The sequence below is a fragment of the Budorcas taxicolor genome, chromosome 3, assembly GCF_023091745.1.
Source record: "Budorcas taxicolor isolate Tak-1 chromosome 3, Takin1.1, whole genome shotgun sequence".
In the NCBI taxonomy this organism is placed as follows: domain Eukaryota; kingdom Metazoa; phylum Chordata; class Mammalia; order Artiodactyla; family Bovidae; genus Budorcas; species Budorcas taxicolor.
Window position 1 is genome coordinate 91,212,489 of NC_068912.1, and position 288,358 is coordinate 91,500,846.

At 42.9% G+C, this 288,358-nt stretch overlaps 3 protein-coding genes and 1 non-coding gene across 4 annotated transcripts in view; 1 reads left to right on the forward strand and 3 right to left on the reverse strand.

Moving 5' to 3' along the window:
• The first annotated feature begins 70,908 nt into the window (after nucleotides 1-70,908).
• USP24 (ubiquitin specific peptidase 24) lies at nucleotides 70,909-236,180 on the forward strand. The gene is made up of 69 exons (XM_052636634.1): nucleotides 70,909-71,226; nucleotides 108,646-108,811; nucleotides 112,310-112,377; nucleotides 118,825-118,968; nucleotides 119,793-119,915; nucleotides 125,133-125,168; nucleotides 125,497-125,562; nucleotides 127,956-128,021; nucleotides 130,179-130,253; nucleotides 130,853-131,011; nucleotides 132,147-132,261; nucleotides 132,504-132,607; nucleotides 133,110-133,217; nucleotides 133,401-133,496; nucleotides 133,584-133,745; nucleotides 133,949-133,996; nucleotides 135,878-135,937; nucleotides 139,151-139,258; nucleotides 139,933-140,082; nucleotides 140,719-140,850; nucleotides 145,010-145,121; nucleotides 146,381-146,457; nucleotides 147,425-147,565; nucleotides 147,729-147,782; nucleotides 148,833-148,948; nucleotides 150,803-150,869; nucleotides 150,992-151,102; nucleotides 151,777-151,875; nucleotides 151,972-152,145; nucleotides 157,533-157,618; nucleotides 157,790-157,883; nucleotides 158,914-159,069; nucleotides 161,852-161,949; nucleotides 165,353-165,448; nucleotides 165,565-165,793; nucleotides 166,471-166,630; nucleotides 167,492-167,647; nucleotides 170,047-170,117; nucleotides 171,013-171,173; nucleotides 188,505-188,566; nucleotides 190,719-190,910; nucleotides 191,863-191,980; nucleotides 194,147-194,291; nucleotides 197,227-197,346; nucleotides 197,975-198,100; nucleotides 198,723-198,821; nucleotides 199,787-199,869; nucleotides 200,250-200,391; nucleotides 200,606-200,725; nucleotides 201,138-201,358; nucleotides 201,835-201,959; nucleotides 202,993-203,134; nucleotides 203,566-203,716; nucleotides 204,680-204,775; nucleotides 205,652-205,755; nucleotides 206,193-206,306; nucleotides 210,630-210,726; nucleotides 213,032-213,148; nucleotides 213,534-213,626; nucleotides 215,387-215,489; nucleotides 216,611-216,732; nucleotides 217,560-217,673; nucleotides 219,558-219,623; nucleotides 222,751-222,817; nucleotides 224,239-224,317; nucleotides 231,625-231,700; nucleotides 232,114-232,200; nucleotides 232,521-232,631; nucleotides 233,540-236,180. The coding sequence occupies exons 1-69, from the start codon at nucleotides 70,909-70,911 to the stop codon at nucleotides 233,600-233,602; spliced, it is 7,917 nt and encodes a 2,638-aa protein (XP_052492594.1). The 3' UTR covers nucleotides 233,603-236,180.
• Nucleotides 169,379-169,450, reverse strand: TRNAW-CCA (transfer RNA tryptophan (anticodon CCA)). Its single transcript has one exon. It is a non-coding gene; the product is annotated as a tRNA-Trp (tRNA).
• Nucleotides 236,181-262,271: 26,091 nt separating the features above from the next.
• On the reverse strand, nucleotides 262,272-272,052 carry BSND (barttin CLCNK type accessory subunit beta). Its single transcript, XM_052638205.1, has 4 exons — nucleotides 271,876-272,052; nucleotides 265,957-266,057; nucleotides 263,548-263,817; nucleotides 262,272-262,683 (listed from the first exon to the last, which is right to left on the reverse strand). The coding sequence occupies exons 1-4, from the start codon at nucleotides 272,050-272,052 to the stop codon at nucleotides 262,272-262,274; spliced, it is 960 nt and encodes a 319-aa protein (XP_052494165.1).
• A 7,736-nt stretch (nucleotides 272,053-279,788) lies between these two features.
• TMEM61 (transmembrane protein 61) overlaps nucleotides 279,789-288,358 on the reverse strand; it is a 12,589-nt gene continuing 4,019 nt past the window's right edge. Inside the window, exons 3-4 of the mRNA XM_052638166.1 lie at nucleotides 285,705-286,081; nucleotides 279,789-280,056 (exon numbers count right to left, since the gene is read on the reverse strand). Of these exons, the coding sequence (XP_052494126.1) occupies nucleotides 279,789-280,056; nucleotides 285,705-286,081 (645 nt within the window). The remainder of the gene's footprint in view (nucleotides 280,057-285,704; nucleotides 286,082-288,358) is intronic.

A 288,358-nucleotide genomic window follows, 5' to 3' on the forward strand; every position in this document is an offset into this window, starting at 1 on the left:
TACAGCTGAGATTGCAATGTTATCTACCTAATTCAAGAAGGGCTGAAGATTTTGTGGTCGAGGCCCACAGCCACTGCCACCCTCAGCCAGATTGTATAAAATCCCACACTGGCTGCTGATCTGGGAGGATCTAGGGAAATAAAATGCCAGGTTCATCTGGCTAGAATCCAGCCCTACTCAGTGGCTCTGGAATCCAAGATGGTGTTTCCCTGTTTACACTCAAAGCAAAGGCATTTGGGGCTGGAGGCTTTGGAGAAAAGAAGAGACAGATCCTGGCCCCTGCATACGGAAGCACTCTGCATTCCACTTCCCACTTCCCACATGCACTGCCCTGGTGCTGGTCCATGAGTGTATCGTACTTTAAGAGGGAAAAGCTGCAAAGATAAACAAGGAATAACATCTAACAATACATAAAACCCCAAGTGGCAAGAATTGCTGTCATTAAGGAGACTTCCGGTCACCTAGGTTGCTGGCTTGCTAAAATCTATTTTCTTTTGAGAGCCCTGGTTCAAATGCCATCTCTTGTAGGAAGCCACTCCCTGGAAGGAATCCCTCCCTCCCTCACCTGGACTCTGTTGTACGGTTTGGAATTTATCATATTCATCCCTCAAATTAACCATACTTCTTCACTAACCTGTAAGCATACTGAAAGCAAAGAGCTTGCCCTCTTTATAGTCATAAAGGAGAATTAATGGTCATATTTGTTGGTGCTCTCCATGCCCACATGCTGTACATTTATCATCTCCTATAATCTCAGAGTGTCCCGCATTTGTTTTCTCAAATGGAAAGTCATGGTCAGAAAGATCACTCACAAGGTCAGGATTCAAACCCAGATCCATGACTGGACTCTTTCCAACAGATGACAACACGTAAAGCATTTATTGAAAAAGTTATTCATTCAATATTTGTGAATTCATGGGTTCCAAGCCCATCACCCTCTGTGTCAAGTAAACCCAGACATGATAGTGTACCATTTTTCTATTGCTGCACAAAAACCCACCCAAATAATAATCAACACCACATCCTGTTGGCATCCAATAGCAATCATTTTCTTTGCTCCCAGTTGTAAGGATGGGGAATTCTGGCAGGGCTCAGTGGGGACCCTCCTCTCTGCTCTGTAGAGTGTCGTGTTTTACTCCTTGTGGCCTCTCTCTCCAAGTGGCTACTCTGGGCTTCTTTTCATGGCAAACATGTTTTTCTCTGAGCAAAAACAAAAGCCTTCTGAAAAGGCTCCTTAAATCTCAGGATGTCAATTCTGCTACATCTCCTTGCCAAAGCAAGTCAGAAGTCCAACCTAGATTCCAGAAGGTAAAGAAATTAACCCAAATTCCTCATTGGGAGGAGGAGGCAAGGTCACACTGCAAAAGGATATGACACAGGAGAAAAAATCCATGGGGGTCTGTTTTAGCAGTCTGCCAGATACAGATGACAGATTCTGATCAGAGCCTAGAGCTGTGGGATTAACTGTGTGCACCTTAAAGAAGGGGCTTCCCAGGTGGCACTAGTGGTATTTTCTTTACCTGCCAGTGCAGGAGATCTAAGAGACATGGGTTCAATCCCTGGGTCAGGAGGATCCTCTTAAGAAAGAAATGGCAACCCCCTCCAGTATTCTTGCCTGGAGAATCCCATGGACAGAGGAGCCTGGTGGGCTACAGTCTATGGGATCACAGAGATGGACATGGGTGAAGCAACTTAGCATGCACGCACACACCTTTAAAGAAACAGAGACAATTCCAACTCTGATCTGGAAATCAGAGCAGAGCTGCATCAGACCCAGGATTTTTCATGAGTTTTCTCCTTTTTCTGTTTTGGCCATGGTTTGCTGTGATAATTATCACATCCGCTTTACAAAGGTATTCACAAACATCATCACTTGTACAGTGATGGAGCAATCTCCGAGTTAAAACTTCTCGCCAACCAGGGGTTTTGTTGTGGCAGGAACAGTCTGTTGGGATCCCATCTCAGAATCGCTGGCACCACCACAGCCCTCACTGAGCATGAGGCACAAAACAGGCACCAGAATCAACTCTTAACTTGACCTGAGTCACTCTCTCAGATTCCCAGCATTCAAAGTGGCTGCTGCTGCTGCTGCTGCTGCTAAGTCGCTGCAGTCATGTCCTACTCTGTGCAACCCCATAGATGACAGCCCACCAGGCTCCCCCGTCCCTGGGATTCTCCAGGCAAGAGTACTGGAGTGGGGTGCCATTGTCTTCTCCGATTCAAAGTGGACGTTTCATTATCTGGAAGCTTAACTAGGTGGAAAATTCCTGGCTGGGCAGAAGCCAGAGGAGAATGAGACCAACAAGGGAGATAAGTCATACCTGCCAATTAGTGCCTGAAAAGACACAGCCTGTCCTTGTCCAACCTGCAGATCAATAGCAGACATTTATACTCAATACCCTCTTTAATGTATGTGACAAACAACCCTTTCAAGTTCACTACCTGTGTAGTGAGCTGTAGGGGGTTCCCAGCAGATTCAGGGAGTACGCTAAATCTGTAGAAGGGGTGGGCAGTGAACAAAGGGGCTCTTCTGTAAGAAATGAGTAGAATTGAAGCAAACCATCAAGGGGGGTTTAGTGCCCCGGGGTTATCAGCAGCCAGGCTGCCTACAACTTAGCTAACTCGTGGCCCCCTGGGCTGGGATGACCCCCCTGCCAGTCACTGTCCTCCCACCCCCATCCTATCCCCTGCCAGTGCCAACTATTTGCTGACCCCAAGCCAGAGGCAATGAACCCACAGAAGCAGGCTGTTAGACTCAGCTTCCCAAGGTGCAGAGTACAGAAGAGAATGGATCTGCAAGGACGAAAGACAGATAACCAGCACACAGCGCCTCTGCTAAGCAGCGTATTGTGAGTTGTTCCTAAGACTGCCCCCCACCCCCACCCCCCCACCTCCCTACGAAATCATGCCTGCCTTGGTAATCTTTAAATTCCAGTTTCACCCGATTATGCATTTTGTAAGGGGAAGAAGGAGGACAGAACCCTGAAACTGGTCCAAGAGATATCCCCTAAGTCGTGGGGCTTTGGCCCATAAATTTTGGGTAGTTTGTGTTTCCTGGGGTGTGAAAACTCAATGAGCTCATATCTGTATACAATCCTTATAAAGTATTAAATATAAAGCAATAGACAGATGTGCTCAATTATATCCGACGGGGGTGGAAAGGCTACAGATGTGAAACCACATCTCCTGTGAAGAACACACTGGGCATGTCTGGACCAGGCCGTTCCTTTCCATCACAGCCCATCACATGACGTCAATCCCCAGACAGAAGTCCCGGGAAGCCCTCACATCCCTCACAGCCACCTCCGCTCTGACCTGTGAGGCCAGCAAGGGGTCCAGGCCAGGCCCCTGTGGCATCAACAATGACTGACTGAATGGGCCATTAGGAATTCAGTCCCTTGTCAGCAAGACTGATGAAACAGACGCGCATCAACGTCATTGGAGTTTTTGTTTCAGGAATACTCTCTGCTCCAGAAAGGCCCCATGGGAGCATTTAAATCCACAAGGTTTATTTAGGGCACTCGAAGCTAAGTCAAAGATGCCAAAGAGTATGCTCCCTGGGGAACTGCTGTGCAGAGCTGCTGGCCAGAGACAGACAGACAGGAGTTGGCCAGGCCCAACTGGCTTTTCACATCCTCGCAGGACCCTCACCATGCTCTTGGAAAGAACAGATTCAGAATTTAAGGGGTTCTTTGTGATTTTTATCATATTTTTAGAAGACATTCGATGGCTATAGCAGGAATGGGGGTGAAGCAGCATGAGAATCCATGGAAATGACATCAGGCATGCACCCTCTAGACTTAAAGTAGAATTTCTGTTTGACTCAAGAAGGAGGGGTGGACTTCTGCTCTCCTTTCCCACTGAGTGGCTCCCACTGCCCACAAAACAGTGCCCAGAGCTCCCTAATCTGGCATCTCAGAGCCTGCCCGGCTGGCCCAGCCTACATTTGCAAGTTTGCTTCCCAATGCTGTACTTCACAGGCTCTCACAGTCTGGCACCATATGGTCATCAGCGGCATAGGCTTCAGAGCTGACATTCCAGAGCGCTAACCTGGGCCCTGTCCCTTCCCAAGCTATGTGACTTTCGGTCAGGGGTCCGGGCTTCCTGACTCAGGTTCCACCTCCTAAAAGTAACAGCATTTGCTACAGATGAAGTGCAATTATGCAGGTAAAGCCTGCAACACATTGCCTAATCCAACTTCAGAAGTCAAGCAAATGCAGGTGATAACAAACCAATCTCCTGGTTGTGCTGTGTCTTCAGAATCCTGCCTGCTCAGTCCTCCGCCAGTGCAGACCCACCCCAAGCCCAACACTTCCAGCTGCTCCAACCACAGGAGCCCCTCTCCTGGCTTTAACCTCCACTCCTTCCTCAAGACTCCAAGTAACCATACTCACCTTGCAAAGGCTGCAGCCAAGAGAGAGAAATACCGCCGGATTGAGCCCCAAAAGACCCCAGGTCAAGTCCCAGACTTTCCAGTGATTCACCACCTGGTCTCTCACCTGTCACCCAGCATCTCTGAACTTCTGTTTCCTCTCCTCTAAAACAGGGATATCTGCCACAGGCGGAAAATCAACAGAATGACATGTGGGAAAGGACTTCACAAACTTTGAAATACCACGGAGTATTTAAAACATGAAACTACTGACTTTCAGGACAACAGTAATACTAAGCAAGAAAGAGTAACTTTTTATGATCTGGTTCTGCCATTTCAGTGTATGGTGTTTCTGCTGGAAGACCCAGTGAAAGTGAAAGTTGGTCAGTCGTGTCCGACTCTTTGTGACCACATGGACTATACAGCCCATGGAATTCTTCAGGCCAGAATACTGAAGTGGGTAGCCTTTCCCTTCTCCAGGGGATTTTCCCAACCCAGGGATCGAACCCAGGTCTCCTGCACTGCAGGTGGATTCTTTACCATTTGAGCTACAAGGGAAGCCCAAGAATACTGGAATGGGTAGCCTATCCCTTCTCCAGGGGATCTTTCCCGACACAGGAATCAAACTGGGGTCTCCTGCATTGCAGGCAGATTCTTACCAGCTGAGCCACAGACCCAGTATACAGATTCAAATATACTATCTGCGCCACCAGGAAGCCCTCATATATTCAGGCCACTCTAGTTCACTGTCACCAATAAGCGCAATTTCCACAGACGCCCTCTGACCCCAAAGTCCTCTGAAAAGTGTAGAAATAATTTATGTTGTTGAAATGCTACTTCTCATTTGCAAGGTGCTTTTGCAGTTTACAAACCATGCATACATCCCAGGGCCTAAGGAACATCAGTTAAATGAACAAGCCAGCCAGAGTCCTTGGCAACAGCCTGGGTCGCTGATCTCCCTCCAAACCAGAAGGGCCTAGAGCGTCTGATTACTTGAAAACCTGAGAGCAACCCAGGCTCACCCACAAAAGGCCAAATGCCCGTGGGAAATGGGGTTCTTTCCAGCACCTGGTCATATGTCAAACATCAAGCTGGAGTTCTGTAACCTGGGAGGTAAAGGATTGCTTATGTTTTATTTCTCGCAAAGTACAAATCTAGTCATTCTTCTTTCCTCTCCAGCTTACAGCCTGAAAACACACTTGCAAAGTGTGGTTTGCAAGTACAGGTCAAGGTCTCTACATAGCCTATGCCACAGTTCCCTTCATTTTAACCTCTTTAGCTGACGTGTCTTAGGCAATATCTAGTTCACAAGGCTTAAACTGTCCAGTTTCTTTGAGATAGGGGAAGATGTCCAGGGGAAGTAAATTTATCTGTAAGCACAAAAAGATTAGCTGATGTGTGTTTATTGCCACACAGCATCATAGCTGAGATCAGAACCTGTGGTCTTTAATGTTCTAGGCTGCCTCAACGATTTCCACTTAAACAGTGGAAACCCTGCTGAGGTAAGGAAAATGATGGGTTTTTTAAAAAATTTTATTGAGGTATAGTTGATGTACAATATTGCATAAGTTTCAGGTGTACAACATAGTGATTCACAATTTTTGAAGGTTATACTCCATATATATTATTATAAAACATGTGCTATATTGCCTGTGCTGTACGATACATCCTTGTAGTTTATCTATGTTTTATACAGTGGTTTGTACCTCTTAATCTCCTACTCCTATTCTGCCCCTCCCCACCCCTCCCTCTCTCCACTGGTAAACACTAATTTATTCTCTATTTTATCTGTGAGTCTGCATCTTTCTTGTCATAGTCACTAGTTTGTTTTATTTTTTAAATTCCATATACAAGTATTTGTCTATGTCTGACTTATTTCACATAATATCCTCCAAGTCCATCCATGTTGTTGCAAATGGCAAATTTTCTTTTTTTTCATGTCCGAGTAGCATTCCAATGTGTGTGTGGGGGGGGTGTGGGTGTGGGTGTGGGTGTGGGTGACATCTTCTTTATCCATTTATCTGTTGATGGACACTTAAGTTGCTTCCATATCTTAGCTATTATAAATAATGCTGCTATGAACATTGGGGTGCATGTATTTAATATCTTTTTCAAATTAGTATTTTTGCTTTTTGTATTTCAGATATATTGGAATTGCTGGGTCATATGGTAGTTCTACTATTATATTTTTGAGAAACTTCCATTCTGTTTTCAATAGTGACTACATCAATTTACATTCTGACGAACAGCATATAAGTATTCCCTGGAAACTGACTGGGGTCTAGGAAGTTAAACTGAAGTGGAAAAAAAAAAAACAATCATTAATCAAAGCTCTGCCCCTAGTTCATTGTGTAACCTTAAATAAGTCAATTCCCTTCACTGAAGGTTATTTCTTCACTGGTTAAATGAGAAAGTTGGACTAGATGAGATAGAGCAAGTACATATCACCCTCACTCATCCACCCAAAAGCCCGGGCAGACATTGCTAATCAATCACAGCACCCATTCCCCATAAGCAGGATGCAATACATTGCTTCAGGCAATCTGTACAAGTAGATCAGACCTGGCACATGAAGTAAATACAATCCATTTACCATCCCTGAGCTAGATGATTTTTATCGGTTTTGACACTGTACCACCCATGAAGGATAGAAGCATGAAAACAGAGATTAGGAAACCTGAGACCTAGCGAGCACCTGCCCACACTTCCAGTGCCAGTGAGAAAGCATCACAAAATCTGAGTCTCCATTTCCTCATTTGTAAACAGAGTGTAACAGCTTTATTTTCCTTATTTTCAAGATCTCTTTGAAGATGAAACTCAAAACAAAAACCACATAAAACAGCTTCCTCAACGGGAAGTCCTCTAATAATCTTAGCATACTAGCATTTCTTAGTGAAAGTCACTCAGTCATGTCCAACTCTTGTGACCCCGTGGACTGTAGCCTACCAGAATTCCTCTGTTCATGGAATTCTCCAGGCAAGAATACTGGAGTGGGTATAGCCTTTCTCTTTTCCAGGTGATCAACCCAACCCAGGGATCAAATCTGAGTGTCCTGCATTGCAGGCAGATTATTTACTGTCTGAGCTACCAGGGAAGCCCAACATTGTTAAGCACCATGCTAATTACTTTAGGTTTATTTCTTGTCTCATTTGAGTCTCACAGAAGCACTATAAAGTTGGGTTTCTAGCACATTTGTAACCAAAGATCTTATTAATACATTATGAACTCCTCTCTTTGTCCAAATGTTCACCTTGGAGTCTGGTGTAGTCAATAAATACTTACTGATTTTATATGACTCTCTGGAGGAAACTGTGTGACTCCTGAAAACTTAGGGGCATATTTTAGAAGGTAAAGTATAACAGTTAGAATGCACTGGGATGACCTAACAATGATTTCAAATCCTAAGGATGGTTGAGGATGTGATATATGGACCTTCACCTCAGGAGGGTTCCAAGATGGCTGCTGCAGCTCTAGATACCACATTTTCACAATATGTTTCCAAAGTGAAAAATCACAAGGGTAGCTGAGACGATGGAAGAGCTCTCATTGAATACCTAGTTTCCTTTATCAGGAAAGGAGACACTTTCCCCTGCTGACTTCCTTATGATTCATTGGGTCATATGATCACCAGAGAACAAAGGAGGCTGGGAAAAAAGAGTACCTGGGAAGAAGGCAAGGGAGGAAGGGCCACTGGGTACCCAAGTAGTAATGTCTACCACCGGAGAAGGCAATGGCACCCCACTCCAGTACTCTTGCCTGGAAAATCCCATGGACAGAGGAGCCTGGTAGGCTAATATTTCTAGGAGTCTTCATGTATTAGTTTCCTGTTGCTGCTATTACAAATTACCAATAATGTAGTAGTTAAAGTAAAAACATGATTTTATTATCTTACAGATCTGGAGGTCAGAAGTCCAAAATGGACTTTGCTAGGCCAAAATGAAAGTGTCAACAAAAGTGTGTTCTTTTCAGAAGCTCTAGAGGAAAACCCTTTTCCAGTTCTATAGGCTGCATTCATCCCATTACTTGGGGCCCCTTTTTCTATTTTCAGTGCCAGCAACAAAACATCTTCAAATCCCTCTCTGACTCTGGCTCTGCTTCCATCCTCACATCCCCTTCCTGATCTAACCTTCTGCATCCCCTTCCAGCTTTTAAGGACACGTGTGAGTACATTGGGTCCACCAGGATAACCTCCGTATCTCAAGGTCATTAACTTAATTACATCTGCAATGTTCTCTTTGCCACATAAGGTAACAGTCACAGGTTCTGAGGATTAGGTAGTGGACACCTCTGGGGGCCTATTATTCAGACCATCTCATCTCACATGATTCCTTGCAAACCTCCTCTTACTAAACACAGACTCCTGCTCCTAGAGGAAATCTAAAAAAAAAAGCAAAACTGCAAACTTGTCATTTTATACGTCTACTCACTTAAACATCAATGTTAACATTAAGAAGAGCCACAGAAAGGCTAGTTCATGTCCATCTTGCAACTTCTCCAAGTTCTTGAGAAGAGATACACAAAATAAATTTGAAAACAAAATGAAACGCCTTTCCTGGGTTGAGGGAAATATTACTTCTTAGACTATCCAACAGCACCCCCCAGTGCCATGAAGCAGAAAGAGGGAAGGAGGGCTACCATTTGGTTAAAAAAGAATCAGAATGTTTAGCCACAATCAAGAGGCACAGGTACCCAGGCCCCAGTCTCAGAGATTCAGAGGCAAGTGCTCTGAAGCTAGGCCCAGGTGTGAGAAGTTTTTCAGAGGTCCCAAGGGACTGCATAGTCCATTAGAGCCACAGAGTCCAGCATAGAAATAAGCATGGTCTGAAAGCCCTTAGGCCCTATTGTTTAGTTGCTAAGTCATGTCCAACTCTGCAACTCCATGGACTGTAGCACTCCTGGCTTGCCTACCCTTTACCACATCCCGGAGTTTGCTCAATCTCATGTCCATTGAGTCGGTGATGCCATGCGACCATTTCATTCTCCTTTTCCTCCTGCCCTCAATCTTTTCCTCCTGCCCTCAATCTTTCCCAGCATCATAGTCTGCTGCTGCTGCTGCTAAGTCGCTTCAGTCGTGTCCGACTCTGTGTGACCCCATAGACGGCAGCCCACCAGGCTCCCCCATCCCTGGGATTCTCCAGGCAAGAACACTGGAGTGGGGTACCATTTCCTTCTCCAATGCATGAAAGGGAAAAGTGAAAATGAAGTCGTTCAGTTGTGTCTGACTCTCAGCGACCCCATGGACTGCAGCCTACCAGGCTACTCTACCCATGGGATTTTCCAGGCAAGAGCACAGGAGTGGGGTGCCATTGCCTTCTCCGAGCATCATAGTCTAGAGATTCGAAAATAAATATGATAAAGCTCCTTTCCTCAAAGAACTGTCAGTCTCATTAAACAATGGGAGCTGGAAAAGACACTGGTCACAACTAACATCTGCATCGCTTAGGGCAAATTATTTAACCTCTCAGTGCCAGATTTCTCCTGTGCAAAATGAGGATAACAATAATGCCTGCCTTAAAAGTGTTGTTAAGAGAATTAAATGATACAATTCACAAGAAGCATTTAGTATGGCGCCTGGTACAAAATAAACACACAATGATGTTAGAGGTTCCTAGCAAGTTCCCAGGGTAAAAAGTAAATGGCCTACATGCTACTAGCCCCCTGTTACTCAGAGAAGACACTACTGATTGATCTTAACTCTTTTTCCCACTGAATCTGGACAAAGTTTCTCAATTCCACTCAAACTAGTTCTCCATTGCTGGTGGGGAGGATCAAATTTGCCATGCAAACTCCTCCTGCATTTTTCCTGTAAGGAAATTGAGACCCAGGAGGGCCAAGCTCATTACACGAGGCTGTGCAGAGCTCAGTTCAGTTCAGTCGCTCAGTTGTGTCCGACTCTTTGTGACCCCATGGACTGCAGCATGCCAAGCTTCCCTGTCTATCACCAGCTCCCAGAGCCTACTCAAACTCATGTCCATCACGTCGGTGATGCCATCCAACCATCTCATCCTCTGTCATCCCCTTCTCCTCCTGCCTTCAATCTTTCCCAGCATCAGGGTCTTTTTCAGTGAGTCAGTTCTTCACATCAGGTGGCCAAAGTATTAGAGTTTCAGCTTCAACATCAGTCCTTCCAATGAATATTCAGGACTGATTTTCTTTAGGTTGGACTGGTTTGTGCAGAGCTGAGAAGGTCCAAATCATCCCACCTGGAACTCTGCACATGCGCCCTGCAGCATACACCAGCTTGCTGGACTCTGCCTCAGGCACAGCGTGTACCATACTTACAGGCACCTCCTGTCAGGGCTCCTGGCTATTCTTGTCCTTTCCACCTGCTGCCTCCTGGGTGTTTTGCGGTGGTAGAATGACCTCAGAGCCTCTCGGTGGACCAGAGGCTCAATGTGACATTGTAAGAACTCACACCCGGGGATTGAAGCCACTCCCACTAGCAGAACCCAGACACCTGCCTTTTATTAATTGCTTGATTGTATCTGATGTACTTCAGATAGCTTCATGTGGATCCTGCCAGGCAGGGATTTTTATCTCTATTGTAAGGATGAGAAAACTGATACTGAAAGAAATCTAGTATCCAGCCCAAGGTAAAATTTTTAAGTGGGCTTCCCTGGTGGCTCAGTGGAAAAGAATTTGCCTGTAATGCAGGAGACGTGGGTTTGATCCCTGAACTGGCAAGATCCTCTCGAGAAGGAAATGGCAACCCACTCCAGTATTCTTGCCTGTGAAATCCCTTGGACAGAGGAGCCTGGCGGGCTACAGTCCATAGGGTCGCAAAAGAATTGGACATGACTGACATCTAAGCAACAAAATTGTTAGGCAGCAAAAGAAGACTCAAATCCAGGTCTGATGGGAATGAGTTTATACATGCAGCACACCTTTTAGCTTCACACATCCATAACTTCATGACGCAGAACCATTATACTTTGCCAGGCTCCTAACGAACCAAGCTCTCCCCCCTCATAACATTTACTCAATTACCCTGGCATCTGTCCTGTCCACTGACAAGTCTCCTCTGTAAAACTAAGGTCCTTCAGCCACCGCCCTTCTGACATAGACACCTTACATAGACACCATACATAGACACCTTCTCCACCAGCTGTATCCTATTTGTTCTTCAGTGTTATGCTTATAACTTACTTCTCCTCCAGAAAGTCTGCCTAGATTGCCAGGTGTCCCTGCTATATGTAACTGTATCAACCTATATTTCCTTTGTCTCAGCATTTGTCAAACTGTATGGTATATGCTTTCTAATTACAGTAGAATTAATCAAGTTCCCATTATATGTAAAAATTAAGAAACACTAACAAATACCGCATGATATCATTTAATATGTGTTATCTAGAACAGTCAAAATCATAGCAACAGAGTAGGTGTTGGTTACCAGAGACTGGAGGCTGGGGAAAATGGAGAGATGCTGGTCAAATGGTACAGGCTTTCAGTTATAAGATGAATGAATTCTGGAGACCAAATGTACAGTATAGTGACTAAAGGAAACAGCTGGTAGAGACGGTTGATAATTGCATATTCTATATTCAAAATTTTCTGCGTATGTATTTCAAGTGGTCTCACCACACACACACAGACACACACACACAATGCAACTATGTGAGGGGATGGATACGTTAGTCAGCTTGATTGTAGTGATTGTTTCACAATGTATACATATACCAAAACATTGTGCTCTTTACTTTAAATGTATACAATTTTTATTTGTCAATCAGACCTCAATAAAGCTAGTAGGAGGGAAGTAATAGCACTCAATTATACTTAGCAATAACAGCTAGCATTCACTGAGCCTTCTGCCAGGCACTCACTATACCAGGCCTTGTATCTACACACATACATGTATAAAATCTCATTGACCGATCACGCCCAGCTTCTGAGGTATCGCTTTCCTCATTCCACAGCAGGTAGGAGTGGGAACTGGCAGAGAATGAGCTTCCAATAGGTTAAGTCATCTGCCCAAAGCCATATAGACATACACATGGCAAAAGCAGAATGTGGACCCAGGTCCATGAGTTCTCAGAGCCATGCTGTGGACACCATGCTAAACCGCCCAAGGCAGTATATGCAGTGTGACTTCCTCTCACACCTTGCACAAGGGCCAGTGGCCCTGTGACAACTAGTTCAGCCTTGGAAGGCAGCATTCCTTTCTTCCTCTTGGTATTGTGATGTCAGCTACTAGAAAAGTTTCCGGATTGTGACGGTTAATTAAACTCAGTCATCTGGCGTTGCTAACAAATAGCCAAGTTCTCCCAAAAACTGTCCCAAAAATCACATGTTGGAGATGGTGAAATAGAAGGAGGTTGGGGACTTGTTCCTACTTTCAAAACACGAGAAGGACCTGTTGAGGCAGATGAAATAAGATCCAGTCCATCAAATTGTATACGTTTGCTTCCCATCGGAATCTGAGCTTTATGAAAGAAGAGACGGTTTCATTCCCTGCTGTCTCCCCAGAGTCTAGAACCATGTCTGCCACAAAGTAGGTGCTCAGGGAAAACCACCATTGAATGAGTGAATGGACTCATACTAAACCCAGATAATAGCAGTGCAGGAATGATGAGAGGGATCCTGAACAATGCAGAATCATTGTTCAAAGTTTTCCAAATATGGCACAAAAAATTGTTTAGTGTAAATTTAAGTGGTAAAAATTATATCCGCTTTTTGGGAGCACATTTAGCCTTTTTTCTTATATATCCCTTATCCAAAAATCATAAAAAGTTGTTTAATAGGAAATACACTGATGAGAGGAGAAGAAAAAAATATGGCTATGGGATTACGAGCTACAAAATACTACGTATACAATAGGTAAGCAAAAGGAAATATTGGATAGCACAGGGGATTATAACCATTATCTTGTAACAACTTTTTTTTTTCCTGAAAAGCTGTTTATTGGGACAATCAATCAAGGAGAGACTCTACTGACCCTGATTTTCAGTGGTAAAGAAATAGAACCTGTAAAAATACTGAATCACTATGCTGTATACCTGAAATTAATCTTGTAAATCAACTATACTTCAATTTTAAAAATAAAATACACTCATAATTAACACACATACTCTTTATCTTATCATGCATGTGTGCTTAGTCTTATCCAACTCTTGTGACCCCCTGGACAGTAGCCCTCCAGGCTCCTCTGTCCATGGAGTTTTCCAAGGAAGAATACTGGAGTGGGTCAAGAGAGAGGGGACACATGAACACCTATGGTTAATTTACGTTGATGTATGTCAGAAATCAAACCGATACTGTAAAACAATCATCAACCAATTAAAAAGAAATAAATATTTTTTAAAGAAATAAAGAGATAAGTCAAAAAAAGAATAGTGGAGTGGGTTGCCATTCCCACCTCCAGGGAATCTTCCTGACCCAGGGAGGGAAGCAACATCTGTGGTGTCTCCTGCGTTGGCAGGCAGATTCTTTACCACTGAGCCATCTAGGAAGCCCCACTCTTCATCTTATATCATCCCTAAAAACAATATGATAAAATATACTAATAATTAATGAGCAATATATCACATAAATTGTTTGATGAAAAGTGCTATTAAACTGCTACCACTGTTACTGTGAAAGGGTCAAGGAAAGCACATTGTACAAAAGGGCTAGAGGAGCGGAAGTGGAGGCGGAAATCAGAGGCAGGAAGGTGCTCAGAAGATGGCGGCAAGAGGAAGCTGAGGGACTTCCCTGGTGGTCTGGTGGTTAAGACTCTGCATTCTCAATGCAGGGGACCAGGTTCAGTCCTTGGTGGGAGAATTAGATCCTGCCCTGCGTGCTGCAATTAAAAATCTGGCACATGGCACTGAAGATTCCACATGCTGCAAATAACACCCAGCACAGATACCTAAATAAAAACAAGAGGAGGCTGAAGCCAGAGGAGGGGCTCTCCTGGAGGGGACACTTCAGGAGAGGTTTGGGCATGTCTGGGAGGAAGGTACATGGGGCATTCTCAACAATGCAACTGGACCCAGAAATTTTGCTCCTTCGTGCCCAGGACTAGGCCACTCTGTTCTCTGGCTGTGCCTCCCAGGGGCTAATTTGTGGTCACTGGGTTTTTTCCTAAATGCTCTGCCTTATTTGAAATCATGGTTATTCTGCAAAGCAGTTCATTCACCCCATCCCCTCATCATGGAGAGCTAATCCTAAACAAATTAACAAACTCCTGAAATAAGAACGTACCGGAACCAAGAGTAGGTCCTTACTAAAGGTGGTTAGAGAAAGGAGATGACTGTCTTCTGAGAGTGGTGAAGGGCAGCCTTTCCTATTGATTAAACCACATCTTGAGGCCCCATTCAGTCCTGACAGCAGGTGACGGGGGCCATGAAGTGAAACTTCAGCCACCGTCACAGCTGTGCTGCTGTCCACAAGAGGGCAGTGGTGCAGTTCAGTTCAGTTCCGTTTAGTTCAGAGGCTCAGTCATGTCCGACTCTGCAACCCCATGGACTGCAGCATGTCAGGCTTCCCTGTGCATCACCAACACCCGGAGCCTGCTCAAACTCACATCCATTGAGTCAGTGATGCCATCCAACCATCTCATTCTCTGTCATCCCCTTCTCCTCCCGCCTTCAATCTTTCCCAGCATCAGGGTCTTTTCAAATGAGTCATTTCTTTGCATCAGATGGCCTAAGTATTGGAGTTTCAGCTTCAGCATCTGTTCTTCCAATGAATATTCAGGACTGATTTCCTTTAGGATGGACTGGTTGGATCTCTTTGCAGTCCAAAGGACTCTCAAGAGTCTCCTCCAACATCACAGGTCAAAAGCATCAATTCTTCAGCACTCACCTTTATAGTCCAAATCTCGCATCCATATATGACCACTGGGAAAACCGTAGCTTTGACTAGATGGACCTTTGTTGGCAAAGTAATGTCTCTGCTTTTTATATGCTCTCTAGGTTGGTCATAACTTTCCTTCCAAGGAGCAAGCATCTTTTAATTTCATGGCTGCAGTCACCATCTGCAGTGATTTTGGAGCCCCCAAAAATAAAGTCTGTCATTGTTTCCACTGTATCCCCATCTATTTGCCATGAAATGATGAGACCAGATGCCATGATTTTAGTTTTCTGAATGTTGAGTTTTAAGCGAACTTTTTCACCCTCCTCTTTCACTTTCATCAAGAGGCTCTTTTGTTCCTCTTCACTTTCTGCCATAAGGGTGGTGTCATCTGCATATCTGAGGTTATTGATATTTCTCCCAGCAGTCTTGATTCCCACTTGTGCTTCATCCAGCCCAGCGTTTCTCATGATGTACTCTGCATATAAGTTAAATAAGCATGGTGACAATATACAGCCTTGACGTACTCCTTTTCCTATTTGGAACCAGCCTGTTGTTCCATGTCCAGTTCTAACTGTTGCTTCCTGACCTGCGTATAGGTTTCTCAAAAGGCAGGTCAGGTGGTCTGGTATTCCCATTTCTTTCAGAATTTTCCACAGTTTATTGTGATCCGCACAGTCAAAGGCTTTGGCATAGTTCACAAAGAAGAAATAGATGTTTTTCTGGAACTCTCTTGCTTTTCCGATGATCCAGCGGATGTTGGCAATTTGATCTCTGGTTCCTCTGCCTTTTCTAAAACCAGCTTGAACATCTGGAAGTTCACGGTTCACGTATTGCTGAAGCCTGGCTTGGAGAATTTTGAGCATTACTTTACTAGCGTGTGAGATGAGTGCAATTGTGCAGTTATTACTCAGCCCTAAAAAAGAACAAATTTGAGTCAGCTGTAGTGAGGTGGATAAACCTAGAGCTTGTTATAGAGTGAAGTAAATCAGAAAGAAAAAAAAAACAAATACTGTATATTAACACATATATAGAGAATCTAGAAAAATAGTATTGATGAAGCTATTTACAGGGAAGAAACGGAGACCCAGAGAACAGTCTAATGGACACAGAGGGGAAAGAAGAGGGTAGGACAAATTGAGAAAGTAGCATGATATACACTATCATGTATAAAATAGATAACTAGTGGAGAGCTGCTATATAACACAGGCATCCCAGCATGGTGCTCTGTATGACCTAGAGGGGTAGGAAAAGGTATTAAGAAGAGGTGGCAAGAATACACAGAAGAAATATACAAAAAAGATCTTCATGACCCAGATAACCACAATGGTGTTATCACTCACCTAGAGCCAGATATCCTGGAATTTGAAATCAAGTGGGCCTTAGGAAGCATCACTACAAACAAAGCTAGTGGAGGTGATGGAATTCCAATTGAGCTATTTCAAATCTTAAAAGATGATGCTGTGAAAGTGCCGCACTCAACATGCCAGCAAATTTGGAAAACTCAGCAGTGGCCACAGGACTGGAAAAGGTCAGTTTTCATTCCAATCCCAAAGAAAGGCAATGCCAAAGAATGCTCAAACTACCGCACAATTGCACTCATCTCACACAATAGCAAAGTAATGCTCAAAATTCTCCAGGCCAGGCTTCAGACTGAACCGTGAACTTCCAGATGTTCAAGCTGCATTTAGAAAAGGCAGAGGAACCAGAGATCAAGTTGCCAACATCTGTTAGATCATCAAAAAAGCAAGAGAATTCCAGAAAAAACATTTGCTTCTGCTTTACTGACTATACCAAAGCTTTTGACTGTGTGGATCACAACAAACTGTGAAAAATTCTTCAAGAGATGGGAATACCAGAGCACCTTACCTGCCTTCTGAGAAATCTGTATGCAAGTCAAGAAGCAACAGTTAGAACTGGACATGGAACAACAGGCTGGTTCAAACTGGGAAAGGAGTATATCAAGGCTGTATATTGTCACCCTGCTTATTTAACTTCTATGCAGAGTACATCATGCGAGGTGTCAGGCTGGATGAAGCACAAGCGGGAATCAAGACTGCTGGGAGAAATATCAATAACCTCAGATATGCAGATGACACCACCCTTATGGCAAAAAGTGAAGAGGAACTAAAGAGCCTCCTGATGAAAGTGAAAGAGCAGAATGAAAAAGTTGGCGTAAAGCTCAACATTCAGAAAACTAAGATCATGGCATGCAGTACCATCATTTCATGGCAAATAGATGGGGAAACAATGGAAACAGTGGCAGACTATTTTGGGGGGCTCCAAAACCACTGCAGATGATGACTGCAGCCATGAAATTAAAAGACGCTTGCTCCTTGGAAGGAAAGTTATGACCAACCTAGAGAGCATATAAAACGCAGAGACATTACTTTGCCAACAAAGGTCCATCTAGTCAAAGCTATGGTTTTTCCAGTAGTCATATATGGATGTGAGGGTTGGACTATAAAGCAAGCTGAGCCCTGAAGAATTGATGCTTTTGACCTGTGATGCTGGAGAAGACTCTTGAGAGTCCCTTGCACTGCAAGGAGATCAAAGCAGTCAATCCTCAAAAAAATCAGTCCTGAATATTCATTGAAGGGACTGATGTTAAGCTGAAGCTCCAGAACTTTGGCCATCTGATGCAAAGCACTGACTCATTTGAAAAGACCTTGATGCTGGGAAAGATTGAATGTAGGAGGAGAAGGGGATAACAGAGGATGAGATGGTTGGATGGCATCACCGATTCAATGGACATGAGTTTGAGCAGACTCTGGCTGTTGGTGATGGACAGGGAAGCCTGGCATGCTGCAGTCCATGGGGTCACAAAGAGTTGGACACAAATGAGCAACTGAACTGAACTGAGAGGGGTGGGAGAGGGGAGGAAGGCTCTGATGGTGGGGGAGGAGGAATATATATGTATATATGTACATAAATATATAATTATGACTGATTTGTGTTGTTGTACAGCAGAAACCAATGCAACATTGTAAAGCAATTATTCTCCAATTGAAAAAATAAAAGAAATTACAACAGTTACAATCAGGGTGTGAAGAAACCTCAAGGAATAGGGGACAGACATTTCCCTGCAGGCCAAAGCCAGACAAGGGAGTGGCTATGAGACCCAGCGACAAGGCAGGCTGGGTGGGAAGGACTCCCTCGGTAAAGGGAGGGGTCCAAAAGAATAAATACCCCAGCCCACTGTCCTCCGCCCTCTGAGCTCCTGCCAGCCAAACTCAACCAGAAACCAAAAGGCAAGGAAGTCCCTGGAAGTGAGTTTCCAGGGACAAGGAGCAAGGTGGCAGAGGATGACGGGCTCCAGAGGTACCGCAATCACACACCATTTCAGCCTGGCCCTTCAACTTCACGAGCAGTATGATATTCAGATACTGTTAGACGCAAAACAACTTTACTTTCAACCTCTGTGGATAAGGAGCAGCTATTCTTTGCTGGTGGGAATACAGTGTAAGAAAAGCTACTTCTGGGGAAACAAGAAGAGAGTTTTAGTTGGACAAGAGAGGAATTCCTAAACATTTTTACTCTTTTTAAATATAGCAAATGAGTGACTTTTCTCAGAGTGGGACAACAGAAAAAATTTTTCATTAAGTTGCAACAAAATAGGGTTAGTGGAACTATGTAGAGAAACTCACTTCTGAGGCTTAGAGAAAAGAAGTAAGTTCCTTATATTTATTATAAAATATCTGACTTTTCAAAGAAGTGTCATGTATTATCTTTTGTGTGCGTGCATGCTTAGTCACTCCGGTTATGTCTGAATCTTTGCAACCCTATGGACTGTAGCCCACCAGGCTCCTCTTGCCTGGGATTCTCCAGGCAAGAATACGGGAGTGGGTTGCCATGCCCTCCTCCAGGGGATCTTCCTGACACAGGGATCAAACTTTATGTCTGTTATGTCTCCTGCATTGGCAGGTGGGTTCTTTATCACGAGCACCACCTGGGAAGCCCATATATCTCATGCTGCTCTTTTAAGGTAGTATTCTTATTTACTATCTTACAGATGAGGAAACTCAAATACAGAGTAGTCAAACCATTCTCAAAAAGGGCAGCAGAGAGCAAGGAACAAGGGATACATCCAGGCTGACCTTCTGATGCCCCCACCCTAGTCTTCAGAACCAGGATATTTATCTGACCCTGGAGGTGAGCTCAGAAGGTCATAGTTAAGAACTCAGCAACACTGAGTCCCGAATCTAACATGACTTCACCGGGTGACCTTGGGGTAGTCCCTTCCCATCTTTGGGCCTCAGTTTCTCCAATCATAATGTGAGCAAGCTGAACTAAACTTGCAGTTTTCAAACATTTTTAGCAGGAGAAATTTTTTTTATATAATCTTACAAGGCAACCAGCAATGTCTTCACTACAGAAATTTTCAGGGCTTTTAATAAGCACACATATTTCATCCCTCTCCAGACTGGTGATTTAATATATAGTTGGGGAAACAACAATCCAGACAAGTGTTTCTCAACCTTTTTTTTCTTTTTTTTTTTTTAACCACAACCCATAGCCAGAAAGACAATTTATATTATGATCCAAGACACACACACACCCCCAGTGTGTGTTTAAATGAAAATACCTTTGCTTTCAATGACATAGAAAAGCAAGTTTCACCAAACGATATTTATCTTCACTGCACTCTGATACTATTTCCTTTTTTAATGTTTAAATTATGCGTGAGAGTGTACATGACCGTGTCGGTGTGTGTGACTGGATCATGATGCAAAATTAATTTCTCTCTAAAGGCTATAGTCAAAAATGTTTGAAAACTGCTGTCTTGGGCACCTCTCAGCTCTATGACCCCAGCTGTACAGGCTGCTGGCTGCTTGTGGGTCTCCAAGACACAAATTAACTGATTATTCTTTTTAGGGTGTAAAGCATGGGAGACTCTGTGCCCCTCTGCACAGCTGAGCTGGGCCAGAGAACGTGGACAGGATGGGGTGAAGAAAGCTGGCACTGCCCTTGTCTGGGAGGTACGACTCAGGAACAAAGAGGGAGTTTGTCTCAAGGGCTGCCAACATCGCCTCATTCACAGGCTCTAAATTCATTCAGCCTCCACCGGCCCACAGGCATCCCCTCACCCCAGGGGCCTGCCAGCCACTTCGACAAGGGGTTAGTGTCAGATCTGGGCAGCTCTCCCTACCCGATGTGATGGGCATTCAGGTCGCCTGTGAGAATCGGAAACGGAGTCACTCTTGTCAGTTGAAAAACAACATCCTTCCCCAGTCACCCCGTGCGCTCCCTGTTCCCACCCCCACCCTCAAGGGAACCCAGGAACACAACACATCTTGAGACGTGCGTCGGCCGTGGGAAAGGGCTCTGGCTGGCCTGGCTACTGTGTGCAGGTCGCCAGAGGTCATCTCTCTTCGTCCTCTTTCCCTCACTGGTCTCCTTTCATCTTGCTTTGAAAGGGCTGCCCTTCCAGAGTTGGCCACCCTAAGCCACTCCACTGGGAGAGGAGAAAGCAAGTGGAAAACGTTAGCCCTTGTGCCAAGCTGTGCCCAGAGGACCTTGTGTCATAAATATGTGGCATCCCCTTTTATACAGGTGAAGAGAAGGAGGCTTAGACAAGCTGCCACTCCAGTCTGTCTAGTTCCAAGGTTCCAGACCTACCACCAAGCCATGGGGAAGAGGGAGGTAACAGGATAGCAGATCATGCTGCAGTGAGTCCAGAGCAGCCTCAGACTTCGGCACAGTAGAGGTCAGTCACTCACAAAATGAAGCTCCGAGGTGCCTACATTAAGGCAGCCCAATACAGCACCAAGTGAGTTACCAGCTGAACACTAATGATGGGGACAATGGTGTAAAACTGCCCATTCTACAACTGCACAGACTCGAGATATTTTTAGCTTATTTTCTAGAGCACTTTTAAGCTTATAGCAAAACTGAGCAGAAAGCACAGAGCTCTTGCATACACCCCACACAACCATAGCCAACCCCACTCCTCGCCACCTAAGACATCCCCCACTTGAGTTGTAATTTGTTGTAAATAATGCAACCTACGCTGACACATCATTATCACCCAGATTCCATAATTCACATCAGAGTTCACTTTGTGTCATACATTCTACAAGTTTTGACAACTGTAGAGTGATGGGTAGCCACCATTATAGTATTATACAGAAGTTTCCCTGCCCTGAATATCCTCTGTGTACCACCTCTTCAGCCCTCTCTTCCTACCCCTGACAATCACCAATCTTTTTATTGTCTCCATAATTCTGTCTATTAATGAAATTTAATTAATTTCAACTACCCAAAAGCAAACATCCAGGCCCATATGTTTCCATTGGACAATTCTACTAAGTGTTTAAATAAGAATTAGCACTAGTTCTACAAAAACTCTTCCAGAAAATAGAAGAGAATAGAATATCTCTCAGTCTATTTTATAGTTAATATCACCCTGATACCAAAACCTAATGAAAACAATACAAAAAAAAAAACCTCACACACCAAAATTCCTCATAAATATAGATGCAAAAATTGCTAAACTATTAGCAAACAGAATTAGAATTTGGTAACACATTAAAAGAACTATATACCATGGTATATAATTAGAATTAGAATTATGTACCATGACCAAGTAAGATTTATTCCAGGGACACAAGGCCAGTTTCAGTTCAGTTCAGTTCAGTCACTCAGTCATGTTCGACTCTTTGTGACCACATGGACTGCAGCACACCAGGCCTCCCTGTCCATCACCAACTCCCGGAGTTTGCTCAAACTCATGTCCATTGAGTTGGTGATGCCATTCAACCATCTCATCCTCTGTCATCCACTTCTCCTCCTGCCTTCAGTCTTTCCCAGAATTAGGGTCTTTTCCAATAAGTCAGTTCTGTGCATCAGGTGGCCAAAGTATTGGAGTTTCAGCTTCAGCATCAGTTCTTCCAATGAATATTCAGGACTGATCTCCTTTAGGATGGACTGGTTTGATCTCCACGCTGTCCAAGGGACTCGCAAGAGTCTTCTCCAACACCACAGTTCAAAAACATCAGTTCTTCAGCACTCAGCTTTCTTTATAGTCCAAATCTCACATCCATACATGACTACTGGAAAAACCATAGCTTTGACTAGACAGACCTTTGCTGGCAAAGTAATGTCTCTCCTTTTTAATATGCTTTGTAGGTTGGTCATAACTTTTCTTCCAAGGAGCAAGCGTCTTTTAATTTCATGGCTGCAGTCACCATCTGCAGTGATTTTGGAGCCCCCCAAAATAATCTGTCACTGTTTCCATTGTTTCCCCATCTATTTGCCATGAAGTGATGGGACCAGAAGGCCAGTTTAGTAATCAAATATCTACCATGTTAACAGGCTAAAGATGAAGAATTGCATGATCATATCAACAACTGATTTAAAAAATCTTATGATGAACTTCAACACTCATTCATGATAATAAAAAAAACTCTCAGAAAACTAGGAATAGAGGGAAACCTAACATGATAAAGAGCATCTACAAAAGACCTACAACTAATATTTTACTTACTGGTGAAAGATTGAATGCTTTCTCCCTAAGGTGAGAATGAAGACAAAGATGTACCCTCTTACCACTCTTATTCAACATCATACTGGAAGCTTTAGCCAGAAAAATAAGGCAAGAAAAATAAAATGCATATAGATAGAAAAGGAAAACGTCCTATTCACAGATGACATCTTCTACATTTTCTACGTAGAAAGTGCCAACAAATCTACAAAATAATTTTTAACCCCTAGGGCTAATAAGTGAGTTCAGAAAGGTCATATGATATAAGATGGCTATTCAAAATCAATTGTATTTCTGTAACTAACAAATTAAAACTAAAATAACTTTTACAATCACTCAAAAAAATGAAATCCAGAAATCATGTATAAAACTTGTAGGCTAAGAATTATAAAATGAAGAAAGAAATCAAAGATAAATGAGAGACATACGGAATTCATGGATTGAAAGACTTAGTAAAGATGTCAGTTTTCTAGTTTCACTTGACACTTTAATGTGATTCTTATCTAAATGGATTGCAGCAAGATTTTTAGAGATATAGAGACGTGTATTCTAAAGTTTATATGGAAAGGCAGAGGAACATGAATAGGTAAGACAATTTTTGAAACAGAATTATAATATGAGAGGAATTGGACTCTCTGCTTTCATGACTTACTCTATAGTTACAATAATCATGTTGGAACATTATAGGCAGAAGGAAAGACACATAGATCAATTGGACAGAATAGAGAACCCAGAAATAGACCCACACAGATATACCCAAATGTAAAAGTCATCCAGAGGAGGAAAAAAAGCTTTTTCAACAAATGGTGCTGAAGTAATTGAACATACAAAGAAGGGAGGGTGGGGAATGAAACTTGTCCCAAATCTCATACCTTATACAAAAAAATTAACTCAAAATGGATTACAGACTTTAATGTGAAATGCAAAGCTACAAAACTTGGGGAGGAAAGCACAGAAGAAAATCTTGAAGATCTAGAAAAGAAAAAATGTGTAAAACATGCTTAATCAATATTTCAAAATTTTGCTCCATGCAATACTCTATGAAGAGGATGAGAAGACAAACTACAGACTAAGAAAGTGTTAGCACATATCTGACAAAGGGTAGAATGTATAAACATTGCTCAAAATTCAATAGTTAATCTATAAAACAATCCAATTAGAAAGAGGCAAAGAGGTATGTAGAGATATTTCAATGAAGAGGGTCAGTTCAGTTCAGTCGCTCGGTTCGGTCAGTTCAGTAGCTCAGTCAAGTCTGACTCTTTGAGACCCCATGAATTGCAGCACACCAGGCCTCCCTGTCCATCACCAGCTCCCGGAGTTCACTCAAACTCGTGTCCATCGAGTCACTGATGCCATCCAGCCATCTCATCCTCTGTCCTCCCCTTCTCCTCCTGCCCCCAATCCTTCCCAGCATCAGAGTCTTTTCCAATGAGTCAACTCTTCGCATGAGGTGGCCAAAGTACTGGAGTTTCAGCTTTAGAATCAGTCCTTCCAATGAACACCCAGGGCTGATCTCCTTTAGAATAGACTGGTTGGATCTCCTTGCAGTCCAGGGGACCCTCAAGAGTCTTCTCCAACACCACAGGTCAAAAGCATCAACTCTTCGGCACTCAGCTTTCTTCACAGTCCAACTCTCACATCCATATATGACCACAAGAAAAACCATAGCCTTAACTAGACGGACCTTTGTTGGCAAAGTAATGTCTCTGCTTTTCAATATGCTATCTAGGTTGGTCATAACTTTCCTTCAAAAGAGTAAGCGTCTTTTAATTTCATGGCTGCAATCACCATCTGCAGTGATTTTGGAGCCCAAAAAAATAAAGTCTGACACTGTTTCCACTGTTTCCCCATCTATTTCCCATAAAGTGATAGAACCAGAGGCCATAATTTTCATTTTCTGAATGTTGAGCTTTAAGCCAACTTTTTCACTCTCCTCTTTCACTTTCATCAGGAGGCTCTTTAGTTCTTCTTCACTTTCTGCCATAAGGGTGGTGTCATCTGCATATCTGAGGTTACTGATATTTCTCCTGGCAATCTTGATTACAGCTTGTGCTTCATCCAACCCAGCGTTTCTCATGATGTACTCTGCATAGAAGTTAAAGAAGCAGGGTGACAATATACAGCTTTGACATACTCCTTTTCCTATTTGGAACCAGTCTGTTGTTCCATGTCCAGTTCTAACTGTTGCTTCCTGATCAGCATACAGATTTCTCAAGAGGCAGGTCAAGTGGTTTGGTATTCCCATCTCTTGAAGAATTTTCCACAGTTTGTTGTGATCAACACAGTCAAAGGCTTTAGTATGGTCAGTAAAGCAGAAATAGATGTTTTTCTGGAACTCTCTGGCTTTTTCGATGATCCAACAGATGTTGGCAATTTGATCTCTGGTTCCTCTGCCTTTTCTAAAACCAGGCTGAACATCTGGAAGTTCATGGTTCACATATTGCTGAAGCCTGGCTTGAAGAATTTTGAGCATTACTTTACTAGCGTATGAGATGAGTGCAATTGTGTGGTAGTTTGAGCATTCTTTGGCATTGCTTTTCTTTGGGATTGGAAATAAAACTGACCTTTTCCAGTCCTGTGGCCACAACTGAGTTTTCCAAATTTGCTGGCATATTGAGTGAAGAGGGTATACAGATGGTAAATAAGCATATAAAAAGTTGTTTGACATTATTAACCATTAGGGAGATGCAAATTAAAACCATAGTGAGTATCACTATACATCTATTCAAATGTCTGAAATAAAATGGTGAGGCCAAATGATCCAGTTTCCAGACATTGTTGGTCAGATGTAAAATAATACACAACTCCAGAAAACAGTTGTCCATTTCTTTAGAAATTAATATGTAACTACCATGCAAGCCAGAAATATCCTTCCTGGACATTTATTCCAGAAAAATGAAAACTTATGTTCATGTAAAAACCTGTACACAAATGTTCATAGCTGCTTTATTTGGAACAGTCAAAGCTAGAAACAACCCAGATGTCCTTCCAAATATTTTACAAATACCAACAATGCTGCTGCAGTGATCACTGTTGTGACATGTCTTCCTATATGCACACAAGAGCTTGGCAGACACTGTTGGAGGTCTGCCCATAATCCATTTGCACCTTCTAAGGTTATTTCAGTGAGTGAGACAGACATAATCTCTGTTATTACAGAGTTCACAGTTTGGAGGAGAGAGAGATAAGTAAACAAGTTTCTACAATTGATTCTTCAGTAGCAGGTTGTTATAAAACTGTCAGTTCACTGCTACCTCAGCCCCAAAAGATGCCAAACTCATTAGCTGACTTCACCATTTTGCACAGAGAAGCCTAGAACTCTTCTATATAAAACTCATCACAAAACTTTTCAAAGGACTAGGTGATGGCCCCAGGAAACCTAATTAAATCTGACTTATTAGAAATTCAAATTCTGCTAAGGTTCTCTGATCAACGGTTCAAGGAACATTTTGCCCCTGCCAACTTTAACAATATAATAGCCAGTTATTTAAAGCAAAAGTGAGTTTATTTGGGAATGGTCAAAGGAACTGCAATTCCAGATATGAGAACCAAGGAGGGAGAACCATAGGCAAGTCCAGAGAACAAAGAAAAGGAATTTGCTTTTATAGGGTAAGGGGGTATTTTGGAAGGGCTGCAATAACCAGAACGTTCACTGGAGAAAGCTGGGAGTCCAAAGCATGGACTCCCAAACCATGAACAATCGTTCATTGGTTGAACTGCTACAGTCTCTGATTGACTGGGCTGCCCTCTCACAGAGAGTTTTCTTCTTCCTGGTGAATTGTAGAGAACACGTGCCTGTCAGAGATGTAGGCAGAAATCTCTTCCTGTTTAGACTAATTGACATGCATGTGGGTGGGGAGTGGGTAGTTCCCCCTGCAAGCCTATCCTTACTCCAATTTTAGCTGAGGTTTCTTTAATTAATTCCACAGCTGATTTAATTTTGTTGTAAAAAGACTGACTTTTTACCTTCTTCTTGGACCAGTGCATTAGTGAGTCCATAGAGTAAAGGTCTATACCCTAGAGTCAGATAATCCCAACTTCTCCACGTTTTCACAGTAAATGACCTATACTTAACTTCCTTAAGCCTCTGTTTCCTCTTGCAAAAAGGGACTTAATGAAAGTACCCACCTAATAAGTCAGTTGTATAGATTAAATAAAATAATACGTAGTAATGCACTTAGCACAATGCCTAGCACATAGCAGTTTCTCGTTCTGTTCTATGATAACAGTGACGACTTTGGATGATTTCCTTAGGATGATTCTTAGGAGTAGAAGTACAAATCAAAGAATGTAAACATTTTTAAATCTCATGAAACAGACTATAAAATTATTTTCTAAGAAGAACTAATCTATACTCCTGCCAGGTGAGTAGAGAGCACCCATCTTTCCTTTCCTTAGTCGCTTTTTGTGCTCTCATTTTTAAATCTTTCTAATTTGATAGATAAAAATCTATATTTTCCTTTCCTTTCTGATTCTTTGATTATCAGCAAGGCTGAATGCTATTTTTAAAAACACCTTTTAGCTACTTTTATTTCCCCCTTAGTAGATTGTTGATTAATATCCTCTTGTTGTTGTTCAGTTGCTAAGTTGTGTCCGACTCTTTGTGACCCCATGGACTGTAGCACACTGGGCTCATCTGTCTGTGCGGTTCTCTAGGCAGGAATATTTGCCATTTCCTTCTCCAGGGATACTTCCCAGACCAGGGATCGAACCCATGTCTCCTGCAAAAAAAAAAAAAGGCTTCATTTTTATTGAGTTGTGGAAGTTCTTTATATATTATGGTTATTGATTCTTTGCTGGCATTGTGAAGTTTAATAAATACATGTGGAAGGGATGAGGGTAGTGCTACTGCTTTGTCACTAGAATGTAAGTAATGTTTATGTAAAGTTGATGTATGCAGTCTTTAAGTCTTTTAATTCTGCATAGATGCTAGGGCTACCACTTCCTTTTTTTTTTTATCCTTAACTACTAATACGCCATTTTCCATCCTCCACAAACCTGAAGATACATTTTCTGTTTATCATTTCTAGGGTAGCTATAGTGGGATCCCATCAGTGCCCCTTTTCCTACCCAGCGAATGTGAATATTGCTGACAAAATTCTACTGTCCTCTTCTGAATGGAAGTGCCCTGGACCAAACAAGAGCAACCTCACCAGAGAGGCTACGCAACTCCCTCCTCCACCCTATCTGTCCACCAGACTTCAACCAATAACTGATGGGTATTTGGGTATAGAAGGCCCACTCCCTTACTCTGAGGTGAGACTAACCCTGCAGTGCAATGTGAGAGCCAACTGAAGCCAGGCTCTGGAGGAAACCAGCCTCACTTTTCTCCTCTGTCCTATGTCAGTTGTGTCAGTTCCTTCTCCTGAGAGCATTCTCCCAGTAAATCCCTTCAACAGGAATCCCTCTCTCAGGCTCTGCTTCCTGAGAACCCAGCTCAAGGCCTTTCCAAGAGTAACTGTTTCCGTTTATACCTTTGTCCTCCCAACCATTCTGAGTCACACTTTTTTATGGCCACCATGAACATGTAGTTACTTGCTTCTCCTTGGAGGTTGAGCTAACCAAGGGGTGGATTGTTTCAGTAGCTTGTTCAAGGTCATCTAGTACATTGGTTAATATTTACTGAGACCCCTGAAGCAAAGTGACCTGAATGTGAAATCTGGGCCATTACTTGGCACCCAGCCTTGATGAATTGAAATCTCACATCTCATGTGCCTCCTCGGGGTTCGTTTCTTTTCAGAAGAAATGATACACACTGATTCTACACCCCCAGTACAGAAATAGCTCACCCAGGGCCCCTAGAGGCTGCAATATGCTGGTTTGCACAATCATACAGTTAGAGCTGGAGAATACCACAGTGGTTATGTAGTCTTACAGATGGGGAAACTGAGGTCCAGAAAGGTGAACTTACTTATTCAAGGCCAGGCAGCATGATGGTACTACCACTGCAAGCCTTTCTGGCACAGAGGATAACATGGGCCAAACCATAATTTCTTTGCCTTGATTTCCCCACTATCTCCTCATCTAGCCACCCCCTTTCTGTTCCTTCCTTGCTACCCAAGTACAGCCCATGCCTGTTTGGCATGAAAGAGACTCTCCTCTACCTCCCCACCACTCTTCCAGTCTTGACTCAATGGCCTCAGTTGGTCTTCCTGGTTCCTATACCCTGCACCCCAAGTGCTTCTGGAGAAAACAGCACAGGCCAGCTGGTTCACAGCAACCACCTCAGCTGACCAAGACTTCGACAGCTTCTTGCTAATTTGTAGTTGTCTCTCCCGCCCTTCCCATCATTGCCCACCCCCTAACACAGGGGCCCCCAATCTCTAGGCCATGTACTGCTACCTTCTGTCAGATCAGCAGCTGCATTAGATTAGAAATAAAGTGTATAATAAATACAATGCACTTGAATCATCCCCAAACCATTTGCACTCCCATCCCTGGTCCGTGGAAAAACTGTCATCCATGAAATTGGTCCCTGGTGCCAAAAATATTTGGGACCTTTGTCTACACACACAAACTCTGAAGACCTCGTAGGAAAACAGAGGTGCCAACGTATGGATCCCCAAACTGTCTCCATCAGCAAGGAAATTTATATCTACACCCAGATACTTCCTCTTTCTTTAGCCCTTTTCCTTGTTCCCTCATCAGCTCCTGCTCCCCGGGGCCCAGCCCCTTGGCGTACACTGCCTTCTCTCTAATATTCAACCTTACTGTCTCACCTCTGCCTCAAATAAGCCAATGAACTTGCCCAAGTTCCTCCCATTCCCCCCCCCCCCCCAAACAAACAAACCAACAAATGTACCCTTGATTAAAAATATACAAGAAAGGTCTTCACGATCTGGATAACCACAATGGTGTGGTCACTTGCCTAGAAGTAGACATCATGGGGTGTGAAGTCAAGTGGGCCTTAGGAAGCATTATAGCAAACAGAGTTAGTGGAGGTGATGGAATTCCACTTGACCTATTTAAAATCGTAAAAGACAAAGTAGTGCTATACTCAATATGCCAGCAAATTTGGAAGAGTCAGCAGTGGCCACAGTATAGGAAAAGGTCAGTTTTCATTCCAATCCCAAAGAAGGGTTATGCCAAAGAATGTTCAAATGTGGTAAAATTGGGCTCATTTCACATGCTAGCAAGATAATGCTCAAAATCCTTCAAGTTAGGCTTTAGCAATATATGAACCAAGAACTTCAGATGCACAGGCTGGCTTTTGAAGAGGCAGAGGAACCAGAGATCAAATTTCCAACAATTGTTGGATCATGGAGAAAGAAAAGGAGTCCCAGAAAAACATCTATTTCATTGACTATGTTAAAGCCACTGTGTATATCACAACAGACTGTGGAAAATTCTTAAAGAGATGGGAATACCAGACCACCTTACCTGTCTCCTGAAACCTGTGTGCAAGTCAAGAAGCAATAGTTAGAATTGGACATGGAACAACAGACTGGTACCAAATTGGGAAAGTATATCGTTACCGTTTTTATTTAACACATGCAGGGGGTGTGTGTGTGTGTGTGCATGCACGTGCCTGCTAAGTTGCTTCAGTCGTGTCCAACTCTTTGCAACCCTATGGACCATAGCCCACCAGGCTCCTTTGTCCATGGGATTCTCTAGGCAAGAATACTGGAGTAGGTTGCCATGCCCTCCTCCAGGGGATCTTCCCAACCTAGGGATCGAATCTGTATCTCTTACATCTCCTGCATTGGCAGGCGAATTCTGTACCTCTAGTGCCCCCTGGGAAGCCCTATATACAGAGCACATCATGAGAAATGCCAGGTTGGATGAATCACAGCTGGAAAAAGATTGCTGGGAGAAATATCCACAACCTCAGATATCCAGGTGATACCACCCTAATGGCAGAAAGTGAAGAGGAACTAAAAAGCCTCTTGATGAGGGTGAAACAGTGAAAAAAGATGGCTTGAAACTTAACATTCAAAAAACTAAGATCATGGCATCTAGTCCCATCACTTCATGGCAAATAGAAGGGGGAAAAGTGGAAGCAGTAACAGACTTTATTTTCTTGAGCTCCAAAATCACTGCGGACTGCAATGATGATGGCTGCCATGAAATTAAAAGATCCTTGCTCTTTGGAAGGAAAGCTATGACAAACCTAGACAGCATAACAGAGATATCACTTTGCTGACAAAGGTTCATATAGTCAAAGTTATAGTTTTTCCAGTAGTCATGTACATATGTGAGAGTTGGACCATAAAGAAGGCTGAGCACCAAAGAATTGATACTTTCAAATTGTGGTGCTGGAGAAGACTCTTGAGAGTCCCTTGGACAGCAAGGAGATCAAATTAGTCAATCCTAAATGAAATCAACTCTGAATATTCATTGGAAAAACGAATGCTGAAGCTGAAGCTCCAATACTTGGCCCACCTGATGCAAAGAGCCAGTTCATTGGAAAAGACCCCAATGCTAGGAAAGATTGATGGCAAGAGGAGAAGGGGATGACAGAGGATGAGATAGTTAGATAGCATCACTGATTCAATGGACGTGAATTTGAGCAAACTCCAGGAGATAGTGGGGAACAGAGGAACCTGGCTTGCTACAGTCCACGGGGCTGCGAAGAGTCAGACATGACTTAGGGACTGAAAAACAACAACAAAATGGCAATAATAGCTCCCCTTTCACTGGGTTGCTGTGAAGATCAAATGAGGCAAAAAATGAAGAGTATTTAAAATGGTTTTTTTTTTTTGGTTAGATTTCAGTTGTTGTGGGGATTTTTTGTTATCAAACCTTTATTTCCTATCTTGACTTCTTATCTGACCACCGGACTGTTATCTTAATTTGGATATCCCACAGGCATCTCAAATACAGGATATTCAAGATTCTGTTATCACCAGACACCACCATCACCACTTCCTCTCCTACTATCACCCACTGACTGACTCTTCCTATATCCCTCCTCTCAGCAAATGCCCTGCCAAACGCCACTCTCTCAAGCAATACACCTAAAAGGTGGTCGGCCATTCCAATTTCCTTGGGACTTAGGGAGTTGCCAAGACATAGGACTTTCAGTTTTAAAACTGGTAGAATCCCACTACCATCAGTTCAGTCACTCAGTAGTGTCTGACTCCTTGCGACCCCATGAATCGCAGCATGCCAGGCCTCCCTGTCCATCACCAACTCCTGGAGTTCACTCAGACTCACGTCCTTCGAGTCAGTGATGCCATCCAGCCATCTCATCCTCTGTCATCCCCTTCTCCTCCTGCCCCCAATCCCTCCCAGCATCAGAGTCTTTTCCAGTGAGTCAACTCTTCGCATGAGGTGGCCAAAAGTACTGGAGTTTCATCTTCAGCATCATTCCCTCCAAAGAAATCCCAGGGCTGATCTCCTTCAGAATGGACTGGTTGGATCTCCTTGCTAGTCCAAGGGACTCTCAAGAGTCTTCTCCAACACCACAGTTCAAAAGCATCAACTCTTCGGCTCTCAGCTTTCTTCACTGTCCAACTCTCACATCCATACATGACCACTGGAAAAACCATAGCCTTGACTAGACAGACCTTTGTTGGTAAAGTAATGTCTCTGCTTTTGAATATGCTATCTAGGTTGGTCATAACTTTCCTTCCACGGAGTAAGCGCTTTTTAATTTCATGGCTGCAATCACCATCTGCAGTGATTTTGGAGCCCCCCAAAATAAAGTCTGATACTGTTTCCACTGTTTCCCCATCTAATTCCCATGAAGTGATGGGACCACATGCCATGATCTTCGTTTTCCCACTACCACATGATCCATCAATACCACTCCTGGGCATATATCCAGAGATAACCATAATTTGAAAAGATACATGCACCCTATCATTCATTGCAGCACTATTTAAAACAGCCAAGACATGGGGGCACCCTAAATGTCCATTGAAAGAGGAGTGGATAAAGAAGATGTGGTATGTAAATACAATGGAATATTACTCAGCCATAAAATAGAATGAACTAATGCCGTTTGCAGAAATATGGATGGACCTAGAGATTATCACACTGAGTGATGTTTGAGACAGAAAAAGACAAATATCATACGATCTATCTTATATATGGAATCTAAAAAAAAAATGGTACAAATGAACATCTTTACAAACCAGAAATAGAGTCACAGACATAGAAAACAAACTTATGGTTATTGGGAAAGAAGGGGGAGGGATAAATCCGGCTATTGAGATCGACATATACACAGTGTGGTGCGTGCCAAGTTCGCTTCAGTCGTGTCAGACTCTTTATGACCCTATGGACTGTAGCCCACCAGTCTCCTCTGCCCATGGGATTCTCCAGGCAAGAATACTAGAGTGGGTTGCCATGTCCTCCAGGGAATCTTCCCAACCCAGGGATCGAACCTATCTCTCCTGCACCTCCTGCATTGCAGGTGGATTCATTACTGCTGAGCCACTCACTGGGGAAGCCCTTATACCACCAGTGTGTATAAAATGGGCTTCTCAGGTGGCGCTAGTGGTAAAGAACCCACCTGCCAACACAGGAGAGGTAAGAGATGCAGGTTCAATCCCTGGGTCAGGAAGATCCCCTGGAGGAGGGCATGGCAACCCCCTCTAATATTCTTGCCTGGAGAATCCAATGGACAGAGAAGCCTGGCAGGCTACAGTCCATAGGGTTGCAAAGAGTCTGACATGACTGAAGCAGCTCAGCATGCACACATATATAAAATAGATAATAAGGATCTACTGTATAGAGAGGGAACTCTACTCAATACCTTGGAATGATCTACATGGGAAAAGAATCTTTAAAAGGGTAGATATGTGTACATGTAAAATTAATTCACTTTACTGTTCACCTGAAACTAACACAACATTGTAAATCAACTGTACTCCAATAAAATTATTTTAATAAACACTGGTAAAATTCCAGGCCAACCAGGACAAGTTGGTCACCCTCATTCTTGATCCTTCCCTTCTGTCAACTTCCCACATCCATTTACCACTCACTTCTGTAAGCTCTGCCTCCTGAATCCGTCCCTTCATTCCACTGCCACCAACCATGCCTTATCTTAGAGCTTCTCGGCTTCTGCATGTGGTTTCCTTGAATCCACTTTTGCCTCCCTCCTGTCATTTCATCTAGGGTGATCTTTCTGAAAGACATTAAGTCTAATGACATAAATCTCCTACTAGGATTTTTCAATGGCTCCTTGCCTCCTGTATCATCAGGCCACCCAAGATGGCTGTTCTCTTGCTCTCTGTACTTCCCCCTGTAGGAATTACCCTTACTGCTTCACCCATACCCTCTTCCCATGACTGACTTTCCCTCTTCATCATAGAGCCTAATCAGTAAATGCCTACACACTTTCCCCCAGCCCCAGCTAGTGATTGCTCTAATCTTTAGATCTATGGTAGCTTATCAAAGTGGTGGTAAGGGATGTGTCCCTCCCCTGGTTTCCCTGGTAACCAATGATACATCAATCCCCCCTATAGCTGGTAACCTCTTTCTCCCCTTAGTAGCAAGGACTGCTGCCATGTCCTGCCTGCCGTCTGCCATTCACCGTGGGATGTCACTCCAGAACACTCTTGCTTCAGATGTGTAATATCCTCCATCTAGTAAACAATTGGTGTCTCTGTCGCTGACTCCCAGCTCTTTCTTCTGCTTGGGGCTGGGCAAGTCCAGGACTTGTAGGCCTAGGAGGGTATAACCCAACAGCACTCCTTACCCCTACTGTTAGTCCCAACTCTTTACCACAACTGGGGTTCTGATATGTCAAAATTCCACTGATAGGCCACTATTTGTAAATGTCTTAATATTTTTTATAATTCTGTATTATTTATAAGCACTCCTTTGCATAAAATGAGTCACAAATGTTGTATTGACCTAATATGCATAACTATAATGTGAATGAGAACATATTTTGACCAGAATTCCTCCTAACATGGGTAAAGTATCTTTGTTAACAAAATACAATGATAAGTGCTTGGGCTGGGGTTGGTTTGTCTCTCCCATGTGAGACAGGGAGGAATTTTTGTGCAAGACAGAAGGAAGAGAAGGAAAGAGACCAGAAAAATGGAGGAAAGAAAACTGGGAGGCAGCAGAGGCTATGTGTCTGGGATGTGCCCGGGACCTGGATTACCTGCCCCCATCCATCATCAGTGGCATTGTACTAAGTTCATCAAAGAATCAGTGTCTGGGTATTGTTTGTGGAACTTGGTGGAAGCACTGGGCTTTGTGTCTGCTTTGACTTGGAGCAGCACAAAGCAACAAGTGGAGGAAGTGATCTGAGGCAGACAGAAATCATGCAGAAGCCTCATGATGTCACAGGCTGTGGAATTCAGCTTCTGGCCAAGGTTACTCAGACTTCCCCGGGCTGGGGAGTCCCAGCTGGTATCCATATTGCACAAACGCATCTTCATCTCTGCAAGTCCTGGATTGGGTTCAATATGAGCTTGACACCGAGAGCAGAGGAGAACAGCAATCTGTCTTCAGGACGGGTCAGGTCGTAACAAAACTTGACCATCTCCCTCTGACTCTGGGAAAGCTTGTGGCAGCTACGCCTTCCCACCTCTGTGCTCTGCTCAGGGCTCCCATTCCCCTCTTCCTTGTCAAATGTGTCCATCTTGTGTATTCATCCTCAAATTTTATCACCAAGGACACCTGCTATTTCTCCTCTCCTCCCCCATCCCAGCCATATTTTGAAAGATTTTATTGACCAGACTCACATTTCATTTACTCACAGTTCAACCATTTTCCCATATTTTGGCAATCAAATGCTATATAATCATTAATGGAGATTTTTGATTTGCTTGAGATGATAAAATTAGTGCTGAGTTGATATAGCTCCAGATCAAAGCAAAGAAACTTTATAGTTTAATGATAACTAATGTTTACAGATACCTTACCACATGCCAGGCCGTAACCCACTGTGTGTGTGTGCTAAGTCATGCCCGACCCTTTGCGACCCTATGGACTGTAGCCTGCCAGGCTCCTCTGTCCATGAAAATTTTCAGGCAAGAATACGGGAGTTGGTTGCCATTTCCTGCTCCAGGGGATCTTTCTGACCCAGGGATCAAAACTGTGTCTCCTATATCTCCTGCATTGGCAGGCAGATTCTTTACCACTGCACCACCTGGGAAGCCCAGTAAGCCACCGAGATGGGCATCATTATTATTAATACCAGTTTACAGACAAACGGGGAGAAGGCGATGGCACCCCACTTCAGTTCTCTTGCCTGGAAAATCCCATGGACGGAGGTGCCTGGAAGGCTGCTGTCCACGGGGTCGCTGAGGGTTGGACACGACTGAGCGACTTCACTTCACTTTTTACTTTCATACATTGGAGAAGGAAATGGCAACCCACTCCAGTGTTCTTGCCTGGAGAATCCCAGGGACGGGGGAGCCTGGTGGGCTGCCGTCTATGGGGTCGCACAGAGTCGGACACGGCTGAAGTGACTTAGCAGCAGCAGCAGCAGCACAGACAAACAGAAGAGATTTGTTTGCCCAGCATCACTTAACAAGTGGGTAACAAAGCTGGGATGCAAATTCAGGTGTTTCTGATAACAGAGCCAAATTTAACTATCCTTTTGCTGACAAAGGTCAGCAAAACCAAAGCTACTGTTTTTCCAGTAGTCATGTACAGATGTGAGAGTTGAACCATAAAGAAGGCTGAGTGCTGACAAATTGATGTTTTGAAGCTGTAGTGTTGGAGAAGACTCTTGAGAGTCCCTTGGACAGACCAAACCAGTCAATCCTAAAGGAAATCAACCCTGAATGTTCACTGGAAGGACTGAGGCTGAAGCTGAAGCTCCAATACTTTGGCCAGCTGAGGTGAAGAGCCGACTCATTAGAAAATACTCTGATGCTGGGAAGCATTGAGGACAGGAAGAGAAGGGGACAATAGAGGATGAGACGGTTGAATGGAATCACTGACCCAATGGACATGATTTTGAGCAAACTCTGGGAGACAGTGAAGGATGGGGAAGCCTGGTGTGCTGCAGTCCATGGGGTTGCGGGGTCAGACACAACTTGGCCACTAAACAAAGAACAACAACTATTGTCAAAGTTATCAAACATGCTTTAAAAGTAATTAATTTCCATCATGCTTTGTGAAATACAGCACAGATTTGGAGCCCCTCTATCACTAGTCCTAAAACTTCAGATGAGAAAATGCTATAATAAACAAATCCCTCTCAGTCATCAGACAGTCATCACTTATTGTTTCAGTGTCTTCAAGATGCTAGTTTTACAATTTAAATCTAGATAGCTTTTTAAAAAATCTCTCTCTTTTTAAAAACTTGGTTCAGTACACTATCTTACTTTTTTAAATTGAATACTATATTTAAACTACTCTGCCCCAAAATACAACAGAGCCTTCATACACTAATCATTTGCATAACTCTGACAATTTCTATTCCCTATTGGTATACAGATATCAATTTTCCTTAGCCTTGAGAAGTATGTGTATAGTCATTGCAGTACTATTTTGCATTCTGTCCTTTCTACTAAATATAGTTTTAGATGTTCTCCATTGACATGATTCATGTACTGGTCTTTTAAAATTTATTCTATTATGTTAATGTGTGGCAGCTGGCTACTTCACTGTCCAATTTGGGGTCATAGAGCTATGTGATAAGTATAAGCTATAAATACTTTTGGACTTCAGTTTTAACAACTAACCTTCTTTTACTTCTAAAATTACTTACTTTAGGACATTTTCCCAGTAGTGGGACTTCCAGGCCAAAAAATAGCAAGGCACAATGGGGAAAATATGGCCATTGAAGTTAAGCCTCTATTTGAATCCTTTCCTCATCACTTACCCTCAGGTGGCTTCAGACATGTTGCTTAATCTCTTCCTAAGCATCATAAATAGAATGATAATAACACCATCCCCACAGGGTAGTCACAAGGATTAACAATAAAAGACATCAAATATATAATATACCCTAATTAAATGGAGGCAGCTGTTGTACTAATAATTTAAGGATTTTTTTTTTTTTGCAGTTACCAGCTTACTTTCCAGCTCGCACAATAAATAGTTTAATTATTAATTAAGACTTAAAAATTGACATTGATCATGGTTTAAAGTGCTTTCTCTTTAAGGTATTTTCTTTGTGATCAGGTTTCCCAGAGATAGCACAACTTAATTCAAATGTCAACAGTGGAATTTATCAGCTTATAATGACCTATGGAAGGGAAGGCTAGTATTGATTAACACCAGTGTGGCTTGCCTTCACATTCATGCCATATTAATAGCTACCATTTATTGGTCACTATTTCCATGCCAGGGCACAATACAAGAAGCTATGTTGTGTTTTCTGATTTAATCTTCACAGCCTATGAGCTATGAGTCACAATAACCATTTTAGAGATGAGAAAACTGAGTCACAATGAGGTTATATAAACTGTATGAGGCAATACAGACGGAAGAGGTTGCATTCAGTTCCAAACCCAGGTCTTCATGACCCCAAAGCTTATGTTCTGTCTTTCACATCAGGCTGCTTCCCAGTGAACTAGATAAATATCCATAATCATTAACATGCCAACCTACAGGGAATATTCTGGGTCATACTTGGATCTCTCTAGAATCCACTGTTTTCATGATCATTCTCTGCTAGACCTCCTAACTGGAAATCATTGTGTAATTTTATATTCTCATCCTCAAGGTAAAAAGTTTAGCTCCCCTATCTTCAGCTTTAAACCCGCTTCTGCTACTCACTTGGGCTTCCCTGCTGGCTCAGTTGGTAAGAATCAGCTTGCAAGGTGGGAGACCTGGATTCGATCCCTGGGTTGGGAAGATGCCCTGGAGGAGGGCATGGCAACCCACTCCAGTATTCTTTCCTGGAGAATCCCCATGGGCAGAGGAGCCAAGCAGGTTGCAGTCCATGGGGTCACAAAGAGCTGGATACTGAGCAACTAAGCACTGCTACTTACTTACCTTGGGCAAGTTTCTTAACCTCCTTCATCCTCAACGTTCTAATCTATAAAGTGGGAATAACAATAGAACACAGCTTAAAGGGCTATAACTTTAAAAACTAAATGAGCTAATATATAGACGAATCCCTAGACAGTACCTGGGACCTAGTGAGTGTTTAGTAAATGTTACCTATTATTATAGAAAAAATAAATTATTATTAAATGAGGAACTAACCTATTTACAGCTCAGGTGTCCTTGTTGTGATCACTGTCTTCCCCTGCTTGCTTTCCCAATCATATCATCCTTGGTACAAAAGCTATTTGGAGACTATTTCTGCTTAAGCATAGGAACTTGGGAAGAAAGCAAAATTAAATCAATCAGGCTGTAAAAATTCCTCTTTACCAAGATGGCTCTGAGCCAGGCCTGCTAGCACTCAGAATATATGAACCAAGGGGAAATGAAGGGTGCAGTTGCCTTCAGACAATCCCACTGCCAAGATCAATCTCTGGCCTGGAGTCAGAGCTCGCCTCGTCCGTGACAAGGCAAGCTGGACTGGACAAGCGGCCTCAGAGGCCCCTGAAGAGGTCAGGCCCACATCCCCAAGTATCACCCAACCTGGCATTACCACCAGGAAAGTGAAGGCACCAGATAGGTCCCTTCTCTCAGGGCTGGTCATGCTGGGCCTGGATGGAACAAATCCATTCCTAAACAAGCCAGAAGGGTGCTTCCCCACCCCCTGCCTTACCCAGGGGCCATATAACAATGCTAGGTTATCAGCACAGTCATGACTGAGCAAAAACCAAGGCTGAGAAAGGGAGTCCAGCCTTCCAGGTCACGGAAAAGCCAGTGGGAAAGCCCTGAGAGAGGAAGGTGGGTAAAAGAGTGGCCAGAAAGTCACTGTCAGCTGGACAAGCAGAGAGCCAGGGCGAGGGGCTCCAGGTAAGGCTGCGAGGCGGGGGACACGGCCCTCAGGACCTTCCATCTGCGCTGACCATTTTCGTTTTCATCCTAAAGTTAATGGAACATTTTAAGCTGGGAGACACGGTCTGATCTGCATTTGATCTACTCCTTTATGGCTGCGCTGAGTCTTTGCTGTTGAACACCAGCTTTCCCGAGTGTGATGCACAGCGCTTCTCACTGCAGTGTCTCCTCTTGTTGCGGAGTACAGCCTCTAGGGTACAGCAGCTCAGCAGCTGCAGCTCTCAGGCTCCAGAGCACAGGCTGAATAGCGGCAGTGTGCAGGCTTAGTTGCTCCACAGCACATGGGATCTTCCCAGCCCAAGGAGCGAACCTGTGTCCTCTGCATCAGCAGGCAGATTCTTAACCACTGGACCACCAGGGACGTCCCCAGAGTTGCATTTTTTCCTAAACTATTCACTCAATAAATATTCTTGAGCACCTACAACAAATTATGATATTAAGAAGAGACTGTGGAAAAAATAACACTTAATGAGCACTCAGTCTTGCAGGGCAATAAGGCTAGTCACAAAGGCAGAAGATGGTGTTTCTAAGAGAGGGATCTGGAAAGCTTCATGTAGAAGTGGGAGAGGCACTTATACACTTGGGTATAATGTAGCCTAATGTAGTATAGACATCGTAGAGCATTGCCCCTAGTGTCTGATGGCCAGCACCCAAAACCTGGCTTTACCACTTACATGAGAGTTGTAAGACCTTGAGCAAATTGCTTAACTGCTTTCTTCTTCTTTTTAATAATATTTATTTGGCTGTGCCAAGTCTTAGTTGCAGCACATTGAGGTCTTAGATCTTCATTGTGACATATGAACTTTAAGTTTCGGGAAAAGAACTCTTAGTTGCAGAATATGGGATCTAGTTCCCTGACCAGGAATTGAACCCGGGCCTCCTGCATTGAGAGCATGGAGTCTTACCCACTGGACCACAACAGAAGTCCCTGCCTCTTTCTTCATTAGTATTATTTTCATTTGTGCCAAACTTTAAAAGAGAAATAGGATTTGGACATACAGAGATGGGGGAAAGAGAATGTAGATGGGAGATGGAATGGGGACGAACATCAGGGAGAGGCTTTAACATGGAAGAGCAAGGCAGCTTCACTTGTCTGAAGACAATGTGTGAGAAGAACTGTGAAATCGAAAAGAACATAAACACATATTAAATTTTTAGCAGGTGCCAGACCTCTGCACGCATTAATACATTCAATCTTCACAACAACCCCACAAGGTGGGATTTCTTCCATTTTACATGCAAGGAATTTGGTGCTCTGAGACACTAAGCAGTTTGACTAAGCTTGTAAGTAGAAGAGAGAGGATCTGAACTTGAATCATCTCACTCCAAAGTTCACACCTGTTCCACTATGACCACACTTCCAACCCACCCACCGCCCCCCACACACAAACACACACCACCAGAATTGGACCACATCTTCTGCTGAACAAATGACCCATGCGCCCCAAGGACATAGAGCTATGATCATTGAGGACATTTCAGAACCTGATCCATACCTGGGATGGTAATTCTGGAAAAGTAGTTCCAAAAACTGCTTTGAGTGAAAAAATATTGTCAGATCATGCACAATGACTTGCAAAGTGGGAGGCTCTTCAGGGAATTCCATGTTCATTTGGATGTGTAAGCTCTATGGTGGTTTTTAAAGCAACAGTCACGTTACTTAACATTCACACCACTTGGTTACCTTGGAGTAGTAACAAATTAAGCCAGAATCAGCTATTCACAGTGAATGATTTTATAAAGCTTGCTTTGCTCCCACAGCTTGACGACTTTAAATGCAAGCTACTTGCCTAAGGAAGCAGATATGATGGATTAAAAGAAGGTGCCATAAGTCAGCTCCAAGATCCTGGACCCTTTCCTTCCAGAATTCCCTTTTCATTGATTCTCCTAGATCTCAGCCAAGTAAAAAACAAAAGAGGTTGTAGAGTGTGGGCAAGAAAATGTTACTTCTGTCCAAAAAGAACCATCAATGACTGAAATGGACCTTTCATACTGAAGAGTAAATTCTACCAGGAAGAAACAAACAAACAAACCAGCATGTCTTTGAAAATGACAATGGACAGTTGAGAGAGAATTGACATTTGGTGAGTTTAAAAATAGATCCTCCAATAGAAAGAGCATCTGCTAAAAATACAAACCAGCACAGGCCTTGCTGCATTCTGAGAGCTCTGAACAGGTTATTAGGCTACTCAATAATGCCCTATTTTTAGGGCTGTGGAGCCAGGAAACACTGGCTGGCTTCAGCAGCTCAAATAAACACATAATGCAAGGACATGCAGATTAGTCTCTAAAGTACCTAGAAGTAAGGACTTGTAATCCTGGAGAAAGTTTTCTAGGGCAAAATGATGATGTTGTAGCTTTTATAAGTTGCTGAGGTTAATGGAAAGGTGGGGTGGGGTGATGACTGGATCCATTCTTATTTTGCTGATGCACACACGGATTGTTAACACTGGCAGGATCATTAAGACTGGACATTAGATGTTGACTGGCTGTTGGGATCTAAACCTTCTGATTCCTCCCCTGGGAAAGTCCCCCTTTTAGGAGGGTTGATGGCCAACGGAGCCTGCCTCCATCTCTAGGAAGCTGTCTTCCCAGCCCCCCACCCTCATCCCCACACCTGCCCCCACACACCAGGCATGGCAGATGCATCTGCTCAGGTTTTTGAATCAGAAGCTACTGACGCAAAGGAAAGAGAGCAGAGCATTCTTTCCGAGGGTAGCAAGCAAAGGCAGCAAGATCCAGTTCCCAAGGGCAGCCCAGACAGTGGTGCCAACAGGGGTAGCCCGTGCCCACTCCTGGCAGGGACACAAGCTGTGACGCTAGCGTTGAGTGGCATGGTAGCTGTGCTGGCTTCAAGGGAGCCTGGCTCCTCAGGGAGGTGCTGGCCTAGGCTTTGCCCATACAGTCTTCCCTGTTCTTGCCACTTCTCTCCGTCTGGTTCTTTGGGCTTCCTGGGAATCCTGTGAGCTGGCTGATAGCCTTTCAATCAGTTAAGTTTCTGTTTAAATTGCCCAGAGGCAATATTTGTTCTTTGCAACTAAGAACCCTGACTGTTGTAATAATGTAGCTCTGTTATTTTACAAATTAAACTAAGAATGAGAGGGAAAAACACACAGCTAGTTAGCATCAAATTCAGGCCTTAAAAGCATCAAATCCAGGCCTTAAAAACTCTTGTCTCCTGACACAGTCTGGGCACACAGCACAGTCTTTCAGAGGCTCAGAGTGCATCTGTGGACATGCCCTCTGTCCCCAACAGGCCCTTTCAGTTCTTTCCTGCCCAGAGGTTTCCACTGCCCTGGCCCACCCACCTAATTGTCTACCTCTTTCCCATGCATGAAGTCACCTCAGTCATGTCTGACTCTTTGCAACCATATGGACTGAAGCCCACCAGGCTCCTCTGTTCATGGGATTCTCCAGGCAAGAATACTAGAGTGGGTAACCATACCCTACTCCAGGGGAGCTTCCCAACCCAGGGATTGAACCCGCACCTCTTATGACTCCTGTGTTGGCAGGTGGGTTCTTTATCACTAGGGCCACTTGGGAAGCTTTCCCCACATCTTACCCAAGTCATTCCAAATGTCATAAACCACTTACTCTCAGTCACTCTCCCCCTGAGCCCTTCCAGATTACAAAGTCTCCTTTCTTCCAGAACATGTTTATTGAGTACCTACTATGTGCCTGACACTACACTAAGCACTACGAGTCCCATAGTGAGAAAACAGAAGTGAACTCAGATACCATGAGCATCATAGTATAGAGGGGAAGACAGGTAGGAATCAAATAATCGTGCAAGCGTACACGAAGAAAGAAAAGCATAAGCAAGCTGTTGTGACAGCATGTGACTGAGGGTTCTTATCTAGTGTAGAATTCAAGAAGAGCTCCCTGAGAAGGCAGCATTTGAAATGAGATCTAAAATCGATTAAGGTCATTTGGTGACAAAAGGGGAGGGAGAATTCTAGGAAGGATTAGCACTCCACAGGTCCTGACACAGAAGCACAGAAGTAGGAGCCACAAAGGAAAGTCAGTGTGTCAGAGCAAAGGATCGAGTGAAAAGAGCTGGGCTGAGATGTGGGAGGATGGAGCTGGGTCATTTAGGGCCTTGTTAAGGATTTTGCTCAGGGCAACAAGCAGCCACTGAAAGATCTGAAGCAAAGGAGAGACATGGGTCATGCTCTAGTGTGCAAAGATAGCTGTGGCTGCCCTGTGGAGAATGAACTGGAGAAGAGATGACAGTGAACATATGCAGACAAATTAGCAGTCCATCACCACCGCTCAAGGGGGAAGTGACGACTGCACTGGAGAAGGAGAGAGGTGATCAGACTGGACAGAGATATGAGTGAAAATCCACAGGACTTGGTGTTTGGGGAGACTGCAGAGAAGATATTGAGAATGACGCTACATTTCTGGATATATAGTAGAGTTATTTGCCAGAATACATACTGTATTAAAAAAAAAAAAAAGATCAGTTTTGACACAGGACACCATGAGTTTGGTAATAAATAAACTGAAGTTGTAATACCTTTGAGGCATTCCAACAGAAATGTCAATATATATGGATCTGAGGCTCGGGAGAAAGGATTGAAAAGTATGCATTTGAGTATTATTATTACATAGATGATCACTGAAGCATGCATGCAGATGAGTTCACTTGGGGAGAGAGTATAGAGGAACAAGAGAAAGAGAGTTAGGAAAAGACTTTAAGAGTCACACCATTTATGCAGCACTATTTGCAACAGCCAGGACATGGAAGCAACCTACATGTCCATGGACAGATGACTAGATAAAGAAGCTGTGGTACATATACAATGAAATATTACTCAGCGATCAAAAGGTATGAATTTGAGTCATTTGTAGTGATGTAGATGGACCTGGAGTCTGTGATACAGAGTGCAGTAAGTCAGAAAAAGAAAAATATATATTGCATACATGTGGAACCTAGAAAAATGGTGCCAATGGACCTATTTGCACGGCAAGAGTAGAGACAGAGACTTCCAGAACAGAATCGTGGACACAGCAAAGGAAGTGAGGGTAAGACAAATTGAGAGACACATATACACTAGCATATATGAAATACTTACATGTAGTAGACATATATACAGTACCGTGTGTCAAGTAGCTAGCTAGGGGAAGCTGCTGCATAGCACGGGGAGCTCAGCTCAGTGTTCCATGATGACCTAGAGGGGTAGGGCAGAGGGAGGCTCAAGAGGGAGGGGATATATGCATACATACAGCTGATTCATTTCATTGTACAGCAGAAACCAGCACAAAACTGTGAAACAATTACACTCCAATTTTAAAAAATTACACTATTTAAAAATCACAGAGAAGAGGGTGATGTAGCCAAAGAAAGAGAAAAACCCTGAAGATTTCGAAAGCGCATATTCAAACAAGTATACCTGAAATTCCTTGGCCTGGCTACTGACCAGCATAGTATTTGTTGACAAAACAACAGCACATGGATACTAGGGGCTTTGAGCTTTGGAGTCAGACATTTTATCATTCTGGTTCTGATTTAGAAGCCCAAAACTCCCCAAGAAATCAGGTCCCAGAAAGATGAAAAGGCAGAGTACGGAGAGTTTTTAGGGCACTACTGTGTATGATAATGGTGGATACATGTCATTATACATTTGTCCAAATTCATAGAATATACAACGCCAAGAATGAGCCTTAACGTAAACTTGGACTTTGAGTGATAATGGTGTGTCAGTGTAGGTTCACCAATTATAAACCAAGGGTACCACTTCAGTGCAAGATGTTGATACTGGAGGAGGCTATGCATATGCAGCAGCAAATATATGAGAAATCTCTTGTGCTCAGTACTGCTGTAACCTAAAACTGCTCTTAAAAAATAAAGTTTATTTTTTAAAAAAGGAGAAAAACCAGGAGAATGCGTCACAAACGCCAAGTCAGCAAGTGGAGTTGGTTTTTGTCCATGGCATCAAATGCTACTGAGAGGTCAGGTAAGCTGAGGATTGAAAAGCTGCCAATTGGCTCAAGCGATGCGGAGGCCACTGTTAATCTTAGGGAGGATCATTTTGATGGTGGCATGAGTGGAAGCCAGGATGAAGTGTGTTGAGAGATGAGTGACTGGGAGGTAAGAAAATAATGACGGCGAGAAAAAAAGTGTGAAGTTTCACTACACAGAGAAAGGGGAGACATGGAGCAGTGGGGGAAATGAACTCTAGGGGGAATTCTTTAAGATGTCCAAGGCTTGAGCATCCTTAAATGCTGTGGAGAGGCATACATTGGAAGAAAGAGGTTGATCATTATGGACCTAAACATTGTTGATGGGTAAAGTTAACATCACCCATCTCCCAGGAAATATTGATATTTTGGGGTGGATATTTGATGACTTAACCCAAGTAATAGATGATGTGGGACTTTCTAGGTTATTACACTGCCCAAGGCAGAGATCACTGTTCTGTCCTGTGTCTCCAACACTTGATTAGTGTCTTTTGCAGTACTCTCAATGTTGCAATGTGATTTACCACTTGTGTCTCCCACTCATTGTATGTTCCTGAATTTGTATGTTGTACATTATATGTTTTGTATTTTACTAATCTTTATACCCCTGGCCTACCTTTATCACTTCAGTTCAGTCACTCAGTTGTGTCCAGCTCTTTGTGACCCCATGAACCATAGCAAGTCAGGCCTCCCTGTCCATCACCAACTCCTGGAGTCTACCCAAACCCACGACCACCGAGTCGATGATATCATCCAACCATTTCATCCTCTGTTGTCCCCTTCTCCTGCCCTCAATCCTTCCCAGCATCAGGGTCTTTTCCAATGAGTCAGCTCTTCACATCAGGTGGCCAAAATATTGGAGTTTCAGCCTCAACATCAGTCCTTCCAATGAACACCCAGGACTGATCTCCTTTAGGATGGACTGGTTGGATTCCTTGCAGTCCAAGGGACTCTCAAGAGTCTTCTCCAACACCACAGGTCAAAAGCATCAATTCTTCGGTGCTCAGCTTTCTTTATAGTTCAACTCTCACATCCATACATGACTACTGGAAAAACCATAGCCTTCACTAGATGGACCTTTGTTGGCAAAGTAATGTCTCTGCTTTTGAATATGCTGTCTAGGTTGGTCATAACTTTTCTTCCAAGGAGTAAGCGTCTTTTAATTTCATGGCTGCAGTCACCATCTGCAGTGATTTTGAAGCCCCAAAAAATAAAGTCTGACACTGTTTCCACTGTTTCCCCATCTATCTCCCATGAAGTGATGGGACCGGATGCCATGATCTTCGTCTTCTGAATGGTGAGCTTTAAGCCAACTTTTTCGCTCTCCTCTTTCACTTTCATCAAGAGGCTCTTTAGTTCTTCTTCACTTTCTGCCCTAAGGGTGGTGTCATCTGCATATCTGAGGTTATTGATATCTCTCCTGGCAATCTTGATTACAGCTTGTGCTTCATCCAGCCCAGCGTTTCTCATGATGTACTCTGCGTATAAGTTAAATAAGCAGGGTGACAATATACAGCCTTGACGTACTCCTTTTCCTATTTGGAACCAGTCTGTTGTTCCATGTCCAGTTCTAACTGTTGCTTCCTGACCTGCATACAGGTTTCTCAAGAGGCAGGTCAGGTGGTCTGGTGACCTGGAGAATAGGCTCTGGCATTGTAGGATATACTATAGTATATATAGTATATAATTGAAAGAGGAATTAGCTCTACCTGACCCATTCTACTCAATAAATACTTTCTGAATGAATGAAAAAGTAAACAGCAACAAAAACAAGGTAGTAATAGGACCTCTAAAGGAGAAGACTGGAGTTCAGAAGGGACTTTTCATGTCGCATCAAATCTCAGCCACTTGTAAGAACTCTAACTTCATCCTTGTAGCTAGCCCTGGTGGCAAGGTAAGCCCTGTATTTAAACAGGATGACTTCTGAGCAACACACAGGGACAGTGATCTGAGTGTGTCAGGCTGTGCTAGAAGCAGCCCAGGAGGAGGATGCCACTAGGTTTGTCCTCAGGGATTGAAGACCTGAGCTAAGTCCATACTTCTTCAGCCAAGACAATTTCTCAGAGAACCCAGGCCTCTTAGATCAAACTTTGCTTGAATTCCCTGTAAAATGCAGCAACACTTTGGCATAAACTGGCAGATATCACCCCAAAACATAGGGTAGTTTCCTACTGTCTCTGTAGACCAGTCTAGGAGGTGCTATCTTCTCTCTTTTCATTCCTTGAATAATCCCAGGCTGGACAATTTCATTGCTTTTTATGAGCAAAAACAACTATAAAGTTTATCTCACCTTCTCTGCTGAACGTTCTGATCCAGACAGAATCTGCTGCATCAGCTTTTTCTTTCATCTGAAACTCAAGCACTGATTGTAATTGGTATGCTTCTCTCTTTTTGCCTTCCTCCTGTGCCTGCTCTGTGTTTCAAGGACCTAGCTGCCATGGACATACTCCTCAGACTCCCTTGCCATCTGGTTCCAGGTGGGTTTGTGGAGGTACTAATAGGAGGTACTAGAGGGAGGTAGAGAGCTAGGGAATGTGGGGTCAGTATATTTCCCTATCCCTCTATGATCTGCACACGGTTCTGGAAGGGTGGCCTCCCTCCACAGCCCCAGCTCCCTCTGGAGAGCTCCCTCACAATGCCAGCTCTGTGGGACCTGAGAAGTGGCAGAGACCTACACCCTGCTGCTAGACCCCAGAAGCCTTAACCTGCCCTTACCACTGTAAACAGTCCCTTTGTCCAATTCTCCCCTGAATTCCACCTGAGTATACTTCTGGTTCCTGCCAGGGCCCTGAATGATACACCTGGGGGACAAGTTATCAAGGGGTAAACAACTGAAACGTCAGATGGAGAGCTGAGTCAAGTCATAACCAACAGGAGAAAAGTCTAAGTTCCTGTCAAGCAAGCAGTCCATCTTCCTAATTTATGGAAACAGATTTCCCAAATCTGTCTCAAAAACTCTTTATTGTGACTTACAGGGTGTCACTTGTGTTTTTCACTAAAGTGGGTAAAGTTCTGACTAAAAGACATTTTCAAATGTCAATTGATTTAGATTTTTTTCCCTGCAGTACTGAGCAACATTCATTAACGTAGAGTAGTCTGTTCATTTTCAAAGGATTGGTTTCTATAAATAGGTATTAAGTAAAATTCTGAAGAAAATAAAAATCTGTGTTTTCCCTCATCTTCAGCTGCAAAGCAGGAGACCTAGTTTCGTTCCCTGGGTCAGGAAGATCCCCTGGAGAAGGGAATGGCTACCCACTCCAGTATACTTGTCTGGAGAATTCCAAGGACAGAGGAATCTGGCAGGCTACAGTCCACGGGGTCTCAAAGAGTTGGACACCACTGAGCGACTAACACTTTCACTTTCTTTTCTTTCCCTTCTTTCATGCTACTCTAGGGTTCTGCATCTCTCCGTCCACAGGAAAGCAAGGAGAAAACTAGTACCGCAAGCTGTTAGCAACCAATTAAAACTCTTTCAAATCCTAAAATGATGCCAAAACACAGTATGTCTGGTTTTTACACACAACACCTCTCACTCCTCTATTTTCCTAGTGTATAAACACACACACACACACACACTTTCCTGACGGTCCAGTATCTAAGAATCTGTCCTCCAATGTAGGGGACGCGGGTTTGATCCCTGGTTGGGGAGCTGAGATCACACATGCTGCAGGGCAGCTAAGCCCATGCACCACAACTAGAGAAGTCCACACATGGGCTGTGTGCTACCTTGAAGAACCAATGGAGCAAAAAAACAATAATAATAAATTTAAAAATAAATAAACACATACACAGAAGCATTTGACAGAGCAGAGCATACTCATGGGCTTCACCTTGCCTAGTGGGTATATGCCAAACTGGAAATTTTTTAAATTTTATTTTTCCTCGTATGTATCTGAAGAAATAATGGGGAAACTGTCAGGAGAAAGTTGGATGTGTATCCAGCAATATTGGGTCACTGTGGTCATTTGGTGATGGTGCTGGTTCAGAACAGAGACATCTCTTCATCGTTCTTAAAGGTTTTCTGTTTCAAGGTTGCTGTATTGTTTATCCCTCCTATTTTCTTGTTTGCCTTAGTTTTGACTTTTTAAAATAATTTTTAATTTAGTTCTTACTCCCTTTTTTGTTTGTTTTTTTGGCCTTGCTGCGTGGCACGTGAAGTCTTAGTTTTCCAACCAGGGGTTCAATCCGCACCCTCTGTAATGGAAGCATGGAGTCTTAACCACTGGACCACCAAGGAGGTCCCTATCCCTCATCATTTTGAATATTGTGTATTCCAACTAACATATCTTCCTTTCCTCTGATTCTACTGACAATCGCATCTTTAAATCTTCTATAACTATAGCCAGACTGCTCCAGATAAAATACCTAACTGATTGATGGGGGTGTATTTGGGGGCAGCACTGGTAAATTGCTCGGTGGGATTAGGTAGCCATTGGATATTTAACTGAAGTAACTGCCTGTCATTGTTCTTGGCTAACTTCTTGCCTAACATTCCCAAACCCAATACAAGGGAGGACTTGGGAACTTGTCACAGCCTTTATTTCTTCCCTCTCTCATTCACAAAATATTTAGCATGCATTTATGTTCCACATACTGGAGAAGGAGGGCTTAATCCAGCCCAGAGCTGGCTGGGACCCAATGGGTAAGGCCGCCGAATTCCATAACCAGTCGGCTTTGCCGAGGCTACACTTCCAAATTAGCCCTCACTGGTAATACAGGTGCTATTTTAATGTCTGTCTTTACCCTTTTATTATATTTCTTGAAACTGTTCAGAACCTGAAGGGCTAGAGGAATGCTGCTTTGTGTGTGTGTGTGTGTGTGTGTGTGTGTGTGTGTGTGTGTGTGTAGGGGGAAGTCCCTTGGAGTTGAGGAACAGGTACTGTCTAAACAGCTAGAGACAGGATAGCATGGCTCCAGTTCTAATAGAGTTCATGTTCCAAAGGAGGAAGACAGTTGATAAACAAAGATCAAAGGTAAATTCCAATAATGGCAGGTGCTAGCAAGAAATGAACTGTGTAATGTCACAGAGTAAAAGAGTGGATGTCTTAGACTTTCGGTAAAGAGGAGGCTCTCTCAGGAGGTAACACTGAAGTGAGGCTGAATGATGACAAGACACGCAAATGAGATATGTGAGGAGCTTTTCAGGAAGCAAATAGCAGTTGAAACATCTCTGGGGTGTGAAAGAGCATGGAGTATGCAAAGGAAGATTTGCATGGCATCAGCTTTATTAATAAGATGGAGAGTGAGATGAGGTCAGAGAGATAGGCAAGAAGCCGATGACATAAGAGAAGGAATTCGAATTTTCTTTTCATTGTGATTAGTAAGCCTGCTACTAATTTTCAGTAAGAGATCTGATATGATCTGATTTACGTAATTTTAACTTTTTATTATGAGATAATTATAGACTCATAGGAACTGCATAAAACTGTACAGACAGGTCTCCTGAATTTTCACTCCTTCTTACCCTCTGTTAGTATCTTCTATAACTATATATTTATATATAATACAAAAAGTACACACATTGATATAGTATATTTATAACAACACCATGAAACTGACATTGCTGCAATCCAGACAGCTTTTCCAGATTTCAACTATTATATAGTTATACTCGTGTGTGTCTCTATTGTTGTTTATAGTCGCTAAGTCATGTCATAAGTCTTTTGGGACCCCATGGACTGTAACCTGCCAGACTCCTCTGTCCATGGGATTTCCCAGGCAAGAATACTGGAGTGGGTTGCCAGTAATTTCTTCTCCAGGGGATCTTCCTGATCCAGGGATTGAACCCTCGTCTCTTGCATCTCCTACATTGGCAGGTGGATTCTTTACCACTGAGCAACTAAGGAAGCCATGTGTGTCAATGAAGTGAAGTGAAGTGAAGTAGCTCAGTCGTGTCCAACTCTTAGCGACCCCATGACTGTAGCCTACCAGGCTCCTCCATCCATGGGATTCTCCAGGCAAGAGTCCTGGAGTGGGTTGCCATTCCTTCTCCAGGGGATCTTCCCGACCCAGGGATCGAACCTGGGTCTCCCGCATTGCAGGCAGATGCTTTACCATCTGAGCTACCAGGGAATAGTTCTAGGCAATTTTATAACATGAGTAGCTTTGCCTTCCCACTCCAGTGTTCTTGCCTGGAAAATCTCAGGGACGGGGGAGCCTGGTGGGCTGCCGTCTAAGGGGTCACACAGAGTCGGACACGACTGAAGTGACTTAGCAGCAGCAGCAGCAGCTTTGCCTTACCATCACCACAGTGAAGATGCAGAATTATTCAATCATGTGATCCCTTTGTAGTCACTCCTACCCTTTCCCCCAAAGCCCTAATCCATGGCAGTCACTAATTTGTTTGCCAACACTATATTTACAACATTTCAAGAAGACTAAATCAGTGGGAGCATACAGCATATAACCATTTGAAATGGCCTTTTTTCACTCAGCACAATTCCCTTGAGATCCATCCAACTGGCTGTTTATGTCAATACTTTGTTTCTTTTTATTGCAGAATAATATTCCATGGTATGTATGTACCACACTTTATCATCCAGTAAAGGAAATCTGGGTTGTTTCCAGTGTTTAGGTATTATGAATAATATGAACGTTTGGGTGCAGGTTTTTACATGAACGTAAGTTTTCATTTCTCTGGAATAAATGCCCTTTTATCATGAATTGAAGCACATCTGGATTGTTTCCATTGTTTAGGTATCATGAGTAATATGAAAACTTGTGTGCAGGTTTTTACATGAATCTAAGTTTTCATTTCTCTGGAATAAATGCCCAGGAATTCAACTGCTGCATAGTACTGTAAGTGATTTTTTCGTGTTAAAAGAAACTGCTGCTTTCTGTAGTGACTATACCATTTTACAGTCCCACCAGCAATCTATGATTAGTGGTCCAGTTTTTCTGTATCCTTACCAGCATTTGGCATTATCACTATTTTTTATTTTTGCCAGTGTGCAGGTATATAGTGATATCTTATTTGTGGTTGTAACTTACATTTCCCTAAGAGCTAATGATACTGAACATCTCATGTGCTTATTTGTCATTTTTATTTCAGTGAAATGTCTCTACATGTCCTCTGCCCATTTTCTAATTGGACGGTTTGCTTAATATTTTCTACCATCTGTAGCTTATCTTTACATCTTCTTAACCGTCTTCATAGAGTAAAAGTATTTAATTTTGATGCAATCAAATTTATCATATTCTCCTTTCGGGTTTGTTTTGTTTGGGAGGGGGTTGTTGGGCTTTTGGTGTGAAGTCTAAGAAATGTTTACTTCATTTTAAGTTCTAAAGATTTTGTATGTTTTCTCTAAAAGTATCATGGTTTTATGCTTACATTTAAATCTTGGACCTATTTTGAGTTAATTCTGTGAGGATTAGGTCAAAGGTCTTTTATTTTTTAATTTACCTTCTTTTTGCTTAAGGGTGTCCAATGGCCTTAAAACCATTTGTTTAAAAGGCTATCCTTCTTCCATTGAATTGCTTTTTACTACTTTCTCAAAAATTACTTGGACATTTTTGTATGGGTTTATTTCTGGTTTCTCTGTTTTATGCCTTTGATCTGTATATCCTTCTGTCTTGAGTACTTCAGCTATAATAACATCAAATAGAGTGAGTCTTCCAACATTATTCTTCCTTTTCAAACTTGTTTTAGCTATTCTAGGCCTTTTGGTTTGATATATACATTTTTAATATAAAAAAATGATTGCTGGGACTTTGATAGAAATTTCATTAAGCTTATAGATCAGTTTGAGTTGAATTGAAATGTTTACTATGTTGAGTTTCAATAAATGACCACTAGATGAACAATAAACGAAATGGTATATCTCTCATTTGTTTAGATCTTTCATCTGCATTTTACAATTTATAGCATACAGATCCTGTACATATTTTGTCAGATTTATATCTAAATATTTCCTTTTCTGTGGAGCTTTTGTAACTGGTATCGTGCTTTGAATTTCAGTTTCCATATACTTTTATCTGTATATAGATTTTCCTGGTGTTTTCATCTTATAAACTGCTACCTTATTAAATTTATTTATTCTAGGATTTTTATTTTTTCCTCTGGGGCATTTTATTTACATGTATATATTACATCCCTAGCAAAAGAATTAAAAGAGTTTCCCTCTTGTGTGTTTTCCATCTTGCTTCTTCATGGTCCCTGATACCAAGTGAGGTTATCAGTATATTGAAACCAAACTGATGAGACAGGAGCAGGTTATTCTGCCATTTTTCTAGGTTCTTGAGTTGCACATCAAATCTGGGGCTGATCACTCCACACTTATTTAGCCTGCCTGTGAGGTTCACAGCAATTTTCTCAGCCCTGTGATTATAGATTATTTCAAATTTGCCATTGTAACCTTACTTTATCATCACAGTCAGAAACAGACGATGACTTTGGAGTACAGCCTAATAAGAACTTGTCATTTGCCTCTCTTTTCAGCATTGTTGATACTCTTGACAGCATCATCCAGGACATTGATGCAAACCAGTATGATAGCATGGAAAGAGATAGGATTTTGTTTTGTTTTGTTTGGGGAAATTTTTTTGTAGATTCCTTGTGGCTGTCTATATAGACAACCCTGTTGTCTGCAGATCAAGACAGCTTTATTTCTTCCTTTCAAATATGTATATCTTTTTTTTTTTCTCTTTTCTTTTTCTTGCTTCATTGTGCTAGCTAAAACTTCTTGTACATGTTGAAGAAGAATGGTGATAGTGGGCATATTTGCCTTTTTCCTAATCTTGGGGGTTATGCATTTAGTTTTTCATCATTAAATATAATGCCACCTGTAGAATTGTAGATTATCCTTCTCAAGCTGAAAAGTTCACCCTCTATTTCTATTTATTGGAGAGTTTTCATGATTGTATATTGAATTCTGTGAAACACTTTTTCTGCCATCAATTGATATGACTCTGAATTTTCTTTAGGCTGTTAATATGGTGAATTACACTGAATAATTTTAAAATACTGAACTAGCCTTGCATTCCTGGAATAAACCCCACTTGGTTATAGTATATACATTTTTATGTACATAGCTGGATCCAATTGTTCGGAGAAGGCGATGGCACCCCACTCCATGGAAAATCCCGTGGATGGAGGAACCTGGTGGGCTGCAGTCCATGGGGTCGCAAAGAGTCGGACATGACTGAGCGACTTCACTTTCACTTTTCACGTTCATGCACTGGAGAAGGAAATGGCAACCCACTCCAGTGTTCTTGCCTGGAGAATCCCAGGGACAGGGGAGCCTGGTGAGCTGCTGTCTATGGGGTCGCACAGAGTCGGACATGACTGAAGTGACTTAGCAGCAGCAGTAGCACATCCAATCGTTAATATTTTGCTGAATATTTTTTCACCTAAATTCATGAATATTTTTTCATCTAAATCCATGAGTGATAGTGGTTGATAAACATTTTTAAAAGATCGCTCTGATTTCTTTATGGAGAATAGGTAGAAGAGCAAGACTGGCAGCTGGGAAATTAATTAGATATTTTTCTCTTCTCTCAACCTTGAGCTCCCTCCTCAGCCCTAACAGTCATTTGCTTTTTTTTTTTTTAATTTTTTAGTTTTACTTTATTTTACTTTACAATACTGTATTGGTTCTGCCATACATTGACATGAATCCACCACGTCTTTTGGGTCCAATTAACACCGTAGTGTGGGCTTCCCTGATGGCTCAGAGGTTAAAGCATCTGCCTGCAATGCGGGAGACCTGGGTTTGATCCCTGGGTCGGGAAGATCCCCTGGAGAAGGAAATGGCACCCCACTCCAGTACTCTTGCCTGGAGAATCCCATGGACGGAGGAGCCTGGTGGGCTACAGTCCACAGGGTCTCAAAGAGTCAGACACAACTGAGCGACTGCACTTTCACTTTCACACCATAGTTCAAGTTCAACTGAATATAACCCTGGTGATCCCAACCTACCAGCTCCAGTGAGTTTGCTCCAACTCTAGCAAAAGGGAATTAAACTCTTCACTCTAGCCATATAAGTCTTTGTTGACTGTGCCATGTACCTTATTTATGTCTTATCCTTCCTTCCATATCCTCTGGAAGTCCTAGAACCTCCATAAAGCTTTCCCACCCATTCCAGTCATTGGTAAGCGTTCCTTCCTGTCACCTCCGACAGTTCAACTGTCTATGCTCCTCCTTTCACTTCATTCCATTCATTCATTTATGCGTTCAACAAACATTAATTCAGTGTCTACTATCTTGAAGGCACTGTGTAGATACCAGGACACAACTGTGAACAAAAGAAACCCAGCTGCCTTTCCTAATGGAACTTACAGTCTAGGGAAGGACACAGCATTAAATAGATAAAGATTTATATAGAGATATATTACACACTCAGAAAGAGTGATACAAATCAAGATAAGCGCTATGAAGAAAAAATATTGAGTATTTAGAACAAAAGAATAGACTACTTTCATTTTATTTTTTCTGTGAATATTCCATTTTAATAATTTCTTTGAGAATAGAGATCATATTTAATGTCCCTTGGTTAAACTCAGAATCTAACCCATGGTAGATATGCAGTGGGTATTTATAATGATGAAGTAGCAATGAAGGAGAACAGGATGATCTGAGGATGAATCAAATACCAGGAGCTGAAGAAATTCTACTTCTCTTTGCATCCCTGCAAAAAAAAATAAGCAACCTACAGAATGCCTTCTTATTGTGTTGGTTTAAAACACAGGGAACCATCTCTTTGTGTGTTTTATCTCTGGCAGGGCTCTGAAAACTGTTTTAAAATGCCTACCTACTTACCTCAAATGTCCATGCATATCTATCCTCTCTTCAAATTATTATTTTCTAGGACTGTGCACAATGGAGTGCTGGTAAATGTCTAACTGACTACCTCACAAAAAAAGAAAAAAACCAGATTTGTAGCATTTGCTGATTTCTGTGGTGTAAATATTCCCACCATGGCCAATTTATAGCTACCAAGTTGTCACTAAACACAGAGATGAGAAGAAATGAACAGTACCACATTTTTAGAATTCCACAGATACTGCAGACATAAATAATCTCAAGATCACAGTTAGCAGTGAAATGTATTAAAATGTTAGGAAGTGGTGAGCTTTTTGGAGCTTATATGACCTTTTTCAAGATAATGTATTTAATTTTAAGTTAATATAATTCTATGTTAATAATGACTATGTTTCTCAGCTGACTCACAGTGTTCCTAAAAATTTAATAATTTGCTTTCATGAGATGGTAAGAGCCAGCTCCAGTACCCCATCTACTGTGGAGCTTAATTGACCCATATATGTTCCAGATGGAACCAAACTATGCTAAATCGGGTCTTTCATTAGACAAGAGGGGAAAGTGAAGTTGATCTTACTAAGCAACTCTCAACTTTCTCCCTCAGCTCTGCAAAACAATTGAGGGTTAAACTAAAAGTCTCAGTCAGACGATATTTCAAGTCAGTGGACCAAAGACCCGTTTCTGACCTCTTCTCCCTTGTCTGCCTCCACTAGAAAGGCTAAAAAAGCTAAGCACTCATTTTCTCAACTTACAGTGAGGCTGAGTTGCCGATGGAACATGAGCCTGCTGGGCAGTTGAGAGTGGTCTGAAAAACCTTTTTGCTTTCCTAATGAAAAGACTAGATAGATCTTTTACTCTTTCTTTCTGTCTCAGATATGAATATGATGTCTGGAGCTGCAGTAGCCATTTTGGAACCATGAGGCAATATGGGTGAGGCAAAGGCCAAGAGAATTGAAAAGCTACTAGCTGTGGATTTTTTATTCAGCGTATTTATTTGGAAAACAAAACAATACACGAAAGATAAACTTGTCAAAAACAAGTCTTATGAACAAGCATTTAAAATGTTTAACATTGGACTAATACAATAAGAAAATTGACTTGTGAATTTTTGAAGACTGTTGTTGTTCAGCTGCTAGTCATGTCCAACTGTTTGTGATAGAAAAGGTCTAATTTGGTTTAAATAAGCTCTGAAGCACCTTTATGAAACTTACTTTGCTCAGTTGGTACGATTTTAAAGATGTTATGTGTATATTAAAGTGAAGTGAAAGTTGCTCAGTCGTGTCTGACCTTTTGTGACCCCATGGACTGAGGTCCACCAGGCTCCTCTATCCATGGGATTTCCCAGGCAAAAACACAGGAGTGGGTTTGGCTGTGGATTTATTGGTCTTCCAGACAAAAACCAAACCAGCAGACTCCTTCAGACTTAGTGTTACATGAGGGGAAAAGCAAACTCTATGATGAGTTTTCTGTTATTTACAGCCAAAACTATTCCTAGCCCATATAGATAGGAATTTCATCAGTTTTGCCTTCTACCACTCTAAGAGCTGGAAATAGAATAAGAGGAAAGGCAACTGATAGGCCAAGCATGGTGCTGGCTGGTTTTCATACTTCATTCTCTTTAAGTTTCACAACAACACTATGAGAGATGACATTTATAAATATGTGTAATTTATCAGGGTTAGTCATACTTTAAAGGAAGTGTGTTTTAAAGGAAGATTTGACAAAGCCGTGGTCACGTGGACCTTGAAGAATTAATTTCAGTGTGTATTTGCAAAGGTTTGAACACGTATTCTTCTTCAGTAAATGAAAAGTATATCACACAAACATTTCCTTTGGATTAATTAGACACAAACTGCCTGAGAGACATAGCATCCACACTACCTTCTGCCAAGTAACTAAGGACATTTGGTTTGACTAATCAACAGTGGGGAACACTTTTCCTTTTATCAAAGCTGGCTTGGGTTTCAAGGAAATTTAGAAAAGATCTATCTCCCTTTTGGCATCCATTAATGAAGAGGAGGAAGTGGTACTTTCTGTGGGGTGGACTGGTCAGAGGAGCTTTCCCCGGGGATCTAGAACTCTCTCAGTGAGAGTTAGGAGGGAAGTGGAGGTGAGCACTGCATTTCTACTGCTCCATCAATCAACCAGGAGTTAGAAGTCCCTGTGCCTTCAGAATGTACGAAGGAAACCCTGGGATGAGACAGGAGCACTGGGAAATTGCAGAAGGTGCCAAGGGGGAAAAATGAGGGTGGAGTGACAGAAACCACATCAGAAATTACTAAAAGAGCAGGGGATGTATTATTCCACCTCAAGGAATGGAATTCCTACTGTCCCGTCACTCATTAGTCGTTCGGAGGAGAGAGGTATTTACTGAGTGTCTCCAATGAGCTCGGTCCTGGGGATGGAGCAGTAAATTAATAAGTAAATGTAGCTTCTGCCGTCATGGAGTTCACGGCCTAGTCCAGAAAACAAAAGGTTAAAACAAGTTATAATAAAGTAGCAGGAGAGGTATAATTAGTGAATGCTGAGATTTATATTCATTGTCTTCCCTATTCACGGTGTGATTATGTGGTGACATGGAATGAGGAGAGAGCACTGGACTAGAGCACCTGGTGAGCTCTGTTTAGTTCAGTTCCAGATCTTCTCCAGCTGTGTGTCCTTCGGTAAATCTCTTTACCCTCTCCATCTTTCTTTTCCTTTAAAATGAAGTCAAATTAGTTGGTTATGATTCTATTATTTATACCAAAATATAGTAGCAGTAACTTTTGAAAAATTATTATTTATTTTCGGCTGCACTGGGTCTTCGTTGCTGCGTGTGGGCTTCCTCTAACTGTGGTGAGCAGGGGCTACTCAGCGGTATACTGCAGTGGTGCACTGCCTTCTCATTGCAGTGGCTTTTCTTATTGTTGGGCGTGGGCTCTAGAGCAAACAGGCTCAGCAGTTGTGGCACACAGGCGTAGTTGCTCCACGGCATGTGGGATCGTCCCGGATCAGGGATTGAACTCATGTCTCCTATATTGGCAGACAGATTCTCTACTACAGAGCCACCTGGGAAGCCCTTTCACCCTGCTTGGGACAGGCCCTTCTCAACAAGTACTATTTATTTATTCTTCAATGTATTCAAAGGAGCACCAATTACACAGGCTGTTTCTAGGTTTTGAGTTAGAAAAAAATAATGAAATAATTTGAGAAGTGCTTGATTAAACAAAATTCTCTCCCATGAGACTTCCCAGAGTCTTCAAATTTGCCTTATGAATTTCCAGCTGGGTAAAGTAACATGACCACAGGACCCTGTGTCAAGGAGCAACTGTGAAGACATCTTGGGAACTGCTCTCTGTCTGGCTGATTCGCCAGTTCACTGTGGCCAACACAGCTTCAGTGAGATTGTGACTATCATCATTGGTTCCTTTTCTAGCCGAGCAAATGTCTGCAAGGTGTTCACTCCACTTCTGACGACTACTGGCTGTGGGACTTGCAAAAGTCACGCCAGTTCTTTGAGTCTCAGCTTCTTCATCGGTAGGGTGATGATGTTAGACTCCATGACCTTTTGGAGCCCATCCAATTGTCGAATTCTCTGCTTGCGGGACTGTACAAGGTTCTGGGAGACTGAATGTGGAGTATTTGGACACTGGGCCTGTGAAGGCCAGGAAAGGCCCAGGCTGGTGTGTGGGGAATGGGAGGGGAGCTGGGGCACTACAATCACAGTTCACGGCAGCCACTGGAATCACCTCCACTTTTTGGAGATTTTCTTCCAGCATTTTGGCATAACAATATCTGGATCATCTCATCTTTTTAAAATTAAGGTCTCTCATGCCACTAGACTCATCTACCTTCCAGATTTTGATGGAACAAAACTAGAGACTCAAAAACCAAAAGGTGAATGTAACTGAATGTTTGCCCTGTGGATCCTCAAATGCCAAGAAAACCTAACAGAGAGTGAAGACTGTATGACTCAGAACTCTGGAATCCTGAGCAACAACTTTGTCCTCCTTATTCAAATTTAACCAAGACAGCTGTCAACGAGCTGTCAATCCCTTCTCTTGTGCTCTCCTCAAACTAACCAACAGGAAATCTTCTTAGGGGTGCTTAGAAAGTGTTAAATGAAATGACAAGAGAATGAAAGGAAACCTTTTGAAAACTGCAAATGCTCCACAAATATATCATTTTTATCATTATTCATAACGTTTATTGTAAAGTAATTAACCTCCAATTAAAATAAATAAATTTATATTAAAAAAATTAACATGCCCAAATAGGGAAAAAAAATAAAATAAAAAGAAGAAGATATTCAGAAAAAAAAAAGTATAATTTTGCTTTACCACAGACATTACTTCAGGCAAGTAATTTATCAGCTCCACCCTCCAGATAAAACGGATGTGGTAATAGATGGGAAAGGTTAACTAGCAAATGACAGTGGACGCCTTTGAAAATTGAGGGTAACTGTAATACTTCTTAATTAGTAGTAACCATACAATTGTGAAGTTATAAACAGATTTGCATCTGAGCAGACCCAGAGCCTCTGCTACTTTCTCACTTGTTGCCATTTTTATTTAGTCCATTAGTTCCACTAGCCTATAATTAGCACAACACCCTAGAAAATTAATCCACACTGGGGAGTCAGCATTAGGGAAACGAAACAAACTTCTAAATCGTGTTGAAATCCATGTTGAAATGATGCTAAAGCCTGACAGCCAGGTCCTCCTGGTTTGAGAGGAACTAAAAGCCTCAAATCCTGGCAGAGAGGGGTGTCCATGTTTCTCTTTTGAACAACTGAGTTTCAACACTACTATCAAGGCAAACATATTCCTTATTCAAAATTTTAATCAGAGAGCTGTAAGCTGTTATATTATGACTGTACGTTTTTCAGAAAATATAATTGAGATAAACTGCCCAATTCTTATCTCCTGATAGAAATTCTGGGGTCAGCCTGAGCAGGAGGGTTCTGAAGGGCTGACCTAGCAGAGGAAGTCTTGTACTGGAAATTGTGAGATTACTGAAATCTGAACCCATGGACAGAGGGCTCCAACGTGCAGGAAGGGGTACTAAACATTACTGTGGTCAAGAGGCCACAGGTAGATTAGCCACAATATGGAAAGCTGGAGTACAGGACCCGCTAACCAAGAATAGGGAGATGGAAATGAGGACCAGTAGGAGAAGGCGATGGCACCCACTCCAGTCCTCTTGCCTGGGAAATCCCACGGACGGAGGAGCCACATAGGCTACCGTCCGTGGGGTCGCTAAGAGTCGGACACGACTGAGCGACTTCACTTTCACTTTTCACTTTCCTGCACTGGAGAAGGAAATGGCAACCCACTCCAGTACTCTTGCCTGGAGAATCCCAGGGACAGAGGAGCCTGGTGGGCTTCCGTCTATGGGTTCGCACAGAGTCGGACACGACTGATGCGACTTAGCAGCAGCAGCAGCAGAATAAAAATGGGAGTGTGTGCTTGGGGCACCTCTGCCTGAACAGGCTTTGTTTTCTTGAGCTGCCATGTAGTGTCATGTGCAGGTGGGTATGCTGAGCTAAAGGCCAGGAACGAGGTCATCAGAGAAATAAATGACTCCTTTCATCTTTCTCTTTTTGTAAAATCTTTTCACTTTCCAAATTAAATAGCTCTAGTCTCCTTGCCCGGAGAAGGAAATGGCACCCCACTCCACCACTCTTGCTTGGAAAATCCCATGGACGGAGGAGCCTGGTAGGCTGCAGTCCATGGGGTCGCTAGGAGTCAGACATGACTGAGCGACTTCACTATCATTTTCATGCATTGGAGAAGGAAATGGCAACCCACTCCAGTATTCTTGCCTAGAGAATCCCAGGGATGGAGGAGCCTGGTGGGCTGCTGTCTATGGGGTCGCACAGAGTCAGACACGACTGAAGCGACTTAGCAGCAGTCTCCTTGCCTTATAAAAGCTTATCAGCTGTAACTGCTTTATTCCCAATTGTATGCATGTGATATGATTGGTGAAGTCTGCAGCCAAACTTTCCTAATTAATTGTCAATTCATCTAAAGCCTAAGTTATCACCTACCCTTCTGGTTGAATCCTGACTTCAGATCATCCATTCTTAAAATCGAGGAGTCTTTTCTTGTTCCTGATCATAAAATCCAATTGCCAAATCTTAAAGACTCTATCTCCTACGTACTTCTTTTCATTCTCACCTCATAGCTGTTTATTTGATCTCTTACATTCAATACACTAATGCCAGTTTAATCTTAAAGTACATCTTCCATCACGTTATTCCCAGACTCACAATATTTAATAGCTGTTTAGTGCCTAACAAATTCAGGAGAAGGCAATTTGGCAGTCAAAACCTTGGCCGTATCTCCCACTCAAACCACAATCCGATAGCATGCATTTCCTCATGCTGTGGACTGCTGGATTCCTAGCTCATCCCCTACAGGTGAAAAGCTTCCCAAAGAGAGGGCAGTGGAATCAATATGCACACACAGGGGATACATCTGCCCATTAGTCATGGGGGCTCAGGAAAACCCATTGCTGCTGCTGGAAAACTATCCAAAAGCTAAGCTGGACTGCCATCAGGTCAGTTGCATCATCTTCTGGATGGAAAGACATCATATTAACTTTTCAATGACACCTCATTTGGAAATATACTTTGTTTACTAAAGGGTGGGAGGAACCTTGAACTTAAAAATTACCTCTTCCTCTTTCTTCTTTTAGCTTTCTCCATTTTTACATACCGATTTTTTTTTTTCAGGAAATAATCAGAATCTAGATTCCTCTAAGAGTTCCTCTAAAAGTAATTGCTCTTTTCCTCCAATATTGTGTTAGTTGCTCAGTTGTGTCTGACTCTTTGCAACTTCATGGACTATAGACTGTCAGGCTCCTCTATCCAAGGGATTCTCCAGGCAAGAATACTGAAGTGGGTAGCCATTCCCTCCTCCAGGGGATCTTCCCAACTCAGGGACTGAACCCTGGTCTCCTGCATTGCAGGCCGATTCTTTACTGTTTGAACCACCATCACTGTGTTCTTACACAAAATATTAGCAAACTAAATTCAGTTACATATATAAAGTAGTACCACCATGATTAAGTGGGATTTATACCAGAATGCAAGATTGGTATAACATCTGGAAATCAATTAAGGCAATGCCCTAGATCAACAGAATAAAAAACAAACCACATAATTATCTCAAGATACAAAGAAGAAGTATTTGACAAAATCTAATACCCTTTTATGATAAAACACTCAACAAACTAGGAATAGAAGGAAACTATCTCAACATAAATAAAAGCTATATATGAAAAAGCCACAGTGAATATCATACTTAACGGTGAAAGACTGCATGCTTTTCTCCTAAGATCAAGAACAGGACAAGGATGGCTGCTACTGCTATCTCTATTCGACACCGACTGACTAGAGGTTCTAGCCAGGGCAATTAGGCAAGAAAAATAAACAAAAGGCATCCATCTTCTGGAAAAGAAAGAAATTAAACTGTCTTTATTCACAGAAAACATGATCTTGTACATAAAAAGTCCTAAGACAAATGTTAGGAAACTGTATAATTAATAAGTTCAGCAAGCAAGGTTGTAATTTACAAGACTAACATACAAAATTCAATCGTATAATTGCATTAAAATAATCCAAAATGAAGTTAATAAAACAACTCCATTTATAGTAGCATCAAAAAAGAGTAAAACATTTAGGTATAAATCTGTCTAAAGGAGTATAAGACTTATACTCTGAAAAGTAGAAAACAGTGCTGAAAAAAATTAAAGATGATCTAAATAAATGAAAACAGTCTATGTTCATAGATTGAAACAGTGTCGTTAACATGGTGAAAATGAAAGTGAAGTCGCTCAGTCGTGTCCAACTCTGCGACCCCATGGACTATAGCCTACTAGGCTCCTCTGTCCATGGGATTTTCCAAGCAAGAGTACTGGAGTGGGTTGCCATTTCCTTCTCCAGGGGATCTTCCTGACCCAGGGATTGAAACCAGGTCTTCCGCCTTGCAGGCAGACGCTTTACCGTCTGAGCCACCAGGGAAGTTCCAGAAGTTCCAGTTAACATGGTAATACTCCCCAAATTTGTCTACAGATTCAGTGCACTCCCTATTAGAATCCCAGCTGACTTTTTGTAGAAATTGACAAACTGATTCTAAAATTAATTTATAATTGCAGGGAACCCGGAATGGCCAAAATAATTTTGAAAAAGAAGAACCAGTTGGAGGACTCACACTTGGTTATAAAATTTACTAGTTAGAAACAGTGGTCAAGAGAGTGTAGTACAGGCATAAAGATAAACATAGAGATCAATGGAATAGAAATGAGATTCCAGAAATAAACACATGTGTTTATGTTTGATTTTTGACAGGGATGGAATACCATTCAATGGGGAAAGAACAGTCTTTTCATCAAAGAGAACTGGGACTACTAGATACCCAAATGAAAAGAATGAAACTGGACCTTTACCTCACATCATAGATTAATACAAAAATTAAGTCAAAATGCATCAAAGACCGAAATGTAAGAGCCAAAAATATAAAATTCTTAGAAGAAAATATCAATGCAAAACTTCATAACATTGGATTTGGCAATGATTTCTTGGATATGAAATCAAAAGCATAGCAACAAAAGAAAAAATACAAACTGGACTTCATCAAAATTTAAAACTTTTGCGCTTCAAAGGATACTACCAAAAAAGTGAAAAGACATCCACAGAATGGGAGAAAATACTTACAAATCATAAAGCTGGTAAGGGATTTAGATCTAGAATATAAAAGAACTCTTGCAACTTAATAATAAAGATAACTCGATTCAAAAAGGAACAAAGGACTTGGAATAGACCTTTCTCCAAAGAAGATATACAAATGCCAAATAAACCCATGAATAAATGCTCAGCATAATTAGTCATCAGGCAACAGCAAATTGAAACCATAACACTTCATGCCCACTAGGATGGCTATAATCAAACAGTCAGATTATAATAACTAGTAGAGAAAATGTGGAGAAATTGAACTCTCATATACTGCTGGTGAGACTATAAATTGGTTAGGCTACTTTGGAAACAATTTGGCAATTCCTCAAAAAGTTAAACACTAAGTTAACATTTGACCCAGAAATTCTGCTCTTAGGTATACACCCAAGAGAAATGAAAATGTCTGACCACACAAAGACTTTCACATAGGTGGTTATAGAAACATTATTCATAATACCCTAACAGTAGAAACAACTCAAATGTTCATTATGAAGGGATACACAAAATGTTGTATATCCATATAATGAAATATTACTCAGCCATAAAAGGAACAAAGTACTAATGTATGCTATAAATACAGATAAAGCTTGAAAACACTAAACTAAGCAAAAGAAGCCAGACAAAAAAACCACATATTGTAAGACTCCACTTACATGAATTTTATAGAATAGGTGAAATCTATAGAGAATGAAAGTCGATTTGTATTTGCTCAGCACTGGGGAAAATAAAGTGAGTGAAGTCGCTCAGTCATGTCCAACTCTTTGCGACCCCATGCACTGTAGCATACCAGGCTCCTCTGTCCATGGGATTTTCCAGGAAAGAGTACTGGAGTGGGTTGCCATTTCCTTCTCCAGGGGATCTTCCCAATCCAGCGATCAAACCTGGGTCTCCCGTATTGTAGGCAGATGCTTTACCATCTGAGCCACCAGGGAAGTCCTGGGGAGAATAAGGAGATATAATGACAGCTAACAAACGGGTACAGTTTCTTTGTTATCATTGTTGGCTGTCACTAAGTCATGTCCAACTCTGCCACCCCATGGACTGTAGCATGCCAGGCTCCTCTGTCCTCCACCATCTCCCAGAGTTTGCTCAAATTCCTGTTCATTGAGTCCCTGATGCTATCTAACCATCTCATCCTCTGCCGCCCCTTCTCCTTTTGCCTTCAATCTTTTCCAGCACCAGATTCTTTTTCAATGAGTCGGCTCTTTGCATCAAGTGGTCAAAGTATTGGAGCTTCAGCATCAGTCCTTCCAATGAATATTCAGCGTTGATTTCCTTTAGAATTGACTGGTTTGATCTCCTTGCTGTCCAAGAGACTCTCAAGAGTCTTCCTCCGGCACCACAATTCGAAAGCATCGATTCTTTGGCGCTCAGCCTTCCTTACGGTCCAACTCTCACATCTGTACATGACTGCTGGAAAAACCATAGAGTTGCCTATATGGACCTTTGTCAGCAAACTGATGTCTCTGCTTTTGAATACACTGTCTAGGTGTGTAGCTGAAGAGAGAATTTGTGAACTAGAGGAAAGGACAGAAAAAAAAATCTAGACTCAGGCACAGAGTTAAAAGAATAAAAAATACAGAAACAAGCAGAAGAGACAGATATGATTCAATGAAAAGAGCCTCATGTTTATTTAACTGAAGTCCCAGGAGGAGAAGAGAGAGAAGGAAACAGAAGTAACATAAAGAAACAATAGCCAAGAATTTTCCAAGCTATGAAAGATCTCAGACCACGTATTCAAAAATCCCTACAAACTCCACTGAAAACAAGTATAAAGAAAACCACCCCTCGACACAACCAAGAACAAAAAGATCAGTATCATAGATGGAATAAGAAAACTCTACTTTTTCATTTCAAAGGTCACCTAGGAAGGCTAAATGGTCTTGTCTCCTAAAGAAAATCCCTATCTTCACTCTTCCTCTCTTCTACACCATTCTCTACACTTCAGTTAGGTTGATCTTAAATTTTTAAATAGCATCCATCACCTCTCTCCTCTACATAAACATTTCAGTGACTTCTCACTCCCTCAGAATAAAGTTCAAACTCCTTGTCACAGCTTAGGTGGCCCTCTCAGATCTGGTGTCTGTTTACATTTGCTTCTAGATTCCTTTCTCACTGCTACCTCTCTAGAACTCTCCACTCCAGCCACTTTGCACTGACTTTTTCTCATGCATGTGTGTGTGCTCAATCATGTGCAACTCTCTGCAACCCCATGGACTGCAGCCCCCCAAGTTCCTCTGTCCATGGAATTCTCCAGGCAAGGATACTGGAGTGGGTTGCCGTTTTCTACTCCAGGGGATCTTCCTGACCCAGGGATTGAACCCTCGTCTCCAATGTCGCCTGCATTGGCAGGAGGATTCTTTATCACTGAGCCACCTGGAAAATCTCCACTCAAAAAAAACAATTTTTTTTTTGAAGGATAATTGCTTTATAGAATTGTGGTTTACTGTCAAATCTCAACATGAATCAGCCATAGGTTCCCCCAAATTGTTTCCCTCTTAAGTACTCCAGGTCCTTTCCATATGCTGTTCCTATTCCTTTGAACTCTCTCCTCATCTTACACTCCTTTTCCTGGCTTTCCTACTTTCTATCGCATTATTGTTCAAATAACATTTCCTTTGGAAAATTTTCTAAATTTCCTAGATTTGGTAATTTATGCCCATAGAGGGCAAGAAATTTGCTCCTTACTTTCTGAAATTCTCCAATCAAAGCACCTATCACATTTTATGATTACTGTTTCTCTCTCTGTAAAGCCTTTAAAGTTCTAAACAGGCAGAAACTATGTGTATTTTGCTCACATCTGTCTCCCTAAGTCCTTGGCCTGGCTCAAAACTGACATTCAATAACTTTTTAAAAAATTACTTATTAATTATTACAAGAAACCTCTCATATATTATCTTCAAGACAGTCCATTATACTTCTCTTCCAGACCAAGCTATTTCTTTTTCTTCTAAAAGTTTCTAAATAAGGATAAATGTGAATTAAATATTTATCTTGGAGGGTCCTTTAACATTTTCAAGATATTACTGCAATAAAAATAAAAATGTAAGTGAAGGTATGAATATTCATACCACAGGTCCCTCTCCTCCTATCCTAATTCAACAGAGTTTAACGTTTTTACTTGCTTTCTTACATGCAAAAAAAGTGTGATTATACTACCAGCATCCTCAAATGACACTCTGGCTTTTCACTCACTCCAAAATTGGGTTCAGAAATGGCCTTCCTTGTTTCTCGTAGCCTGCTATGGCTCCTTTCCAGTTTTTATCACAGACTTTTTCTCTGCTTCCTCTTCTCAGTTCAGCACAGCTTCCTCTGCCATGTTCTATAAACCTGCCACTGTTGATGAGTCTTTTTATGTGCCATCTGAATTGGTCGGCTCTGTCTCATTACCTCTTGAGTTCTATTTTGAATTTCAGTGGCAAACAATTTTTTTCTTTACCTGCTACTTTCTCTTCCTTTATAACTTATTTCTTAATTTGGTCATTGATTTAACTCTTTAAACATAGGGCAAAATTGAATATGATCCCCTTGGCATCTTCATATTTTATGTACTGTTTAAAGCCAAGAACAGTACCTGCTGCTGCTGCTGCTAAGTCACTTCAGTCGTGTCCAACTCTGTGCAACCCCATAGACAACAGCCCACCGGACTCCCCCGTCCCTGGGATTCTCCAGGCAAGAACACTGGAGTGGGTTGTTATTTCCTTCTCCAATGCAGGAAAGTGAAAAGTGAAAGTGAAGTCGCTCAGTCATGTCTGACTCTTAGCAACCCCATAGACTGCAGCCTACCAGGCTCCTCTGTCCATGGGATTTTCCAGGCAAGAGTACTGGAGTGGGCTACCATTGCTTTCTCCTAGCACCTGACAAATACTAAGTATATATTTGTTGCAAAATTAAACACCTTTGGCAGGTACTCTATGACAGGTTGATTAGGCTGATTCAGATTACTTTTGTTCTTCATATACCACAGATAAATATCTAAAATGTCATTGAATACCTAGAAGTTGATAACACTTAATAACATTTTATTTCAATATACACATTGTGATCTGATCCAATTATAAGCTTTCTTCCTTAGCAAGTTCTTTTTTGTTGTTGCTCAGAAATGGAAGAGAGTGTTATTTTCATTAACACATTTAGAAAACTTTACTTCCTTTGCCTATCAGTCCTAGTCTTTGGTCTATAATCTAGTCTTTAACCAGTACAAGAAACACAGTTACTTCATTTACATGTTAACTAACAATGACAAATTCACCCTGTAAATCAACTTGCTGGTGTTTAAAAATGTAGACAGCAAGTAAGGCTCATGGTCCAGGGAAAAGGATACTAATAGACTGCAGAGAAAATTTATGGGTACCACCCTTAATTTAAGATTTGGGGTAAATGGGGATTTTAGTGAGTGCCTGGGTTGGCAACAGAAGGATTTGATAGAAAGACAAAGGTTAGATAGACGATGGACTTCATGGTTCAGGAAGAAACCAGGGTCAGGGTATTAGGAGATGGACTAATTTAGCACGTAGTGAGATAAGGGGAAAGCATCAGGATCTTGGGAGAGGGTAGGGAAATAACTTAGGAGAAGCATGAATTAAAGGAAATTGAAGCGGGGAAATAGGAAGAACCAGGGCTTAGATGGTAAGGTCAGTGGCCCAAAGATATGCCCCCTGGGTAATAATGCTAAAAGTGGAAAGAGAGAGCAAAGGAGGCAGTCTCTGAAAGGGAAGGGGAATGCTCAAAGGTGGAAATCAAGGGGTGCGGTTGCCTCCCGCAACGGATATAGAAAAGAGGGTGCACAGTCCCCCCTCACAAGGCAGAAACATAGCCAGAATCCTGAGTTAGAGTGCAGTAAAACGTGGGTGGGTGGGTATCAGGAGGGGAACAGAGGTCCAAGGTGCTGGGATGAGTCAGAGGCTGAAGGAAGGAGATGCAGTCTGGAGTTTTGGGAGGTTTACACAGAGAGCACTGGGATTTAGAGTTCGGATTGTAAAAATATGTTTCAGACTCTCAGGGGGCTCTGGCATGTGTTTGGTAGAGTCCACTCAGGTTAGCCGGGGGTACGTAGGTGGTGGTCAGTCAAGGATGGAAGGCAAATTCAACAAGGTCTGGGAATTCACTTAAACCAGTTAAGGGTGATTTCAGCGAAAGTTGGGAGGATTTAGGTCAAGAGTATGGTGCATTTCAGCCCGAGTGGGTCGATTTGCCCGGTTTGCGGCATGAATTAAAGTGGGCGCTGAAGGGTATTTCAGGCAGCGTGGCTGAAGGGCTTCCTTCAGGACTGCGGTCCCTGTCAGACCGGGTTGGGGGTGGGTTACAGCAGCGGCCAAGCGCACTGCGTTTAGGAAGGAGTGCGTTCCGGGCCGCGCCGGGGCGAGCGAGTCCGGGAGCGGGACTGCAGCGGGGACTCCGGGGAGGTTCGGAGGGAACAGCCGTCAGCGCAGGGCAAGATCGCCGGCTCGGGGATGTTCCGCGCCGCGAGCTGTGCTTCACTCCCGCCCCTCCCGATCCCGGGGGAACCTGTTGCTGGAGGAATGGGCGGGCGGCGGCGGCGGCGAACCCTCCATCGCCTCCGCCTGGCCCTCATGGCGGCCCTTTCGACCTAGACGCTGCGCGGCGCGGCCCCTCCCTTGTTGCCTCTGTTTTTTTAAAAAAAAAAAAAAAAAGAACGAAAGAAAAATCAGCCCCCAACCCTCACCCGTGACCTGCGGGCCCCGCGGCGGCTCGTGCGGCTTCCGGGAGCGGAGGCGCGGCCCCGCGGGCCGGAGGAGGCGGAGGCGGAGGAGGAGGCCAACATGGCGGCGCGCAGGGCTGGGCCGGGCCGCCGCCGCTCCTGAGCGCCCCACTGCCGTAGCTCGGCCCGCGGTGCCCACGCCCGCGCCCAACCTGGCCCGGCGGCCGCGGAGCGCGCAGCCCAGGAGCGCAAGGGCCCGCCCGGGCGCGGGGACGGCGCAGAGGCAGCGCCGCTGGGCCCGCCAGGCCCCGGACCCGCAGCTTCGCTGCTCGCCGGCCGGCGGGGCCCGGAGGCCGGAGCCATGGAATCGGAGGAGGAGCAGCACATGACCACGCTTCTGTGCATGGGCTTCTCGGACCCCGCCACCATCCGCAAGGCCCTGCGCCTGGCCAAGAACGACATCAACGAAGCCGTGGCGCTGCTCACCAACGAGCGGCCGGGCCTCGACTACGGTGGCTACGAGCCGATGGACAGCGGTGGCGGCCCCAGCCCCGGGCCCGGCGGGGGCTCGCGGGGCGACGGCGGCGGCGGCGGCGACGGCCCCTCCCGCGGCGGGAGCACCGGAGGCGGCGGCGGGTTCGACCCCCCGCCCGCGTACCACGAGGTGGTGGACGCCGAGGTGAGGAGGGGCGACCCGTGACCCCCGTGGGAGAGGCCAGCGGGCTGGAGTTCCGTGGGGAGGGGACACACCCCACTGGGCTTGAAGTGCGGAGGGCGTGTGGAGCAGGGGAGGCACGGAGAAAGGGCAAATGGAGCAACGGGTTCGTCAGGACGGAGGCCACCGGGCTGCGGTCAGGTGGGGAATGGAGTACATAGGGTAAGGGCTGATGAAATTGAATTGGGGATGCGGGGCAGGGCTGCGCGGCAGGGTGGGGAGGGGTCTCTCGGGCTTTGAGCTGAGGTCACCAACGGGGCAGGCCTGGGAAGGGGATGAGGAGGAGGGTCCAAAGCTGGCATCCCCGAGATGGGGGAAGATGACACATTGGCCTGGAGAGTGTGATGGGGGATGGCGCGTGTTATCAGGCGGTCAGAAATGGGGTACTAGTAGACTAGGCAAGGACCCGAGATTTCGTGGCCCAGGGATTCAGTGAAGGAGTGGGGGAAGGCACCAGGTTCAGAGTCAGAGAAAAAGTGGGATGGGCCAGCGAGAGTAAAGGCCTTTGCTGGTCAGAGGAGGACTTGAGGTTACGATGGGATTTGGGTTTTAGCCAAGGACCAGAAAAAAGAGATTGTTTGGGGTCTAAAATGAAGAGGGACTGGGCAGAGGCCAGGAATGACAATAATTAATATGAGATGTGGGTTGGGGCGTCATCGATAAAATCAGGTATTAAAGCCATGGGGATTAGACTGAGAAAGGTTAGAGATAAGAGGCCAGGACAGGAGTCAGAGCTGAGGAGGGGCTCGGCAGTGTTGGGACTGGAGTTGGAAGATGAAGCTGGGACCAAGTCTGGGTACTGGCCATCGATTAAGTCAGAAATGAGGGAAAGCTAGACTGGAGAAAGGGGTTGTAGCAATGAGGGTGCTCTGCAGAGGGACAGGGACAGGGTGGGAAATAAAGGGACTGGAAGAGTCTGTTAAGGAGAAAGGGCCATCTTAGGTGAATGGCTTTGATCAGAGATCTCAAGTCTGGGTGGAGACGATTCCTTCTGTTTAGTTTGAGATGTGAGCAAAGAACATGAGGGAGAAAACAAACTTTACCTCTCATTTTTTTTTTAAAAAAAAGGATCAACCAGAAGCAACAGTGTTGGTGAATAATTCCTTTGCAGAAGAATGACAGCTCATGATAGGGATTTTGGTCCGATTTGCTGCATAGTACATTTCAAAGGTCCAGTAGAGCAGGTTGGCTTACTCTAGTGGTTTGGGTTTTTAAGTAGAGATGTGAATTTCGATAATTCTTAATGAAGCTAAGCCTCCTGAAAGGATTTTTTCAAAAATAATATTCTGTCTTTTTAGTCACATGCTTTGGCAGCATGGGCTGAAGTAGCTTGGGAAAGAAAGTAGCACTTCAAAAAACTAGATTTCTTCACAAGATCTCTTTGGTTTCCAGACTTCCGCACACTTGATTGATTGCCCTCTGTTACCCAGTAACTCAGCTGTATCACTGACTAGTGTATGGAAGTAAAGGTTGTAATTATTCCTACTTTAGGGGAAAGGTCCCATATAATTAAATAACTGTACTTAAATCACTTTAAGAAATGAGCTTCTGTTTGCAAGCCCCCATCACTCTTTTCCTTGTTCCTTTTAGTTTTGACCCAGTTTTGAAATCAAGAAGAAAGCCACTGCTTTTTCTGAAGCTGCTTTTATAGTTCTTCAAAGTTCAGTGTACCCTCATTTTGTGAAAAAATTTACTCTTATTTTTTCTTTTATCACACTTTTTAATTTCCTGGAATTGCAAAATCAAACTAAATTATAATGCTTGGTGGTACTTTAACATTAACTGTACTAATGTATGTTTAAATACTAACATTAGCTGCCCTGCCTGAATATTTAAACACTGAGAATTGGAACTGGCTTCCTTTCACATGAATGACAGGCTGAAGAGTTTGCTTTCACGTAAAATCTAGAGAATCTGTGACTTTCTGAAGACCCGTGTTAAGTTTTCATTTCCTCTTGACTTGTGGATTTGGTTCTACCATTTAATTTTGCAGGGTCACACAGTGGGAGGTGGGGGGTGCTACTGGTGACTGAAGATGCTTTACCCAGAAGACTGACAAGGATACAGGCACATGGGAACCTGGTGAGAATATTTAATCCAGTTGTTGCCTCTGTAGTTTTACAAATCTACTTGCCTGCCGCTTGTGCAGCTTGTTGGTCATCCTTGTCGACAGTGGGAACCTGAGGCATTTGATCTTGGGAAATAGGGAGGAGCACTGATCATTTTTGAACATCTATACGGTGTCAGGTGCTGTTGGGTGCTTTATACATTGTACTTAATCCCCAGTGAGGTAGTTAATAACATCACTATTTTAGAGCTGTGCTTAGCTAGTTGCAAAATCTGAATTTGAAACTGGTCTCTCTGACTTCAAAGACAGTGTGTTTTTCATTCTACTCAACTCATGGCTTAAGATTGAATTCACTTTAAGATAAAAAAGAAAAATAAAGAAAGAGACAAATTTGAGGTTCCTGTACAAGCTAGGAAAGATGTGGCTTGCAAGGGCTGAATCAAGGCAGTGGGAATAAGATAATAGAATGAAGGGAGAATCCTACCTTTTTAAAGAAGACTTCAGAAATTAATGCTTAGTTTGTCTCCTTGGTTTCACATACACAAGCGGGCAAGCCCCAAAGGGGAAGTGACATGTCCCCACAGAGTCAGTTCATGAAAGAGATGGGACTAGGATCCAGGCCCACTCACTGCAAGTCCAGTGCTCTCTCTCCCTACCAGCTGCCTGCCTTTCAAATGAAAAAAGGACAGGACACAGTAGAAGGTTGGAGAAAAGAAAGTGTCATAAACAAGGTGAAGATTGTCAGCTCTTGTATAATCTACTTGTTTTATTTCTTTAAAATGAGGTCCTGGTCTGAAATTATATAAATTTATATTGGCCCAATAGGAAATTTCAGTTTCAGTGTCCTCTGAAAAATGTTTGGGAATATACAGATCAAAATCCAATTGTTAAAAAAGAAAAAAAAGGATTGCATTTATTTTGTATTTGTCATTTGGTAACAGGAACAGTCCTCTCATTTGGTAAGCATTTAATCCTTCAGGTTCCGGGGCTGGGAACAGAATGTGGAGGTTACATTCTGGTGGATCTTAGTGCAAGCCTCTAGTTTTACAAGAAGTGACTTCCCAAGGTCATGCAGTTAGGTAAATCAGTTTAGTGATTTGGGCTCGTGCTATAATTAGGATTTGGTTTAAAAATTAAAATTTGGAAAGTAAAAGCAGTTAACTTCTGGTTCAGTAGCACCAAGGAGAATGCAGGTAGAAGAGACTCAGATATCTAGTAGAATACGTAACACTGCACAGAAAGCCACTTTTTAAGATAATCTTCCAGTGACGTAAAGGTACTGCTTTGCAGAAAGTTGTGCTGGGTGTAGATGTGTTTTAATTCTCGGTGTCTTGGTCTGGATGGGATTTTGAAAAGTTCACCAGTTTTGATTTTGAATAGCTTTTCTTCACAACCTTTCCACAGCAGGTAGGAGTCTGTTCTATTATTAAAGAGTGAGATCTCACAGCTGCTCCAAATAACTTATCCAGATGTTTAATACCCCCACTGTTAGAATTCTTCAGTGTTTCTTTTATGGTTAATGTCAGCCCCCTTGACCACTATTCAGGGCGTGCCCCCTGGTTCTGCCCTCCTAGAGGTGGGACAGAGTTGGTCCTTTTAAGAACTGGGATCCTATCCAGAGAGTTAGAACTTAGAAGCAGGAACCCTTTTAGGCACATTTTAAAATTTAACACTTGTGCAATATACCTTACTTGTTACTAAGTTTCCTTGTTTTGTCTTTAGAAAATACTAAAATGGAATTTTTTTTGCAAGGAGACTTTTAACAGAAATACCTTACTGTTGCGTTTCATGTTAATTCTTATTCCTAGAAGTGACATTTAATGCTATGATCTCACTAATATTGTGAACTCCTTGTTTTGTTCCGTTTAATTGTGGATAGTCTTCTGGAAATACTTTGTCAGAAGTATTTGCATGATTTCATTGCTTTTTCGTTAAAGAGCCCCAAAGTTGGTCCTGCTAGACTATATATAAATCACATAAAAATCACATTAATTTGTAACTCCTTAACTTATTTTTGCCTCTTTTTTTTTTCTTTTGGTATTAAGTGGGTAGTTATACATGAATTAAAATTAGACATTATATATTACATAATATTCTAAGGTTTATATTAAAACTTGTGTCCTTTTTTTCCTCTAAAATACACAATCCTACCTCCTTTGAATGTGGAGTAAATACCTTATAAATAAATTTTAGTTATTTGTGATTTGAGTATATGATTTACAGTTTCTGATCTACTGTGACTTGTTAAATTAGAAAATGTGGAATCTATTTATAAGTTTTAGAGTTAAAAAACTAAAATAATTCCCAGGACTTCCTTGGCAATCCAGTGGTTAAGACTCTGTACCCCCAGTACAAGGGGCAGCAGTTCCATCCCTGGGCTGGGAACTAAGATTCTGCATACCACGGGGCAAGACCAAAAAAAGGGAAAAAAGAATTCCAAAATTCAGTTGAAAGTACATGATAAATAGAGACTCTGAAAGATTAATTTTGAAATAGGAATTTCTTTATTATCTAGTATATATGTGTCTCCTTTGTGAACTAGGCATATGAGTTCATCTGACTTGTAATTACCTGACCATTTGCTATTAGAATGAATGTAATTTGGCATGAAAGAAGTACCTTTTGTGTATCAGTGAGGTGTATTCTAGTGAAATCATAGTAGGTAGGGACAGCTTTATGCAACATAATAATCCTGTTAGCTTAAAATTTGAAACCAGTAACAATATTAGAAAAGTAAATGTTGTTTTGATAATTTGAGGAAAGAATTTCAACCGTAATATAACCTAAATAGCAGACATCAAGGTATTCCACAGCTTCATGCTTACTGCTCGAAAAGCATATAACATGGATTTTATTTGAATTTGAGTGCAAAGATGAAAAATTGTTGCTTATAAGAATTAACATATTTAGGAAGATTTAGTTCAGTAATAATTTTCCTGTCTGTGGAGTTCAGTTTTCTGCAGAAGTTTTTCTTATTTGAAATACCAAAGAGAAATCAGAAGTAAAATATGTAAGATTAAACCATTTCAAAACACCCTCATGTTCTGCATGCACTCAAGATCATGCGCTTCACTTGTTTATGTTTTAGTTTGTTTTTATTTTATTTAATTGCTTTTATTTTTGACTGTTCTGTGTCTTTTTTGACCCAGAAAAGCTCATACTTTTCTCTAGTTGCGGCGAGTTGGGCTACTCTAAAGTTGCAGTGCACTAGCTTCTCATTGCGGTGGCTTCTCCTGCTTTGTAGCTCGGGCTCTGGAGAATGAGGGCTTCAGTAGCTGAGGCGTGTGAGGTCAGTAGTTGTGGTTCACGGGCCCTAGAGCACAGACTCAGTAAGTTGTGGCGCATGGGCTTAGTTGCTCCGCAGCATGTGGGATCCTCCCGGATCAGAGGTCAAACCTGTGTCTCCTGCATTGGCAGGTGGATTCTCTACCACTGAGCCACCAGGGAAGTCCTAGCTGTTTTGTCTTTTTTTAAAAAAACATAGTTCAAATAAGCTTTAATATTAGGTTTCCTGTCAAATTAGAAGTGTTTTGCAGTAGTCCAGACATGAGGTGATGAGCTGCTGTAGGCAGACACAGTAGTGAGAAGTGACAAGTAGCTCAGGGCTGAAGGAGGGGACGGGAAGCTTTGAAAGCAAGGCAGTGTGTGTGGAGTGATGTACGGCAGCTCCGTGTGCTGCATGCCCCCGGGAGGCTGTTTCTACTGATGCCGCACTCTAGAAAAGGTTACAGTCTGTTCAGTTTGAGAAAGTTCTGGAGTGTGTAATACATTTTACCGCGGTTTTGATTTCAAAAATAAGAAAATAAGAAGAAGAAAGTTGGGTGTATAAAGAAGCAAGCATTCAGGTACCTGGAAAATTGAGATACAAGGGACATATCAGCCTGAGACTCTTGCATTGTGGAGGCATTGCTAAGAAAGTTGTACTTCACTTTCAAGAGTAGATGTTTTTTCTCACCTTCCTTCCAGGGAGTTTTAGTTTCTTTTTTAAGTTTGTATTTCTCGTTCTCATTATTATAGTAGGAATTTTTATTATTCAGTATTGAAATATATTTCGGTCACAATTGAGTAGTAAAAATTTTTTCTCAAGCTCATATTAGTAGTAGGTGACATTAGATTTGGTGTATGCTTATTTGTTCTGAAGAAAAGAGCTAACACAATTAAGTTGGCATTTCATTTTGATAATCTTTACCAAAATTGAAATATTTTAGGCATGAAGTAGGAATCTTTAGCCATGAAGGTGAATCTTTTTCTGGGGCTAAGTTGAAAATTTTATTTTTCTTCTTGGAAATAAGTAATATCTTCAGTGCCTACCAAAGTCTTCTCACTTAAGTTCCAGTATAGTTTGCTTTCTTGTAGTATCTTAAGTTGTTTCAGTTATGTGCATTGTGAAATTCACTTGACAGCATTTGATATACTTTCACTTAAGATGTTTATGTTAGAAATATTTTATTAAAAAATAAATATGATACATTCTTTATCAGTAGGCTTCCAAAATGGTTTCTGAAGTTAAAATCTTTTCCAGAAAGATTTGTTAGTCACTGTTGCCAGTGCTTTTCAATTTCTACTTTGTCTTCTTTTAGAATCTAGCTTTCATAAACAGATCAAAATTTTTAGGCTTTTTTTCCCCCTTCTTTCCATTCCTCACTCATATTGGCAGTTTTGGTTGAAAATTGAATTGCTTTCTGCAGCTTACCATTAGAAGCCTACCGTGTAGCATTTTAGTAGCAATTTAAATTATAGCAATTTAAAATACAGATCCTAAAAAATATGAAGGTATTCCATACTGCCAGTGGCAACAGCATCTGTCAATTATTTAATTTATTTAAGACTCCTTACTTTGTCTTCTTATCAAGTAGCCTGTTAATTCTAACCATAAATATCTCTCCTGCCCCCTCTGTTACTGCTCTGGTTTTGTTCATGTCCCTTTCTTACTGTTTCTCTGTGCCACTCATGGGTACCAGAATGATCTTTGTAAAATATAAATTTTAGTTATGAGATAACCTTTCTTAAAAATGTTTGGTGGCTGTTTAATTCCTGTAGGTAAAATCTGAATTCCTTTCTTCCAAGGTCTCCATCCTTCTCTACCCCACCATGCCTCCTGCCTTCCAGTGCTGTGTTCAGGGGCTGTCTGTCCCCTCACTCTCCTCCCCAAACCTCAGTAAGCATCTCTCTGGCTAACATGGATTTATTCTTCGAGATTACCTTAAATGCCGTTTCTCTTCAAGGCACTCTTGTCTCATGTGGCCACATTCTCCCAGTGGCATTTTGTAGGTACACCAAGTAAAGAAATGATCATATTTTAGCTAACAAAAAGGTGTATTTACGTGTATGTATCTGTATTTCCACTGGACTTGAGGAGCAGTAATATTTCTTTTTTATCTCTGTGTCCCTCAGACCCCTGGCTCACAGTGTTTGACTGGGTAAATAAATGAATGGAGAAGGAATACCTTAGGGAAATAAAAAATCAAATGGTGTTTGAAAGAATATTAAACCAGGAATTTGGGAGATAGTACATTTCTCTTCAGGGTTCTGTTGATTGCTAACTATTAAGTTTATTGGGCAAGTCAGTTTGCCTCTCTGAGCCTCAGTTTTCTCATCCATGAAATGGGCATCTTACACTAAATCTATGGTTAATTTTCATTCTTTAATCTCTTTGAGAAGTTAAAAGCTATGAGGCCTTTGAGAAAATAGCACGTGTAAATATACGCACTTGGTTTTCTAAATAAACTGATGCTAAACACTAATGGCTGTTATTTTGGGGTGATAGGGTACACAGGTAATTCTTTTCTGTTTTACTGAATTAAAAAAAGATTAAGTTTTTAAAAAGTATATAAACTCTGTTAAATGAAGACAAACCAAACTCTGGTGTCCATTAAAAATGAAAATAGCTTTAAAAAACGATTAAAGTATTTCATGATTCTTAGGAAAATTTTGCCTAGATTCTAAAATTGTTTTAAAACTTTGCAACTGAGGAAAGTTAAATATAGGAAGGTTTTGTGTTTTATGTAACTGAAAAACTGGAAAAAGTATATTACTTCCTAACATAAAATTGGGAACTTTTTTTTTAATCTAAATTTCATATTTGATTATATACTTACTAGATAGTTCCTAATTCTAGCTATAGGAAAACTGGCTCAGAAGATGTGGTTCAGCAGGACTTTTCGAATTTGAGTCACATTTTGAGCTTTAATGGAGCTTCTGTTTAGTTGCTTTTCCTGCCTTTCTCCTTTTCTCCTTGTTCCCCCATTCCTCACCTAATATCTCTGAGCATTTTGCCTTGTTGACTGATTTTGGAACTTTGTTATCTATGACTCAGGTATGTTTGGACTCACCTTTAGATTAACCCACCAGAATTTAGAGACTCTCTGAGATCTATGACTCTGTCTTGGAAACAGCTGTTTTTAAAGCATAGATTTTTTTTGTTTAGCTTTGCATTGTCAAAGGGATGGAATAGAGATGCATACCTGGCCAGCACGGCCTTCCCTGGTCACCTGTGATTTCTGGGACTTGTAGCACTGCTACAGGGAGGCCTGGTATGCTGTGGTCCGTGGGCTTGCAGAGTCAGACACGACTGAGTAACTGAACTGAGCTGGGCACTGCTACTCCTGACTGTTGGGCTCTTGGTGGCTCCAGACTTAGCCTCATCTGCTGTTTTCAAGAAGACATGACTGACGTGACTGAGCAGCAGCAGCTGTTTTCGAGAACAGTCCACTCACTTGACTCTTTTCGGTCATTTGTTCACCTTAATGTACTCTTTCACGTCTACTTACTTATTTCTAAGAGGGCAAGACTGCTGTTTCTGGAATTTTTATTAAAATACAGGAAAAAGGTAGAGAGTTCTTAGAAGAGTTCTCTGATTTACATTAAATAAAGATAGAAATCAAATTCCAATGATAAAAACAGGCATTATTCCCAAAATGTCAGAGCAGCAAGACAGGTAATAGTCCATTCAATAAAACACTTAAATCTACCTTCATTCAGTAAGTTTTTATTGAGCATTGAATGTATGCTCGGCCCTAAGTAGATGTTGGGAATACAAGAGTGAACCAATCACAGAGTCCCTTCCCTGTTACAGTTTCAAGGCTGATGGGTTTCCTCTGCTCTGTGTCCAATAAATTATAATGTTATAATTCAGAAAAGTAAGGCCTTGAAGAGTTGTGGGTTAAGTATGAAGAGATTAGATCTCTCCAAAGCATTTGAGTAGTGCCTCAAGAATTTTTTTGTGATGTAATTTGATCTATAGTGGTATCCATTGCCCGGAAACCAAGTGATACTATTTTTTCAAGTGATATTTCTTTTAGTGCCGTGGAATGTACAGAATTTGTATTTATGTACTTGTTGCATGTTTAATATTAGGTTAATGATTCTCTCAACCAGCACCTCTTTTAAGAATGGTGCTAATTATTTCAGCTAAATGTCATTATGTTTTGTCCTAAAATCGTATTTGTGCATTTTTCCCCCCAGGAAAGAGAAATTGCTCTAGAAATTGGCCTTTTTTTAGGCTAAAAATCTCTTATAATTGTTGATAATACCCCCCAAAAAAGATTGTTTTTAAAGCTAAATGAAAAACTTGTCTGTTACTAATAACATTAGGAATTAGGAATCCTTAGTTTATTATCAACATTTGTGTGTGGCGGGGGGGAGTGTTTAGTTTTATGTTGGAGTGTTTTATGTTTACTAAAATACTATAATACTTTTAAAATGTTAGTACTTTTCATTTTGTAAGATTTCCTTCTGCTTCATTTGAAATGTTTTTAAATGAAACATTTAAACAACGGTAGCAACAGATCATCCTATATTTCACTAGTTTGTATATCATATTTGGTTTTGAGAAGATATCTGTTATCTGTTGAGCAATCATTATTCAGTTATACGAGGCAAAAAATGTATGTGTGATATATAAAACTTGTACCATAAAAAACAATTAGTTCATGAGATGTGTGCAGACATACTGACATCTGTAGAGAATAACAAGCAAGTCCTGTTTGCTTTTCATTACTTTGGGGTTTTTATGGTTGGAGTATAAAACATGTCTGTGATAAAGAAGTTCCAAGTATTTGTTAAGGAGGATCAACTATCAGAATCCATGCTGAGTTACCTTGGATTCACCCAGTTCACAGTAATTTTAACATGGGAGAGAAATAATCAAGAATACTTGGCAAGATACACTTTGTAAAACAGAGCAGTTATCTGTAGAAGTGAGAATATTTTCTGTCCTCTCCTCTCTCTGTTCCAATAAAAATGTTAAAAGTTATAAATTTAAAGATTAAGGTTGAAGATGTGTTTCAAAGCTGGAAGAGACCATCGGGGTCTTGTGATGTTTTATCTCGTCAGTTTAGGGCTAAGGACCTTGACTCGGATCATTAGCAAAGTCAGGAAGGGAACTAGCTTTCCGCTTCTCAAGAAGCATTTTGTGTACTTGACCAAACTGTCTTTCTGACATGAGGAAGTCTTTCACTGTATTATCTTTAGTATATCCTTCCTCATAAGCTTGCTGTATCTTCATCACCACCATTTCCTTTGTTAGATTCTAGTTTCAGTTAGGGGGCAAAAAGTTGACACTTGATTCACTTTTTTCCCCTTTGAAGATATTTATCTTGTTTACCTTGCTTTCTCATTCAGCACTTTCTAATGTCAGCAGCTGTTGGTAAGTTTATAAAAGGTGGTGAGGACTAAGGAGAGGAAGGTTGAAGAAGCACTGTCATTTGTGAAGGAGCTGTGTCCATCTGTCTACTTAGCATCTTTGTAAACCTCACAAGGATTAGTGATCCCCTGCCTGAGTGTCCACAGTTGTACATGGGTACTGATATTTTTAAATAAGCTTAATAGTTAGTATATAAATTTCTTGAAATAACATATGCCTGATTTGTATATCTCTTACTTTCTTAAAACTGCCTTTTTGTTCTCTGTGTATCAAATACAGTGATTATCATAAATATCCACTCGGAAATATTATACACTTGTAGGTTTGAAATAAAAACATTTTGAATGATACTTTGAAAGTCTATTAATACTCTTAAAAACATGAGACTTGCATTAATTATATATTTTAATGAATATAGAAATAAAACATAGTGTATTGTGATTTACTCTTAGAGGAGCCATTTAAAAAAATTAGTCTTAAAATATGCCAGGTTCTGTTATGACTCCCAGCCTGTACACATACTTTTCCTACTACCTGGCCTGTTCCCTCAACCTTCACCCCTAGGGAAAGGGGAATGCTCTTGTCATATTGGACCAGGGGAATTAGTCCAACAGCACTGTGTGGCATCAGTTTGATCCTTGTGCTTGATTCTTTCTCCACAAAGTAGATTTACCACAAGCTTGTAGTTGGCAGAGTTAAATATTGGACATCCTCCTATTTCGGTCCCATGAGTCCCATGAAACTCCAGATGGTAACCAGACCGTATGTGCTGTTAGGTTCGCTGCTGGTTTTCGTTTAGAGCTTGATGCCTTCTATTCCGCTTCCTCCTGTTCAGTCTTCCCCTCTACCCAGGTAAAAGTCCCTTCTTGAGTTTGAGTAGAAGCCCATACATACAGTGCTCAGTCATAGCATTTATCCCCTTGTACTGGAATTCCTTATGTATTTGTTACCCAGACTAAATTGTGAGTCTTTTGAGGTCAGGGTCTGATCGTCTCTATTTGCCGCAAAGTCCAGGGGAACACCTGACGTTTGCTGTTGCTCAGTCACTCAAGTTATGTCCGGCTCTTGGCTACCCCGTGCACTGCAGCACCTGCAGCACGCTAGGCTTCGCTGTTCTTCACTATTTCCCAGAGTTTGCTCAAATTCACGTCTGTTGAGTCAGTGATGCCATCTAACCATCTCGTCCTCTGTTGTCCCCTTCCCCTCCTGCCTTCAATCTTTCCCAGCATCAAGGTCTTTTCCAATGAGTTGGCTGTTCGTATCAGGTGGCCAGAGTACTGGCGCCCCAGCTTCAGCATCAACCCTTTCCATGAATATTCAGGCTTGTTTCCTTTAGGTTTGACTGGTTTGATCTCCCTGATGTCCAAGGGACTCTCAAAAATCTTCACCAGCACCACAGTTTGAACGTATCAATTCTTTGGCCCTCATCCATTTTATTGTTCAGCTCTCACCTCTGTACGTTACTACTGGAGAAAGCATAGCTTTGACCATACAGACCTTTGTTGGCAAAGTAATATCCCTGCTTTTTAGTACGCTGTCTAGGTTTGTCATAGCCTTTCTTCCAAGGAGCAAGTATCTTTTAATTTCATTGCTGCAGTTACCATCTGCAGTGATTTTGGAGCCCCCCAAAATAAAGTGTTACTGTTTCCATTGTTTCCGGGTCAATTTGCCATGAAGTGATGGCACTGGATGCTGTTCTTTTCCTTTTTTGAATGTTGGTTTTTAGGCCAGCTTTTTCACTCGCCTCTTTCACCGTCATCAAGAGCCTCTTCAGTTCCTCTTTGCTTTCTGTCATAAGGGTGGTGTCATATGTGTATCTGTTGTTATTGATATTTCTCCTGACAATTTCAATTCTAGCTTGCGATTCTTCCAGCCCAGAATTTCACATGATGTACTCTGCACATAAGTTACATAAGCAGGGTGACAATATACAGCCTTGACGTACTCCTTTCCCAATTTGGAAAGCAGTATACGGTTGTCTGAGGGGGCCACGCACATAGGAGGTACTAAATAAAAAAGTCTGATCTGGAAAATATTTAGTTTGCGTCAACATTTTGGAACACATTTTCTTACGTTTGCGTCAACATTTTGGAACACATTTTCTTATGTTTACATACGTCAAGTAATATTGGGGATGGTGCATTTATCAGTATAATAATGATTAATGATGTTACTGTTAAATCCAAGTGAGTTTATTTTGAAGTAAAGCTATGGAGATACTGTTCAGTTTTTTTTTTTTAATCCCTCCTTTCTTACCCCAGTTTCTTAAAGTGAATCTTGCGTGAAATAACCTATACCGTAGCTTGAAGGTAAGAAGTAGTTTGGTAGCCCTATAGCAGATTCTGTCACGGTATTTTCATTGTTTTACAGTTTGTGGAGGGCTTCCCAGGTGGTACAGTGGTAAAGACTCTACCTGCGATGCAGGTTTGATTCCTGGGTCAGGAAGACCCCCTGGAGGAGGAGATGGCAACCCACTGCAGTATTCTTGCCTAGATAATCCCATGGAGAGGGGAGCCTAGTGGACTGCAGTCCAGGAGGTTGCAAAGAGTTAGACACGACTTTGCATCTGAGCACACACACCACACACAGTTTGTGGCAACTTTTTTTGAACTGTTGCCAGTATCTTTCTAATGGCTACCATTTCAGACATAATGCATTAAATGTGAACTTGGTATTCGGCACCACTCCCTCTACTTTGTATGTTTTTTCTGTAGCTCATAGAAAAATACTGTACACAGGAAAGAACATAATATATGATCAGTTCAATTGTGTCCAACTCTTTGTAACCCCATGGACACTAGGTTTCCCTGTCCATCACCAACTCCTGGAGCTTACTCAAACTCATGTCCATGAAGTCGGTAATGCCATCTAACCATCTTATCTCCTGTCGTCCCTTTCTCCTCCTGCCTTCAGTCTTTCCCAGCATCAGGATCTTTTCCAGTGAGTCAGCTCTTTGCATCAGGTGGCCAAAGTATTGGAGCTTCAGCTTCACCGTCAGTCCTTCCAATGAATATTCAGGGTTGATTTCCTTTAGGATTGACTGGTTGGATCTCCTTGCAGTGCGAGGGACTCTCAACAGCCTTCTCCCGCACCACAATTCAAAAGCATCAACTCTTCAGCACCCAGCTTTCTTTGTGGTCCAACTCTCACATCCATACATGACTTAGAAGAAACAAAAGTGTTTTTTAGCCTTTGTAGAACTGTTTACCAGTCTGTTCTTATTACATGTCTTAGTTGAGCTCAGCTTCAATAAGAAGAAGATTATTTGCAGAAACTGTCACCTCTGGAAAAGAAAGAAGAATAGGATACAGAATAATTATAATAGTAAACTGATTTTTAGTGTCTTTTCTGTTTCAGATTGTCCTATTTGTTTCATTCATCAATATAATAATGATTAATGATATTACTATTAATCCAAGTGAGTTTATTTTTAAGTAAAGCTATTTGAGACTCTGACTGGTTTTTACTCCTCCTTCCTTACCCTAATCTAAAAGGGGGGAAAAAAAAAGGTGTGTGTAAAAGTAGGAAGAGGAAGGAAACAGTAGTATGGGGAGCATTTATGCAGCACTGGACAAATGTTTGTTGAATGCCTTTGGCACTGGTCTGGCTTCTTATTGCTTCTTACGAGCTCGTAGCCTATTACAGTGATCCTGAAGGGTGGCAGGGGTAATCAGCAACAGATCAGCTTGTGTTTTCAGGATGACTTGTCCCCAACAGGGCCCCCAGCTATCCCAGGAGTGGAGAGGATTGGGTAAAAGTACTTAATAAAGCTTTAGAAAAGGTGTATGTGCTCTAGCCAATGACAGATCCAGTGTGTATATAATTTGATTTGTATACTAGATGTATTTTTGCAAAATTTTTGTCCTGAGCGATTTCCAGCCTTCATAAAAGTTGGAAGAATAGTACAGTGAACACTTGCATACCTTTCACCTGGATTCAACATTTACAAACATTCTGTCACGCTGACTCTATCTCATCTGTCTCTAAAGACAAACACCTACACACACACACACACACACACACACACACACACACACACACACACACACTTTTTTCCTGAACCTTTTGAACATAAGTTGCAAAAACATTGTCCAACAGAACCACAATAGCATTGTCTCAACCAAAGGAATTTAACAATACATTAATATTCTCTATTATTTGGTCCATATTTAGATTTTCCCACTTGTACCAAAAATATCCTCTGTAGATGTTTTCAAAAACAGTCCAGGATTGAATCAAAAATTGTCATCTCACACCTGTCAGAGTGAGTGTCATCTAAAAGAATACAAATGACAAACGTTGGTGAGGGTGTGGAGAAAAGGGAACCTTTGTCCATTGTTGATGGGGATGTAAATTGGTGTAGTCACTGTGGAAAACAGTATGGAGGTTTCTCAAAAAGCTAAACATAGAAATACTGTATGACCCAGCAATTCCACTCTTGAGTATGTATCTGAAAAAAAAAAACAAAACACTGATTTGAAAAGATACATACATGCTGATGTTCATAGCAGCATTACTTATAATTGCCAAAGTATGGAAGCAACTTAAGTGTCCATCAGCAGGTGAATAAATAAAGGAGATGTGTCTATATACACATATACATACATACAAAGAAATACTACGTAGCCATAAAAAGGAAAGAAATATTGCCAAGTGCCATAACATGGATAGACTTGGAGAGCATTATGCTAAGTGAAATAAGTCAGAGAAAGATATACTGTTTGATACTACTTAAATGTGGAATCTGAAAAATAGTCAATATAACAACAAAGAAGTGGACTCACAGATAAAGTGAACAAACAGTGGGGAGAGGAGACGGGAGGGGCAACATAGGCGTAAGGGATTAAGAGGCATAAACTATTAGGTATAAAATAAGCTGCAAGGATATATTGTACAACATGGGAGTATAGCAGATATTTTATAATAACTATAAATGAAATATAACCTTTAAAAAAATCATATGATAAAGTACTAGGCCCCATATTAAGCACTTCAGATGTATCCTTGTGTTGGAAAAAAATACAGGATTGAATAAAAAATTATGCATTGCATTTGGTTATCATATCCCTTTAATATAGAGTCTAGAATAGTCTTTATATCTTTTTAGTATTTGATATTGACATTTTCACAAATAACCCAATTATCTTCTCATATTTTTAAAAGATTACATAATTGAATCATTTTAAATATACAAGAAAGTTTTATCATTTGGGGGGGCTCCAAAATCACTGCAGATGGTGACTGCAGCCATGAAATTAAAAGACGCTTAAACTCCTTGGAAGAAAAGTTATGACCAACCTAGATAGCATATTCAAAAGCAGAGACATTACTTTGCCGAATAAGGTCCATCTAGTCAAGGCTATGGTTTTTCCTGTGGTCGTGTATGGATGTGAGAGTTGGACTGTGAAGAAGGCTGAGTGCCGAAGAATTGTTGCTTTTGAACTGTGGTGTTGGAGAAGACTCTTGAGAGTCCCCTGGACTGCAAGGAGATCCAACCAGTCCATTCTGAAGGAGATCAGCCTTGGGATTTCTTTGGAAGGAACGATGCTAAAGCTGAAATTCCAGTACTTTGGCCACCTCATGCAAAGAGTTGACTCACTGGAAAAGATTCTGATGCTGGGAGGGATTGGGGGCAGGAGGAGAAGGGGACGACAGGATGAGATGGCTGAATAGCATCACTGACTCGATGGAAGTGAATCTGAGTGAACTCTGGGAGTTGGTGATGGACAGGGAGGCCTGGCGTGCTGTGATTCATGGGGTCGCAAAGAGTCAGACACGACTGAGCGACTGAACTGAACTGATTAAGGTAATAAGGAAAACTGAACAAAAATATTAACTTCCTTCATGACATATCTTATTTCTCTTTAATAAGACTGCTGCTGCTGCTAAGTCACTTCAGTCGTGTCCGACTCTGTGCGACCCCATAGACGGCAGCCCACCAGGCTCCCCAGTCCCTGGGATTCTCCAGGCAAGGACACTGGAGTGGGTTGCCATTTCCTTCTCCAGTGAATGAAAGTGAAAAGTGAAAGTGAAGTTGCACTTACAGTCATCTTTGTTTTGATCTTTTATAGAATTTTAGCATTTTTAGAGCCAAAGAGGGATCTTAGATCTATGGGTAAATGTTTTCATTTCAAAGATGATCTAAAATTAAGTATGAAGATACCAAGTCTTACATAAGATTGTGGTTCCCAGCCAGGGGATACTTAGTAATGTCTGGAGACCTTTTTGGTTGTCATGAGAGGGGAACTACTGGCACACAGTGGGTAGAGGCCTGGGATATTGCATACATCCCACAATGCATAGAACAGCCCCCCTTAGCAAAGAATTATCCACCCGAAAATATCAGTAATGCCAGGGTTAAGAAACCCCGGTCTAAAATCATACAGCTAGTGGTGAGCTTAAACCAGTGTGTCTTTACCCTCAGTTCTGTGTTCTTTCCACACACAAAACATACAGTGCCTTACTTTCACTCCCTTTTGTTCTCCTTGGCTTCATTCTCCGTTTCTGCACTTTGAACCTTTTTTGTTAAGCCTAATGTATTTCTTTATGCCTGTAAGGATTAAGGTGAATTAGAGCATGTTACCAGAAGAGCATGGAATATCTTTTTAAAAGAGAAATATAAAAGTGTTTTCAGTGGAGTTTTATTCCTGTAAGCAAAGGTGTGTGCAAAATAACCTTTTAAGAGCAGTTTAGATAACTACAACAGATCTTTACTTTATTTGATGTTTGCATTTACAGAGCATTTTTACATACATTACCTTAGTTAGTACTCACAAAGCCCATTTGTAGTTAGAAGCAAGCAAATGTCAGTCTCCTTTTCACAAGTGTAGAAATGAAGGGTCACAGAAAATACTATATCCTATCTGACTGTGGTCTGGTAGGTATTAGTTAAAATTACATGGAAAGAGATTTCAGTTGAAATTTTATCTGTGTGAAAAAAGGGACAGGCATCCTTAAAGTGTCATAGGCTTTTGGTTCAGTTCAGTCAGTTCAGTTCAGTCGCTCAGTTGTGTCCGACTCTTTGCAACCCCATGAATCGCAGCATGCCAGGCCTCCCTGTCCATCACCAACTCCCAGAGTTCACTCAGACTCACATCCATCGAGTCAGTGATGCCATCCAGCATCTCATCCTCTGTTGTCCCCTTCTTCTTCTGCCCCCAATCCCTCTCAACATCAGAGTCTTTTCCAATGAGTCAACTCTTTGCATGAGGTGGCCAAAGTACTGGAGTTTCAGCTTTAGCATCATTCCTTCCAAAGAAATCCCAGGGCTGATCTCCTTCAGAATGGACTGGTTGGATCTCCTTGCAGTCCAAGGGACTCGCAAGAGTCTTCTCCAACACCACAGTTCAAAAGCATCAATTCTTCGGTGCTCAGCTTTCTTGAGAGTCCAACTCTCACATCCATACATGACCACAGGAAAAACCATAGCCTTGACTAGACGGACCTTAGTCGGCAAAGAAATGTCTCTGCTTTTGAATATGCTATCTAGTTTGGTCATAACTTTTCTTCCAAGGATTAAGTGTCTTTTAATTTCATGGCTGTAGTCACCATCTTCAGTGATTTTGGAGCCCCAAAAAATAAAGCCTGACACTGTTTCCACTGTTTTCTCCATCTATTTCCCAAGAAGTGATGGGACCGGATCCCATGATCTTCGTTTTCTGAATGTTGAGCTTTCAGCCAACTTTTTCACTTTCACTTTCATCAAGAGGCTTTTTAGTTCCTCTTCACTTTCTGCCATAAGGGTGGTGTCATCTGCATATCTGAAGTTATTGATATTTCTCCCGGCAATCTTGATTCCAGCTTGTGCTTCTTCAAGCCCAGCGTTTCTCTGCATAGAAGTTAAATAAGCAGGGTGACAATATACAGCCTTGACATACTCCTTTTCCTATTTGGAACCAGTCTGTTGTTCCATGTCCCGTTCTAACTGTTGCTTCCTGACCTGCATATAGGTTTCTCAAGAGGCAGGTCAGGTGGTCTGGTATTCCCATCTCTTGAACAGTTTTCCACAGTTGATTGTGATCCACACAGTCAAAGGCTTTGGCATAGTCAATAAAGCAGAAATAGATGTTTTTCTGGAACTCTCTTGCTTTCTCCATGATCCAGCAGATGTTGGCAATTTGATCTCTGGTTCCTCTGTCTTTTCTAAAACCAGCTTGAACATCTGGAAGTTCATAGTTCACGTATTGCTGAAGCTTGGCTTGGAGAATTTTGAGCATTACTTTACTAGCATGGGAGATGAGTGCAATTGTGTGGTAGTTTGAGCATTCTTTGGCATTGCCTTTCTTTGGGATTGGAATGAACACTGACCTTTTCCAGTCCTGTGGCCACTGCTGAGTTTTCCAAATTTGCTGGCATATTGAGTGCAGCACTTTCACAGCATCATCTTTTCAGGATTTGAAATAGCTCAACTGGAATTCCATCACCTCCACTAGCTTTGTTCGTAGTGATGCTTTCCAAGGCCCACTTGACTTCACATTCCAGGATGTCTAGCTCTAGGTGAATGATCACACCATCATGATTATCTGGGTCCTGAAGATCTTTTCTGTACAGTTCTTCTGTGTATTCCTGCCACCTCTTCTTAATATCTTCTGCTTCTGTTAGGTCCATACCATTTCTGTCCTTTATTGAGCCCATCTTTGCGTGAAATGTTCCCTTGATATCTCTAATTTTCTTGAAGAGATCTCTAGTCTTTCCCATTCTGTTGTTTTCCTCTATTTCTTTGCATTGATCGCTGAGGAAGGCTTTCTTATCTCTTCTTGCTATTCCTTGGAACTCTGGATTCAGATGCTTTTATCTTTCCTTTTCTCCTTTGCTTTTCGCTTCTCTTCTTTTCACAGCTATTTGTAAGGCCTCCTCAGACAGCCATTTTGCTTTTTTGCATTTCTTTTCCATGGGTATGGTCTTGATCCCTGTCTCCTGTACAATGTCACGAACCTCCGTCCATATTTCATCAGGTACTCTATCTATCAGATCTAGGCCCTTAAATCTATTTATCACTTCCACTGTATAATCATAAGGGATTTGATTTAGGTCATACTTGAATCGTCTAGTGATTTTCCTTACTTTCTTCAATTTTAGTCTGAATTTGGCAATAAGGAGTTCTTGAATGGTCTAGTGATTTTCCTTACTTTCTTCAATTTTAGTCTGAATTTGGCAATAAGGAGTTCACGATCTGAGCCCCAGTCAGCTCCTGGTCTTGTTTTTGTTGACTGTATAGAGCCTCTCCATCTTTGGCTGCAAGGAATATAATCAGTCTGATTTCGGTGTTGCCCATCTGGTGATGTCCATGTGTAGAGTCTTCTCTTGTGTTGTTGGAAGAATGTGTTTGCTATGACCAGTGCATTTTCTTGGCAAAACTCTAATCTTTGCCCTGCTTCATTCTCCATTCCAAAGCCAAATTTGCCTGTTACTCCAGGTGTTTCTTGACTTCCTATTTAGGGTGCTATATTAAAATACTATAGAATGGATGGCTTTAAAGAACAGAAATTTATTTCTTATAGTTCTGGAGGTTGGGAAGTCCAGGGACAAGGTGCCCTCAGCTTTGGTGTCTGGTGAGGACCTGCTTCCAGATTCACGGACAACTGTCTCCTTGCTTTAACCTCACATGGTGAAAGGGCTGAGGGAACACCCTGTGGTCTCTTTGAAAAGAAAGGAGCTCTCATGACTCTCTTCCTAAAGGCCCCATCTCCAAATACCATCACATCAGGGATTCAATTTCAGCATATGAACTTTGAAGGGACACAAAGATGCAGCCTATAGCAAAATAAAAGTAGTAATTTATTGTGTTGGAGAAAAAGCACTCTAGGCAGAGGAAAGAGCATCAAGGTAGCATGGCATCACGGCAAGTCCTGTGTGCTCAAGCGCCTAGGAGTTCAGTGTGGTTAGAGCAGAAGGGTTTAGGAAAGAAGCAGATGAGGTCTGTGTGTAGGTTGTGGTCAGCTGGTGAAGAGCTTCGCATGCCAGTCAGTGCTGGAGACCTGCTTTTACTTTCTAGGTACTTAAGGCAGCGGGGGTCTAAAGGAGGTTTATGAGCAAGTAAGTGATGGGATCAGATCCTTTTCTTGGTTCAGTTTGGTTTTTGTTTTGTTAAGAAAGATCACTGGCATTTTGAAGAGGACAGAAGAGTGGGGCTAGAGCAGCAGTAGGGACGCAGTCCTGATTATGAGTGTCGGCTGCAGTCCGAGCAGCGTGCAGCAAGGGCCTCAGCCACAGTGGTGGTCAGCCAGGGGAGACTATTGAGGAGAAGCTTCTGAGGAAGAATCACTGTGGTATGAGGACCGACTGGTTGGGAAGATGACACTAAGTTTCAGAGACTTGGAATAGTTTCTTCAGAGAAGAAACATATTCAAATTAGAACAGCTTCGTGGAAGCTGAGGAGCCTGACAGGGATATAGAAACACTCATCTGAAGCTTGTAGAGCGGTCTGGGCCACTGGGTAGGATGTGCCTGTTTGTGGTAGTTGGTCTTCTATAAAGATGCTCTCCCATCTGTGTAATAATCCTGCAAGGCAGGCACTATTCTTGCTTTCTGTTGAGAAAACTACGGCACATAGAGAGGTTAAGAAGCTTATTCAGGGTCACACAGCAAGCAGATGGTGGTGACAGAATCAACATTTAGATCTGCCAGTTCAGTTCAGTCACTCAGTCGTGTCCAACTCTTTGCAACCCCATGAATCACAGCACGCCAGGCCTCCCTGTCCATCACCAACTCCAGGAGTTCACTCAGACTCACGTCCATCGAGTCCGTGATGCCATCCAGCCATCTCATCCTCTGTCGTCCCCTTTTCCTCCTGCCCCCAATCCCTCCCAGCATCAGAGTCTTTTCCAATGAGTCAACTCTTCGCATGAGGTGGCCAAAGTACTGGAGCTTCAGCTTTAGCATCATTCCTTCCAAAGAAATCCCAGGGCTGATCTCCTTCAGAATGGACTGGTTGGATCTCCTTGCAGGCCAAGGGACTCTCAAGAGTCTTCTCCAACACCACAGGTCAAAAGCATCAATTCTTCGGCGCTCAGCCTTCTTCACAGTCCAACTCTCACATCCATACATGACCACAGGAAAAACCATAGCCTTGACTAGACAGACCTTAGTCGGCAAAGTAATGTCTCTGCTTTTGAATATACTATCTAGGTTGGTCATAACTTTTCTTCCAAGGAGTAAGCGTCTTTTAATTTCATGGCTGCAGTCACCATCTGCAGTGATTCTGGAGCCCAAAAAAATAACGTCTGACACTGTTTTCTACTGTTTCACATCTGTTTCCCATGAAGTGATGGGACCAGATGCCATGATCTTCGTTTTCTGAATGTTGAGCTTTAAGGCAACTTTTTCGCTCTCCTCTTTCACTTTCATCAAGAGGCTTTTTAGCTCCTCTTCACTTTCTGCCATAAGGGTGGTGTCATCTGCATATCTGAGGTTATTGATATTTCTCCCAGCAATCTTGATTCCACCTTGTGTTTCTTCCAGTCCAGCGTTTCTCATGATGTACTCTGCATATAAGTTAAATAAGCAGGGTGACAATATACAGCCTTGACGTACTCCTTTTCCTATTTGGAACCAGTCTGTTGTTCCATGTCCAGATCTAACTTGCTTCCTGACCTGCATTCCCATCTCTTGAACAGTTTTCCACAGTTGATTGTGATCCACACAGTCAAAGGCTTTGGCATAGTCAATAAAGCAGAAATAGATGTTTTTCTGGAACTCTTGCTTTTTCCATGATCCAGCGGATGTTGGCAATTTGATCTCTGGTTCCTCTGCCTTTTCTAAAACCAGCTTGAACATCAGGGAGTTCACGGTTCACATATTGCTGAAGTCTGGCTTGGAGAATTTTGAGCATTACTTTACTAGCATGTGAGATGAGTGCAATTGTGCAGTAGTTTGAGCATTCTTTGGCCTTGCCTTTCTTTGGGATTGGAATGAATTGACCTTTTCCAGTCCTGTGGCCACTGCTGAGTTTTCCAAACTTGGATGGGAATATATAGTAAAGGAACTTTCAACAGAATTTAAGAATAAAAGGTACTTGTTTATCCTCGAAAACCTCTTACCTAAAACTTTAGGAATATCAGTGGATTAAGAAATATGAGTGCTTTGGGAGAAAAGCAGTTGAGAATCAATTCTCTCTTACCGTGTCAACTCTTAGCTTATGGTATATTATATAAAATTTTTGTTAGATTGTTTTTTAATAACAATTTACCTCCGTTCTGGAGTGATGCTTTTAGGAACTGAGCCCTCCTACCAGTTTTAGGGGCAACTGGAAATACCTCCAGAGTGCTTAATCTAGGACACGAGATTTGGAGAAACCTTGATCTGAATTCTCATCCTATTCTGAGTCCATGAGTGACTGTTAGCATTAGGCAAGAGACCATAAGAAATAGATTTGAGTAACTTGTCTTTTTTGAGCCTCAGTTTTGCCCGTGACAGATATTGGGCACAATGACAGGTTTTGCCTTGTTGGGCTGGGCACCATCCCTGACACAGAGTAGCTAAGTCGTCAGGAGACATGCTAGTTCTCCTTTGCCTCGCACTTATTTTTCTCTGATATATCTAAATCCCCCTTTACCATCTGACTCCTTCTTCCTGCTGTCTATTAAAACAAGATCTAACTACAGCTACCAGCTTTTTTGTTCCTGAGATCAACGATATATAAATCTCAGACCTTAAATCTAAATGATAAAGGATAAATCCTATGTGTTGCTCAGTAGTATCCAACTCTTTGTGACCGCACAGACTGTAACTCAACCAAGCTCCTCTGTTCATGGGATTCTCCAGGCAAGAATACTGGAGTAATTACCCACTGTCCACTCCAGGGGGATCTGTCTGACCGTGGGCTCAAACCCGGGTCTCCTGCATTGCAGGTGAATTCCTTACCATCTGAGCCGTCAGGGAAGCCCATATGTAAGATACCACCTTTGAATTCAAAGACAACTTCTCATGAAAACCTTGTTTCTATGTATTGAATCAACACCAAGGGTTATGAAGGAAAGGGACCCCGAGAAATGTCTGCTTTTGTAGAACAGTTAGGAAATTCTCTACTGCTTATAATATGGAATGAAAATGAATTTTAAGAAAGCAGTTTGCCGACAGACAAGTATATTAGTGACTTGGGAACCGCCTGCACTTGTCCATCATCTCTTTCTTCAGTAAGCAGTATTTTAGGAATCATCTAGTCCAGAATAACAGATCATATTATTAGTAGATTTGCATAGAACTAACTCTGAATTGTTTTGAAAATATTAAATAAGACTGACGAGCCTGAGGTCTCAGCTTTCATTAGAAAGTTGTTTAAGTTAGTGATTTGGAATCAAATGTTCATGTTTTCATCTTTTTTTCCTTAAGCACTTGACACATATGGTGCTAAGTATTGTTTATTTTAGGCAATGGACAAATGCGTTTTTAAAAATCATGGGAAAATGATTTGGCATCAATTTGGCATCTTCATTTTTCTGTACATTAATCAAACATTTGGAAGTTCTTTTGACTACATTGTTGGCTAACAAAATAGTTCAGTAATCAAATTTAGTATTAGCATAAACTTAAAGCAATATTGGAGAAGGCAGTGACACCCAGTACTCTTGCCTGGAAAATCCCATGGACGGAGGAGCCTGGTAGGCTGCAGTCCATGGGGTCGCCAAGAGTCAGACATGACTGAGCAACTTCACTTTCACTTTTCACTTTCATACATTGGAGAAGGAAATGGCAGCCCACTCCAGTGTTCTTGCTTGGAGAATCCCAGGGACAGGGGAGCCTGGTGGGCTGCCGTCTATGAGGTCGCACAGAGTCGGACATGACTGAAGTGACTTAGCAGTAGCAAAGCAATATTGGCAATCTTCTATCCCTTAAGTTTTTTTTTTCCTGTATTTATTGGGTTAGTGGCTATACCGGAGCAGAGCTTATGTCTGAACAGCAGGCGGTATTTACTCCAGTAAGTTCCACTTCTTTAATCAAAGAAGGTTTAAATTGAGTTTAAGAGCAGAAGGTTTGTTAATTTCTTTGAATTTGAGGATGGTTTTCTAAGTAAATATTAAAATGCTGTTATTAACCTTAATGCTTATATAATAATATTTTAAAGGCCAGTTGCAAAGGCTGAGTAAATTATACTGTTTTGTGTACGCAGCCCTCATATAGTTAACGCCTGTACAATGTTTATGTTGGTTCATCTGCATTTTTCAAACAGGCAAGTTTCTAGATACGGATAGTGACATATATGCTCATGTCTAACTGTAAATATAGAAGATTTCATGCAAAGAAATATTTTTGTCAAGATAATCTACATGTTAAATCTAAAGATCTCTACCCCTGTGGAGGTAGATTTACACTATGCAGAGACAGCATTTATCAATTCTGTGAAAAACTATTTCCAGTAGGTGCTAAGCCCATTTATAGATAAACAGTAAGCCTTATTCTGAACCATTTGCCAGTAATGAGGTTCTAATCACAACTATATGAATTTCTAGTGTGTTTATGACATTATCAAATATCATGGGAGTTACAGAGATCTTGTTTATACTTGTATTAATTTATATTTATGGGCATAAGTAAAATTACTTCTTTAGGAAATAGCCTAAATTATGTTTCTAGCAATTGTTTTGGTTCTAATCTTAAAATGTCTAGTTTAGGAATCATAATATAGGGCATTAATCCATTTGTTATTTTTCTTGGATGACCAGATACACAAGATTCAATGTTATTAGAAATTTTTCAGGTTAAAAGTGATAATCAAGAATTTTTTGTGAGCTCATTTCTTTTCTGCCTTAGTGACAGAATTGTGCATCTCTAACATGCTAAATTTACATAAATATTGTAAAGCATTTTCAAAACTTAAATGTCTTTCAATTTTAAATAAAATTGGTGGGCTATCATAATGAAAAGACATTGCCTCAGATGGTCAAAAAAGCTGAAAATGTTGAAGTTTTATCACTTATTATACTTGAAAAATAAAGTAATACCAGTCTTGAAATATGAAAGCTCTGTAACCCTCTGCGTATAATACTGTTTCCCTTAAACATCAGCTGTTGGCATGCGTGTACACCGCCACCCACAGTGTGGTTTGCATCCAGCCTTTCTCTTCTTGCACATTGTCCTGGTCTCTGAAGATGAGGACTGTGTCTTCCTCTGTGTCCCCGAAGCTCAGCACCTCGTCTGGAACATAGTGAACTTTTGATGAGTGTCGTGGTAGTGGTTTAGTGGCTCAGTTGTGTCTGACCCTTGTGACCCTGTGGCCTGTAGCCTGCCAGGCTCCTCTGTCTGTGGAATTTCCCAGGCCAAAATATTGGAGTGGGTTGCCATTTCCTTCTTCAGGGTAAATTCCTCACCCAGGGATCGAACCCAGGTCTCCTGCATTGCAGGTGGATTCTTTTCCAACTGAGCCAGGGAAGCCCATTGACAAGTGTATTTATTATCAATTTAGGTTAAGTGCTCATTAACTGTTACTTGGGTATCACTTGCATTAGACATCTAATGAGAAAATAAGATATTACATTCCAGAGTTCTTATTAAAAGCCCTATACCTTATGTCTGTTGGGAGCTATTTTGCAATAGGACAGTTCCGAGCTGCTTTGCATGTGTTCTCTTGTTTAGTATGTAATTTTTGCCAGGGACAGGCTCTGCTCAAAATGATGACTCAGAATATTAAAGCAACCTAAATGCGGGTTCCTGTCACTGTTTCCTCCTCCTGTGATTCTGTCTCGTCTGTGTTGGTAGTACCCTCCTCAGAACACAGTGCTGCTCTGTATCGCTTGCTGACTCTGATGTGTACCTTGTATGTTCCCCCCTTTTAAAGACCAAGGATGTTAACTGCTTAGAAGGCAACGTGAGATTTTTCCACCTATTATGTCTTAAATATATTATTTTTAAAATTATTTTTAAAAACTAGCATATTTATTTTTATTATAGATCATTAGATACAGCTGGGTTTTGAAATTCTTAGATGAGATTTTAAGCTCATTTATATTTAATAACTATCATCTTTGAATTCGTATTTGTTAATCAAGTTTTTCAAATAGCAGCTTTATGAAGATATAATTCACATACGCTAAAGTTTACCCTTTTTTAGTGTACATTCTTAGAGTTGTACAGCCATCACCACTCTTTTACAGTTTTCTCATCACCCCCAATAAGACACCTTGCGTGCATTTTTCCCCTTTGGTTATTTGTATGTTTTCTGTCATATTAATGTAAGATTGAAGCAGATGGCTACAGCAACATTTGAGAATCCACAGAGAGAACTACTCTTTGTTGCTGTGCACAGGCTTCTCATTGCAGCAGCTCCTCTTGTGGAGCACAGGCTCTAGGGCACGCAAGCTCAGTGGTTGCTGGCACAACAGGCTCTAGTTGCTCGGTGGCATGTAGAATCTTCCCAGACCAGGGATTGAACCCGTGTCCCCTGCATTGGCAGGCAGATGCCTATCAACTGTACCACCAGGGAAGTAAAAAAGGTTTTACTTTCGATGAAGTTCAAAATTTATCTTTTCTTTTTTGTCATTGTGGGTTTTTTGTGTCCTATTTAAGAAATATTATCTAAACCAAGATTATGTAGGTTCACTCCTGTGTTACATTTTAAGTTAATTTTTTTTATATGGTGTGAAAGAGGGGTTCAGTTTTATTCTTTTGCCTGAGTCTTAACAGTTGTCTCAGTTTCATTTGTTAAAAAAGCTAACCTTCCTCCACTGAGTTGCTTTTATGCCTTTGTCAGAGATTCAGTTGTATTCTCTCTCTTGTTGAGGGAGAATTGGCCACATATATAAGGGCTTATATATGGAATTTCAGTTTTATTCCATTTTCTGTATGTGTGCCTTTTCATATTTTTGGCTGTGCCACGTGGCTTGTAGGATCTTAGCTCCCCAATCAGAGGTTGAACTTGCTCCATCAGCAGTGAAAGCATGGAGTCCTAACTACTGGACCTCCAGGGAATTCCCTGTATGTGTATCTTTATGCCAGTACCACATGATCTTGATTACTGTAGCTTTATAGTAAATTTTGAAAGTTGAAAGTGTGAATCCTCAAACTTTATTCTTTTTCAAGATTATTTTGGTAATACAGGGTTCTTTGCATTTCTATGTGAGTTTTAGAGTCAGCCTGTCAGTTCTTGCAAAATAAGCTCAAATTTTGATGCTGATTGAGTTGAATCTGTAGACTAATTTGGGGATTATTGCCCTCTTAACAATATTAAATTTCAATCCATGAACATGAACTCTTTCCATTTATTTAATTCTTTAGTTTCTCTCCATAATGTTCTGTAGTTTTCAGTGTATAAATCTTGTACTTCTTAAGTATTTTATTTCTTTCGATGTTATTGTAAATGGAATTGTTTTCTGAATTTTAAGATTGTTCATTAGTGTATGGAAATATAATTGAATTTTTGATACTGATGTTTTATTCTGCAACCTTGCTGAACTCAGTTATTGGTTCTAATGGTTTCTTTTTTCATGAATTCCTTAGAATTTTCTACCTACAGGATCATGTAATGAGTGAATAGAAATAGTTTTACTTCATCCTTTTCAATCTGAATGAATGCCTTTGATTTCTCGTCTTGCCTAATTGCCCTAGCTAGAATCTCTAGTACAATGTTAAATGAAAGCTGGTGAACAGGCATCCTTGTTTCTGATTTTAGAGGAAAACATTCAGCCTTTCACAGTTAAGTATGATGTTAATTGTAGGGTTTTTGTAGATGCCTTTCATCAAGTTGAAGAAATTCCATTTTATTTATTTGTTGATTTTTTTTCTGTTAACTGTTATGACAAGGTGATGGATTTTGTGAATATTTTTTCTGCATTTATTGAAATGATTGTGTTTTTTTTTAATCTTTATTCTGTGACTGTTTACAACATTGTTATCGGTTTACTATTGTATGCTGAACCAACCTCGTGTGCATACTTCGTCATGGTGTACAATCCTTTTTATGATTTGGTTTGCTAGTTTATTATTAATGATTTTTGTGTTTATATTCATAGGATCATTGGGCTATAGTTTTATTTTTCTTGGGATGTCTTTGTCCATTTTATATATATTATTTAATTTTCACATGTTTTTGGATTTTCTTCTGCTATTGATTTTTAAGTTCATTCCATTGTGGTCAGAGAACATATATTGTATGATTTTAATCCCTCCAAATAGACTGAGACTTGTTTTATAGCCTAACACGTACTCTATCCTAGAGAATGTTTCATGTGCACTTAAAAAGAATGTACATCCTGCAGCTGTTATGGAGTGGAGCATTCTGTAAATGTCTTTTAGGTATACTTGGTTTGTAGTAGTATTTTTTTTGTTGACCTCTGCCTAGTTCCAGCTATTATTGAAAGTGAAAGTCTCCAACTCTCTTGTTGAATTGTGTATTTCGCTTGAGTTTGGTCAGTTTCTACTTCCTGAATTTGGGGTCTCTGTCATGAGATGCATATTTGTTTAGAACTGTTATGGCCATCCTTCCTCATCTTTAGTAATAAATTTTCACATAACTTCTATTTTTTTCCAATGTTAGTATAGTCACTTCAGCTCTCTTTTGGTTTCTGTTTTCATAGTGTATCTTTTTCCATTCTTTTATCTCCTGTTTTTATTGACCTTTGTTTTTGTCATATGAAGTGTTCTTCTTTGTCTCTAGTAATATATTTCTTGTCTTAACATCTGTAGGCGTACCTTGGAGATACTGTGGTTTTAGTTCCACACCACTGAAGTAAAGCAAATACCACAATAGAGTGAGTCACATGAACTTTTTGGTTTCCCAGTACCTAGAAAAGATGTTTATATTATACTGTCATCAGTAAATACGCAGTAGTATTATGTCCAATACTCTGGCCACTTGATGTAAAGAACCAACCCATTGAAAAAGGCAAAATGTGAAGGGGGCAGCAGGGGTTGAGATGGTTAGAGAGTATCATCAACTCAATGGACATGAATTTGAGCAAACTCAGGGATAGTGGAGGACAGAGGAGCCTGGCATGCTGTATATAATCCATGGGGTTGCAAAGATTCAGACACAACTTAGTGACTAACCAAGAACAACAGCATTATTCTAAAAAAATGTACATACCTCAGTTACAATACTATATTGCTTGAAAATACTCACCATCATCTGAGCCTTCAGTAAGTTATAATACGTATATATATTTTTTTGCCTCCTTGTGAATAACTGCTTACTGATGAGGGTGGTGGTTATTGAAGGTAGGGGTAGTGGTGGCATTTTCTTAAAATAAGAACAATGAAGTTTGCTCCATCAGTTGACCCTGTGTTTCATGAATGGATTCTCTGTAACGTGCAGTGCTGATTGATAGCATTTTATTAGAACTTCTTGCAAAACTGGAATCAATCTTCTCAAACCCTGCCACTGCTTTTTTATCAAAGTTTATAAATATTCTGACTCTTGTTGACATCTCAACAGTCTTCACAGGATCTTTACCAGGAGCAGATTCCATCAAGAAACTATTCTCTTTGCTCATCCATTAGAAGTAACTCTTCCATCTGTTCAGCTTTTATCATGAGATTGCAACAATTTAGTCACATCTTCAACTCAACTTCTAATTCTAGTTTCTCTTGCTATTTCCATCACATCTGCAATGACTTCCTCCACTGAAGTCTTGAACCCCTCAAAGTCATCCATGAGGGCTGAAGTCAGCTTCTTCCTAACTCTTGTTAGTGTTGATATTTTGGCCTCTTCCCATGAATTATGAATGTTCTTAATGGCATGTAGAATGGTGAATCCTTCCCAAATGACTTTCAGTTTCTTTTGCCCAGATCTATCAGAGGAATCACTATCTATGGCACTAAAGCCTTACAGAAGGTATTTCTCAAATAAGATGACTTGAAAGGTAAGATTACTCCCTGATCCATGGGCTGCAGAATGGATACTGTATTCACAGGCATGAAAACAACATTAATCTCATTGTATATCTCCAGCAGAGCTTTTTGGTGACCAAGTGCCTTGTCGGTGAGCAGTAATATTTTGAAAGGAATTTTTTCCTGAGTAGTAGGTCTCAACAGTGGGTTTTAAATATTCAGTGAACCATGTTGTTAACAGATGTCCTGTCACTAGGCTTTGTTGTTCCATTGGTAGAGCGCAGGCAGAGTAGATTTAGCATAATTCTTAAGGGCCCTGTGATCTTTGGAATCACAAATGAGCATTGGCTTCTATTCCACATCACCAGCTTCATTAGTCCCTCACAAGAGAGTCAGCTCATCTTTTCTTTTTATTTTTTTTTGGTGGTGGAAGAGAGGTATATTTGCTTGTTTAATTAACCATTAATTTTTTTTTCTTCTTTTTTGCTTTTATTTTTTTAATTATGAAAATATGATAACATGTTTACAGGAGACTTGGAAAATACAGAACAAGGTAACATATAGTTCCACTATATATTAGATTTTTTATCTTTTTAAATAGATAAATTTTTAGTAGATTTTTAGTTGGAATTTCAACATCAAGCTCTCAAAAATTAATAGACTATACAGAGAAGTAGAATGATACAGTAGACCTGAAAAGCCCTGTGACCCAATTCCACATAACTGAGATTTATACAGTCTTCCCACAACAGTAGGATACAGATTCTATTCCAGGTCACTTTTCATTTGCAGTTACTGCAAAATATTGGCTCTGTTCCCTGTGGTGTGCAGTACGTCTTTGAGCCAGTCTTTCACTCAGGAGTTTGTTCCTCACTCTCCGCACCCTTGCATTCTCCGTGCCCTGCACCGGTAACCACTGCTTTGGTCTCCGTGTCTGTGAGGCAGTTTGTCTTTTGAAGCTCGAATGCCAGGCGTTGACTTCTCCTCTCTAGATCTCCTAGATTGACATCTGGCATCGACATCTCCTCCTGGATGTCATCTTCTTCCGATAGGCGGCTATTTTGTCTGCACTGAAAATCTGTTGTTTAGTGTAGCCACCTTCTTTAATTACCTTAGTTAGATATTCCGGATAGTTTGTTGTAGCTTCCACATCACCACTTGCTTCTTCACCTTTCACTTTTGTATTATGGGGATATGGCTTCTTTCCTTCAGCCTCACGAAGCAACCTCTGCTAGCCTCAAACTTCTGCAGCTTTCTCATCTCTCTCAGCCTTTATAGAACTGAATAGAGTTAGGGCCTTGCTCTAGTTTAGGCTTTGGCTTACAGGAATGTTGTGGCCACTTTGATCTTCTACCTGGACTGCGGAAACTTTCTCCCTGTCAGCAATAAGGCTGTTTGGCTTTCTTAGCATTTGTGTGTTCACTGGAGTAACACTTTTAATTTCCTTCAACAACTTTTCCTTTGCATTCACAGCTTGGCTAACAGTTTGGTGCAAGACACCTATCTTTCAGCCTGTCTTGGCTTTCAGCTTGCCTTCCTCACTCAGCCTAATCATTTCCAGCTTTTGATTTAAAGTGAGAGATGTGCTACTCACTCTTCCTTTCACTTGACCATGTGGAGGCCATTGCAGGGCTGTTAGTTGGCTTAATTTTAATACTCTTATATCTCAGGGACAAGGGTAGCCTGGGGAGTGGGAGAGAAACCAGAGATAACCAGTTGGTGAAGCAGGCAGAACACATAGGTTTATTGTTTGCTATTCTAAACAGGCACAGTTCATGGTGCCCTAAAGCAATTACAGTAGTAATATCAAAGGTAACTGACCACAGATCACCATAACAAATGTAACAGTAATGAAAAAGTTTGAAATATTGTGAGAATTGCCAAAATGTCACAGGTGGTAAAGAACCTGCCTGCCAGTACAGGAGACATAAGAGACACTGTTCGATCCCTGAGTTGGGAAGATCCCTGGAGGAGGAAATGGCAACCCCCTCCAGTATGTTTGCCTGGAGAATCCCATGGACAGAGGAGCCTGGCGGGCTACAGTCCACGGGGTCTCACAGAGTCCGTCACGACTGAAGCAGTAGCATGAACACAACACATGGATATGATTGAGCAGATGCTCTCGGGAAAACAGTGCTGATAGACTTGCTATCTGCAGGGTTGCCACAAACCTTCAATTTGTAAAAAGCGCAAAGTCTGCCAAGCACAACAAAGCAAAGCAGTGTAAAACAAGGTATGCCTAGATTCTGTCTGATACTAATACAGCCGCTTCAGCTCCTTTGTGTGTACATATCTTTTTCCATCCTTTTATTTCAACCTCTTTGTGTCTTTAAATCTGAAGGGTATCTGTTGTAGACAGCATAGAGTTCAGTCCATTTTTAAAAATCCATTCTGCAAATCTCTGCCTTTTGGCTCGAGCCTTTAGTCCATATTCATTTAATATATTACTGGTAATTATAACAATATAATTATTTCATAAAACAAGGTTTACAGCTGCCATTTTGCTATTTGTCTTCTGTTTTATGCCTTTTTGATCCTCTAATCCTCCATTATCACTCTGTTTGGTGTTAAGTAGATATTTTCCAGTGTGCTGTTTTAATTCCCTTGTTTTTTCTTTCACTGTGTAATTTTTAAAGTTACTTTATTAGTGGTTGCCCCATAGATTACATTTAACATCTTAATCTATGACAGTGTAATTTGGGTTAATACCAACTTAATTTCTGTAGCATGCAAAACATTCCTGCCATATAACTCTGTTCTCTCACCCCTCCTTTGTGCTGTTATTATCATATAGGTCACATGTAGTCATTATAAGCCCATTAACACAGTTTTGCAATTATTGCTTTATGCATCTATCTTTTGAATCAAGATAGAAGAAAGACTCCGTTAGTACTGTCTTTAATGAGAGGATGATGATGGGCTATGGAGGTGATGAAAATAGAGTTAATTTCACATTTGTGAATTTTTAAGAAAAAAATCCATAAAGAAAAGGCTTTTACTGGAAAAATATTTATTAAAATGTCAGTGTGATTAATTTTTAAATGGTGAAAGTAATGATGGGTTTTGTTTTTTGCTACTCATATTTTCTGTATTTTCTGCAATGAATATATATTACTTATTTGGTAATTTAAGACAAAAGCCTAAAGGTATTTACAAACCAAATTATGTTACCAAGTGGAATGGAGTTCTTCAGTAGGACATACACCCTTTTTTTTTTTAACCCCTACGGGTGAATCCCTACCTCTCTAATTTATTAGGTTCTTCAAAAATCTGTATTTTAATATATATCATACTAAATTATTTTACTTCTAAAATAATTCCAGGCTTACAAAAATGTTGTAAGAATAGCACAAAACTATTTTTGCAACTTTTCTGTAAATCTTTATAAATAGCCATAATAAATCTGAAATTCTTATATAAACTTTATTCAAGTTCTCAAAATGTTAACATTTTATCACATTCTCTTTATTAGTCTTTCTTTCTGTATATGTAAATACCCATGTATGTATAATGTACATGTGTATATCAATGTATTAATATATGTGTGTTTTGTTGTTTTTTTCTGAAATGTTTGAGAATAAAGACATGATACACCTTTACCCTTAAATACTTCAGTGTGTATTTCCTACAAATGGATATTCTCTTATGTAACCACAGTATATTATCAAAATCAGGATATTGACACTGATCAGGTACTAACATCCTTTAAACCCAAGAAGTAAAAACAAATAAAAATTCCTATTTCACAACCTAATCCAGCATCCCATGTTGTTTTTCTCTAGTCTGCCTCAATCTTTAATGTCGTTGACAGTTTTGAAGAATACAGGCTAGTTATTTTTTAGATTGTTCCTCATTTTGAGTTTCCCTGAAAGTGAAAGAGGAGAGTGAAAAAGTTGGCTTAAAGCTCAACATTCAGAAAACTAAGATCATGGCATCTGGTCCCATCACTTCATGGAGAATAGATGGGGAAACAGTGGAAACAGTGGCTGACTTTATTTGGGGGGGCTCCAAAATGACTGCAGATGGTGATTGCAGCCATGAAATTATAAGATGCTTACTCCTTGGAAGAAAAGTTATGACCAACCTAGACAGCATATTGAAAAGCAGAGACATTACTTTGCCAACAAAGGTCCATCTAGTCAAGGCTATGGTTTTTCCAGTAGTCATGTATGGATGTGAGAGTTGGACTATAAAGAAAGCTGAGCACTGAAGAATTGATGCTTTTGAACTGTGGTATTGTAGAAGACTCTTGAGAGTCCCTTGGATTGCAAGGAGGTTCAACCAGTCCATCCTAAAGGAGATCAGTCCTGGGTGTTCAATGGAAGGACTGATGTTGAAGCTGAAACTCCAATACTTTGGCCACCTCATGCAAAGAGCTGACTTATTTGAAAAGACTCTGATTCTGGGAATGACTGAGGGCAGGAGGAGAAGGGGACGATGAAGGATGAGATGGCTGGATGGCATCACTGACTCGATGGACATGAGTTTGGGTGGACTCCGGGAGTTGGTGATGGACAGGGAGGCCTGGCGTGCTGCGGTTCATGGGGTCACAAAGAGTTGGATGCGACTGAACTGAACTGAACTGTGCCGCGAGTCAGGGGATGCATATTTGGCATTTCTGTCACAGAAATGATGCTGTGCTGTTTATAGTGTGTCCATTGAGGAGGTACACAATGTCTGTGTCGTTACTGCTGATGTTAAAGGTCTCCCTCCACCTTCACCTAAGGAAGCGCTTCGCTTAGGGTGGGTTTTGTTGTTTTATTGGTTTGTAAACAATAGAAATTTACTTCTCACAGTTTTTGAGGGTGGGAGTCTGAGATCAGGATCCCAGCATGGTTGAGTCCTAGTGTGGCCCTTCTCTGGGTCCCAGGCTGCTGTCTGACAGTGTGAAGAGCAGAGAGGGGATACAGGCTCCTCTGTGACTCTCACAGGGGCACTGATCCCATTTGGAAGCTCTTAGTTTTCATAGCTGCTAGGTACATCAGATACTTCATACATGATTTGATCTGTTAACTTCCTGTGGCAATTAATGGTAGACATCTCATAGTAATGACATATTCCCATCAACCAACTGAGTTCTGTTTTTACATACCTTAATCCTACTTTGATCTTAGGTTCATAAACTGAAGCATTTAACAAGTGTATAATTTTAATACTGTCTTAAACTCTTTATACATTTGGTCCTTCTCAATTCCTTTAAGTACAATTGGTTTATTTACAGAATTTATTAAAAGTATTTCTTAAAGATGTTGTGCTTTAAAACCTGAATTATCCTCAGATATCATAATTCTAAATTTACTTGATCCACCTCCCCTCACTCTTCACCTCCAATTTATATCATCTTCTACTCCATTTTTATTTTTATCACCTTCCTGGCTTTTGTCTTGTTTTCATCCTAATTTAGCCTTGAACCTGAAAAAAATTTGCTACATTCCTTTAGATAGCATTTGTGTGGGTTTGAAAATTCTTTTTTAATGTGCTTTTAAATCATTCTGTTTTATATTTATGCTCCTTTGCTTCATTGAGGCTCAAGGTGAATTTTTTAATGAAATTATTTTATTTTTAATGATTCAGTTATAGAGTGGATTGTGAAAATGGATAGGTTTTCAAAGAAACTAGATACTGGGCCATTTGGGAGAAGATGTTCTGTTTGATTCATTACAGATTATCATAGTAAGAACTGATGGAAAGTCTGACAGTTACTCCATTGGTTTCAACTTTGTGTGAATTATTTTCCATTTAAAAATATGTTTTAAATACCTGCTTTGTGCTAGGCACTAGGTTTTAGAGATATAGAAATTGTCAGAAACAGGGTCTTTGTGCTTATGGCTCACTTGTTTTAATGGGGACAAACAGAATAAATCACAAATATTATAAATGTAAAATTGTATCTGTGAGTTATGTTATCAAGGATGGTAAGGTTATAAAATAATTAATGGAATTTGGTGATGTTTAGTAGTTCTTTAAAGGCTTTTGTCTGAAAGAGTTTAGAGTGTATAAGAGTTAAGTAGATTGCAAAGGACAGAAAGATGAGTTCAGAAATAGAAGCATCCCTATGGAGAAGGACGGATATAGATGAGTTTGAAAGAAATATAGGGTGTCTGATCACTTAGTCTTAGTGGTGGAGATGGGAGACTAGGGTTTTAAGAATGTGATCCTGATTTCTGTCTGTGCTGCCAAATGAATATGGTACCTACCATTCACTGAGTGGAAAGAAGGGAGCGCAGCTCTGAGGTTTGAGAAACTCCAACGTTTGATGGCTAGGAAGGGGAGGAAATACAAGAACAGGAGATAGCAGGAACAGCAGACCCCAGAGGAAAGGAGGGAAACAGGCTATCCTGGGAGGTTAGGGGAGTGAATTTGGCATACCAGGAAGAGGAAGCCTGCAGGTCAGACACTCCTGCAAAGTGAGATGAGGACTGAAACATGTCCGTTGGACCGAATGGTACAGCATTCAGTGTGGTGACCTTAACAACTGCCACCTTGGGAGAGCAGGGACTCTGGAGTCTATATTGGTGTAATACCAGGAGTGAGTCAGTGTGAGGAGATGCAGATAGCAGGTGTAGATAATACCTCTAAGAAGAAATTTATGCCCTTGGTGAAAAAAGGGAAAGAAGAAATAGGATGGCTGTAGGTAAAGGTAGATTGGGTACTCTAGTGACATAAAGAGAGTTCATTTTTGAAGACTGAGATGAGTTCACTTTCTGAGGGAATAAGGACTCCACATTGATAAAAGCTGAGAATATTCCAGGTAGTCTTGGTATAAGATGTGATGATGAGAGAGAAATGTGGAATCCACACTCTTGGCATTAATGGCTACCGTCAAGGGTCTACTTTGTGTTAAACTGGAAAAATTTTAAGTAGTCACTAATTAGTTTGTTTTTTTCTTTAAACCATAATCCCTTTTTGTCAGAAGAATGATGAAAATGGAAACTGCTCAGGGGAAAGAATTGAATTCCCTACAACAAATTTATATGAACTGGAAAGCCGCGTTTTGACAGATCACTGGTCCATACCTTACAAGCGGGAAGAGTCACTAGGCAAATGCTTGTTGGCGTCTACCTACCTAGCAAGACTTGGTAAGTTCATACCTCAGGACACAGGGGGAGATTTCTTTTTTGATAGGAGGCCTGGCTTTAATCTTAGTGCCTGTTGTTGCCCATCTCTATTATCTTAGATTGTGTACTCTCTTAGTCTTTCTTAGTGAAAGCGTTAGTTGCTCAATCGAGTCAGACTCTTTACTGTTGGACTGTAGCCTGCCAAGTTCCTTTGTCCATGGGATTTTCCAGGCCCAAATACTGGAGTGGGTTGCCATTTCTTTCTCCAGGGGTCTTCCTCATCCAGGGATTGAACCTAGGTCTCCCACATTGCAGGCAGATTCTTTACCATCTGAGCCACGAGGGAACCCCTGTGAAATAAAAATGTTGTATGAAATCAGCTGCTTTCTTCTAGCTCCAATAGAGTATAAGATTAATTAAATATACTTGAAAATTGATATTATGGAAATTGAAATTAACGTATTCTAAAGAGGAATTCAGCAATACGTGAACCATGAACTTGCTGATGTTCAAGCTGGTTTTAGAAAAGGCAGAGGAACCAGAGATCGAATTGCCAACATCTGCTGGATCATGGAAAAAGCAAGAGAGTTCCAGAAAAACATCTATTTCTGCTTTATTGACTATGCCAAGCCTTTGACTGTGTGGATCACAATAAACTGTGGAAAATTCTGCAAGAGATGGGAGTACCAGACCACCTGACCTGCCTCTTGAGAAATCTGTATGCAGGTCAGGAAGCAACAGTTAGAACTGGACATGGAACAACAGACTGGTTCCAAATAGGGAAAGGAGTACATCAAGGCTGTGTATTGTCACCCTGCTTATTTAACTTATAGGCAGAGTTCATCATGAGAAACGCTGGACTGGAAGAAACACAAGCTGGAATCAAGCTTGGCAGGAGAAATATCAATAACCTCAGATATGCAGATGACACCACCGTTATGGCAGAAAGTGAAGAGGAACTAAAAAGCCTCTTGATGAAAGTGAAAGTGGAGAGTGAAAAAGTTGGCTTAAAGCTCAACATTCAGAAAACGAAGATCATGGCATCCGGTCCCATCACTTCATGGGAAATAGATGGGGAAACAGTGCAAACAGTGTCAGACTTTAATTTGGGGGGCTCCAAAATCACTGCAGATGGTGACTGCAGCCATGAAATTAAAAGATGCTTACTCCTTGGAAGAAAAGTTATGACCAACCTAAATAGCATATTCAAAAGCAGAGACATTACCTTGCCAACTAAGGCCCGTCTAGTCAAGGCTATGGTTTTTCCTGTGGTAATGTATGGATGTGAGAGTTGGACTGTGAAGAAGGCTGAGCGCCGAAGAATTGATGCCTTTGAACTGTGGTGTTGGAGAAGACTCTTGAGAGTCCCTTGGATTGCAAGGTGATCCAACCAGTCCATTCTGAAGGAGATCAGCCCTGGGATTTCTTTGGAAGGAATGATGCTAAAGCTGAACCTCCAGTACTTTGGCCACCTCGTGTGAAGAGTTGACTCGTTGGAAAAGACTCTGATGCTGGGAAGGATTGGGGGCAGGAGGAGAAGGGGACGGCAGAGGATGAGATGGCTGGATGGCATCACGGACTCGATGGACGTGAGTCTGAGTGAACTCCTGGAGTTGGTGATGGACAGGGAGGCCTGGCGTGCTGCGATTCATGGGGTCGCAAAGAGTCGGACACGACTGAGCAACTGAACTGAAAGAGGAGAAAGTACTGCTTATTTAACACCCATTTTATGCTTATTAAGTGCTTGGCACTGTCTTAAGTGCTTTGTGGTGGTTGTTCAGTCACCCAGTCGTGTCCTACTCTTTGTAACCTCATGGACTGCAGCATGCCAGGCTTCCCTGTCCCTCACCATCTCCTGAAGTTTGCCCACTTTCATGTCCATTGCATCGGTGATGCCACCTCTCATCCTCTGATGCCCTCTTCTCCCTCTGCCCTCAATCATTCCAAACATCAGAGTCTTTTCCAATGAGTCGGCTGTTCACATCAGATGACCGAAATACTGGAGCTTCAGGATCAGTCCTTCCAACAAGTATTCAGGGTTGACTTCCCTTAAGATCGACTGTTTGATCTCCTTGCTGTCCAGGGGACCTTCAGGAGTCTTCTCCAGCACCACAGTTGAAAGGCATCAACTCTTCGGTGTTCTGCCTTCTTTACAGTCCAGCTCTCATGACCATTTGTGACCACTGGAAGACCATAGCCTTGACTGTATGGACCTTTGCCTGCAGAGTAATGTCTTCGCTTTTCAATACACTGTCTAGGTTTGTCATAGTTTTCCTGCCAAGAAGCAATTGTCTTCTGATTTCATGGCTGCAGTCACCATCACAGTGATTTTAGAGCCCAAGAAAAGGAAATCTTGTCACACTTCCACCTTTAAATTATATTATTAAATAAAATATCACTAGGTTGGAGAATATGTATCATCATAAGGAGGCTTCTATACTGTGAATATATTATATATTAAAGAGAAAAGGGGCTTCCCTGGTGTCTCGGATGGTAAAGAATCTGCCTGCAATACAGGAGACCTGGGTTTGATCTCTGAGTCAGGAAGATTCCCTGGAGAAGGAAAGTGCTACCCACTCCAGTATTCTTGCCTGGGGAATTCCATGGACAGAGGAGTCTGGTGAGCTACAATCCATAAAGTCACAAAGAGTTGGACTCAAGTGAGCAACTGACACTTTCACTAAAGAGAAAATGATTTGTTTTTCATATTGAATTCAGTTATAAATAGAATTGGGCTGTTTTGTGAATTATTTTTTTTCTCCTTTAAAGTGCATAGTTTACCATCTTGATTAAGTAGAGGCACATCAAAAGGAAATATTTTGGCCAGCTTCCATGGTGTATTTATGACTGGCTTCTCCGCAGCAGCATTTATTGAGTGCCTGAGAAAATGCAGGTACTATGTAAATACCGGGCCTGAAAAAAGAAAATGTATGCAGCAGTCTCCCCACTGATAAGCAAAATCTGTTACTGAGGTTTTTTTAAGTGTATTCTGAAGGATAATTTTACAGTGGATTCATTCACTCACTTACCAAGTGTTTATCACTGTGCCAGGCACAGTTCTGTGTGTTTTACTGCACAGAGTTCAGCTTGTTTTAGGGAAGAAGAGTGATCTTGGCATTTGTTGAGAATAGTTCTGTTTTTAGTAGAGATGTTTAGAAAAATAATGATGGCTAATAAGTAGCTGCTGTCGCTGTTTGATTAGCTGTTTTGTCAGATCATTGGCAGTTCCTCTGACATGGAAACGTAAGTCCAACCATTTCAATTATAATTAGTGTTTATTATACTATAAGTAAATATATATTAATAATATAAATATATCCTGCTATTAGTAAATAATGCTGTAACTATTTCTCAGTCTGTTCCTTTATCAGAATGTATATCTTCTGCTTTTAATAATCCCTTAAGAATCAAGGTTTCTATGATAAGTAGTTCCATATGTATGAATTTGGAATGATATCTGTGATTTCTACAGCTACCTAAAATCTCAATAAAGCGTATTGTTTCATTTCCTTTACTAAGGTTTTTCCGAGTCTGATGAGAATTGTAAAAGATTTATGGATAGGTGTATGCCTGAAGCATTTAAAAAGGTAAGAAAAATGCTGGGCTGATTTTTTTTTTTTTTTTTTTGGTGGGGGTGAAACTGAACAGGCTTTTTATTTCAGTTTTAGCTTTTCATATGTGAGCCCAGTTTATGACTCCTGTTCAACTGAGGAATGCTCTAATATGAAAAAAGTAGCTCTGAATTTGGGGCTCAGAAATTATTTGTTTCTTCTATATTTATTGTTTGCTCATTGCTTCATTTAATATCACTTTTACTGTCTTCTATTTAACTGCTAAAGAGTAGATTAAGGTTTATACTAGGAAATTAGACATCTTACTAAACTATGGATTGTGGCACTTAGATAATATTTATTTATGAAAATATAGGTTGTTTTGTACTCACTATTCTACTGAGACAGAAGTGGATGTTTAAACTACAGAAAGTTTAACTGGATTGAATATTGTATCTGGCAAAAAGTCATGCAGACGGCAGCATCTCTTTTGGACCTAGACTGATATGCTTGCCCCCATTCTGGTCACATCTCTTATAAAGCAGTTTTTCTTAATAGTGAGAATAGAAGATCACAGGACTTGTGTTTCTGAAAGCAGTCTAACTCAGCATGGCTGCCTTTGCAGGACCTGAGTCCTGAATCCCAGCAAGAGCAGAAACGATGTCACAGACACTGTTGTTTTTCCCAGCATATAGCCAGTGCCAAGAACAGAGAAAGAGCTCAGTAAATCTTTGTTGAATGAATAAATGAGTCTCCTGCAGTCTCAGTAGTTCTGGGTTTTGACATCTATTTTTGTCTCAAATGCAAGTAAGTTACTAAAACTACAGATGGATGAAGTTTGTATTTATCATAAAACCCAGTAAAATAAACTGTTCATTTGCAAACTATTATTCCCATCTGCATTTTGACAGAATCTCCATTGATTCAAGGCTTAAGGGAGAACAAAACTTAATTTTAGGATTGAAAACAGCTTCATCTTTGTAAAAAGGGAAAACTCTTAAAATTGTCATTTAGGCCGGGATTGTATAGAATCAAGATTTCTCTTCATTTTGGATAAATTCATCTACCATTTTGTAGTTTTGCAGTTGTAACTTTTTAAAGAATTTTGTTAAGAATTATAGTAGCTGTTAAAAATAGCAGCACTTTTATAATGTAGCACACTGGTCACAGGAGACACCCTCTCCCAACAACACAAGATGACCACCCTACACATGGGCATCACCACATGGTCAGTACCAAAGTCAGATTGATTATATTCTGTGCAGCTAAAGATGGAGAGACTATCCAATCAGCAAAAACAAGACTGGGAGCTGACTGTGGCTCAGATCATTAACTCCTTATTCAAAATTTGGGTGTAAATTGAAGACAGTAGGGAAAACCACTAGACCATTCAGGTATGACCTAAATCAAATTCCTTACAATTATACAGTAGAGGTGACAAATAGATTTAAGGAATTAGATCTGGTAGACAAGAGTGCCTGAAGAACTTTGAATGGAGGTTTGTAATATTGTACAGGAGTCAGTGACCAAAACCATCCCCAAGAAAAAGAAATGCAAGAAGGCAAAGTGGTTGTCTGAGACAGCCTTACAAATAGCTAAGAAAAGAAGAGAAGCAAAAGGCAAAGGAGAACGGGAAAGATATGCCCATATGAAAACAGAATTCCAGAGAATAGCAAGGAGAGATAAGAAGGTCTTTTTAAATGAACAATGCAAAGAAATAGAGGAAAACAATAGAATGGTAAAGTCTAGAGATCTCATCAGGAAAATTGGAGATATCAAATGAACATTTTATGCCAAGATACCAGAGCACCTGACCTGCCTCTTGAGAAACCTATATGCAGGTCAGGAAGCAACAGTTAGAACTGGACATGGAGTAACAGACTTGTTCCAAATTGGAAAAGGAGTACGTCAAGGCTGTATATTGTCACCCTGCTTATTTAACTTCTATGCAGAGTACATCATGCGAAACGCTGGACTGGATGAACCACAAGCTGGAATCAAGATTGCCAGGAGAAATATCAGTAACCTCAGATATGCAGATGACACCACCCTTATGGCAGAAAGTGAAGAAGAACTAAAAAGCCTCTTGATGAAAGTGAAAGTGGAGAGTGAAAAAGTTGGCTTAAAGCTCAACATTCAGAAAACGAAGATCATGGCATCTGGTCCCATCACTTCATGGGAAATAGATGGGGAAACAGTGGAAACAGTGTCAGACTTTATTTTGGGGGGCTGCAAAATCACTGCAGATGGTGATTGCAGCCATGAAATTAAAAGACGCTTACTCCTTGGAAGAAGAGTTATGACCATCCTAGACAGCATATTCAAAAGCAGAGACATTACTTTCCCAACAAAGGTCCATCTAGTCAAGGCTATGGTTTTTCCTGTGGTCATGTATGGATGTGAGAGTTGGACTGTGAAGAAGGCTGAGCGCCGAAGAATTGATGCTTTTGACCTGTGGTGTTGGAGAAGACTCTTGAGAGTCTCTTGGACTGCAAGGAGATCCAGCCAATCCATTCTGAAGGAGATCAGCCCTGGGATTTCTTTGGAAGGAATGATGCTAAAGCTGAAACTCCAGTACTTTGGCCACCTCCTGCGAAGAGTTGACTCATTGGAAAAGACTCTGATGCTGGGAGGGACTGGGGGCAAGAGGAGAAGGGGACGACAGAGGATGAGATGGCTGGATGGCATCACTGACTCGATGGACGTGAGTCTGAGTGAACTCCGGGTGTTGGTGATGGACAAGGAGGCCTGGCATGCTGCGATTCATGGGGTCACAAAGAGTCGAACACGACTGAGCAACTGAATTGAACTGTGCACAATAAACGACAGAAATGGCAAGGACCTGACAGAAGCAGAAGAGCTTAAGAAGAGGTGGCAAGAATGCACAGACCTATATAAAAAAGTCTTAATGACTCAGATAACCACAATGTTGTTACCCAGTCACTCACCTAGAGCCAAGACATCCTGGAATGCAAAGTCAAATGGGTATTAGGAAGCCTTACAATAAACAAAGCTAGCAGAGGTGATGCAAGTCTAGTTGAGCTATTTCAAATCCTAAAAGATTATGCTGTTAAAGTGCTACACTCAATATGCCAGCAAATTTGCAAAACTCAAAACAGTGGCTATAGAACTGGAAAAGGTCAGTTTTCATTCCATTCCCAAAGAAAGACAATGACAAAGAATGTTCCAACTACCATATGATTGCACTCATTTCATATGCTAGAATGGTAATGCTCAAAACCTTCAAGGTAGGCTTCAGCAGTATGTAAACTGAGTACTTCCAGATCAAAGGCAGAGAAACCAGAGATCAAAGTGCCAACAAACATCCATTGGACCATAGAAAAAGCACGGGAATTATAGAAAAACATCCATTGCTGCTTCATTGACTACGCTAAAGCCTTTGACTGTGTGGATCACAACAAACTATGGAAAACTGTTTAAAGAGATGGAAATATCAAAGTCTCTTACCTGACTCCTAAGAAACCTCTATGCAGGTCAAGAAGCAACAGTTAGAACCAGACTGGTTCAAAATGGGGAAAAGAGTGCATCAAGTCTTTATATTGTTACTCTACTTATTTATATCCAGAGTACATCATGTGAAACGCTGGGCTGAATGAATCACAAGCTGGAGTCCAGATTGCTGGGAGAAATAACAACCTCAGATATGCAGGTGATACCATTCTAAAGGTAGAAAATCAAAGGGAACTAAAGAGCTTCTTGGTGAGGGTGATAGAAAAGTGAAAAAGCTGGTTTAAAACTCAAAAAACTAAGTTTCAAAAAGCTAAGATCATGGCATCCAGTCCCATCACTTCATGGCAAATAGATGGGGAAAAATGAAAACAGTGGCAGATTTTATTTTCTTGGGCTCCATATTCACTGTGGATGGTTACTGCAGCCACAAAATTAAAAGACACTTGCTCCTTGGAAGAAAAGCTATGACAAACCTAGACAGTGTATTAAAAAGCAGAGACATTACTTTGCTGACAAAAGTCCATATAGTCAGCTGTGGTTTTTCCAGTAGTCATGTATGGGCATCATAGTTGGACCAGAAAGAAAACTGAACACCAAAGAATTGATGCTTTCAAATTGTGGTGCTGGAAAAGACTCTTGAGAGTCCCTTGGGTAGCACAGAGATCAAACTAGTCAATTCTAAAGGAAGTCAACCCTGAATATTGATTGGAAGCACTGATGCTGAAGCTGCAATACTTTGGCCACCTGATGCAAGGAGCTGACTCACTGGGAAAGACCCTGATGCTAGAAAAGATTGAGGGCAGGAAGAGAAGGAGGTGACAGGGAATGAGATGGTTAGATAGTGTCACCAACTCAGTGCACTTGAATTTGAACAAATCCAGGGAGACAGTGAAGGACAGGGAAGCCTTGCATGTGGAGTCCATGGAATCCCAAAGAGTTGGACATGACTTAGTGAGTGAACAGCAACAACAGCGGCAAACTGTAATAGTGTAACAAATGGTCAAGTGGTTGTTGGGAGTTGTTTCCTATAAAACTCTGAGCACAAAAGTACCTTGCATTGTGTTCATTGTCATTCGATTCTTAGAATTTAGAGCTATTAAAAAGATTTCTCTACACCAGAAGAGCTACAGAATTCCATGTTTGTTTAGACTTGTGTTTCCTGATATGATAAATCTCTCCCTGCCCTCTTCCCTGGGCTTTTCTTACAAGCTGCCTGATTTTTAAAAGCAGAAAAAAAAAAAAAAAAAAAAGAATTAAGAGTATAAATAATAAGCAGTTGTGTGAGTCAGGTGCAGAAAAGGAGTTCTGTTGTAATTTCTACTTACTTCACCTTTCACCTTAAGGCTAGCCTAGATTCTAGTGTATTCAGGCAGGTACAAGCATGTAAATCTGGTCATAGTACATAGTAATGTTTAAACCTTGTATACCTTTTCCCCGCTCGGTGCTGCTTGTCTTGCCCCCCTTTCTCTGGAAGGTAGCAAAACTGAACAAATGAGATGGCAACAGAGGGAGTGGTGCTTAGCTCTCATAAATTTTATTTTGTTACATGTGCTTAGTTGTTCAGTCCCGTCCAACTCTTTGCAACCCCATGGACTGTAGCCTGCCAGGCTCCTCTGTCTGTGGGCATTTTTGTTGTTACGTGGAGCTTCTTAAATCTTAATCTCTGCTTTATTTTGCTTTATTATATACATTTTAAGTACAGGAAGGATAGATAGGCAGGCAAAAGAATTCTGGCAAAAAAATTAACTCATTGTCTTATATAAAATCAGTCTTAACGGTTATTGTTCATTTGAGCAAGTGGTGCAGCTAATTGCTATATAGAAAGTCTGAAGCTGAGGTTTTCCTTTGATGCTAAAGAAGTTTGGATTATTTCAGGATCTTAACCCTCTTGTTAAGCAGTTCTCGGTGTGGCCAAGGTGAAATTTTTATAGCGCAATATTTTCCCTCTCAATGGAAATCTTACAAAAACATGAAACCACTGTATCCATTTGCTAGTATTTTATTAAGTGGAATCCTGTGATTTCTCATTCCCTGTTCTGGTGGTTATTCCTGAGTTAGACTTCCCTAAGTACTTAGATCAAAATTTGGGAAACTCCAAAGATGAAGATTTTAGATTCGTATTTGCCTTTTCCTTCCTTCCTTTTTTTTTTTAATCTAAGATACTGATTATAAGATGTACCATTATGTTATACTCTGTGTTATATATTTCAGAAAAATAACTACATAGTAAACAGTGTTATAATGCCTTATCACTTAGAGCTATTTTTGATTTACTTAAACTTTAAAAAAAATTGAATATTAACTTTTATGCACACCAGAAAGGAAAACACAATCAAAATGAATTGGCAAGGTATTCCTAAAAAATTTTTTCCCACTCAGAGCCCTGCTGCCATCTGGTCAACACGTGGGAAGATCCATTTCTGTTTCTGAGGTATAAATAATATGAAGAGAATGTGCATGTTCAAATCATGAAATACAGCATCCATTTCTTAGATTCCAGGAATGTTGATTAATAGTGACAAAACACACCATAAAACCTTGCTAATACTTTTGCATTCATTATACCTTTTGATATTAATATTTGTAACATCTCTGTTAAGGGGGTAGGAGTTATGCCTGTTTTGAGACAGGAGAACTGAGTCTCTGAGAACTCAGGTGAATTTGTCCAAGGCCACGCAGCTAGGAAGTAGTACCAGAAGTGAGCTCAGGTTCTTTTTTGCTCTTCACCATTTCACTTCCCCTGGTAATAATGAAAGGTAGAGAAACAATAAACATTCTCTTTAAACAAACTGTTTTAATATAAGGGAATTAAAGTTCAAAAAGCTAAGTGTTGACTGAAATAAATGAACAAGTAAATGGACTGCAGCTATGGGTCTGTTAAAGCAAGTCATCTGCATAAAAGTATTTTAATAATAATCACTTGATTATTATAAAGATTGCACTCATAACTGCAGACATTTTTCTTTCTTTCTTTCCAAATAAGACTCTGAACTGCCCTTCCTGTTTTTATAGCTCCTGACATCAAGTGCTGTTCACAAGTGGGGTACTGAAATTCATGAAGGGATCTACAACATGCTGATGCTGCTAATAGAACTGGTTGCAGAGAGAATGAAACAAGATCCGATCCCCACTGGGCTGCTGGCTGTGCTTACAATGGTACAGGATGTCTAAAATGAAGCGCTTTGCGTTTTGGTTTTGTTTAACATACCTACTACCTTCTGACTAGTAATTAGTAATGAGTCATAGTGATATTATCATTAAAGACATTCTTCATTTTATTTTTAAAGTAGAGCAGCCAATCTGTGCTTTCAGTTTTAAAGAAATATATAAAATAGAATGAATAAAATGATTAAATTGCTTAATGATTGATTAGAATGGTTAAATCGCTTTCCCTTTTGTTTCTCTTATTATTCACATCACAAATACTATCATATAGGGTGCGGATGTAGTTTGGTTTCCAGGCTTTCCTCTGATTAGTTACAGTAGCTGCAAGAGGAAGCGGGGCTCGTGTATTCCCTCCTAACTTGTTTTGCTGGGGCTGTCTCATGCAGCATCCAAATCTTAGTTCCGCAATCAGGTACTCAGCCCATGCCTCTTGGACTGGGAGTGTGGAGTCTTAACCACTGGACTGCCAGAAGTCCCTGCCTCCTAACTTCTGTCTTCACTGCCTTATTGCCCATCTCCACTGGTGGCGGCCCTAGGACATTTGCAGCATTGGCTTCACCTCGCCTTCGCTCAGACCTCTGGTCCTAAGCTCTCCTTCTCTTTCCCCATAGCAAACATTGAGCGAAGCAGGAGAGTAGTACTTTGGCCATTTGCTCCTCAGCACTTGCTAAGGAGTATGTTTTGTTGAGATACTTGAAAGATTCCATTAATGAGGAAGTCCAAGGTGATATTTTTATCTTCTTTTCTAATGCTAATATGTGTTGCTATAGAAATAGATAATAATAATGTTTCTCTGTTCTGTTTGAATCTAATAGGCTTTCAATCCTGATAATGAATACCATTTTAAAAACAGAATGAAAGTGTCTCAAAGGAATTGGGCAGAAGTATTTGGAGAGGGGAATATGTTTGCTATTTCACCTGTATCTACTTTCCAAAAGGTAAACATAGTTTTGTCTCATAGTTTTATGTATTGAAAAAGATTTGTCTACCACAAAAATGACAGTTTACATGGAAAGATTAAAATAGCCCATGAAAAACGGCAAATACTCCATGTAGCTCTTAAAATAGCTCAATATTTCAACAGTTTTTTCAGCTATTGCGTATTTTTCCATAGCTGTGAATTAACCTCATGAGGAACTTTATAGATTTGAAATGTTTGGTGAATAAGAAATAACTGCATGACGTGAAAAGTGCCCTATTTATTGAATTACCAGAACCCCTGTTTAATGGGTGTCCCAGTTTCTTAGAGACATTTGAGAAGCTAGAGCTTTTGAAATTACTTGAAATGACTAGTTATTGCTAGAAAAAATAATAATTAATCTCACATATATTTTTCTTCTAAACTCCACAAGCTTTAAAGCTTTTGTTTTTTTTCAAGCACAGGCCAATATCTTCATTTTATATTTAAAAGTCTACAATGTGCCAATAACATACCCACAAAGAGCACATAATTCAAACAGTTTGTTGATCAAACACTGTTTTGGTTTTGGAGAAATATTTGAAAGAAGTCAACGTAGTAGATAAGAAACTTGTCCATTGCTTTAGTAGAAGCAGAGGTTTAGTTCAGTGATCGTTCATTGAACATTTGCTGTGTGTCTGGCATTATTCTAGATTTTGGAGATATTAATAGTTCTTGCATAGGTAGTTCTTGCCCTTAGTATAGAGTAATAAGACATGGTTTCTAACTTACAGCATAGTGGAGGAAATAGGAAATTTAAAAAAATCACAGTGTAACAAACAACAGGTGCAATTGTAATAATAATGTGCTATTCATGGGATATAGGGAAAGGAGTTGCCACCTTGGAGGGTCAGGCAGTACTCCAGGGAGGAGGTGAGAGCTGAGTGGAAAGGACAGTGAGTATATCCTGTGAAATTTAACCTCCACAGCAACTCTGTGAGTTAGGTATTATTTTTACCCCATTCTGTAGATGAGAAATTTGAGGCACGCAGAGGTTAACTGCTTGTCCAAATTCACAAGCCTAGTTATAGCAGGGACCTATGTGAGCTAGCTCCATAGTCTGAATTCTGAATATAGCCTTGCCTCTCAAGATATGAAAATCTCATCTTCAATATTGTCATGACTATGCAATGACAAATGTATACAAAAACACTGAACACAGTGGGTCACTTTAGTAAGTACTCAGCAAATGTTCTTTCTCTCCCCTGCCCAGTTAATATATGCAGCAACAGACACCCAGAAACGTTCAGTCTCTAATTTCCTCTCATTATCGTGAAAGGAATTCTCTCTCGTGCAAAGGCCCCGTGTACCCTCTCCTCTCCAGTGGCCTTCTCAAGCGTTTTACACCTTAGCATTTCTGTTCTTTCTTTGGTATGCTCAGTTTTTCTCTTTATCAGTTACTCCCATTGTGTATTTCATGGTCTAGTATTTTCCCGTTTTTAAAAATCCTGCCTTTGACACTGCATCCACCTCTAGCTTCAGCATTGTGCTGTGTCCCTCTTCACAACCAACCAGATGAAAGCTTCCATGTCCTTCCCTCTCAGTTACTCTTTTAGTGCTTACTCTGACGTTTTAACTTATAACCTAAACAAAGCATACGTTTCATCACTATCCTTACCCTCCTCTGAGCAGTACGTGAAGACCTTGTTATGTTCTGTGTGCCCATTCCTCACCTGACTCCTCCTTTTGTCTTTGTTATGCGTTGTCCTGGTCCTCTCCTGTCTCGTTTTATTCCCCTCTAATAGGCACCGTCCACCTGATTTTAGGCAGTGCCTTGACTTAGCCCCGTCTGCACGCTGTCTCTCTGTGTACCATTTCGTCTGTATTTCAGGCCTTCCATTGGGATAAGTTTGCTTCTTCCTGGAGTACATCCTGTGAATTGTCCTCTCATAAGGGGTCCATTGGTGGCTGAGTCTTTGTTTTTGATGGCCTAATGTTGATTTTATTTCCTGTTACTTGAAGAACATTTTTTCTGGGTTTTAAATTCTAGATTGACATATGTTTTGTGTCAGAATATCACAGATATCATTTCAGTGTCTTCTGGCCTTGAGTATTGCTTTTGAAAGTCGGCTGATGGTCTGACTATTGTTTGTTTTTAAGAAGTCTCTTTTCATGGCTATTTTTTGAGATCTGTTTCTCTTAGATATTTGGCAGTTTGACTCTCACTACAGTTAACTGAGATATTCTTTTTGTTTATTTTGCCTCAGATGCATTTAATTTCCAAAACTAAGGATGTATATCTTGTATCAGTTCTGGAAAATTCTCAGCCATTACCTTTTAAAATACTGCCTTTTCCCCAGTAGTCTCTTCTAGAACTATGGCTACATGTTCAACCTTCTCATTCTGTTCTTATGTCCCTTAGCCTCTTTCATATATTTTATCTGTTTGTTTTCCTGTGCAGTGTTTGAGATGACGTTTTTCAGATCTGTGGTCCAGTTCGACTCTGCTCGTTTCTAATTATCTCATATTCTTGAGTCATATTTTCAGTCTCCTCCTCGTTTAATGCTTAACTTATATGCTATGTCTGATATCTAAAAGCTGGTCTGATTCTGCCAACTTTTACTCACTTGTTTGTTTATGTGTGTGTAGAAAAACATATTTATACTTGTTTCTTTAATTTTCTATGAACTTATGTTTCTTGGAATTTAGGGACATTTTTTGAGGCCTGAGTTGCAAGTTCTTTCCTCCAAAAAGGATTTACTTCTTCTGGGTGCCTGGGAATACTATGATTTGGGACCATTTTAGAATAAATATTCAACTCAAGGTTTTTCAGACCATAAAGTCAATTTGAATTAGAGCAGCAAAGCCATGTGAAGACAATTAGATGTTTATAAATTCCTGGAGAATTTTTTTCTCCTCGCCATCCACTATCAGAGTCAAGGTAGGCTTATTGTTTCCATTCCACAGTAAGTTTATTTCAGTTCACTCTACATTCAGGCTGTAGCACTTTGGGTTCTTGCTTTCTGTGACAACCTCTTCTTAGTCTCTGAGCCCCATACTGGCGTTGTGTCCTGCTTCTGAGCCACCGTAAGGCTATGAAAACGGAAGCTAGGGATCCCCTCAGTTCCATAGATGCCTGCAGCATGATAGTTGGCCTCACGGTTTGTTTACTTCACAGGATTTCTGCTTTCTCTCTTTTTTTTTTTTGGTTACACTTCTGAGGACGTTTTGCCGACTCAGTTCTATGTTTTAAAAGATTTTTTTTTAATTTAAAAATTTTTTGAAGCTGCAGTGGCTCTTTGTTGCTGTGAGCAGGCTCTCTCTAGCTACAGTGAGTGGGGACTGCTCTGCAGGCGCAGTGTGGTGGCTTCTCTTGTGGGGCACAGCTTCTAGGCGTGCAGGCTGCAGCAGTTGCACACGTGGGCTCAGTAGTTGTGGTGCATGGGCTGAGTTGCTCCGCAGCATGTGGTATCTTCCTAGACCAGGGATTGAACTGGAGTCCCTTGCATTGCAAGGGAGATTCTTAACTACCGGACCACCAGGGAAGCCCTTAAATGTTTGATGTTAGTTGTTTTCAGTTGGAGAGATGTTTGAGGCAGCTAGACTGAAGTCTCCATTAGATCTTCTAGGCATTCCATCCCTCCTCCTTTTGCCACCAGTTCACTGAAACTGCTGTCATTAAGGTACTGTGCTTCTGGATCCAGAGACACCATCTCTTGCCCCAGTCAGCATCAATGGTCACAGTTTCTTCTTCCTTGAAACTTCCTTCCTATAGTCTGCTGCTTTCTGCGTGCCCCCTCAGCTACCTCTCCTTTCTTGACTCATCCAGAGCCTTCTTCTCTTCGTTCACCACACTCTCTGTAAGAAATAGCTTCCATTCTTACAGATCTAAGTGTCATCTTTGTGCTGATGGCCCTCTGCTTTATATCTCTGTGGCCCAGACCTCTTTCCTGAGCACAGCAGACTTGAAGAGCCAGCCGTCTCCACTTGGTTACCACAGAGACATCTCAGACTGTGCCTGAAGCAGAACTTCATTATTTTTCCCCAGCCTTCATTCTCTACCCTTTCAGTAAATGGCATCACCATCTACCTAGACACCCAAGCTGAAAACATAGGAATCAGCCATGATTCGTATTCATATCCAAAGCATAAACAGGCCCTTTGATTCAGTCTCACGTAGATCTTTGGTTGGCGTCTCTCTGTGTCTTCTGCCACCATCCCACTCCAACACCGTCACGTCCTGCCCAGTTACTACACTAGTCTTCCCTCTGGTATCTCTGCTCTTCACTCTTCCATTCATCCCTTCCTTTCCATTCTCCACATAATTTTAAGAGTCCCCTTAAAACATAAAATGTATCATTTTCTTGCTTTAAACACCTCTGTTGCTTTCTTTCTAATCACAGTCTACAAATTTCTGCATGTTCCAGCTTTTCTTCTCGCTACGGTTTAATCTGTGCCATTCTCCCCTGCTCACCACCTCCCAGTTGGGAGAGTTGCCTCTCCGTTTTTCAGATGAAGGTAGGCTTTTCTGCCTTCCCCAAACAGGAGCTTTTCCATTTTAGCCTCTCTGCCTGGACTGTTCTTTGAATGGCTAAATCTGTCTCATCCTTTAAGTTCTAGATTAAAGACTGCCTTTTCAAAGAGATTTTCTCTGACCACCACTCTGAACAGAGTGGGCTCTTATTTCTCATTTGAGGGCCTTTTGTGGAAATGCACAACCTGAATGAATTATGTGTTGGTTTACTTGTCTCTATCAACCCTGCTGGAATATGAATCCCATGAAAGCACATAGCGCATCTCTTCTTCATCACTGTTCTGTATCAAGCCACTGGAACATTATGCAGCTTCTAGAACAGTGAATGCCTGAGAGAGGAAACAAAGGAAGAAAAGGAGGAGAAAAGAAGTGCTTACTCTAGCACACTAATTAATGGTACAGCTGGGACTAAATCTTTAATCTCTTGATTTGCTACTCTGAGTTAATAATTAGTTATCCTGTACCTCAGAAAGCTTAAACAACTGATCTCACCTACCCAAAATGCATAAATGCTTTGTATTGTAGCAATCCCATCAACATACAGACTTACTTCTAAAATTGTTTTCAGTAATGTCAAAGATTCACATTAAGAAACATTTGGGAAAACCTTTTGAAATAATGTTAAATTGTTTTCCAACTTTCTGATTTAGGATAAAAGAAATACGAGACTTAGTAGGGAAGTTTTTGTATCACCATTTCAATTTCTGTTTTCTTTTCTCATAGGAGCCTCATGGATGGCTTGTGGATTTGGTAAATAAGGTATACAGCTTTTATTAATATGGGCATGTTTTTCATTTCCTAATGAGCTTTCCTAGAGTTTCAGGTAGATGACAGCTACAGAGAATAATCAAATATGTTTTATCATTTCTTCCTCTTTTTTATATGTGCTGTTTAAACAGATAAACATCAGCTTTAGGACTTGGTGCATCCCCTGTAGTGTATCACAGGAGCATTAGAATCATCTTTGTGGTGACTCTGAAGACCAAGGTTATAAGCACATTGATAAACTAGAATGTGAGCTGTAGTTGCTTGCTAAATTATTAAAGTATAGTATTTTAAAATTAATGTATACCTTTTTTCTTCTCAGTTTGGAGAATTAGGTGGATTTGCGGTAATCCAAGCCAAGCTCCATTCAGAAGATATAGAACTTGGGGTAAGTTAAACCGCTGTATGTACACAGTGTGGAAGTTCACTTCATTGAGCTTGCTGTGTAACCCCCGGGACATTGTCTGGACACATTAAATTAAATGTTAAAACTCAAGTTAATCTTTATGGGAGTAGCTCCCATGGTTCTGATAAGCACAGAAATGTTTACTCTTTCTTAATCATAATAACCAAATTTTAGGGTAGAGTGTTTGGTTGTGTTTTGTTGTTTTTGTTTTTCCACCACATTCATTTCTCTTTGTAATGTTTTTCTCTTAACTCCTTACTTGTAGTGGTTATATGAAATTATCTTGCTGTTTAGGGATAATTGCTGCGTGTGGCAAGTATATATGTACATAGCAATCTTATACCTCAGTTAAGTCACAATTTATTTATAGTACCAGAAGCAAATAAAATATTTTAAGATTGTTCAGTCAGCTTTTTGGTATTACAGAGATTCGTAGGTAATAAAGGGCTGTAACTGGAGCTTAGAATCACCACTTAGGTACAGTTACCAGTATGTTTTCATGTCAACTTCACTTTCTCAAAAAATTTAACCTTATGGTAAGGGGAATAACTTCATCTTTAATTTTTCACAGACTACTTGTTTGTAACTGAAAGCACTTCATTCTGTTCTCTAATCATTCAATTAGAAACTACTTATTATGTACTTGCCATGTAGAAGACACTGTGCCAGCTACTGCAATTGACCAGAGTAGAAAACCATGTTGTAAAATAATGTGCCTAACTGATACAAATTGTGCTTAGAGTAACACCCGTTATTTCTGTGGGACCGTGGCTGTTCAGCTATCCCCAGTCGCCCATCTTTGCATGAGAGCAGTGACAACAATCAAGGAGAGAGACTGACGCTCTGCTTGTTAATAGACTATTGCTTGCCACCTGCTGCTTACTCCTGAAGACCAGAGGTCAAGCAGATCATGAATACTTCTAGTGACACTGATCAGAGGCCTCTTCTCCCTCCCTGAACCTTGACTAGGTTGTTAGGCTGACGTTTTGATCCCCATTAAATGGATCAAGTATGTTAGAGAGGACTTTATTGACCTGGAAGATAATAGGTAGTGACTGGAAAAGCAAGACAAAACCTATTCAGATAGAGGGTTTTATCCAGCTTGCTTATTTCTTAAGAACTGCCTATGTAGGTCACTGGGCAATAATAGAAATAGACTTCATTTTTTTTAAAGGTTAAATGAAACACCCACTAATTTCCTGCAAAGTGTATTTAAACAAACAGAGAAGCTCGAAGTTTCTCCGCTACTTGGATGAAAATTGGCTAATGGTGGATATATAGAAATCTAGGCTTGTCCTCGTTATCAGATGTCTTGAGGCTAAAGATTTCTCTAAGATTTTTCTCTTCTTTTTTCATTTCTGCTGATGGTGTCTTTTTGTGTCAGTTTTTCCCAAATGGCTTAAAATTTTTCTAATTTGCTTGAGGGATGTTCTCGTTGCCATCTCAAAGTTTATAAAAGTACTCATTCCTTTTTATACTCAAAACAATTTCATTTTTTAAACTTAGTTCTTGAGTTCATTTAGAATTTGTTTATATATGTCACATAAGATAGAAATCCAGTTTTATTTTCTTCCAAAAGGGTAACTAATTATTTTAAGATCTTCTGAAGAACATTCCTTTTTTTCCCGACAAGGTTGTTGTTGTTTTCTTTTCTCACTGTTTTGATTTGTTGACTTTATAAAGTGTCTGAGTGTGTGTATACGTTATATGTGAATTGTTCCTGGACTTCTGTTGTTCACTCACTCGGTCACTGCCATTTTGATACTGTTTCTCCACTATTTTCATTCTTGGTAGTGCCAGCTTTGCTCAGCATCTTCCTTTTATCAGATTTTCTTGATCATTCTCATGTTTCTATTTTTCCAAATATAGGCAACGTGTCAGGATCTCCTGCAGAAAGTGCCACCAAGATCATGTGTGGAATTGTGTTCTGTTTGTAGGTGTAGAGAATTGACATGTTTATAATACTAGTCCTTTCCCTTCAAGAACATGATCTTTCCTCATTTATTTGGACCATTTATGTATTTCTGTAAAGTTTTATAGATTTCTTAATGAAAGTCTTAAATGTTTTCTTTGTTAAAGGCACATTTCATTCCTTTCCCAACTATTCTCTCGTTTTTCAAATAAAAATTTTTATTACTCTACAATGTGAACTTTAGAATCATCTCATCCAAGCCTTGAAAGAAGTTTTATTGGCATAGTATGATTTAAGTTTACATTAAATTTCTATAATAATTTAAATGAATTGACATCTTTATATCAGCTTTTCCTGCCCAAGAGTATAAAATGTTCTCTGACATATAAAAAAGGATTTGTTTAATGTTGAAAGGAAAGAACTTGCTCACAGTTATTTCTCACATTTGCTGTCTTTTCTTCAGGCAGTCTCAGCACTAGTGCAGCCCTTAGGGGTGTGTGCAGAGTACCTCAATTCCTCAGTGGTACAGGTAAGATAAACCATTTTACACTTATTTCAAAAGTGATCTAAGGCATACAAACAGTAAAAATTATCTTTTTATCAGATGGTTCAGAATTGTGCCAATCAGAATAACTGCTTTTTATTAGCTATCCTTGTAGTGAAAATTTTATCAGAAGATAAATAAAAGTGATTAAAAAGTTATAGGTAACGTCTAAACATTTAAGGTTACTTATCTTTTCAATTTATCATTTTATCACATATAATTACAGATTATAGCTTTCAACACCCCCCGCCCCCCAACTTTCTTTCCCCTTCACAGGGTTATTTAAGGATTCAGCATTTCGTTAAACAGTGTTGAGTGGCCTGCTGGGCTCCCTCTAGCCAAGTCACTGAGAATCCGAGTAACAGTTTGACAGCACATCTTGTCTGCACGTCAGCGGGTCATAGGATAGTCAGAGCTGTGAGTGTTGAGCTTTCTGATGCTTAGGGCCCATTGCACTTTCGGGTTGCCTTTCCATTTCAGTTAACAAATTTTACTGAATAAAATGTCATGTTGAAATACCTCCATTTATTATTTTCTTTATAAAAATATGTCTGTGAAACTTAGCTGTCACAGAGATTTTTTTAAAAATCACCATAAATAGTTTTGAAAGCTTAGTGCCTTTGGGAGCAAATAGTATGCACTGTTCCTCATTTCTAATGTCTAGGGTACGTAAGGCCATTTTAACAAGGGAGATGGGATTTTTTTTCTTTAGTAGGTTCTGGAAATTTCTGTTATTTCTAAGTTTTAAGTGCCTTCTTTAGATTTCAGAGTAATTCTGCAAAATTATTTAAATGAAGCAGAGTGACTAAGTATTTCTTCATTCTGATATTAAAGTCTTTAGAGACATCTAGTGTTCTCTCACTTATAAGCATATGAATATAATCATTTGTTTTGTAGTGAAACACTGAAACATAAAGAGGCAAAATGATTTAACTTAATAATTTAATAATCTATATTAGCAATTTAGTAATTGGCTTTTTAATAATCAAAGCCAGGATTGAATTTTTAAATGCATACTCTTTATCCATGCATTGCTCCATGGAAAGAGATTTAGTGCAAATATTCCAACTGCTACTTAATACTAAGTTCTTTAGAATTCCAGGTTTTATATATAAGACAGTGTTCTTTTAAAAAAAAGTTTATGGATTTCCAACCAAAGTATGCTTAACTTCCTGCAGTAGCAACTGAAACAACAACACATCCAACCTTAAATTCACTTGGCAATAAATTCATGCTGTAGTTATGTATGTTAATACTGTCTCTAACACTTGCTCCTTTAGAAGACTAAAGTGACCCCTGGGACTTGGCTTCCCTATTTATCTGTAAAGTAGTAGTAATACCCATACCTGTCCCACAGAGTTATGGTAAAAGCTAAGTAAGGCTGGCACATGCTTGACAAGAACAATGTGACTTGCCTCTTATCCTGACAAACCTGTTTTCACTATACAGTTGGCATAAGTGTAAATAAGGGAATTCTATGTGGATGATTGCATGATGGCATTTTAATTCATTGCTGATGTGTTCTTGCTTTGACAGCCAAATATTTTCTAGTCACCAGATAAGTTTAAAACTTAATTTACTTAAAAAAAATTATTTTACTTAAAGACAAGTGATCATTTAGACCTTGCTAATTTTTCACTACTTCTCATATATTACTTAGAGTTAGTTATCTGGCTATGCTACCATTCAGGAACAAACAGTATGTTGTATGAGTCTTATCTGTAGGCCTCATTTACGTATCAGCTAACAAAAGTAAGTGCATAAAGCATCATATTTTTGTGGTTTGTGCTTCTGTTTATTCTTTAAAAATCAAATGCAAAATACATACATACTCATGTTTAATACTTTAAGTCAGTCTGTGTGTCTTTGGTTGTCTTTGGTTGTCTTTGGCTGCCCTTCAAAGGACCCTTACAAGAAAGTAAAGAGGAACTGCACCCATATGATAGTAAAGAAGCTGAGGCTCAGAATCAGTTAAAAGGGTTTACTTGGGATGGTGTTAGTTAGTTAGTGGAAGTCTGATACTAGATTCAGATCTTTGCGTTGTACCTTCTCCTTTGTGAAGTGTGAATGAAGAAGGATCCCCTCTCTAGTTTAAGGACAGATTCAAGGGTCCTTATTAACTTTAGCACTTTTTTCCTACAGCCCATGCTAGACCCAGTCATCCTTAATACAATCCAGGATGTGCGGAGTGTGGAGGAAAAGGACCTCAAAGACAAGGTAATGCATCCCCAGTCTCGGGATTGCAGCACATGTTGGTCCACAGAAGCAGAACCAGGACTTGGGGCAAGGTTCACATGTCATTGCTCTTTGGATTCTGGTCACATACAGCTCACATGAAATTAATTTTACATTTCTTGACCAAAAAAATGTTATTTTCTGAAGTACCAAATGGTTGGTGTTAACTTCAGTCAATAAAATGAATGGAGGGTTCTCAGTAAGTGACACCATTAAGAATTTAACTAACATGCTGGTTTTGATAGTAGTACAATTGGTATAGCATTGAAGAAGCTTTAAAATAATTTGGTACTAAAAGCTAGCCAGAGTTGTTCTAACATGATTCATTTTGTCTGCCTTGACTTTCTCTCAGACCCCTTCTCTTTTCTTTGCAGTCATGCACTGAGTTTTGGTTAAAAGCAGAATGTAGTTCATCAACCATGTGAAGCACCACTAGATCGTGGTCACTGAATATGTCCTTTATTCCTGTGTGTGGAAGAATTGGTATCAAAATGTTTTATCGGTTCCTTTTTGTTTTCTCTGTGTATGTGTGTGTGTGTGTGTGTGTGTGTGTGTGTGTGTGTGTTCTTTTTAAATGAAAGAGATTGGTTAGCATCCCTGAGCTCTTGTCTGCCATCAAGTTACTTTGCATGCGCTTCCAGCCGGATCTGGTGACCGTCGTGGACGACCTTCGACTAGACATCCTGCTGCGCATGCTGAAATCACCACATTTCAGTGCCAAAATGAATTCCCTCAAAGAAGTAAGTCTTGCACTTGCTTCTAGAAGACTTAAAGTATAGATACTCTTAAGCTCTTCCAAAAGTTGTTATTAGTGTAAAAATGTTGGGAAATGAATAATAATTTCTTGCAATCCCACAAAAAGAGATAACAGTGATTATATATAAAATGGTCTGTGTTTACAGTTGTCTCTTAATAAAGTAATACTTTCATATGTATTACGTTCAGAATTCATCCTATGAAGTATTCAGTGTTTTAGTGAGATTTTTCTGAAACACAGTTCCTCGGAATATGAAGTTTAATGTTTACTTTTTACCCCAAGGGTATAATTACTTTTATTATATTTCAGATATGCACTTACTTAAACCAAATCTTTTAACTAGGGTTCGGGCAAAATTTTGTTTAGTTTACAACTGGAGTGGTCTAAGCAAAATGATGGAAATAAGATCTTGCAGCTTCCTAAACTTTCCATGAGCTTAGTTGGTTTTGGTGAGTGATAGGTGGGGCCAATAGAGTTCAGCCATAATTCCAATTATTTTCCTTCAGTTTTGTACTAATTAGGATCCTTGGCTACAAATAACTCTTGATTCTTGAGTGAATCACTTGATCATTTGAGTGATTCTTGAATTATTTTAAATTAAAAGAAGAATTTAATAAAAGAAGGCTGGGCTATCTCATAAAAATAGCCAAACCTCGTAAGGTCAGAGACACGGGTGGGCAACAGGACCAACAAGAATCCAAGACCAAACCACGGCCAGGACTCTGTCCAGGTCTTATCTCTGCTTTTCTTTGTTCTCTCTCTCCATGTAGAGTGGCGTCTTCATAAGGTAGACATGGCCACGGATAGTTCTCGTGACCGGGGAAGGACTGATGCTTTCTCTCGGGTCCCAAGTATAGAACTTGGAGACACTCTCTGATTGAAGTTTGGGTCGGATGTGCTTCCCTGAGCCAGTCAGCAGTGGCCCAGGGAATGTGAGCTGTGTTCTTTTTAAAGACATTAAAAATAGGTAGTCTATTAACTTCTAATAACTGGCCTTTGATACATTTAGGCTAATTATCAGACTACATTGTAATACTGTAAAAGTCACAAGATATATGTGAAGATTTTGATTATGAATATTTGCATTAGATTAAATCACAATAATCCTGTCTTTTTAGGTAACCAAACTCATAGAAGATAGCACTTTATCCAAATCTGTGAAGAATGCTATAGATACAGACAGATTGTTAGACTGGCTAGTTGAAAACTCAGTTCTGTCAATCGCATTGGAAGGTAAGTTAACTTACCTTTAAAAAGTTACCTAACTCATAATAATATACTTTTGTGTTAAAAATGTATGAAATTGTTGCTTTGACTATATTAGCCTTTATTTATTTTTTCTATTGTCATCTTTATTTTGTACTAGCCTTTAAATAATCTTATAGCAAGTTCCTGTTGCTTTGAATTAATAGAATCATGTTTAGAAAGTCAGCGTTCATTATATCTGTCTGCCTCTCTGGTGTTTCTTCTCTTAGGCAACATAGACCAAGCACAATACTGTGACCGTATAAAGGGAATTATTGAACTCTTGGGCAGTAAACTGTCATTAGATGAGCTCACTAAAATTTGGAAGATACAGGTAAGTTGATCAGAATTGCTTTTGCCCTTTTCTGACATTTTTTAATCAGAGAAGGAGAAGGATGGTGACTTACTCCCATGGATAAATAAGTATTAATTGAACTCAAAATATCTATGGGCAAAGCCCTCAAGATCGTTTATAAAATGTGAAAGATTAGTATGTATTTCTTATAAACTTAATCAGTATAAATTGTTTTTAAGCCAGTTGAAAATATTTTGTTCTCCTCTTAAAATGAATATGTCAGATTGAGAACTTGGTTCTCATCTTTTTTTCTTTTTAGAGATTTAATGCTTCAAGAAATTAAAATAAGGCCAACTGATAACCACTAATAATGGTTGCTTCGTATAGTCTTACCAGTTTTATCATGCAAGTGTATGCTGATAGTCTAGAATCAATTTATTTTTGTTACTGTTTTACTTTTGCTTCTGTATGTCTCTGGGGAAAGACTTGTGTTTTTCCAGGTTCCAAGACTTAACTTTTTCCCCAATGTCTTCTTTTCTAGTCAGGACAATCATCTACTGTGATTGAGAACATTCATACTATTATTGCTGCAGCAGCTGTCAAGTTTAATTCAGATCAGCTTAATCATTTGTTTGTTCTTATTCAGAAGGTATGTGCTCAAATGTGCTTTTGAATTTCTCTAAAATGAGGTCTCCTTCCTCTAGATAAGCAATATTTAACCATACTCTTCTTAAACTTTTTTAGCCCAAGTTTAAAGTTTCTGCATATTTTGCCAGTGTGATCAAAACGGACTGGGGAGCAATTCTTATGTCTTGTCTTTTTCGTTCTACAGAGCTGGGAGACTGAGAGCGATAGAGTGAGACAGAAGCTATTGAGCCTTATTGGACGAATAGGCCGGGAAGCTCGCTTTGAGACCACTTCTGGAAAGGCAGGAGAATCAAATTTTTCCAGCTCTAAGCGCTTAAAACAGCTTTAATTGCATATGGGCTGGCTCACCACATGTGGTTTACCGTAGGTGCTGGATGTGCTCTGGGAACTGGCTCATCTCCCCACGCTGCCCAGTAGCCTTATTCAGCAAGCTCTGGAGGAGCACCTGACAATCCTTAGTGACGCGTATGCAGTGAAAGAAGCAATCAAGAGGAGCTACATAATTAAATGCATAGAAGATATTAAAAGGGTTGGTTTTACCTTTGGTCTAGTCTTGTTGTCAGAGTAATAGTATTGTCTGAGTAACTAGAACCAAATAACTTTCCTCCCCTATTGTTTAAATTAAGCTAAATGTCCTGTGTGGAAGCTCTTTAATCTTAGAGTCCAAAATTGGGAAATTATAGGTACTGCTTTTACCAAGTCACTTACGTTTCTATTAAAATTAATTTTCAGCCTGGAGAATGGTCAGGTCTGGATAAAAACAAGAAGGATGGATTCAAGGTAAGAATTTGCAGATGAGGTATAAGTAAAAGGTATACTAATTTAATAATTCTATTTAATAAATTGAGTTATAATTTTAAAATAATAGTAAATTATTATCGTGTTTTTTCAAGTAGTATTCAGATACAGACTGCTGTTTGAATATTTTCTTATGACCTGTGCTTTATTATTTAAAGCTTGGGGAATTATTGACTCATAAAGGGAAAAAAACCCAGAGTCCCATTCAAAGAGTAGTTTTACTATATTATTTTCATAAGATTATAAGACCTTCAACTTAGTTTTTCTTTTTAAAATTAAATCCAAGATATGCACAAGTTTAATAAATACCATGCCCATTTTTCTCCCGTAAGAGAGAAATGGAGGAATTCCCAAGAGTCAGAAGAGAGAAAGAAGGGGAGAAGGAGGCTCATTCAGTGCTGGCATGTAGTCATTTTTGGATGCTTGGTTCAGACGTGGTCCTAAAGTGCTTCCTCAGAAGAGTGATTGTTCCGTGAGCACCTGCTGCTGGGACTGCGTAGGGATGAGTGCATGGGAGCCCCTCCCCTCCAGGGCTTTGACCTCCAGGTGGCTGGAGGCTTCACGTCTGTCCTTGGTAAGGGGGGGCTGCAGAACGGCCAGCGATGGCTGTAGCTCTCCTGTCGCTGCGGTCCTTAAACATCAAGGCTCTTCTTGGAGAGGGCTGACCTCAGTGGCCACTCCCTGGAGCCTGCCTCCGTGGTTTCAGCAGCCCTGATTAGAGCACGTCTTCCTCCTCCACGCAGGCCCTCAGGTTGCTCAGATGAAACATGAAACCTCACAGCAAGAGGGGTTTCATTTCACTGTTGACTTAAGAAAAGACTTTAGTAAATAGCTAACCACTTAACAGTTCTGTTGGTAAACCGTATTTCTTGATTTTCCCCATAAGTATTTGTTTAAAGGATTTTGAATACTGTTAATTTACACTGGTAAATTCAGAGACTCATGTTAAGTGCCCTTGGTAACTCATAGGCTTTTATTCTCCTGAATTATGCTTGGTCATAAAGTTCAGTTGGGGGCATTTAAGAACTTTGTGGGTTATATTTCTGACATTGAAATTTGATCAAGTGAATTTTCTACATTAAAATTATTCATAAACTGGAGCTGGTACCTCAGGTTATGGTTAAATTATTCCTTTAATTCAACAACATTGCTCTCTTTCTACTCAGATACAATGTGAATTTTTCCAGTTTTCTCAGCTCAGCGATTCAGATAATTTAGCACCCTCTGTCTTTATGATTGAAACTCATCCAGAGCTATTTAAGCAGTTTAAATCTTTTGATACTAATAATAAGAAAGAAAAGGTATCTGTAGAAAATGGTCTTTTCTTCACTGTAACAGATACATTTCTTTATAGGTCTGAAGGTCAAAGTTGAAGGGACTTTTTCTTCCCTCCAGGGAAATGACTTTTGAAACCAGAAAATCCTTCCTGACCCCTGTTCCTTCCTTGTTACAGCTGAGCATTACTTTAGCCTTTCTAGCCAGTAGCATCGCTGCATCTTTATTGCTTCTCTTTGCAGTCACTTCACTCATGTCTGATGTTTTACAACAAAACTCAAAAAGTAACAGGGAGAATTTTGGAGTCATTTTGTTAGTCTTGAAAGAAATATTCTTCATTTTTTATATCCCACTGCTCCCAGTAAGGAAATTCTGATGTACCATTCCTTCATTGCGAATAATAACAACTTGCATTTACATAGCACTTCTCCATTGACTGAGTGCTTTTGCAATACTCTCTTAAAGTACCCGTGGCTGAAGGGGGGCAGTGGGAAGATCAAAGCCCCCGACATGACTCCAGGCAGGGGGGTGAGTTATATACTGCCACTAAAGGTGTTTTTCTATGCTATGCCCTTTCCTGCCAGGCAGCAAGGTGGGCTGACTGGGAATTATGTCTCCCTGCCAGGCTACACAGAAACTAAGCAAAGGGTAAGACAAGATCACCCACCTCTTACTCCCCTCCCACCCCCAGCTACCTCTACTCCTCCAACTGATTCCCTTTCCCTCTGCTTTTGACACTCTTAAAATTCCAAGTTCCATTGTTGTGTTCAGAAATTCTGACCTTTATTTCTTAACTTTATTTCTGTAGATTCCGCCAGGATACCCTTGGCTTCCTTGGTCCTCTTTTCCTTTGCTTCCTTTATACCGTCCACTGTCTGCCCCCAACCCTTTCCCTCTTATTTCACTCTTTTTTACTTTAAAATTAAAAAGTTTAAATGTACGCATCCAAAAAATATTACTAAACAACAACAAAAAATCATTTTTACTTGATCAGTGGTGTTTGCATATCCTTAAGTCATTATATGAAGTCCCCTTAGCACAGTGCCCAGCAGCCTTTCAGTAAATGTTGGTTCCCTTCCTCTTACTTCCTCTGCTTCACCTGTGAAGACACTAAAATCATTTACACATACCTGAATGACCCCCACTTGACAAAATACGTAACTGAAAGCAAAAATAGCAAGGTGCCCTCAGTACAGTCTCACAATGATGTGATTGATTAGCACAGGAGGAAATATTTTTAAAAAGTGTCCACCCTTGTAAAAATTTTTACTTTGGTTCTAGATAAATGGCTAGGTCTGGAAAAACAAGGCAGATGAAGAATTGTAATATTCAGCTCTGAGAAGTGAGAACTCAAGAAAGAATATGAAAGCTTTCTTTTAGATACTTTTAGGATTGTTAGAGACGTTTGATTCAACTTAGTTTTTATGTCTCATAAGCAGTTATGGTAAAGGCATGTTTCAGTATCATAGATCACTGAACTTCCTGAGAAGACAGTCTGACACAGAATGCACTGTCTCCTGAGTTTCTCATCACTGGAAACACCAGAAGACAACTCTTTAACAAAAATGAATAAGGAGAGTTTAGGCACAGGTTTGCAGGCTAAACTAGTTGACCTCTACAGCTTCAGCTAACGTTCAGTCTTAATTTGGATATACCATTAACTGCTACTTATAAAACCTCAGCTTCGTTATCAGACATTATCAAATATTTTTGTTTTAATTGTTCACCATATTCTCTTGCCCCTTTTGTAAATGGAAAAGAGTAATTTAAAAATTTTCTTATAGCTTAGCAGCATAATGTCATAGCATAGATATGATGGAATAAATAACATCTGTCTTGTTTGCTGAACTCTAGTAAAAGGCTATGTCAGAAATACCTTTCAGATTCCAAAGGATAATTTTCAGTGTCAAAAAAATAATCTAACCATAATTGACTCATAATGATACTTTCTAATATACCTGATTATTTACTAAAAGGTTTATATTTATATCCCAATGTTTGTAATCCTTTCAGAAGGTATCAATTTGGACTTAAGCCTCAGAATTTTAGTTTCTGTCATTTTGCAACTTTTATGTCTTAGCAGAAATATCCTAGCTAGTCTTGCAAGTAGTTGCCCTTTAATGTATGCCTTATTTCTCTGATTCTAAGATGCCAGTGATTGCACCATGCATCACAGGGTTAATCCCGTATGTACAGCCTCACTGTGGCATGCTGCTTTCCATTATGCAGTGTAGTGCGTTGGACTTCTTTGAGATCTTTAAGAGTATAGAATTTTGAGGCATGTTGAGAAATATGGAGTTTTGTGTCCTTGTCTATTTTGTAAAACTCAAGCTGCTTTTTTCCTTCATTAAGTTGTGTATACTACAAGTTAAATAGTTCCTCTTGAATTAAGCTGTAACTTTGGACAGAGAGACGTTTAATGCCAAATGATGTAACCCTTCACAGAGTATGAGTCTGTCACACCAAATTCTCCTGGCTTTGGAAAATGCTTTAGTCTTAAGACCACTGGCAGTTTTATTTGCTTTTAATTGAATTGATAGACATGATAGGCTAGTCAATACCACGTCATAGTATTATCCTTTGATAGCATTCAAGAAACAAATCAGTGATCTATATTTAAATTAAAAACCCATCCTTGTTTGGTGCTAACTATGCCATGTAAGAACAGAAATGATGGGTAGATGAACAGATACCTTTTTAACAGTCAAATTCGCACATCCCATATAAGGATAGCAGTATCTAAACTTACTCCTATGCCTAATGGCCAGAAAGTTTCTTTGATATAATTGTTAAGAAATATCACTATCAGAAATGTTAAATTTTGTAAAATTTGTATCTTAGAATCCAGGAAATATGGTATTTGCTGATTGATTGGCTAATCTCTAGGAAAGCCAATATTATTTTGGCAATAGCTGTCTCACATTTACGTATTTGGTAGTACAACCGTTTTCTGCAAATGACATCAAAAGTATTTTTCTCCCCTATAGGCATCTTTATCTTACAGAAAGACTTGAAGAAGCAAGAAGGGTTTTTAAAAAAAATAAAGTTTTTAAAGTAAATGCTAACTATTATTCAGTTTTTAAAGACTTACTTGATCAGTTGATTAATAGTGTTAATATGACATTCTTAATGAAATCTCATAGTTTGAAAGATGTCATTTATTAAAAAGCAGTTCTTTTTTTAAAGAGTAGTGCATGAACATCAGACTTTTCAGATATGTATGTGAAGATCTGGATTGTCATGCACCAGTTTCAGAAATAACATATTTTAAAGTGTTTTGAAAAATATAAACTATAAAGTGGCTGTAATAATTAATAAAACCAGAATTCTCTCTTCTAAAATTGTTTTAACTAGGAAATACAAGCAGATCATGGATATTTTCTTTAATACTTAGACCACTGTTAGTATCTTGATCATATCATTGGTATCTTGATCATATCATTTTAGAAAATCATATTTTTATACCATTTTACTTATCAGCCACGTCTGTATTATCCAAGTTAAGCCTGTGCCATTGATTTATTTTCTTATGTCAACATATCCTAGCAGCCTGTGCTACTTATAATCTGTCCTCTGAAGTTGCTAATTCCTTGTTGCTGTTTTTTGCTGATGTACCCCTGTACATTTACTGTCACTTCATATCCACTCCTGTTTGCAGTTCTTGGCTTTAGGATTGCATGCAGAATAAGAAGTTGGAGACTGAATTATGAGTGCATGGAGATAAACTATAAATGAGCAATGTGAAGAGAAAAATAATAGAATGTGTAACAGTAAAACCTAATTGACTTGCAACTTTTTTATAGCTAATAAATTTAATCTACCATTTATTTCTAAATTAATGTAACTTCTTTTTAACTCTAGTCATCTCAGATTAACAATCCCCAGTTTGTATGGGTGGTACCAGCTTTGCGTCAGCTACATGAAATCACCCGCTCATTCATAAAACAAACCTATCAGAAGCAAGACAAGGTAAGAGGATTGCTATACTTGATTATTATGCAGTTACTTGCATAACCTTTTGTAATGACTAAACATCAAAAGATTGCTAAGTTTTATAGTGACTGTTTCACAGTTTTATGGTTATTAATATAATTCATTTATATTATTTAATAATCTTGAATTTAAGCATCATTCTGCTTTCACATCTGTAGAGCTTTTCTTTTGATATATCCCTAACTCATTTATATTTTATTTCCTTAATTTACTGAAGTAAGCCAATTTTTAAAAGTTAGAATAGTATTGTAGGAATTTGAAAAGATTCGCAAGACTTGTTTTATATTGTGAAGAAACATCAGTTCACTTAAGGAACTAGAGGCTCCTCAATGTAAGAGACTTTGGAAGAAAGATCTGGAAAAGTATGCAAGAAGTGAGATAGTGCTTTTGAAAGACTTATTTTTTAAAAAAAATAATAAAACAAAAAATTCCTTTAGAACCAGAAATTTACCAGGGAAGTTTGTTAATTCTGTAGTAATTCCCAAGTAAATGTACGTATCAGATTGTTTTCATTTACTTTTATGTAGGAAATGTGAGTGAAAAATTTTTATGTTTGCTGTTCTTCAACTGTATGCTCAAATAGAAGCTTGTATTAAATTGACAAAGTAGCTGCACATTCTCATACCTTTTTTTTGTTTGTTTTCACCAAGAGCATTATTCAAGACTTGAAGAAAAATTTTGAAATAGTAAAACTGGTAACAGGAAGCTTGATAGCTTGTCATCGACTTGCAGCAGCCGTGGCTGGACCTGGAGGCTTAACTGGTTCAACACTAGTGGATGGCCGATATACCTACCGGGAGGTACCTGGCATTGTGCTGTTGTTTCATGACTTACAGCATCCATTTGACCTTGTTGCATTTGAACTATAATAGTAATATTTATTGGAAGGAACTCTAAAGAGGAAGCATGAGGTGTCTTTGTCATGATGGGACAGTTTTTAATCTTTAATAAAACCAGCTCGAAGTAAAAGGTTAGAAAATTGATATTTGTGGGTATATCTTTCAGTAAATCACCTAACATAACTGCATATGATATGGTATTAAAAATAAATATCTTTTGTCTTTGATCAAAAATATAATTGCCAGTTCTGTGGCTCATGGCTTTTTGTTTCTCAAGGCTGTCAGTAATATTGTTTTCCAAAAAATAGAAAAATACCTTCACTCATCAGTTGTGTTCTGGTGTTTTACTCTGAGATTGCTGGGCATCTAAAGTCACCTGAATTTATAATAGACACGTAGTTTCTGCTACATTGTATTGTCACCTCATAAACGGATTTCTCACATTTACTTTAGCCTAAATTACAAGAGAAAGCATTAGGTAAACTCCTTTTTACTTAAAGGTAAAACTACTTTTTAATTTCAGTTGTTTTTGGTTTTTTTTTTGCTTTTACATATAAATGCCTGAAGTTGACTAATTAACATTATTTCTTTTTCCAGTATTTAGAGGCCCATCTTAAATTCCTGGCATTTTTCTTGCAAGAAGCTACTCTGTATTTGGGTTGGAATCGTGCCAAGGAAATCTGGGAGTGTCTTGTGACTGGCCCGGATGTTTGTGAATTAGATAGAGAGGTAAGAAGACGGCGTTATGGATGAAGTGAGACAAAAGTGTGACTTAATAAATAGTATTTTGCTTTATCTTGTGTATCTCACATTTTTGTGCATGTCTCATATCTTCAATTCTAAACACTTTTCAGTTTACTAAGCATACATTTATAATAAGCCAGGAGCTGAGAGTGTTGAAAAGATATTTTATATATATGTGATATACACAAGCATATGAGCTCTTTGGTAATTTTGGTAACCGTTCTACATAAAACCAAATTCAGCTAAGTGAGTATAGCGAACTTAGTGTATTCTTTAGTTTTTTTTTTTCCCCCTCCCATGAAACTAATTTTAAGTTAACCAGCAGAAACTTTGAGTTCCTGTAATGATGTTGTATCCCAGAAACCCTAAAGGAAGAATTGCTGCCTAGACAAATCTTTAGAACTACAGTTGCACAGCTGAGGGTGGATTAAACCAGGAGCACTGCCCTGCTTCAATGTTTCCTAAAGTGAATCGCTATTTCCTCCTCTCATTTTGCAGAATAACGTTAACTACATCATAGAGTTATTGAAAGGATCAAGTATGTGACAGAGCCTAACAGCATAAAGCTTATTAGTAAATGTCATGGAAAAACTGAAATGTAATGATTCAGTGGAGAGTATGAGTATGTATTTTCATTATCTAGAAGAAAGATTGCTGTAACTAACTGCTTCATTTAGTTCCAGAGTTCCAATCATTTTAGTTTTGAGTGGTACTAAGGCATTATACAGTATGAAAAGGCAAAATGATAGGATACTGAAAGAGGAACTCCCCAGGTCAGTAGGTGCCCAATATGCTACTGGAGATCAGTGGAGAAAGAATGAAGGGATGGAGCCAAAGCAAAAACAACACCCAGTTGTGGATGTGACTGGTGATAGAAGCAAGGTCCGATGCTGTAAAGAGCAATACTGCATAGGAACCTGGAATGTCAGGTCCATGAATCAGGGCAAATTGGAAGTGGTCAAACAGGAGATGGCAAGAGTGAACATCGACATTCTAGGCATCAGCGAACTAAAATGGACTGGAGTGGGTGAATTTAACTCAGATGACCATTATATCTACTACTGCGGGCAGGAATCCCTTAGAAGAAATGGAGTAGCCACCATGGTCAACAAAAGAGTCTGAAATGCAGTACTTAGATGCAATCTCAAAAATGACTGAATGATCTCTGTTCATTTCCAAGGCAAACCATTCAATATCACAGTAATACAAGCCTCTGCCCCAACCAGTAACACTGAAGAAGCTGAAGTTGAATGGTTCTATGAAGACCTATAAGACCTTTTAGAACTAACACCCAAAAAAGATATCCTTTCATTATAGGGGACTGGAAAGCAAAAGTAGGAAGTCAAGAAACATATGGGGTTATAGGCAAATTTGGCCTTGGAATGCAGAATGAAGCAGGGCAAAGACTAATAGAGTTTTGCAAAGGGAACGCACTGGTCATAGCAAACACCCTCTTCCAACAGCACAAGAAAAGACTCTACACATGGACATCACCAGATGGTCAATACCGAAATCAGGTCGATTATATTCTTTGCAGCCAAAGATGGAGAAGCTCTATACAGTCAACAAAAACAAGACCAGGTGCCGACTGTGGCTCAGATCATGAACTCCTTATTGCCAAATTCAGACTTCAATTGAAGAAAGTAGGGAAAACCACTAGACCATTCAGGTATGACCTAAATCAAATCGCTTATGATTATACAGTGGAAGTGAGAAATAGATTTAAGGGACTAGATCTGATAGATAGAGTGCCTGATGAACTATGGACTGAGGTTTGTGACATTGTACAGGAGACAGGGATCAGGACCATCCCCATGGAAAAGAAATGCAAAAAAGCAAAATGGCTGTCTGGGGAGGCCTTACAAAGAGCTGTGAAAAGAAGGGAGAAGGCGATGGCACCCCACTCCAGTCCTCTTGCCTGGAAAATACCATGGGTGGAGGAGCCTGGTGGGCTGCAGTCCGTGGGGTCGCGAAGAGTAGGACACGACTGAGCGACTTCACTTTGACTTTTCACTTTCCTGCATTGGAGAAGGAAATGGCAACCCACTCCAGTGTTCTTGCCTGGAGAATCCCAGGGATGGGGGAGCCTGGTGGGCTGCCGTCTATGGGGTCGAACAGAGTCGGACACGACTGAAGCGACTCAGCAGCAGCAGCAGCAGCAGTGAAAAGAAGAGAAGCGAAAAGCAAAGGAGAAAAGGAAAGATAAAAGCATCTGAATGCAGAGTTCCAAAGAATAGCAAGAAGAGATGAGAAAGCCTTCCTCAGCGATCAGTGCAAAGAAACAGAGGAAAACAACAGAATGGGAAAGACTAGAGATCTCTTCAAGAAAATCAGAGATACCAAGGGAACATTTCATGCAAAGATGGGCTCGATAAAGGACAGAAATGGTATGGACCTAACAGAAGCAGAAGATATTAAGAAGAGGTGGCAGGAATACACAGATGAACTGTACAAAAAAGAACTTAACAACCCAGATAATCACGATGGTGTGATCACTCACCTAGAGCCAGACATCTTGGAATGTGAGGTAAAGTGGGCCTTAGAAAGCATCACTACGAACAAAGCTAGTGGAGGTGATGGAATTCCAGTTGAGCTATTTCAAATCCTGAAAGATGATGCTGTGAAAGTGCTGCACTAAACATGCCAGCAAATTTGGAAAACTCAGCAGTGGCCACAGGACTGGAAAAGGTCTGTTTTCATTCCAGTCCCAAAGAAAGGCAATGCCAAAGAATGCTCAAACTACCACACAATTGCACTCATCTCACACGCTAGTAAAGTAATGCTCGAAATTCTCCAAGCCAGGCTTCAGCAATATGTGAACTGTGAACTTCCAGATGTTCAAGCTGGTTTTAGAAAAGGCAGAGGAACAAGAGATCAAATTGCCAACATCCGCTGGGTCATCAAAAAAGCATGAGAGTTCCAGAAAAACATCTATATCTGCTTTATTGACTATGCCAAAGCCTTTGACTGTGTGGATCACAATAAACTGCAGAAGATTCTGAAAGAGATGGGAATTCCAGACCACCTGACCTGCCTCTTGAGAAATCTGTATGCAGGTCAGGAAGCAACAGTTAGAACTGGACATGGAACAACAGGCTGGTTCCAGATAGGAAAAGGAGTACGTCAAGGCTGTATATTGTCACCCTGCTCATTTAACTTATATGCAGAGTACATCATGAGAAATGCTGGCCTGGAAGAAGCACAAGCTAGAATCAAGCTTGGCAGGAGAAATATCAATAACCTCAGATATGCAGATGACACCACCGTTATGGCAGAAAGTGAAAAGGAACTAAAAAGCCTCTTGATGAAAGTGAAAGATGAGAGTGAAAAAGTTGGCTTGAAGCTCCGCAGTCAGAAAACAAAGATCATGGCATCTGGTCCCATTACTTCATGGGAAATAGATGGGGAAACAGTGCAAACAGTGGCAGACTTTATTTTTCTGGGGATCCAAAATCACTGCAGATGGTGACTGCAGCCATGAAATTAAAAGATGCTTACTCCTTGGAAGAAAGGTTATGACCAACCTAGATAGCATATTGAAAAGCAGAGATATTACTTTGCCAACAAAGGTCCGTCTAGTCAAGGCTATGGTTTTTCCTGTGGTCATGTGTGGATGTGAGAGTTGGACTGTGAAGAAAGCTGAACGCTGAAGAATTGATGCTTTTGAACTGTGGTGTTGGAGAAGAATCTTGAGAGACCTTTGGACTGTGAGGAGATCCAACCAGTCCATTCTGAAGGAGATCAGCTCTGGGATTTCTTCGGAGGGAATGATGCTAAAGCTGAAACTCCAATACTTTGGCCACCTCGTGTGAAGAGTTGACTCATTGGAAAAGACTCTGATGCTGGGAGGGATTGGGGGCAGGAGGAGAAGGGGACGACTGAGGATGAGATGGCTGGATGGCATCACCGACTCGATGGACGTGAGTCTGAGTGAACTCCGAGAGTTGGTTTTGGACAGGGAGGCCTGGCGTGCTGTGATTCATGGGGTCGCAAAGAGTTGGACACGACTGAGCAACTGAATGAACTGAAGGCATTATAAATTTCTGAAGAATTAAAAATCATTTGTCTTTGCTTTCCTCGTTTGGATTATGTATTTGCCTGAAGTGGGTTTTAGTTACAGGGTGATATTTGTCTTGATTCACAGATGTGTTTTGAATGGTTTACAAAAGGGCAACATGATCTTGAGAGTGATGTTCAGCAGCAGCTCTTCAAGGAGAAAATTCTTAAATTGGAGTCATATGAAATCACTATGAATGGTAAGGAAAAACTTTAAAATTGTTTTTTCAGTTCTTTAAATTTTTTTCTTTTCAGCCCACTGTGAGAAACAGCTTCACAGTTTGGTATATGCTTCTGGACTTGGCCTTATACATATGAAGATACATCTATATAAACATGTTCATATAAACAAATGAATTTCTTTTTACATGAATGGTATTTTTAAATTACACAGCCTAATAACTGTCAAACTGTTTTCATGAAATTACTTAGTATAAAAAGGATTCATTTAAGGTAAAAATTGGTCCAAGTATAAAAATCCTCTTTTCAGTTGTTTATTTTAATTGAAATTTTTCTTATTGATATGAATTTTACATGCCATAAAATTTATTTTTTTAAAGTGTGCACGAAGTGTTTTTTGTATGTTCACAATCTTGCTCAGCCTTCACCATTTTTCATCTCAGGACATTTTCATCTCCCCGGAGGGAAACTAGGTAGTCACGCTGCATTCTCCCCTTCCCACAGTTGCGCATCTGCTTGTTGTCCTTGTGGGTTACTCTGATCTGGACATTCTATATCAGCAGAATCTTGCAGTATGTCACCTTTTATCTTTGGCTTCTTGATCATGCTGAGACATAATGTGGTCAGAGTTCACCGAGGTTTTTGCACGTGTCAAAACTTCATTCTATATGACTGGATAATACTTCATTGAATGGATATAACACATTGTATTTATCCATTCATCAATGGATAGGCATCTGGGTTGTTACCACTTTTGGTTATTGTCAATAATGCTGCTGTAAATGTCCGTGTACAAGTTTTTATCTACCTAGGAGTAAAATTGCTATATGATATAATTAACATTTGAGGAATTGTCAATCTTTTTTGCAAAGTGGCTATACCATTTTATAATCCCACCAGCAGTATATGAGGTTTTGATTTGTCCACATCTTCTCTAATAATTATAAACTGTCATTTTTATTTTAGCCATCCTCGTGGTTTTGAGATGGAATCTCATGGCCTTTAATATGCATTCCCCTGATGACTAAGGATATTCATGGGCTCTTTGGTCACTTATCCCCTTTGAAAAGATGTCTGTTAAAATCTTTCTCATCTTTAAATGGGGTTATTTGCCCTTTTAGTTTTGAGTTTTAAGGGTTGCCTAACTGACTGTCTTGAAGATTTGTGCCTGTTTTGTTCTGAAAGTTTTATCATTTTAGCTCTTGATATACTTTGTCTTTTCATTGATTATCTGTGGTACCAAGAGCACATGAATTTATCTGACGTTCTATAATTTCAGGGTTTACCTTATTTAAGACTTTCTTTGAGAATGTGAATCTGTGTGACCACCGATTGAAAAGACAAGGAGCTCAGCTGGTAAGCAGCGTTGCTTTCAGACCTAGATAACTTGGGTCATCTAGTAGAACTTGATATTCAGCAAAGAAAAAGAAAATATTCTAATTGAGAGAAGACATGAAGTCTTTTGAAAAGAATGGGCTCCCCCTTTGACTGCAGTCTCCTGCGTCATTCAGAGAGCTCCTCAGAGTGTGAGGGCATTCCCCTTCCCATACAGGTGACTTCTCAGATTCCTCTTTGCTTTTTGCTGATCTGAGAGAGCCAGTGGCCTCCTGTGGCTGGGTGAACGCAAAGTAGGGATAGTTCTAGCCCAGCTTGTAACCTCTCAGATCCCTGCAACAGTTCACAGGTACCTGAGAACGTACCAAAATCTTCAGTTCTGGGGTCTTAGCAGCAAGGATTTGGGGGAAAAATTTTAAGAACAGACAAAGCAGGAAAATGAGAATGTATACAGCTTACATTTATATTTACGTCGAGTAGCTTTAAAAAGGCGAAAAATAACTCTTTTTCCAGATCTGTTTCATTCATGGCCTAACTTCCTAGAATTTTTACGAGATCTTGTAACCCTCGATCTTGCCATTTCTAACTGAGCTTTGAGAAGACCAGATTGAGCCCTGAGGAGTCTGGCTTGACTCCCTTTCCTTTGAAGAAAAGCTCCTGCAGGGGGCGCCCATGTTACCCCTGCATGTGTGCGTCAGTGCCCCATCTGGGTAGAACTGCAGCTTCAGTTTAGGATAACGTCTGGAGAAAAGTCTCCTTATCTGTCCCGATTCCGTGGAAGTTGCCCAGTGTTTCTGTTGTTGGCTGTTTTTTGTTTTAAAAAATTATTATATAAAACTGTTGTTTTATATACTAATGTTCTCGAGTATAGCTTGGTTTTTGTAGCCTTAATTCATAGTGAACTGTAAGAGGTATGGAGTTACAGTGTAGCAGAAAATAATTGTATTTTTGTGACCTTGATGTGCTATTTTTTTTTTCTTTTGAACAGTATGTCGAAAAACTGGAATTGATAGGAATGGATTTCATTTGGAAAATAGCCATGGAATCACCTGATGAAGAAATTGCTAATGAGGCTATTCAGTTAATTATAAACTACAGTTACATTAATCTAAATCCTAGGCTAAAGAAGGTAAGTAAGGAGAAAAGGTGCCCATACACAAAAAGTAATGTATTTTTAATTGATAAGTTGGTGTGCCTGAAAGTTGAGCTTCTTTATTTTGACATTTTATCCTTAATAATGATTACAACTAAATAGTAGACTCATTAATTTCCATTTACCTCTTAACTTTTAGGATTCTGTATCATTACATAAGAAATTCATTGCTGATTGCTACACAAGATTAGAAGTGAGTAGCAAATTTTATTTAACCTTTTTTTGAAATAAATGCTTTGAGTTTTCTTCCATTTATAATTTTGTATTTTGAGATCATGTATAGTTCTGATATTTCTGGCTGGATCCCGTTGGAAGAATTTGCCAGGAGTATTGGCATAGGGAACAGGCATTTACCTTGATGCCCACAATATAGAAATAAATGTAACTTTATGGGAAATCATTCCTTCTCCCTCCACCATCTCCCTTCCCTGTTTTACCTACCCTGCCACACCTCACTCCCCACCTCCTTTTGGGGTACAAAACTATATTCTGTACATTCTACATTTTAATAGATTCTTTTTCTCCTTTCTTGGTCCAGAAGTTTTATATACATACTTGCTTCTTTTCCCATCATTCCTCATGTGTCATTTCATTTATATCATAAATGCTGTTAAAAGCCACAGCAACACACTCAGTAGTAGGTGGCACTGGCTGTCTTTGTCCATTAGTAGCCTGTGACATAATACTATCTCATGTGTATTTCCAGTGCCTTATTTCTAGCATGATGGTTAGAGTATTAAGCATTCATCTTTTCATTCTTAATTTGTGCTTGTTGAAGTTTAATACCTAATAAAGAGTGTTCCAAAAGCATAAAATGCTACTGCCCTCAAAAGTTAAAAAGTTAAATTTTCTGGTAATGAATATATGCTGGCGATGAATCTATACAGGAGTTCCCAGGTTGTGACTTTCGTCCAAATACATGGTCATAAAAACACTTAAAGTATTCAGGTACCCTAAATAAGGTGCTGTTGTAAGAAATAACACATGTAGAACAGTCGTTCTCAATTGGAGATTATTTGGCCTCCCAGGGGACACTTGGCAGTGTCTAGAGACTTTCTGGTTGTCACTAGATGGGTCCTGCCGGGTACCTGGTGGCCAGTGGGTGGTGAGTACAAGTCAGAAATGCCACTAAGCGTCCTACAAAGTCCAAGACTGTCTTCCATGACAAAACACCTTCTAGCCCAAAATGTCAGCAGAGCTGATGCTGAGAAACCCTGATGTAGAATAACTTCTTGTTACGTAGGCAGCCAGTTCAGCACTTGGGGGCCCCACTCTGACACACGCTGTGACCAGAGCAACGAAAATGCTGACAGCGACTGCCATGCCAACTGTAGCCACATCAGTCCAGTCTCCTTACAGGTAAGCACTTATAGAAGTCACAGCAAGCACCCAACACACGAAGACAGGTCAGCTGTAAAATAAAATTGGGATCTTTTTTCTTCCTTGGAGATCTCTCAATTAATTGTTCATTTCCTCATTTTATTTCATGTATTTTTCAAATAGTCATATCCTTGAAAATTATGTATTCCCTGTCATATATTTTATCATTTGATTCATTTTACTTTAACTCTGTGTAATATGAGTAGCCTACTCTTTATGATTGAACCAAGATATATTCTTTGTATGAAGAATAATTTTTTCAGATTTGAAATATTTACTTAGACATAACTATCTGAATAGACAAATCATGACACCAACAGTGTAAGCAAAATGAAGTGGCATATGATGATTAATATTGTACATTATGATATAATCATAGTTAAAATTTATGTACTTTAATTTATTTTTCAAATAATTGTGTTAAAAGTTTGAATTGACATCTCTAAATCACATTGCTGTATTGAGTGTTTTCAGATGTTGTCAGTGAAATTTGAGTTAAGCATTTTCTGTACTTCTTTGGTATAGTAAGGAGAATAGATGGATATTTAGAAAATTAAATTGAAGCAGCTAAACTACTTCTGTGGGATTTTAATAAGTCTTTCATTACTGGTGAGCAGCCCCAAATCAGTGATGCTCAGGTGCTCAAAAGAGCTCCCTCTGTGTCTCATTCTGCTGCCCTCCAGTGGTTGGTGCTGATAGAGTCTCTACTTCTGGAATCACTTTATGTGTGTATTTCTTTCTCTTTATTTACAGTTGGGGATGTTCCTTTTCTTTTTAAAGCCTTTAAAGCACTTTATAGCAAAGTGATTCAGTTATATATGTATACTTTTTTCTGTATTGTTTTCCATTATAGTTTATTACAAGATATTGAGTATAATTCCCTGTGCTAACCAACTCTTTTTAAAGTGAAATTTCCAGTACTGCTAATCAGCATGCCTGAGATTTAGAAATAGACCTATATGAACTATTTAGACTTTCTGGAATATCAAGTGTTTGAGGGCACTTGGATTTTCATCTGTCAGTGTTAACACTTGTCGTGTTTAATAAAGTGTGGAGCTGTCACTGTATAAGCTGCTGAATATTGGAGTCCTCTTATTTCAAATGATATGTAAGATTCCTTAACTCTGACCTAAAGAGACCTCAGGTCTCATTTTTAGAGTCTGAGAGCTCCGCACTTCCTTGCTATGTGTTTTCTGTTCCAAAGATGATTATATCTCTTGATGTGTGTTGATTTCTTAACTATTTTGAAAATCCCTGGGATACCATATTCTGTTATATGTTTTAACTATACAGGGTAGTCACATAAACCAGATGAACATTTTGGGGGGGGGGTCCTTTTTCTTCTGCCTCATTCTTGAGCTAATTAAACAGCAGTTCTCATTTGTGGCAAACTAAATGGTTTACGTTTGTCTTCTAAATTTCAGGCAGTTCAGAACTTTGTCAGTTCTGTGTGTTTACAGAATTATATGGCATATTTTAGTTGTAAGATTATGAGATTCAAACTCACTGATTGTTCATTCTTGGTGAATTGATAAACAAATAAGTCTGCAGACCCAGAAGAAGCACAGGCCTTCTATTTGCGGAACAACTATTTAGAAAAAAGAGAAAAGGACAGGAAAGGAAATGTGGGGCAGGGCCAGCTTCTCCACTGTTATTCCATCTGTGTGTGACAGCTGTGACCCGCTTGAACCATCTTCCCCTTGAGTAAAAGGGAAGTTTACTTTTGCAGATTTCAGTGAGGGCTAAATGTGATTGTGGTTTTGGTTAAAGAGACTGAAGTTGAGCTCATGTTAGCAATTCAAGTATGTTCAAAAAAATTTTTTTAATTCATAGATCCACTAAACTTGTAATAATTGAACGATTACTGCTTCTGGCAGAACGTTACGTGATCACTATAGAGGTAAGCCTCTCTTCTTTGTAAAACAACTTTATCATGCTATAATTAGTCTGTTAGGAGTGTTTTTTTGTGACATTTAACTGTGGCACTGTCCTGTTTGTTTGACTTGCTGTGTCTTTTTCAAGGATTTTTACTCTGTTCCCCGAACTATTCTACCTCATGGTGCCTCATTCCATGGACATCTTTTAACTCTTAACGTTACTTATGAGTCTACCAAAGATACCTTCACTGTAGAGGTAGGTTTCCATTAAGTTCTGAAGCCATATTGTCTTGTTATTTTCATATGAACCTCATTGATTAAGATAGCAGCAAAAATGACTATTTTAAAAGCTGTTTAGTAAACAAATTTAGAATAAAGATCTGAAGTGAAAGGAAGTTGATAGGGTCTAAGCAGATACATAAGTACATGATATCAGGTGATAATGAGTGTTATAAAGATATAAGAAGAATACCACGTGACATAGTTTAGAATGGACAGGGAAGGTCTCTGAGGTGGTCACATTTGAATGGAGACTTGAATGAATTGACAGAGCAAGTTATTTCTGGGGAGGAGCTCTCCATACCAAGGGAGCAGCAGGTACAAAGGTCCTAAGGTGGGAGTCTGTTGGGTTTATTCAGTGGCAAGGAAAGTGGCTGGTGTGACTAGAGCAAGGTGAGAAGGGGAAGAATGGAAGGCTCTGCAGTGGAAGGATTTGAAATTTGATTACATGCATGATGGGGAGTGACGTATGGAATAGAATGTTTAATTACTGTGGCGGGGAAGCCTCATGAGGGCAAGGGTTCTTGTCTTTGGGTTCTCTGCTATGTTCCCAGCTTCTGCAGCAGTGCCCAGTACATATAAGGTGCTCACTAGTAGCTGTTTAAATTAATTGATGAGCGAATTACAATATTGTTTCACTTCATTTTACAGGCTCACAGTAATGAAACTATAGGGAGTGTCCGGTGGAAGATAGCCAAGCAGTTGTGCTCTCCAGTGGACAGTATACAGATATTTACAAATGACAGTCTGGTAGGTGTAAATACACATTTTGTGTCACTTTAGTCTGTTGTCAATATTCTCCTCTCTTTTCCTTCTCAGTAATAATTAAGAAACCACTTTCTGCAGCTGACAGTGAATAAAGATCAAAAGCTACTCCACCAGCTGGGCTTCTCTGATGAACAAATCCTCACAGTGAAGACTTCTGGCAGTGGGACACCATCTGGGAGCTCTGCAGATTCCTCAACCAGCTCCAGCAGCAGCAGCAGCGGGGTGTTCAGCTCATCATACGCCATGGAACAGGTATCCAGTGATAATCTTCAAGTGCAAAACGAGAACTTAACCTCATGAAGTTTTGCCTTCAGCCCATACAGGTTTGGATGATTATGTCCTTTCCTCGTAAGTCCTGACTCTTCGGAACTGTATCACAGAAATGCTGGGATTTAGTTGGGAGAAGGAGAAGGCAATGGCACCCCACTCCAGTACTCCTGCCTGGAAAATCCCATGGACAGGGGAGCCTGGTAGGCTGCAGTCCATGGGGTCGCTGAGGGTTGGACACAACTGAGCGACTTCGCTTTCACTTTTCACTTTCATGCATTGGAGGAGGAAATGGCAACCCACTCCAGTGTTCTTGCCTGGAGAATCCCAGGGACGAGGGAGCCTGGTGGACTGCCGTCTATGGGGTCGCACCGAGTCGGACATGACTGAAGTGACTTAGCAGTAGCAGTAGCAGTTGGGAGAAGACTATGTACTTTATCAGTCTTCTGAACCAGACTCTTGTGAGTCTGAGTGATTCTGCCTGGCCCCTGCTTGCTGCTGCTCTGTTACATCTCTCTTCATTGATTGTCCTCTGCTGGGTCATTACCATTAACAGTCAGATGTGCTGTTTATTTCTGCCGTCTTTTCACCCAAACTACAGCTTCAGTTTCCTTCAGTTCTCTCCTTTTCAAATCAGCAAAGCTCCCTGAAGGAGTCTGGACTCTCTTTACCATCCTCTCTTGACTCCTCTTGAAGAGAGACTCCACATGTTTTGTCCACCTCTTAATCCTCATCTGCTTGACATCTCAGCAGACTTGTTCCTTGTGATCACTTCCCCTTGAAATACTTTCTCCACTTGTCTCCCAGAACTCACCGGCCTCTCCATCCCTCTCTAGGTCTTCCTCTTTGGGCTCCTCTGCTGCTGCTGCTTTATCTTCCTGATCTGTATGCAGAGAAGTTCCCTGGCTCAGTCCTTTGACCTCTCCTCTGTCTACACTTATTTAGGAATCTTACTTAGGAATCGCATCCAGTTTCAAAACTCTATATATTATATATACATTGATAACACCCCAACTTTTACCTTTAGCTTGAAGTGTAGGTTGTTGTGTTAGTCACTCAGTCGTGTCCAACTCTTTGCGACCCCATGGACTGTAGCCCACCAGGCTCCTCTGTCCATGGGATTTTTCAGGCAAGAATCCTGGAGTGGGTTACCATTCCCTTCTCAAGGGGATCTTCCCAACCCAAGGATCAAACTCGAGTCTCCTACACTGTAGGCGAATTCTTTACCGTCTCTGCATGGAACCCACTACTCAACACAGCATCTCCTCTTAAATGTGTGATAGACACTCCATTCTAACTCTTGAAACTGAGCTGCTGCCCGCTTTCCCACCACCTGCTCCTACCCCAAACCTCTTCATCCCACAGTCTTGTCCTGTTTCAGATAATGCCTATTTCATTCTTCTAGGGATTCATGCCTGAATCTTGAGGTCCCTTCTTTCCCTTATACATCTATGTATCACCAAATCTTTGACTCTACCTTTAAAATACCTCTATATTCTAGAAGCCAGCTACTCTCCTCTGCCTCCACAGCTTCCACACAGATCCAGGCAGCCATCACGCCCCACCCACCACCTGAGGGTAACCATAGTGCTGTGTCTGGTCCCAGGGCTTCTGCCCTTATTCCAGTTCAGTCTCTCTGGTGTATAGCACCCAGCATCTCATGATCTTTTTACAGACCAGTCAGATTATGCCACTCCTCAGTTCAGAGGCTTCAGCACCTCCCACCTCACTTAGTGTTCTCCCCGGAGGTCTTCCCCCAGGACCCACCCTCCCTCTCACCGTTCCAGCTGCAGTGGCCTCGATGTTGGTCCTCAAACATAGCAGGGCCTGTGCACTTGTTCTTCCCCAATACCCAGGCATTTTCTTTGCTGATACCCAGGTTCTTTCTCACTTCCTCCTGCTCTCACTCAACTGTAGCCTTCTTGGTGAGCCTTCTTGGTGATCCCATCTAAACTTTCAGTCTGTTCCTACTCCTGCATGGCTCATTTCCCTTCCCTGCTTTATTTCCATCTCAACATACTATATAAAATATTCATTTTGTTTAATGTCCCTGTTTCTCTCCCCAGTGAAATGTAAGCTCTGTGAGAGCAGACCTCTGAATGTTTTGCTCACTACTGTATTTCCAGCACCTAAAACAATAGTGAAACATAATAGGTAGTCAGTATTTCTTGAATGATTTTATGAATCATTCAAGGTTTTTTGTACCTTCTCTGTGGCAGGAACTGAGCTCAGCACCAGGGGTACAAAACTGAAAAAAGACATTCTGCTCTTTATGCATTTACAGTCTACAAAGTAAGATAGTAACCAGCACTCATGTGAAGTAAAAGTATTTAAGTAATGGAGAGGATTATTATATACAGCTCTTTCATTTAATAACTTATGTGAGATTGTTGTGTGGCTGTCTCTTTAAAACTTAGAGAGCATAGTCTTGCTATAGATACCACTGAAGCCTGCAGGGTTAATGTTAATATTGTGATGTTTCTTAAAAAATAACTATACTTACATGTGAAAGTGAGAGTCACTCAGTCATGTCCGACTCTTTGCAACCCCATGGACTGCCCAGTCCATGGAATTCTCTAGGCCAGAATACTGGAGTGGGTAGCCTTTCCTTTCTCCAGGGGATCTTCCCAACCCAGGGATCAAACCCAGGTCTCCCACATTGCAGGCAGATTCTTTACCAGCTGAGCCACAAGGGAAGCCCAAGAATTCTGGAATGGGTAGCCTATCCCTTCTCCAGCGGACCTTCCCGACCCAGGAATCAAACCGGGGTCTTCTGCATTGCAGGCGTATTCTTCATGTAGTGAGAATTTAAGAATGAAATCTCACTCAGAGCATTATTAAGACAGTTTATCAATAGCAGAAGTGATGTACATAGCATCTTCAAGTTTAACATTTTTATATTTCATCATTGTTGTTCAGTCGCTAAGTTGTGTCGGGCTCTTTGCAACCCCGTAAACTGCAACACATCAGGCTTCCCCATCCTTCACTATCTCCCTGAGTTTGCGCAAACTCATGTCCACTAGGTCAATGATGCCATCCAACCATCTCATATCTGTCGCCCCCTTCTCCTGCCTTCAATCTTTCCAGCATCAGGGTCTTTTCCAGTGAGTCAGCTCTTCACATCAGGTGGCCAGAGTATTTATTAGAGCTTCAGCTTTGGTGCTAGTCTTTCCAATTTAGGGTTGATTTCCTTTAGTATTGACTGGTTTGATCTCGTTGCAGTCCAAGGGACTCTCAAGAGTCTTCTCCAGCACCACAATTCAAAAGCACCAATTCTTCGGTACTCAGCCTTCTTTATGGTACCGCTCTCAACATCAGTATGTGACTACTGGAAAAACTATGGCTTTGACTAGATGGACCTTTGTTGGCAAAGTGATGTCTCTGCTTTTGAATACACCGTCTAGGTTTGTTATAGCTACTGTTCCAAGGAGCAAGTGTCTTTTATCACTTGATATCTTTTAATTTTGTGGCTGCAGTCACCTTCTGCAGTGATTTTGGAGCATAAAAAAATGAAATCTGACACTGTTTTCACATTTTCCCCATTTATTTGCCATGAAGTGATAGGACTGGATGCCATGATCTTCATTTTCTGAATGTTGAGTTTTAAGCCAGCTTTTTCACTCTCCTCTCTCACCTTCATCAGGAGGCTCTTTAGTTCCTCTTTATATTCTGCCATTAAAATGGTATCATCTGCATATCTGAGGTAGTTGGTATTTCTCCCAACAATCTTAACTGCAGCTTGTGATTCATCCAGCCCAGCGTTTCACATGATATACTCTGCGTATAAGTTAAATAAGCAGAATGACAATATACAGCCGTGACATACTCCTTTCCCAATTTGGAACCAGTCCATTTTTCAGTGTCTAGTTCTGTTTCCTCTTGTCCTGCCTACAGGTTTCTCAGGGGGGCAGGTCAGGTGGTGTGGTATTCCCATCTCATTAACAGTATTCCACAGTTTGTTACGATCCACAGGCTTTATCATAGTCAATGAAGCAGAAGTAGATGGTTTTTTTTTTGGAATTGCCTTGCTTTTTCTGTGATCCAGCATATGTTGGCAGCTTGATCTCAGGTTCCTGCTTTTTTTAAATCCTTGTACTTCTGGAAATTCTCGATTCTCATACTGCTGAAGCCTAAGCTTCAAGAATTTTGAGCATATCTTGCTGGCATTTTAAATGTGTACAATTGTACAATAATTTGAACATTCTTTGGCATTGCCTTTCTTTGGGATTAGAATAAAAACTAACCTTTTCCAGTCCTATGGCCACTGCTGAGTTTTCCAAATTTTCTGGCATAATGAGTACAGCACTTTAGCGGCAGCATCTTTCAGGATTTGAAATAGCTCAGCTGGAATTCCATCACCTCCACTAGCTTGGTTTTTTGTAATGCTTCCTAAGGCCCACTTGAGTTCATACTCCAGGATGTCTGGCTCTAGGTGAGTGACCACACCATCGTGGTTATCTGGGTCATTAAGAGATTTTTGAACAGTTCTTCCATTCTTGCCACCTTTTCTTAATCTCTTCTACTTCTGTTAGGTCCTTTCTATTTTTGTCCTTTATTGAGCCCATCTTTGCATGAAATGTCCCCTTGGTATCTCCAGTTTTCAAGAGATCTCTGGTCTTTCCCATTCTATTGTTTTCCTCTATTTCTTTGCATTGTTCACTTGAGAAGTCTCTCTTACCTTTCCTTGCTCTTCTCTGGAACTCTGCATTCAGTTGGGTTTATCTTTCCCCATCTCCTTTACCTTTCGCTTCTCTTTTCCCATCTGTTTGTAAGGCCTCCTCAGATAAGCGCTTTGCCTTCTTACGTTTCTTTTCCTTGGGATGGTTTTGGTCACCACCTCCTGTACAGTGCTACACATTACGGACGGATTCTTTACCAGCTGAGCCACAAGGGAAGCCCGAGAATTCTGGAATGGGTAGCCTATTCCTTCTCCAGCAGATCTTCCTGACCCAGGAATTAAACCGTGGTCTCCTGCGTTCCAGACATATTCTTCATGTAGTAAGAATTTAAGAATGAAATCCTACTCAGAGCAGTATTAAGACAAAGAAGTCAAAGTGAAAGTCACTCAGTCATGTCCAGTCCTTTGCAGCCTTACGGACTGTAGGCCACCAGGCTCCTCTGTCCGTGGTATTCTCCAGGCAAGAATACTGGAGTGGTTAGCCGTTCCCTTCTCCAGAGGATCTTCCAACCCAGCGGTTGAATTTGCATCTCCTGCATTGCAGGCAGATTCTTTACCACTGTGCCACCAGGGAATCCCCAAGTTTTTCAGGAGCCAGTCTTTCAGAACCAGTCATTTTATTGTTTGTACCTTTGATTAGAAAAGAAGAAAATTCTTTTGTGAGTTTGTATCTCTGTTTTGCTTTTTCCCTCAGGAGAAATCCCTCCCTGGTGTGGTGATGGCTCTTGTGTGTAATGTATTCGACATGCTTTACCAGCTGGCCAATCTGGAGGAGCCAAGGTAAATAGAAACATTTGTGAAGCTTGCAAGAGAGCAAGCTATTAAAGTTAGGGAACCAAATAAATGTTCTCTTAATATGTATATCACTTCACATCCCCTGCTACATTTGACTGTTTTTTATTTGAAACTGTGGCTCTTAAGAAAAAAAAATTCACATTTGAAAAATTTCAGGATAACTCTACGAGTACGAAAGCTTCTGCTCTTGATACCTACTGATCCAGCCATTCAGGAAGCCCTTGATCAACTTGATTCTTTAGGAAGAAAGGTATGAGTATCTTGGATAGTTATTTAACAGGCATGGAAATTTTATATCATGATTCAGTAAAAATGCAACATAGCATCACATAAAGGTCATATGATACCATCTTTCCCATAACAGATTTTTTTCTTTAGAAAAATACTTTTGCTCTAAATGGAAATCTGAACTTCATAATGACTTTTAAATTATCTATAGCCAATAATAACATCAAACTTTAGAACTGCAAGAACCTTTAATGTCATCTACTTCTGCCGCCTTCATGTTTTATATGAGGAAACCTAAACCCAGAGTAATGAAGTGTCTCATCTAGGGTCAGACTCTCATTCTCATTCAACTGTGATGTTTTTCTTCTGTCATGATGCCTCTCTGAGTGTGGTTGTTGCATATGTTTGAGTTGCTTGCATAAATGAGTTATCACTTAATTTTTTCACAGTTGGTATTTAAAGTTCCTTTTGTTTAATTTTTAGAATCTTGTTCCTTAAGAGTTTATACTAAAAATGTTTTATTTATAATATTGTTTAATTGTATTTTCAGAATAAATTCATTTAGAACAAAGTTGTTAAAACTAAGCTATGAATTTTGTATTTCAGTGATTATTATTTAGATCAGGTCAGAACCTTATCACATATACATTATTTATTAATTTGAGGGAGAAGAGAACTAATGTAACTGTAAACTATATTACTAGAACTAACCCCCCAAAATTCTCAAAACTGCTACTCTGCAATCTTATAATTTAATTATCAGAGTTCAGTAGTACAAATTTTAAAAACCTGGAAATAAATTAGGATGGCCTTGCTAGTGTTGCTTAGAATACAATCCCAGAGGCATTCCTGTAGAATGGGCTGTGGACCACTTACGGTCTGTGTGATGGAGTTCAGTGCTTCGTTAATAATTGAAGAGTGATGTGGCTTTCAGGTTAATTTTTTTAGAAAATGTCGATGATTTGAGTATATTAAAGTGGAAAATAATATTACAATATATAGTGATAATGTTTCTCCTTCATCTGTGTCCTTTTTCATTATTTTAAACTTAGAAAACATTGCTATCTGAAACAAGTTCTCAGTCTTCAAAGTCTCCATCCCTGTCTTCTAAGCAGCAGCATCAGCCAAGCGCCAGTTCAATTTTAGAAAGTCTGTTTCGATCTTTCGCTCCAGGAATGTCCACCTTCAGAGTGCTCTACAACTTAGAAGTAAGAAAGCTCATTTTTTAAAATTTAATTTTAACAGATTCATTTTGGTGTGAAAATTCATGCTTTCAGATGTCAGAAATAAGTAAATAGACTATAAATTGAAGTGTTTTATTGTTTTCGACTTTGAAAATGCTCTTTTTTCCCCCAGCTTATACCTGTGTACATTGTTATACTTGTAAAATAGCATGTAAATAAATAATTAGGAAGCCTAGTGTATGAAAATGTGTAATTAACTTCCTCTGGAAGTTTTGCAAGTGTTTATAACGTCAGTTATTAATCTTCAGCCTTGTTACTAAATGCATCCTAACTTTTTAAAAAAGCTGTTGCAATTTGTTGCCATTAATGAAGCTTTATAAGTAGTTCTCAGGAAACACATTTAACATGATTGTTTTAGGGATTTTTTAGAAAGCTATTTTATTAAAAAGCAAAAGAATATTTTTGTTGCCCTCCTTCCTAACTGTAGCTTTAAATTAGTAGATTCAGTTCGGTAAACTTTACTAATTATTTAACGTCTACAAATCATTGTGGTAGTTTTAACTACCACAGAGTTGAAAAGATGTGATAATTGCTCCAGGTTCATATGAGTAAGACCTAGGAGAGGCTGGATAGGCCGAGTCCTGAAATCAGAACCGTAGCAAAGCACGGTGGAGGTGGAAACTGCCCTGCTCTTAGAAAGTGATGGGCCAGACCCTCAGGGCACATAAAGTTCTAGGGAATATAAAGCCCTGAATGATTTTGTTTTACCTTAAATTGTTCTATTTAGTTAGTTGTTTATTAAGGAATCCAGATCAGTGCCTGAGCAACCTTAATTATCAAATTACCATGTATCTTCAGTAGGTTTTGAATCACAACAAAGGTCACAATTGGCAAGAAGGTACCTACTCAGGCATGATTTCAACGTTTTATTTCATCTGACAGTCTAATTTGGAGTATAAAGTCATATTCACTCATTTTTGTGCTTAACTCATTATTTATGTTTGTATGGTGGAGCTGTGATAATGTTTCTTAGTTGCCTTAAAATAATTGTTCTTGTGTAAATGTTTGTTGGGTCCAAAAGGAAAAAATATTTAGCATGTATTTTAAAAGTAAAGTATGACCTCATTTCTTGTGAACATTTAAAAATACATACAGTATTCCAAAACAGAAAATTACCTAGAAATTTTTGGCTAATTCAGTCTTATAAAATTTGTATCTTGCATTGCTGCCACATTTGTTATCTGCTTTTGAATGATTGTCTCAGAAAGTTAAGGTATAAATCTTAACACCCACATTTGAGAGCACCCTGAAAATCACAGTGACCCAGCAGTGGGTCTGGTTTGTCATCAGCTACTTAGGTTGCATTATCTTAGAGCCAAAGGACTGTATAAATCATCCCCAGTCTTATTTTAGAACTTCAGATTAACTGGGAATTCCTCTGATAGGTTGCCTTTTGCTCTATAAAAAATGTAGAAACCATAACACCCCCAAAGCACTTCTTTTTACTGTTACCTGAAAGGTTAATGTCCTTGCATTTCGATTTTTAACTTATGTTTGGCTTCTAGGGAAATTCAGAGTGGATATTCCAAGTACCCATTCCTTTGGGAAAACCTTTCACCCTCACTAAAGTGCTGTCCATTAAGCATGGGGAGTGTGTGCCTGTGGCTGTCAACACTTAGAAAGGGTTAGGATAGCAGAAGGTTCCCATTCTCCTGAATGATGGTTGTGATCTGAAGCTGGCAAACCAGTTTCCCAAAGGGCAACTTAGGAAGAAAGCATCTTTAGACAAAAATATCACATTAAGAATCTAAGCTCCTAAAATTACTAATAAGTTCATAGAAGCAGATTTTTTTTTTTAATAAAGAAAGGATCTTGAATTACATCTAGATTAAAACCTTGGGAAAACTGAGGCTATGAGCTTCAAAAAATTTAAGTCACAACTAAATAAGCAGTTGTTTCCTGGGCACTTGTCTTGTGCCAGTGCTTATACTAAGCACCTTAAGTTTGTGCTATCTTACTTACAAACAATACTCTGAGAAAGGTAATTATTGTCCTTATTTACCCAATGAGAATACTGAGGCAAAAGGGAAAATTACGTATGTGAGATCTCCCGACTAGTCGGTGGTAAAACTAGGATGTGAGCTAAATTTGTAGTCTCATACTACAGGTTGATTATTTATGTGAAAATAGTTTCCTTTAGGTGGACACTACAGTGTCGTAAAAAGGGCATGGATGTTAGAGTGAGACCCATCTAGACTCAAATTCTAACTGTGTGACCACAGGTGGGAGGCCACATAACCTCTCAGGTCTCAGTCTTTCCCTGTAGAATAAAATACCTATGCCTTACAGAGCGAGATTAAGAGACAGAGCAAACTAAGTACTTCATCTTATGCCTAGTACCTTGTAGACAGTTGCTGAGTAAATAGGAGTTCGAATCATTATCAGAAAACTCATCCAGCATTTATAATAAATGGACTGTTATAAAATTTCGGTTTATATACTTTTTTTAGAACATATCCGCATAACACATAATGTTACCTGCTCTTAGGCAGGTCTGGAGCCTGAGACGTTCACATTTGCTGGTTTCATGAAAGAGGAGCATACTAGCTGTCTAAAAACAGAAAGATTTTTCATGCTAAGTAAATGGAACTGTTTGTGAAATATCAGCCTCCTTATACTACTGGAGGTAGAAAGAGCAGCAGTTAAAGAGATTCTGACTCAAGGTGTCTGATTGTTTACTTGGTTAAAGGAATAATTTCTACTGGAAATGTTGGGATGATTAATTATGCTTTATCTCTTTTCCAAGGTTCTAAGCTCCAAACTCATGCCAACAGCTGATGATGACATGGCAAGAAATTGTGCAAAATCGTTTTGTGAGAACTTCCTCAAAGCAGGAGGTTTGAGGTTAGAGTTTCAATATTGTATTATATGAATTGCAGAAAATGAATAGAGTTATTTTAGTTAATTTCTCCTGCCAGGCCTTATTTATGCCTACAAGACATGATTTGAAGTATTATAGGAGTTGTAATAAGAAGGAATGATGTTTCTGTCTTTAGAATATTTTAAAATATTTTAATGACTTTTGATTATTTGGAAAACTGACAGAAGCATGTGTCTCCCCTTTGGTGGTGGGGGAAATTCTCAAGAGGAGAGGAGACTGTGCTGTTTCTGGTCACTCCCACATCAGTTTGAGATAAGGTGGATCTGATTCTTAGTAATCTATGTTGTGCAAGGCATTAGCACTGGGGGAAGATACTATCCCTGCCTTTGAGAGCCTCAGGGTTTAACAAAGAGTAACAAATGGTTATTGCAGGTATTGAAACAGAGGCTTATAAAAGGTGCTTTGTGGGATGAAGTGGGGAAGAAAGCAGTGGTTAAAATGGTAAGATTTGCTTGGGGTAATACCCCACTCCAGTACTCTTGCCTGGAAAATCCCATGGATGGAGGAGCCTGGTAGGCTGCAGTCCATGGGGTCGCTAAGGGTCGGACACAACTGAGCGACTTCACTTTCACTTTTCACTTTCATGCATTGGAGAAGGAAATGGCAGCCCACTCCAGTACTCTTGCCTGGAGAATCCCAGGGACGGAGGAGCCTGGTGGGCTGCAGTCCATGGGGTCACTGAGGGTCGGACGCGACTGAGCGACTTCACTTTCACTTTCACTTTCCCAGAAAGTGACATCTGAGCTGGAAACAGATGAGTCACCATTCTCTAGGTAATTAAGGGGGGAAGGACATTCTCAGCCAGAGGAGAGGTGGGGATGAGGGAAAGCATGGAAGCACGGGACTGTCTTGGGAACTACAGTTGCCTGGTGAGACTAGAGCAAAGGACAAAGGAGAAAGATTGTGAATAGGGGGTCATACTGAGGAATTTCAGCATTACCTTGTAAAAACAGGAGGTGTCTAAGCCAGGAGTTAGCTAGAACAGTTACTCTGACTGCAGTAGAAACGGTGAATGCAGGTGGAAGAGACTGGAGGCAGGGAGGACTGTAAGAGCTGTTACAGTGCTCCAGAGAGGCAATGACAGCTTCTAAATTTGGGACAGTGGTAGAGGGACCTTTTTAAGATGAAGTAGAAAAGTCTTTATGATTAGATGCAAGATTGTTGTTGCTGTTTAGTCTCTAAGTCATGTCCAGCTTTTGCGACTCCTTGGACTGTAGCTCACCAGGCTCCTCTGGCCATAGGATTTCCCAGGCAATAATATACTGGAGTGGGTTGCCATTTCCTTCTCCAGGGGATCTTCCCAATGCAGGGATCAAACCTGTGTCTTCTGCATTGGCAGGTGGATTCTTTACCACTGAACCACCTGGGAAGCACAGATATAGAGGAGGAAACATTTTTAAAATGGCCCTATGATTTCTAGCTTGGAAGAATGAGTGAATGATAACTCTTTAGTCCATATGGGGAATGAGGATAAGATGGAGGAAACTGGGAAAGTCAAGAGAAGTTAGTTTGATTGTGCAAAAGATCTCTGTGAGTCACATGAAGGGGATGGTTTGGACATGATGCTCTTGAGACAAGTGGAGAATGGCACTGGATGTTGAAGGAGGCATCATGTATAAGGAAAGAAAGCCTTGCAGCCTGAGACCCTGGCAAGTGAAAGGCTGGGAAGCAGAATCAGTAAGTGGAAATCTCTACCGTACGAGTGAGAGAAAAGGAGGTGACCGAAGTTTGAAGGATAGGATAACTGAAGAGAAAGTTTGCTTTTCCATTTTACCTTGGAGAAGCCTTGGTTCTCATTGTGAGCTGACTAAAGGCCAATGAAAAAGAAAAGAATAAAGATAAAGGGGGGCAATCAACCAGTGGGGCTAAGTTCCACTGCAGTTGGAAGATATGTTCCATAAAGAAGGTAGGCCTGCCGTCTCCTTCAGGAAAGAAAAGAAAACCAGCTTGAATTTTGAGCAGAGGGTAGTTGAAGGAATTCTGTTAGAGGCCTTCAGGGAAGAGAGCTTGGGTGAGACCTTGCAGAGATCAAGGGGACTAGAAACAGAAGTGGAAATAGAGGGTGAAAACTCATTTCAGATCACTCAGCCAATTACAGAGCTATGCTAACAAAGGCATTTTAATTCTTGCTTATTTCTGAATGTCACTGTACATGCTAGGCATCATTCTGAGTACTAGAAACAGAGCAGTGCATTGATAAAACAATAATCCATGTCCTTGTGAAGATGATAGTCTAGAAGGGAAGACAATAAAGAAGTAAAAGTATGTCAGGTGGCTATAAAAGCTGTAGAGCAAAATAAGACAAAGAAGAGCGGGTGGGTAGGGGGAGGGTTTGTTCAATGGAGTGATCAGAGAAGACTTCACTTCTTGGGGGGATATTTTACAAAGACCCGAAGGAGGTAAGGGGGCAAGATCTGGAGATGCCGGGGAAAGCTGTCCAGAGGAGCATCCAACGCGAGCCCCTGTGAGGGTCGACCTGGTGTCTGTAAAGCCAGCAGGGGGCTAGTGTGATTGGGGCTGAGTGAGGGGAAAAGGGTAGGGGGCGTGAGGCTACAGAGATACCAGAGGTCAGGGTATGCAGGATTTTACAGGCTACTGTGAAAGAAATTGGAAACCATAGGAGGATTTTGTCCCGAGGAATCCCATGGTAACCTCCATTTTTAAGGGATCATTCTGGTTGATCTTTTGAGAATAGATTTTGGAGGTGAAGCTTCAAGAGTAGAAGCAAGAAGAAGAGTTGGGGAGCTTTTACAGCAATGTAGGTGATAGTAGATGTGAAAAACAAGCTTTGTAGAATACACCAATTCTGGATATACTTTTGAATTGATAGCTCTTCTAATACCAAGATAGCATTTGATTGAGGAACTTATGCAAGTTAGTGAGAAGGAAAGCTGTCTAAACACTCTGTATTGGTTATATTTTTGGCTAAGAAAGGAGTCTGATTTTAATTCTGAACCAGGAAGGTTATATGTACCATAAGAAATCGTTGTGATAGGAATCTGTGTGATCCATTTATATGTAAGGATCATGTAAGAATTTTAAGTAATTGAGAAGCATTAAACTACTTATATGGAGAGCTTCCCTAGTGGCTTAGACAGTAAAGCATCTGCCTGCAATGTGGGAGACCCGGGTTCAGTTCCTGGGTCGGGAAGATCCCCTGGAGAAGGAAATGGCAATCCACTCCAGCGCTCTTGCCTGGAAAATCCCATGGACAGAGGAGCCTGATAGGATACAGTCCGTGGGGTCGCAGAGTCGGACACGACTGAGCGACTTCACTTTCACTTTCAAACTACTTACAGAAAATTGCCTGTGGAAGAAACAGAAGTCTTAAATATCCTGCCTTTTCTTTTTTCTTTTTTTCTGAAGTTTGGTTGTAAATGTCATGCAGAGGGATTCCATCCCATCAGAAGTAGACTATGAAACAAGGCAGGGCGTTTATTCCATCTGTCTACAACTGGCAAGGTACGTAAATCTATTGATTACTCTCAGATGGCTATTCTTGACTCTTTCTTCCAGATCCCAGCCTTTAACCATAGTATGAAATGACCTTGGCTTAGCCTAGCTTATTTCCTTTTAAGATTTTTACTCGTGGGACAAACATTGCCAACCTTATTGGATGAAGACCTCACCAAAGACGGCATAGAAGCACTTTCTTCTCGCCCATTCCGAAATGTCAGCCGGCAGACGAGCAGGCAGATGTCCTTATGTGGCACCCCAGAGAAGTCCTCCTACCGACAGGTGTCAGTGTCTGACCGGTCTTCCATCAGAGTTGAGGAGATCATTCCTGCTGCACGAGTCGCAATACAAGTAAGTGACCTGTGTTTGTTCAAGAAGTCCCAAGGGCCTCCTGTACAGAAGCCACCGCTGGTGGGGAGGGCCTATGCAGATATAAAAATTATTGATGTGAGTATCATCCTCAAGGAGCTTACAGTAAGTAAGAAAGAGATCAACTAGTGTAGAGTTCACTGTAATTCAGCTGGAAAACATCAATTGTTGTAAGAAGACTACCAAAGCAAGACATTTTACAGGGCTTAAGAGGAATGAAATAGTCATCTTCACGTGCGGCTGTTACAGGATTCTATGTAGGAGGGGCTAAGCCTTTAAGAACAGGTAGGGATTCCATATCCATGGATTCATTTAGAGAGAGGAAAGTTGTTCAGGTAAAAGGGAAGGTGGGAGCAATTAGAAAAGAAGCCTGTGTAGGAGGTCACATGGTGGGTCACATAGACCAGATGCTGCGTGTGAAGAGGGGAAATGGTGACAGCAGAGTGGGTGATGTGAAGCCAGAACCTGGAGAGCAGGGCCTCTCCTGTGAGTAGCAGAGGCAGCTGTCAGTCTTCGAGCAGTACGGAAGCAGGAAGAAGGCTGTCTGTCTTGTGGATGATACTGGAGGGAAACGAGACTGCAAACTGAGACCAAGAGGAGGTCCCTGAAGCCAGTGGGGCGTGTTCAGGTACTCACAGCGCTCTTTCTTGCTTCCTTAGACGATGGCAGTCAGTGACTTCACGTCTACTGTGGCTTGCTTCATGCGGCTGTCATGGGCTGCAGCTGCAGGACGGCTTGACCTCGTTGGGAGTAGCCAACCGATTAAGGAAAGTAATTCTCTGTTTCCTGCTGGAATTCGAAACAGACTCAGCAGTTCAGGTACTGATTAAGAAGGAAAAAATAATTAGAATATTGAACAGAAAGTAGCTGTAAGAATCGTCTTTGTATAGGTTATCCAGGGTCACAGAAAGAAGAAAGCCTTTTCTCTTGCTTTTGAGCATGAACAGAAATTCATCAAGCTAAATAAACCCTCTAGATTTGCATATTCAAGTATGCATGTATGTATATACATCCTTCATTTATATATGTCATATAAAAAAGTGTATAAATGCAAAATAAATAGAGAAACCAAGCCGAGTTTTAGCTTGCTGAGTGTAAAAGTGTCATGAGGCCATAATTATGGCTGTAATAAAAATTCATTTAGAATATTTACCTGGAAGAATCATTTTCTTGGTTTGGCCTATTATTTTCTGTTAGGTCTTTATAAATAGCTTTATTTCTCAGCTTCATTTGGTTTCCCTGCTGTGTATATAACTCACTAATAGTATAGAGCTTTTGAACTGTTTGACATACACACAGTAAAGGGCAGAAATGTTAAATGTACAGGAGTTTTAGGGTTTTTACATAAGTGTAACCCATTAGATCAAGATAAGGAACATTTCTAATAACCCAGAAAGACTCCCACATGCCTCCAAAATTGCACTGTTTTTGCTTCTGGCACCTGAAACTAGTTTTCTGTCATAAATGTATTTTTCAGTGCTTCCAAATGTGTTTTAAGTACAAAGAAAGCAGTGGGGGTCAAAGTAAATGATTAATTCTCTCTTGTTTCTTAGACCAAAGTGTCTTCTTGAACTCTTTACCTTCACTTGAGGATTATGGACACATTAAAGGGTTATAATCTCGAGAGTCCTGTGGGATCCACAGTAACCCTTCAGTAACCTTCCTTTTGTATGTTTCCAGGAAGCAATTGCAGCTCTGGAAGTGAAGGGGACCCAGTGGCCTTGCACGCAGGCATCTGTGTACGACAGCAGTCCGTGTCCACCAAAGACTCGCTGATTGCCGGAGAGGCTTTGTCCCTTCTTGTCACCTGCCTGCAGCTTCGGAGCCAACAGCTGGGTATGCAGGAGGCCTGCTTGCCGTTCGTGTTTTAGGAAATGGCCAGGTTTCTGTTGGGAGTTATTTATATCCCTTCATAGATAAGGTCATATTAATAGAAAGGGGAAAGTTGGCATGTGGAATAGGTAAGAATAGTGCTAGAGTACTTAAATTCTGAATAAGTATTTATTGAGCACCTCTGTATACACGGTTCCACAGTTGATGTTACAAAGGCAATATGTCTACTGTCCAGGAGAGCTTACCATCTGTTGGAGGAATTAAAACAAGCCAAAGTTGTAGGTCATAAGCTATAAAAGTAGAATTATATATCAATCCCTAAACTGATAACAACTCCAGTATTAAAAATTGTGAAACTTAAGATTTATTCTTTTATCTTTATTGTTGGTTTTGACAAACTGGGGCTGTTGCTAAACATATTTTTAGCATTAGATTCCCCAGGGCTCAGTCCCTGGTCACTTTTTTCCCTCTGCCTACATTTACTGTCCTAATCACTCATTCACATAATCACATCCACGTTCACAGCCTTAAATTCCCTGTATGTGTCGGTAACACTTAAATTTGGCTCTGTGACCTGGGCGCCTCCCCTGACATCTCTACTTAGATATAATAGACTTCCTGAACTTAACATGTCCAGAACTGAACACTGGTCTGGCCTACACCACCCAAGAGATTGCCCATCTTAATTAATGGCGTTTTTCGTTCTTGGAGTCATCCTACTCCAGCATTCCTCTCTTTACACCCTACTTCTAATCTGCCCACACATCCTTCTTCAGACTCTACCTGGAGTCCACCCCTTAGACCACCTTTGCTGTTAGTACCCTCTGCTCCTCCATCATCTCTTACCTTGATTATAGCAGCAGTGCCCTGACTAATCTCCCTGCTTCTACCCTTGCAGTTTATTCTCCACACAGTAACCAGAGTGGACCCGCTGAAATGTAAGTCAGATCGCCTCACTCCACTATTTACAGCCTTGCAGTGGCCTCAGTTCACATCCAGTGAAAGCCAAATCTTCCCTACGGCCTTCCAGGCCTGACGCCATCCACGCCCGTGATGTCTGTGTGCCGTCGCCTCCTGCACTCCCTGCCTCACCCACTGTGCTTCAGCCACCCTGGCTTCCTAGCTGTTCCCTGACACCCCGGCGCATGCCTGCCTCAGGGCCCTGGCACTAGCTATTCCCACTTCTCCCACCTTTTTTAGAGAAATCACAGTCCTCAGCTCTCCTAGCATTCACCTATGAACTCTTTGTTGCAGTTTTTTTCTCTATCACTTATCACTGTACAGCATACAGTACAGTTTCTCTGCTTATCATGTTTATTGTCATTATCCCCTCCCCACCTAGATGGTAAGCTCCATAAGAACAGAGACTTTTGTCCCATTTGTTTCCTAATGAATCCTTAACACCCAAACACTGTGTGGTGTGTAGTAGGCCCTCAATAAATACTTATTCGGAGATGAGGTCTTAATAACTTGACTTCTAAAAATTGTACCAATACATGGAGCCCAATTCATTACTATTATTACTGGTTCAGACTGCCTGTTACATAGAATTGGTGATCATTATGTGTTATTCAGTATAACATCCAAATTCATCATATAAGATGAAGTGAAGTCGCTCAGTCGTGTCCGACTCTTTGCGACCCTGTGGACTGTAGCCTACCAGGCTTCTCTGTCCATGGGATTCTCCAGGCAAGAATACTGGAGTGGGTTGCCATTTCCTTCTCCAGGGGAATCTTCCCAACCCAGGGATCGAACCCAGGTCTCCTGCATTGGAGGCAGATGCTTTAACCTCTGAGCCACCAGGGAAGATCCATATAAGATATTAAGATAAACATATAGAAAAAGTTACATGTTTGTAGGACAGTAAAGTATCAAAAATTTGACAGTACAGTATCAAAAATGATTTACTTTGGTCAGATTTGCTTTTAAAGGCTTGTATATGAGAAGTCTAAGTCACTGTGAAATACTGTTGAGCATAAGCCATACTTTTAGTTCAGTTTCCTACAATTGTTTGATTACAGAAATATTTTCAGATCAGGATAAGAAAAATTATAACTTCAAGCTTTTTTATCATTTGTAAGTTTATTGTAGAGTACATTTTATAGTTCAGAGGTATTGATAGTTTATCAAAGCAAGACATATTTGTTCTGTCACTAGTAAGCACAAGAGATTGTGGGGAAAAGTGAGGGTACAAAGATGACTTGGACACAGTCCTGCTCCCGAGCACCTTAGGTGCTCATGGGGGCATTTATGGAGGTGCTGAATTTGATTCTGTGTGGAAGAAGAGATGATGTCTACAATAGTTAAGGGTAAGAAATTACTCAAAACTTCTGAAATTTTGAAAATGCATTTCCTAACTTAGTTTCCTCCCCTGCCCCCATTCTCCTTATTCTTACCATCAGCCTCTTTCTATAACTTGCCCTGTGTTGCTGATTTTATCATTGACATTCTGCTTGGATCACCAAGTGCTGAGGTAAGGGTCCCTTTATACAAAGCCCCTTTGGCCTTACTCTGCCTGGGCCCCTGGATGCCTGTGGCAGTGTGGGGGCTGTAGATGGAGTGGTGTTAGCCCCCTTGGGGAGTCATAGCGCATGCTGCAGGCCATTAGGACAGTGACCGGTTAGACTCGCACCTTCCTTCCTTGCCTGTGGTTTTCACCGGGAGTTAGGAGACTAGTGCTGTGATCAACTTGTGTTTGTTTATAACAAACAAAATCTTACAGTGTTCAACATCCATAGCTGGCCACATCAGCCATCATTAAACATTAACTTGTTGGCCCAAATCAAGAAAGACCAACTTCAAGCCATGAACTTTCATTAGATCTTAGAATTCTCATTTTCATACATGACCTTGGAAATTAACTCTGAGACACATGAAGAAGAGGTTTTTAGGTGTTTGTTTGTTTGTTTTTTCCTAATTTTCATTTGCATTAAATTATAAGCCTGCTGATTAGAGTAGAATGTGCTGTGCTTAGACACTCCGTCATGTCTGACTCTTGGCAGCTCCATGGGCTGTAGCCTACCAGGCTCCTCTGTCCATGGGGACTTTCCAGGCAAGAATACAGGAGTGGGTTGCCATGCCCTCCTCCAGGGGATCTTCCCAACCAGGGATCAAACCCAGGTCTCCTGCATTGTAGGCAGATTCTTTACTATCTGAGTAGAATACAGTACTAGAATAATTTGGGAAATCAGTACCCAGACCACCCTTGATTTAAATTAGCCCTAGTTTATTCAATGTAAACTTTACTGACTGAAATGCTCACACCCTTATAGCATCGTTCGGAGTATGGACTTTGGAGGAAAACCATTTTTTAAGCAGTCTGTGTGTTGGTTGATGTACATCCTTGGCCACTAAAAATGTGATTTCAGATTCGCCGTGTTGCCTGCGATCAACTGTATACTCTGAGTCAGACAGATACTTCAGCCCACCCAGATGTGCAGAAGCCAAATCAGTTTCTGCTGGGTGTGATTCTCACTGCTCAGCTGCCTCTCTGGTCCCCAACCAGTATCATGCGAGGAGTCAATCAGAGGTATGTAATAAAGATGAAAACGTTCATGTCATACAGAGAGGGAGTAATGATTTGTGTACTGCTCCCCTACAGGCCACAGTGCATGACTGAGATGACAGAATCTCTTCTTCTCTCTTCCAGCATGTATACCTTGAAAGAAGGCATTTCAGGTTTTCCTCCCATTTAGGACCAAAGAGTTAGAAGAAACAATACCAGGCTTTCTATCTCTCCACCACCCCAGCTTCTACCTCCACCCTACCTGGTCCACCTACCTCAAAAAGAAGACTCACCTGGTGGTTGAGAAACTGCATTATTCGAGCCAGATCACTGTGTAAAGAGTTCACATCTGTACATCACATTTTTAGCATACTTTATAACTCCATGTCTCGAGGTGCTAGGGTATCCTTCTAGCTTTTTCTTGGGTTTATACATCCTGGACATGGAAGGAAGCTTGTGGTCTAGGTTCAGGGACTTGAGTAAAACCATTCTGCCTGCCCCATCTTACTTCCTGAGGCAAGCCTGCCTACAAGGGTGCCCCAGTGTACGCTCAGGCGGGTAAGTCAGAAATCCCACATTGACCTCAAGTTTAAGCCGCATTTCCAGCTCAACTTTACCAGCAAGCCCTTGCTCTGGGGCTTAGAAGACACCACAGAGATCTGTGAAATAAGTATATATTTTCCTTTGTATATGCTTTATAAATTAGAGCCCTTAGTAAAAATGTTAGAGCTACTCCAATTACCACCAGACACATCCACAACTGGGCGTCACTTCCACTTCGGCTCAGCCTCTGCATTCCTTCTGGATCTCTTTCTCTGTTCTTCTCCAGTATCTTATTGGATATCTACCGTCCTGGGGGGTTCATCTTTCAGTGTTGTATCTCTTTGCCTTTTCATACTGTTCATGGGGTTCTCAAGGCAAGAATGCTGAAGTGGCAGAGTACAACATGTGAAATGCTGGGCTGGGTGAAGCTTAAGCTGGAATCAAGATTGCCAGGAGAAATATTAATAACCTCGGATATGCAGATGACACCATCCTAATGGCAGAAAGCAGAGTATCTAAAGAGTCCCTTGATAAAGGTGAAAGAGGAGAGTGAAAAAGCTGGCTTAAAACTCAGCATTCAGAAAACTAAGATCATGGCATCTGGTCCCATTGCTTCATGGCATATAGATGGAGGAAACAATGGAAACAGTGACAGACTTTATTTTGGGGCTCCAAAATCACTATGGATGGCGATTGCAGGCATGAAATTAAAATACACTCACTCCTTGGAAGAAAAGCTATGACACACCTAGACAGTGTATTAAAAAGCAGAGACATCACTTTGCCAACAAAAGTCCATCTGGTCAAAGCTATGATTTTTCCAGTATTCATGTACGGAGAGTTGGACTATAAAGAAGGCTGAGCACTGAAGAACTGACGCTTTTGAACTGTGGCGTTAGAGAAGACTTTTGAGAGTCCCTTGGACAGCAAGGAGATCAAACGAGTCAATCCTAAAGAAAATCAACCCTGAATATTCGTTGGCAGGACTGATGCTAAAACTCCAATACTTTGGCCACCTGATCTGAAGAGCTTATTCATGGGAAAAGATGCTGTTGCTGGGCAAGATTGAGGGCAGGAGGAGAAGGGGACGACAGAGGATGAGATGATTGGAAGGCATCACCGGCTCAATTGACATGAGTTGAGCAAACTCTGGGAGATAGTGAAGGACAAGGAAGCCTGGCATGTTGCAGTCCATGGGGCCGCAGAGAGTTGGGCCCAACTGAGTGACTAAACAGCAACAACGACTCCAAATACCAAAGTCTGTCTTTTTTTTTAATTGTAGTAAAATATACATAGGGGCTTCCCTGGTGGCACAGGTAGTAAAAAACCTCCCTGCAGTGTGGGAGACCCATGTTTGATCCCTGGGTCAAGAAGATCCGTAACATAACATTTAACATTTTAACCATTTTTAACTGTACAGTGCAGTAACATTAAGTGTATTCACCTTGTTGTGCAGCCAAGCTCTTTAGCATTCTAAACTGCAAGTCTGTACCCAGTAAGAAATCACTAAATGCAAGACTGGTAAATTTGACCCCAAAAAATATCTATGGAAAAAAATATATCGGAGTCAAAAGTCAGACTAACTATATAGACTTATAATATATGTGACAGACAGCAAGCTAATTTTGATAATACATATGAAGAGATACAAACCACAGAAGACCAACAGCTAAATAGAAAAATGGACAAAGGACATGATGAGAAAGTTCAGAGACAGTCTTGTAGATGATTTTTTTTTTTGCTAGATTTTTTTTTTCTTTTACTGTGGTAGAATATGCATATCATAAAATTTACAATTATATCCGTTTTAGGGGTGTAACTTAGTGAAATTAAGTACATACACATTTTTGTGTAACCATCACTACTGTCTCCAGAATTTTTCCATCATCTCAAACTAAAAATCTTCTCCCATTAAACAATAATACCTCGTTCGTTTTCGTCCTCCCTCCAGGCACCGGCAACTACCAATTTACTTTCTTTCTCTATAAATTTGACTATTCTAGGTACCTCGTAAAAGTGAAACCATAATTACCATAATATTTTCAAGGTTCATCCATGTTACAGTGTGAGTGAGGGTTTCATTTCTATTTAAGACTGAATGATAACTCCTTTTTGTGTATATCATACTGTCTTTATCCACTCACCATCAGTTCAGTTCACTTCAGTCGCTCAGTCGTGTCCGACTCTTTGCGACCCCATGATCTACAGCACGCCAGGCCTCCCTGTCCATCACCAACTCCCAGAGTTTACCCACACTAAAGTCCATTGAGTCGGTGATGCCACCCAACCATCTCATTCTCTGTCATCCCCTTCTCCTCGTGCTCTTAATCTTTCCCAGCATCAGGGTCTTTTCAAATGAATCAGCTCTTTGCATCAGGTGGCCAAAGTATTGGAGTTTCAGGTTCAACATCAGTCCTTCCAATGAACACCCGGTCTCCTTGCAGTCCAGGGGATTCTCAAGAGTCTTCTCCAACACCACAGTTCAAAAGCATCAATTCTTCGGTGCTCAACTTTCTTCATAGTCCAACTCTCACATCCGTACATGACTACTGGAAAAACCATAGCCTTGATTAGATGGACCTTTGTTGGCAAAGTAATGTCTCTGCTTTTAAATATGCTATCTAGGTTGGTCTTAACTTCACTTCCAAGGAGTAAGCGTCTTTTAATTTCATGGCTGCAGTCACCATCTGCTCTGATTTTGTAGCCCAAAAATGTAAAGTCAGCCACTGTTTCCACTTTCTCAAGAGGCAGGTCAGGTGGTCTGGTTCCCATCTCTTTCAGAATTTTCCACAGTTTATTGTGATCCACACAGTCAAAGGCTTTGGCAGAGTCGATAAAGCAGAAATAGATGTTTTTCTGGAACTCTCTTGCTTTTTCGATGATCCAGCAGATGTTGGCAATTTGATCTCTGGTTCCTCTGCCTTTTCTAAAACCAATTTGAACATCTGGAAGTTCACGGTTCATGTATTGCTGAAGCCTGGCTTGGAGGATTTTGAGCATTACTTTACTAGCATGTGAGATGAGTGCGATTGTGCGGTAGTTCGAGCATTCTTTGGCATTGCCTTTCTTTGGGATTGGAATGAAAACTGACCTTTTCTGGTCCTGTGACCACTGCTGAGTTTTCAAAATTTGCTGATATATTAAGTGCAGCACTTTGACAGCATCATATTTTAGAATTTGAAATAGCTCCGTTGGAATTCCATCACCTCCACTAGCTTTGTTCGTAGTGATGCTTTCTTTGTAAAGCCCACTTGACTTCATATTCCAGGATGTCTGGCTCTAGGTGAATGATCACACCGTCGTGACTATCTGGGTCATGACGATCTTTTTTGTACAGTTTTTCTGTGTATTCCTGCCACCTCTTCTTAATATCTTCTGCTTCTGTAAGGTCCATACCATTTCTGTCCTTTATTGAGTCCATCTTTGCGTGAAATGTTCCCTTGGTATCTCTAATTTTCTTGAAGAGATCTCTAGTCTTTTCCCATTCTATTGTTTTCCTCTATTTCTTTGTACTGATCACTGAGGAAGGCTTTCTTATCATCGCTACTTATTATTTTTTGGAACTCTGCATTCAAATGGGTATATCATTCCTTTTCTCCTTTGTTTTTCACTTCTCTTCTTTTCACAGCTATTTGTAAGGCCTCCTCAGAGAGCCATTTTGCTTTTTTGCATTTCTTTTTCTTGGGGATGGTCTTGATCCCTGTCTCCTGTACAATGTCATGAACTTCCATCCATAGTTCATCAGGCACTCTATCAGATCTAGTCCCTTAAATCTATTTCTCACTTCCACTGTATAATCATAAGGGATTTGATTTAGTTCATACCTGAATGGTCTAGTGGTTTTCCCCACTTTTTTCAGTTTTAGTTTGAACTTGCCAATAAGGAATTCATGATCTGAGACACAGTCAGCTCCTGTCTTGTTTTTGGTAACTGTTTAGAGCTTCTCCATCTTTGGCTGCAAAGAATATAATCAGTCTGATTTCAGTGTTGGCCATCTGGTGATTCCATATGTAGAGTCTTCTTTTGTGTTGTTGGAAGAGGGTGTTTGCTATGACCAGTGCTTTCTCTTGGCAAAACTCTATTAGCCTTTGCCCTGTTTCATTCCTTACTCCAAGGCCAAATTGCCCTATTACTCCAGGTGTTTCTTGACTTCCTACTTTTGCATTCCAGTCCCCTATAATGAAAGGAACATCTCTTTTGGGTGTTAGTTCTACAAATGAAAGGTTGTTGCTGAGCCACAAAAAGATGCCGGGATTCTTGGCCTCTGAAGGAGAAGAATTCAATCCGGGGCCAGAGACGAGGCTTGATCACTCAGAGCTTCTGTGTAATAAAGTTTTATTAAAGTATAAAGAGACAGAGAAAGCTTCTGACATAGGCATCAGAAGGGGGCAGAAAGAGTATCCCCTTGCTAGTGTTAGCAGTGGAGTTATATACTCTCCAGTGAATCAAAAGAATGTCTGGAGGTTGTGAAGACCTCACCAGACCTGCTCCCATAATTTACATCTTAAGATAACAGGATTAGCCAGCAGGTTTAATCCAGAGACTGTCCTCAAGCAGGATACATTATTATTATATAATCCTAAGGAATGTAGAGGAAAAAAAAAATTGTCCTTTCTTCCTCCTCGAGAATTCCAGACCTCTCTCTCCTGGGGACCCTTAGTCTTCTTATCAACCTGCCTAGGAAATGACTCTTTCATTCCCCCCTTTTCTTTTAGGAGAATTATCTTGCCAAGGGAAAGGGGCATCATTTTCATTCCATAACCACTTCCTAATGTTTAGGGGCATGGTCGCTAAATTGTTGAGGCAACATATTCTCCTAACCCTCGTATTGAGAGTCTCTGATCCAGGGGCCCCAAGTAATAGTTGGAGGAGGCTGTGGCACTCGTAGGAGCTTGGACAACCATTTGTAACTTAAAAACCTTCATGCGATTAGAAACAAATCCACTTACACGGTTCCAGACGCAAGCCAAAATAGTCATCAAAGTAGGTTAAAATTAAAAGTCATATTATGTCCATAGTTACATCAGTCCATCTTAGGATTGTTAGATGTTATCAGTTTAAGAAGAGGCATCACATGCGATTGTTGTTGAAGGTATTTGCAGACTTGGAGAAAGTCTTTTCTTTGAAGAGATGTCCACCACCGGAAGTCTTCCACTGATGAAGACGGGAGTGCTCCACAGACCCAGCAGTTAGACTGATTGTGGAATTCAGCATAGGAATGAGCCCAGGACAGGAAGGCATTGTCTTGAGGATCAAACGGCACACTCAGGACTTTTGGAGTCAGCATAAGTAGGCTCACTAGATTATCAGGCCCATCTGAAAAGTACAAAGTCAGAGCATGGAAAGTAAAGACATAAAATGAAGTCACTTAGTTCTGGTCACCTCTTAACTCAAGTGTGATGTACCCACAGATCAATTCCTGGCACTTTGACAGCTGTGGGAGAAGAAAGAATAACCTGGTAAGGGCCTTCCCAGAGGGGCTCGAGGGATTGGCCCCCAGATCCCAATGTTTTTATGAGAACCTTGGTTCCTGGCTCAAATATAGGCTTGCTTGACTCAGAGGCTGGGTCAGGAGTCATCTCCAGAGTTGTGTTAATGCCTGTTGAAAAGCTGAGAGCAATTCCAAGGCTTCAGGGTCTATAACAATGTCTGTGCGTAAGAAAGGTCTTCCATAAATACATTCAAAGGGGAACAGTCCCTCCTTTTTTGGGGCAGTTTGAGCCCTCATTAAAGCTATGGGTAGGACTTTAATCCTTGAGTTAATTTGCGCAGATGTCTTTTGATAATGTCATTAGCTTTTTCAACCTTTGCTGAGGATTGGGGTCTCCAGGAGCAGTCTAAGTGATATTCTATTCCTAGAGCCTTAGACACCCGCTGAGTTACAGCAGCTTTAAAGGCGGAGTCATTGTCACTCTGAAGGCTCTGTGGTAGCCCAAACCTGGGGATAATTTCATGGATTAAAATCTTTATAACCTCCTTAGCCTATTCACTATGACAGGGAAAAGCCTCAATCCATCCAGTAAAAGTATCTACCCAAACTTGTAAGCAAGAGTACCCATTAGCTTTTGGCATATGAGTAAAATCAATTTCCCAGTCCTCTCCAGGATACTTTCCACTTCATTGCAACCCAGATTTTGCTAGCTTTTCAGTCTTTGGGTTATTTTTCTGACAAACCTCACACCTTTTGATAATCTTTAAAGCTTTTATTACATTTTTACCTTCAAACAAACGAGAAGCCATCTGGTAAGTACTCTCTGCACCCAAATGAAAACTCTGCTATAAACCCTTAAGAATTTTCCATTGAGCATTTTCAGGAATTAGTAATCGTCCATCTTCTGACTGTAACCACCCTTATACCAGTAATCTTTGCTCCTCTTTTCTCATATCTTTCTAATTCTTCCTCAGTATAGATCAAAGGCGTCTGTGAAGGGGTTTTGTAAAGTGCCGCTTTTCTGGCTTGACAGTCAACCAGCTGATTACCTTCAGCTTCTTTACTCCCATCCCTGTTGTGTCCTTTGCAATGCATAACAACTATTTCTTTAGGACAATATAGAGCAGTTAAAACTCTCTCGATCTGATCTCTCTGAAATGTTTAATAGGTTCTCCTGTTGCTGTTTTAAACTGTCTTTCTTTCCATATTGCAGCATGAGCATGTAAAGTCAAATAAGCATACTTAGAATCAGTGTAGATGTTTATCCGCTGCCCTTTGCTTAACTCTAGAGCTCAGGTCAGAGCCACAAGCTCCGCTAACTGAGCACTGGTTCTCTGGGGGAGAGATTTTGCTTCTAAAACCTGTTCAGCAGTCACCACTGCGTAACCTGCTTTACACTTTCCATCCCGAACAAAAGAACTGCCATCTGTAAATACTTCTGTGTCAGGATTGTCTAATGGGGTATCCGTTAGTTCTTCCCGAGCTGCATAAAGTTAGGAATTCGGAACAATCGTGATCAGGTGTTTATTTTCCTTCTCAGGAAGGAAAGTGGCAGGATTTAAATTTCCACAGACTTTAAGCTTAGCTACTGGTCCTTCTAACAACAGTGACTGATATTTAAGAAGCCTACTGTCTGTCATCCAAATATTAACCTTAGAATTTAAGATTCCACTCACATCATGAGAAGTCAGTACAGTAAGGTTTCTTCCATTAATTATTTTGTAAAGCTTCAGGTGCTAATAAAGCCGCTGCCCCAATTACTCTTAGGCAGTGGGGCCACCCACGTGAAATTACATCTAATTCTCTGCTTAGATAAGCAATAGGTTGCTGGTGAGGCCCTTGGGGTTGTGTCAAAACTCCCAAGCCCATACCTTTTCTTTCAATAACAAAAAAATTAAATTCTGACCCTGTGGGCAAGCTCAGAGCGGGAGCTTGCAGGATAGCAGTCTGAGGAACCTTAAAAGCCTTTTGAGTATCTGGAGACCAAACCAGTTTGTCAGTTTGGGCCTGCCGAGTTTTAGCTATAAGTTTATATAAAGGCCAGGCAAGTTCCCTATAACCCAGAATCAAAATGCGACAGTAGCCTGTGATTCCCCAAAATCCTCTCAGTTGTCATAGGTAGGGGATGATTTAGTATAGGTTTAATTTTCTCGGGGCCTATGGCCCTAGTCCCTTCTGATATGATTAGGCCCAGATATCTAACAGATTGTTGACAAAGCTGAGCCTTTTCTCTTGATGCCTTGTAACCACAGCCTGCCAGAAAGTTTAAGAAGTCTTCTGAGGCTCCTGAACAAGCTTCCTCTGTCTCAGCACAGAGCAAAATATCATCTACATATTGTAACACTACTGCTTTGGAGCTATTAAAGTTTCGTAGATCCCATGACAAACTTTGTCCAAATAAGTGAGGACTGTCACAAAATCCCTGGGGCAAAACTGTCCAGGTTAACTGAGAAGCTGGCTGCATAGGGTCCTCAAAGGCAAAGAGAAATTGACTTTCCTCCGCCGAAAGTGAAAGTGAAGTCGCTCAGTCGTGTCCAACTCTTTGCTGCCCCATGGACTGTAGCCTACCAGGCTCCTCCCTCCATGGGATTCTCCAGGCAAGAGTACTGGAGTGGGGTAGAAAGCATCTTTTAAATCAATTACTGAGAAATATTTGGCTCGTTGAGGAATTTCAGACAATAGAGTGTAAGGATTAGGCAACACTGGGTGTAAAGGAACTCCAGCCTTATTTATTATTCGTGAATCTTGAACTAGTCTCCATTTACCATTTGATTTCTTTATACCCAAAACAGGAGTGTTGCATGGACTGTTACAGGGGATTAATAGTCCCTGCTCCTTTTAAATTTTCGATGATGGGTTTTAACCCTTCCTTAACCTCAGGTTTCAGTGGCTACTGCTTCTTATGTGGAAATAAGTGTGGGTCTTTGAGCTTGACAACTACAGGAATAGCATTTTGTGCTCAACCCACAGATTTTCCATCAGCCCATACTCTAGGGTTTACCTTTTGTTCAATTAAAGGGAGAGAAATGGAGGGCTCCATATTCATGAAAACAGAGGCATGGACCTTGCTCAGTATATCCCTCCCCAAAAGGGGTGAGGGAGACTCTGGCACAATCAGAAACTTGTGTGAAAATAGCACAGAATCCCAGTCACAACTTACAGAAACACTGAAGTAATACCTTTTGGCTCATCCAGACAGTCACATTACGGAAGCTGATAGGGAAGAAAGTGGGCCAGGGGCTTCAGTAAGCATGAAGTTGCCCCAGTATCTAAAAGGAAATTGACGGATTGGCCCCTCACAGTTATTAATACCCAGGGTTCCTCAGGTGTATTTAGGACGGGAGCTTGTGTGGGGACCCCCGGGTACTTTCAGCCCTGTTTGTCTTGAGAGTCCGACCCCTGAAAGCTATGCCTCTGGGGGTAGTCTCTCTTCCAGTGTGGTCCTTTGCAGACCGGACAGGGAACTGGGGGGCGGCTTCGATGCCTGAGGGCAATTCCGCTTGAGGTGCCCCTCCTTTCCACGGTAATAGCAAGAGCTCATCCCTTTTCACCTGGGTCCCTCTGAGAGTTTTTCTCAGGCTGTTTAAGAACGGTTCTCATAGCCATTGCAAGGGCTTCCACCTGTTCCTTTCTCTTTTTCTGCCTTTCTTTCTTTTCCTCATATTCCCTACCATAATAGACTGTCTGAGCCAGTTGTAACAGATTATCTAAAGACTGATTTGGTCCATCAGTTCAGTCACTCAGTCATGTCCAACTCTTTGCAACCCCATGAATCGCAGCACGCCAGGCCTCCCTGTTCATCACCAACTCCCAGAGTCCACCCAAATCCATGTGCATTGATGCCATCCGGCCGTCTCATCCTCTTTTGTCCCCTTCTCCTCCTGCCCCCAGTCCCTCCCAGGATCAGGGTCTTTTCCAATGAGTCAACTCTTCGCATGAGGTGGCCAAAGTTTTGGAGTTTCAGCCTCAGCATCAGTCTTTCCAGTGAACACCCAGGACTGGTCTCCTTTAGGATGGACTGGTTGGATCTCCTTGCAGTCCAAGGGACTCTCAAGAGTCTTCTCCAACACCACAGTTCAAAAGCATCAATTCTTTGGCGCTCAGCTTTCTTCACAGTCCAACTCTCACATCCATACATGACCACAGGAAAAACCATAGCCTTGACTAGATCAACCTTTGTTGGCAAAGTAATATCTATTTTTTAATGTTATCTAGGTTGGTCATAACTTTCCTGCCAAGGAACAAGCGTCTTTTAATTTCATGGCTGCAGTCACCATCTGCAGTGATTTTGGAGCCCAAAAAAATAAAGTCTGACACTGTTTTTACTGTTTCCCCATCTATTTCCCATGAAGTGATGGGACCAGAGGCCATGATCTTAGTTTTCTGAGTACTGAGCTTTAAGCCAACTTTTTGGTCCATTCTCCCATTTTAATAGCTTACAGCAGATATCTGGAGCTGACTGAGTGAGAAATCTGTCCTTTAAGGTCACTTCTCCCTCTTCACTTTCGGGATCAATCTCAGTGAATCTGCAAAGGGCTTCTCTCAGTCTATCTAGGAAGATACCAGGAGCTTCCTTCTCCTCCTGTTCTGTGTTTGCCAATTTGCCATAGTTTAAAGGCTTAGCACGTGAGTGCCTGAGTCCTTCAAGAATACATCTGAGAAAATGACTCTGATCCCATCTTCCTTTAGCTGTGTTGTAGTCCCATTCTGGTTCTGTAGTTGGGACCACCTGATTCCCAGTGGGCAGGGCAGTTATCTCGTCTTGCCTCTTCCCTACTGATTCATTACCAAGCCATTCATCTCTATAAGCAACCGCTTTTCCCAAAACGCGAGTCTTTGAGTCGGGAGTCAGCGTTTGTCCCAAGATCTACATCACATCCTTCCAAGTAAGGTCATAAAGCAGAGTAACACCTTTAAAAGCTCTAATATATTTTTGGGGGGTCCCCTAAATAGTCTCCAAGAGCCTCCTTGATTCTTTGTATTTCTTGATAAGAAAAAGGTTTATTACCTCTCATAGACTGATTATTTCTCCTGGTGGGTGCTTCATGAAGAGGCAGCAGCCTGTGTGGCTGTTCCTCAGTCTCTCTGGCTGCTCTGCACATATGATCCCAGGGATAGATTGGAGAAACCTGCTTTTCTTTATCTCTTTTGTTTCCTGTCCTCCATCTCATCTAGCAAAGTAGGAGGACAGGAGGGAGCTGAAGGAGTCACACCCAAATCTATACCCTTAGGACATAAGTCTGGCATATTTTTCAGAGAGAAAAAGGGCAGCACATATGCTACTTCTACTCATCTCCCTTGTTTTCAACAGAACCAGTATAATTGTAAAACAGTGTTATACTTAAGAGAGCCTCCAACCAGCCACCGTTTACCGTCCTCTAGTGGGTACCACGGCCATGCAGTATCACATAGGAAGACCAGGTGTGTCTTCTTTAAGCCCTGGGGATCAAATCTATCCCAGTTTTTCAGGATACAGTTCAAAGGAGTACAGCTAGAATTGTTAGCTCCCATCTGTAAGAGAGAAAAAAAGTGACCAGCGCTCTTTCTACTAGAGGCGTCCCTCCCTTCTGCAGATGGGGATGTAGACAGACTTTGCACCAAAGCTTTTCTTTCCTGGTCAGACTTAGTCTGTCCCTTACTGACGCAGGCGACATACTCGTCCCTCCCAGTTCTACCACCGAGACGGGGTGGGCATGCGTCAGGGGTAGACCTGATGGCATCCCTGACTGACGTCCAGCTCCTCACCATTAAAACCTTGCTTGCCTCTGATGCCACCTGGGGTCCAATCAGAGTAACCCTCCGGAATGCCTCCCAGGCTGAGACTGCTGGGGGAAACATTCTCATCACCTGAGTGCCTGTGCACAACCCTGAGTATATTCCTGACCACAATAAGGCCGATACAAACATAAAACAGATGTTCCTTCCAAGCGTCTCCACACCAGTATAAGAGCCTCTTCTGGTCCACTAAGAGCCAGCGTTACCAAAGGAAAAAAACCCATTGTAGTTCCAATCTCAGTAACCTTTAACCTCAGAGATGCTCTTGTGGCTAAAACTCCCATCTAACTTCCAAACTTTCAGTTCCTAGCGAGGCTAGGCACTTCCTGACTACCAGTCCAAATTTGGGACCCAAGTTGTAGTACACAGTAACAGCATAGATCACAAGTCCCTTGAAAGTCTATGATCCGACAGATTAGGTTCATGCCTCTCATTTCCATTCTGGGCTTCCGTTGTGGCTCAGCTGGTTAAAAAATCCGCCTGCAGTGTGGGAGACCTGGGTTCTATCCCCGGGTTGGGAAGATCCCCTAGAGAAGGAAATGGCAATCCACTCCAGTACTCCTGCCTGGAAAATCCCGTGGATGGAGGAGCCTGGTAGGCTACAGTCCATGGGGTCGCAAAGAGTCGGACACGACTGAGCGACTTCACTTCCTTTCACTTTTCTAATTTCCAAGGAGTTATGAAATGGTCAAAGAGACTGAAAAGTTTAACTGAGAAAGGAGAGTTCGGTCCACATGCTTTGCCCATTTCTGGTCATTGGCAGGTCGGTATAAACCCCCGACAGATTTCTACCATAAGCCATGTGAGGTCACCACGGAATCGCAGAGCTGGGCTCCTCACTTGCTTCGCACAGGGCGTTTATTTCATTCACGCAAGCACGCCATAGAGTTAGTAAAGTACAGCAGAAAACGTGTTCACTAGGAGAACAAAGAACTAGAGCTCCAAGCATCCTTACCTTGTCCTAAAGAATCCCAGACAAGCCCTCAAGATGAAAGGTTGTTGCTGAACCATGAAAAGACACTGGGATTCTTGGCCTCCGGAGGAGAAGAATTCTATTCAGGTCCAGAGACGAGGCTTGATCACTCAGAGCTTCTGTGTAATAAAGTTTTATTAAAGTATAAGGGAGATAGAGAAAGCTTCTGACATAGGCATCAGAAGGGGGCAGAAAGAGTATCCCCTTACTAGTGTTAGCAGTGGAGTTATATACCCTCCAATGAATCAAAAGAATGTCTGGAGGTTGTGAAGACCTCACCAGACCTACTCCCATAATTTACATTTTAAGATAACAGGATTAGCCAGAAGGTTTAATCCAGAGACTGTCCTCAAGCAGGATACATTATTATTATATAATCCTAAGGAAAAGGAGTACATCTGCTTATTTAACTTATATGCAGAGTACATCATGAGAAACGCTGGACTGGAAGAAACACAAGCTGGAATCAAGATTGCTGGGAGAAATATCAATAACCTCAGATATGCAGATGACACCACCGTTATGGCAGAAAGTGAAAAGGAACTAAAAAGCCTCTTGATGAAAGTGAAAGAGGAGAGTGAAAAAGTTGGCTTAAAGCTCAACGTTCAGAAAATGAAGATCATGGCATCTGGTCCCATCACTTCATGGGAAATAGATGGGGAAACAGTACAAACAGTGTCAGACTTTATTTTTTTGGGCTCCAGAATCACTGCAGATGGTGACTGCAGCCATGAAATTTAAAGATGCTTACTCCTTGGAAGAAAAGTTAAGACCAACCTAGATAGTATATTCAAAAGCAGTGACATTACTTTGCCAACTAAGGTCCGTCTAGTCAAGGCTGTGGTTTTTCCTGTGGTCATGTATGGATGTGAGAGTTGGGCTGTGAAGAACGTTGAGCGCCGAAGAATTGATGCTTTTGAACTGTGGTGTTGGAGAAGACTCTTGAGGGTCCCTTGGACTGCAAGGAGATCCAACCAGTCCATTCTGAAGGAGATCAACCCTGGGATTTCTTTGGAAGGAATGATGCTAAAGCTGAAGCTCCAGTACTTTGGCCACCTCATGCGAAGAGTTGACTCATTGGAAAAGACTGATGTTGGGAGAGAGTGGGGGCAGGAGGAGAAGGGGACAATCCAGGATGAGATGGCTGGATGGCATCACTGACTTGATGGACCGGAGTCTGAGTGAACTCTGGGAGATGGTGATGGACAGGGAGGCCTGGCGTGCTGCGATTCATGGGGTCGCGAAGAGTCAGACACAACTGAGCGACTGAACTGAACTGAAGGAATGTAAAGGGGAAAAAAAGTTTGTCCTTTCTTCCTCCTTGAGAATTCCAGACCCCTTTCTCCTTGGGGACCCCTAGACTTCTTATCAGCCTGCCTAGGATATGACTCTCAGAAGGTCTTGTAGGTCTCCATAGACCGTTCAGCTTCAGCTTCTTCAGCATTACTGGTTGGGGCATGGACTTGGATTACCATGATATTGAATGGTTTGCCTTGGAAACAAACAGATCATTCTGTCGCTTTTGAGATTGCATCCAAGTACTGCATTTTGGACTTTTTTGTTGACTATGATGGCTACTCCATTTCTTCTAAGGGATTCCCGCCCATAGTAATAGATATAATGGTCATCTGAGTTAAAGTCACCCATTCCAGTCCATTTTAGTTCATTGATTCCTGGAATGTCAACGTTTACTCTTGCCATCTCCTGTTTCACCACTTCTAATTTGCCTTGATTCACGGACCTAACATTCCAGGTTCCTATGCAATATTGCTCTTTACAGCATTGGACCTTGCTTCTAACACCAGTCACATCCACAGCTGGGTGCTGTTTTTGCTTTGGCTCCATCCCTTCATTCTTTCTGGAGTTATTCACCCATAGGTAGACGTTTGGTTTCATCTTTTAGCTAGTATAATTATTGCTACTATCAACCATGAGTCTGGATACCACTTTGAGTCCTGCTCTTGGTTCTTGTGTATATATGCCCAGCAGTAGAATTGCCGGGTCCTGTAATAGTCCCGGTGTGATGTTTTTGAGGAGCCACCACATCGTTTCCACAGTAGCTACACCATTTTCCTCTCCCACCAGCCATGTATAAAAGTCCAAATTCTCCACACTCTTGCCGACACTTGTTTGCTGTTTGCTTTTGATAATAACCACCCTGAGTGTGAAGTGGCAGCTTGGGGTTTTCATTTGCATGTCCCCAGTGATCAGTGATTTTCTGTATCTCATCATGTGCTTATTGGCCATTTGTATATTTTCTTTGGAGAAATGTCTGTTCAAGTCTTCTTCTTATTTTTAAGTTAGGTTTTCCATTTTTGGTTGTTCTTTATGTATTCTGAATATTAATCCCTTATTGCATACATGAATTGCATATATTTTCTCTCATTCTTATGCTCCTTCTTTGTCTAATGATTGTAGCATGAAATGGCATTAAATTTTGCTGTTTTTTCTGTGTTAATTGAGGTAATCGTGGGTTTTTTTCCCCTTCATTCTGTTAATGTAAGATATTCATTGATAGGTTTTTGTATCTTGAACCAGCCTTGCATTCCAGATATTAGTCTCAGTTGTTCATGGTGTTTAATTCTTTAAATGTTACTGCCAAATTATATTTGCTAGGAAGTGTTCCTTCCTCTTCAATTTTTTGGGAAAAGTTTGAGAAGGGTTGGTGTTGGTTCTTCTTTAAATGTTGGGTGGAATTTACCAGTGCAGCTGTTTGGTCCAAGAATTTTCTTTGTCGGTAGGTTTTGATTGATTCAGTGTTCTTGTTAGTGATAGTGTACCATCACTGTTCCTACCCCATTCAGTCTTCTGAGGTGTTACGCTCCTAAGGATTTTCCATTCATCTAGGTTATCCAGTTCGTTGGTATACAGTTGCTCATAGTACAATCTTATAATCTCTCATATGTGGAGATTCCTGGCCCACATATCTAAGTCTCAAATATTGTTTTGAAGCATTTAACCTATTTTAACTTTATAAATTTATAAATAAGGAAGAAATTAGGATTTCAGCTGCTGAGACAAGATAATTTTGAGTGACTTTAAAGTTAAAAAGTTGACTAAAATTTAGAGTTATGTTACAGCTGACCCCATTTAACCTAAGTTAGATATTAGTTGTATATTTCTGTTCAGTTCAGTTCAGTCGCTGTAATGAAAAGTAATTCTTCTTAAGAGTATAAAGCCAAATTTCAGAGAATGATTTTTCCCTGACAAAGACGTGGATTAAAAGTTATAGAAACTTCTTTTTTGTGTGTGCTTGTACATTTTTTACTTTAGTGTTCCAGTTTTTCCTAGTTAAGAGTTTTCTAAAATCAGATGACCCTTTTCTTAACTAGTAAGCTCAATGAATCTGTAGTTGAAATGTGTAAGCCATTTCCAAGTAATAAGCTGTTGTGCTTAAGTATAAGGTATAGTAATGATGTTAATGGCAGTTATGGGGTGATTATGTGCCTCACAGTATGCTAAATTCTTTGCGTATATTTATCATTTAATCTTCACAGTAGCCAAATGAGTTTGGCAGTGTCATTATCCTCACTTTGTTAATAATCATGATTCTTGGTTCATTTGCAGTGTCATCATTAGTGCATTCTTGAGCCCTTTCTGTTTGTATATATGTGTGCACGTCTATTTCTAATACTCTGGTAAGCATTTAGAAATCAGGAAACTAAGAAAACTGAAATACATCATCCCTGGACACCCAACTATTAAGTAGTGGAAAATGAAGGTGTTAGTCACTCAGCGACCCTATGGACTGTAGCCCACCAGACTCCTCTGTCCATGGAATTCTCCAGTCAAGAATACTGGAGTTGGTAGCCATTCCCTTCTCCAGGGTGTCTTCCCAACCCAGGGGATCAAATCCAGGTCTCTCTCACTGCTGGCAGATTCTTTACTGTCTGAGCCATAAGTAGTGGAGCCAGGAGTAAAAGTAAGGCCCGCCTTACTCTAAAATGTAAACCTGTGCTCTTCATTACTGTAACTGCCCAAAAAAAGCTCCATTGATCATCTTAGAAAAAAGAACTTACCTTTCTCTTTCTTCTTTCGTCCATTGCATTTTGCCTCTTGGCTTTCTCTTTCTCTTTGACCTGCTTTATTTTGCCTCTTGGCTCTCTCTCTCTCCTTTGGTCCACTGCGTTTTGCCTCTTGGCGCTCTCTTTCTTCTTTCGCCCGCTGCGTTTGGCCTCTTGGCTCTCTCTTTCTTCTTTCGTCTGCTGCGTTTGGCCTCTTGGCTCTCACCACCAGTTGACGTGTGTATTTTTCATCTGTCGTCTGTCTCCACTGATTCGTGGTCATTGGTCCCCAGACAGCTCCAAGCATGCAGTAAGTGCTAGTGTATGTCAGTTACTATTTGAACAGTGAGTGTAACCAGCGGATTACGTGTGCAGGCAGTGTGTGCATCATTACAGAATGTGATGGATTTAGTAAGTTTCTTCTCTTTACACTATTATTCCTGTATTATATCTGCTTAAGTAAAGTCACTAGTGTGTGTCTTGTTGAAATACTTAAGTTGAATTAATGTAGTTATTTTATGCTTAGGAAAATTATCTTATTCATCTGTTTCATTAACTTATTCTTACAAGTAATTTTTTTATTTTCAAATCAGCCTCTTTTTAATAATTCAAATCTATCTATTTTTTAGACTGTTATCCCAGTGCATGGAGTATTTTGATCTGAGGTGCCAGTTATTAGATGATCTGACAAGTAAGTAGATGTCTAACTGATTCATGTCAGGGAAGGGGTTGAGAAGAACTGGAAAAGAGAGCCAAACAGACATTCCTAAATCTGGCTTAATATATCTGAGCTATAAACCACTTTATGATTATTGTTTGAAGTTGAATTTTATTCTCTTGAAAATATTTTACAATAGTATGTAACCCCGTGTACCAATTAGCTCTTCTCTATAATATGTCCAACCATTAACTTATTGAGATTTGTTGATATTAAAAATTGTCAAAGGCTCATATTTTAATGACACTGATACAGAATTGTTAGGAAGAGTCTTTCTCTCCATTACAGTCAATTCTGACAATTTGGAAGGTTTGAAGAAAAGAAGGAAGCTCTGTTGTGATATGTTGATAGTAATAGAAGTGAGTGATGAAAGTCAAGTAATTGTTTAGTGTTAGGTGACTTGCAATATCATTGTTAGAAACACTGTTGTTAGAGTGTTTAGATTTTAATCATCTGTACTTACTCTTACATAATGTAAATACACGTTGGAATGCTCTGAATTTTAGTTGTTCCAATCAAGAGTTTGTTAATTTTATTTCCTACCCTTTACACAAAGCTTATAGGGAAGATTTATAATAAATAAATACAAATAAAATGAAATTCAGGATCAACAAAAGCATTGATTGGAAAAGAATGTCAAGCCCAGGAGGTTAAAAAATACCTTGTGTATATGCAGAATTAGGTTGTGAGGTTCCTGGAAGACAAAGGTAAAAGGGGAATCACATTTCTTCGGTTGTTCTCAATACCCTAGAGAAAGAAACAGAATGGTTTCTCAAAAGAAACAAGAACCTAAAAGAAACTTTACACAAAGGTCTTCAGATAACGGACACATAAAGGGAGAGCGACTAGGAAACCTCAGCAGCATCTCTAAAGCAGACACCGTCCTGGGTTTCATGAGTGCCCCTCAGAGGCTGAGGACAGAGTACTCACTGCGCACTGTGGTGACTGGTTTTGTTGGAACCTGAGATGATGCCGTCTGTGTCTTAATTCAGGAATAAGACCTATACTGTCTAGGGAAGTGAACGGACTACATGTCCATATAGCCTGGCCCTGCATATTTCAACCAAGCTTCCAGTGTGGAATTAGGCAGCAGCCTGAAAAGGTTGCTCTGTGGCTTGGGCTTACAGAGGGTATTCTGTTTTGCTGCTTGAGAACTGGACTCATGAATTGGCTGGACACATACATCCTCAGAATGCATGAACAGGTTATTAGTGGAGGCCTTTTCTGTGCCATTGAGCCATCGAGTAAGGGATCCAAGATCCCTTCATTGATACTGAGGGCAGAGTGGGAATATGTTTTGAAATGAGCAGTCTTTTCCATTTCTGGAGTATTGTCTATGTGCCAGTGCGTATCCTAGGCCCTTTACGCACGGCACTCTGCAGTGTAGGTGCTAGCCCCAATTGTGAATGAGGAAACCAGGACAGAATGTCCCCTGAAGTATCTTTCCATCTCACCCCACAGGGCCCTGTGTGCCTGTGGCCCCAGTGCACCACCAAGAGAGTTTGATCACTCCTGCTCTCCCTGCTAGTCCCAGCTTCCACTATGGAATTTTATTTTCAATCCTTGTTTGGAGGGGAAAACAAAATGCTAAATTCAAAAGAGTGGAGTAGTTCTCTCAAGGCTGGCTCATTGTCTGGAAGCCTGGACCCTGCCGCCTGCTGTGGACCTCTCTCTTCTCCGCAGAGCTCACCATTCCCTAGGTGTAGGCAACACTCCGAGACCACTGGCTTTCCTCTCATCCCTTGACTGAGCACTTCCTGCTCCGGAAGGATTCCTTGCCTGAGACATCTGCTCACACCCACCAAACAGGAGCTGCTTTAGAACAAGGATTGTCCCCTTCAGCTTGTATCCCCAGCATGAGCACCATGACCCACAGAGGATGCACTCAGGGCCGTTTGATCTGTGACTGAGAGGAGGAAGCAGGGAAGGAACAGACACGTGTGAGCCTTCATAGTCCCCTGGGCAGTTGCTGTTCATCAGTGACGATTTCTTTAATCTGTGAGATGGAAGATTGAGACTTGTCTCTGCTTGATTATTTTAATTCAGGATTTTGACTCTATGAAAAAAAATTATTCTTTCTTCAAAAATGGGGTGTTTTTTCTTTTGTCTTGTTATTCTATCTTAGCTTCAGAAATGGAGCAATTAAGAATCAGCCCAGCTACCATGCTTGAAGATGAGATTACCTGGCTGGATAACTTTGAACCCAATCGTACAGCTGAATGTGAGACCAGTGAAGCAGACAACATCTTATTGGCAGGACACTTACGGCTCATCAAGACCCTTCTTTCACTCTGTGGGGCAGAAAAGGAAATGCTTGGTAATTATTACTTCATCTTATCATGTGACAGTACCTCAGTGCTCAGGTATTGGCATAGCGTTGTATGAAATTGGGAACATAAGACAGGTGCTAAGTGTTCCATAGAGAACCAACCCTTCAGACAATAGGAGAATGTCCGGAATTTTAGTGGCTAACCAATATAAGGTGTATTTTATGTGTCATTAAACCATATAGAGAATTTTATAGTGTTCAAAATAGTTGGATCACGTAACAAAAAACTAATAAATCATGGATTTTTCTTTTTTTTACAGTTACATACTTTTAAAATATAGTCCATTGTATCTACGTCTTTCACAGATTATTCTTGTCTGAGAGCCAGGCCCCAACCACCACCCCCTGGGTGGTGGGATACATATATAATTTGTAAAGGCATATTCAGTATTATAAATTATATTCAGAAAACAAATCAAAATGTTGATTATCACTTCTATCACACAAACTAAGTTCTATAAAAATTTTCTTGGCTACTGGGGATACATAGAAAAGAGTGATCCTAAGCCAGGGTGAGATTGGGCACATCATTCTTACCTGAAGATTTTTAAAGTTTTCAGACCTTTTAGGTGGACTCCCCCTGTGCCCAGAGTAAAGAACATTATTCACCCAAACTATATGCCTTGTGGTGTTCTTGGCGTTTCTGTTCCTTAAGTGAAAGTGTAACTCCTTTCACGGTATTGTCAGCTCTTAAAGGAAGGTACCTGCACTTGTCTATCTTTGTATCCTGTTCCCTGACTCTCCCACCCATCCCCACCCTGCTGCCCCACAAAACTTTGCCAGGTACTGTAAGTGCTCGAAACATGAGCATCAAGTAGAGTGAGTGTCCTGCCGCTGGGTGGCCACAGGAGCCTTTGCTGCTCTGATATGAAAGTGCAAGACAGGATCTTTGAATTAAATGTGTGTTCATCCTCAACATGAATATTATGCTCTATTCCAGGTTCATCACTCATTAAACCATTGTTAGATGACTTCCTTTTCCGAGCTTCTAGAATTATTTTAAATAGTCATTCTCCAGCTGGCAGTGCCGCCATCAGTCAACAGGACTTTCATCCAAAGTATGGAAAATGCACGTTGTGTTCAGTTTTGGTAAAAATTCTAATTCGAAACTTTAGTCCAAAAAGATTTGCTTAACTTGGAGTCTGTCTTCCATCTTGTGAGTGTGGGTAGCTTGTAAGATATTACCCTCTGTGTAAAGAAATGCATGTAAGGGGGCTTAGGATACAGCCTACCGGCACATAGTATTGCTGAGCAAGTATGCTAGAATTGATGCTATCATCAGGATGGAAGACTAAGAATGTTAACTTGATCAGTAACAAATTCCGAGAGAAACTGAGGTTTTAAGAATGGCTTCCAGAGTAAATCAGGCTTTGAGTCTTGAGGGATTCTGTGAGCAGAAAAGTGTTGGTGCTTCAGTGCATGAACCCTGCAACTTGCTGAGTATTGACTGTGTCCTGATAATTAAAACTGATAGTGCTTTACTACAGTGGTAATTTTAAAATCCAATTTTGTATCAGTTTTTATGGGTAGAAATTTGGAAGATCCTTTCACAGTGTTGACCCTGCATGGGTGCTCTTTATGCTCTTGGAGAGAGGAAGACGCAGCTACAAGCTGCCATCTTATTTGCTCTCAACCTAACTTACTTTGTTCTTTTCTCATGAAAACCGGAGTTAATTGAGGTAATCCTGACGAAACTGAGGATTTGGTATTTAACCAGGGAAAAAAATTCCCATACAATTTTAGTAATTATTGAAATGGGCAAGGCATAATAAGCAATATTTTATGAAATCTTAAGAGGTGTCTTATCATGTATAGATATTTCTCTATCTAGAAATTCCTTGTTAGCAAAATCTGTTTTAGGTAATCTTCATTAAAACTGTCAGGGTGCCCTTCACACTGTGACCCCAGTCCTTATCCCTGCCCTAGTCTTGTTCTGGAAGATTTGGTGCTAAGTCGCGAGAGTCCTTTGTTAAAGCAGTGGAAACACATGATTATCTCAGTTTTCAGTGAACAGAGAAAACAAATCTTCAGCAGTTTTCACTGAACTGTTTTTTTCATGAATCCTTCCATTTGTATTTATTATTATAAAAGTAATATATCCATCAACAAGGAGTTGATTTTAAATCACATACAGTACCTTGAATAGAAAAGGAAATACTGTTTCGTCTCTCCCTGGTGTACTGAATGGCGTTCATTTATCACAGCAACTCACAGCCTTTTCCTACCTAAATTCTAAAGCCAGCAAGAGATTTAAAATACACAGAAACTCTCTTCACAAGTAATACTATTTTTGTATCATACCAACAAAATAACTTCTTAATGTATATATAGATTTCTATAATGGTACCTTCTATTCATTCTTTACCTGTCCTTTGCAACCCAGAAATGCAGTTAAAAGCAGAGGATAGTGCCAGGTCCATGGCCTGTATCCTCGGTGCCTGATGCAGTTCTGATCTCCATGCCTCTCAGGCCCCTCTTGAACACATCTCCTACACTCCATTCCATAATTGTTTCTCTCAGAGGTTGGATGTCCTCTTTTCTGTGTATCCTTCCTAACCTGCGACCTCCTAAGAAATGCAAGGCTGACTTAGGTGACAGTGAGAAATTACTGTCCATCCCCCAAATGATTTCTGCTAAAGGGGAGTAGTAAAGAAGCCTTTGGTTTCCTGCAGAATGCTTGCGAGTTGTCTTCCACTGTCACTGTATAAACACACTGACTTGGCAAGCTATTTCTGTCCCCACATTTTCAGCAAAATAGAAAGTTGACTAGTAGCCTAGATGTTTATGGGCATCTGTTCTGATTTGTGTAGCTTTCTGCCATGTAGACATTTGAATTTCAGGGTAATATGTACAAAAACTTTTCTTCCTACCTATTTTGATTGAAAGATAGTTGTTTCCATGTTATTTTTTGGTAAAGTTTTCAGACTCTTTATATTCTTGTTAATCATCCCGTAGATAAGAGTATCCTGGAGTCATAGTGGAAAGATTTGCTACTTTATCATCAGGCCAAGAAGATATTTAGCTCTAAATCATAATCATCCTTCCTCTGTTCATGGTCTCTTCCTTTGTTACCTGATCACCTCCCACTAGATTCCTGGGTTCTGACTTAACCCTGTTTTAGAGATTGCACCTCTTATATTTTCATTTCAAATGTTGGTTTAATTTAATGAGCGACTTAAGTAAGCTATTCACTGTTGAAATTCACTTATGTCTTTTGTTTTTAGGTGTAGTACAGTGAACAGCCGATTGGCAGCCTACGAAGTCCTTGTCATGCTGGCTGATAGCTCACCTTCAAATCTTCAAATTATTACCAAAGAACTACTTTCTATGCATCATCAACCTGATCCTGCTCTTACCAAGGACTTTGATGTAAGTTTTCTAGACCTTGTTGCACTTAATTCTTTTTAGAATGAGCTCTTGTTTAAACATAGTATTTTAAAACTATATTTGCATTATCCTAGTCACAAAGTCAGTATTATTCCTTTGCTTATCATGTTCACATACTCAAATTAGCTATAAGCTATAGTGTATTATCCTAATACATTACTAAATGGTACCCTTTTAATTAAAAAAGAAGACTTTTTAATTTTTATTTTTTATTTACTTACTTATTTTTGGCTGTTCTGGGTCTTCGTTGATACACAAAGGTTTTCTCTAGTTGCAGCCAAGTGGGGGCTGCTCTAGTTGCGGAGCACAGACTTTTCATTGCAGTGACTTCTCTTGCTACGGAGCATGGGCTATAGGCATGTGGGCTTCAGTAGTTGTGGAGCATGGGCCCAGTAGTTGCAGCTCACAGGCTCTAGAGCACTGACTTTTCTGGAGCAGTAGTTGTGGTCACGGGCCCAGTTGCCGCTAATCTTATGGAATCTCCCCCTGACCAGGGATCAAACCCATGTCCTCTGCTTTGGCAGGCAGATGCTTCATTGCTGGGCTACAAGGGAAGTCCCAAAAAAAGGGACTTTTTGACATTTGACTTTTGACATTTTTAAGTCAATTGATAATTATTCACAGTATAAACTAGCATTTCAACCTGTTTTTTTAGAAACTATGCTTGGTACAGTGACAGGCACTAGGGCTACAAATTCAAACAAACACTGGCTCTGACACAATCTAGTCTGTGTTCACTTGAATTCAACTAAGATTTATTGAGTTTACCATACATTGAGGCGCTATATATTCAAAAGCAGAGACATTACTTTGCCGACTAAGGTCCATCTAGTCAAGGCTATGGTTTTTCCTGTGGTCACGTATGGATGTGAGAGTTGGACTGTGAAGAAGGCTGAGCGCCGAAGAATTGATGCCTTTGAACTGTGGTGTTGGAGAAGACTCTTGAGGGTCCCTTGGACTACAAGGAGATCCAACCAGTCCATTCTGAAGGAGATCAACCCTGGGATTTCTTTGGAAGGAATAATGCTAAAGCTGAAACTCCAGTACTTTGGCCACCTCATGCAAAGAGTTGACTCATTGGAAAAGACTCTGATGGTGGGAGAGATTGAGGACAGGAGGAGAAGGGGACGACCCAGGATGAGATGGCTGGATGGCATCATGGACTCGATGGACGTGAGTCTGAGTGAACTCCAGGAAATGGTGATGGACAGGGAGGCCTGGTGGGCTGCGATTCATGGGGTCGCAAAGAGTCAGACACGACTGAGCGACTGAACTGAACTGAGGCTTCTGGAGCTCAAAAATGAAGATATGATTCCAGCCCTTAGATAGAGGTATATCCTGAATGCTCTGGTAACAGAGGCGCTTTGACACCAGATGGTGGGTATTTCAGAACACTTCTTAGAAATTATAGCATTTAAAACAGAGCCCTTCACAGTAGTGAGCCAATTGAGGCAAGGTGGGAAAGTCATTTCAGACAGGAGAAGCCATGTCAACATCTACAAGAGGGAAACAAGCTGCAGAAAGATGCCCTGGAGCACCAGACCAAGAGCAGGAGGACACTTAAAGCACCCTCCACGAACATGCAGAGGCAGCCTTACCCCTTTGGATGCCTGAGCTGAGCACTGTGAAGCAAGCAGGGAGAGAAGTGAGAACAGGTGTTCTAAATAGAGGAAATAGTACTTGCAAAGTGAAATGTGTGCGTAAACTGGGAGCTGTTTTGGTATGAACTGTTTAGTTTATAATGCTTACTTTATGCTATGCTTTAAGTTTTACATGCATTTAATAATCAGATTAAAATGACAATCTTACTTTAGTAAGCCAGGAATTATATCAGCATAATCAAGAAAATATTTGTCATATAAATACACTTTTAGCACTGTTATCAACCAGTTTTTTCTTGTTTTGCAACTTTTTTTTTAATCTGTGCTTTGGACTACAAATAAATTACAGTGTTAATTAGATTGTAAAAATCACCTTGCTCTAAGTATATGTTGAATGTTAATGAAAAGTATATGATATTTAGCAATTTCTTTCAGTCCAGAAGACCTCCAGGGTCTTGTCACTTTGTTAGTTATTACATGGATGCAGGTACTTGATATATGCAGATAAAATATGGTTCTGGTCATAGCGTTCGCACCAAATTCTACTGTAATCACGTTTCAGAGTGTGTCACTACAGTATCCTTTTCCACTTGGAGAAGTGCCATGTTGAACTCTATTCAGGATGCCTTTTCTAAATTATTTCTACCTAGAAAAACACTGTACTAGAATCTGCATTATTACAAAACATCCTTAAGTAAAATGCTACAGTATTTACATATTTTTTTAATTGCATGCTTATTAGAGGAAATTCAGTAGAAGAATGTTACCTTCTCAGAAAGTAAGAGGAGTATGAGCCTTCCTTGACCATCCAGACATGTTAGGATTCTTCCTAGTAAATGCTTCACAGAACCCTTCCTACTTTTCAAAGTACTACCTCAGTTTGAAAATATGTATCTATCAATATTTTTACTTAATGTCTACCCTACTATATAGTGTAAGCTCCTTGAGATCAAAGAACAAATATATTTCTGCTCTCTCATATCCCTGGCTTCAGGGTACTCTAAAGAAGTATTTGTTGAATGATAATGAAGTGACTAAATGCATGACTACATAGTGAATATGTAAATACATGCTTCATATATGGGAGGTATTTTAGGAACTAAATGGAAACACTAAGATGGTCGGTTAGAATTGCATTGCATCTGTAGAGATGCTTTGTGGACATGGGTTTGCTGCCATAGCTCGTTGACACACTGGATGGATACGTTTGCAAGGTTCTCTCTTTTCCTCTGGGATATCTGACATAGCTGTGAGGAAGTCTGCTAGTGGCCAGGATACTAACTCTGTCTCTACGGTTTCTACTCCTTTGTTCCTAGTACCTTCCCCCTGTGGATAGCAGGTCCAGCTCAGGGTTTGTGGGGCTGAGGAATGGTGGTGCTACGTGTTACATGAATGCAGTCTTCCAGCAGCTGTATATGCAACCTGGTCTCCCAGAGGTGATTTCCTTCCTCTTTTCTGTTTAGTTTCGTAAATGTGTATGCCTGAGAACTGTTCCATATTCATATATTGCATTTTGGGGTTTACTAAAACTAGACCTAATTAGAGACTCTGTGGTAACTTCTGAAGTCTGTATAGATGACGTTGCTCATAGTCGTAAACTTTTATAAATCTGCTGAGGTCTCATACTGCCTGACAGATGAATTTGACCTAATGTGATTTTTTAACTCCTAAAATTATTCTCAAATTCTATCCCATAAAGCTATTAATGTTTCTTCTGTTTTAGAAATATTTAGACTCTATCATTTGCACTTTGTAATAATCTACTAGTAGGTTATATAGCAGTAAATAGTTTTGAGAATATTCTGTGTCATTATGTCATACTTATTTCTTGTAAAGATCCTGGTATTATTGGTTTCAGTTTTTCATAACCGAACAGAAGCTCAGAGGTGATTTGTTCATTATTATAGTAGCTAGAAGTGTTGAAGCTAAACATACGCAGAGTTGTAGCCACAGCTAAACACACATGTCATTCTGAAAGAACAGGTGGGTACTTGGAGTATAGAAATCAAGGTTTTCTGAAAGTGGTTGAACATTTCTAATTTAATACATTTAATTTCTTTTCAGTCGTTACTTTCAGTGGATGATGACACAGACAATCCAGATGATAGTGTATTCTATCAAGTGCAGTCTCTCTTTGGGCATTTGATGGAAAGCAAACTACAGTACTATGTACCTGAGAACTTTTGGAAGGTATTTCACCCGGTAACTCTTTAGATTGAAAGATGTTAGCTATTTGGAATGTGGCTACATTCTTAACTGTCTCTAGTTTATTAACTCTAGACTAATGCCATTGCCAAGAACCTATAAAAGAAATATCTTTACCATTCTTCTTCAAGTGATCAGAATGTTGAGAATAGTCATTTAGATAATTTTAGAGATTTGCTAGTCTTAATTGTTTGGGCTGTTTCCCCTTATTCTTACTTATCTGTTTGAAATATTTGTTCAAATTATTCCTCTGCACATATGCCAGTTTCACTAGTACCTCTAAATAAAGAATATTCTTTTAAAGCATTGCTGTATTATGGTTTGCCTTATATTTTCCCCATAGGTTGGATAGTTTCTAGGAGAGAAACTGTCTGTTCCTTGACCTTAAATCTCACCCTATATGGTTTCATACACTTATTATTATAAAGAGACTGAGGAAAAACATAGATGGCTGAATGCAAGCTAATCTCACATCAGTAAAAACTTTTATGTCCTCATAGTGAACTTGATTTTTAGAAGCATTTAAAGATTCTCTCGCATTCATTTTCTACCATCTTCAGAAATTGCTATTTTTCCTTCAACAATGTATTTAATTCTTGTTACGTAGATTTTCAAGATGTGGAACAAAGAACTTTATGTGAGAGAACAGCAGGATGCATATGAATTCTTCACCAGTCTCATTGATCAGATGGATGAGTATCTCAAGGTAGAAAAAACTTGCATTTTTCCCTCTCATTCTCTCAAAGTCTAGCATGAGAACAGTGCTTTAGAATTTGGGATTACAAATCAGAAAGTGATTATCTTTAACACCACAACTGTAATTCATTTCATCTGGGTTTGAATATCAAAATATACAGAACACTATAGATTATAGATTTATTTTCTTAATTCATCTGACACTTGTATATAATTCTTAACCTATATCCCATAGTAATAACTATTTATAGCTGTGCACTGTGTCTGCATTGACATAACCTTGCCTCAGAGCAGTGCAGCTGTCAGCAGTGAACCCATGGCTCCACACAGAGCTGTCTTGCTTTGTCAAAGGGAATGAACGAACCAGATTCAGAAGTCGTTTGTGGTTACGTGACCCAGAGCTTCCTACCGCTACCCAGTAAAACCTGTCACAAGCTTCCTAAGTGGTGTCGCCTTCTAAGACACAGACAGCCTCCGTCACTGCCAGCATTACCTGTCCTCTCATCAGAAGGCACAAGTTACCTGTTTCTTTAAAAAAAGATAATGTACAGGGATTTCTCTGGTGATCCAGTGGTTAGGACTCTGCTTCTACTGCAGGGGGCCCAAAATAAAATAACTTACAAATTTGTAGCATTCTGTCCATAAGAAGAAAGAAGAAATCATGGTGAGTCACTACGAGCTTGGGGACTGTGGCAAGGGGAGAAGGACTCCGGTGATCATGGAGAGTGCCGTCCTTGTCATCAGTGTGGCCGACGGCTCTGCTCTTCCTTTTCTGATTGTTTACGTTCCTCTGACAGTGGGTCTACGGGTTGTAATTCTTTCATTAGTTCCCAGCTTAAACTACCAAGCCGACTAATTTTATTTTGTTGGTAAATTAAAATCTGTGCTTTAGCTTAGGTCTAAATAAAATTCTGTATAAACAACCTGAAAGTTCTAAAGGTGTCAACTGAAATTTTAACTCTGTTATTTCAACAGAAAATGGGGAGAGACCAAATCTTCAAGAATACTTTTCAGGGCATCTATTCTGATCAGAAAATCTGTAAAGACTGTCCTCACAGGTTAGTGAAAATAACACTGACATCAAAAAAATAACCATCATCCTTTTTGAATGATTCTTCTAATATGATATAGATTTTTTATTCCTTGAGAGGCTTGCAGATATATCTCCTAATAGATCTATATATGTTTTTTGAATTAAATTTCTTTGGTTTCATTTCTAAAGTTTCTTCGTTGAAATTCTTAATTTTAAGCAGTTCTAAGTGGTCAAAATTTGGTGTTTTTATTTGGTAGTTTACTTTTAGAAGGATGAGGGAAGGTGTGTGTTAAATATTACACTGATTATGAATGTAGTTCTGGGTTTAGTCTCAATTATTGTGGTAATTTCAAGATTTTTTCATTCCATTGTTGATCATGGTTTTTCTGTTGTTTGCTATTCAAGATACGAGCGTGAAGAAGCTTTCATGGCTCTCAATCTGGGAGTTACTTCCTGTCAGAGTTTGGAAATTTCTTTGGACCAGTTTGTTAGAGGAGAAGTTCTTGAGGGAAGTAATGCATATTACTGCGAAAAGTGTAAAGAAAAGGTATTACATTTGCCCTTTTAAAAAAATAGGTTTAATTTGTTAGTCGTGTTTTATGTAAGATCAGTTTTAACCTCCTGTTGTTACTTCCATTAGATTGTGTATTGACTTGTGTTCACACAGATGGGAGAACCCTGTACAAATCTGTGACCTCTGTGTTAATTACTTTGATGTTTTATCATCTCCATGGAAATAATTGGGTTTTGCTTCTCTTTAGAGAACAACAGTGAAAAGGACCTGTATTAAATCGTTACCTAGTGTCTTGGTCATTCACCTGATGAGATTTGGATTTGACTGGGAGAGTGGACGCTCCATTAAATACGATGAACAGATAAGGGTAACTTTTGTTTTCCTAGTTTTTTTAATAGCTATTATTACTGCACTCTCTTTATTGTTTCCTTTTCTGTATTTTCAAATTTCATTTAAAATGGGAAACCTTAGCATTCTGAGAAGAACACAGCCCGTGTCTTAAGCTGCTGCTACTAGCGGCACAGGCAGATTCTGGACAATGACCTTCATTTCTGGAAGGCGTCCCGGTGACAGAAGAGGAAGCCATTCCTTAATGCTCCAACAGGAGACTACTTAGACTCTCCCGGACCTGCGAGCCATTCTGAGATGGTGTGCTTGAGTTGGAGGGTATTCCTTGCTTAAATTAGGAAAACACGTCCCTCTTGTTTGTACAGAATTCAGTGGCTGTGGCCCTGTATGTTGCTAACCATCATCAATGTGCTTTTTTTGCTTTTAAATAGTTCCCCTGGATGCTAAACATGGAGCCTTACACAGTTTCAGGAATGGCTCGCCAAGATTCGTCTTCCGAAGTTGGTGAAAATGGGCGAAGTACAGATCAAGGAGGTGGAGGATCTCCACGGAAAAAAGTTGCCCTGACAGAAAACTATGAACTTGTCGGTGTCATTGTACATAGTGGGCAGGCGCATGCGGGCCACTACTACTCCTTCATAAAGGATAGGCGGTAAGTGGTTCTCATGCCACTCCACCCCTCCAGCAGGCTCTCCTCCTGCCCTCCTTTTCCTCTTCTCTGCTCCCCCGCCCTCCTGTGCCCCTCCCCTGCTCCCCCTCCCGCCCTCCTGTCTCTTTTCTGTGCATTCTCTTCCTCCTGTGTCCCTGCTTCACCCTTGCCCTCCTGTATCTGTCTTCTGCTCCCTCTTCCCTACTGTTACTCACACTTACCCTTATGTAGAGCAGAAGCTTTCACATTGCTCTTTGATCTTATTTCCCATATTGGATTTTTAAAACTTGTTGCAACTGTTTTATCCCTTTATTCTGAAAAGTTGTTTAAAAAATTGAAGTAACTTTTGCTATGTTTTTCTTAGGTGTTTTCAAATGGTAATTACCTTCTGTATTTATAGACAATACATAGAGATGAATGCTGGGGATGGAAGTTTGACTTTTTAACCTCATGTTTGTTTTATCAAATGTGCACTCTAGGGGATGTGGAAAAGGAAAGTGGTATAAATTTAATGACACAGTTATAGAAGAATTTGACCTTAATGATGAGACCCTGGAGTATGAATGCTTTGGAGGAGAATATAGACCAAAAGTTTATGATCAAAGTAAGTTTTTACAAATGTATATTTTCCATTGGTTTTATTTTTTAATATGTACTTTTCTATCACATTGAAAGCAGTATTTTTTATATAAAAATAGAACCAATTTTATTTATTTATTTTTTTTACTTACAGCTGCTCTAGGCATATAGATCCACAAACTCCTTGATAGCCAGAGTGAAAAAGTTCAAGCTGCTTACAAAATTTTTTTAATTATTTTGATTCTTTACAACATTCCTAGGGTAAGGAGTAAGTTAAGTGTGAGAAATGAATATTAAAGAACAACTTGAAAGAATTTCAACCGTAAAAATAGTTTCAGAAGAAGTAGTTGTCCACTAAAATGTTCGAATTTCCTTTTCACTTAAGTAGAGGTATATGATTAATAGAGAAGATATCTCTAGCACCTGTGTTTTTAAAGCTATATTTGTTAGTGTGGCAAACGAATCTTTCCGCAGCCCCCACCCCCAGAAGAAAAAACACAAAAGTACTTGACAGAATCCCATCAGAATTTACTATTTGAAGAAACCTTGGCATTTTTTATACCTGACTTCAAAATAGTCTAGGGGCATTTAAAATTTTCCCCCTGTGTGAGATCTACAATATTAAATCTTGATACCAGACCGTGGTAGTCATGTATCTAAAGGTGGCAGCCTTTAGTGGCTGAATATAGTGTCTTTGCCAAAATTTACGTAGATTTGGCTGTTTTGTGCAGAAATGGTTAAGGGAGGCCAATTATAGCCCCAACCGGTGCCACAGAATTTACTTTCAAATGTGACTTGCCCTTTGATTGGATTTCAGCTTGCCTGGGAAAGTTTACCTTCTTCCCCTTACGTCTTTACCGTATAGCTCCCTTACTCCCTGCCCCTCTGGAGCACCGTCTGAGTGATTTTAAGTCTCACTCTGAAAAGACATGCACTTTACTTATACTTTGCATTTAACGAATTTAGTAAGTACTTACTTGCTGGATTTTTGTTGTTTTAAATTGTCAAGAGAAAATTTTTTATTTACAAAGAGTTCTTCCTGTTGTCTCATTATGAAGCGAACCCCTACACTGATGTACGCCGAAGATACTGGAACGCGTACATGCTCTTTTACCAGAGGGTATCTGATCAGAACTCCCCCGTGTTACCAAAGAAAAGTCGAGTCAGCGTCGTACGGCAGGAAGCCGAGGACCTCTCTCTGTGAGTTTCTCCTCTGTGTAGTTTGCTGTGTGATTTCAGTAGGTGATATTGTGATCTTTAGAGCATGCTCTTTGGTATTTAAAGGTAATTAGCTAAACTAAAGAGAAATTCTAAAAAGTAAGTAAGTAAATCCCTCTACCCCCTGTCTTTCTTCTCACTGCTACCTTGGCAAGTTGGGAAGTAACCTTGGTGGTTACCTCCTTGGCAAGAAGTTCTTTGTATTTAGAAACATGGAGAGAAATTATTTCATTTTAGAATTGAGATTTTTTAAAAATCTCATTTATTGAGTGCACTTTATGTCCAGAACCTAGTACTGTCTGAAAGGTTTTTTTTTTTTAAGTCCTATTTTCTACGAATTTGCATTTTAATACATTGGATCAGGAAACTGTACAGTTTATTTTTAAATCTAACACATTATTTATGTCTCTTAGGTCAGCACCATCTTCACCAGAGATTTCACCTCAGTCGTCTCCTCGGCCCCATAGGCCTAACAATGACCGACTGTCTATTCTAACCAAGCTGGTGAAAAAAGGTGAGAAGAAAGGACTATTTGTGGAGAAAATGCCTGTTCGAATATACCAGGTAAGAACTGTATAACAAGTTCTAAGGGAGAAAACCCAGATAAATGTCAGAATCTTATCTCATAGGTCCAGAACTACTGTTGCTGGCCTTCTTGTGGACATAGTTATGTCCAGAACTTCTGACTCAGCGACAGCCTAGCACAGTGTCCTCTGACCCACCTTGTCCCAGAAGTGGCTATAGACTCAGGGTTGATGAGCACCGTCCCTGGCCTGCTATGTGCCTGTGGGTGCCCCCTGTAAGCAAGGGGGAGGGAGTGGGCAGTGCAGAAACTCATTGCTGAAATTAACTTATAAAATCTGGAAAGAAAAATAAGGTTCATAACCTTTGGGTAGAACTAATGATGATGATGATCATCAGTTATTGAATACCTACCCTGTGCTACATGCTTAAATCCCTAATTCTTAAAATACTCTTGTGGAGTAGCAGGTTTAATTCCCATTTTTCAGGTGAAAAGGGGAAAAAGCTCAGAAGGGAGAAATAATGCTGCCAGCGTCACAGAGCCAGGATTTTAATTCAGACTATCCCATTACCCTGTCCAGACTTTATACACTAAGTAATCAAGAGCTAAGTAGCCAGAATCAAAAAATTTAAGAGAAATATGAAGTCTTTGGTAAAAAAAAAAAAGGTAAAGTAAGCCATCTGATACATGGAGAGCATGGAGTTGGTTGTATTTGGAAAAACTCTGATTGTCCCTTTCCACTCAGAGTAACAGATTAGAATTGACTTGTCACATGGTGGTTTTCCTGAATTTCCCAGAAGAATTGGATCGTTTAGTGAATAATAATTCACCTTTTTACAACTCTTTATCTTTGAAAGTTTTTCCTCTCTCCTTTTTAAAAATTTCAAAGCTTGAGAGAAGTATTTTATGAATCTGTTTTACCCTAACTTATCACTAAAATATCTTCTACATAGTGAATAATTTTACCCTGTTTCTTAAAACTAATTAACACTTTTGTTTTGTAGATGGTGAGAGACGAAAACCTCAAGTTCATGAAGAATAGAGATGTGTACAGTAGTGATTACTTCAGTTTTGTTTTGTCGTTAGCATCACTGAATGCCGTAAGTACTAGTCAGAGTTTCACTAGAGACGTTAGAAAGGATCATAGTTACAAATCTTTCCACTAACGCAGTCAGTGGGCGTCCCTTATGGCTCAGCTCGTAAAGAATCCGCCTTTAATGCAGGAACCTGGGTTCGATTCCTGGGTTGGGAAGATCCCCTGGAGAAGGGAATGGCTACCCACTCCAGTATTCTGGCCTGGAGCAGTCCATGGACAGTCCATAGGGTTGCAGAGTCAGACACGACTGAGCGACTTTCACTCACTCAAAGCATTCAGTGACTTATCCTTATTCTTACATGTTAGCATTTAGATTGTATGCCAAAAAAAATTCTCACAAATGTGTCAGTTACTGAGTGATATTCAAATACAGGCAGTATTCAAAATGTACAGTGCAGGTTGTGAATGAGTGCGGCTTTCCACTTATTGGCTTTTTTAAGTGCTTTTATTATATTTTGTAAAGAATTTAATAGCCATAAGTGACGTAAATGGATTTTGTGCTGTGAGGAGATTGATCATCGTAATTTGTAGTCAGACGTTACTAGTCTCCAAGTGCTTCTTTTCCGTGAGTACCATGATCACAGTTTGCCAATAAGGGGAAGACTTTCTTAGTCTGTTAGTACATTACTTAACATCTTATAGTCTAAAGGCTCTATTTTGAGAAGGCTTCATGTAAGAAATGCAGATGATATCTTTCTTAATCTTTTTAAAATTTAACTGGAACATTTTCTATAACAAACTGGCTTTATTTTTCTTACTAGTATTTAACTTTATTATATATATTATTATTGTTATATATCTTTTTACTCAGTTTGTAACAATGCATAGTAATCGATAAAACTGTGAAAAAAAATCTCTTTTTTTCCTCCCTCTCTCACAGACTAAATTAAAGCATCCATACTATCCTTGCATGGCAAAGGTTAGCTTACAGCTTGCCATTCAATTCCTTTTTCAAACTTACCTACGAACAAAGAAAAAACTCAGGTAAGAAATGTTATGTTCTCACAGTCTGTTCTTCAAAAGGCATTAATTAAACAAAAGTTGAATTTATAAATTCAGACACTCAAAAATTCAAAACATTCTTTTAAATATTTGAAGGCAATTACTAATACATTCTGATGCTGAAGACATGAGTTCCTATTTTTAAGGAATTTCTAATCCAGGAGGAAAGATGGAAAAAATAGAAAAAGAAATAACTGTGGTATAAGGTTTAGATGCTGTTTATCTTTAGAACCTGGGGAAAGTTATATCCAGACGTGGGGATTGAACTAACTATCTGTGTTAGTCCAGCGATCATTGAATACATACTTATCCTCCACCCTACTCCTGAGAAAAATTTTTAAAAATTTTTTTTAAGTGAAAGACACTCCATGAATTTATTTGCCAGGCTATCTAACATCACTGTCTTTGCTTTTTTAAAGGGTCGACACTGAAGAATGGATTGCCACTATTGAAGCACTACTTTCAAAAAGTTTTGATGCTTGTCAATGGCTAGTTGAATACTTTATTAGTTCTGAAGGACGAGAATTGATAAAGTAAGTGTCAGTATCTTTTCGTTAAAAGAAATTTGTTTCTCTTCCAGTGATTTAAAGCTGAAGTTTCTTGTAACGCTTTGTTTTTCAACTTGAAATTAGTTTTCTGGTTGGAATCAATTTTAAGCAAATAGCCAGTTGCTCAGAGGCAACCATGTCTTGAACCCCCTGCTGTCACTCAGGGGATTCTCAAATACAAGTCTGTCCCCTCAGGGACTCACAGTCTGGTGTCAGATAAAGATCAGCAGTCCTGGGTTACTGCACAGTAATACCACAGTATTGCTGATATGTTTGGATTCTGGCTAAAACACTCTTTTTCAAAAATCTTTTGATGTGTGTTACCTGTGATAGTATATTTACTTGTGTATCTGTAGTTAAAACGTAATTTTGTTTTTCAAGATGGTCCAACCACTGTGAATGTTTATACCTTGCTCCCTCTCATTCTCTTATCCTCAGAGAGTTCAACATTCCTATGGGGATTGCAGCGAGCACCTTGATTTCTCAGTGTCCAGGCTCCTTTGTCCCCAGGGACCTCTTCCTCCCTCTGCCACAGCTGTCCTGGCTCACCACCCTAGCCAGTGGCCTTGCCTCGGGTTTCACTCAGGCACAAGTCTAGCCGATGAGCAGCGGCGCCCACCATCGCCCATCACAAGTTACACACCAACCAGTCTCTTCCCACCTTCTCCTTCCCTCCTGATAGGATGGAAGAAGTGTCCTCTCTCCTCTCAAAATGAATCTCTCTACATGAGTAAGGCTTCTCAAGGAAGTTGGTTCTTTATCATTCCAGCATCTTTATCTTCCAGAATTTTCTATCAGGTCACTGCTGTCAGCATACAAATACGCTCTCATACCTCTTAACTTAAAGCAGACCACCGGGAATTCAGAAATGCCACTCCTTTCTCACAGCGAGTTTGTCATCCAGTGGCAAGATCTAGAAACTCTTGATCCCATTTCCCCTTCATCTCTAGGTCTGAGTTTCTAACATTCATTTATTAGCTCGCTTAGTATCTCTACCTCCCCCTTCCTTTTAAAACTAGGTAGATCATGTTACTTCTCTGTTTAAAATTTCTTCAGTGGATTCTCACTGCTCATAATAAAACCAAAATCTTTACCATAATAGAGCACAAAAGGCCTCCCTTGAATATGGGCTTTGCCTGTGTGTTTCACTTTCCTCCTATCTTAGCATTCAGCAGCTTGTTGATTCCTTGAACACACTAAGCTCTTTGTTCTGCATAAAGACCTTTTTGCCTGTTATTCCCTCTACCTAGAACAGTTTCCCCTCATCTCTGCATAGCAAACACCTTCTCATCCATCAGATGGCAAAGAGGATGCTCACTCCCGACCACCCAGTTTGAAGTAGGTCTGCCCTGTTCTTTTGTTTTGCCTGTCCCCTCTACTAGATGTCAGCTTCTTGACAAGCAGAAGCTGTGTGTGTTTGATTCCCTATTGTACACATAGAGCCTGGCAGACTTAAGTGCTCAGTATTTGTGCATATATACATGCATACAGTTCATAAGAAAGAATAAATCAATGTGTCTTTCAAGTATTTTTGCCTGTCCTTTTAGAATTTACTTTAAGATAATTTTTCACCCATTTTTCCAGCTCAATTCCAAAATATCCTCCCGTCAGGACTCCTGAGTATTGTGTTAAGCAGTAGAACATCATAGAGCCATCCATATGAAAGGAATATGGCAAAATATTTATTTGACTCCCTTTTATGTTCAAGCAGGCTTGCTCTTAAATATCTCCAGAAAAACTCAGTAACTTCCGTTGATAGTGTGATTTGGTTTCTTAGAATTCCTACATGGTAAAAAGAATCTTAGTAAATTACCTAATCTAAAGTTTTTCTGACAGAGTTTATTATATTTTGTCCCTTTCTTTATAAAGCCCAATTACTCATCATTATCAATTGCTCTGATTTCATTATTTGAAGAATTAATATTTTCTATTCTCTTTTTTCTCTAATTGGGTTTCCCCGGTGGTTCAGACAGTAAAAACAACAAAAAAAAAAAATCTGCCTGCAACATAGAGACCCAGGTTTGATCCCCGGGTCGGGAATATTCCCTGGAGAAGGAATAGCTACCTACTCCAGTACTCTTGCCTGGAGAATCCCATGGACAGAGGAGCCTGGAGGGCTACAGTCCATGGGGTCACACAGAGTTGGTCACAACTGAGCAACTAACACTTTCACTTTCACTTTTCTCTAAATACTAATTTCTTTAGCACTTTTAATACAACTTGTCAGTGTTACAACGAATAAATATGCACTATATTAATATCTTAGTAAACTTGAAGAGGCTGTTGTCTCAGATCAGCCCCTCCATGTAGTCCTCTTCAGGGGAAATTTTTAATTGTAATTATAACTGTAAAAAATTAAACTAGAAGCAAATACTGCTTTTAAATTGATCTTAAAAATTACTAACCTGAAGGGTACTTAACATTTTTTAAAAAAATTTTTTTTCCTGTGGAAATTTTTAAACATACAGCAAAGTAGACAGCCTGTACCCATCCCCAGCTCAGGTTGTCAGCATTTGGCCAGTCATGTTTACTTATTCCAACTCTACACATTCTCATACCTTTATTCTCTGAGGTATTTTAAAGTAACCTTCAGACATCATTATTTCATTCTAAATTTTTCAGCATGTATCTCTAACAGGTTAAGGCTAAAAAAAAAAAAAGTAAACACTTTACCATCATCACTCCAAGCAAAAATGATAATTCCTTCATATCATACCATCCTATGCACAGTCATGTTCAGATTTCCCCAGATGCCTCAAAAGTGGCATTTTACCATTGAATTTGTACAAATTGGGATCCAGATGAGCTTCACATGTTGTATTTGGTGTGTATGTCTCTTCCTGTTCTTTTAATCTGTAATTGTCCCATATCCCCACCACCTTTTCCGTCATGCCATGTATTTGGCGTGAGACAGGCCATTCGACCTTTAGAGTTGCCCATATTCTGGGCTCCTTTGCATCCTCACAGTGCTTCCTAATGTCCGTGATAGGTAATGTGGAGCACCCCCAAAAATGTCTTCCCAAAAGAATTGTGCCTCAACCTAATCAGACCCCTAGAGCCAGATATTACAGAAGGAATCTTTTAAACTTTCCTACCTTTCCTAACTCTAGGAAAAGAGCCTTAGTGGATGTTGAACAGCCTTTTGTGTCAGGTTCACATTAAGTAGCTAATGCTTATTAGCATTAACAGTTACTTGGAATGAGCAGAAGTGAAGCAGCCTTGGAAAGCTCCTCTCTCGTCTTCCTATGAGGAGAAGGAGGACAGGGCTGTCAGCTCATCCTGCCCTCAAGACAGACGTGGGCAGCTTTCACTGCTGTGACCTGAAAGACTGTCTCATCTGGAAAGTTTTGACTTGGGTCATCAAAATTTTGTTGTATTTAAATCTTGCTCATGAAACAGAATTTTCTGTTGAGAAATATTAGAAACAGTTAAGCTTTCACTGTGCTGATTATAATAAGGGTTGTCATGTCAGAGTGCGTGTATGAAGCAGAGAAAGGCTCACTGCATGTGGGAATGCATGCAATTACCTGGTTGCTCTAAGGTAGTTAGTTACCACTCTCACCCAGCCCCAGGGATACTGATGGTGCCCCCTCCGCCCCGCCCCACTGCCCCCACCACACCTGAGGCCGCTGCATCTACCACCTCGCTGTGCAAAGGGTTGGGTTAGGTCACGCCTTTTCAGTGGATAGTGTGGTGTCTGAGTGTAACACTGGACGCACCAAATATAATGGACATGCCTGGTAAACCTTAACTGCTCTCGTTGTCATCATCATAGGAGAAGAAAGGAAGGGAGCAGGACATTTTCAGCCTCACGTGCTTCTAGGAGGACCACGTAATAAGTCAGAGTTGGGAGAGGAAAGGAAAGGGAAGTGAAAATCAGATGGCATTGTAGGTCAACAGAGGGTTTAGGAGGTACTGTGTAGACTGAGAACTCTTAACTAGTATCCTATTCTGAGAAATCGAAGGGGTGCCAGGGAAAATTACTCCTGAGTAAATAGAATTTATAAAACCTTAGGTTCTTTGCTTTTATATCTCTTGAAGTCCAAATTTACATTTATACAGCTACTCATCTTAGGGGAAGAAAGGAAGAAACAGAAAAAAATCTAACTTCCAAGTTCAAAGGTCTCATTTTTCCTCTTTCATCTTCTTCCTCTCTCATGAGGGCCCGTGTTTGCCAACACTCTCAGGAGACTTGAACTGACATTTTGGAGTAATTTTTTCCTTGGATAAGTAGGTGGGACCCGTGTTGGGAAGGTTGGGTTATAGAAATCTATTTTGCTTTTTTACACCTCTTTCCCTTTGTGTTAGGATTTTCTTGTTGGAGTGCAATGTGAGAGAAGTACGCGTTGCTGTGGCCACAATCCTGGAGAAAACCCTAGACAGTGCCTTGTTTTATCAGGATAAGGTTAGTCTTGTTTTCTAAATACTGTTTACACATTCTGTTTTTACCAAATGTTTTAAATTGCACATAATAAGAAAAAAAGCCTAGGATTAGAGTCTGGTAACTTACATAAAAATGCATGTTCCGTGAACTGACATCCTGATCAGTGCCAGGCTGGAAGGCGTTCTGTCCTCTCTTCCTGATCCCAGACATCAGGGTAGGCTCAGAATTCAGATCTGCTTTGATCTGCATCAGGGCTTTCTGTCTGGAGCTCTTCCCTCTCAGAGTCTTCGCTCAGGAGTTTGTGTTCAGTCTCTCTGCATAAAGACCAGCCTGAGTCTAGAGTCTGCAGTCTAGACCAGCGGTCATTTTGAGCACCCTGGCTTTGTCTCTTTCCTCAGAAGCTATGTTCATGATCTGAACCTTCATTTGGCAACGGACCAGGCAGTGCCCTCCATCCAGGGGCACTGACCACAATAGCTCCTCCTTTGATCTCTGTTATCCCTAATCCTTGTTCCTGTTATTCTGAATTTCTTCCTCCTCCCAACCCTGTTTTCTGTAACATATTCTCTTCTAGTTCACAATTCCACACATGCTCAAACAACATGGTATTCATTACCGTTCTCAGTTTCCCCCAGATTTTAAGTCTTAGGGACATAAATGACATGAGTCTGATTATTCAATCTGTTAAGTCCTAGCAAATACAGCAGTAACTTCCCAAGTTTGCTGTTTCAAACAGCTGACACTACATGGAAAACTTTGAAAAATGTTGTATTCAGAATGAATTGGCTCCTTATAAACGTTGGCTGGAGGCAGTGTCTCAGTGAGCTAAATGTAAATTCTAGGAATTGCTGCTTCAAATTCAGCTGTTGGCTTTACTGTGCAGGAGGCTGTTGCTGCAGCCCCAGTGCATGGCACCCCGGCACTTGGTTCCTTCAACATTCCTGAGCCAGGCGCTCCATTTGCAGACAAGTTTCAGTCCAGGATGGAGAAGGAGGCCAAATATACTCTTCAGGAAGGACCTAGAAGAAGAACACTGTCCGTCTCAGTTCCAAGAATCCTAAGAAAGGGGAGGGAGGTTTACTCTAAGGCAGTGGCTTTCAGTCAGCTTAAACAGCAGAAGCATTCTTCACAAAACCTTACTTGGTTGCAGAATATTAAAAAATAGGTCCTTGGGAGCTGCCTAGGACAGCTTAGATACCGTTGCTCTGAAGTACCCTGTGGAAGTTCTCTGAGATAGTAAACGTAAGAATGTTCTCCCTCTCCTGCTTCCTCCCACATACCAACCTAGACAAAGGACAAAAGCAGAATCAATGCAGTCTACCTACAGATGGGGTCAGGCCATAGCACATCACCCCACCAGCCTCTAAAAGCAGGACTGCAGGGGGAAGAAAGTGAAGAGAGTGGTGGAGGACGTAAACCATTTGCCTCAGTAAATTCCACCTGATACTCAGCTGTTGTTATAGTATGTCTATTTTCCCCCTTAATGGAAATGGTGCCTCTTGCCACCCACTTTATATTGGAAAGCACTTTGAAATGGAATGCCACGTACATGGTAGATTTTACTGTATTTATAATGAGTATAACAGGATGGATGGGAACATTTCAAAAGTCTACGAGAACCTTCTCCAGAGGAAAGGAGCTGGCAAGAGCAGTAAGCCTGGTCTCAGTTCTCAGGTCACACATGGATGTCCAGGGACTTGTCCAGAAACAGCTGGGGTGGGAGGGAAAGAAGAAGCAATGTGATAACCAAGATGGTTTCTAAACAAATAAAATGTTTTTCAAAGCTTTCCATGAGGCGTCAGCGGGCTTTCAAGTAAGTTCACAGTTGAGTTGATATTACCGTTGTCATTCCGTCAGGCTGTTGCTCTCCATTCGCTCCATTGGCTCGGTTCCTAGCCTCTATGCCTGTGTCTGTGTTTTTTATTCTTTGCATCTGTGATTATGTGAAGAAGTAGCAAAGTGGAGGGAGGGATTCAGAAGTGTTTCCTCTAAAACCCCTGCCTTTTTTTTAAAAGACAGAAAGAACTGGGCTTTTTAGAAAATGTGACCATTAGGCAGTGGAACCATGCCCTTGAGTCTGAAGGCGAGGAAACAAAACCAGGCTTTTCTTTCATTATTTCTGCAGTTCTACCAGTCTTCCCTGGAAGATCAAATTGATAATTCTGTTTCTGCTCTCCAAAGCATAAATCCATCTAAATCTGAGACTCGATTGTATCAATCAGACTTTTCCTTTTGTTCTTATGGTGGTTTATTTCAGGTTAATCCGATTACAGATGTCCATCTTACCTTCTTTTTCTTTATGTAATTTCATCTTTCCTCTAACCAGTTAAAGAGCCTTCATCAGTTACTGGAGGTACTGCTTGCTCTGTTGGATAAAGATGTCCCCGAAAATTGTAAAAACTGTGCTCAGTACTTTTTCCTGTTCAACACTTTTGTGCAAAAGGTAAATGATTTTTTTTTCCACTAGGGATTTATAGTCTAAAGGAATTGTATATATGCAAAACATTTTTATTGGTCAACATAGGACCTATATGATATAATTTTACAAGTGTTCCTTTTTAAAAAAATCTTCAATTGTATGTTATATTACTTGTAAGAATCCCAGCATAGGTAGGTGGGGATGATTTCTCTTTGTTGGAGCAAGAGTCTGCATTGAAATGAGGGGCCATTGTGCAGCCCCAGAGGGCTGTTAGGTTTTCAACAAGTACTTTCTATATGTAAATTATGGCATTTAAACACTACTTAAAGCTTCTCTCTTGGCTGTATTTTTGGAATAGCTTTCTATCTGGGTAAGAACATCACTTGTCATTCTCTCTTTCTTATGACAGCAAGGGATTAAGGCCGGGGATCTCCTTCTGAAGCATTCTGCCCTGCGACGCATGATCAGCTTCCTCCTCGGGGCCAGCCGGCAGAGCACCCAGGTACCGCCTGCTTTTGTTTCATGCAGCCCAGCGGCCTGGCTACGGTTTTGGCCAGAGCCACAGTGTCTCTCTTTATAAGTTTCATCAGAGTGCAAGTGCAACAAATGCTGTATAGCTTTTAAAATTCTTTGGAGTTCAGTTATTTTTACAGCCTCCTCATAGAATTTAAATGCCATAACCAGTGGGAATGACTAACTCAGACATCAGTCAAAACGTGAAGTGTCAAGTGTCCTAGGAGGAAAGATGGGTGCTGCCTGGGGGATTGGAAAGCCTTCAGAAAGAGTGACACGGGTCCTTCTCCACTCACTCTCTGGGACTGTGCGCAAGGCTTGGTCCCGGTGGGGGTGCTTACATGGGATGCTGTCACAGGCCAGTATTCACATGTGAAGTTGAACCATTAAGTGCTGAGCAACATTGCTGCAGATGTAATACTCACATTCAGAAAATGAAAGGGAAATGGTTTTGGAATAGTAGAGTCAAATATATCCTCAAATGACTCTGCTGTTTGAAGTTCCTATGTTGGTGTGTTTTTTCCAATCATTATATTTCTTCTGTTTGATAGACTTAAAATACACAAAATGTCAACATGCCGTAATGATAAATACTATGTATGGAGCAGTCATTATGTGCCAGACACAACTGGTTACTTTTCATGCTCTGCCTCTGACGTTCACAGTTCAGTAAAACAGGTAGTTTCATCCCCCTTCTTGGGCAAGAATTACAGCTGAGAGAAATTGTAACTCGTTGAGGGCTGCAGGACTTAAGCTCTAGTTTCCACTACATGTGATTCACTGCCTAGGAAGGCTTTCCTCTTTTTATTAAGGGAGACAGACTTGTCATTTAGACCTCCTCGCAGCTCCCTGTCATACCACCTAGCCACTCTGACTCCTTAATGTGGAAAACGGGACTTCCCTGGTGGTCCAGTGGCTAAGACTCCACACTTCCACTGGAGGGGGTGGGGTACAAGTTCAGTCCCTTGTTAGGGAGCTAAGATCCTGCGTGCCACACAGTGCGGCCTAAATAAATAAACGCACTGGCAGTAGCTTGCTCTGTGTGCTGATATTATGTTGAGTATCAGTTTTTACTTCAAGCTTTGCCTTATCAGGGGCTCCATTGACACTGACGATTATTTTAAATTCATTGTAATTTAAATAATACTCAGTTTAATTAATGATGTTATATTGTATGATTAATATTGTTTTGCATTTATGGAACACATAAGTTTGAAAACATTCTCACTTTTAATGTTTCATTTGGTCCTCCCAACCATGAGGTGGGTGCAGAACAAGTAGCGGGTAGGTTGTCCCTGTCCTGATACAAGGAAGTCAGGCAGAGAACTCGCCCACATCCTCACAGATCAGTGAGTGGCAGAGGGGGCCAGGCCTGCAGACCTCCAGCCTCACAGGCTTTCCCCACTGTACTGGGTGCAGGAAAATTACCTAGCACGTGGTGAGAGCTCAGTGCCTAAATAGGATTGCATGATAGTATTTGTTTTAGAATAGAAATTCGTATATATCTATGTTAAGCTGGAGGAGCCTGGTGGGCTGCTGTCTATGGGGTCACGCAGAGTCGGACACGACTGAAGTGACTTAGCAGCAAGCTGGCTTAAAACCTGTGAGTTTTTTGCACTTTGATCTCTCGTACTGTCAAACATTGGGAAAGAATGTGGCTCAGAATATCATGAACCCACACACTTTTCCTTCCTTGTCACTTGTTTCTCACCAGAGCACTAACACCCACTTTATTTTCTCTGACAACAGATACGTCGGTGGAGTTCTGCACAAGCACGAGAATTTGGGAACCTCCACAATACAGTGGCATTGCTCGTCCTGCATTCAGATGTCTCTTCCCAGAGGAATGTTGGTAAGCTTTAAAGCCTATCTTTAATATGTCAAGGAAATGGAGAGATGGTGGATTTGTCAGTAACACATAGACAGTGATAACGTTGGCAATTAAATGTATGTTAGTGGCTTCTCATTTGGCTATTTGATATTTGAGGGATGCTTTAAATTTTTTGTTTCAATTTATGTTAAGCTTCCCCTTATTTTTACTAGTTTGTCACAATAGAAAGTCTTTATTTATTTGGGGTGGGATATGGAAGCATTTCAAAACACTGGGATTAAAGGCTGCATCTCTATACTGTTATCAGGCCTTCTCGTGACGGCACCAGCAGCAATAGCAACGATAGTACAGTAAAGCTGCTGCAAAGCACTCAGTGTTCCTGTGTGCTGTGCCTCTCCTGGGGCTCCCCTCAGCAGACCTGTGAGGTTGGTTCCCCTTCTGAGTGTGCAGGAGCTAAGATGGGGAGAGCGAGAGTGACTCCCACATCTCACAGCAGGTCAGAGGCGTAGCAGCCAGTGTGGAACACAGGCCTCTGACCCCAGAGCCTATGGAAGGGTTTTCACGTCATCTGACCAGGAAACTAGATTAAAAATCACAGTGCATCCCTCTGAGCTGGAGACGCCGTTGGCTCTCTGAGGCGATGTGGGGGAGCTCTCGTATAGTCGTGAGCTAGACTGTGCTTCCTAAATCCTGATTCACCAATCTAAAAGATGAAGCTACCACCATTATGAGTTCAGACGGGTCTGCGAAAGAAAACTGAGAGTGAGAGTCCTAGCTTTTCCAGCATGTAGGGTACCCCTTCCATGTGAGAGATTCTGCTCAGCATTGGCAGTTGTTTAAGCAGCAGAAGTGCCTTGTCTTCCGTCTCTTCAGAGGCACTTTGAGCCTTTTTTTTTTTCTCATTTTAAACTTCTTCAAAAGGATTATCTTGGCTGTGAATCACTGGGAGTCCAGGGATTTAACAGTTAGTCCAGGGCATACATTGAAAGAGAGAGGAAGCCTTTTCTCAAGTCTCATGACTGTGAGAGACGGCTGTACATGTTCAGCAGTTGGGTGTGTGAATCTTGAGGCAGTCGCCTTACCTTGTAGACGTCGGTTTCACGTGATAACATGAGGTGGCTTTTTCCTTTGATTTCCTAAAGCTCCGGGTGTATTTAAACAACGGCCGCCTATTAGCATTGCCCCCTCAAGCCCCTTGCTGCCCCTCCACGAGGAAGTCGAAGCCCTGTTGTTCTTGTCTGAAGGGAAACCTTACCTGTTAGAGGTATGTCCTTGTTCTACTAAAGCCATTTTCCTTTTATTTGTTTTTTTCTTTTTGAGGAAAAAAATGCCTTTTGTTATTAGTTGTATTTTGTTATGTTACTCTCTTAAAGGGGAGTAGTTAAGAAGCAGTCTTTCAAATTAATTTTACTTCCTGTATGTATGTCAGAAAGAAATAGGCACCTGAAGAGAATATAATTAGTCCTCCCTGCAACTAAGAATTGGGTCTCCAGGTCCCCGGAGGAGGTGTATATGGCACACACACACCACCACCGCCCCCCCGGCCGAGTCACAGTCACTCCATTTATTATCAGACGGTTTATTCCCAATCTTGTGTGTGTCCTTTGTCCTGAAATACTGCAGCTCTGAAGCATCCAGGTTTTCCAACCTCAGGGGTATAGAAGTGAGCTCTTCACAACCTCCTGTTGAGGTCCCTCTCCCTTCCACCTAGAGCTACTACACCTTAAGAATGTAATCTTCCAGTCCTCGTTCTGTACCTTGATGTTTATATATATGACTCGGTGAACATAATCATACTGGTTTTTATTTACATCAACAGTGCTGTGCTATATCTCTCTTTTTTTTTTTAAGCTTAACGTCATGTATTTTTTGGACCTATCAGTGGTTATTTTAATGGGGGAGCTCCCCTTTAAAATCTGATAAAAGTGAGAAAAAGGTACACATTTGCACAGATTGTGTTAACTCTCAGACTCAAACTATTTTGAGGCAGTGTTGATGATCCTTAATCTGAGCAGATTTCAGTGAAAGTCAGAAACAGCGTTTTAACAGTGAACTGTGACAAAAGAAACACTCCTCTTCTGCCCTCACTAGGTAATGTTTGCTCTGCGAGAGCTGACGGGCTCACTGCTGGCGCTCATCGAGATGGTGGTGTACTGCTGTTTCTGTAACGAGCATTTCTCCTTCACCATGCTGCATTTCATTAAGGTAGGACCTCGTAAACACCTGTGGCAGCCTGCGAGCCTTGGCACTTTGCTTCTTTTAATAACTTTAATTGTTTTCCTAATCATAAAAATAGTATAGGCTCATTTTTTAAATGAAGAATAAAAAAGAATTCAGAATCTCACCATTTATGATGATTACCATGAATATTCTCTCACGTTTCCTTTTTTATTTTCTATGCGTATATTTTAACATAATTGGGATTTTATTGTCTGTATGATGTTTGTGCCCTCTTTTTTCAATTGACATTATAAGTACTTTCCATATCATTAAAAGCTACCTGAGTGTATTTCATGTATCTCTCATGTATCACAATTTACTCAGCCATTCCCTTCCCAGTGAGGCATATTTGCATTGGGTGCAATTTTTAACTATTAAGAATAATACTTTATAGTTAGTGATAATGCTGTGGTGACCATTATTGTATAAAATGGTTTTAAAGTTGCAGGTTATTTCCCCAGGCCACATCTAAAAAATCAAAAGTAGATTGATTTTTCTCACCTTCTGAAGTAGTAATATATATAGTTCATTATGAAGCTCTGATCAGTGTGTAGTAATTACTTGTGTTGCACTTTGTGGATGCCAAGCTCAGTTCCAAGCATATTTCGTATTTAACTCACTGAATTCTCTAGTACATAAGTCCTGTGAGGTACAGATACTGGTATTGAAGGTACTGAAGACACCAGGGTCACACAGCTAGTAAGTGGCAGAGTGGGAGTTCGAGTAGCAGCAGTATGGCTCCAGGGCTCTGCTCTTAACTACTGCCTTGCTAGGGATTATTAGAAAAACCTTTAAACCTATGCATACCATTTTTATTCATTTTTAATCTTTCATTTTTAATTACATGGAGAATACATGACTTCATTCTCTTTGTGAAAAAATATGCAAAGTCCATTTCGACCATCACCAGCCAGCCATGTCTCCTCTCCACCCTACCCCATGGGCCAGTATTGTCACATCGGTTATGCATCTTTCCAGTCCTCTTTGTGTGAAATTACAAGAGATATTTTAGTTTGTCCCACACCTTGCCTGCCCCAGGATTTGTAACAGTGATACAGGTAGTGTTAACAAGTAGCTGTGATCAGTAGATCATGTCTCCAAGCTCTAATTAAAGTATGTTTTGCCCTCAGCCTTTTCTGTACAGGTCTGCCGTATCAGGGTTGATTGAGACCTCTCTTTACTGTTTACTAACTATGTAACCAAGGGCAGTTTCCTCTTCTGGAAAACAGGAGGAAGTTTAACCGGGCCTCATAGATTGTGTAGATTCAGAGAGGCATGATACATGCAGTACTTAGTATCAGACCCGGCAGCTTGCACATGCCTTGTGGTCATGCCGCGTCCTTTCCCACTGCATATCATGTGTAAGGTTATTAAAATGCACAGGGGTGTGAGTTTTCTCAACCTTGCTTTCTTTGTTTAGTGTGTCTTGGCAGATTTTTCTACTTCCTAAGCTGAACTTTTCTTATATTTCACTCACAGCATGTTGATCTCAGAACACTCTAATTAGCATTCTCACAGCTACTCGAGAATAGTCAACAAAACAGAATGAGTATAAATGAAATATAAGTACAAATTGAGGCCTGTTTAGTGACTAAAACTCTCTCCCTTCCTTTCTGCTGCTTTCCCTCTCCCCTTCCTAATTTCATAGTGAAACATCACGGAGGGTTATAGCAGGGAGGGTCGTGGTGTTGTTTCAGTCCCCAGACTTAGCATTTGGGGAACTGAGACCCAGAGAAGGGAATGACTTGCCCAAGGTCAGCCAGGTGATGGTAGAACTTAGGCTGGAGTCCCAGCACTGTTGATTGCCACTCGGACCTGCTTTTCACTGAAGACTTACTGGAATCTTTGTGCTTTTAAAAAATATTTCAGAACCAACTAGAAACAGCTCCACCCCATGAGTTAAAGAATACATTCCAGCTACTTCATGAGATACTGGTAAGTCACGCATGTTTTGATTCGCTGGCATTTAGGTAGTTACTAGGCAGCGTGCGTTTGCAGATAACACTGTATGTCCTTGTGTTGCTTTTGCATCCATTTGGTCTGCACTCACCAAGCCCTCTTCACATCACCCATTCTTCTTTCCTTAACTGATTCAGAGGTGAGTGGTAATAAATTTCCTTCTGTTTAGTGAGGGAGCTAGACAAGGACACAAACAGTTCTAGTGCAGACAGCAAAGGCCTTACTTACCATGCACAGAAAATGGTGCTCAGCTCAAGTGTGATCTTGTGTGAACCTCGCAAGAACCAAGAGAGGTGAATGGCTGGCTCTGCAGCCTGTCCATGTGCTACTGAAAATATCTCTATGAGCCACGAAACTGAAATGTAATCCACTATAGGGTGCATCCCAGTTTGAGAAATACAAAAGGCAGGGGAAAAAATACAACTGTAGTCAGTGAAATAAGGTATTATTAGAAGCTGAACTTAGAGAAGTGGAGTGACCTGCCCAAGGACATCGTCACTAAGTGACAGTCAGGATTTGAGCCAGGTGACTGGCCGTGGAGCCTGTGCTCTCTACCAAACGCCTGGTTTGCTGAGTGACTGGAAGAGATAGGACTAAAAGGAATTGAAACTGGTGGGGTTTGGGGAAGGAGCCCAGACCAGACCAGGAAGAGTTCCAGGTTCCAGTGCCTATGGACTTTTTCCCTGGTGTCCAGTGGTGACACACTGGTGGCCAAGTTCCACCTACATGTCTTGTCTATTTGGCCCAAATTGTTCTGTTCTTTAATTTCTGGATTCCAACCTGTCTTCAGAAATCAGGTCATCTGGCCACACTGGTCTGTTTCCTGCATGCTCCAGCCACCCAGAGCAGTGACAGCATATCCTTTCCATGAAGCTTGTGGTCCCCAGTCCCCACTGCCCTCGGCACTGCTGTTGTCTGCCACGTGGCTCATTCATTTCTTACCATCTCAGATTCTGTAGACATTTAAGTTAGTAACCTCTGCCATCAGTGGTGGACACCATGGAAGGGTTTGAGGCAGGAAAGTGATATAACCTGATTTATGTCTTAGAAAGATTCCCCCAGCAGTTGTCTTAAAGGATGGGCAAAGGAAAGAAGCAGGGTTGGAACTGGAAAACCATATAGGAGTCTGTGGCAGTAATCGGAGTGTAAAATACCGAGGCTTATACTAAGGAGAGACCAGAGCAGAAGGGGCTAGGACCAGAACAACAGGTGTTTAGAAAGAGAATCATTCTGCACAACAAAGGAAAATATAAGCAAGGTGAAAAGACAGCCTTCTGAATGGGAGAAAATAATAGCAAATGAAGCAACTGACAAACAACTAATCTCAAAAATATACAAGCAACTTATGCAGCTCAATTCCAGAAAAATAAACGACCCAATCAAAAAATGGGCCAAAGAACTAGATAGACATTTCTCCAAAGAAGACATACGGATGGCTAACAAACACATGAAAAGATGCTCAACATCACTCATTATTAGAGAAATGCAAATCAAAACCATAGTGAGGTACCACTTCACACCAGTCAGAATGTCTGCGATCCAAAAATCTGCAAGCAATAAAAGCTGGAGAGGGTGTGGAGAAAAGGGAACCCTCCTACACTGTTGGTGGGAATGCAAACTAGTACAGCCACTATGGAGAACAGTGTGGAGATTCCTTAAAAAATTGCAGATAGAACTACCTTATGACCCAGCAATCCCACTGCTGGGCATACACACCGAGGAAACCAGAATTGAAAGAGAACACATGTACCCCAATGTTCATCGCAGCACTGTTTATAATAGCCAGGACATGGAAACAACCTAGATGTCCATCAGCAGATGAATGGATAAGAAAGCTGTGGTACATATACACAATGGAGTATTACTCAGCCGTTAAAAAGAATACATTCGAATCAGTTCTGATGAGATGGATGAAACTGGAGCCGATTATACAGAGTGAAGTAAGCCAGAAAGAAAAACACCAATACAGTATACTAACACATATATACGGAATTTAGAAAGATGGCAAAGACGACCCTGTATGCAAGACAGGAAAAAAGACACAGATGTGTATAACGGACCTTTGGGCTCAGAGGGAGAGGGAGAGGGTGGGATGATTTGGGAGAATGGCATTGTAACAGGTATACTATCATGTAAGAATCGAATCGTCAGCCTGTGTCTGATGCAGGATACAGCATGCTTGGGGCTGGTGCACGGGGATGACCCAGAGAGATGTTATGGGGAGGGAGGTGGGAGGGGGGTTCATGTTTGGGAACGCATGTACACCCGTGGTGGATTCATGTCAATGTATGGCAAAACCAATACAGGATTGTAAAGTAAAACAAAGTAAAAATAAAAATTAAAAAAAAAAAAAAAGAATCAGTGGAATTTGGTGACTGGTTGTGAACCAATGAGAGAGACTAGCTCAAGAACCATTTAAAATAAAGAGCGGGCAGTGGGATGGGAACTGGCTTCCCTTTAGGTCCCTAAGGCTTTGGCACAGGGTAAGCATTTAATAAACACTTTTGAATATGGAGATACATCATGGGTGCCATTTCTAAAATGCCTGACTCTCTGGTCCTTTGCCTCCTTTTGGTTCTAGCACTTTTGTAAGATCATTGCTTCTCAGGAGTGGGATTGAGTGATGTTCATCTGCTCAACAGCAGACCCACTTAGTTTACTGAACTGTGCACAGCTCAGTGTCAGGCATTAGAAGTACAGCAAGAGTGTGCCATAGATCCAGCCTTGTGTGGTGTGGCATAAATCTCCACATCGACTTGTAGAGCCTGTATTATATCAAAACTTTGACAGGTTTTGCGAACGGTAAATCTCTGATCTTTGGGATCATGAAATACATGTCCTTATAACCCACAGAGAACCCTAGAGTCAGTTCTTAAGAGCGTGTATTAGGAAATGTGTGGTTCTTCAAATACTGCTTAATACTTTTTTTTATCTTTAGTTTGAAATTTAATATATTGTTGAAAATAGGGCAGTAACATATTTGGTTTTGGTTTTACTATGTTAGTAACTATAGTCCCTTGAACGAGTTTTTTTTAAAGGCACCAGTGGCTGTAACACACGTTTCTTCTTTCATTTACCAGCCTTTGTTTCCTGCTTCTCATAGGTCATCGAGGATCCCATACAAGTGGAACGAGTCAAGTTTGTGTTTGAGACAGAAAATGGATTACTAGGCAAGTATGGCTGCCCTGTGAAGAAGCGCCTGCAGTAAAGGTGCAGAGAGCCCATCATTCCAGCCAGCCTCTCCTCCCCAGGGTCTGCCTGGCACACTCTGCCTGGCAAGGATCGCTGAGGAATCCAGGAGTTGTCTGGTCAGGGCTGTTAGACTCCCTCAGTCTAGTCAGGAGATTTAAAGCCAGAGGATCTTACTACCCTGAATACCCCTGCTTTTCGTAAGACAGCAGCTTGAGGTCCTTTTACTGGGTCAGGTAAGATTCAGGGGTGCTGTGACTTTCTTCAGCAAGCTAAAGGTTTGCCACTTTAACAAGAAACCTTTCTTCCATTCTGTAGCCATTGAGGTGGGAAAAGACTAAAACCTTACACTCAGGATATTGTCAAGTTCATGAAATGCAATTTCTTTTTTTCTTTTAACCTGTGGTATGAATGCACCCAATATTATCTGCTCATAAAAGTTTTTTGACAGCCTTTTCTTTTTCAGAGGCTAAAGTGGCTTTAATGAGCTATTTCTTAGAAAAAGTTTAGTTAAAAATAGTCTTATCCAACTCCCACCATCCACCTGTATTCCCAGTTAACTTGAGTCATTTTAGATATTGCTGTGTATTTAAAGGAAGTTTCAGCATCTCCTTTTATTGCAGAAAAGAAATTTATGCTTGGAATGTTCTGTAGTTACAACGTTCTAGGCCACCACTTTGAAATGGTGCTCTCTGCTCTGAGCAGCACCCAGGCTCTCTGAAACTTACAGACCATACACGCCTCAAGGGCAGGGAGCAGGCATTGCAGTCATCCCTTGGTAGCCATAGGGCACTGGTTCCAGGACCCACTCGGACACCAAAACCCATGGATGCTCAAGTTCCATAGTCTACCCTTCATATCCGTGGTTCTGCACCTGAGGATTCAACCAGCCACAGGTTGTGTAGTGTGCTATACATATTTATTGAAAAAAACTCACATATAAGTGGACCTGTGCAGTTCAAGCCCATGTTGCTCAAGGGTTGGCCATATTTATCTTTAAATGCCCAAAGCACTGACCAGTAAATACTTGTTGAAGTGAAAGTACCATAAGTCTCCATTTATCACACTGAAGTATTTTAACTACTCTTTGTCAGTATTGCAGTGAATGAAAAACTTTGCAAGTCTCTAGGTGAAAAATCAGCCAGTATAAATTTTAGTTCCTTTCAGTTCTTCTGAAAGTCAAACCTTCACCATCTTGTATTTTTCTTGAATACTTAAAGTAGTGTTTCTGTCCATTAGAATTTGGAAAACCCTGTTAAGTCAGCACTACTATGCTTTGGTTAAGTTCTTCATCTGCTTATCAAAAGTTTGCTGTGAATTTTCAGAACAGGAGAGCTGTTGTTACCTGGGCCTGCTTTCACTTCAGTGCTTCATTGTTAAAACTTCTTCCTTTATTCTTCAGCTCTGATGCATCACAGTAATCATGTGGACAGCAGCCGCTGCTACCAGTGTGTCAAGTTTCTTGTAACTCTTGCTCAAAAGTAAGTATTGACTCAAAATGCAGTTGCGTAAATGATGTTTTTAGTTACAAGTCAGATATGACTCAAGAAAAAAAATTCCCTTGTTTTGGTACCTAGGGAGTCTGAGTCAGTCAGGGCATACTTGGATGGTACAGACAATTATTCAAACAATCTCAAAGAGACATAAAAGGAGAGTATTAAAAGTAACAGATCTTATGGAATCCAAGGCGGGAAAAAGTGCTAAACTGACAGCTTTGTGCAGGAAGGAGAGAAGTCCAAGGCGGGTTTAGGGACCTCAACGGAAAGAATTCATGAACCATCACTCAAGATATCTTTAGTTAACTATCAGCTGTGTCAGCTTCTAGGTCCCCACTTTGAAAACAGTCTCTCAAGAGGCCAAATCATATAACAGCTACTTAAACCTATGAACCTAGGCACTGTGCTAAATATCACCTGTATTCTCATTTAACATTTTCAGCGATTTTATGAGGTTAGGTGCTGTTACTAGTCCCATATCATGGGTGGTTTAAATGACATGCCTGCTGACAGAGCCAGGACTCGAGTACAGGCTGACTGACTTCAAGGCAAAGGTTCTTTTCTTCTTTTATTTAATTGTGCTAAAATATGTGTGTGTTAAGTCACTCAGTCATGTCCAACTCTTTGCAATCCCATGGACTGTAGCCCACCAGGCTCCTCCGTCCATGGAATTCTCCAGGCAAGAGTACTGGAGTGGATTGCCATTCCCTTCTCCAGGGGATCATCCCAACCCAGGGATTGAACCCGTGTCTCTTAGGTCTCCTGCATTGGCAGGTGGGTTCTTTACCACTAGCACCACCTGGGAGGTCCCTAAAATATACATGACATAAAATTCACCATTTTAGCCATTTTTAGGTGTACAGTTCAGCGGCATTAAGTACATTTATAGCATTGTGCAGCCATCACCATCACCACCATCTATCTCTAGAACTTTTTTCATCTTCCAGAACTGAAATTCCGTAGCTGTTAAATAGTACCTCTCCATTCCTCCTCCCTCCAGCTCCCAGCAACCATCCTTCTACTTTCTGTTTCCATGAATTTGACTGTTATAGATACCTCACATAAATAGAATCATACAGTGTTTTTCCTTTCATGACTGGCTTATTTCCCATAGGATGACATCTCCCAAGGTGTATCCATATTGTAGTGTCTGTCAGAATTTCCTTTCTGTTTAAGGCTGAAAGACATTCCATTGTACAGATACGTATATGTACTGCATTTTACTTATCCATTCATCTGTCAGTAGATCCTTGGAAAGGTTCGCAATGTTAGAAGGAACCTGAGTTGTTTGCAACTTCAGCTCCCCTGTTTATTTATTATGTTGGCCCACAAAAGATCAGAGTGACTGCATGCTAATCCAAGGTTATTTTTTTTAAATGAAGTATAGTTGATTTACAATATTGTGTTAGTTTCAAGTGTACAACAAAGTGATTCAGTTAATATTATTTTTTCAGGTTGTTTTCCATTATAGGTTGTTACAAGATACTGAATATAGTTCCCTGTGCTACACAGTAAATCCTTGTTTCTAACCTATTTCATGTATAGTAGTTTGTGTCTGTTAATCCCATAGTCCTGTAACTTATCCCTCCTTTCACCCCTTTCCCCTGGTAACCATAAGTTTGTTTTCTGTCTGTGTGTCTGTTTCTGCTTTGTATATAGATTCTTTTGTATTATTTAAGATTCCACATATAAAGGATACTAAGTATAATATTCTCCAGGTCCATTCATGTTGCTGCAAATGGCAATATTTCATTCTCTTTATGGCCGAGTATGGAGAAGGACATGACAGCCACTCCAGTATTCTTGCCTGGGAAATCCCATGGACAGAGGAGCTTGGCGGGCTACAGTCCATAGGGTCATAAAGAGTCATACACGACTGAAGCAACTTAGCACATGCATGGCTGAGTAATATTCCTTTGTGTATGTATAGATACATCACATCTTCTTAAACCAGTCTTCTGTTAGTGGACACAGAGGTTACTTCCATGTCTTGGCTGTTGCAAATAGTATTGCAGAGCAAACATTGGGGTGCACGTATCTTTACAAATTAGAGTTTTTGTCTTTTCAGGATACATACCCAGGAGTGTAACTAACCCAGGATTATTGAGCAGACAGCACTGCCATCACTGAGTTTTGCACTGAGCTCTCTTTAGCTTAATTTATTTTGCTCTAGATTTTTCCTGATTCTTAGCTATCCTTGGACTTATACCAGAATGAGAAATCTGTTGGGATTAATCTGCTGCATTTGAGCATCCTCAACAGTTTTAAATGAGAGCCCCATTGAAACAGCACATGAACACACATTTTCCAGATGACAATATTGTAAACACAGATGGAGATCATCCTGCCACAATTGTGGGTTCATTAATTAGGCTTCATACTGACAGCATGTCATCATAAGGACATAAAAGGCTAAAAGAGTGGTATTTCCAAGTAGTGTTGGGGCCACATAGCATATCTGATGCCAGCAAACACAAAGTCCGTATATTAGTAGTGTCTTCATATGTACTTCCCTATCCTGCACGTATCCCATTTTGTACATATGTTAATGGCAGTCTCCCCATCAGTACTATCTTCAAATAAGGACAGCTTTCTAGGTGGGCAAATACAAATGGAAAGGGAGAGAGAGGCTCCAAAAGCAGGTTTTAAAATTGTTTTTCCCTCATATCATTCTGTCTTATTTAAATTATAAAAATCAAAGACTAGTTTGATTTTATCAAGAGGTCATTTATTGTATATCTTAAGATTACTAGAAGAGAACATAGGTAAAATATTCTCTAACATAAATCGTAGCAATGTTTTCTTAGGCGAGTCTCCCAAGGAAATAGAAATAAAAGCAAAAATAAACAAGTGGCACCTAGTCAAACTTATACATTTTTGCACAGCAGAGGAAACTATAAACAAAATGAAAAGGCAACCTATAGAATGGGAGAAAATATTTGAAATTGATGCATCCAACAAGGACTTAATTACCAAAATATATGAACAGCTCATACAACTTAATAAGAAGACCTAAATAGACATTTCTCCAAAGAAGACATACCAGATGGCCAAGTGGCACATGACAAGATGTTCAACATTGCCAGTTGTCAGAGAAATGTAAATCAAAGTCAGAACAGAGTGAGGTATCACTTCACAACAATCAGAATGGCCATCATTAAAAGTCTACAAATAATAAATGCTAGAGGGGTTGTAAAGAAAAGGGAACCCCTCCTACACTGTTGGTGGGAGTATAGATTGGTATAGCCACTATGGAAAAGAGTATGGAGGTTCCTTAAAAACTGAAAGTAAAGCTACCATATGATTCAGCAATCCCACTCCTGGACATATATCCAGAAAAAACTGTTGAAAAGATGTATACACCCCAGTGTTCATTGCAGCACTATTTTACAATAGCCAAGACATGAAGCCGCCTAAATGTCCATCAACAGATGAATGGATGAAGATGTAGGACATATATACAATGGAATATTACTCAGCTCTTAAAAAAACAATGTCATTGGCAGCAACATGGATGGGCCTACAAGTCATTATGCAAGTGAAATAGTCAGACAAAGAGGAACGTCATATCACTTATATGTGGAATATAAAGTATGGTACAAAAGAACTTATTTAAAAAAAAAAAAAAGATTTAGAGACATAGGAAACAAACTTACAGTTACCAAAGTGGAAAGGAGGTTGAGGAAGGATAAATTAGGAGTGTGAGATTAGCAGATGCAAACTACTACGTACAAAATAGAAAAACAGCAAGGGCCTACTGTATAGCACAGAGAACTGTCTTCAGTTTCTTGTAGTAATCTGTAATGGCAAACAATCAGAAAAAGTATATGTATATCTGGTTCATTTTGCTGTACACCAGAAACTAACTCAACTTTATAAATCAATTATACTTTCAATTTTTTAAAAATATTTAAGATGTTACTTATCAAATGTACAATTTCTTGTGGCTATTTTTGTTTGTTATTTTTCATTTTCCAACCTTGATTTTAGTAGAACTGATTGGATGAGTTAGAGATAGATAAGAAACTTTTCACTACATATTTACCTTTTACAGCTTTTTGGAGTTTTAAACATGTGAATGTATCCAAAGCAAAAGAAAATACAAATTCATATAAAGACAACTGAAAGTAGCATTTGTGTTTCAAATTTTTAAAGTACTCAGTTCGGTTCAGTTCAGTCGCTCAGTCGTGTCCGACTCTTTGCAACCCCATGAATCGCAGCACGCCAGGCCTCCCTGTCCATCACCAACTCCAGGAGTTCACTCAGACTCACGTCCATCGAGTCAGTGATGCTATCCAGCCATCTCATCCTCGGTCGTCCCCTTCTCCTCCTGCCCCCAATCCCTCCCAGCATCAGAGTCTTTTCCAATGAGTCAACTCTTGCATGAGATGGCCAAAGTATTGGAGTTTCAGCTTTAGCATCATTCCTTCCAAAGAAATCCCAGGGTTGATCTCCTTCAGAATGGACTGGTTGGATCTTGCAGTCCAAGGGACTCTCAAGTCTTCTCCAACACCACAGTTCAAAAGCATCCATTCTTCAGCGCTCAGCCTTCTTCACAGTCCAACTCTCACATCCATACATGACCACAGGAAAAACCATAGCCTTGACTAGACGGACCTTAGTCAGCAAAGTAATGTCTCTGCTTTTGAATATACTATCTAGGTTGGTCATAACTTTTCTTCCAAGGAGTAAGCATCTTTAAATTCATGGCTGCAGTCACCATCTGCAGTGATTTTGGAGCCCAAAAAAATAAAGTCTGACACTGTTTCTACTGTTTCACATCTATTTCCCATGAAGTGATGGGACCAGATGCCGTGATCTTCGTTTTCTGAATGTTGAGCTTTAAGCCAACTTTTTCCCTCTCCTCTTTCACTTTCATCAAGAGGCTTTTTAGCTCCTCTTCACTTTCTGCCATAATGGTGGTGTCATCTGCGTATCTGAGGTTATTGATATTTCTCCCGGCAATCTTGATTCCACCTTGTGTTTCTTCCAGTCCAGCATTTCTCATGATGTACTCTGCATATAAGTTAAATAAGCAGGGTGACAATATACAGCCTTGATGTACTCCTTTTCCTATTTGGAACCAGTCTGTTGTTCCATGTCCAGTTCTCACTGTTTCTTCCTGACCTGCATATAGGTTTCTCAAGAGGCAGGTCAGGTGGTCTGCTACTCCCATCTCTTTCAGAATTTTCCACAGTTTATTGTGATTCACTCCGTCAAAGGCTTTGGCATAATCAATAAAGCAGAAATAGAGTTTTTCTGGAACTCTCTTGCTTTTTCCATGATCCAGCGGATGTTGGCAATTTGACCTCTGGTTCCTCTGCCTTTTCTAAAACCAGCTTGAACATCAGGGAGTTCACAGTTCATGTATTGCTGAAGCCTGGCTTGGAGAATTTTGAGCATTACTTTACTAGCATGTGAGATGAGTGCAATTGTGCGGTAGTTTGAGCATTCTTTGGCATTGGCTTTCTTTGGGATTGGAATGAAAACTGACCTTTTCCAGTCCTGTAGCCACTGCTGAGTTTTCCAAATTTGCTGGCATATTGAGTGCAGCACTTTCATAGCATCATCTTTCAGGATTTGAAACAAGCTGGAATTCCATCACCTCCACTAGCTTTGATCGTAGTGATGCTTTCTAAGGTTCACTTGACTTCACATTCCAAGATGTCTGGCTCTAGATTAGTGATCACATCATCATGATTATCTGGGTCGTGAAGATCTTTTTTGTACAGTTCTTCTGTGTATTCTTGCCACCTCTTCTTAATATCTTCTGCTTCTGTTAGGTCCAGACCATTTCTGTCCTTTATCGAGCCCATCTTTGCATGAAATGTTCCCTTGGTATCTGTAATTTTCTTGAAGAGATCTCTAGTCTTTCCCATTCTGTTGTTTTCCTCTATTTCTTTGCATTGATTGCTGAGGAAGGCTTTCTTATCTCTTCTTGCTATTCTTTGGAACTCTGCATTCAGATGCTTATATCTTTCCTTTTCTCCTTTGTTTTTCACCTCTCTTCTTTTCACAGCTATTTGTAAGGCCTCCCCAGACAGCCATTTTGCGTTTTTGCATTTCTTTTTCTTGGGGATGGTCTTGATCCCTGTCTCCTGTACAATGTCACGAACCTCATTCCATAGTTCATCAGGCACTCTAACTATCAGATCTAGGCCCTTAAATCTATTTCTCCCTTCCACTGTATAATCATAAGGGATTTGATTTAGGTCATACCTGAATGGTGTAGCGGTTTTCCCTACTTTCTTCAATTTGAGTCTGAATTTGGTAATAAGGAGTTCATGATCTGAGCCACAGTCAGCTCCTGGTCTTGTTTTTGTTGACTATATAGAACTTCTCCATCTTTGACTGCAAAGAATATAATCAGTCTGATTTCGGTGTTGACCATCTGGTGATGTCCATGTGTAGAGTCTTCTCTTGTGTTGTTGGAAGAGGGTGTTTGCTATGACCAGTGCATTTTCTTGGCAAAACTCTTTGCCCTGCTTCATTCCGCATTCCAAGGCCAAATTTGCCTGTTACTCCAGGTGTTTCTTGACTTCCTACTGTTGCATTCAAGTCCCCTATAATGAAAAGGACATCTTTTGGGGGTGTTAGTTCTAAAAGGTCTTGTAGGTCTTCATAAAACCGTTCAACTTCAGTTTCTTCAGCATTACTGGTTGGGGCATAGACTTGGATTACTGTGATCTTGAATGGTTTGCCTTGGAGATGAACAGAGATCATTCTGTCATTTTTGAGATTGCATCCAAGTACTGCATTTCGGACTCTTTTGTTGACCATGATGGCTACTCCATTTCTTCTGAGGGATTCCTGCCCACAGTAGTAGACATAATGGTCATCTGAGTTAAATTCACCCATTCCAGTCCATTTTAGTTCACTGATTCCTAGAATGTCGACATTCACCATTGCCATCTCTTGTTTGACCACTTCCAATTTGCTTTGATTCATGGACCTGACATTCCAGGTTCCTATGCAATATTGCTGTTTACAGCATCGGATCTTGCTTCTATCACCAGTCGCATCCACAACTGGGTATTGTTTTTGCTTTGGCTCCATCCCTTCATTCTTTCTGGAGTTATTTCTCCACTGATCTCCAGTAGCATATTGGGCACCTAGTGACCTGGGGAGTTCCTCTTTCAGTATCCTATCATTTTGCCTTTTCATACTGTTCATGGGGTTCTCCAGGCAAGAATACTGAAGTGGCTTGCCATTCCCTTCTCCAGTGGACCACATTAAACAAGAATATTTGCAAAGAAGGCGTTTGGCTAATAAAAATTTCCTGCAATCACCAGGTGTCCTGCTGCTAAAGAATACTTCAAGGAGAATTCCCACCACTGGAGTTGGGCTGTGCAGTGGCTGCAGAAGAAGGTAATGGAGTTTTTCACTTTTCTGGTTATTTCATAGGAATCAATAACAACATATCTTCTCAGGAAATAAAATCTCAGACTTTATTTGGAGACTGTCAGAGTATTTTCAGAGTTCACACATTTTGGGGAACAGTTAATACCTATCTTTATACATGTAATTTGTATGTTAATACATTTGTCTTAATTTTATGGATAGAAAGGTAAGGATGCTTATTTAAGAGGTAGTATTTTAGTGAACTGTTAAAAGCAGAAGTGCAGTCTTATCAAAAAGAATCTCCTGATGCGGTAGAAAGTCTGGGTCAACTTATATACTATTCTATATGCTTTTTATACTGTAATATGTATTGGTAGAAATTGTAGATTCATGTGGGCTTATTTGTCATCTCTAATGGCCTTTTTGACCTTCCATGTCAGATGTCAGAACATTATTGGACACCGCAGAGTAACGTCTCTAATGAAACATCAACTGGGAAAACCTTTCAGCGAACAATTTCAGCTCAGGTGAGAGTTGTCTTTTGGTTTTGTGTGGATTGAAATCCCTTAGTAAGGATTTTTAGTGTGTTTCTCAGAAACCGCTGTCTCAGAAAAGAGGTATACATTAAAAGTGAGTAAGGACTGAAGACACAGTTGCTTTTTCTGTGAAAAAGCAGCAAGTGAGTCGTTGGCCTGGAAGGAAAGCAGTGGGGGTCACTCAGTGCGGCCCCACCTGCCACAGACGTTGACATGAAGGCACCGCCTCCAAAGGTCAAGTGAAGGGCGGTCTTCCGGGTGCCGCTGACACTGCACACCCTGACTTCTCCTTGTGCTTCAACCTCTGGCAGGACACGCTGGCATATGCCACAGCACTGCTGAATGAGAAGGAGCAGTCAGGGAGCAGCAACGGGTCGGAGAGCAGTCCTGCGAACGGGAGTGGAGAGAGACTCTTACAGCAGGTACATCCGTAGGGCCAGTCCTGGGTGAGAGGGCAGTGCTGCCCTGAGGCTTCCCAGGGACAACCTCAGTCATCAAGAGAGAAAGGGGATCCCAGCTCCGCCCCCTGGGAACCTCTGCTCAGGACTTATCCTCTGTGCTTAGAAAGCAGAGCGGCGTTGCACCGTGACATTTATCCAGGCTTTGGTCTCAGTCTGCTGGCTGTTCTACTCAGCTTGGAGAGCATCCTGATAAAGCCCGGTTTGCAGATACGGTTCTTCCAGATTGTACTTCATTCTGCTGGGTTACAAAAAATTACCACTTTCCCCTTCTGCTCTCACCAGCCTTCCTAGAAACACATATGCTTGAAAAGAAGGGCCTCATGCCATTGGAATCTGTGTGCTTGTCAGGAGTGTCAAATTTTTAAGTATTTTTCAGTACTAATCACTATAGTAGAAAAAGGAATGAATTATTTATTGAACACTTACTATGTAGAATAATGCAGCAGGTTTAAATGTAATGACATGTATCATTTCTTCCCTCCAGTCCATAACTTTCTGAAAGGCCTTCTCCATAATCTTTGGGGTCCTGGTAATAACCAGTGAGGTCGCTGTTCCCCTAATTTCACAGAAGGAAACTGACACTCAGCATAGTGATTTGATTTAACTCAAGGCCACATTATGCCTCTAGGCAAGTCACTAGATTGTTCCTGTAACTCAGTAAGAACACAGAAATGGAAGCTCTGCACAATCAAGAATTGTCAAATATGAGGTCAGACATACACTTGTTATGTTTTATTGCCCTTTGATAAACATTAAGTAGTTAAATGAGGACATGTTAAACTACAGAACACAAGTCAGTCAATCAGCATAGGAAAAATTTTTTCTCTTTACTTTATTAAGTATGTATTTATTCCTTTCATTTCCCAAAGGGTTCTGAATCACCCATGATGATCGGTGAGTTAAGAAGTGACCTGGATGATGTGGATCCCTAGGGGCCATGCCCAGCACGCGATGAGCAGTCATGTCATGGTTACTGGATGCTCAGCACCTTCTTGAAATCAGAATCTCATTCTTGAACCCTTTAGCAGAGCCCAGAGGCTGGACTGGGAGAACCTACCATGAGAGGAGGAGCCCGTGTTTTTAAGGAACGCACTCTCAGCCCCCGGGGGAAGGCCTGGGAGCTGTTTGGCAGTGGGAATACTCCAGCCTGTGGAGTTAGCTTACCTGGGGCATGGTCCATGTGTGGACTGACAATTCTGTACAGATTTTAGGAAGTAAAGCTGGTGGCAGACTGTTTTGTTACATGAACATACAGGAGTGAGTGAAGATAAAACTGTTGCTTTCTCTATGATGCTACAAAAGAAATTCCTTTGGTTTTTATATTGAAAAAAAAAAAAGCAAGCTGCCTTTAGATATATGGGGGCGAATTTTTAATCTTGCAGTAACATTGAATAGAAATATCAAGTTTAAAATGATGTAAAAATATGTGATAAAAATTCCTTTTCACTGTAAAATAGTAGTTAAAGAATTCAATTTACACAGACCTTTGTATTTAATATGTCTCCCTATTTGTATAGAATTTCAGGTGGGTCTGGATGAGAGCCCTGGGCATAAACTTGGATCTTAATGAAATGTTACCAGGATCAAAAATTGGGAAATTAAGCTCTTTAAGGTATTTTTCTGATAAAATTGAGATTGAAAGAGCAATAAGAAAATGCTATGTTCTCTAGAAGTATAGAGTGCATTCTTTGACATCAATCACTAATTGTTCCCAAAACAAATTTTACAAAGAGCAAAATAAAAAGCACTTTAAGATATGATTTTATTGAGTTTGACTTCATAAAATCTTTTTAATGCTTGGAGACATATTGAATAAACTGTAGTCTTAAATTATGTGACCTGCAATCATTTGCTTTTGCTGGAAACTTAATTACTAAAACCCTTAGTACTGGTTGTATATGAAGTTAAATATTTGAGTTGAGAGACACTGCTTTGTGAGTTTCTGGACATTTTACCACAGAGAAGGAATAGGAGACTTGATTTCTCCTCAGCATGATTAATTGACACTGAAAAGATAAGGATAAGAAATGACTAGCAAGCCACTGAACAGCCACCCATTTAGTTGTGTTGCCCAGGTCTTGGCACCATTCACTCATTTCAGGTTAGCTGCCAGCCCACTCCTTTTTCTGGAGTGGAGAGGGGATGCCGACATGGTTCATATATTGTGTACCTTTGGGGTTCTGAGTCACTGCACACATGTTCAATCCTGTTTGTCTTTAGTTGCGTGCTCTGCCTTGTTCTGTGCTCCCACGCACAGGGTTAGGGGAGCCTCGGGAAGCACTGAGCGGCCCCAGTCAAGGGTCTGCAGAGTCAGAGAGGCGCAGAGGACCCATGCCAGGGCTGACAGCTGCTCCTGCCGCACACCGCAGACTCTGTGGCCTCACTGCCGAGGTGCAGTTACAGTGCGGCCAGGCTGCAGTCTGTAATGGCACGACTGGCCAGTGGTGATGTCTGTCAAAGACACCAGCTGGGTGGAGGGCCAACACCTCAGAGCAGAGCTGCGCCCCAGAGAAAGGGTCAGAGGTCTTCGGCAGATTTTATGTGATTCTGATGTTCTTGCAAATTCAAATGTGATGTTTTAAAGTGGATTTTTGAGTCCATGAATACCCACGCCCTGCTGCCCCCCCACCCTCTCTCCGCCCTCCTCCTCACAAAGCAACCCCGCGGGATGTGACCTTGAAATGCCAGCCACAAGGATATGGCGCTGGCAGCTGCACTCAGGAGCCCAGATTCAGGAGTGAAATTGCCACTTCTGTCCCTTATTTCCTATGGAAACAATGCCTTCCACAGCCCCCAGCACCTACTATCCTCACAGTAGCGTTCATCGGGACCAGGACCACCCGTCGCTGACACGAGGCACCCTGGTTGGTTTTGCTCACGTTGTTGCTGCAGTGAACATCACTTTCCCTTTGCCAGTAACCTTGATTTCCCCATGGCTGCAGTCTACCAACCTGCTGATGACTTTTTTTTTAATGTCATACAACAAAGTGACAATTACAACAGGCTTACCTTGGAAGAGGTTCATTTTTACTGCCAATCTTTTTGGATGAAGATGTTTTTATAAATCTTTCAAAATGGTCTGCAAGTTGAATAGGAATTGCACAACTAAACCCAATGCTGTGTGTCCTCAAGAAGCTCCCTTCATGAGATCCTTCTTAGGATGGCCAAGTCAGTCCCTTAGAGACGTTCTGGGAAAGAAAGCAAAGGAGCCTTCGGACAGGCACCCCAGCCTGTGACTTCCCCTGGAGCCCATACTTGGGCCCAGAGCACATGTCACCAGACTCACCCTATACACCTTCCCTGCGAACATCAAGGTGTGTGCAGTTACCTTTTGAGCTTGGAACAGGCAGACTGGAATTTTCCTCTGCTACCTCTTGTGTACAAAATCTTGTTTATACAATTTCAAAAAGAAGTAGATAAACTAAGGAAGAAATTTCATTCTAAATTTGGTTCACTGAGTGGCAGAGTTCTTAGCTTCTAAAGGTATAAAATAAATTTTTCAAAAACAGAGTTGGAGGCTCACTGACATTTTTCTGTGTATACCAGAAAATGGCTATGGTTCGGGGAGGGGTGCCAGGGGCCAGTAACCTGGAAGGAAATAGGGCCGATTCCTTTTCATACTTTGTACCAATGATGTGAGTAGGGTCCATTCTTTCATAATGAAGGGCAGTGGGTCTTTTTCTAAGCTTTTTACTATTTCTCCCTCTGGATATCCTGAGGATTCATTTGCAAAGCTGGATAAGGATGTGCAGAGCTCAGACCAGTGGCCTGCAGCTGTCTTCCCCTTAGCTTTCAGGCCTCCCCGTGGTCCCCAGCATAAATCACATCCCTGGTCAAGCCGGATTTCTTGTTGGACCCCACGGGTCTCAGCCCTCACCCCTGATGCCCTGCCTCTGCCCACATGGTTCCCCTCTCCTGGGCTCTTTGCTGCTCCAGCTACTCTGCAGTCCACACCCATTCCTCCCCGGCTCCCATTGACCAGCTACCAACCTCTGCAAAAACCAGGTGTTCCCTTTTCTCAAAGCTTAGAGCCTTCTGGGTATGAACAGCTAAGGAGCTAAACTCTGGCTCTTGGGTGATGGGGAGAGGGGTCTCTGGCATGTACCACAGACAGGGTGCCAGTGGGCCCACTTACACAGATATCCTCTGGCAGTCGGGTCCTTAGCAGCTGGCAGTCCGGCCCTTAGCAACTGGCAGGTTTTGAACACTTTCCATGACGCTAAGTTGTCCAAGTTTGAGAGGACTTCTGCCTTGCAGGTCAGTTCCCTGATCACCTATAATATGAGCTGTTTAGAGCTAGGCCTTGCTCAAGACAGCAACACTCGCCACCCTCAAAATGGGGCTGGGGGATGGGGGGCCACATTGCATGGGATAATTATTCTTTTTGCAAAGTGGAAAGTTCTGAGACTGTTCTTAGTTTCAAATCATGAAAAATGACCCTGGACATAATTCTCATTACAGATGCCTCAGCCACTCGTTTAAACCTTTGCCATATACATTGACTGTGTGCCAGGCCCTGGGAGAGAATGGAAAGGACACAGGGACCCTGAGCACCTAGCACGTGAGGCACAGGATGCCGAGGAGGGAGAGCCCTGGTTGCTGGGGGGACTTGGAAATTACAGGCAGACTCCAGTTTTATCCCAGGACAGGCTTAAGTACTCAAATACTTATACTCAAAATACACATACTCTTCAAAGGCTTAATTTGCTCAACCATCCCACACACTGTTACCTAGCACCTCATATAAGCAAGGTCTCATCCTAGATGGTCAAATTCAGGCAAAAGTCATGATTTAAGTTGTTTTTATTTTAAAAAGTCACCATATAATAAAACTGCTACAAAACCCAGAATAAATATCCTCAAATTACAAAAGGAAAACAGATTCAAAAAAGGTGCTTGCTGTAAAAAGGCAATAGAGGATTGATGACAAACACAGACCAAAAAGATAAATGCATGTTTCTTTGCTTGGGTAGGGGTGGGGTTGAGGGAGCTCAGAGGGAGAGTTGCGCCTCCCGCCTCCCACCTGCATCCCTCCAAAGGCCTCTCCACTCAGGCCCCAGTGCTCTCTCCTGGCTCACACGGTCTATGTTCCCCTTCGAAACCTAAGCTCTGAAGATAGGTGGCCCAAACTGGTGCAGTAAAAAGTCTTGACTTTAAGGCCAAATCTGGGTTTCTATCGTGTTACTACTTCACTTCCTGGCTCGGTGAGCTAGGTGAGCACCCACCTCCCCATCTCTGGTTCCCAGTTTCCTCCTGAATCAGGGATGACTGTGTGCTATGCAAGGTGGATGCATGGACCTGGTAAGAAGCCGGATGGAGCTGGTGGCTCTCCGCTGCAAATGCAGAGTCAGCCTTTGGGTGATATCCCCTTGCAGCCTGATGCCAGGTAGGCTGTAAACCTGAACCAGAGCAAGGTGAGGACAGCTAAGAGAATCAAAGGCATGGCCCCTGATCACCTGGGACAGATTTGGCTGCATCTGTCGTGCTGTTGGTGGTGGCTCAAGGTATGGGTAAAAGAGGATTTTTTTTTTTAATGAAACAAAGATGAACATTTTTAATGATAAAAGATACAAGTCACAAAGATAAACATCATCATATACCATTAGACACCTTAACAAAGATAAAGCAAAAATCAGAAGAAATATAAGGGAAAGGAAAACCACAGTGAGACATACTAACAAACATTTTTTCTAAGAATATCATATGCAGAAAAAATAGCATCTTGAATGATGTCATTAATGTAATATATTTTTATCTAATTTATATTAATCATAGGCTTCCCAGGTGGTCTAGAAGTTACAGGAGATGCAGGTTCAATCCCTGGGTTGGGAGGATCTCCTGGAGAAGGAAGTGGCAACCCACTCCAGTATTCTTGTCTGAAAAATCCCACAGCCTGGAGGGCTGCAGTCCATGGGGTTGCAAAAGTCGGACATGGCTGAGCACACACCACCATATTAATCATATCCTACCCAATTACACTTAAAATTTTGTATCTCATACTGTTAGTAGATGTCCATAGGACATTTAGAAAAACTGACAAGATAAACATTACTAAATTTCAAAAAGTAGAATTCTTTTTTGTGCATGTGATTCAGATATACACGTATTATTTTTGAAATTATTTTCCATTATAGGTTATTACAATATATTGACTATAATTGCCTGGAGAGTTAGGAATTTTATCAACAAAGGCTGTCTTCAGGAGCTGAGTCCTAATGGCAGAACTGAGAGTGCCCCGTGGAGATCAAACTGATGGAGGTCTCTCCAGAAAAAGAGAAAGGACTTCAGCCAAAGAGACTTGGCCCCTGACTCTGGGCTGGTGCTTTGGACCCAACATTCTCATCTATCCAGCAGGTAGCATAGGCCCTGCCTTTGCCCCAGGGCTGTTCTGAAAACCTGTGAGAAGTTGGGTGGAGAAGCCCTTTGGACATTTTGAAACACAGGCATTTTCTGAGAAGTATCACCCTTATCAGGGCCACCCAGTACCCTCAGAGGCAGGGAAAACATCCTCCAGTAATCAGGAGGCCTCCTCACGGGGCCTCCCCAAAGTGGGTAGGAAGTGAGGGGCCATCTCTACCTTTCACGTCCCCCTGACTGATATTTGGCCTCTTCCAGCCTTCAAGCGCCTCACTGCCTCCCCATGGGAGGATGACCACCTCCTTCATGGAGGCCTGAGCACTGACTGACTGCTCCATAAAAGGTCATTCTGCCCACAATGTTGGCATCTGCGGAGTGGCTGGCAGGAAGCTGAGCACAGCTTGGCCTGTGCTGACGGTGGCATGTGGACCCCGTCCCGCGGTGAGGGAGGGCCTGCCTGGCGCCTGCAGCCTTGCTCCATCAGCCTCCATTCAGCTCAGGCCTGGGGCGGGGTGATGCAGGCTGAGACCTGGGGTTTTCCCAGGCAGGAGCCGGCGCACCCCAAGTGCCAGCACCAGAGCTCCAGGAGGAAGTAGCCTCTGCCCGGGCTCCAGGCTAAAGAGGGCTGAAGAGGGGGGAAGAAGGAGCCGGTTCAAAGCTCAGCCAAGGCCTGGCACCACGGCATCCAGGACATGACCCCTTCCCCGTGCAAGTGTCCTGGGCAGGGCAGTCACTGGGCCTCCCAAGAGACCTGCTCTCCCCGACGGCTGGCTCCGGCAGCAGTGGTGACAGCTACAGGAGCCTCCTCAGCAGTCCTGCCTCCTGCACCGACGTCAGCCCCGCATCACACACGTGTTGTCCACCACGTAGGTCCCCGTGGTGCGGGAGGCCTCCAGGTGAGTCCCGCAGCCAGTCAGTGTCCAGCACTGTCCCAGGCCACGGTCACCTGCCAGGGCCCCAGGACAAAAGAAAGGGCACATGAGGCACTCTGCAAGCTAGGCCCGCAGGGCACAAGCGAATATCTGCAGGCCAACAGGAGCTCCTCTGCTTCCCCTGACACCATGCCTCCCGTAGCTCTCACCATCCCCATCAGGGACAAAGCAAAAACACCTTGGCAGCCCCCCTCCACTGCCCCCGCCACAGCCAGTCCTTCAGAGCTGTGGGCTCCTCTCTCAGGGCCCAGTATCCTGCACACTCCCTCCCTGGCTAAGCCCCACCACCAGGGCCAGGACAGTCACAGGAGCTGACCACTGGTGCCAGGGACCACCACCCAGCGGCAGCTGCAGCCTGGGGCAGAGGAGGACCGGCTCAGACACTCGGATGCTCAGGGACTTTCTGTCTCTCCTCTTCCGTCCTCATTAGTCTCCATCTTTTTAGGGTCTGATTCTGAAGCTGGGAAATCCAGAAACAAGTCAGGGAAGGAAAGAGGTACTAAGCTGAGTGACAGGACTCTGGTGTTCTCAACCTTGCTGCTGGCATGCTGTGTAACCTTAGGAAAGCCATTCACCTTCTCTGAGCCTCTCAGGAAAACATCATCTCCTCTCACCCCAAGATGGGGAGCAGTGGGGAAGGGGTTCCAAGGCCTGAGATGCTAGACCAGGAGATGGGATACCCCGCCATAACCCAGCCACCAGGACAGAAGTTTAGGGGTGAGCTTGATGTCTCCCTGGGAGACTTAGGCATCCCTCCAGAGCTTGGGTACAAGACCCAAGGGTACACACCCTGGCTACAAGACCTCATAGAGTGGTCCTGGTCTAGAGCAAGCCTCAATGTCCCTCTATGTGAAGTAAAAGGGAGGCTGTAGGGATGGAACGAGGAAAGCCACATGGAGCCCAGCACAGTGCCTGGCACTGGGCAAGGGCTCGCCTCGTTTAGGGTCGTGGTCACTAGAATCCCTGGGCGCTAGCTGAGGGGCCTTGCAGAAGGCACTCAGGGCACACTCCCCTCCACTGTAAAGTGGGACTTCAGGGTGTGCTTCACAGGTAGTGGATTCTATGGCCTTCAAAGTGGCACGTGCCCTGGAGTTTACCTGCTGGGTGATCCAAAGAACTCACGGACTTCCCATCAGGCCAGGACCCTGATGAGCTGGCCAGTGGCCCCCTGGGCCTGTCCCAGCCGCTCCGCCTCTCTGGGCTCATCTTTCTACTGCAAAGCCATCCTGCAGCCTTCATCAGCCACTCCTACAGCCGGCTCCTAACTTGTCACTCGCCCTTGTCATCTTCTTCCTCAGCCTTCAGTGGCTCCCCAGTACAAACTCCATGGAAAATCAGCTCGAGCTAGTTATTTCAGGCCTACTACCTGCCCCCTCCCTCAGCCCTCCCCAGGGCAGCCCACGTTTCCACCAAGCAGGACAGCTCAATCCCTCCACCGGTTTGAGGGGCTCCATCCCCAGATCCCCTGCAAGGTCCCCATCTATGCCCTCCTGCTAGCTACACAGGGCGTGTTTTGGACACAAGGTAACCCATCCACAGTTACCTATATGAAGAATGGATTTTAAAGCAACGGGTGATACCCATGATAGCCAGCACACTGTCCTTGCGCCAAGCTAAATGCTTAGCACCCGTCACCTTCATTCTATTGATGAGGCGCCAGAGGCACAGAGAAGTAATTTGCATGGGTCACACAGTGCATGACTTGGCAGAGCCAGGATTAAGCCAAGGCCAGGTCCACTTTCAGAGCCTCCCCCTGAACGGCCCCTCGTGCACTGCGCTGCCCGTGGTTAAGTGCCTGCGAAGCTCCGGGCTTGGTGCTCTAGGTGTTATGCATTTTCCCAGGAACGCGGTGAAGCAGGAGCTACCACGGCCCCTCTTAGGGAGGAGGAAGCTGAGACTGAGACAGATGAGGTGCCTGCTCAGGGCTCCAGGGATGGAAGGGGTAGCACTGGCCCTCCCACCAGACAGTTGCACTCCAGCGTGGGACCAGCCAGATGTAAGCTGGTGCACAGGGAACCAAGGATGCCTCCTCACCCCAGGGTGAGCCCAGCCTCCTACCTGTGAACACATAGCCCTGCTGGAGGCATCAGGCATGGGTCTGCACACCAGCCCCAGCTGGCAAAGCTGTGTGGATGCTGCAGTTGGCCCACAGAGGCAGGCAGCATCTGGCAACAGCGCAGACACCCTCGCCCCCAAACGCGTTGTGGGCCAGGCAGACGTGACTGCCCTCTCGGGCCTGAGAGCCAAAAACAGAAACCCTGTCTTAGAAAGAGCGTTAAAACACAGGATGAGGGGTGGGAGGGGACCAACTCAGACACTGGGTCCCAGCCCCTCGAACCCTCTCCAATGTCCCAGCACGGGGCCAGCCAGCCCCTGAAGACAAGGAACTCACTGCTGTCCAAGACAGACTGTTCTGCAGATGGGCAGCTCTGAATATTATCAAGTTCTTCTGGACACCGAGAGTGCCTTCAGAATGCAGATACAGGGAAATCATAGACCCCAGAGCCAGGACCCAGACTGCTCAGCCCTGCCCCACTCTCAGCCTCTCCCACATGCCCTAACCTGCAGGTTCAAGGGCACAGTCAAGCACACTGCTGGACACTGTCTCCGGGCACAAATGATTGCCCGCCCCTGTCCTCCTGGCCTAAGTGCTGCCCTTCCACCAAAAGGCCATGACCAGATGGCATCTGTGCCAGGCTCTCTGGCCTTAACCTCAGGCCCGCTCTTTTGCTGGTTTGAGATTTCTCATCTGCCAGAACCATGGACCATCTGAGAGAAAAAGGCCCTGGAGACCACTGTGTGCAGAGGCAACGAATCCCCTGCACACGTCTGGTGCTCCCCTCCCCCAAGGCAGTGAGTCCCTGGCACACACACTGGCCCCACCCCCTCGAGGCAGGTGCTGCAATCCATCCAGCCTCACCCTACAGAGTCTCCCAGGACCCCTCAGCGTGGCTCCTTCTAGAGCACCCAAACTAAGTGACTGAGATATGCCCCATTTAACTTTAACTTGCAGAAGGGGCACTGGAGTTCAGAGGAGGAAGGGGTCCAGGCAGATCTGGGCCTGAAAGCGGGAACCGCCCTCATACTCCTGTGGGAGGGCACAGGTCACCTCGATGCACTCGCCCCACGGCCTCCTGCCCCTGCAGAAGTTGGAGCAGCCCGGCAGCTCCTCAAGAAGGTACAGTGGGCCTCAATCATGCCATCTGCATGGGCCCAGAGTACACCGACCACACGGTCCTACAGAGCAGCTGCCCGCCTTCAAGGAGGCCCTGGGCTGAGGAGGGATGGCTGGGGAGGGGAGCCTCCATCCGGGCTCTGCCAACGGAGGACTCCAGGTCTTGGCTCCTGGTGGAAGAGAGCAGGGCTTCCCTGGCGGCTCAGCAGTAAAGAATCTGCCGGCAATGTGGGAGTCACAGGAGACACGGGCTCCATTCCTGGATCTGGAAGATCCCCTGGAGGAGGGCATGGCAGCCTGCTCCTGTACTCTTGCCTGGAGAATCCCACAGACAGAGGAGCCTGGCGGGCTACAGTCCAGAGTCAGACACAACTAAAGAGACTTATCCTGCACACATGGGAGAGAGGGGCCTTAAAGAAGGTGATTAATTTTCCCACTAAAACGCATCATCGGAGCCCTGCAAAGTCCTTTCAGAGCCCATATCTGTCAATCTCTCCCAGTCCCCAGAAGCAGGCGGCTGAATCCTCCCTCCATAGGTGAGGGAGGGGCCAGATTGCCCAGTCACACAGACCACCCAAGACCTCCCAAGCCCCAGCCTGGGCTCTGCCCACCCTGCCATCCTGCTGACCTGCTCCATAGGTGCAGAGGGTTGCGGTGTGGCCACCAGGTTGGGGTTCCCGAGCTGGTCCTCAAGAACCAGGCCTTGTTGATAACATCTTTGGCAGAGAAACAGATCAGCTCTGCCTCAGTGCAGCCAGGGTGAGCTCCGGCTCGGTGGTCAGCATCACAGCCACGACGCCTGGTCAGGGGGCAGGCAGTGAGAGACAGTGGTGGCCCAGCCCTCCTTCTCGATCTGGGACTCCTCACACAGACACCCCAGCACACACACATGCATGCATGCACATGGACACACCAAACTGTTCTTCAGAAATTAAACCACCTGCAATCTCATGCTTAAAAAACAGCGAGAGTACGACTCTCTTAATCCTGTTCTCACACCTCCGAGCCTTGGCAGTTGCTGTTTTATTTGCCAGGTAAACTTTTATTCATCCACTAAGCCCAAGATGAAATGTCCCTCCTCCGGGAAAATTTCCCCGACCTTTAGTGTGGGCAGGCACCTCCTGGGGGCTCCCTTCCACACAGCCCTGGCTACTCTGTGCATCTGCCTCCCCCATCAGACTGAGTGACCCTGAGGGCACCATCTATCTGACTCATCTTTAGTCCCCAAGCCCAGCACAGAGCCTGGCACAAGGGGTCCTGTTGCAGACCCTGCCTGACAAATGGGCTGTCAGAATCATGATGGCTGAGGGCAGCTACTCACCAGTCACGTGGGTGGCACGTGTGTGTTAAATGATTCAGTTTGCAGATTTTTTTTTTTACAAACCATGTCTGAGAACATGACTGCCGAGGGTCTGGTGAACAGGTGCTACGTGAGGGAGGAAGCAGGAGGCCAGCATCCCCAGGCCTTGGGTCGGTGTGCCACACCAGGCCAGGCACCCCTCCCAGAAGGGCCGCACTGCCTGTAACCTGGAGACTTCCGGCCCCCACTTTGCAGATGAACTGTGGGTTCTGAGAGACATGACTTACCATGAGCCTAGGTCACTGGACTCCAAAGCCCAAGCTCTTTCCTCCTGGCTTGTAGACATCTGACTCCCAGGGCACGGCCAACTGAACAACGACTGTGCAGCCAGCGGGCTGACGGCAACCTCTGCAGTGTCAGGATCTCGTCCACCTTGTTCTCCCGTGGAATACTCCACCCTCCCTGGCGCATTGATTGTTCACTAAGAGAGGTAGCTCGTGGCTGTCAGCAGGCAGCCAGTGGTCCCTTTCCTGTCACCTATAAAGAGACCTGTATTTGAAACGTGCTTTGGGCAGCTTCCTCATCAATGGGCTCCCTCCCTCTTTGGCAGGTGGGAGCAAGCTTCCCTGATTCTCCCTGGGGGACCCCGGGACCTGACCCACCAGCAGATGACCAAGCACAGGCACAGAGGGACATGGTGCTGCCAGGCTGAGGAAGGGGGTGCTGCCGAGTGTGCAGTGGGTGCTTCAGATGGAGGTGGGGAGCCAGGAAGCCCTGCAAGCACCTGGACTTTGGGACAGGTGGACCCGGAGGGCAGTCCCTTCTCATCCCACATCCTCCACGGCACCCTTTGGGGGTCAGCCCCATCCAGGCCTCTTGCCACTTGGCAGGGCTTTTGTCCCTCTTTAATTACTTCTCCCCCAACACACATACATATACACACTCACACACACACTCATACACACACTCAAATGCACACACACTCACACACATACATACACCCACTCACACTCGCAAGAGTTGCCCAAAGCAGCTGTGTCAGCTCCTCCCTCTTCTCAGATGCATCCCGCCTTTGATCTGGCCAGCTGACAACCAGCCAACACTCACTGTGCCCCTCACCAACCCCCATCTCCACCCCAGAGATTCAGGGATCAGGGAGACAGAGCCTCTTGCACATCTTTCCCTTCATCTGAGTGATTCCTGGCCAATACCCACCCTTCCCTCCTCCTTCCGTCCTTTCTCTTTTGGGGCAGAAGGGACCATCCTCCTGTCCACAGAGGACCTCCCCTCCTTGCCCCAGTCAGGCTTCCTCAGGGATCTCCGTGTCCACAATTTCTTTTCTCCCTCCTATCTCCAAGACCCTTACCTCCTGTTATTCTTCCTGTTCACCACGTACGATTTCTCAAGCCTTCTCCACCCCCCAGAACCTCATCCCTCCAAATGGATCCCTCTCCCCGTGACGCCCACTCAGCCTGAACAATACACAGAACCCGCTCTTGGCACCTTCTGCTTCTCCAGCCTCAGAAAACTTGGAGTCTGCCGCCACTACCGCTGTGAGTGGACATCAGGTCAATTGAGCAGTGTCAACATTTTGAACATGCGCACTTTCGGAAGAGACCTATCCTTTTTGTGTGTATGTTCATTTAAAAAAAAAATTATAAGAAATGTTTGGGGGTTTTTTTAATGTGAGTAGCTCAGAACTGTATACAGTGAAAAGTTTATTTCTCTCCCGTTTCTGACCACCCCCCACCTTCCCAGGGGCAATTCGTGTTACCCAGGGGCAATTCAGTTGTAGTAGGTCAAACAGTGTTCCCGTCAAACGAGCTGTACCTGTGCGTGTGTGCACGCTCATGTTTGACCCTTTGCGACTCTGTGGTTTGTAGCCAGCCAGGCTCCTCTGTCCATGGGATTCTCCAGGCAAGAATACTGGAGTGGGTTGCCATTCCTTTCTCCAGGGAGTCTTCCCAGCCCAGGGATCAAACCCACGTCTCTTGCATTGGCAGGTGGATTCTTAAACACTCCTGGTACCCGTGACTATGACCTTGTTTGGAAAGAAGGTCCCTGCAGCTGTGCTTAAGATAAGGATGTCCTGAGGAGATCACCTGGGTTTAGGATGGGCCCCAAATGTGATGACCGCTGTGGGAAGACAAAAGAGAGGGGGAGTTAAGACACAGGGAGACACAGAGAAGAAGGCTGTGTGGAGATAAAGGCACACATGGAAATGTGGCACAAACCAAAGGAAACCAGGAGCCACTAGAAGCTGGAAAGGACAGGAAGAGATTCTCCTGGAGAGGCTGCAGGGCCTTCATTTCAAACTCCTGGGCCCCAGAACTGTGAGAGAACACACATCTGTTGTTTCAAACCACCCAATTGTTTTCTTTGTACTTTGTACAAAATTATCTAATTTGTTACAGCAGCCCTAGGGAACTAATATACCCATTTACTGGATAACTTTTCAGGTATTATATTTTTATAAACATACTTTAAAACAGTGTAACATTTATGACTCATTGTTAACTTTTTATTTACATGGGCAAGGTGGAGAGGGGCATCTCAGTCTTTAGATATCGGGTCTCCATCATCTTACTCCGGTCTTATTCTGGGGGTTACAACTTTGTTGGTACAGCTACATCTGCTTTGCCGTTTCTCTCATGGCAGATGATCCCATTCTGTGTATGTTCCAGTCTCTGTTTTCTGTCTTTTGCTGCTACAAAGCAGCAATGCCTAGCCTCATCCATGCCTCTTTGCACACGTGTGAGTCTCCGTGTGGCATGTTGGGATGCTCTCATCTAGTCCCCTAGAAGGTCCCACGATCACATGTAGATTCACTCAGCTCTCTCCTTCCAGCTTTTCTGCCTTCTGGAATAAAACTTTGACTTTGATCGGCCACGATGTCGCATTTTCATTCACTATTACTGAATTCTTCTGCTGGATCAGCAAATATCCATCAATATGGACGGGCAAGTTTTAGTCTGTTCACACAGTGGAATATTTTGCAGGTGTTAAAAAGAATGAAAAAGATGCTTGTATATTGATATGGAAAGATGTCCAAAATTAATCATGTTTTTAAAGTCGATTATGCTCGTTTCCATAAGATGGTTACATGTGTATATATGATGCTTGCCTCTACATAAACAAAACAAAATCAATGCTATAGACCCTGAGCTAATTTGAGGGAATTCTATGTGTTCTATGTTTGGAATTGTGAAATAAACGTGGTGTCTCCCCTAATGCCACTTAGAACGCTTCACCTTTGCCCACAGTCTCCCGTCTACAAAGCATTTTCATAGTCACCATCTATTTGCCCCAATCCCATAAAGCATACTGAGCCGGGACCATTATCTGTATTTAAAAGATGAGGAATTGAATCCAGAGAGGGGAGCACTTTGTCAATGTCACACAATTACCTGTCAAAGCGAACCCAGACCCTAATTCCAGCTGCTTCCGTGACAAAGGGGACTCAGGTTCAATCTCTGGTCGAGGAACCAAGATCCCACATGCCAGACAGCATGGTTCAGTCAAAAAATAATAAATAAACAGAGTGGTCAGAGAAGACCTCAGGAAGAAAGAGACACGGGGAGGAAGGAGCTAAAGGAATGAGCCATGTTGATAGGGGGTGGGGGAAAAGCACTCCAAACAGACGGGAGCCAGGCGCACAAGACCAGCGACGGAGGGCGCAGCCAGAGTGACCGGGAGGCAGCATGGCACCTGCAGGGCTGGGGTGCAGACCCAACAGGGGCGTGTAGACCATTCTGGGAACTCTGGTTTCTGTCTTAAAAGGTGAGAAGCTAAAGGCAAATTTTGATCAGAGGAGTGAAATGCCTTGATGATTTAAAGGATTGTTTTGACTGCTAGTTAGAAAACAGATGTTAGGGGGCAGAAGACCACGAGCCACTGCTAGAGGCTTGAACCCAGGGGAGCACTGGGGCAGTGAGAGTGGCTGGACTCTGGATGTATTTTGAAGATAAACGCTGTTGCATTGCAGACAATTTAGATGTGCATTCAAGAGAAAGAAGAGTGAAGCTTCCGAGTTTTGGCCAAAGCTACTGGAAGGACAGAGTTGGCATTAGGCAGCAGGGAAGTCCAGGGGGAGAGGCCTGGCAGGGCAGCTGCAGGATTTTGGTTGCCCCTGTTTGGAGCTTTCGCAAACAACCAAGCTGCCATATCAATGGTGGGACATGTGACCTGAGCTCAGGGAGACACTGGCTGGAAGCTGTCAGCTTATCGATGATATCCAGGGCCACCGACTCTCAGGGATCTAAGGGAATGTTTCCAATTGGAGGAAGGGACCATTCAGGTCAAACACAGCCCATGAGTCAAGTAAGGTGAGACCAGAAATTTGATTTAACAGTTTAAGTGATCAGACCTGAAGATCAGATTTAGCACCAGAATGGCTTGAATAAAGAGGGTTCTAGAGAGAATGGAGAAGGCAATGGCACCCCACTCCAGCACTCTTGCCTGGAAAATCCCATGGACGAAGGAGCCTGGTGGGCTGCAGTCCATGGGGTCGCTAAGAGTCGGACACGACTGAGTGACTTCACTTTTCACTTTCATGCATTGGAGAAGGAAATGGCAACCCACTCCAGTATTCTTGCCTGGAGAATCCCAGGGATGAGGGAGCCTGGTGGGCTGCCATCTATGGGGTTGCGCAGAGTCGGACACGACTGAAGCGACTTAGCAGCAGCAGCAGAGAGAATGCACGCTTCCCAGCTGGCGGTAGTGGTAAAGAACCTGTCTTTCAATCCAGGAGATGTAAGAGACCAAGGTTTGATTCCTGGGTTGGGGAAAACGCCCTGAAGAAAGGCATGGCGACCGACTCCAGTATTCTTAACTGGAGAATCCCATGGACAGAGGAGCCTAGTGGGCTACAGTCATAGGTTTGCACAGAGTCAGATATGACTGAAGCAACATAGCATATACTCACAGAGAGAATGTGGGAAGGGAACTGAGAAAGCCAGAGAGTATAGACAGCTCCTTTAAGGAGTGAGTGTGTGGGTGATAGTCACTCAGTCGTCTCCAACTCTTTTGCGACCCCATGGACTGTAGCCCACCAGGCTCCCCTGTCCATGACATTCTCCAGGCAAGAATACTGGAGTGGGTTGCAACTTGCCTAGAAAGGGCTCAGGAAAGCGGGTTGTGGTCAGAGAGAGTATGAGGCCAAGAAAGCTTTTTTCCTTAGATGGGAACTTGTAAAGCAAGCTTATGAGCTGACGGGAATGTTACAGCAGAGAACGGAAGGAAGCTGGCAACCAGGAGGGGGAGAATTTCGGTGGGTGAGAAGGGGTATTCTCTGGTGTGGTGGAGACAGGGCAGAAGCACTTTATCCTAACAGGTGCGGAGGTGGAGAAGGGGGCAGAGGCACAAGCAGCCGGGTCTGTGTGGAGCGGGGGCTGCTGGGGGGGGTCGGGGTCTCTATTTACTGCATGTGTTTTCTCATGGAAATAGGAAGCACCTGCGGAATGAGCTGGGAGGAGGGATGGGAGAAGGCTTGGGGATGCGAGGAGAAAGGAGAACGGTGACGTCATCCAGGCAGGGTCTCTGGGGGCTGGAGGGCATGGGGCCCTAGTGCAGGCCACTTAGCACTGCTCTGCATCCCCTCCCCCAACCAATGCTTCTGTCTCCTTATCTGTAAAATGACAGTGACTGTTAATATATTGGGCAGAGAAAGAAATGACAGCCCACTCCAGTATTCTTGCCTGAGAAATCCCATGGACAAAGGAGGCTGGTGGGCTACAGACCAAGGGGTCACAAAGAGTCAGACACAACTGAGAGACTAACCCTAACGCTTTCATGCTCAGGATGGATTTTCTAGCTTCAATTCACCCTTTGAGGAACTGCCTCATCTTGTACTGCTTTGTGTAAAAATAAAGGCTATTGTTTACTAAAGGAAACAAAAATTTCTTTTAATATATTGGGCTGGGCCTAGAGAAAGAGGCATCTCCCGAAAGTTTCCATCTCCTTGCAAGCAGTGGCTATGCCCAGATGTGCCAGCAGAGGGCTCCCAGCACCCAGCGTGAGAGCCCATGGCTAACCACCCAGGCCAGGCATAGCCCAGGCATCGCTGGCAGCCTGCTCCAGCCCCTGGGATGCAGCAGACCCTGCTCTGCCCTTGGCGAGCCCACAGCAAGGCAGGTAAGAGCTCAGGCCTCTGTGATGAGAGACAGGAGGAGACAAGTTACATAAGGAAGAGAAAAGCTAGGTTCTGTGGAACCTGGCCAATGGACATTGAATCTAGGCAGGCTTCCTGGAGGAGACGACTCTGGATTTTTGCTCCATTTGTAATGGGGTGACATGTCTAGTGAGCAGTGCATGGCCTAGTTGGGGAAGTTGGGAAGGAGGCTAGCTCTTAATGATTCCCTTGAGGCCAAGGAAGGGTATGGCCCCTTCTGGAGGGTGGAGGAATCCTGGGAGGTTCTGAACAAAAGAGAGAGGTGATCAGAGTGTCAGCCCCAGTGAGGCTTTCACTTGCTCCCCAGGGAATCCCCCTCAGGAACTCCTCTAGGCTCATCTCCATCCATGAACCTCCCCACCCTTCCCCCTCTTCCTGCACGCAGGTCATGGAGGAAATGAGGCCAGTGTCGCCCATCTCCTGCACCGCCTCCCCATCACGCTCTGTCCCTGCAGGTTTGAAGCAAGGAGATGTCCAGCGGGTTGAGGGGCCCGTCCTTTCCCCTAGCTTCCTCCAGGAACTGTGCTCTGATGTTCTGTCCCCATCTTGTGCGCACCAAGGCTTGTGAGCCTCTGAGGATGCTCCGAGATCATCCACCGTGAAGACATATGAAATAATCAAAACAGAACACAGCCTCCTCTATCACCTTACATGTGCCAGCTACTGCTCCAGGCGCTGGGGGATCAGTGAACGAGATAGACACAACTCCTGCCCTCATGTTGCCCTCCATCTTGGAGAGTAAAACACAAGAAACTACTAAGTCAAGTGTGCAGTATGTGAGGGGGCGACGAGAGCCACAGAGAGGAGAGAAAAGGGAAGGGTAGAGGTGCATTTTCAAACAGGAGGTCCAAGACGGTCTGCTCCAGCGCTGCTATGACTCGCCGCACACCCACAGCCTCCCCCGGACCCCTGCCCACTGCTCTGCTCATCTCTGCAGCCCTGCTGTGCTTCTCCACGGACCCAAGGACCACCGCTTTGGAGCAGTGGGAGCCCCAGTCTGTGAGAAGTGCAGGTTCCTCAGACTGACCCCGAATCTCCAGGAACATGCCCAGGAACCTGCATGTCATGAGCTCTCCAGGAGAGTCTGAGGTAGCCCCGAAGCACGCAGCCACAGATTTACTCCTTGAAGATGCAGCACTGCTTAGCATGGTCCGGATTGCCCAGCTCCACTCTGCAGCCACCAGGCAGTTCCATGCCTCCGTGCAATGCTGTTCCCTTCTGCAACGCCCCGCCCAGAGTTCCTCAGGTGATAACTCTTACACATCCTTTAAGACTCACTCAGAGTCACCTCCTCCAGCCAGCACTCCCAGAACAGGCAGGCCTGGACAGCAGGTGGAGCAGGACCTGGGGCACCATTTTAATTCCAGCTCTGCCACTAAACTCATGGTGTGACCCTGGGTGGGTCATTGCTCCTCACCAAGCTCCAGTTGATTCATCAGTAAAATGATGACAATAATTTCAACCTTACCAGGGAGATGTGAGGCCAAAAGAGATGACAGATCTGAAAATGCTTTATAGCCTCATCACATTTTAGACACACATAGAGGGAGAAGGTGGATGGGAGGTATACATGGTTGGATGGCAGATCCCTCCCAACCCCCCCACCCCCCACTCCATACAAACACCCAACTGTATCATGGACTGGCGATTTGATTCTAAAGACCCCAAGGGCATGCACTCAATTGGCATCAAGTGTCCAGAGGTCTGCGGTGAAAGAATCCGAGGCAGCTCCAGGGCCCCAGGGCCAGGAGTGGAGACCAGGAGGAATGTGCTGCTGGCAGCTTCCCGGCCATTAACCCTCACCCCCAGGCCAAAATATCTCCATCATCTGCTGCTCAGGGTGTTAATGGGGCAGGGAAGGCAGCCATCTGAGGCAGGAGGAGGGCCAGAAGCCCTGAAGCCCAGCCAAGCAGTAACCTCCTTAATCCCTCCTGGGCCTTATATCAGCCACATGGTGCTGCTGATCCATTATGGGATGAGGAAACTGAGGCAAGGGCAGATCCTACAGGGAATAAGGGGTGGGGTCTGGCTGCCCTTCTCCAGACAGGGAAGATCAAAAGGTTCCCCGAGAGAAGTTCCCTGGCGGTCTCGTGGTTAGGATTCCGTGTTTTCGCTGCTCTGGTCCAGGTTCAGCCCCTGGTCAGGGAACTGAGATCCTGCAAGCCTCACGGTGTGGCCAAAATTTTTAAATATATATATTTTTTGGTGGCCTTGTAGTTAGGATTCCAGACTCTAAACTGTCAGGGCCCAGGTTTAATCCTTGATGGGGGAACTGAGACCCTGCAAGATGCACAGTGCAGCCAAAAAAAAAAAAAGTTCCCTGGGAAGAGGTGGGCGGCATTGGCCAGCTCCCCATCATTTCACTGGGAAAAACCGAGGCTCATGCAGATGGCTGAACATCAGAACTCAGAGGGTAAAAGAGGCAAGAGGAAAGAGGAGGCTCGGAGGAAAGAGGAGGCTGGAAGGAAAGAGAGGTAAGCAAACTGGGGTTACTGGGATGGCAAACTGCTCCAGACTGGTCTACATTCTAAAGGAGATGGTGGGGACAGAGCTGGTACCCAGGTTCCTCACCGAAGGGGATGCTGGCATGAACCATCCTGACGGCCCAGCCTCCTCCTATCCCAGGATAAAAGCCTGCTGCCCTTAAGTGTCCCTGGTGCTCTCTCTGCCCTCGCTTCTCCAGGACAGTTTCCTCTGATTCATCTCTGAAGGCACTGCTCCCGGGTGAAGATCTGATGAGCCAGCACGTGTGCATGGCTGAGGAGGCACCGTTGGGCACACAGAACAATGCTGGTGGTTGTCCGGACAACCATGTCCCCAGTGGCACAGCAATGACCCTGGGGACGTTTGCCAAGAAGAGTGTCAACAGTGCTCCTTTAGTGGGATTTCCTCTTTGTCCCAGGGTCACTTTCACAGAGATCATCTGGGTTTGTTGTGGGAAGAGATGACGGCGCTGCTCAGGTAAATGTGTTCACAGCCAATACAGGTGCTGCCTGACCATCAGTCCCATCTGCAGCCCCCATGGCCGCTCCATCTTCCTGGGGCCTCGGGCCCAGGTGGGTCCCAGAGGGGCACTTCCTCCCAGTTATCTGGTCATCGGCCCTGGAGCTGGCTGAGAACCTGCGTGGCAGGCCGATCAGCAGAGAAGGCCTGGGGGGCCAATCTCAGGGTGTTTCTCTTAGCATTTCCTTCATGGTTGCAAGACAACTGCTGCAGCTCCAACCATTGCATCTGTATTCAAGGCTAGCAAAGCTAATCACTTCTGCCTTGCTAATGAAAAAAGTAAAAGTTTTTTTCAGGGTTGACTCCAACAAATTCCTTTTTAGGTCTCATTGGCTAGGATTGTCGATAGAGAATAGGATTGCCATGACTGACTTTGGGTCAATCATAGTTTATCACTTGGCTACAGATATGTGATCCCTCCAAACAAAATCAAGGAAGGAGGGAATTAGCAATGTTTGCTGATTTCTACTTTATAATCTCTATTTTTATTAATTATATATCATGAACATCTTTCTGCATCAATAAATACAGACTCAGGGGGACAGGGATAAAGGGGGAAATTGAAAGTAAGTAGAATGGTGGTTGCTGGAGAGCAAGAAGGGAAGAATGGGAGGTTACTGTTAAATGGGTGCAGTTTCAGTCTGAGCAGATGAATAAGGAGACGGGTGGTGGAGATAGTTGCACAGCCACATGAATGCACCAAATAGCACTGAACTGTACACTTGAAAATGCTTAAGATGGTAAGTTTTATGTTATGGGTATTTTACCACACTAAAAATAAGTACAGACTTAGTCATTTGATAACTACTGAAGTCAGTACCAAGGACACAATATTAAACATAATAAAGAACTGGCCTTCATGGGGCTTAGCATCAGATGGGGAATGCAGAAAGTCATCCTCGAAATTCACAAGTACAACGATCCCACATGCTACCAAGGAGAGGCTGGGGAAAGGGGTGTGAGTCAACCTGGAGGGTTCCCATTTTAACGGCCGTGCACCATTCCCTCGCAGAGCTGTAGCATCATTATTGCAACATTTCTCCTATTGCTGGAGGTTTAGATTCTTTCCATGTTTGAGCTATAATAAACACTGCCACTGTAAACACCTCCCTAAGTACATCTTGGTGCGTCTATTTCCTTTGGATAAGTTCCCTCCTTGTGGAAGTGCAGAATCTCAGACACCCATGTGCTGAGGCTCTTAGCACGGGCTGCCACATTCCTCCCCAAACCTCTTATTGTTTCTGTTCCCACCAGGGATGTAAGAAATTGCCCTGTCCCTCCACATCTTCTGTTATTGTCTTTGTAAAATGTCGCCAGTGTTATAGGGTGAAACATGGTTTCTTGATGTTTTAAAGCGCATTCCCTTGATTCTTTCTGAGGTTGACATGTTTCCATTTGTCTCTTTTATGGGGTCACAGATCTTTCCTGTGAGTGAGCTCCTTTTCTTTTCCTGTCTGATTTGTGGTGCTCTCTCTCTGTTGAAGGATTGTGAGCTCTGTCTGTAAGATGTTGCCGCCACTCTTTGGGCACCTCTGCGTGTTACAAGGTCTTCCTCCCGTGGAGACTCTATTTGTGTGTTTGTCCTCCAGCCCCCTGGGGCTCTCCCACTTGCTTCGGGATGACATCCACAGCCCTTCCTGATCAATTCCCCACCCACCCACCAGTGTCCTCTCCAGCCGTCCTCTCCATCCTAAGCTCCATTCGCATCTACCCCTGGTCACTCCTCAGCTGACTTGGGGTGATTTAGGGCTTCCAGCCTCTGTCCAGTCTACTCTCCCTGAGTGAACCCTTAGGGTGTAGCTCAGGACAAATCTGAGATGATTTTACTGATTCTCCAGGTGGGATCAGACCCCGCTGTGCCTCCCTCTGCCCAGCACTAACAACTTTGACCTGTCACGGTTCATTCTGCAGCTACCTCAGGGGAGTGGGGGCTCTAGCGGGATAGGCGTGGGTCACACACATCTCTCTGCCCGTACTGCCTGGCACAGAGGGTGGCACCAAGCAAGTGATTAGAGTGTGCTTATGAGTGAATGAAGTAACAAATGGATGACTGAGTGAAATTGACTCCTTCCTGACTCCAGGCCGGCATAACAGGCTCTAAAGCATGCAATTGCCCACTTACCCACCACCCTAGCTAGGTCTGCTCTCTTCAGGGTTAACGTGAGGATGCGCAGGTGGCTTGGGAGTTTTCTCCATCTGCAGAATCTCCTGTGGAGCTCGTTATCTGACCTGGGCACTGCCTGAATCACTCAGACCCTCGCCCGCCCTTCCCCTGGCCTCTCTCTGAACTGAGCACTGTCTTGGACAGGGCTCTGGAGACTTGGATTAAAGGTCCAGCCTCTGCCACATGGTGTCCTGTTCTGCTGGGCTGGGCTTGTAGTCAGCAACGAGGAATCTGGGGCGTTGGCTCCACCAAGCTTCAGTCTTGACCTACCATCCACTCAGTTCTCCCTTCACGGTGGAAAAAACCTTTCACAGGTCAGGTTAGACACTGAAACCCTGCCACAGGCCACAAGCTAGCTTTCTTGCCACTGATATGTGCTCTTCCATCCTCTTTTGCACCTACTAACTAGAATATGTCCTAACGATTCCCTTCTTCATGTCTTTCCTCTGCTCAAGAACCATCAGTGGATTCCGCTTGTCCATCACATGGAATCTGAGCTCTGCAGTAGGAATTCAAGATGCCCCACAACCAAGCTCCAGCTTCATTCTCTGACCCCGTCTGCCATCACTCTAGCCAGGCTAGTCTCCTTCAGGTTCCTGGGACCATCCCTCCTCCTTCCCTCCTATGGACCTTTGCATGTACCATGCCTTCTGCCTGAGATACACCTGCCCCTTCATCCAACTTATTTAATTTCTGACTTGCCACCCCCACCTTCTGTGGGTCTTCTTCCAACCATTTCAGTCCTTGATCATCTGTTTAAAAGCAAAAGACTAAGCCCTTCTCCCCTGTGGAATTACCTGGCTTGCCTATGCGCATTTCAGACCACCCCAAACCTCTGTGGGGGTTCTGGGGCACTGGGCCTTTAAAGACTCCCAGGAGTGTCTGATGCCACCAGCCCGGCTGGGTCCATTGCCCTGCATTTGGGAAGTGCTGATGGTACGGGGCTCGGATGCCAGCTCCAAGTCTACTCTGGCTCCTGATGCCTACACACTGTGCACAGTCCCCTCTTCTCTGCAGATGATAGCTACCGTTTACTGAGGGCTCACCAGACACACTCTGAGCACTCGACATGCATGATCCCGTCTAACCTTCATATGCAATTAGGTAGATATTGTCAGAGAAGGCAATGGCACCCCACTCCAGTACTCTTGCCTGGAAAATCCCATGGACAGAGGAGCCTGGAAGGCTGCAGTCCATGGGGTCGCTGAGGGTTGGACACGACTGAGCAACTTCACTTTCACTTTCATGCATTGGAGAAGGAAATGGCAACCCACTCCAGTGTTCCTGCCTGGAGAATCCCAGGGACGGGGGAGCCTAGTGGGCTGCCGTCTCTCTGGGGTCACACAGAGTCGGACACAGCAGTCGACTGACGCGACACAGCAGCAGCAGCAGCAGCAGCAGATAGTGTTAATCTCATTTTATTGATAAATTGAGGACCAGAGAGGGTCAGCCTCGTAACCAAAGTCACACAGCTTTTGGGGGAAGCCCAGTCTCAAACCCAGAACTGGTTACGCTTAAGCCAGAGTTCCTCATCCCTGTGATATGTAGTCTGTGCAACTGGGCCACAAGCCTTCAGAGGGGCCATGTGGTTCAATTCAATTTGGGTCAATTCCATCCTGTTCCACCAGCACTATTGCCGCTTGCTTTTGCTAAGTCCTGGGATAGAAACGTGGGTAGGCAGAGGTCCCTGTCCTTGAAGGACATCCCAGTCCAGGCAAGAAGACTGGCACACTCACAACTAGGGGCACGGAGACCAGAGCAGTGCACGCCCTTTGGGAAGGACGCAGAGGACAGGGTGGGATTCTGCCCCAAGAGGGAGTGCAAGCCAGCTCAGGCTTCAAGCAACAGCCTGCAGGGACAACAGAGAAGGGGAGGAAGGGCATGAAGCAGATGGGGTGGACAGACAGGTTTCCAGCAGCTACTGAACTGGAGGAAGTGGTGGGCAAATTGGCTAAAAAGGGCTCAGCTCCAGGCCGAGGAGTCTGGCCTTATCCTGTGGGTGTAGGGACCATGAGAGGTGGGGGAGCTGGGATGTGTCTGTCCTGAGGGCCAGCACAGGTAGACACTCAGGGCAACCTTGCCGCCTGGACTGTTGCGGTGTGTCTCCTGTCCTCACCAGGGCTGGGATCACTTGGGACTAAAACTGGATGATTCCTGCCAGGAATGGAAGGCCCTGCAGCAACACCTCCTCTCCTCCACTGACTCCTGCTCTGGGAGGATGGGCATAGTATTCAGCCTCTGGGCGTCCATTTCCTCATATGTAACCTGGGGACGCACGCCAAGCTTGCAGGCTGTGAGGGTGAAATGAAGGTGAGCACAGCATAGGTGATTATGGGTCTGGTTACATGTGTGGACCCAGTGGCACTGGAAGAAGAGGGCAGGCTCTGGGGTCCATTCTCCAGTCCCCTGGGATGCCCATCTCTCAGGGCTGGTGGGAGGGTCCCATTCGGGCAGCACGCAACACGTTGCACATGCGCAGTAACTTTGTGGGCTGCCCCGTCTGCCCAGGCACAAGCAGTCCTGCTCACTTCGCCCCTGCTCCTGGGACCCTGCCACTTTCTCAGCACGCGGCTCTCCTCCCGACGCTTAGCTCCCTGTTGCCTGCCGTCAGCTCCCCTGCCCCGAGCACCTGGCACACTGGGCGTGTTCTGTACCCTTTGCAAAGAGCTTTCACATGCACGTTCTCCCTGGCAAATCCACTCACCTACTGCCCTGTTTATTAGGGGGATAGAGTTAATCCCCACTATGCAGATGAGGAGAGAGAAGGACACGGACACTATTCAGGCACCTATGATGTGTTGGAGGCGTCATACCCATTAGTTGTTCACGATGTCCTGAGAGGCTGGTAGTATCTTCCCCACTGCATAAACGCGGACGCTGAAGCTCAGAGAGGGGCAGTGAGTTATTCAAGTTCACACAACAAGGAACTGGCAGAGGCTGAGTGCAGATCCAGGTCTTTCTGACTTGAGAGTCTGGGATTTAGAGCAAACATTTGCAATGTAGGGTTGACAGATCTGTCCCTCAGGGCCGTTGCAGGGACTAAATGGGGAAATTGGTGTGAGAGTGTCTGGCATCATGCTTAAGGACCAAGAGTAGAAGAGGAATCTTGTCCACCTCCATCTAATCATATAGAACACAGGGAGAGATGTCCAGGGAGGGTCACCACATGCCCAAGGTCACAGCAGGCAATCACAGGGCCCAAGCTCACCGTCCCTGGGATCACTCTTCCCCAGTAAAGGGCAGGGGCTACCCCTCTCCAGAGAATGGAAACTTCCAAAAGTGCCTCTGAGCTGATGAGGGGTGGAAAGAGCAGGAATGCTGCCATGGTACGCCAATTTGGAGCCTGAGGCTGAGAGAGGGAAGCCCAGGGTTTGCCAAGGTCATTCCTTTCGGCTCCACCCCCACCCCCAGGGACCTGCATGAAGACCTTGCCTTCCCAGTTAATCAGCCAACGAGAGGGCCCATTCCAGAGGCCCTCACACCTGGGCCCCAATGGTCTGATGAACTTGAATAATTTCACAGACTATCAGAATCAGATAAGCACTCTGTGACTGTGATGGGTCATGACACGTCCAGACCCCTCAGTAGCCATGGCCGAGCACAGCAAACAGGAACACTGTCCAAGTTACATCAGCGACTACACAGCCTCTCCTGGCTGGAGCCTGACTTCTGCTTCTTTGTCAGCTACATCCTTAGCTTGGTCTTCCATGTACGATCTTAATCAAGACGCCCCATCATGGGATCAGCCCCACTCCCCAATGGCATCCAGTCTAGAGCAGAGACCCACCTCCATAGACCCTCCCCTCAGTCACCTCGGACTAGCCCATATCCCTTAAGTCCCTTCTCACAGCCTCTTACAGTGACACCTCACGGATCCCCTGGGGTTTCTCCCCTCACTGCAATGAGTAACAAATGTGCACGTGCTCAGCCATACCCAACTCTTGCAACCGCATGGACTGCAGCCCACCAGGCTCCTCTGTCTGTGGGATTTTCCAACCAAGAATACTGGAATTGGTTGCCATTTCCTACTCCAGGGGATCTTCCCGAACCAGAGATCAAACCCAAATCTTCTATGTCTCCTGCATTGGCAGGTGGATTCTTTACCACTGAGCCATCTGCAAAGCCCGCAATGAGTAACAAACCCAACAAGTAACCACAGGTGGAACAGTGGTAAAGAATCCGCCTGCCAGTGCAGGAGAGGCAGGAGATGCAGGTTTGATCCCTGGGTCAGGAAAATCCCCTGGAGAAGGAAATGAAGACCCACTCCAGTATTCTGGCCTGGGAAATTCCATGGAGGTCGCCAAAGAGTCGACATGACTTAGCGACTAAACAATAAACAACCACAGGTGAGCTCCTGGTGGCCCTCTCCTGCAGGGCACTGGCAGAAGGCTCCCATCAAACCCCCACCTCTCCCACCCACCCTGCAAAACGCAAACACAAGGATCCATCACCTCCCTCTTGCAGGTGAGGAAAGTGAGGTCCAAGCCCAAGGTCACAGATTAGGGTGAATGTGTAATTTATCATCCTGAGGGGATAATTTGAGGGTGAAAGGTCTAACTAGGCAGGGACAGTGGGCCAGAACGAGGGCTGCCAGGGCAGGCCAGGCATGTGGTCTCCCAATCACGCAGCAGGATGAAGGGAGATCTGGTCTGGAGTGGAAGCCCGGCCCGGCCATCTGTGTCCCTGCCTCAGTCCCCGGCCCCTCCTTGGGACAGGTTTCTCTCTGTGGGCTGGGCTGGCAGCCAGACGCTCGGCTCTCTGCTGAGGTCTGGGGTGCCCTGCAGCGTGATGTGGAGGCAGGGGCCACTCTCGAGTTTCCACCCGCACAGCTGTCCCGCCGGCCACACTGCTGCGTCTCGTGTTCACTTTCCAGAGAGTCCCCTCACTGATCCCCCTCGGTTACCCTGCCCAGAGGGGGACAGCGGAAGCAGCGTTGGGTGGGAAGAGGGTTCACATAAAAGACTTTGCAGGTGAATGAAGGTAACCATCTAGACACTGAGAACCTTTTATTCGAACCTCCCACTGGTGTTCTCTCTGATGCAGGTCGCCCCGCCCCTGCGTGAATGAGCAGAGCAGAGAAACAGCTGTTACGGCAGAGGCTTTCCTACTGGAGGCGGCGATGACCCCGAAAGGAGAGGGAGGGGGTGCCAGGGGCAGGCCCTTCCCTCGGCCATGACCCCAGTCCCGACCCAGAGGCATGGCCCAGGTGAAGGTCAGCCCTCCTAAGAGGCCCAGGGTGCCCGCTCTGATTGTGGGGGCCGGGGCTGAGGTGGTACGACCCATGCTGGGGCCCAGAGGGGCTTTGCAGAGATCAGCCTAAGAAAGCATCACTCAGTGATGCTGCCATACCTTCAGGGGCTGCTCAGACAGCCAGAGCCGTTTGTTCCTGGGCTCCGTGGCCGCAGTGGTTGTGGGTGTCACTCTGCTGGGACAGTTTTTAACTCCTCTGTTCCCACCTCAGTTTCTGCTCTGCACTCTGTGTCTAGCCTACAAGATGCCAGGCTCAGAGTATTGTGAGCCCCTTGAGGGTGAGAACTGTCATCAGTTCGTGTCTCTTTCCACCTAAAGATCCCAGCTTACCATCTGGCACACAGTAGATGCTCCATAAATGCCACCAGGACCAAATGAGTTAAGTCAGGAGTCTGAGAGTCAGTGGAATGAGGGATGGGGCATTCCCTGCAAAAGCCTTCCGGGTTCTGTTCACTCCTGTACAACCTCAGGGACCACCAGTTGAGCATAGGAGAGACCAGGCAAGTGAAGCAAAGGTACTGGTCTTGAGCAGGCAGCCACACTCCAAGATAAATGTGGAAGGGCCAGGACTAACTCGGTCCAAAAGCAGCGACATCAGGAAGAGCCTTCAGAAGAGGGAGGTCTGTGCAGAGGTTTGAAAGATGTGCCTGAATGTGCCAGGCAAACAGGGACAAAGAGCATCCTGGTGGAGAAGACAGCTTGGCAAGGGCATAAGGCACAGGGTGAGTGTGGGGTGGGCTGACCAGGAGAAAGTCGGAAGGTCAGCAGAGGTCACTTATGGGAGGTTTTGGATCCCAGAACAACAGAAGCTACAGGAAGGATGTAGGACCAGATGTCAGCTCTGAATGAAGACCCATTTCGCCATCCATCAAGTGGACCAAAAGACTCATCAGGAATGAGAAACCTGAGGGCCTTTCACAGGGGATGAGGGACCCAGGGGCAGCACCAAGGAGGGTTCCTGGTCAGAAGCTAGCTTTGAGGTGAGGCTATAAAGGCACTTGAGGGCCCTGGCTGCTGTGAATCTTCTCAACAAATCCTATTACCTTCAAAGCTCCCCAAAAATGTATTAATCGAAACAGCAATGGCCCAGTAATGTAATCATCTCCTCTCTGTGTGGGTCTCAAAGTGCTCTCGGCCCACTGAGAGTTTGCAAAATCAAACCCCATTTTGCAGTTAGTGAAATGGAAGCCCTGTGAGGTCACACGGAGATTGGTGGTGGAGCCAGATTGAAACCCCAGGAGCAGTTCCACGTCAGCCCTGGGCCTCAGGTTCAAAGCCCAGTTCCTTGTCTGGGAGGGGATCCCCGGGGCTGTCGGGAAGCCCATAGTACAGGTCCTCCTCTTCCTGTGCCGGCCCCTCTGTGCCTGTGTCTGAAACCTCTTCTTCCTCTTTTGTCCTTGGGGACCTCTGCTGGGAGCTAGGCACGGCTGCCTCCCGTCGCTGCTTCTCTGGAGGCACATCCTCCGTCGTGGGGGCATCAATCAGGGCAAAGTCATGGAAGCGGTCCCGCTGGCACCTGCAGGTCCAGGACTCTGGAGGCGGGGGCTGAGGTTCCGCTTCCTCAGGTGGAGATGGGCTGGGGCTGCTCCCCTCACTGGAGTCCACGTCCAGGTCATCTTGGAAGGAAGCCAAGGGTGCAGGACCCTGGGGACAGGTCGGGGGGCTGCAGGGGTAAAGGCAGAGAGGGTGAGGGTAGCCCTGAGTCAGACTGCCTGGGTCCGAACCCCAGCCACGAGCTGCAAGGCCTGGGGTAGGTGAGTTCACCTGTCTGGGCCTGAGTTTCCTCCCCTGTAAATTGAGAGAAATACCAGCATTTGCTCCTATGGTTCTCCCTGAGGTTTATAGCAAATAATGAGTGCAAAGCACTTTGCATGAGGCCTGGCACATAGTAGGTGCTCAAGAAATGGACCATCGTTACGTTATCCAAACCAGGTCACTCCTCTGCCTCTCCAACCACTCAGGGACTCCTCGGGGCCTACTGCCCCTCTCACACTGGGCGTCACCTTCCATTCCTTCGTCTTCCCCCCACTGGACAAGGGGCTTCCTCAGGGTGGGGCTGTCAAGGCCTGGCAGGGAGTAGGTGCCCAGGGATTCTGGTGGGTGAGTGACTACAGGCTTGAATGAGGAATATTCATGTTCCCGTTCATGAATGGCTGGGGACGGGGTGGGGGTTTGGGGAGGGGATGGAGTGACCTGCCCGAGGCCAAGAGCATGTCAGCAGTAGAGCCTGGATTTGAACTCAGGTCCTCTGGCTCCCCGCCTGGCTCCTCATGGTGAGAGTTCAAACTACTCTGAGATAGGAGTGATTATCCCCATGTGAGGAAACTGAGGCTTGGCAAGGTGAGGAGCATTTGAAGGTTACACAGAAGAGGAGCTGGGGTTTGAACCAGGCCCAGGTGACTAAGCCCAGACCCACGTGTCTCCTCAGGGTGTCCCCAGCCTCTCTCCTGCCCAGGGTCCCCATCACCCTCAGTGGCCCACACCCCCTCCTCTTTCACCCCAGAACCCCTCTGCTCTGCACACTCACCTGTGTCTGCCCTGACTTGGGTCTCTTTCTCCCTCATCCTGGTCCGAGCCCCTGTGGATGACCACAGCGGCTTCCAACCAGCCCTGAGGGTCACGAGGGCCACTTTCTCCTCCATCGCTGGCTCCTGGCTGCCGCTGTCCGGGTTCCGGGGCCAGGAGGGGGCGGGGGTCCTCACTGTAGCTCATGACCTTCATCTGGATGTGGCTGAAGTCAGGCAGGCTCTGGTCGTAGGCAGCTGCCTCCCACAGCCTGACGTAGGGGGGCTGGGGGCTGAATGGGGGTGCAGGAGACAGCAGGAGAGAGAATAGGCACATAGGCAAAGATTCGCTCTGTGTTGTCCCCTGGCCCACCTGTTCTGAGCAGCGGGTCTCCCCTAATCTCCAAGAAGCCTCTGGGAGCGATTACTATACCCAATTCATGGATGAGGAGACAGAGGCCCAGCAAGGTAAGCTGAGTGGCAGAGCTCAGATACTCAGGCCAGTGTTCCTTTCACCCCGTGTCTCCAAAGTGAACCCCAAGGCTGCAACTACCAAATGAAGGTCGGTTTGGATTAACCGGGAGTTTGCTGGGTTCCAGACTGTGGCCTGAAGGCTTTATGCTGTTTATTCTGAACAACCCCTTGAAGCCGAGTGGTCGTTCCCATTTTTCAGATGAGGACACAGCAGCAAGGGCCCAGCGACTGAGTGGTCCTTGCGGGCCGGGCTCTATGGGTTAGTTCATCGAGTCCTTGCCGGAACTCTGGGAGCTGCTGGGGGAGGCTGAGGCACAGACACTGGCTGGCTTGCCTGGGTGACGCAGACCCAGGGAAGGGGCTGGGGCTCCAAGCACCGCCTTCTCCACTGCTCTACGATCCAGGGCTGGGGAGTGACAGGGAGAAGCCCAGGCTCAGGGCGACCTGAGCCCCAGCTCTATTCCAGCAGCTCTCTCCATGTGACCAGTCCTGAGGCTGGTCCCAATACCCACCCAGGGTCTATCTGCCTCTATCCCCTGGGACACTTGGTCACCTGGGTGCCAGGGACAGAAAATACCATCACCACCTCCTTCCCCAAGCTAAACAGCAAATCCCAGAGCCCTGGCCACAGATCCTGGATCTGCAGCCTGGACTTCTGAGCACAATCATCACGGCTTCAGGGGAGGGGAGGGGGCACCAAGTCAGGTCACCCCTCCAGGGCTGCCGTGTTTGGGCAAGACAGCACTTGGCACTTCCAAGGATGAAGGCAGGTATGGTCTGGTATTGACTGTAAGGTTTGGCCTTGTGATTGCACTTCTTGAGCCTCAGTTTCCACATCTGTATAAGGGGCCCGACACCACCACCCCTTTCATAGATTTCTATGAAGACCAAAAGAGGTCATGGGCGCAAAATGCCTGAGTTGGTCTCTGGTGCTTTTGGAAGCGCTTCCTACCAATGATGGCAAAGGCTTATAGAGGGCCTGCTATGGTCCAGGCTCTGTTCTTAGTGCTTGGTTTATAAAGTCTGCCATCCATATCACAGGTTCTACATTTGTGGATTCAACTAACTGTGGTTTGAAGATATTCAGGAAAAAAATTCTAGAAAGCCCTAAATAGCAAAAGTTGAATTTGTCACACACCAGCAACTATTTACATAGCATTTACATTATATTATACAATCCTAGAGAATTCCAAGGACTGAATAGTCCATGGGGTTGCAAAGAGTCAGACAGGACTGAGAGACTTTCACTTTCACTTTCATTATATTTACAAGTATTGACATAGCATTTACATGCTATGTATTAGAAGTAATCTAGAGATGATTTAAAGTATATGGGAGAATGTCTTACATTATAAACAAATATGCTATTTTATATAAGGGACTTGAGCATCTGCAGATTTTGATGTCTGAGGGGGATCTGGAGCCAGTTCCCCACAGATGCCAAGAGACGATTATTATCTCATTTAGCCCCTCCACTGAAGCTGTATTTGAAATACACCGTATCTGTATTTCAAAGATGGGGCCAAGAGAGGCAGGTCAAGTTCCCAAAGTCACTCAGCCAAAAAGTGGCAGGGCCCCAGGGCTGTGCCTTGGCCATCATTATGCCTCTTGTTTGCTAGCGTAGTAGTCATCACCATTGTGTGGGATTTAGGGTCACACCTATCTGGCTGCCACTAATTCGCTGTAAGGCAGGACAAAAATCCCCAAGCCTCAGTTTCCTCATCTGTAAAATGGGAACAATAATGGCCACCTCATAGAATTGAGAGGCCAAAACGATCTATGATTTCTGAGAGTCTGTTCTCGGTAAGTAAGAAGGTAAAGCCAGAGCCTGCAGCAGAGGGGAGACGCTGCCCCTCTGCTCATGCCCCACCCCGTCACTCTCCTCAGCAGGGGGAGACTGGCCTGAGGGTCACTAACCCTCCCCTCCCTCCGCTCCACCCAGAGGGCTCAGCACCCACCTCTTCATCTCGGCAGCAAGCCCACTCTCCAGAAGGCCCAGTGTCTTCGCCTTGGTGGATAGGACACCTTGGAAGTCAGAGTCAGCAGGTACAAAGGTGATCTGCAGGGCAAAGGGGAGAAGGCTTCTCTGTAGCTGCCCACACATTCATACTTGCTGCTCCCCCAGAGCAGGGGCCTAACCTCTCCAGATACCCTGGGACAGAGACCTCACGAGGGAGCGTACCCTGTTTGACAGGAGGGCCCAGCACTGTTGGCTATCTGGATCTCTGGGCTCCTGCTCCCACTGGCCCTTCATTCACCCAGCAAACACTCCTGGAGCATCAGCTGTGTGCCAGGCACTCCTCTAGGCAGTACGGGGCAGCAGTGAGTGAATGAGACAGGCACCCCTTCCCTGGGGGAGGTCATATCTTGAGAAGCAGGTCATTGTCAGGTGTTTCCTGGCACCAACAGAGGCTGCGACAGAGGACGGAGAAGGGGGCGGCTGGGGTGGTGCCCAGCCCCGACCCCTGAACTCTCCAGGATCTCGAGGTCTCTGCAGGTGCCACACCACAGGTGGGAACGGGGCAGTGGAGGGGAGGCAGGTCACAAAGGAGGCAGTGGGATGGGGCAGAAGGCGCCCTGCATTTGGGGTCTGAGAGGCTGGGTGAGCAGCCTTCCTTGAGCAGGTCATCACTCCTCCCAGAGCCTGTCTGTGATCCTCTGTAAAATGGGGTTCGCCTCGAAGAGATATTTGCAGCGCTGTTCACAATGGCCTAAAGGTGGAAGCACCCTAAGTACCCATTGATGGAGGACTAGATAAACAAAATGTGGTGTATACACACAAAGGAAGATTATTCAGCCTTTAAAAGAAAAAAAATGAAGTTCTGACACGTTCTACAACATGGATGAAACTTGAGGAAATAAGCCAGTCACGAAACAAATTCCACAGGATTCCACTTTCATGAAGTATCTGCTGCTGCTGCTGCTGCTGCTAAGTTGCTTCAGTCGTGTCCGACTCTGTGCAACCCCAAAGACAGCAACCCACCAGGCTTCTCCGTCCCTGGGATTCTCCAGGCAAAATACTGGAGTGGGTTGCCATTTCCTTCTCCAATGCATGAAAGTGAAAAGTGAAAGTGAAGTCGCTCAGTCGTGTCAGACTCTTAGCGACCCCATGGACTGCAGCCCACCAGGCTCCTTCATCCATAGGATTTTCCAGGCAAGAGTACTGGAGTGGGGTGCCATCGCCTTCTCCAATGAAGTATCTAGAATAGTCAAATTCACAGAGACAGAAGGGAGAATGGTGGTTGCCACAGATAGGAGCAGGGGGGATGGGGAGTTATCGTTTATTGGGTATAGAGTTTCAGTTTTACAAGATGAAAAGCATTCTGGAAATCGGTTCCGTAACAATGTGAATGTAATCAACACTGAAAAGTCACTTTAAAATGTTTCAGATGGTAAATTTTAGGTTATGTATATTTCACAGTTTAAAAAAGCAGGATTAGTATTGCCTGTCTCCTGGCTGTGAGGATTCCATGAGATAATACATAAGGGGTCCCTCAGCACAGTGTCTGGCACATAGTAGCTGCTCTATAAATCATAGTTTGACGCTATTGAAGATGAAATTATCTGATTTGTCTGAGTCTTGTCCTCCTCAACTGAAAATTTCCTCAACAAATATTTTATAAGACCCTTGGGCTTCCCTGGTGGCTTAGAGGGTAAAGAATCTGCCTGCAATGGGGGAGACCTGGGTTCGATCCCAGGTGGGGAAGATGCCCTGGTGAGAAGGGAATGGTTACCCACTCCAGTATTCTTGCCTGGAGAATCCCATGGACAGAGGAGCCCCAGAGGAGCCTGGTGTGCTACAGTCCGTGGGGTCACAAAGAGCTGGACACAACTGAGCCACTAACACATTCACTTCACTTTACAGTGTTACACCAGGTTCATAGGCAGCAGCCTCCTTTTCCCTTCCCACAGAGTACAGTGAGTGAAAGTCACTTGTCTGCACCATCAAAGCCCAATCCTGATGGGGAGAAGGGAATGATAGCTGGAGTGGTTCTTAGAACACCTGTGAGTAGTAAGCTTCCCCCCAAATGTCTGGAAATGAGGGAGGCCCTGGGTATCTTCCACAGCCACGAAGTATGTCCTGCACTTGCCAGATGGTTCTGTATTTCCTAGAAGCTTCCCCTTCCCCCAGTCATCCTCCTCTTCATCATCATAGTCACCACCATTATCTCCACCAACATCATAATCGTATCATCACCATCAGCACCAGCACCTTCATCAACAGCAGCGTTATCACCCTAGAGCATCATTGCCATTGCCACCGTGAAAGCCTGGAGCAGAAGGAAAGTCCTGAGCATCTTACAACACAAAATCTTTTAAGAGAGGGAGACAGGCAGAGTTAAAGCTGGGAAGGGGAGATGAGACCATGAAGACAGCAAAGCATCAGGCTAAGGATTTCAGCCTTTATCCATGAGCAGAGGGAGCCCTGGAGGAGTTCTCAGCTGAAGAGTACACGACAGATCTGTGTTTGGGCAGAGTTCTGGGCAGTTCCCAGAGAGGGGGAACGGAGGGATGATGGAGGGAGGCCCATGGAGAGGTCAGTCCATCAGTCGCCAATCAGGGGTCTGGTCCTGGGCTCCAGCAGAGCAGGCAGGAGTGGGGAGTAGGGAGTGGGGAACTTGGGGGTAGAAGCAGAAGCCAGGCAAAGAGGTCCAGCTTTCCCAGCCAATCCTTCCCCTTGCCCCATCTCAGCTAACAAGCACAGCATCCTTGACTGTCCCACCGGCTAGATTTGTCCCAATTCCTCCTCCTCTCAAGCCCAAAACCCTGCTGACCACTAAATCTGAGCAAGTCTACCTCAGAAATTCAATAAGGTAAGCAAGCTGGAAGTACCAGGGCCACACCTAGCCACAGCAGGTACTGTGTGTTTGATGAACTGGAAATGTCTTCTCTGCTCCTACAGCCTTGGGTTCAAGCTCTGCCGTAATCTAGGAGATGATCATCTCTCACCTGGACCAGAGGAGTCCCCCCACCACTGGCCAGTTGCTCTTGAAACTTCCTCCTCTCAGATGTCAGCCTGATAACTCTGCTGAACTGCAAAGCTGCCCATGTCCCCATCTTGTCCCATCAACTACAATGTAAGGTCCGAATTCCTCAGCATGGCATCCAGGCCCCGCGGGCCCAAGCCCCACTCCCTCTCCACCTTCCCTTGCTCCCCACACCCTCCAGTCACCATGTCGACCCACTTGCCTTGCTTCTTTTCATGTCTTTGTTCACCCTATTCCTTCTGCCTGAAATGTCTTTCCTCATCTTTTCTGCCTGGTGAACTTCTACTTTACCTACAAACCCCAAATCATCTTCTCTGTGAAACCCATTCCCTCCCCAGCAGGCAGAAAATTGTCTCCTCCATGAGACCCCCAGTCCCCTAAAGACGGACAGCTTAATTCACACTGGTATTGGCTACCCCCTACCCCCATATTGGGCTTCCCTTCTGGCTCTGCAATGCGGGAGACCTGGGTTCAGTCCCAGGGTTGAGAAGATCCCCTGGAGAAGGGAAAGTCTACCCACGCCAGCATTTTGGCTTGGAGAATTCCATGGACTACATAGTTCACGGTGTTGCAAAGAGTGGGACATGACTGAGCAACTTTACTTACTTACTTTACTCCCATATCATAATTGTCTAATTCTATTCCCTTATATTTCTTTCAATCCAGAAAATTCCCATTTGTCAGGCTCTGAGGCAGGAGAGGATCTGGCAGGGAAGATGGGCATCAGTATTTGCTGAGAGCTCCAGTGGCCCAGGCTCCAGTGGGACGACGCAGGAGAGGGGACCCTCGTCTAGCACACCTCCCTGGTTTACGACACACTTGCCTTCTCTCCCTTAGTGTGCCGCCCTGACAGCCTGCGTCCCTGAAACACACATCCACTTCTGTGCTCGCATACCTGCACATACATACTAAGACCCGCTCAAAGCCACAACACTGATCCTGAGACGGCTGCCTTCGAATCGACTCTGGGCCAGGCATGATGCCAGGTCCCCACATACAAGACCGTATTCGTTCCTCCCACCCGGCCATGTAAGTCTCGGGGAGGAGGGGGATTCTTCTGCGAGGGTCACAGGAGTGGGGCACAGGGAGAAGAGATCTGAGCCTGGGCCTGGCGGACACTGAAAGCCGTGCTCTTTCTACCCCACCATGCAGCCTCTGCAGCACAGGAGCATGTGAATCCATCAACAGTTACTCATTAATACCCGAGAATATTCCCTGTCCCCGATCTCTCTCCCTCATCCCCACGGCCACTCTGCCCCCCTCCCCTTCCCCGCCCACAGCCAGCTCTGTGAAGGAGGCCAGGGCAAGAAGGACCCTTCCCCCACCTTCCCCCACAGCCGTTGCCTTGCCATCCCCCAAGGCCCAGGCTCCTCATTGGGAGGATGGTGATGAAGGTGGTGGTGACGTGGGCGGCTCGGCCCCAAGGCCTTCTTCTCCCGGTGACCTCTGCTCAGGGCATTGCACAGAGTTGAGTTGACTGTAAACTGCTCAGTAAATGACTACAAACCAGCCTGGACTGCCCCAGCGCTGAATAAACGCTCTGACAGCCAGAGGCTGCCCACGGAGGAAGCAGGGCTAGGAGAGCCTAACCCAGGCCCCAGCAGCCTCCTCCCTCCTTCAAACTCCAACATAGCCACCCAGGCGAGAGGTGAGGAGGGGGCTGCGGGGGGAGGGGTGGGGAGGAAGGGGGAGGTGGTGGCTGCCCGGGGACTGGAGCCCCAGATGGCAGGACCAGCAGGGTCCTTAAGATAAACCCTCTTTCCCAACCCCTCTTCCTGACTCACACATTCTACAAATGTGGGAACTGAGACTCAGAGAGGGAAGGAGCTTAACCAAAGTCTCCCAGGTAATCAGAGGCGGAGTGCAAGTTAGAATCCATGCTTCTTTCCTCGTCTCCCTGGATCTAGCTCACCAGCTGCTGCGTGACCTTGGAAAAGCCACTCAACCTCTCTGGGCGCCAAAAGATCACACTTGATATGCCCATTCCACACGTTTGTTAGGAGGATCAATAACAGTAAGGGTGACAGCCTTTCACCTAAATATTATACTCTACAGTTCACAAAACTGTTCATCTCTTCTCTGTTCTCCATAAAAACTGTGAGGCTGGGAGAAATAGGAGCCTCATTTTGCAGATAAATGAAACTGAGGCTCAGAAAGACAAAGGTCACATGGAGACTTTGGAACAGACCTAGAACTAGAAGAACTCAAGACTCTCAAACCAGTGCTCTTCCCATCACTAAGTCACTCATTAGAAGAACATTAAAACCCCCAAAGATAGAGCAGTGCCCAAGCCAGGAGGTTCCAGCTGACTCACTCAGAACTCTCAGCAGCTCTGGGACACAGGGACCATCCTCCCGAGGAAGGTTATGCTTTAGACACCACACATCTGAGCTCTGATCCAAACTCTGATACCCAGGAGCTGAAGGAACCTCACTTTCTGAGCCTCAGGCTTCTCCACTATAAAATAGAACTTCAAAGGTACCAAAAAGCTCAGGATGGATGCTGAACTTCACCAGAGATACAGGTGTGCCTGGCAGGCAGCAAGCCCTCAAGAACTCTGGTTTCAAGAACCTGGATTGTGTCTCCCCCATGATACCTAGCTCTCCTGGGTACCTAGACATGGTACCTAGTGTCTCCCGCATGGTACCTAGTTCAGGGCTCCAGATTCAGGGGACTTCTGATTAATCTTTATGCTAAGGGATGGATGGATGGATGGATGGATGGATGCTCAGGAGAGTGGAGATAAGAAAAGAAATGGTAAAGGGGAGAGGATGACAAGATGATTGAAGGATGGGGGACTGATGCCTGGAATAGAGGCACAGCCCCAGACCCTCCTGGGCCCTGGCCCCCAGCCCACCTGTTCCCACTGTTGCCACTGTTCCCACCTACCTTGGGGTAGCATTGGCACATGCTCCAGATGACGCCCCCGATCACCATGATGCCTCCCATGGCGTAGAAGGTGCCATAGACCTGGGGCCGGTCGTGGCTCATGAGGAACGTGCCAAGGGCCAGCAGAAAGAGCCCCAGCATGATGAAGCCGATGCGGAAGGCCTTCTCATCAGTCATGGCTGCCTGGCCTGTGAGCCACCTGCAGAGGGGCGCCAGGAAAGCAGCCAGCTACCTACACACGCACTCACACTTGAGGAGTGACACTCTGGGATCACTGCCGACCAAGACTTAAGCCGAGAGGGAGGCAGGCTCCCTGCAGGCCCAGCCCAGCCACCGGGCACACCCCGTGCTCCAGGCTGGAGGAGTTACGCGCAGGTGGCCGCGTGCCCCCACCTTCACTCCTCTCCCCTTCCCTCTGGGCCCTCTGGAGCGTGTGGGAATCCGAGTGAGGGAGACACGAGGGAGGGAAGGGGAGGTTCCAGGGGCTGGGCCCCAGCCCGGGCTTTGACATCACCTCATTTCCCTGTGTGGGGCTGAGCTGGGCGGACAGGCAGCCTGCACCATCCAGCCAGAGGAAGCAGGTAAATACTGCAGCCCAAAAGCATCAGAATGCCACTGGGGGTTCCCGGATCCTGCAGGCTGGCAGTTTAGAATCCTGAAGAATTTCAGACTCTTCAAGGTCATGGGCCCACCTGGCCACTAGTTATGAACGGTACCTGCTTGCAGGGCTCTATTTTAAACATGTGATTAGTATGAACTCATTTAGGGAACCCCATAAGGTAGGCACTATTATCCCTACTTTCTAAATGAAAAAATAGCTTGCTCAAGGTCACACAGCCAGAAAGGACAGGGCAGTTGGCATTTGAACCTAGTATTGTCCCCAGGTGAAACTGCCTAACTGTGGCACAAGGGTTCAAAGTGCAGGCTCTGATGGTCAAACAGACTTCCTGGCTTGGCTTCTGGCTCCTCTACTGTGGGGCAGTGTGGTCCTGTTACCGCCTGTGCCGCAGTCTTCCTCCTCTCTACAATGAGGATAATGATAGCAACTCGCAGGACTAGGTCTGTCTCCAGGCCTGGCCTCCCGGGGTGCCTCTGCCCCCTTCCCATGCTCTGCGATCCTTCCAGTCCTACTGGCCATGAGCTGGCCAGGAAAGGCTCTAGTGGGCAATGCCCCTCTAGGGTGTGATTGGTTGATAGTGAGTTCCTTGCCTCCTAACCTAGGAAGATGCCCTCATTCTAAGATTGACATTCTAATGGTAGAATTTCAGTCCTGCAGCAGGCTGATGGGAAAAATCAGATTCTCATAGAGGATTATAGGAAAATGATGGTCAATAGTATCTGTTAAAAAAAAAAAGAGTTAACTTGTTTGTACGGGCTTGAACAGGCTCTGAATTGGCGTTGCAGGATAAAAGGCTTTCACTTGACATTCTGATTTCATAGGCTTGGGGAATCTTCCTGTTTGTCACTGCCACCCTCTCCCTCCCCCCCAACGCAAGCTGTACTGGTTCCCAACACCACAACTATGTTCACGTGATACACTCTGGTGTCACTGCCCACAGCGCCTTGGAGTTTCATTATGAAGCTGTTTCTCCTTCACCAGCCCTCAGATCCAGCACTTTACAGTTTGCAGAGGAGGTGTCCTGTAGCAGAACTCAGGTGACCCTTCCAGTGAGAGGTGACTGAGCGATCAGAAAGGGCTGAAAGGCACTGGGTGACATCTACGTTTGTTGTTTTCCGGGGTGACCTTGGCCTAATGGCTCTGCTCTGGGCTTGAGTTTGTCATCTTTGATTGAATGTGGTGTCAAGTTACCTCTCAGGGGTTGTGGAGGGACGTGATATGATAGAGGGGAAAAACGTTTTGCAAATTGGGATTATTTACAGGGCAGAACCCCAGATGGCTCAGTGGTAAAGAATCCACCTGCCAATGCAGGAGACACAGCAGTCACAGGTTCGATCCTTGGGTCGGGAAGATCCCCTGGAGGAGGAAATGGTAACCCACTCCAGTATTCTTACCTGTAAAATCCCATGGACAGAGGAGACTGGTGGGGTCGCAGAGTCGGACACGACTGAGCACACACCCTCCAGGGAAACACTATTATCATAATTTTATACAGGCTCAGAGAAGGGAGGCTACACGCCTCTCCCAGAAAATGAATCCGGGGCCCAGAGGGGCTTCAGCCTGCTCTTTCTGGTCCTGGAGGCCGGGTCCACGGCGCGGGAATAGATCCTGGTCGCAATCCAGCAGGAGCCTCTCGCGCCCCCTGGTGGCCATAGTAGCACGCGCTTGGCTAGGTGCTTTCACATCTCCTAGGTCGTGCCAGAGTCCCGCAACCCCGTAAGGCTACCGGAAGAGGTTAGCCTGCCCATTTCACAGGCAAGAAAACTTAGTCCGGGGACATCTCTCCAAAGATCTCCCCAAACTGACCTGGGGGCTGAACGCGGACCTGGATCCACGCAGCCCCAGTCCCATTGTAGATGAGTCTGGTCCTTAGGGCTTCCTGAGAAGCCTCCTGGTCACCCCAGCACTCTCCTTGTTTCCCCATCTTTTCTTTCCTCTCCACTACTCACCCACTTTCTGCCTTTTCTTTCCTTAAAACAGGTTGGGGGCTGGGAGTGACAAGAGTAAGAAGCTCTGGGACAAGTAGATGCTCTGTAAAATGGGTCTAATCTAACCTCTTTCCCAGAGCCGTGGTGAGGATGAAATGGGGACACATGTGTACAGAGCATTGGAAGTATTGGGTGATCCTGGTTCCCACTCGCCTCTCACCTGCCTCTGACTTCTGCCTTCCACTCCTGCAAAGCGGGGTGAGCCTGAGGAGCAGTTGCAGATTCTACCATCTTGCAGCAGAGGGCGCGCTAACCACTGTTTTCTTCCCCGTTTACAGAATTCAGCGTCCCTGCAAGATCTTAAGAGCTGCGTCTGCAGGTAGGTGAAATATCACACCCATTTGACAGAAACTGAGGCTCTCAAAGACAGGATAAGCGGCTCAAGATGGCAGAGCCTGTAAAGAGCAGAGCCAGGGTTCAAACGAGGCCCCAGGTCAGTCCTTGTTGAGTTCCCGCTATATGTAGCTCACTCCGAGGTGCGGGTGTCTGAGAACATGGTTATTCAGCGTGATGGCTGGTGGCGGCTCAGATGGCAAAGAGTCTGCCTGCAGTGTGCGACATCCGGGTTCGATTCCTGGGTCAGGAAGATCCCCTGGAGAAGGAAATGGCAAACTACTCCACTTATTCTTACCTGGAAAATCCCGTGGACGGAGGAGCCTGCAGCCTACAGCCCACGGGGTCCCAAAGGGTTGGACACGACTGAGCGACTTCACTTTCACTTTCTTTCCTGTTTCGCGGGACACAACACGGTAAAGGCTCTGAGATGTCTGAGGTACAGCAAGTGCACAAGGCAGCCAGAGGCAGAGACTGGGGAGGGGGTGGCCCAAGGGAGGAATGAAAGTCAGAGTCCCAGGAGGGATTCTTGAGAAGCCAGTTGGCATTCTTCTGTCAGGGCAGGAAAAGCAGTTCAGGCAAAGAGATCAACATGCGCAAAGGCCCAGAGGCAGGTAAGCACTGACACACGGCTGGAGGTAAAACGAAATGCTGTGCACTTACCACCCCACGCTGCATAATCCTCCCCCTCTTCCCCTACCTGCACCTCCATGTCAGCTCCACCCTTCTACCACCTGGATATCCTGGCCGCCATCCTCACCTCCTCAATGCAGGAGACCCCGGTTCGATTCCTGGCTCGGGAAGATCCCCTGGAGAAGGGATAGGCTACCCACTCCAGTATTCTCGGGCTTTCTTTGTGGCTCAGCTGATAAAGAATCTACCTGTAATGCGGGAGACCTGGGTTCGATCCCTGGATTGGGAAGATCCCCTGGAGAAGAGAAAGGCTATCCACTCTAATATTCTGTCCCGGAGAATTCCATGGACTGTACAGTCCATGGGGTTGCAAAGAGTCAGACGCCACTGAGAGACTTTCACTTCTATGAGACAGAACCGAATCACTTCTCACTCCCAGTGCGGCTCATCACTCTGGTCTGAGGCCCATCATGTCTGTCCTTCCAAGTGGTCTCTGCTTCTACCCTTGCTGGCTGCAGTGTCTTTCCAACCCAAATGCCAGGTTAGACCATGTCACTTCTCTCCTCAGAGCCCTGGAAGGGTTCTCTTCCCTATCAGAGTAACACTCAAGACTTAAAATGGCCTATAAAACCCTAGATAATCTGCCAGCCTATCACTGCTCTGAGACAGACTCCTGCCACACCTCCCCTCACTCACTCCACCCTACTCACCCTGGCTGTATGCTTTTCTGGGAATACACAAGCACCCCAGGGCCTTTGCACCTGTTCATCCTTCCACCTAGAAGGCTCTTCCTCCAGGTATCTGCACAACTCCCTCCCTTGCCGCCTTCAAGTCTGTATCCAGCTGTCAGCTTCTCTGGTGTGACATCCAAAACTGTCGAACCCCTCCCCGAGGTGTTCCCTGCCCTCCTTTCCTAATTTACTTTTCTCCGCAGTGCTCAGCACCATAGATTACTCTGTACACATAAGTTATGAATCTCACCGCTTGTCTGAATTCCCCCACTAGAACTCGAGCTCCTGCAGGCTTGGGGCTTTGTTTTGTTCATTGTTGGTCTCCAGGGGTTAGACCTGGTCGACTCTCAATCCACACTTGGGAATGGAGGGATGGCTGTCAGCTCCGGAGCAGAGGGAGGCCGGAGAGGAAGCGCAGGCAGGAAACCTGGGGTCAGGCCAGGGGAGCCAGCATCTTTCAGAGGCCAGTGGGGAGTCTCCAAGGGAGTTATGTGGGGAGTGACACGGGTTGGATTTTCATGTTGTACCCATCCTCTGGTTCTGAGATCAGGTTGGAAGAAGCACAAGGAGATGCTGGAAGTGAGGGGCAGTCACCAGACCCTAGCAGAAACCTAGGGCCATAAAGATTAAAATGAACACTTTTTAAACGATTCATTAGCTGCTGAGGGGATGGAGAGCGAGGGAATTTTCCAACTGATTTGAGGTGGTGAGCTCCAGGGGGGAAACAGGGCAAAGGAGGAGCCCAGTGCAAGCAGGGGAGAGGCCTGAGCCCAGAGTGTCCCTGATGCCCCAAGCCTGGGGACAGGCATCAGAGATGAGCTCTGAGTGATGGATGAATAAACTGGTCAGCCAGGCCTGGGAGGAAAGAGGCCAGAAAGAGAACCAGTGCCTCCTGGGGGCTGGGTTGACAGACCTAGCCTCATGGGGCTGCTCAGCCCGAGTCCTTCCCAGTTCACAGTCGAGGGCACTGCTCAGAAAGGACCCTGGCTTGCCAGGAGACTGGCTGCTTGGCCCTGGCTTGGCCTCCAAGGAGCTGGTGACCTTGAGCAAACCACTGCCCCTCCTGGGGACTTTCAGTTGGGACGCAAATGACTTAGGACTATAGAAAAAGTTTTTCCAGTCTTCCAGCCCTCCCCAACCCCTGCCTCTTCCAGCTCCTGCTTGGCAAAGGTGGTGCCTCCAAATCACACCTGCAACTCATTAACTCACCTGCCTGGGGGAAATTCCTCAGCTTGGAGGTAGGACGGACAGAAGCTGGGCTTTGCTTCCCAGCCTGGAACCCCTTTAACCCCTTAGGAATTGCAGAGGTCCTGATGAATCCCTTGCACCTCCCCCAGCCAAATCCCCAAGGTACACAGTGAAAGCTGGTGTGTGTGCATGTACGCACACATGTGCCTGCACCTGTGCATCTCAGGGTCCCACAGAAAGGTCAGGGCCAAGGCAGAATTCAAACCTGCATCTCCATCACAGCAGGAAGTACAGGCACACACAAGGAAGAGAGAGAGTAGGAGTACAGGATAGGGGTCCGGGATCTGCTGATGGGGAAGGAAGAAGAGCCACAAGACCTGGCTCAGGTGGCCGAGAGAGGGCCCAGGAATGACCGAGACAGCGGACCTTTTTTGTTTCATTTTCAGTAAACAAATATCTGCTGAGCATCTTCCAGGGGCCAGGCACTGTTTCTAAGCTTTAGGTAAAGAAATTGTATACATTGTATGCATATAATAGTAAAGGAAAGAAGCAAGAATACTCCTGCTCTTGGAGAGCTTGCTTGGGTAGAAACATAATAAACTAACAATTTTTTATATTTTTTTAATTTTAAATATTAAATGATGACAAGTGTTCTTTAAAAAGTAGAGCAGGAAGGAGGCTGGGAGTGCAGGGTGCTGGGTGGGATAACAATTTTAACAGATTGGCTCAGGATAGCATCTCGAAGAGAGGTTCAGACAAAGATGTGAGGGGCATGAGAAGTAAGCCTGGAGGAGAACTTCCAGAGAGAGAAGACAGGAGCCAAGGCCCCTAGGAGGGACGAATGCCGCAGAGAGCATGGGTGGGGACCCAGACCCACCCACACTATCCTCATTAGAGGTTTCATTACTCAGAGTGACTAGGAACCACTCAGGCTTTTGAGCCCAGGAGGGGTGTCACGGATCCGAGTTTGATCAGGCTCATTCTCTCCAGTGGGCTTCCCCAGTGGCTCAGACAGTAGAGAATCTGCCTGCAATGGAGACCGGGTTTGATCTCGGGGTCAGGAAGATCCCCTGGAGAAGGGAATGGCTATCCACTCCAGCATTCTTGCCTGGAGAATTCCATGGGTGAGTGGCCTAGTGGGCCATAAGTCCATGGGTTTGCAAAGAGTCAGCACAACTGAATGACTAACACGTTCCACTAAACTTTGAAGAGACGTCAGGCGACCCTGGCAGAACAGGGAAATGGGATGGCAGGTAACGAGCTGGTCCAGGCCTAAATGGGAGGATCCAAGGACTGGAACCAAACCAGGCCTGAATGAAAACACATTTATTTATATGAAAAACTTTTATTCTCTGTGATTTTACCTCTCTTAGACTCAGTTTCCACACCTGTTAAATGGGGACACTGCCTGTAGCAAAGAGCTTGAGGATGTGAAAGAACTGCAGGGAGCCTGGCCTGGTAAATGGGAAGCTCCTCGGGGAATGCTATACCTACACAGTTGACTGAGCCCCAGGACTTTGAACTCCTGCTTGCGGAGTGACCCTGGGAAGGTTACTTAACCTCTCTGGGCTAGTTTTCTCATCTGCGAATGGAGTATGACATTCTGGAAGCAGACATTTCTATCATATCTGGAATACAGAAGAGGTGTGGAGCTCCCTGTCACAGGAGGTCTAGGAGCAGAGGCGCCTAGTGGGACGGCAGGGGGAGGGGGTAGTTACCTCTACTAACAAAATCCGACAATCACTGCATGCTTAAGAGACGCTGCTGCTGAGCTCAGAAGTCTGCATTTATTGTTTGCTACATTAACACCAAGCCTGCAGGTTCAGTGTGATCTCATAATGTCACCTGCTATCATCTCATTTAATGCTCAAAACTCAGCTCACTCAGGTAGGGGCTGGGGCCTCTGTAATTCCCATTTAACAGATGAGGAAACTGAGGCAGAGAGAGGTATAGTCACTTGTCCAAAGTCACTCAGCGGGTACCTGGTGGAGTTCATGCACAGATGGTCTGAATTCAGAGTTCATGTTTTTTTGGTATAACCGAAACTCAATGTATTACTTTGGGCCAGTCCTGGCTCTGCCTCTAGGCCCCAATTTCCTCATCAGCACAAGAATATTTCCCAGCTGACAGCCAACAGTAACTGCCATGTGAAAGTGCCATCTTGGGCATACTGGGCCCCATGGACTGCAGCCCCACCAACATCACAAGGGGCAGTAGAACCACCCAGCTGGGCCCAGGCAATCCACAGAGTCATGAGAGATGATAAAATGGATTTATTTTCAGCCATTTGTTACACAGCAATGGAAAAAACAAAACAGCATTCAGCAGTATTTGTTGACTGCCTGTGTGTACCAGGCACTGGACCAGACACTTAGAAGAGGCCCATCACTGGTCTCCAGCTTCCAGGCCTGCTAGAAGACTTTAACTTCCACCCTCTGTAATCTGAACAGGGCCCGTGAGGGAGCGTGCAGCCCCAGGTGCTGTCTCTCTAGGGATGCCACCAGTAGAGAAGATGAGGCTCTCATAGCTAGGTGGAGGCAAGGGGGGCTGGGCCCCAGGCAGGGCATCCCCTGAGGCACTGCACCCCAGGTCTTCCTCCACAGGGGACGCAGGTGGTGTCAAGAGTCCCCCAGCCAGAGGGCAGCGCACATCCTCCTCGTAAGTGGGGACAATAATCACCTTTGGGGTCCTAGAGGAATAGAAGAGAGGCTATCAACAGGGGTGGGGTAAAACCCGACTGCACACCAGGGAGAGGGGGAGGGAGGCTACAGGCTTCCCTGGGCCCTGCAAACACCGCTGGAACTTGACAGCCACCACCCCTTGCCCACCTCAGCTCCTAAACTGCTCTCCCTCCCTTGTAGTCAGTTCTCCATTCAGTTAGCTCTCCACCCGGGCTCGTCACACCCTCTGTCTCCTCAATTCTCTCTGCAGGGAAAGTCCTTCCCACCTCCCTCAACCCTTCCCTGCTTCCCTGTCAGTTCCCACTTGTCCTTGGAGTCTCCTCTGGGGAGCTCTGCTGACCTCCCCTCACCAAGCTCCCACTCCCTGCTCTGCGCCCCCACAGGATTCTCCCCTCTGTCACTGCGTTGACCCCACCTGGTGGTCCCCTAGGGCAGGAACTGACTTTAAGTGTCCAGGGATTGATGCTGGGGCAGGGGGGTTATTTGTTGAAAAACTAAATGATGATCCATGGGGAGAAAAACTTCCATCTTACTGTAATCTCCCTTACAAGGTCTAGAGTTGCAGCTGCTCAGGGAAAGATGGGAGACCTTAATTCCCCTGCCCATCTGAATGCTTGAGGCCCTGATATGGTAAGTCTGCTAAGTGACTACCTCTGCTTGCATACCTCCAGAGACAGAGAGCTCACTATCTATCCAGTCAACCATATCTATCACTGAGCAGCTTGGCTTTCTTGTGACTTTCCCCCACCTCCCCTAGATGAACCACCCTGGAGGGACTTGAGATCCATCCAGGCTCTTCTGACCAGGCTCTGCCCTCTAGATTCCAAGAACAGGTCACTTGCATCCCAGCCACACCAAAGCTGATGGAAACGAGGCTGACCCTCCGTCCTCTCAGGGCCCTGGAGAATCACCTGTGGGGAGTCAGTGCTCCTTCCCTTCCCAGGACCTTGGGGGTAAGAATGTCACTGATCCTATGTCTGGGCTGCTTCTGCTTTGGGAAGATACTGCCACATACAGGGGCTGACAGGTGATTCTGGAGGTCCCTTCCCACCCCAAGCGTCTCTAAGGTTGATTATGAGTCACAGCGTTGGCTGGTCCAGCTCCCTGCTCAGCTACATTCTCGGTGGGAGATTGTGGGTCAGTGTTAGGGAAATTAAATGAATAGTCTTGTTTAGGCTTCAGAAACAAAGCAGAGCAGGCCTCTGACCTTGCTTCTAACCTGCCTGTGCACTGCCCTGACTGTGAGTGACCGTCTGCCGTGAGTGCAAGACTTGCAGCACCAGAGATAAGATGCGGGAGAGATCTGGAGATTGTTGAGCCGCTAGAGGGGGCCTGGCCAACCACGCCCCAGGCTTAACGACATTCCAAGTTTTACAAGACAAAATAAACAGCAATTAACACGAAGCCAGCAATGGCACCCCACTCCAGTACTCTTGCCTGGAAAATCCCACGGACGGAGGAGCCTGGTGGGCTGTAGTCCATGGGATTGCTAAGAGTTGGACACGACTGAGCGACTTCATTTTGATGTTTCACTTTCACGCATTGGAGAAGGAAATGGCAACTCATTCCAGTGTTCTTGCCTGGAGAATCCCAGGAACAGGGGAGCCTGGTGGGCTGCCGTCTATAGGGTCGCACAGAGTCGGACACGACTGAAGCGACTTAGCAGCAGCAGCAACAAGAAGCCAGAGCTGCAGTTTGGTCACAGATTGATGATGATGTCAGTCTGCCACCATCCTGGGATTATAAATGGGAACCCCAAACTGCAGTCTTTGAAGTCTCACCCACAGAGCCAACACGCTGCCTGCAACCCTTTCCCAACTGGGACTCTAGATGTGCTGTGACCCGGGGCGTCCCAGCGCTGTTTAAGTCTGGATGTTGGTCAAAACCCAACTTGGTGATGTATTCCCTGGTCTAGCTGTCTTTTCTTTTAATGTTAGTATGTTGAAAATAAGTTAGGCAATTCTCTAATAAATGTCTGTCTTATTTACTTGTATATAATGAGTGGCTTATTTTGTTAACAAATCCTTTAAACCTGAGATGAAAGTGAAAACTTTTGCAAACAGTCAGTAACTCTATTAACCTGAGCCCCAGTTTCCCCATCTGTAAACAGGGATGATACAGGCACTGACCTCACAGGACCATGTGAAGATTAAATGAGGTAATACAGGGCACTTCAGACAAGGAAGCTGATAAGGGGTCCCACCCGCCTCTGACTCACAGTGTCATTTGAAGTGAGGGCAGACCAAGAATATTGCTCCTGGAGGCAGGCAAGCTAGGTTCAATTGCTACGTGACCTAGGCTATGTTCATACCCAATCTGAGCCTCTTTCTTCTCATCCATAAAATGAGGATAACAATGACTATTTTATAGATTCAGGAAAAGGGAAAATGCTTTAACAACACTCAGGAAAATATGGGTGATTCGGCTTCCAAAAGCCCACATCTCCTGCCCTGCTCACCTCCTGGCCATGCCCCAGCCACTCCCTACTTCTCCAAGCCTGGGAGACACAAGGCAGGCTTTGGGTACCCTGGCACTGCTTCGGCAGGCAACAGCTGGCAGGGCAGGGCACAGCTGCCGGGTGAGACCAGCCCACAGCAGGAAGTTTGCTCAGAGGGCAGATACAGTAGCCCTCACACCATCTCGCCTAGCCAGCTGGGCCCACCCAGCCCCGGGTCACCAGCGGCATGGTCCCGGAAGCCAGAAGCTTGGCAAACATGAAGCCCGAGGCAGGGGGACCCCGTCGCACACTCGAGGGGCAAACCCATTCTTGGAGCATTCTGGACATGGCTCCCTGCAGCTGGGTGGGGCAGGCAGGCTGCTGTGGTCCCTGTGCTCAGGAAGCTTCACTGAGCCTGGAGGCGACGGGAGATCCGAGCCTAGCACCAGCTTCTCCACCATCCAGCTGAGTCAGACAAGCATAGCAGGGAAAGGGGAAAGGGGCCGGGGGTGAAGCACTATTTGCCCTACACTCAAGCTCTCTAATCTCATTTCACGTTCGTGACAGGCCTGGTCAGTCATCGCACAGGTAAGCTGGGGCCACACATCAACTAAGCGGCAAAGCCCCAGCCAACGCCAACCATCACGCCTCCCCAACCCGATCCCTAGTCTCTCCATACCTCAGCTTTCTCATCTGCAAAATGGACCTTACTTTGCCTTTTAACCAGTGAGGCTTAAATCAGTGGGCATGAAAGTACATCATCAAATGAAAGCAAAGAAGAGGACTGAGTTTTGCAATAAATTCACCTCCCCATCTATCATCTCATTTGAGCCTAACAGCAATCCTAGGGAAAATTCCAGGATTGACAGGAAAAACTAGATGAGGCTCAGAGAGTCTAAGTCAAGAACACACAGCTTAGGAAAGAGTAGACACTGACAGCCTTGTGTCCGACTAGACCCATGCCTTTTTCTGCTGTTCTCACTGTGGTTGGGAGTGGGGAATCCCAGAGGCCTCCCACCCAGGCACTTCATCTAGGGCTCACATTTCATATGGGAGCCCCTGAGAGTAGCGGTTTTGTCTATTTTGTCCATTGCTTCATTTTAAGTGCCCTGCAGAATTAGGTACTCAGTAAACGTTGGTGAAATGCATGAAAGAATAAGCAGATGAATAAATAAGGACTCTGAGGCCCCAAGAGGGAAATGGGCCCACCCAAGTCATCAGCCTAGATGGCCTTTGTCTTGAACCTGGAGTTACCCACAGAGAGCAAGGTGCCTGGAGGCAGGGACAGCTAAGTGACCTTCCCATGGGGCCCAGATGCTGGGCTTTCAGTAGGAGGGCCAGGATGGCTCAGCCCCAAGGACAAGAAAGAACCATTAGCAGAAGCAGCCTCACCAACATGAAACCATCCCAGCTCTGAGTCTAAGACATGATCTCTGAACTTGATGGACCATGAGTACCCTGCAGTGGGTGAGTTCCTCCCTGGCTCAGCTGGGAAAGAAGACTGAGTTCCTCCACCTGACATGCAGCTGTAGCCCAGACCCTGTTGGATCAACATGACTGTGTGTATTGACAACACCCATTCTCTGTCCTCAGGTCAGGCTGGGTGGGGAAGGACAGGTACCCTGAGGCATAATCTGGTTCCAACCAATAACTCACTGTGTAACCAGGTAGGTCACTGGTCTCTCTGAGACCCAGGTTTCTCATCTGAGAAGTGAAGAGGCCCCAAGGTCCTGCCCTTCCCTCTAAAGTCAAATCAAGTCCTGACCACTGGACTAAGGGACTTCCATTGAACATGCTATTGTCTGTGACCTCAGGGAGTCACAGGCCAGTAGCAGGGACTAATCTGTTACCTTCTTTAACTCAGGATGCATTTTCCTCTCTCACTCAGGGAAGAAGAGTGCCCAGGTCCCAGGCCAACTCATGGACATCTGGTTTAGCCCTCAGTGCATGCAAATCCAGTGCTTACAGAGTGGTGTAGGGGAACACACACCTCACAGCCAGCAGGCTCTGCCACTTTCTAGCTGTATAAACCTACCCTCTTTTTCTGTAAATAGTCATTCTTACCTTGCAGGTGGGCTGGACTGGGGAAGGTGCATGCAGGCCCCTGATATATGCAGGCACAGCAGACACTTGGTGAAAGAGTAAGTACATAATAAGAGCATGTAAGACACATGCATTCTCAACAGGGCAAAAACTGGTTCTGGGAGTCCTGCTGATACTGTGCTTATGTATGAAGCACAGATATACATGCAGACCAAATATACAGTATATCTGTGGTATTAACATTCCATGAGGGAGGATTAAGGGAAAAAGGCCTAAACAGTCTCCTGGGAGGGAGTGATTTAGAAAAATATGAGAAATATTATGTCAATGTAAGATTTTTTCTCCATTCCCTACCTCATCCCTGGGCTTTTGCACATGCTCCTCTGCCTGCTTAAGACACCTCTCTCCACCTTATCCACTTGAGGAAAAGTTGACATTTTCTGTGCATCTATCGTGTGCCAGGCTCTGGGCTGAGTTCTTCATATACATCATCTCAGGTAAGTACTATGAGCCGACTCATTGGAAAAGACCCTGATGCTGGGAAAGACAGAGGGCAGGAGGAGAAGGGGGAGCCAGAGGATAAGGTGTTTGGATTGCATGGCATCGCTGACTGAAGGGACGTGAGTTTGAAAAACTCCAGGAGATAGTGAAGGACAGGGAAGCCTGGTGTGCTGCAGTCCATGAGGTCGCAGAGTCAGATAGGACTTAGCGACTCAACAACAACGTGCAACTGCTATACAGGAATTTGCTACATTTGTCATTCTTATGACTCCTGTTTCATTTCTGATGAGATGTTGAGGTTCAGTGGGGTTGCATAATCTCCTGAAGTCCCATAGCTGGTTAGTGACAGAACCAGGAGAGGATCCCTATGGGTCTGACTCCTGTGGGTAAGTTCTTAACCCCTACACTACTCTGCCCAATACCATGCTAATCTCTACTGCCACTTCCTCCAGGAAGCCTTCCTGGATTTTTCATGTCCCTCAGGACCACATCTGCCCTCTTTCACAGCTTTAACTACTCTGATTTGTCAAAGCCTGCCTCTGTCAAGGGACTTAAAACACTTCCAGGAGTGATGATCAGCCTCCACGACCCCAAAGCATAGCTAAAGCCTAGACCAGAGGAGAAACCCCATGGGAGTTTGTTGAGTAAATGCCTAATGGTGTGACTGAGCCCTACCTGTGGCCCCCACTCCCCACAGCTGCACTAGACCTGCAGCTCTCCTTCTCTGAGGACTCCACAGTGAGGTAGTACAGGTCCCTGGAGAGGTGGTATGGGTCCCATCGAGGCAGCTTCTGGGTTCTGGCCTTGACCGACCACAGCAGGCCGAAGACCAGCAGCAGGCCACCTGCGCCGCAGCAGAAGAAGCTGACCGACCTGAGCAGGGCACCAGCGGCCTCAGGCTCAGGGCATCCAGTGGGCGGGGCCAACTGCGGGGGCCCTGCGTCCCCTTCACTCCACCAGGCGAAGCAGAGGGTCCCAGCCACTAGGACCACCATGCCGCTGGCCATCATGCAGTAGCTCAGGGTGGAGGCCACGCGGGCCCCGTCACAAGTCTGGACAGGAAAGGAGAGAAAAGAGGAAACAAGCGCTGTGAGAGGCCTGCTGGGTACCAGACGTGGGTTTTAGTCCTGCCTGAGATCCCTGTGCGCTCTCGGAGGGGTCGCTTGACTCCTCTGTGCCTCTGCTTCCTCATCTGTGGAATGGAGGTGATGCTCGCAGCCCTCCAGGGCTGCTCTGAAGGCCACAGACCATGTGTCCCAAGGTCCTGGCACCACACCTGGGACCTGGCAGGACTCAGTGTGGCTCCTTCCTGCCCGGCCTTCCCCCAGAACTCAGAGGCCTCATCTGCTTGGTGGGTATGAGACTCCTCTCTGCATCTCCTGCAGGCTGGGAGGGAGGAGAGTGAACCCTGTGGGGTCCGCCAGGCCTGCCAGGAGAGGGGCTTGCTGCTTATGCGTTGTCTCACTTCACCCAGGTCACAATCTCAAAAGGGTGATGATGCTCTTATCTCCATTTAATAGGCTTTCCAGGTGGCTCATTTGGTAAAGAATTTGCCTGCAATGCAGGAGACCTGGGTTTGATCCCTGGGTTGGGAAGATTCCCTGGAGGAGGAAACGGCAACCCATTCCAGTATTCTTGCCTGGGAAATTCCATGGACAGAGGAGCCTGGTGGGCTACAGTCCATGGAATTGCAAAAGAGTAGGATATGACTGAGTGACTAAACAACAACTCCAAATCTCCATCTGACAGAGGAAGACACTGAAACTGGGGGCAGGTACCGGCGCCAGTGGGGAAGGGGCATTGAGAAGCCTGGAGCTGAGATTCACAGCACAAAGCAAAATTTCATGCAAAAAGATGGTTTTGTGGCCTTATTTTTAATGGTCATAATTTGGAAAGAGACTAAACATCCAACTATAGGGAAAGGGTGAATAAACCATGGCATAAAATCTAGATGGAATATTCATGACTGATTTAAAAAAAAAAATCAAGCTCAGCACAGATATTTAACAGGGGGAAATTCTTATGATATCTGACTTTTTCCAACTTAGGTGCCAAATTAAGCACACAGTGTTAACTCAGTGAGGAAAAACAAAATGCCCAGGGGGTGGAAAAAAACACCTGGGAGGAACCCTGGCTCCAGATTATACAGACAGGAAAGGATTTCTCCAAAACCAACATCCAGGTCATTGTACACGCTGTTCCCTCTCCCTGGTAACTTGCTATCATCAATGTCTTCTCCACGCTCAGCTTGACTCTCACCCGAGAAGCCTTCAAAGGGGACACTTTAAACTCAGAGTCCCCTGGGCCTTCATTGACCAAGCTGTTATCTGTCTGTTTGACTTCTCTTTGTGTCTTGTCCTCACCAGACAGCAAGCTCCCTGAGGGCAGGGTCCGTATCTGCCTTGTTTACAGCTCTGTCCCCTAGTGCCTAGCACATAGCAGCTGCTCCATAAACAGGTGTTGAAGAAAATCTCCTAAATGAGAAAGAGTGTTGCTGAATAAACCTTGTTGGGTGAAAAGCCCCTCTCCTAGCTGGGAGGGACTGGGAGAGGGGAGGGAATACTGCCGCAGCACCCAGCCTTGGAGTCTGGTTTTGGCCCCTACTCTGCAGCTCGCCAGCCGTGTCCTGGGATAAGCCTCCCAACTGCGCCTGACCTGTCTCCTCATCCATACAGATAGATGGATGGGGATGCGTGCTCTCCAGGAAAACTTACAGAATCCCCCTCTCCTCGTCCACAAGTTGAGCCAGTGAAGGAGAGGGCCGGGGACTCATAGACCTCAGGAAGACTAATGGTCAGCCTTCCAAATGGGGCTTGCCCAGCCTAACAGGGTACATCTGAACGACGCCCTGCTGTGCAGTCATTCAAAGACACACTCCTCAGGGAGCTGAAAGTGAAGTCACTCAGTCGTGTCTGACTCTTAGCGGCCCCGTGGACTGTAGCCCACCAGGCTCCTCCATCCATGGGATTCTCCAGGCAAGAATGCTGGAGTGGGTTGCCATTTCCTTCTCCAGGGGATCTTCCTGAACCCAGGTCTCCCACATTGCAGGCAGACGCCCTAACCTCTGAGCCACCAGGGAAGCATGCTCGGGGAGCTGAAGAGCATGGCAAAGTGTTCAAGATCTAGTAGGTGAGACTTTAGATTTCAAAAGGGCATGTTTCCAGATGTGTTTAAAAACATGTGTATGCATATATACGGAATCTAGAAAAATGGTACTGAAGAATTTATTTACAGGGCAACAGTGGAGAAGCAGACATAGAGAATAGACTTATGGACAGGGGAGAGGGGAGGAGAGGGTGAGAGGTATGGAAAGAGTGACATGGAAACTT

What these genes read in the sequence shown, in the direction of transcription:
- USP24 (XM_052636634.1), top strand. Translation starts at nt 70,909, where the DNA reads ATGGAATCGGAGGAGGAGCAGCACATGACCACGCTTCTGTGCATGGGC. An exon ending in TCAGTCCAGTCTCCTTACAG is followed by an intron (nt 148,949 to 150,802) that starts GTAAGCACTTAT and finishes TTTAATTCATAG; the next exon opens with ATCCACTAAACTTGTAATAA. An exon ending in TCCTTCATAAAGGATAGGCG is followed by an intron (nt 201,359 to 201,834) that starts GTAAGTGGTTCT and finishes TGTGCACTCTAG; the next exon opens with GGGATGTGGAAAAGGAAAGT.
- BSND (XM_052638205.1), bottom strand. Translation starts at nt 272,052, where the DNA reads ATGACTGATGAGAAGGCCTTCCGCATCGGCTTCATCATGCTGGGGCTC. An exon ending in CTTGCTGCCGAGATGAAGAG is followed by an intron (nt 263,818 to 265,956) that starts GTGGGTGCTGAG and finishes ACCCCCATTCAG; the next exon opens with CCCCCAGCCCCCCTACGTCA. An exon ending in CCAAGTCAGGGCAGACACAG is followed by an intron (nt 262,684 to 263,547) that starts GTGAGTGTGCAG and finishes TTACCCCTGCAG; the next exon opens with CCCCCCGACCTGTCCCCAGG.